The sequence below is a fragment of the Anomalospiza imberbis genome, chromosome Z (assembly GCF_031753505.1).
Source record: "Anomalospiza imberbis isolate Cuckoo-Finch-1a 21T00152 chromosome Z, ASM3175350v1, whole genome shotgun sequence".
NCBI lineage: Eukaryota > Metazoa > Chordata > Aves > Passeriformes > Viduidae > Anomalospiza > Anomalospiza imberbis.
Genome location: NC_089721.1, coordinates 8,908,444 through 9,175,928, shown reverse-complemented (window position 1 = coordinate 9,175,928; position 267,485 = coordinate 8,908,444). Strand labels below are relative to the sequence as shown.

The 267,485-nt window shown below is 55.7% G+C and overlaps 23 protein-coding genes and 1 long non-coding RNA gene across 42 annotated transcripts; 8 read left to right on the top strand and 16 right to left on the bottom strand.

The window, feature by feature from the left end:
- Positions 1 to 8,318: 8,318 nt before the first annotated feature.
- LOC137464801 (carbonic anhydrase 9-like) lies at positions 8,319 to 23,746 on the top strand. Of its 3 annotated transcripts, none has more exons than XM_068176339.1 (12): positions 8,321 to 8,522; positions 15,395 to 15,418; positions 16,584 to 16,754; positions 18,924 to 19,066; positions 19,704 to 19,796; positions 20,047 to 20,113; positions 20,289 to 20,446; positions 20,610 to 20,745; positions 22,857 to 22,880; positions 23,047 to 23,073; positions 23,219 to 23,312; positions 23,451 to 23,746. In XM_068176339.1, the coding sequence occupies exons 1-12, from the start codon at positions 8,402 to 8,404 to the stop codon at positions 23,512 to 23,514; spliced, it is 1,122 nt and encodes a 373-aa protein (XP_068032440.1). In that variant the 5' UTR covers positions 8,321 to 8,401; the 3' UTR covers positions 23,515 to 23,746. The 3 variants fall into 3 exon arrangements, 2 of the variants coding, with proteins under 2 accessions (XP_068032440.1, XP_068032441.1); XM_068176340.1 differs by lacking the exon at positions 8,321 to 8,522 and adding an exon at positions 14,683 to 14,768; XR_010994430.1 differs by lacking the exon at positions 23,047 to 23,073 and having other exon boundaries at positions 8,319 to 8,522; positions 23,192 to 23,312; positions 23,451 to 23,506.
- A 668-nt stretch (positions 23,747 to 24,414) lies between these two features.
- Positions 24,415 to 29,649, bottom strand: LOC137464802 (gamma-secretase subunit Aph-1b-like). The gene is made up of 7 exons (XM_068176341.1): positions 29,433 to 29,649; positions 27,818 to 27,988; positions 26,671 to 26,744; positions 26,377 to 26,499; positions 25,908 to 26,035; positions 25,560 to 25,683; positions 24,415 to 25,325 (listed from the first exon to the last, which is right to left on the bottom strand). Exons 1-7 carry the CDS (start codon positions 29,543 to 29,545, stop codon positions 25,288 to 25,290), a joined length of 771 nt encoding a protein of 256 aa, XP_068032442.1. The 5' UTR covers positions 29,546 to 29,649; the 3' UTR covers positions 24,415 to 25,287.
- A 4,861-nt stretch (positions 29,650 to 34,510) lies between these two features.
- TPM2 (tropomyosin 2) lies at positions 34,511 to 48,029 on the bottom strand. 12 transcript variants are annotated; one of them, XM_068176328.1, is made up of 9 exons: positions 47,819 to 48,025; positions 46,820 to 46,945; positions 40,587 to 40,720; positions 39,433 to 39,550; positions 39,242 to 39,312; positions 38,404 to 38,479; positions 38,210 to 38,272; positions 37,803 to 37,872; positions 34,511 to 34,818 (listed from the first exon to the last, which is right to left on the bottom strand). In XM_068176328.1, exons 1-9 carry the CDS (start codon positions 47,930 to 47,932, stop codon positions 34,736 to 34,738), a joined length of 855 nt encoding a protein of 284 aa, XP_068032429.1. In that variant the 5' UTR covers positions 47,933 to 48,025; the 3' UTR covers positions 34,511 to 34,735. The 12 variants fall into 12 exon arrangements, with proteins under 12 accessions (XP_068032429.1, XP_068032427.1, XP_068032434.1 ...); XM_068176326.1 differs by lacking the exon at positions 38,404 to 38,479 and adding an exon at positions 38,924 to 38,999 and having other exon boundaries at positions 47,819 to 48,022; XM_068176331.1 differs by lacking the exon at positions 34,511 to 34,818 and adding an exon at positions 35,681 to 36,047 and having other exon boundaries at positions 47,819 to 48,029.
- Positions 48,030 to 51,050: 3,021 nt separating this feature from the next.
- On the bottom strand, positions 51,051 to 86,561 carry TLN1 (talin 1). 3 transcript variants are annotated; one of them, XM_068176264.1, is made up of 58 exons: positions 86,420 to 86,561; positions 80,139 to 80,302; positions 77,822 to 77,919; positions 77,457 to 77,586; positions 77,077 to 77,229; positions 76,666 to 76,808; positions 76,134 to 76,261; positions 75,576 to 75,636; positions 75,199 to 75,303; positions 74,722 to 74,877; positions 74,381 to 74,482; positions 74,093 to 74,169; positions 73,753 to 73,933; positions 72,966 to 73,079; positions 72,529 to 72,637; positions 72,140 to 72,348; positions 71,924 to 72,022; positions 71,690 to 71,740; positions 69,808 to 69,975; positions 69,245 to 69,539; positions 68,982 to 69,148; positions 68,492 to 68,620; positions 68,075 to 68,188; positions 67,750 to 67,863; positions 67,458 to 67,592; positions 67,179 to 67,307; positions 66,977 to 67,079; positions 66,696 to 66,904; positions 66,480 to 66,599; positions 66,122 to 66,319; positions 65,652 to 65,791; positions 65,455 to 65,548; positions 65,211 to 65,300; positions 64,918 to 65,040; positions 64,268 to 64,411; positions 63,779 to 63,940; positions 63,550 to 63,690; positions 63,134 to 63,315; positions 62,661 to 62,793; positions 62,437 to 62,538; positions 62,159 to 62,329; positions 61,845 to 61,994; positions 61,614 to 61,715; positions 61,391 to 61,510; positions 60,950 to 61,096; positions 60,037 to 60,203; positions 59,612 to 59,795; positions 59,233 to 59,358; positions 58,825 to 58,941; positions 58,560 to 58,745; positions 58,353 to 58,460; positions 55,305 to 55,410; positions 55,040 to 55,164; positions 54,617 to 54,742; positions 54,421 to 54,483; positions 54,010 to 54,192; positions 53,217 to 53,342; positions 51,051 to 52,272 (listed from the first exon to the last, which is right to left on the bottom strand). In XM_068176264.1, the coding sequence occupies exons 2-58, from the start codon at positions 80,266 to 80,268 to the stop codon at positions 52,141 to 52,143; spliced, it is 7,677 nt and encodes a 2,558-aa protein (XP_068032365.1). In that variant the 5' UTR covers positions 80,269 to 80,302; positions 86,420 to 86,561; the 3' UTR covers positions 51,051 to 52,140. The 3 variants fall into 3 exon arrangements, with proteins under 3 accessions (XP_068032365.1, XP_068032366.1, XP_068032367.1); XM_068176265.1 differs by having other exon boundaries at positions 80,139 to 80,305; positions 86,420 to 86,498; XM_068176266.1 differs by lacking the exon at positions 71,690 to 71,740.
- A 373-nt stretch (positions 86,562 to 86,934) lies between these two features.
- CREB3 (cAMP responsive element binding protein 3) lies at positions 86,935 to 92,949 on the top strand. Its single transcript, XM_068177229.1, has 11 exons — positions 86,935 to 87,024; positions 87,459 to 87,907; positions 88,602 to 88,739; positions 88,822 to 89,080; positions 89,300 to 89,412; positions 89,629 to 89,721; positions 90,155 to 90,261; positions 91,574 to 91,642; positions 91,794 to 91,878; positions 92,013 to 92,094; positions 92,547 to 92,949. Exons 3-11 carry the CDS (start codon positions 88,602 to 88,604, stop codon positions 92,885 to 92,887), a joined length of 1,287 nt encoding a protein of 428 aa, XP_068033330.1. The 5' UTR covers positions 86,935 to 87,024; positions 87,459 to 87,907; the 3' UTR covers positions 92,888 to 92,949.
- A 3,979-nt stretch (positions 92,950 to 96,928) lies between these two features.
- Positions 96,929 to 99,189, bottom strand: LOC137465484 (avidin-like). The gene is made up of 4 exons (XM_068177551.1): positions 98,481 to 99,189; positions 97,748 to 97,958; positions 97,514 to 97,646; positions 96,929 to 97,106 (listed from the first exon to the last, which is right to left on the bottom strand). Exons 1-4 carry the CDS (start codon positions 98,550 to 98,552, stop codon positions 97,073 to 97,075), a joined length of 450 nt encoding a protein of 149 aa, XP_068033652.1. The 5' UTR covers positions 98,553 to 99,189; the 3' UTR covers positions 96,929 to 97,072.
- A 1,278-nt stretch (positions 99,190 to 100,467) lies between these two features.
- On the bottom strand, positions 100,468 to 102,104 carry LOC137464856 (avidin-like). Its single transcript, XM_068176411.1, has 4 exons — positions 102,039 to 102,104; positions 101,320 to 101,533; positions 100,785 to 100,905; positions 100,468 to 100,651 (listed from the first exon to the last, which is right to left on the bottom strand). The coding sequence occupies exons 1-4, from the start codon at positions 102,102 to 102,104 to the stop codon at positions 100,552 to 100,554; spliced, it is 501 nt and encodes a 166-aa protein (XP_068032512.1). The 3' UTR covers positions 100,468 to 100,551.
- A 4,878-nt stretch (positions 102,105 to 106,982) lies between these two features.
- Positions 106,983 to 108,968, bottom strand: LOC137464398 (avidin-like). Its single transcript, XM_068175711.1, has 5 exons — positions 108,873 to 108,968; positions 107,884 to 107,985; positions 107,570 to 107,780; positions 107,098 to 107,218; positions 106,983 to 107,016 (listed from the first exon to the last, which is right to left on the bottom strand). The coding sequence occupies exons 1-5, from the start codon at positions 108,945 to 108,947 to the stop codon at positions 106,983 to 106,985; spliced, it is 543 nt and encodes a 180-aa protein (XP_068031812.1). The 5' UTR covers positions 108,948 to 108,968.
- Positions 108,969 to 114,630: 5,662 nt separating this feature from the next.
- LOC137464332 (avidin-like) lies at positions 114,631 to 115,962 on the bottom strand. Its single transcript, XM_068175608.1, has 3 exons — positions 115,723 to 115,962; positions 115,168 to 115,288; positions 114,631 to 114,837 (listed from the first exon to the last, which is right to left on the bottom strand). The coding sequence occupies exons 1-3, from the start codon at positions 115,892 to 115,894 to the stop codon at positions 114,795 to 114,797; spliced, it is 336 nt and encodes a 111-aa protein (XP_068031709.1). The 5' UTR covers positions 115,895 to 115,962; the 3' UTR covers positions 114,631 to 114,794.
- Positions 115,963 to 123,726: 7,764 nt separating this feature from the next.
- On the top strand, positions 123,727 to 126,979 carry LOC137464854 (non-lysosomal glucosylceramidase-like). The gene is made up of 8 exons (XM_068176410.1): positions 123,727 to 123,884; positions 123,989 to 124,207; positions 124,794 to 125,033; positions 125,359 to 125,465; positions 125,707 to 125,778; positions 125,881 to 126,065; positions 126,401 to 126,698; positions 126,790 to 126,979. Exons 3-8 carry the CDS (start codon positions 124,869 to 124,871, stop codon positions 126,977 to 126,979), a joined length of 1,017 nt encoding a protein of 338 aa, XP_068032511.1. The 5' UTR covers positions 123,727 to 123,884; positions 123,989 to 124,207; positions 124,794 to 124,868.
- Positions 126,980 to 127,057: 78 nt separating this feature from the next.
- On the bottom strand, positions 127,058 to 129,729 carry LOC137464769 (avidin-like). The gene is made up of 4 exons (XM_068176273.1): positions 129,162 to 129,729; positions 128,856 to 129,066; positions 128,328 to 128,445; positions 127,058 to 127,195 (listed from the first exon to the last, which is right to left on the bottom strand). Exons 1-4 carry the CDS (start codon positions 129,234 to 129,236, stop codon positions 127,141 to 127,143), a joined length of 459 nt encoding a protein of 152 aa, XP_068032374.1. The 5' UTR covers positions 129,237 to 129,729; the 3' UTR covers positions 127,058 to 127,140.
- Positions 129,730 to 132,414: 2,685 nt separating this feature from the next.
- On the bottom strand, positions 132,415 to 146,331 carry GBA2 (glucosylceramidase beta 2). Its single transcript, XM_068176186.1, has 17 exons — positions 146,114 to 146,331; positions 142,222 to 142,313; positions 141,900 to 142,015; positions 141,577 to 141,795; positions 140,751 to 140,990; positions 140,323 to 140,425; positions 138,895 to 139,048; positions 138,489 to 138,614; positions 138,202 to 138,386; positions 137,762 to 137,866; positions 137,030 to 137,137; positions 136,397 to 136,548; positions 136,138 to 136,244; positions 135,828 to 135,970; positions 135,384 to 135,499; positions 133,399 to 133,590; positions 132,415 to 133,320 (listed from the first exon to the last, which is right to left on the bottom strand). Exons 1-17 carry the CDS (start codon positions 146,299 to 146,301, stop codon positions 133,099 to 133,101), a joined length of 2,568 nt encoding a protein of 855 aa, XP_068032287.1. The 5' UTR covers positions 146,302 to 146,331; the 3' UTR covers positions 132,415 to 133,098.
- A 136-nt stretch (positions 146,332 to 146,467) lies between these two features.
- Positions 146,468 to 157,877, top strand: RGP1 (RGP1 homolog, RAB6A GEF complex partner 1). Of its 2 annotated transcripts, XM_068176188.1 has the most exons (9): positions 146,471 to 146,745; positions 147,351 to 147,490; positions 150,806 to 150,942; positions 151,310 to 151,393; positions 155,609 to 155,758; positions 155,835 to 155,981; positions 156,391 to 156,518; positions 156,767 to 156,944; positions 157,167 to 157,876. In XM_068176188.1, exons 2-9 carry the CDS (start codon positions 147,375 to 147,377, stop codon positions 157,388 to 157,390), a joined length of 1,164 nt encoding a protein of 387 aa, XP_068032289.1. In that variant the 5' UTR covers positions 146,471 to 146,745; positions 147,351 to 147,374; the 3' UTR covers positions 157,391 to 157,876. The 2 variants fall into 2 exon arrangements, with proteins under 2 accessions (XP_068032290.1, XP_068032289.1); XM_068176189.1 differs by lacking the exon at positions 147,351 to 147,490 and having other exon boundaries at positions 146,468 to 146,745; positions 157,167 to 157,877.
- An 848-nt stretch (positions 157,878 to 158,725) lies between these two features.
- On the bottom strand, positions 158,726 to 160,369 carry MSMP (microseminoprotein, prostate associated). The gene is made up of 3 exons (XM_068176191.1): positions 160,232 to 160,369; positions 159,446 to 159,554; positions 158,726 to 159,070 (listed from the first exon to the last, which is right to left on the bottom strand). Exons 1-3 carry the CDS (start codon positions 160,341 to 160,343, stop codon positions 158,881 to 158,883), a joined length of 411 nt encoding a protein of 136 aa, XP_068032292.1. The 5' UTR covers positions 160,344 to 160,369; the 3' UTR covers positions 158,726 to 158,880.
- Positions 160,370 to 171,887: 11,518 nt separating this feature from the next.
- NPR2 (natriuretic peptide receptor 2) lies at positions 171,888 to 183,456 on the top strand. Of its 2 annotated transcripts, XM_068176185.1 has the most exons (22): positions 171,889 to 172,661; positions 177,485 to 177,684; positions 177,767 to 177,880; positions 178,151 to 178,286; positions 178,378 to 178,472; positions 178,553 to 178,685; positions 178,802 to 178,886; positions 178,973 to 179,093; positions 179,618 to 179,692; positions 179,855 to 179,932; positions 180,079 to 180,183; positions 180,447 to 180,518; positions 180,596 to 180,755; positions 180,829 to 180,984; positions 181,064 to 181,232; positions 181,345 to 181,491; positions 181,662 to 181,785; positions 181,911 to 181,979; positions 182,068 to 182,242; positions 182,329 to 182,427; positions 182,520 to 182,611; positions 182,780 to 183,456. In XM_068176185.1, the coding sequence occupies exons 1-22, from the start codon at positions 171,938 to 171,940 to the stop codon at positions 182,831 to 182,833; spliced, it is 3,183 nt and encodes a 1,060-aa protein (XP_068032286.1). In that variant the 5' UTR covers positions 171,889 to 171,937; the 3' UTR covers positions 182,834 to 183,456. The 2 variants fall into 2 exon arrangements, with proteins under 2 accessions (XP_068032285.1, XP_068032286.1); XM_068176184.1 differs by having other exon boundaries at positions 171,888 to 172,661; positions 179,618 to 179,932.
- Positions 181,944 to 186,528, bottom strand: LOC137464735 (uncharacterized). The gene is made up of 6 exons (XM_068176190.1): positions 186,449 to 186,528; positions 185,634 to 186,063; positions 184,845 to 185,007; positions 184,506 to 184,755; positions 184,327 to 184,389; positions 181,944 to 184,243 (listed from the first exon to the last, which is right to left on the bottom strand). Exons 1-4 carry the CDS (start codon positions 186,511 to 186,513, stop codon positions 184,688 to 184,690), a joined length of 726 nt encoding a protein of 241 aa, XP_068032291.1. The 5' UTR covers positions 186,514 to 186,528; the 3' UTR covers positions 181,944 to 184,243; positions 184,327 to 184,389; positions 184,506 to 184,687.
- A 3,249-nt stretch (positions 186,529 to 189,777) lies between these two features.
- On the bottom strand, positions 189,778 to 191,487 carry HINT2 (histidine triad nucleotide binding protein 2). The gene is made up of 5 exons (XM_068177518.1): positions 191,326 to 191,487; positions 190,364 to 190,522; positions 190,176 to 190,280; positions 190,026 to 190,098; positions 189,778 to 189,921 (listed from the first exon to the last, which is right to left on the bottom strand). The coding sequence occupies exons 1-5, from the start codon at positions 191,377 to 191,379 to the stop codon at positions 189,830 to 189,832; spliced, it is 483 nt and encodes a 160-aa protein (XP_068033619.1). The 5' UTR covers positions 191,380 to 191,487; the 3' UTR covers positions 189,778 to 189,829.
- A 134-nt stretch (positions 191,488 to 191,621) lies between these two features.
- On the bottom strand, positions 191,622 to 196,036 carry TAF1C (TATA-box binding protein associated factor, RNA polymerase I subunit C). The gene is made up of 14 exons (XM_068177519.1): positions 195,864 to 196,036; positions 195,682 to 195,775; positions 195,419 to 195,525; positions 195,232 to 195,327; positions 195,080 to 195,150; positions 194,746 to 194,993; positions 194,561 to 194,671; positions 194,325 to 194,448; positions 194,144 to 194,214; positions 193,898 to 194,034; positions 193,675 to 193,803; positions 193,353 to 193,527; positions 193,102 to 193,239; positions 191,622 to 192,819 (listed from the first exon to the last, which is right to left on the bottom strand). Exons 1-14 carry the CDS (start codon positions 195,993 to 195,995, stop codon positions 191,651 to 191,653), a joined length of 2,802 nt encoding a protein of 933 aa, XP_068033620.1. The 5' UTR covers positions 195,996 to 196,036; the 3' UTR covers positions 191,622 to 191,650.
- Positions 196,037 to 198,291: 2,255 nt separating this feature from the next.
- On the top strand, positions 198,292 to 208,272 carry TMEM8B (transmembrane protein 8B). Of its 2 annotated transcripts, XM_068177550.1 has the most exons (13): positions 198,292 to 198,450; positions 201,619 to 201,808; positions 202,869 to 203,076; positions 203,213 to 203,346; positions 203,483 to 203,742; positions 203,993 to 204,348; positions 204,638 to 204,734; positions 204,938 to 205,061; positions 206,656 to 206,798; positions 206,972 to 207,150; positions 207,237 to 207,383; positions 207,459 to 207,575; positions 207,773 to 208,272. In XM_068177550.1, exons 1-13 carry the CDS (start codon positions 198,354 to 198,356, stop codon positions 208,106 to 208,108), a joined length of 2,388 nt encoding a protein of 795 aa, XP_068033651.1. In that variant the 5' UTR covers positions 198,292 to 198,353; the 3' UTR covers positions 208,109 to 208,272. The 2 variants fall into 2 exon arrangements, with proteins under 2 accessions (XP_068033651.1, XP_068033650.1); XM_068177549.1 differs by lacking the exon at positions 198,292 to 198,450 and having other exon boundaries at positions 199,878 to 201,808.
- Positions 208,273 to 221,074: 12,802 nt separating this feature from the next.
- On the bottom strand, positions 221,075 to 224,357 carry LOC137464853 (uncharacterized). The gene is given in 8 exon segments (XM_068176409.1): positions 221,075 to 221,538; positions 221,625 to 221,768; positions 221,959 to 222,162; positions 222,206 to 222,256; positions 223,201 to 223,259; positions 223,339 to 223,456; positions 223,567 to 224,069; positions 224,071 to 224,357. Coding segments are annotated over 8 exon segments (1,698 nt in total). The 3' UTR covers positions 221,075 to 221,206.
- Positions 224,358 to 225,679: 1,322 nt separating this feature from the next.
- Positions 225,680 to 226,529, top strand: LOC137465000 (uncharacterized). The gene is made up of 2 exons (XR_010994524.1): positions 225,680 to 225,709; positions 226,185 to 226,529. It is a non-coding gene; the product is annotated as an uncharacterized lncRNA (long non-coding RNA).
- A 4,809-nt stretch (positions 226,530 to 231,338) lies between these two features.
- Positions 231,339 to 234,276, bottom strand: LOC137464526 (B-cell differentiation antigen CD72-like). Its single transcript, XM_068175910.1, has 6 exons — positions 233,987 to 234,276; positions 233,789 to 233,890; positions 232,654 to 232,968; positions 232,376 to 232,524; positions 232,063 to 232,154; positions 231,339 to 231,726 (listed from the first exon to the last, which is right to left on the bottom strand). The coding sequence occupies exons 1-6, from the start codon at positions 234,246 to 234,248 to the stop codon at positions 231,579 to 231,581; spliced, it is 1,068 nt and encodes a 355-aa protein (XP_068032011.1). The 5' UTR covers positions 234,249 to 234,276; the 3' UTR covers positions 231,339 to 231,578.
- Positions 234,277 to 235,599: 1,323 nt separating this feature from the next.
- LOC137464591 (B-cell differentiation antigen CD72-like) lies at positions 235,600 to 239,660 on the top strand. Its single transcript, XM_068176012.1, has 8 exons — positions 235,600 to 235,892; positions 235,978 to 236,067; positions 236,279 to 236,365; positions 236,863 to 237,177; positions 237,416 to 237,564; positions 237,914 to 238,065; positions 238,955 to 239,122; positions 239,461 to 239,660. Exons 1-7 carry the CDS (start codon positions 235,604 to 235,606, stop codon positions 239,091 to 239,093), a joined length of 1,221 nt encoding a protein of 406 aa, XP_068032113.1. The 5' UTR covers positions 235,600 to 235,603; the 3' UTR covers positions 239,094 to 239,122; positions 239,461 to 239,660.
- A 991-nt stretch (positions 239,661 to 240,651) lies between these two features.
- TESK1 (testis associated actin remodelling kinase 1) lies at positions 240,652 to 252,693 on the bottom strand. Its single transcript, XM_068177485.1, has 10 exons — positions 252,277 to 252,693; positions 245,340 to 245,461; positions 245,160 to 245,208; positions 244,789 to 244,935; positions 244,525 to 244,607; positions 244,091 to 244,181; positions 243,765 to 243,848; positions 243,219 to 243,308; positions 242,903 to 243,053; positions 240,652 to 242,662 (listed from the first exon to the last, which is right to left on the bottom strand). Exons 1-10 carry the CDS (start codon positions 252,493 to 252,495, stop codon positions 241,620 to 241,622), a joined length of 2,079 nt encoding a protein of 692 aa, XP_068033586.1. The 5' UTR covers positions 252,496 to 252,693; the 3' UTR covers positions 240,652 to 241,619.
- Between the last annotated feature and the right edge of the window lie 14,792 nt (positions 252,694 to 267,485).

Below are 267,485 nucleotides of genomic sequence, written 5' to 3'. Positions count from 1 at the left end.
CATGCAGCAGAGCCTGGTCCCCATGTGCAGCTGTGGAAGACAAGGACTGGAAACTGCTGAGGAGACTCAAGACATGTTAGGTTTTTGTAAGCCAAATGGCCATGAGTAAAACCCCTTTTGTTTGTTGCTGCATCTCTCTGTATCTGACCAGTGCCCTTCTGTGAAAGATCCAGCCCCTGCCCCGTGGCTGAGTGTGTGCAGCTGGCACTGAGGCACAGAGAGTTCTGGCAGGCTGCAGCATCCCCCGGGGGATGAGCTGTGCTGAGCTGGGCTGTACTGCTTTGGGGGCATCTCTCTGGCATATGCTAGAACCTTATGATTTCCATGTGCCTTTCTGGGTCTCCTCTCCTCTGTCACAACCCTGCAAGTGTCATTTGTGAATCTGACTTCCTTTTCCTCAGCCTGTTTTGCCAGCTCATCTGTGACAAGGATGATTCTTAAGAATGGAGGTGAAAGAGTGCATTTATGTCCCTTGACCCTGGGATGTCCTGCTATGTGTTAAAGAGACGTATTTTCTGTCTGTGGGATTCCACACAAGCAGTGTCAGAGATGCTCAGGGCATGGGAACTCCACAGCTGAGCTTCTGAGGATGTTTGACAGCAGAGCAGTTCTCTCCTGCTGCTAAACAACCTGCTGGGATGACTGTCGGGGGTTCTGCTGAAACTGGCTCTGTGTGGGGGTAATCTCTAGTCTGGAGGTTAGTGCCAGGACCCTCTGGCAGAATCCCAGCTGTGCTTAAGGTGAGGATTTACTGTGAAGCCTGAATGACATGGTACTCTTCAAAATCATGGCACATGAAAGCCAAGTATGAGGACAGGGAGCTGGGCAGGCTTAGGAAATACAGGGTTTTTCGCTGGAAATCCAGATGTTAGAAAACAGTATTTAGTTTGAAGCAGAGTGGTATGAATTCCTACTAGGATACTGTGCCAGAAGGAGCTAATGCTTTTCCAGACAAAGATGAATTGCAATGAATCACAGAATAGTTTTGGTTGGAAGGGACCTCAAAGATCAACTTGTTCCAATCCTCCTGCCCTAGGCAAGGACACCTTCCAACCTGCATCTTGGATTAGTATGTGGGAACAGGGAAGGGATTCCTCTTTCATGAGCAGTTTTGGTGAGGCTGTGGCTCATGTAAAGTGTCCTGTTCTGGTGTCCACATCTTTGAAATAACTTTGATGGAAAATTGAAGAACTCATAGAAAAAAATAATTATGGACTCTTAGGCTGGAAAAGGGTCCTCCAGATATTAATTAAAAGGGCTTTGTTTTATTATTTTATCAAGGTGGCTCTTGAGGGGTGCTCCAAGGGAGGTGTGGAAAAATACAGAGGGACAGTTCAGAATCCTGGACTGGCTACACAGCAGAATGAGAAGCAGCAGCATGGTGTTAATCAGACTAATGGAAAACAAATACAAAGTATGTAATTTCAACATCCATTGGAGGAGTTCTGAGAAAAATCCTAAGTCCCCTGAAGGTTTATGAGCTCCGGCTATGTGTTTCCCAGAAGTGAACACTGGATCATGTGCAAGCTGCCAGGCTGGGTGCCAGGGTGATTGGGTGAGGTGATGCCTGGCAGAATGATCTGGCGACTCTTTTTGCAGCTCTAAGTCCCTAACTTGCCCCTGGGATACTTCATCCCAGGTACCTTTAATTTTATTTTAACTGCTTTTGGTCAATAAGACACTGTACCAATAGTTGAAAGTGGTTATTTTTAAACAACTCTTCCACTCCCCTTTTCTTGTATATTTGTCTTGTAGTCTTATGGCCGCAGCAGAGGCTTTGCTACTCTATTCCCCTTTTTGAAGAAGCTCTTAAGGAAGAAAAAGTCATCATGCAGTACACCACACAGTCATACACAACAGCAGTGGTCTGTCTGAGTAGCCCTAACCAGCATCAAGTATCTCCTAAGCAGCAAAAATGTGTTTGGTTTCTAGGGTATAGAGTTTACAGTGCTGGGGAAATTTCACCAGAAAGCATTTCACAATTTTCTGTAAGTTACAGGCAAGATCCTCAACTCTGCTAATTTCTTTTTCATTGAGACACTGTTTCTCTAATGCCAGTTCTCAACGGGGGAGTAGCTTGGTAGCTTCCTGTGACTATAACACAACTCAGAGTTGGCTCTGAAGCCGCTTGCACCAGCCGGGGCTTGCTCAATATAAACATCCAGGGTACTAGCCTGAGTGGGTGGTCATTAACACTGTTTCTTATGTGCGTGAAAATTACTGTATACAGGCTGGTTACAGAAAATGACCTTATATCCACTGATAAGAGCCTAACTACAACAAGTAAATGGTTACAAATGTTTACAATTATGATACTTAATTTCAAGGACAGAACTTAATAAATTACAGGAACTAATTAATGAAGTCACCTGGGCTGAGGAGCACGAGGACTTGGCATGGACCAAGGAGTGGCATGGAATTTTTTAGTTCTCTGGGTACAAAAATCATTTGAAATTTGTGACCTGAATAATGTCTAAATATTTTAGGAGGTGACTCCAGCCCTCTGTGTTTGTATATCTATGGTGAATGATATTAAGGATGAACAAAGAATCTGAACAATAATAAAAGTGGTTAATAAAATTAACAAAGAATGTGGTGACTTGGAGGTCAAGCTGTGCATGGAAAACCTGAGAATTGTTCCCAGCTGAGAACCTGCAGAGGAAACTCCAAAGCTCCATGAAAGGGTCTTTAGTAGTCTTTGATGGAAAACAGCAGAGAGAAGGGAAACCTGTGTGAAGATTAAAAATCCAGTGTTAGGTGTGACTCCTCAGCCGTGCAAGTATCCACCTCCGTGTTGTGAGACAGGGGAACAGAAAAAGAGGACAAAATAAAAAGCAGGTGTAAAGACAGGCCACCCCATCCAGAATAAAATCTAGAGATTAAGTTGTTCAAATGGCTTGAAAATTGCCCCCTGAGACCTGAAAGAAGCAATAGCTAACCTACAGGTCTGGTGTCCAGCAAGAGGCAGTGCCACAGCAGAGACTAAAAAAGGAACCTCACTTTCAGAAAATGGAGAAAAGGGATCTGGATGTCTTTAGAAGAAGAAAATTTATGGAATAAGCAGGAAGAAGGATTGAAAAAAAGGAATGCAAATTTGCCACAACAATTTTTTGGCTTACTAATCTAGATTCTCTCTGGACAAAGGAAACGTTCTGGGTTCCTTTACCAGGATTTCAATAAGTTTTTTAAGTAATTTCAAATGTAAGTATTAATTACAGTCAAGATGACAAGGAATGAAAATATACAATTTTAAAATGGAAAAATAACGGGTTATCTTCTAAAAAAAAGAGGCCCTGCATGGTAAAGAAATGCACTGAAGTGGATTTTAGGACCCGCAGTCATAAATGCTGTCATTAGGGACAGTAGGGGGAAGGGGGAAGAACGTGCCGATGCAACAAACTGGGAAACACTGCTGTGCAGCTGAAAACCAGGTGGTTGCAGCAGAGGTGTGAAGACTGCCTGTCATGGAACCTTTTGTTATCAGCTGCTCATTAGAATTCCTGGTATAAACTACTACAGGAAAAAAAAACCAGCAACAAAAAAAAGAAAAAAGAAGAGCATGTGAACCATCTAATTGTGTGCTTACTGTGAGTCGTTTCACATGTGGCAGGACAAGGCTTTAATTTAATAATTTAAGCAGAATAAATTGAAAAAATAACTTGAAACTTGAAGAGGTGCAGCAGGTTAACAGGATCCTGAGTAGAAGGGGCACTTAGCCTCTGACAAGCTAAACTCTTTCAGACTTCATTCTAAACTTTCAAAACGTGGTTTGAGAAGGGATAGAGTTGCTGCCTATAAATATACCAGGAATAAATGCTGCTGGAAGGGCAGCCTTCATATAAGCGCAAATAAATTCACTTTAAAGGAAAATTCAAAGAAGATTCATAAACTCTGAGGTTTTATAGTATGACCAAGAAAACACAGGGCAGGGGATTGACCACTGCTTTCTACATGTGACTTCCTCAGGTTGTGAGGGAGGCCACGAAGATACTTTTTAAAAAGAGGTATCAAACTCAATGCCCAGGCAAGGATTGTCAGTGCTAATTTGGACACATCTATAGGTACTAATTTGGACACATCTTGTTCTGTTTGCAGCAATTGAAAAGATTGACATATTCACTGCTAAAGAGAGATCATGGCACACCTTGGTGTTCTTGGAAGTACTGCCAGTTCAAATCTCCACATTTTTGTCCTGCTGGAACAACACTATAGCTGGTGCTTGCCAGAAGCTGCTGGGAAGATTGCTTTCCTACCTGGAACATACTGACATAAGGATCCAGAGGCTCCTATGTAGATTCTGCCCAAAGTCAGACTTATTCAGTTTAAATAAGTTTTGGTATTTTGAGACTCAGATCTGGAAGCAAGCTTCTTAAAATAAAATTCTGCTTCCCATTATCCAAGTTATTTTTAACCAACAGGCAACAATGAGCATGTAAATACACATTTATAATTGTGCATAGAAACACTAAAATGTGTATTTTAAACACACCTCTACTACAGCTGCTAGAATTCATAGTTTTAAAGTAGCTCATATATCTCAGGTTGGCCCAAGTCTAGGAGCTCCCAGGCCGGTTTGTTCCCCTGGCTACCTGCTTCCTACAGTTTGGCCTCAGAGAAGAGCAGACCAGGATCTAAACTGGGTCTAGAACCCCACAGCACAGGGGCAGGGATTACTCTGGGAGTAGGGACTATTACCCTAAGCATCCAAGGGAAAGCAACTAGCTAATTAACACTCTTGCCTCAAAATATCCCTTGTCGTCCTACCCTCAGGCACTGGAAGCTGGCTATTTGCTGGAGACAAGCTCTGTGTTGGTGTAGGGCTTGGGCTTGGGCTACACTGATGGCATCAGCACAGCAAATGTACAGATGTGGAGATGAAAGGAAAGATACCTGTGAGGAGATGCTTCCTGCAGCTTTTGCAATTGCAAAGCAGACTAACATCACCTCAAAGGAGTGACTGTTTTTTAGGCAATTCTACCCAAATCTCAGTAATGAAATACAAACTGCAGGTGCCAGTACCTGGGATTCACTTCAGTGAGTGGCACAGATCAGCCTGATTTTGTTTGGAAAACATCCAGGGAACTTAACTCTAAATTGTTAATAGGCACAAGAGCAGCACTGATAAAATAGTGTCCACTGTTTTTGCATTAAAAGTAACAGACAAAAAGCCCTCAATAAGCTCAGGAATTCACTAGCATATCCCGTGGGAAAGGATTACTGGTACAATTTTGAATCAGGCCCAGAGTGCCAAAATTCTTCTAGACATCCAAGCCTTTCCTTAACATGAGTTAATTTTCCTGGGAATGACATCCTTTTCCTGAGAATAAACCCTTTTACAAGCATTTAGAGGTCGTCCCTCCCTACAGCACTGGAGCTAAAACAAGACCAGCCAGTGTTTCTAGAAGTACACCCACTCTATCTCAGCCTGGTGCATCTTGTGCTTCACAGGATTGGAGAAGCTCCCTGGTACGCCAGTGCTTTGTGCCTCAGGCTGAATCGGTGCTGAGCTGAGCACAACTTTGGTGCTGCATATTTCCAGATAGCTCACAGCAAAGAAGGGCACAGCGCTGGGCTATTTGCAGGGGGCTGAATCCCTCTGATCAGATCTCCCCTGACATAATTCTGACAGGGAATCCCAGGGGACAGCTTTTGGTGAGGATATAGCACTGGTGTGAACCTTGTACAGGACAACAAACCCCTTGTGCTCATCCCTGTGTGGCCTACAAGGCTCACGGAATGTGGCTGTGATTCACAAACTCCTGCATTCCCAGGAGGCACTATCCAGACCAAGTGCCCTGATGATGGAGTCACCTTTTGCTGTAAGTGTTCACAGCTGCCAAGTATCATCTCTACAAAAGAGCTAACAAAGTGTAAGAGATCATAGATGGAAAGAAGACACACCAGTTACAGCGGTCGTGATATGATATGTTCATCCTCAAAGAGCAATAGAGAGGGAGGACAATGAAACCTAAGAAAGTCAGGGCAGCAATGAGAGTGCAGGGTATCCTCCCTGGAGAAGCAAGCAGAACTGATAAACTCAGGTGTGAGGTGGGAAACTTCAGGGGGTTGTCCTGAAAAAAGGGTAGACTGAGTCTGTCATTCCTCTGCTGTATAAAACTGCCTTCTTCATCTCCCTTCAGGATAAAGACCGTTCAGATAAACCACAGGATCATGAGCAGGAGAGAGCACTGGAATTACAGTTTATAGTTTGTTTTCCCGCCATAGCCCTGTTTCCTTGAGCCTTGACAAATGAATGTCTTCTTATCCGATGGTTCAGTTTATGTGGTGTCAGAAGGAACAAGGTGGATCAGGATAATTGCATTGACCCTACCTGCAGGTCACCCCTGAAGGCAGAGTTCTCTGTCAAGGCCAGAAGAGAGGCACCATCTCTGGCACAGCCCATGGCAGAAGCCCATGGTGCCAGGTAGCCAATGGCCAGCAGCTTGTGTCCCCAGCTGCCAAGTTTTTGGCACGTGTTCCTTCTGCTCAGCACAAAATCCAGCCCCAGCCAGATCTTCTGTACCGCTTGATGGATCTTGGGCCTTCTTGCAGCAACGGCAAGCCTGTGGATATGGATGTATTCACACGGCAATGCTGAGCATATTCATAAAGGAAGGTGTTGGGTTGACCAGTGATTTGGGCTGGGAAAGAGCTGGGCAAACTGGTTTAGCAGAGGCGTGGAGCCTATGGGGCATGGCACAGAGCTGGGACTCTGGCAGTGCCGCAGAGCAAGGCACAATATCCCACTAACTTGTCCAGTACCTTTTTGTGTGTGCACAAATTACATATTGACGGAAAGGATTTTCCCGTTCCCTTCTGCACCACATGAAAAAAAACCCATTTGCTGGTTGGACTCAAATTTCCTGCTGGATGATTTTCTTTGATTGTGCTCTGAATCTGCTAACCCGAAAGAGTAAGAGCTCGTTCCCTGCTCTCTGGTGTGATACAAATCAGGATGCTATGGGCACAGAGTTCACTCCACCAGGCTGGGCAGCCATGCTCACTTTGCTCCTTCTTTACATGAAAATCACTCTTGTCCCCAAACAGCCCTGGGGCCCCATGCATGCTGTTTCTGTTCCTGACTGTTTTGTGATGGGAGAAACAAAACCGTGGGAAAAAAATGAGAGAAGGTTTCACCCAAGATTTATTCAACAGTAGGATGGGGTGGACTTTTTGGTTTGGTTTGGTTTTTGTTTCTTTCTTGATAATCTCTGATGCTTACTTCACTTTTTTCTTGGCAAGTGGTGAGCTGACATCACCACCACTCTCTGGTCTCTTCTAATGTGTTTCATTAGCTGATTAAAACCCACCCTTGTGCTGAGCATCCTTGATCATACCAAACGTGCTGCACTTTGCAACTACCAACATGGACCACAGCCTGCTGTCCACGTGCCCAGTCACTTTGGTGCAGGACCTTGTCAAAGCTTTTTGGTATCCAGATACGCTGTATACATACACTGAGCAGCACCTACATGCTTCCTGCCAGCTCTGAGGAGCAGGAGAAAGACTTCTGCCCAGCGTGGAGTTGTGCCATCCTCTAGCCTCCACAGACATGTTTTTCTTAACTATACGTCAGAAAGAAGAGGGGACATCCACAACTGAGGAGTTCCTCACCCACCACTGAGGAGAGGGGACAGCCATGGAGGGGTCTGCACCTCAATTCAGCAGGGTCCTTCACCCATTGCTGAGGAGAGTGGACACCCACCACTGAGAGACCCTTTACTGAGGGGTCCTAACACCATTACTGAGGACAGAGGACAGCCACTATCAAAGGGTTCTTCACCCAGCGCTGAGGAGAGAGGACATCCGTGATGGAGGGGTTCTTGACTGACCACTGAGGAGAGGGGACAGTCATGGCTGAGGGGTGCCAACTTCATTTCTGAGGGGGGCAGACAAGCACTGCTGAGGAGAGCAGAAACCCATGGCTGACTGATCCCAAACTCATCACTGAAGGAGAGGGGACACCGACTACTGAGAGCCCATTCACTCACCACTGAGGAGAGGGGACACCCAATGGCTGAGGTGTCTTTCACCCACTGCTGGGGAGAGGGACCCCCCACCTTTAAGGGATCCTTGAAACATCAGTGAGGAGAGGGAACACCCACTGCTTAAGGGACTGAGGAGCTGACTGGGCTCCCCAGCCCCCGGCACCACCGCATGTCCTGGGGGGGACTGGGGTGGGGTAGGGTCACCCCCGGGGGGGAGTCCCGCGTTCGAGTCCCGCGCCGGGCGGCTCACCTGCCTGGACCGTGCGGCGGCAGACTTTGGCTCCAGCCCCTATAAAAGGTAACGGAGGCGTGAGTCAGAGCCGCCTCCTCCTCCCCGCCCGCTCTCACTTACGTGCGGCCGGGCGGGCGGGCAGGCACGGAGCCGCCGTCCCGCACCCGCGCACTTGCCGGAGATGAACCGCGCCGCGCTGCGGGTCTCGCTCCTACTCCCGCTTCTGCTCCTGCCCTCCTTGGGTCGTGCCGGCTCCGACCAGGAACACGGCGGCGAAGAGACCCCGCATTCCCCGGGGAAAGGTGAGCGGGGGTCCCTCGGTGCGCGGGGCTCAACGAGGCGTGGGGCACCCCGCTGCTGCCTTTGCCTTTGCACGAGGCGCCTCGGAGCTTAAGTTTGGGATCGCCGGTGCCTGAGCACCGTGATGCGTGCAGCGCCCCAATACTGAATTTGGGGTCTCTGATACGGGGTGTGCCCTGATGTACAGAGTTCCCTCCCTTGCTGGGCTGGGGTCCTTGATGAGTGGAGCGCACCATTGCAAGGGGTGCTGGATTTGGGGTGTCTGGTGCTTTGTGGAGAGGTATCTCCAATGCCAGGGAGTTCTCCCTTTGCTTGGTTTAGGGGTGAAGGGGCTGCTGTACCTCCTGCTGCACCCGTGTTAGGGCTCCAGGTGCTCCAGGGATGAGGTGCCCCTGTGGAGATGCGTCTCCCCAGCATCGCCCAGCTACGAGCGCTGCACGCCCCAGCACGTCCCTGCCTTTGTCCCTGCTCCCGCCAACTCCCGTGCGGCTCGACTGGCCCGACCCCTGCCCAGGGGCTGGGCCCTCGCTTTGTCCGCAGCCCTCTTCCCTCGCTAAGTCCCTCTCGCATCAGACTGAGGGGCTCAGAGCTTCCTGAGATGGGGTTACAAGGCTTGTGCACCAAGCATTCCTACTTGCTCCCGGAGACAGCCCAGAGGTTCCAGCCCTGCACCCGGCGTGGTGAGCGGCGGCCGGTCCCCTTTATCCTGCAGAATGTCGCCTGGGCTGCCCTGCATCCACCTTGTCCCCCCGCGGCCCACTAAGAACGGGGTCTGGTCCTGCTGCAGAGTTGGAGGGGAGCTGCCTCACGGCTGACGATGGGGGACGGGGGACGTGACAGAACGCAGGGCTGCAGGGTTGTGTGCCCCTCCTCCTTCCCGTGAGATATCTTGCTGGTGTTGTGGGGGCTTTCAGAGTTACAGGTTCAGGGAAAAAGTCTTGGGTCTTTGGTCTTGGTCCCTTTTCTGAGTGGAGGCTACGGCACTGCCAGCGCTCTGCAGGGATTTTGGGGAGAGTGCTGTGGATGTGCTCTTCTGGGGCTGCGTTCTGCACAGGGACGTTGTTGTCCCTGTTCATGTTCCTTGTCCCTGTATTGCCCAGAGGTTTGTTTCCCCGGCTCAGCCTTATAGCATGTCCTTGGTTTTGCCTCTGGTAAGGAGTTGTCCTGACCTATGCCAGGACAGCTGCCCTGTGGCAAGGACCAGGAATTGTTTTGTGCCAGGAGCTGCTTTTGTTATTCCAATGAATCACTTTTCTTACCAGAGCCGCTCTTGCCGGGCTGAGCACTGGACAGAGATGGGGATGCAGACGGTTCTTGCCACAGAGATTAAGTAACCCAGGCCACAGGGTGGGAGGGTGTCTTGTGTTCAGCATACCGGTGTGCTGCGCTGGCCAAGGGGCTGGACACTGCATGAGGCTTGGGATGGGTGGGTGGGAGGACTGGGATGGAGAAGGGGAAAGGAGGTGGCCAGGAGGTCAGTGGGAAATAGCCAAGTTAGCCCGTGCTATACCAGTGTTAAGAGGCTGAAAGTCTGGATGGAATCCCATAAGAAGCAGGTCATAGCTGGAACCCTCTAAGGCTCCTGCCAGGTGCCAGGATCTGCGTGTCTCAGCACCTCTGTTGGGTGGTGAGCTGGTTCCCTCTTCCTCAGGGCTAGTGCATGAGGTAGGGCTGGTGGCTCCCCAGACCATGGACTCAGCATGTACTCAGAGATTTGTCATGGGGTTGTTCCCTGAGAAGACTCTGGCTTGCCCAGAGACCTGAGTCCCATGCTAAGTGTATCTTTAGGAAACAGTATCTCCCTTTCTCTGTTTCCTCTCCCTCTTACTCAGATGTCTTGCTCTCAGTGCCCTCTTCTTGCTCATTCCCCAATGTCCTTTTTCTCCAAGTGAACTGATTTTTCTTGCTTAATACTCCTTATTCATCTCTCTCCCCAGCTCCAAGCACTGATCTCTCCTCTGGGATTTCCCCATTTTTATCCCTTTTCTTGGGATGGCCCTTTCTCCGAAGCACTCTGATTGTTTCCTGTTTCCCTCAGCACTTGCTAGGGCAGCTGGGTTTGGAAGGAGCAGAAACATGTCCTGGAGTAAAGCCTGCCCTATGCCTTCCTCCACCCAAACCCTTGCCCCTCCTGGGGGGAGCTGGCACAGTCTTGGGCTCCACAGCCCAAGCAGTCGTCCGCCAGGAGAACAAAGAACAATCCCTGCAGCGACCTGTGCTGCCAGTGGCAGATTAAAGGCTGATCCCAAAGGCTTGCAGTGGGTCAGAGTTTATAAACACAAAGGGGCTTTAATGCAGCCAGGCTTGGGAGGGATCAGTGACCCCATGGGCAGCATATGGGGTGGTGTCCTGGGCTGAAAGTACATGGTGCTGCTGCACGGGGGCGAGTCTGGAAGGAGAAACCAGGGAGGAGATGGGGCTGGGATGGCACAGCCCTCCCATAGAAACACTTCCTGAGGGGCTTAACAGAAGGATGCTCAGGTTATGCACCCCCTGCCCAGACCCTATGCCTGTGTCGTGTTTCCACAGACTGGAGAGCTGGCTTTGGGCAGCGTGAGCACAGTGGCACAGTCCAGGTTCCGCAATCAGGTCATTGCTTCAAAGGGACATGGTGTTTGGATGTGTTTTGTAGGCTGGGACCTGGACGCTGTGACTGGTCCTTACTTTGGGACCTGCACTCTGTGCATCTCTTCATGTCCTGGTACCTCCCGGCCTCCTATAATAACACCCCACTTACCCTCTCTTCTGGGCCATGAGCTCCACTGATACCTCCATAGCCTGGGACAGCAAGGTGGTCCTGCTCTGGCATCTGTGAGCTGAACTCATCCGATGGGCTTTGAGCCAGGTGTGGCTGAGGATTGGGTTCCAGTGGGAAGAATAGGCTCTGGCAGGATGCCAACACTCCGTGTGGCTGAGCACAAAGCACAGTGTGCCCAGCTGATAAGAGAGCAGGATGAAAGAGCTAGAAGTGAGCCTGCTGTCCTGTGTGCCACACACGAGCCATCGAGCTTCTAGAGTTCAAGGTGAGCAGATAGCACAAGTGGCTGTGCTGCTGTCAGGCAGCATCCACGCCGTGAACAGCACGTGTTTCAGTGTTATCAGGTGCTCTGCAGCAGCCTCAGACTGCATAGACCCTAAATGATGAAAAAGTCAGGATGGGAGGTGCAGACCCATAGGGCAAACCTCCAGTCTCCTTCTTTATTGTTTGACTCTGCTGAGGACTGCCTCCTGGTCTGTGCAAATGATCCTGAGTGCTTTGGGTGCACAGTCCATCCCTGTGTGCCCTTGGTGAGGTCTCCTGGGCGCAGCTTGCTGCATCAGTGCCTTTCCTATGTGGGATTCACAGCAGCCCGTGGTTGAGCTGGCTCCTCACGCTGCCAAAAGCTGCTCTTACCCTTCCTCCCGGACTGCAGGACATGCGGAGCAGCACGCTGGTAATGGCAGCGTCTGCCTGAACTCGGCGGGAAAATGTTTTTGGATGGTGTTGGATGTCAAGGAGGGAAGGGAGCTGGCACTTGCAGCAAAGCCTGTATCCCAGAATGAGAGAGCTGAGTGGGAGCAAGGAACAGCAGGAGAAAGCACAAAGGGAGGGTGTGAAGGGGGAAACTCGTGGGAAACTTGGCTGGATCGCGGGCCGCTGGGGAAAGGCGGGTGGCAAGCAGTACTCAGGTGAACCGGCGGCTCTGCGCGGCTGAGAACGGAGGCGTTTTTGCCTGCAAGGGCAGGCAGCTCCTGTCAGCACCTTGCTGTGTTCTGCTGGAATTCCTGTAAGGAACCCTCTTGCACGTTATCTCCCGGTGTGCGCATCGCATCACCAGGGCTGTATCCCCCCAGGTTTTTGAGAGCGCTTTGCAGTCCCTGCCGGGGCAGTGGGTGCTCAGAGGAAAGGCAGGGCATGCAAAGAGCTGCAGCACTCGCTGCCGAGGTGCAGCCACGTCTTTTTGTGGTGAGCGGCAGCAGCTCAGCAGAAGGGAGACCTGGCATCACACAGCTTTTCGAAGGAGGAGACGTGCTCCGGCGGGAGGTGTGGGAGGCAGACTGAACTATGCAAATCGACACTTGGGCAGGGCAGTGGGTTAATGTTCACGGTTAAGGGATGCGAGATTGCAAATGCCCCCAGGTGGAAGGGATCGGAGTAGTTGGTGCAGGGCTCCTCCGAGCCGTGCCGAGGCAGGGGCTGATGCTGAGAGCCTGACCCAGCGCCCTGGCTGGGCTCGCCTCGGCGCTCTCCTGCAGCGCTCGGTGTGTGTGCCAAGGGGGCCCAACCCTGCACCCTGCACAGCAGCCTGCTTGAGGGGTGGCCTGGCTGTGCCACCACTGCACCTAGATCCACGGGATGGGAAAACACACTCAAGGAGGCTTCAGTGGGTGGATAAGAGCTCATGGATCCTTTTGGTTTTGTTGCCGAGACATCCCTGGGGAAGTCTGTTGTGTTGTGGTGGGTTGAACTGGCTCCTGGGTGCAGCTACAGCCTTTGGGGTGTCCAAACCTGCCGAGCTGAGCTGGCAGGAGGCTGTGAGGAGGGTCCAGAATCCCCTCAGCTGTGGGAATAGGCATATGCTGGGAGATGTGGGAACCTGAGGTAATTGGCACAGTGCTGACACAGCAGGACAGGTGTCAGCACAGGGCTATTGCTCAATCTGTGATACGATGTTTGAGCTGCTTTCTGTCCAGGCAGAGTCCCTGGAGGTGAGCAAAAAGTGGGGTGTCGGGGCATGCTGTGCCAGTAGAGGCATGTGCAGTGAACCATGTGCCAGCCCTGGGATGCTGTGCCTTACCTGTGCCAGGACTACCCCAATGCAAGTGTTTCTTTGTACAGATAGTGCCAGGAGGGGTAGGAGAGTGGGAGCAGTATGGGAGAAGATGTGTGGTATTTCCAGAGAAAGGTCCATTTTTCTCTGGATTTTTTGCAAAGTCGGTGTCTGGGTATCCTTTGTGTGAGCAAGGTGGGCAGGATAAATGAATCTCAGCTTGCTGTAGCACAGCTGGGTGCATCCTTGGTCAGTGCCATGCAAATAGACATGGAGAGAGCACTGCAGTCTGTCCTGGGGCACACATGTCCTGGTACGTGCAGCAGAGGCTTGCCCAGTTCTCTGCTTGCTAGTCCTTCTTCCTATGCCTATGGGAATACTAAAGAGATTCCTAAGCATTGCTCCTGAGCGTCAGAAATGTGACAGAAGTGAGTGACCAGTGACACAGGATGGAGCCCCAAGATCTGTTCCCATCTCTGCAACACACAGTGCCCCTAAACACCCTCCAGCCCTTCCCAGCCTGGCTTGGCTGTGGTCATCCACTCTCCTGAGCAGCAGATGCACCAAGACCCCCAGCAGTGCCCATGCCTGGATCCTTGCTGAGTGCAGGGCAGGATCCTGCTGGGCTTAGGGCCTTGTATGGGACATCTGGGCCTGGGAAAGCTTGCCTCCTCATTTCTCACCCCTGAGCTGGAATCCACTCCTATTAATAGCAATGGCGTGTCGATAGCTCTTGTCAGCAGCAGGGGTGGGGGCCGGAGCAGCTCCTCCTGAGACCCTCCTGCATCCTGGTGAGGCTGGCAGACAAATGGCCCCACCAAGGGACAGAGGTGATATTTGGGCTCAACTGTACCTCTTAAATGCTCCTCCACGTCATTACTGCAGTATGAATGCCCCCCTTTGCCCCAAACCTGTTCCATCCTGGCACTCTCCACTCCTGCATTCGCAGGCTGGGAAGTGCCAACGGCCTGTCCACAGTGACAAGTTTGCTGGTAAGGAAAAATCAGAGGAGGAGCCCATTATTTACCTGTTGTGCCAGCCAGAGCAGGCACATTATCCTTTTGGGCCATGTTTCCCTGATTGGGGCAAATTTAAGCCCCACATCCCTTTGCCTTGAGCTGGTTGTTTAGAAGGGCTAGTGATAGCTACTGTGTTTGGTCAGGGGCATCTGAGAAAAGGTCCTGGTGCATTTCTAAGGCCAGGTCTAGTGATGTGCCAATAATCCAGGCATTGCTGACAGCCCTGGAGGAGAGTGACAGTGCGAGGGCCAGACTTTTGAGTACTGGGTACTTTCAGGACCTTCCCAGGAGGGCTTTCCCCCCTCTAGATCTGCACAGTGGGCACACCACCCACTCACTTCCACTGTGGGAAGCTCAGGTCACATCTTGCCCTATTGTGGCCACAGTGTGACCCATGCGTGACACAAGAAATGCAGAGGTCCTGGCATGGGATCCCCCATCCTCCCTCCTGCTTTTCCAAAGGAAAGGGTTTTGCATGGTAGGACCTTATGAAGATCTGTGTGGGCATTTGGGTGGTCATTTGTACTAGAACTGAGGACAGGAGCTGAGCATTTGGCCTGGCACATTTTCCTGTGAAAGTCCATCCCCACTGCAGGGGCACTTGCTGATGTAGAGAGAAGGTTTTGATGCTCATTTTCTTCCTCTGCTGTCAGTCCTAGGGCAGCTTTCCCAGGTGGCAGAAGGGTGTCTGCATGGTGCACTGCATCTTGCTGGCCAAACTCCTCATGGAGTGTGAGCGCTGCACTTGTGAAGTGTCTTGTCTTGGGGCAGTGGGAAGTTTTGGCAGCTCTGGAGCAGCTGCGGGTACAGCTGTTCAGTAATGGAAGCCAGAATTTCTGATTTTTCCTTTTTGAGGATGACGACATAATGTCAGCCCTGGGGTTTTCCCTCTGACTGACAACTGCAAGGGACCTGGCCATGATCCAAGGAGGCAATACCCTCTGGGAACATGCCCTTTTCTGGGGCAGAGGGAGAAGTGGGATAGCAAAGGCGGGGAGGGGGATGGAAGGCAGTGGGAGCCGAGACCTGCTGCCTGGCAGAGGTGTGTTTGCTGACAACCTTTCCCTTCCATTCATGTGGTTCTTTCTTTTCTTTTTTTTCAAGGCCACAGCCACTGGAGCTATGAAGGTAAATACACTGCAGTTACTTCTGCTTTTTTCCTACTACCCAGCAGATCCTGGAACTGAACCAGCTGTGGTTAATTATTACAAGGTTTCCGTGCGCACTCCACGACTCACCCTTCCCTCCTGCCTGACCCTGACACAGTGCCCGTACTTAGGCATGGATGGGCTGAACAGCCAGAGGTTCATCTGATTTCACCAGGAAGCAGCAGGTCCAATGAGGGCTTTCCCAGCCCCTTGGGTGTGGGGGGATGACCCTCAGGGAAGGGCTCCTCCCTGAATGAGAGCTCCCCTGACCCCATGCCAAGCGGGGCAAAGGGCTGCTCTCCCCTGGCTGGACTTGCAGCCTATGCTGGGACTTTGACCAGCCCAGGGATTAGCTTGTCTTCATCTCTGCCCTCTGTCACCCTCCCTCCCAGTCCTGCCTGGCCCTGCCCTTCCATCAAGGCTTGAGGGGCTTCTCCATAGCACCTGTGATGGGCATAACCGCAGTGCTATGACAGATACACCCTTTACTACTTACTGCACTGTCACTCTGGGGTTTGGCTCAGCTGCTAACACCCAGCTCCATATTTACAGGGGTGTTGTGAGGGGCTGGTCTCAGGACAAGCCTGGGTTTGCACTGGCCCATGACACGCTAGAAGCAGCCCTCTGCAGTGCAAAGGGAGGTTTCTGAGGCATCAGCCATGCTTATTCCAGCTGTGGTACTGGGAAGAGGTGGCCGTTTCAGCAGCCAGCCCAGCCATGTCAGCTGGCCCTTTGCCACAGAGCCCAGGAGCACTGTGGTACCTTGCTCGAGCAGCACTGGGGGTGATACCTGCCAGAGGCCAGGCTGTGCAAGGCAGCCAGTGCGTGATGAGCTGCAGGGCAGCAGATCCTCAGCTTGCCAAGTCCACTTGTAAATGATCTTCTTGCACTCTTCCTAAACACCCCAAAAATAGACTTTCCTGGCAGCTCACCATGCTCTGAGACCTTTCCTGATACAGCTGCCTTCAGTCACATGTTGGCATAAAGCTGCTCCCAAGCTAACTTCATGGAAGCTAAACTTATGTGCGTGGCTACTTCCCTGGCCAGTGCAAGTCCCCTTCCCCAACACCCCCAAACCTTCTTTCTGGAGGTCTCCTCACCCTGCAGATCTCACTGACAGTCCCTTCCTTCCTTTCTCACACCAGACCTGAAGCACTGGAGTACAGACTACTTGGACTGCGGGGGCACCAAGCAGTCACCCATCAATGTTGACACAGCTCAGGCCATCTTCAGCCCTGACCTGCGGCCAATCCAGCTCTCTGGCTACAGCCTGCCTGCCAGCCAGCTGCTCAAGCTGAAGAACAATGGGCATACAGGTGGGGGCAGAGCCAACTGCAGGGGCTGGAGCACAATGAGAGGATGCTCAGACTCTCCCAGCAGGACTGGACTTCTCTGATGCCCTTCCCCTGGGCTCTGGGAAGCAGATTGTCTTGCACGCTGCAACCCTGTTGCTTTCTAGGCCAAAAGGGAAGCAACAGGCTGTAGAAAGTTTACATGTCCATTTGTTTTCCTGGACAAGGTGAGAAGACCCAAGGTGTCCAGAGCCTTTGGGAGCTGGCTCCAGAAATTTGTTAACTTCATCTTTCATTTAAAAAGAAAATGATGATTCTGATGTGGATTTTCAGCCACTGGTTTCTCCCCTGCATTTCACTTTCAAAGGACTCATCAGTCTCTGGATGTGGCTTAGACTTTAAGCTACTTACACCTGTCTTTTAGGGCAGAACATTGACCACCTTACTTTGTCTGTACTTAAGGATTCTATCTCAAATCTTAAGAAATTTTCATACGTTTTTGTTTTCCCTTCTCCAGTACTAGAATGGTTTATGTAAACAACTTTGTGGACATGACTTATTCACGTTATTTTAGTATCAGCCTTGGTATTCCAGATATGGAGGAAAACCACATCTTTCCACAGCTGAGGATGGTTGGACCTGGTTGTTGCCAGCTTTTTCTCGGAGGAGGCAGAATGTTTCGTGCACACTGATGTCTGCCAGTCCCTGACCTAAGAAAGGGTTATGGAGAAGGGGACTTAAGATCTTGCTGATGGTGTGATAAGGCACCTCCTTGCCCTGGTAGCCAACGAGATGGAGCTGACCTGTGTATACAGCAAACTTGACAGGTCAGGCTTGCTGTGTATGGTCAGATCAGCTGTGTGCTGCATGCACAGAGCCCTATATTGTGGCCTCCTGCCCTAATGTGCCTGCAGAGTTAAACTAGTTGAGCTCAGTAGTTGCTATTTTAGACACCCTGGCATCTGGTGTTGCTTGGTGTTTAGAAAAGCAGTAAGAGCATTTTCATTGGGGAGAGGGGAAGTACTTTCTCACAAGGCTTTTAAGATGCCTTTTATTGTGTCAACCACTGGTCTGCTTTATGAAAAGCTATAAATAAATAAAAAGTTGCGAGCTCAGTAAGATATTTGTACAGTTACTCATTTTGGTAACAAAGTGTATATGTTACATAAGCTTTTTTTGAGGGCCTGAAAATGACTCAGGTAATTAGGAGAAAGAAAACAATGGTTTACCTATACAAAAGAAGTGTAAAAGCAGATAAATTCATAGGAAGGGAACAGTTTCTCACTTCTTGTATTTGAGTTTTCTATCTCTGAACCCAGTGGCAAGGAACTTGAGATGGCCAATGACTCATTGCAGCCCTGTTACATGGTTAATCCCAAATCTGTGCCCTAGCAGTGATGTTATGAAGGGACACCCCATTTAAAAATGGAAAAAGGAAAAGACCTTACATTAAAAATTAGGAAAAGGTGCTTAAAAGGATAGGACAGCCTTTCTCAGGGTCCAGGGACGCTCCTGATATTTTTGCCACATGTCCAGTTAACTCAGTTTTCTTCCTCTGCCACATTGCTACATAAGTCCAAAACAGCTGGACAAACCACGCTGAAGTAAAGAAAAAACAAAGTATGAATTTATGATATCCAAAGAGGCAAAAATATTAGCTCTAAGTACTTTCAAAATATTTAATGCTTCTGTGCCACTAGCTCCAGTGCTGTCATACACTTGCAAGCTGCTTTATTTGAAAGGTCCCAGCTCACCAAGAGTTGCAGCTCTCTGTCCCCTTGCCCTGCTCTCATAGATATTCACCACTCTGCCAGTATCTTTCTCTATGAATTTTGTTCACGGTCTCTTTATATTATTCTCACTTACTGAATAAATTGTTGGATAACATTTGGCTTGGAGCTGGCCCCAGGAGTCTTTGTGGAGGGGCTCTTCACTTTCCAGCATTTTCATAGCAGCTATTTTTGAAGCTGACATATTTACTGCAGTATCCTACAACCTTCAGTCAGAAGTTGAACCCTGCCACATTGTCAGGCTTGCCCACAGCCTCATGACAGATGGAAAGCAAGGTTTTCTGTTATGACCAGTTTCTGGAAGCCCAGAATGACTATTTCCCTTGAGACACTTCCTTTGTGTACCTGTGGAATGGACTGGGCTTTCTGTTGTATTACTGACCTCTTCCTTCTGCCTGTGCAGTTGTCCTTGACCTGCCTGACTCCCTGGCCCTCACTGGTGGCTATGCGCAGCAATACCGAGCTGCACAGCTGCACCTGCACTGGGGCTCCCCGTCAGGACCCGGCTCGGAGCACACCATCAATGGGCGGCGCTTTGCTGCCGAGGTAAGGAGCCCTCATGGTGCTGGGCAGGGAAGGCACTGGAATGCTGTCATGCTGCTTGCCCATGGCTCTGGTTGTCACCGGATGTGGGCTGTAACTCCTGGCCAGGATCCTGGGCAGCTCTGCAGCAGTGGAGTTCAGTGTCACAGGCCACACTTTGGTGCTGAGCCAGACTCATGCAGAAGCCTGGTCCTGGGCTGATGGAGCAGGACCTGTGGCAGTCCCCAGGCTGTGAAAGCCAGGTTTTCTGGAGGCCGTGAGCCTGCTTTGGGAGCTACGGGGACTGTTTACTCTGTACACACTGTCCTCTTGCTCTGCCATCTCCATCTGGTTTTATCCCTCCTTCTCTAGCTGCTGTCCTCAAACTGAGCCTGGCTCTGCAGTATTAGCCCCTGTTATGTAGGACAGAGGGCCGATTTTCTGTTCCTGAGCCAGAAAGTTCCTGCACGCAGAGCTTCATGCTGGCTGCTTTGCAGCAGTAGATTTTCTTGAACCCACCAGCATTTTCCCTCCCCTGCAGTGGTACTCATCACACCTGCATGTCTCTCACAGGCCTTGTGTCAGCAGGCTGTAGCCCTGTGGGAGTGAGCATCTCCCAGTGGTGTCCATCGAGCACTGAGATTGTATTTTGCCCTTCCAGATCCATGTGGTCCACTACAATACCAAGTATGACAGCTTTACAGAGGCCATGGTTCACCCAGATGGCCTGGCTGTACTGGGAGCCTTTCTGGAGGTGAGTTTCATGGATCAGCAGGGGGAGGATGGGACTGGGTGGGCAGAGTTAAGACAGTTTTGGGGACTGACAGAGGTGCAAATGTACTTCAGAAGAAGGGGAGAGAAAAGGCAGATCAGCCCTGATAAGAATAAAGGGGTCACTGGGATACGGTGCCTCTCTCAAGGAGCAGTACCTCCCTGCTGCTATCACCATCTTGTCTCCTTTTGGCCCCCGGCCTTGCTGTTACCTTGGGGTCTCTGTGTTGCAGGTTGGGCATGGGGAGAACCAATACTACCATGAAATACTTAAGCATCTGTTTGAAATCCAAGAAGTAGGTAAGGCCCTGTCCCACCTCGTGCTCTGTGTCAGGGGCTGCAGCCCAGCAGAGAAACTAGCTGCTCAGCAGAGCAAAGCTGCAGCACATGCAGCGCCAGACTGCCCATGATCTTCATGCTGTTGTCCTCCAAGGCATTTGTACCAATCTCACTCCCATTATGTTTCCTCTCCCAGGACAAGAAACCTTGGTGCCCGGATTCAACATTGCAGGTCTGCTTCCTACCAACCTGAAATTCTACTTCCACTATAATGGCTCTCTGACCACTCCTCCCTGCTACCAGACAGTCAAATGGACAATCTTCAACCAGACCATGCTGCTCTCTCATCACCAGGTCTGTCAGGGCAATGAGCTCCGCATTGGGTCTTTCCCAGTCTCTCCCCGTAAGCTGGTGTAGGTGCCCTGCGCCAGCGCTCGGCAGCTCATCTGCTCCCAAAAGTGGGATGTTATTCCCACATATATTATATGCCATTCTGCTCACACTGTTCTCCTTCCAGATGTCAATGCTGGTTTCAACCCTGAGAAGCCCTGATGACGAGTTTTTGCAGAACAACTACCGGCCAGTGCAGAACCTGCATGGGCGACGGGTGCTGGCGAGTTTCCAGGCCACCCCTTCAGTGAAACACACTCCTGGTAAGAAGTGAGTGAGTGTGCTCAGGCTGCTCCCAGCAGCAGGGATGCAGTGATGGGGGCAGCAGCAGTAGTCAGTGCTTTGTGCATTGCACAGAAACAGCATCTCCATGGGTGAGACCTGCCCTGCAAGTGACATGTGGCAGCACTGGTCTTAGGGTCCTGCTCTCTCCCATTTCTGCACTTTCTTCACCCTGCCTGGGGAAGACTGGTTTATAGAAACTTAATTTATCCTTATTCTTGCAGATGTAACAGTAACAGGACTAGGGGATGCATGGTCAAGAGCAAAGAGGCAGGTCCTAGCACTCCAGCTAGCTACTTCAATCCCAAATGCAATAGATAAACTCAGTAGGGGCTGCCAGAGGTATGAGCTTGCAGTGAACACCCCTTCCCCAAATCCTTCAGGACAGGCAATGCTGGGTACCTCTCCTGGAGGCTATGCTCTGCCAGCAGGGCCTCACAGCCATCCTGGCCATGCACACAGTCCCCTGCCTGAGGGATCCCTGAATGCCCACCCTCTTTTCTCCTTGAAGGCCTTTCTTGCATTGGTGATTTCCAGGCATGAGTAGAAATCACTATTAATCATCAGGTGTGACTATTGCTCTGCATCACTGAATTTTTGCCCGTTGCTGCTCCCTGAGGCCACTGGGGGTTTTCTGTTCAACATCCTGTTCCTTTTCTGTTCTGATGGCATTTCCTACACTTTCTGTGAAAGTGACTAATAGGAACAGCACAGGGCTGGTCCCAGGCTTCTGGGCAATGCCTCAATAACCATACAATGTGGTGCAAGGCACTTCCCTCCCCGTTCCACCTGCAGCCTGCTTGCTAATGGCTCTAGGCTTTTAATCACTGTGGTCTTCAGCCTGGCTAGCAGTTTCCCATGTGGCACTGCATCAAATGCTTCACTGAAGCTGGGAGAGATAAAATCTACCGCATTTTCTTTGTCTAGAATATCACTTATCAAAGAAGGATATCGGGTTAGGCTGGCATGCTCTATCTTTGGTAAACCTCTTAGATACTTTATCATATTTTCCATTTACCTCCAAGCCTTTCTTTTACTACTTTCTTGCAGAAGCTGTTCCAAAGCCTCCCAACACTGGGGCAAGGGGGGAGTTGCCCAGCTCTACTTTTTTTTTTTTCATTATTTGCTATTGCTATACAAAAATCCCCACTGTAACAAAGCCACAAAGGTCTTGTTCCAGAGATGCCAGGAGAATGTCCCAGTACTCTTGGATGAGGTTACTGGTCCCCTGCGTTGCGTACACAGGATTGTTGGGGGTTTCTCCCCACATCAGCGTTAGCTGCCTGGCTGCTGAGCACTGAGATGGAGAGCTGTGGGGTCACATCTTATTTTGCTCGCAGCTGCACCTTCTGTACCCATGCTTGTTGATCTTTTTGCCAGTCATCCCCAGCTCAGGATAACCACTCCTGTCCCCAGCTGCAGGGTGGAGGTGGCAACTTTCCTGCAGCAGCCAGGTACCTGGATAGAGCCCATAGATAGTGCCACTCTGTGCACCATACCTGAGCCATGTACAGATGATAATGCAGCTCTTTAAAAGCCATGCTTTCATGCTGGGCAAACATTTGTCCAACACACCTCCCTCCCAGCATGTAGGGCCACCAAGCCATCCCCATGCCAGGTGCCCTACCTGCAATGCGTGGCTGCCTCCTCCCTGGGAGCTGCTGACCATCTCACTGCAGGCAATTGTCCCCATGGCTGCTGCCTGCTGGGCTCTGCCCAGGCGCCTCTCTGGGGTCTCCTGTGGGGTCCAGTGCAGTTATGGGGTGCGGCAGGGCTCAGCACCCTGCCTGCTTCCTTGGCTGTCGCAACAACAGTGGGGGGAGTTTCTGGCTGGGCTCAGCAAGGCTCAGGTGTGGGCTGTGGTTCAGGGATCCTTTTTTCTCCCCTTTTCTCATACTTCTGGCAGGGTGTCAGGGCTGGGCTTCCTGCAGCAAGATCCTGTGAGCTGCTGGGGATGTGGCAGGCAGCTCTGCCCATGGGAGTCTTGTGGGCAGCCCTACTTTGGAAGTGGAGCCCAAAGGCCTGCAGACTTGAGACTTCCTCCCCAAACACTTTGAAGGCAACCCCCTGACTGTGTTGTCTTTCTTTACAGGCAGTGATGATTCAGCAACAGCAGGTAGGTGAGGGGCTGGCACAAAGCAGGGGAAGGTGGGCAGCGGGTGTATGTGCCTCGGAACTGGGGTCTTGTGCAAGCCATGTGCAGGCAGCCACAGTGGGTTTGTAGAGCTGCTCTAGCATCCACACTGCTGGTTCTCATCCTCTGGCCTTTGTCTCCTTTTCAGAAGGACACTCCAGCTCATTTCATGCAGGTAAGCGTGCTCAGCCAAGGCTGGAAAGCTGGTCCTTTGTGTCCCCTCTGCCCCTGGGCTACCAGCCTGCTCCTCGCCTCCTCTTACTCAGCCAGTAGCTGCAGGAGACCACCCCCAGTCTAACATGCCTGTGCTTGGCTTGCAGGAGATGTGCTGGCTGTGCTCTTCGGGGTGCTCTTTGCTGTCACAGCACTGGCCTTCCTGCTGTACATCTATAAGCACCGAAGCCAGAACACACGGTGAGCAATTGGGAGACACAGGAGGAATTGCCTGGGGGCAGGATGGGTCCAGGGCATAGAAGAGGGTTTAATGGTAGTTTCAGGCAACAAGACCTCCTGCCTGGTCTAACAGTCCCCCTCTCTTTCTTTCCCCACCAGGCTGGACTCGCCGACCAAATCCAAGGTCATCTACACGGCAGCCAGCACCGAGAACACTGCGTAAACTCAACACCTCTGTGGCAGTCCCAGCCCCACTGGCTCAGCCTGTTACCCCACCTCCCCTCACTCCCACCCCAGGTCAAGGAAGACCAGTGCTCCAGCATGCCTTGGCTGCATGGGCTGCCCACATGGACTGTTTGTCTGGGGTGCAGCATTTGGCCCCAATAGATATTTTTGTTATAAAAAAGGTTAAAACTACTTAAAAAAAAAAGTAAAATCCTCCCATGGTACCAACTGTCTCTGCTGCCTTTGTGGGAAGCTGTGGGGCAGGAAAGAGCACCCTGGTTCAGCTGGAACCACAGTGGAGAAGGGTGGGCAGGGACCCCTTCCCAACCGGCAAACACAGCATCAGCCTCTGTGCACCAGGCAGAGCTCCAGAGTAAGCAGCACAAGGCTTCTACAGCCCAGCCCTGCCCTCCATCACTCTGGGACATCTTCCTCCTCTTATTTGTGCAAAGCATTGGAAAAACATAGCTGTGGCTTGGTAAGGCTGAAAAAAAAGGCAGAGCTGAAGGTGGCAGAGCCACCACTTGCTGGCCAGCCCCCACCCAGCTCACCTCTGGCTTTATCATAGCTAGGTTAGCCAGGACAACCCTAGATCCGTGGATACCTCCCACCTTTCATGATGGCTCCTGTGGAGCTGGAGCCAAGTCCCAGGGAGCTTTATGCCCATGACAAAACCGAAATAAACTGGCCCTGTCTGGGAGAGGAGAGGATCCACCCCAAAGCTGTAAAATTAGAGCTCAGCCACTGTTAGGATGGACAGAGCAGGAGCAAGAACTGCAGGCAAATGGGGTCTGCAACTGCCAGACCATCCCCCTCCAGTCACAGCAGCACAACCCATTGTTACCCCTGTTTGTACCCTCCCCACAAGGGCAGCGCTGCTGGCCACACAGGACCCCACTTGTCTGTGGTACTTAATTTTATTGGTATAAAAGCCCACTGTGGATAAAACTGCCTTTTCAGCCCAATGGCTGTTTCTCCCTCCCAGCCCTGTGGCACAGAACCAGGGCTGGTACCCGCCTGAAAATCCCCAAGAACAGGAGAGGGCAATGATCCATTGGAATGGTCCCTTGAACCCCCTCCTAAATCTGTGCCGGCAACAGCTGTGGCATTGCATCTCCTCCCAAGCCCTCCACCTCCCTCCATGCCCACTGGGTCCTTTGGATACTGTCTTTTTCCCTCTCCTCCTCCCATCCTGCATGGTGTCAGTACCCACGGGTCCCCCCGCACCATCCTGCTGCACCAAGATGCGAGCTGAGCCCTGCCAGGGCTGTGGCTCCTGGGGCAGCAGGACTGGGCAGGAAGGTGGAGAAAGGAGCACTACAGCAGTCAGCCACGACCCAGGGCACGGCAGCACTTTGCAAAGCCCCTTCCTCCACCCTGCAGCGAGGAGCAATGCGGGCCCCCTGCCCTGGCATGGGGGGCAGCACATCTGTGGCAGCGGGGGGAGAAGCGATGGGTTTCTTTGGGCTCAAGCCTCCGGCAGTCACAGGCAGGCTAACTGGGGCTGAGCTCACAGCAGGGCCAGCAAAGTTGGGTCCCCCAAAACGGAGGTGTTTTATGGGGACTCCCAAAGGGGCATTGGAGTGAGCCAGTCTCAGCCACACCGGTTGGCTGGCTGCTACAGCTGGACCCCGGTGCCTGCTCCACCAGGGCTGGCCAGGGTCCCCCAGTCCAGGAGAAAAGATATTGCAAAGAAGGTGATGCCCGATCCTGCCGCCAGGATGGGAGGGGAGGGGAGGGGTGACTGGGGACTGGAACATCCTGCAGGGCCTCAGGATCCTGGTTGGGGGCTGGCTCCACTCCGTAAACCTGCAGGAAGCAAGAAGAGAAACAGTGAGTTTTCACCAAACTCTACCCTACTTCTCCCAGGAGAGGCAGCAACCTGAGCATGGCCTCAAAAACCACCCGATCCTCTGGTCTAGGAGACAAGGGGATGATGCCCTTGCTCGAGCCATTGGGACAACCTCTCACCATCCCAGCACCAGTCCTGGTACCCCATGAGACCCAAAGTGTCCCCCACCCCTCTTCTGGAGCAGCACTTACAGAGCAGGAAGCGCCGCAGGTTCTGCGCAGATCCCCCCGAGAGTAGGTAAGCCCAGGCAGCGGCAGCAGCCATCAGCAGGTAGGAGGGCACCAGGCTGCCCACGTACAGGGGGTTGCAAAACGACTGCAGAGAGGCACAAGAGAAGGGTGAGCAGGCAGGAGACGACAGGGACAGGTGTGGCAGTGTCATCACCTCAGTGAATGGAGTGGGACAGGTGGCAGCAACCCCAGGATTTGGTTTGTGAAGGGCCAGCTCCTCTTCTAGTGCCAAAGGCTATTTCCTTCCAGCACAGGGACCCGTACTCTGAATACAGGTCCCAGCACAGAGTCCTGTTCCCAGTTACTCACCAACCCCGAAACAGTGAGATGCATGATAACGACTGCTGCGATCTCCCACCAGCGCCGGTGCTCGCAGCCATGAAAGAAGAGGATCCCCCAGAAGGTGTGAAGGAAAATCAGCACCATGGTCATAAAAGCTGCAGGGAGAAGCAGAGGTGTCACCAGGGAATCACCCACTTGACCTAGCCTGCAGACTTGGGGAAGGGATGATCAGTACAGGGGAGGTAGAGAAACAGCTTGGATGGACTGGGAGGTGCTGGGTCAGACTCCACGTGTGGAGACATGAAAAGAAGAGCAGGGAGGGTCACAGGGAACGGCAAGAAGGGTCTGCCACAGAGATATGTGACAGGGGACTATAAGGGTCTCAGGTAGGTGAGGGTGGAGCATGGACAAGACAACATAAGAGGGGAAAGCTCCAGGACCTCATCTGCTGCCTCTGAGGAGGGGCAGATGTGAGCGAAGGGTGCCAGTTACTCACCTGAGGTCAGGAAATACAGCTGTGAATCCCCATGGATGCCCACAGTGCCAGGCCCTAACGCGTCTGCCAGGAGATTGATCATGGAGAAGGCGCCGCTCATGAGACCAAAGCCCACGCCAGCCACTGCCGGGACAGGGACACTGTTAAGCTCTGAACCTCCCAAGGGTCACCCCACACACCTGTGAGCGAGCTTTGGCAGGAGCAATCTCCCTTTGCTCCCAGCACCATGCTCAGCCCTGCCCAACCTTGACCCCTGCCCCATGGTCAGGGTGCTCTACTCTGCACAGCACTCACCATATGCCATTTGCTGAATGGAAATGGGGGAGCAGCCGTCCTCACTGAGGGCCACCAGCCCCTCAATGGCCTTCCTGTGGAGTGAGAGCACACTGGAGCCCAGCACAGCCAAGCCACTTCCCGAGGCACGGTGCACTGTTCACTCTGCACCATACCACCTTCCTGGCAACACCCTGAGCAACACCCACCATGGAGACTGTCCGTGTGACTGTACCAGCAGACAAACCGGGCATGCGAAAATCATGTGAGGCCACATAGAAAGATTTTCCACAGAGGAATGTGGGTGCCAGCCAGCCCAGCAGAGCAGGGCTGGTGTGAGCAAGACATTGGGTGTAAGGCAAGCAGCACCCCCACATGGAAAGCAGCCCCACTGCAGGTGTGGGAGCCTGTACCTGATCTCCACACTTAAAGAAGATGTTGACTAACAATGGAGGAAGTGCAGGAAGAGCTCGAAGAGTTAGAAAAATTCAAAGGGGAGAGAAGCTGTGAGAGGAGAGGCTTCATAATTTGTGCCAACTAGAGGTGTGACAGGTAAGGAGGGTGCCAGGCAGGTCCTCAGCCTAGGGAGGACAGCAGTGCTTGGGACCGGAGATCCGCAAGGCAAAGGAAACGCAGTGGTTTTATGTCAGAGGCTGCTCCATGGAGCTCTGCTACCCTCTGCCTGCCTGCCTCCGGCAGTGCCCTGCCGCAGGGAGCCTGCCGACACAGCTCCCCTCCAGCATTCTCCCAGGAAGAGCAGGGAGTAGGAAGGACACCTCCCTGTGCCTGCCTGCCTGCCCAGCCCCAGCACAGTGTCCATCCACAGGACAGGGTGCAGCATGTACTCCCCTGGCAGCAAAAACCCTTGCACTCTAAGACAATGGAATCAGGAAGGCTGGAAGCTATCCAGGCTGCTCTGAGCTGGTGACCCGGCCTGGTCAGGGCACCAGATCCTCCAGACCTTAGAGCTGCTCTGCCCCATCACCTGAGACCCACTAAGGCAAACACATGGAAACAGGTGCCACCCATGTGCTCATGGTAAGCACTGAGGCAGCTTCCTGCCAACTTGACACTGCCCCCAGTCCAGCAGCTCACAGGTGAAATCTGGCACCACCACAGCTGGGAAGACCATCCAGCAGCGCTGGCACAGTGTGGGAGATGCCGTTACCTGAGGAGCTTGTAGTATAGGAAGCGGAAGGCCTCCTGCAGCAGCACAGAGAACATCACCCCAAAAATCAGGAGCCCCTTCTGCAGCCGCTCATCCTGGGGGTCGCTGGCTTTCACTGCGATAAACCAGATGAGGGATGAGAGCAGCAGTGACACCAGCCAGAAGAAAGCCCTGTAAGAGACAGAGCTTGCTGGCACCGGTGCTGTGCCAGAGCCCCTGCCGTGCTGAGACTGGCACTGGCAGCTGTGCCCCAGCCTTGCCCACTCTCCAACCAGCACCAGTGCCACTCTGGTACTGGTGCTGGGCAGGTGGCACCTGTATGGGTCTCACTGCTGTGCTGTGCATGCACATCTGCCCCACTCGTCACCAAAACTGGCACCAGTGCCCCTGTCGTGCCCACAGCAGTACCAGCACCCGTGCCAGGCTCATATCCATGGCAGTACCACTTCCAGTACCACATCCTTCTGGTCCCACAGTGGTACTGGTATCAGTTTCCCAGATGCACACACACACCAGTACCATTACCAACCATACACTGGCACTTGTTCTTGTGTCTACAATGTGCTGTGACAGTAAGAGAAACAATATTGGTGCTCCTGTCATGCAAGCAACAGCACCAGCACAGGTACTGGTGACTCCAGTGAGCCCACAACAGCACCAGCACGGGTACTGGTGACTCCAGTGAGCCCACAACAGCACCAGCACGGGTACTGGTGACTCCAGTGAGCCCACAACAGCACCAGCACGGGTACTGGTGACTCCAGTGAGCCCACAACAGCACCAGCACGGGTACTGGTGACTCCAGTGAGCCCACAACAGCACCAGCACGGGTACTGGTGACTCCAGTGAGCCCACAACAGCACCAGCACGGGTACTGGTGACTCCAGTGAGCCCACAACAGCACCAGCACGGGTACTGGTGACTCCAGTGAGCCCACAACAGCACCAGCACGGGTACTGGTGACTCCAGTGAGCCCACAACAGCACCAGCACGGGTACTGGTGACTCCAGTGAGCCCACAACAGCACCAGCACGGGTACTGGTGACTCCAGTGAGCCCACAACAGCACCAGCACGGGTACTGGTGACTCCAGTGAGCCCACAACAGCACCAGCACGGGTACTGGTGACTCCAGTGAGCCCACAACAGCACCAGCACGGGTACTGGTGACTCCAGTGAGCCCACAACAGCACCAGCACGGGTACTGGTGACTCCAGTGAGCCCACAACAGCACCAGCACGGGTACTGGTGCGCCTGCTGCAGCCACGACGGTGCCTCAGCCAGCACCAGTCACATGCCTATCACACCCCTGATGCCACCACCACCCTGTCACACCCATACCGGTACCAGCACTCCTGTCACGCCCATACCGTACCAGCACGGTCATTGGTACCAGCTCCCCTGTCCCGACCACAGTGATCGTGTTGAGCCACTGGGACCAGCAGCCCATTACATCCGAACTGGGACCAGCACCAGCAGCAGAATCAGTGCCCCCACCACGATCGCTCTGGTAACAGCACCGGAGCTGGTCCCGGCGCCCCGCCACGCCCACACCGCTCCCGGAGCCGATCCTGGTCCCACAGCACGGCAGCACCAGAGCCCCCATCGCTGACTGACCCGGCGATGAGGATGATGATGCGGAGCGGGTCGCGGGCGATGGTGAAGATGAAGAGGCCGAAGGCGGGCCCGAAGGCGATGAAGGTGCACCCGAAGAAGACGGCGAGCGTCATTTCGGCGGGAGCGGGGACACGGGACCGGGGTCGGACCCGGAGCTCGGACCGGACGGGCCCCGCGGCCCCTTCCCCCTCCGCCGCCCTTCCGGGGCCGATGACGTCACACGTGCGCGCGCCGCCGCCGCCGGAAGCGGCGTCCCGGGGCGGGCCCAGGCCCGTCAGTCACGGCAGGGGTTGGATGCCGGGAGAGGCCCGGGCGGAGGGCTCCGGCGCCGGGACGGCTCCCCAGGGAAGGGGTCGCGGCACCAGCCTGGCGGAGCTCAAGAAGCGTCTGGTGAACGCTCTCCGGCGCACGGTGTGACCCCTGGGGGGTGCTGCGCAGGAGCAGGAGCTGGACTCCCGTGTCCCCGTGGGTCCCTCCCAGCCTGGCACGTCCCGTGGTCCTGTGGGGACGCAGCCTTCGCCCAGGGGAGCTTGGCCTTGTCCCCACGGCCACCCCGTGAGTGGGGCCCTGCGCGGCCCCCCAGGAGCAGGGGCTGGGCGAGGTGTGCAGGCTGTCTCACCCTCAGTGGTTCTGTGTTCCCTCCGCTTGGGACCTCCAGTCCAACCCCATTTCCACGAGATTGACACGGAAAGGCTCTTGAGGGCACTTCCCACTTAAAACAGACACCCACACCCCAACACACACCCTTTCTGCCTGCAGGAGACTTTGGTCAGGGGCGCTGGGTGTAGAGTTCTGCTGAACCGGCGGAAACACTGCGCCCATGCCAGTCTTGGCACACATGCAGCAAGGTCAGAGGGGGCTTCTGAGGGGTCTGGAAAGGCTGTTGTTACATCATGGAAAACAGGCCCTGTTTGTAAGAGGTACAATTTACAGCAGAGCACTCCAGTGTGGAGTACAGAGGGCTCTCCTGAAGCAGGGAAATCCCAGGGGAGCAGTGAGATGTGGATCCTGGCATATCCCCACCAGCTCATGGGCTTGCCAGCAAGTTGGTAGCTGGAAGTGGGAATCACAGGATCTTTTCCACTTGTTCCAGGGACATGACTGATATTTGGCTTGATCGCCAGGGTTTACAAAGCCAAGTCGTGCCCCCAGCACAAGAGATCCCAGAGGAGGAGAGAGTGGAATAGTTTTGTCCCTGCCTAAAGATTTCATAACTCTGGAAAACAGCCCAGAGTCAGCCCACCTGGCCCAGAGGAAGTCACATCTCACTCTGTAAGCCAGGGACATCGACTTACAACCCCTGTGTTACTTACAGTTACAGCCCCAGAGGTTCTGCCTGCTTGGCCAAGGGAGCCTCTGGGAGCTTGCTCCTGGGTGAGGACGGCCAGGACCCACTGAGGGGTGGAGATGAAGGCTGGGGCTTGCCAGCTGGGAGATGCGGCTCTGGAGGCTGCAACATCAGGGAGGATGGGTCACAGCAGGAGGTGTCACCAGGGACATCACCAGGCTGCACCAGCCCACCACACCTGGATTCTGGTCACCAGTGAGTGTGCATGCAGAGGAATGCTGGGCTAGATAGGGATGGGGGCAATGCCCAGGGCATTTCTAATGAGAAGAAACACAAGTGCCTCAGGGCAGGACAGGCCACAGAACTGTGCTTGGGGCTGGAAGAGGAGCTTAGGGCTCTCAATGGTGGTAGGTGCTCAGAAAGGCTTTGGGGACATCCTGGGTGTCCCCAGCCCCTTGCTGCCTCCCACCCAGACCTGATAAGCTCCCTTTCCATCCATCAGGCCTTGGATCCAAGAGCTGGCTCTGCCAACCATCCAGCCCAGACTGCAGCACTATGACCAGGCCAACATGGACACTGCCAAATGGATAGAAGAGTGTGAGGAATATCTGCATCATGAGATGACTTGGCTGCTGCAGGTGATAGAGGGGAAGAGGGGCACCATGGAAGCCCCACTTCTTTCTGCAGTGCAGCAGCAGTGGCTGTTTTAAGGTGCTGTGTCGGCCCTCGTCCTGGTCACTGTGAGCTGCTGGCTGGACAGACAAAGGAAGCCTGCCTCTGCCAGCTGCAGGGAGCAGGAAAGCTCCAGCAGCAAGAAGGAGGACAAGGGCCAGAAGAAGTTCAAAGGTGCCCACAATGGTCTGAGATGTTTGTGATAACCCCATCCATCACCAATGGAAACATTCAAGCTGAGGCTGGATGAGGCTGTGAGTAACATGATTTAGTTGAGTGTGCTCCTCCTCACTGTGGCAACGATCTTTAGCTATCCCTTCTGACCCCAGCTATTCTGTGATTCTAAAGCAGGACCTGCCCAGCACTTGAAGCATGGACCAGTGTGATAGAATCAAGACCAGTAATTTTATCATCTTCTAAGGTAATACTATGAAGTTCACCAAAATTATGTTCCTAGCCCAATCCACAAAGACAATAAACATCAACATAGGGAAGACATCCTGCAAGAAAGGCATTCGCATAACAGAACCCTCATAACAAGTGTTTTTAAATTTATTTTCTTTTGCTCTGAAAGGCAGTAAATCAACATTGTCACCAACAACTGCTAAACCAATGCAATGAATTGTCCCCAAGAGTCCCTTTCTGCCTGTCACCCTGTTGTAGGCCTGTCTTGCAACAGAGATACTCCACTGCTGATCCCAGATCCCCTGAGCCAGTGGTGCAGAGGCCACATGTCCTCCTGTACTGCACACTCCACTCTCACAGGCAGCATAGCCCCAAGCGCTGCATATGGGGCATGCTCATACAAAATTGAGATGGCATCACGTGGTCATGGCCATCCATGCTTCCCTCCAGCTGCCTTGTCCTCTGCTGACTTTGACAAGTCAGTAATATGGATTTGGGGACTGGGAGATTTGTGTAGCACTTGGCTTTAGGGGGCCTGACCTGTTTTGAAATCCCCCAGAGCTTTGCAAAACCCTCACAATTTGGCAGCACAGTTTTTCTGGCCCTCACCCCAATGTCTTAAGCTGTAGATGAAGGGAGAGACCGAGGGGTGGCAGTAGTCTGTGCCTGGCTCTGCACAGCTTGACAAGTCTCATCAAAGTATCTCAGATGCTATTTGTGTGGTCCTCCCACTCCACCATGTAGTTCAAGGGCATTGAACAGGAAGAATTGAGAGATTAAATGAGGCACTGGAGAGATGCGAAAACTGGAGCAGAGAGCAGAGGTGAGAGGCTGGTGAAAGTTAATGTGCTGGTGTATATCAATGGGGTAGCAACCAACAGCAGGGCTGAAAGCTCTCTAGGGAGATCTTCAGTCTGCCAGGCCAAAGTAAAGAAATCCAAAGGTTGAAATTCCATGGGAGAGGTGAAGAGAGAGGAAGGGAGGAGGGCACAGGCACTTCACAGTGCCTGTGAAGTCCCCAGTGTGGGGCTGTGACACCTGTGGGGAGACATGCTCCCATGCCAGCAGTTCCACAGTGTCCCATGCTCCCAAAGCTTTCCATGGCTTACCTATTTCTCTGTGAGGCCAGAGGGGAAAGAAGATGGGTGGAAGAATGGAGGAAATGCAAAGCTTTGTGACATAGCCGATCTCTTTCTCAGGCTGAATATCATATAGGAACAGCAGTCAGGATCTCACTGCCAAATCAAAGGCAGTTCAAAGGAATAAAAAGTCCCTTGCAGCGAGGTACAAACAGTTAAGTCAAGTGGACTGGTCCAAACCAGGAGGCAGCAGCAGCTAATGGGGAAAAAATAGTGGGTGTGAAAGGGCTCTTTGTCCCAGCAGGAAGGCGAAAGGCGCCCAGAGGCTGGGCACCGGGATGCACCCTGACCAGGGCACAGGGCAGGCTTGTTTGCAGTGCGGGGTGCAGGCTTCCAGAGTAGAGGTGCTTTTACACACTGGTCCTTTTTGAAGCCAGACAATCCCCTGCCTGGAAGGTGCTTTGACTAAACAAGAGAATGGCTCAGCTGATGCACTGCAGAAGAGGAAGGCAGGCCTGAGGAGGCGCTCCAACCCTTGCACAGGGACAGCTCAGCAGTCCAAGACACCATGTACTGTCCTCCCCTCCAGCTCCTCCAGGCCCAGTGTGGGAGGCTGCAGCTCACAGCAAACTTTGTGACCTTGGGAAGATGAACTGAAGATGACTACCCCACACACAGGGAGGTTTTTTCCCTGCTCTAGAAGGCCTTAGAATAACAAAACAGAATTCCTGGGCCATGGAGAGGGCAGGAGGCCAGCAGCACCTGGGCAGGAAAGATATGCAATCTCAACACCCTCCTTTCCTGACCCAAGAGGCACAGCAAATAAAGGAAAGCAGATAACAAAAGCTATCCCTGTCGGTCTCTTGCTGGGTCTGGCTCGACAAGGGGTCAGCATGAATTGTGTTTCCTGGCAGTATGTGGATGTGCTTTTAGAGGGATATCCGCTGGGTAGCATGGGACAGCGGGGTTTGGTCCACATCATGGAGGGGCTTGAAGTGAAGGGCAGGACAAGATAATGGCTTTGGGCATCCCCAGGAAATCCAGCCCATTTTGGTAACAGCAATGAGACACATCCGGCAACTCTTCAATTTGTGTTGGAAAAAATACAGCAAGCCAGGAAGAAACTTCCTGAACACTTTGCTGCATTAATATTTGCTAGCTTCTGCAGCTGTCCCTCAGACAGGCATTCAGTCACTGGCAAAAGAAATTGCAGCTAGTACAAAGTGTGAGCAGCTAATCCCATACCTCGAGAAGACCCTGCATGCATGATCATGTGCTTGTGTGTTTTCTCATTGTCATAAACATGAACCCTCCATGGAGATGTCAAGAACCTTGTGGCTTCCCCAGCTGCCAAGCCAGTAGCATGCAGACTGGAAGGGAACACACCAGTGACATGATTTATCACTGTGTACTTGAAGAGGTTGGTGAGTTTGAGCCTGAGACCTGGAGGTTTCCTCTGTTTTCCAAGGAAGTGATGAAGATGAGGGAACACAGTCCAAACCACATGGTTATCATTCCGAGCCCACCACAGCCACAAAGGTCCTGCTGACCCTCCATGCATGAACTGGGGAGGGAGACCCACACCTCCTCTCCCACTACCTGTACCCACCCAAAGAACCAAACACAGCCATCCATCTTGTCAAACTGCTTTAATATTTGGACATAAAGACAGGACAGAGCCGGTTAGGCTGTGCACAAACAAGATCCCCTTGAGCAACAGTGCAAGGCTGCTGAGCTTCCCTTCTCAATGGAGGTGTGGATTTGGCCAAGATGCAGTTCAGCTGATGACCACATCCTGAGCATGCCAGTGGGGTGCATGTGTTGGGTAGGGAAAAGGGATAGGGGCTTGCGAGGGCAGCTCAGAGGTTGTTCAGCTCCAGTAAGGTCTGGTCCAGAACCTGGTGTATCCCCACGTTCTCCTCTTTGGCACTGGCCAGGTTCTCTGTGAATACAAGGGACATCCAGCCACGCACACAGACACATCCCAAATGTTCCCAGGTGCAGCAGGACCCACACACACCACACCAAGCACACACACACACACACAGATGGACATTTCAGTACAGCAACGGCCCCCAGTCAAATGGGCCATCCCCTGTGGAGCATAGTCCACACAGGTAGCCCCATTTCTGGCAGGGATGAGTCCAGCCACTCTGGGATCTGCCAGGGAAGCCAGGCCAGTCAGGCTGGTCACTGGGACAGGCAGTTACCACTCTTCAGCATTTCCATATTCCCAGGTTGCCCTGTTGCCCATGGCTGAGCACTCTGCAGCACAGGTGCTGCTGGCGAGTACCACTATTTGGCCAGACACTGGGCCATCACCACTGACCAGCTGCGGGCACATGCACAAACCCTTGGCCAGCAGAAGCGGAGAACCAATGCCTGCTGCATGACTCAGCAGTGCTCCGTGAAGAAAAGAAGTGAGAAAGCAGCCCACTAACAGCCCAGGAGAGTGGGCAGAGGACAACAGAGAGATAAGGAGCAGAGCTAACAAGGCTACAAGGATAAGCTCTGCCAAGGCAGCCTCCCTCTGGTGTTCACTTCCAAATGGCATCCTGCTTCCCCCAGAGATGGGGGTGGAACAAGACTGCTGTCCACTCAGCCCCGTCTCCCAGTGTGCCCTGCTAGCCTCTTCCCTGTCCCAAGTTTGGGGCAGCCGTTGCTGCTGGATCCCCAGCTCTTTTCCCAGCCTTCCCAGCACCCTCCAAGGACCTCTTCCTGAGGTGATCCGTCCTGCACAATTTGGGGTGACCAGAGTGAGGAGGAAAAGGCTGCCCAGTGACTTCCAGAGCAAGGGGAGGAAGGCAGCAATACAAACCACCACATCCCTCCCCAGCAGAGCCAGGATGATGCCAGAGGACAGCCATCAGTACATGGGCATCCCAGGACATCCCAAAACCCTTAATATCTCTCCCACAAAAACTGATCATCTCCAGAGGGGTGCCCTGCCCAATCAGGGTAGTTATCCCTATGAGGATAAGGCAAGGCTCCACACCCTGCCTCACCCCAGCGGGGAGGGGCTCCCATCCTGGAGCCAGCCTGGCCAAAATGGGGCAGGGAAGCTGGGCTGGGGCCAGGAGCTCTGGGCAGCTCAGTTGTTAAGTTCAGTAAGGATGACCCGCAGCTCTTTAGTGAGAACACGGTTTTTCTCGGCCTCCTGCTGAGAGCGCTCTAGAGAAAATGGAGACATCAACGCAGCACAGGAAAGAGAGAGAAAAAAGTGAGTTAGTGAAAAGAGACAGCATTTCTGAAAGCCTTCACTGGAAACACCACAAGCCACACAGCCAGTGGTGGGATACAGCTGGACTGGCAGGAGGCAGCCAGTCTTGGTGCTGGGACAAGGCTGTAGGTCCATCAATTTGGAAACAGGGTTCTGGAACACGGTAGGGTGAAAAGGAGGAGGTGGATCAGGACCAATTTAGGGATTACAAGAGATCACTACTGAAGAGTAGCATCAGCAGCTTCACCAAGGGAAAGTGATGCAGGAGCTATGACAGGGATGAGATTGCTGCTTGTAGGGAATGTCTGAGAGTAGAGACAGGGAATGGACAGGACTAGGTCTAACCCTGGCATTTCACACCAAAAGACTCATGGAGAAGATGGCATGAGATGGGGAAAGCTGCATACGAGAGTCAAGGGGGTAGCTGGGGTCAGCACAATTGCTCCATCCAGCTCAGCCTGGCAGCATGGGAGCCACTTGGGTCTTAGCCGTAGTCAGCCTGGGGGGCCCGTGGCTGTGAGCTGCATGCAACCACCTCCTACCACACTGCTGACAGTACCCACATGAGACAGGCAGGAGATGAGGCATAGAATGGCAGAAGAAAACAAAGGAGAAACCAATGTTAAACTTTTATTGATATCTAATTAAACCAGCGGGAACGAACACAAAAGAAAAGTCATGAGATGCAAACTGAAGAGCAACGTGCAAAGGAAAGAAGGGAGAGGGAGGAGGGAGGGTTGCCTGCCTGCCGGGGAACAAGGTGTCTGCACAGTTGGATCCAACCCTCTATCTCCCAGGCCTGAGCTTTGGCAGTGGAGGTGCCGCTTCCCCATTGCAGGTCATCCCCATGCTGGGGCCAGCAAGCAGCACCAGGGGACTTTGCTGGAAGTATATGGGGGGGGGGGGGGGGGGGGAATGGCCTCCCAGCCCCGGAGCTGCAGGGTCCCCAGTGCTTCTCCTGCTGGGGAGCCAAGGAGGGAGCTGCTGGAACAAAGGGCTTCTGGGCACAGTCCTCATCCCCAGGGCAATGCTGTGGCATGGGCCTACAACTACATTGTCCAGTCAGTATGTGGGGCTGCTCTCCTGCCCTGAACAAACAGCTCTAAGCACCTACATCTTGTCTCCCCAAAGAGGGGTACAGCGGGAACACCCCGGGTCAGCTCCTATCCCAAAGGAGCTGATGGACAGGCACAGGCTAGGTAGGACAGAGGAGGACAGAGAGGGTAGGGAGAGAGGTGGGATGGCCAGGCAGGCAAACAGCTGAGCTGGGGAGAGACAGGCAGGGAGCAGGTGCAGTGCTGGTGTCCAGCATGGGGCTCAGAGGGAGGTGATGTCATTAAGTGCATTGTCCAGCTCCTCACTGATGGCTTTGTACTTCATCTTCTGTGCATACACTTCATCTGCAGGTGAGGGCAGGCAGGAAGCAGATGGTGGAATATTGTGGAGGACACAAGGTGGAGAGAGAGAGAGTGGCTGTGAGCAGTGGGCTGATGGCAGCAGGGGTGTGATTCTATTACCTACCTGAGGGCAGGGGCAGACCCCAGGAGCTCTGTGCTCCCACACCAGATGCCACAGCATCCAGCCTCTCCACTCCCAGAACTGACCATCCCTCCCTCTGGCCAAGCACTGTCCAGCCCCACCAGGGGCATGGTGTGTCCAGTGCCACCCCAAGAAAGAAGGACACCGGGCTGGTGGGGACATTTTACCTTCTAGGTCATCAATGGTTTTCTCCAGCTTCGCCACAGACCTCTCAGCGAACTCTGCCCGGGTCTCAGCCTGTAGGAAGCACAGCAGGGAAAGGGTGAGTTGCAGAATACAATGGATGGTGCAGGCTACACTGCACTCCAAATCTGCCCCATTTGCATCTCTGGTACCCTTCTCCAGAAGCCCTCCCATGGGAAAGGCAAGGGACAAGAAGTGACAAAGGCTCCATGAAAGCCTCACACCCTAAATCAGAACAGACTAATGAAAGTCATAAAGTCATCCCAGACCCAGGTACCTGCTACGATGCTGGGCTGCAATTTAGGAAACCATGAGAGAACATAAGCATAATGGGGTCAAAACCCATTCAGGACAGCAAGCACTGATTCAGTGGCAGCCCTACAACTTTTACCTCCTTCAGCTTTTCCCCTAGAAGCTTGATTTCCTCCTCATACTTATCCTCCTTGGTGGAATACTGCAGAGACAGAGACAAGCACCTGTGAGTTCCAAAGCATGCCTCCAGCTGACCTTCACCCCAGCAGGAGATTGCAGCATTCCCAGACTCCATGCATTCTTCCCAACCCTAGCAGCCTCACTGGGTCCTACCTTGTCAGCCTGGGCCTCCAGGGACTTCAAGTTGTTGGTGACAATTTTCAGCTCCTCCTCTAGGTCACCACATTTACTACATCCCAAGCAGAGCCGGCAGGAGGGGGGGAGTGGGGCCAGAGGGCAGGAGAGAGGCAGGAGCAGAAAGAACAGGCATGGAGAAGCAGGAAAGAAAGAGAGAAAACAAATTGAGAAAGGAGAAAACTCAGTGCAGGTGGACCAGGAGCAGAGCCACTGTGAGCAGGAGCTGCCAGGACGCATCTGTTCATCCATTCCTTGTGCTTCCTTGCACGGATACCTCGTGCATCACCACCAGCCAAGCTCTCGCTGGCCCCGCCAGGGAAGCAGGGATGGAGGGATGGAGGAGCGTGCCCAGCCTGCACCTGCTGGAGAGGGAGGCAAGGGCAGGCTGGTGCTGGAGACAGTGGTGCAGAAAGGAGAGAGCTGGCTCGCATGGTTTGAGAAACAGCGACAGAGAGAGGGGGCTGCTGCACATCGCCCCGCGCCCCTGCCCCAGTACCTCTTCCTCTGAGGCAATGAGGGATTTGAGAGACTGGTCCATGGTCCGCAGCTCTTCTTCCAACTGTCTCATTCGGCTGGGATGGAAGAGGGGCACCCCGGGAGGGGAACAGCAGAGAACAGGGTCAAGGATATGATGCCAGTGGGTTGGCACACCCCTACCCCCAGCCTGCAATCCCAAAGACCACCCCAATGAGAGACCCTGCTGCTTCCAGGGATAGACATCCCCATCCCCATGTCTGCCATGATTTGGGACAAGGGCTGTGTAGGACCCCTGCATGGGACCCCGGCTCCCAGGCCCACCAGGAGCCCCCCTCACCTCTCTGCCACCTCTGCCCTCTCCTCTGAGCGCTCCAGCTCTCCCTCAAGAACGACCAGCTTGCGGGCAACCTGTTGATGGCAGCAAGTGACCCATGTTAGCCCTGTGCTTGCCACAGCCCAGGGCACAGGGCTATAAGGAGATGGCTCTGGGTGCTGCCAGGGTGTCAGGACTGGGGATAGGGTACACACCTCCTCGTATTTGCGGTCAGCCTCCTCTGCTATGTGCTTCGCCTCCTTCAGCTGCATTTCCTGGAGTTCCATCTTCTCTTCATCTTTCATGGCCCTGTTTTCGATGACCTTCATGCCTCTGAGAAAAGACCATGTCAGATTTTACTGCTTGTGGGTCAAGGTGTCATCTGCATATCTTGCCTGCCCATCTGTACATCCTGTACCCTAAAAACACCACCCTCTAGCTTCAGAGACACAGGACATTGCTTGGGGAGGATGGCACACAGTAGGATCACACCAGCAGTACCCCAAAAATGCTCCTGTGCAGAATTACAGTGGAGCTGGCCCCCGGGCTATGTTCCAGAGTGCACTATGACTATGGTGCCCCTCAAGCAGGCTGGTCCTGAATCCATATTTGAGGGGGGAAAGATGTCCAGCCCAGGATGAGCCAGCCACAACCTCCACAAAAACAGCCTGACAGGCTGGAACCCATTAGGAAATACTGGAAAATATCCTGTGGCAAAGCCTTTCTCATTTGGGGTGATGCTCACAAACAAGGGATTAGCAAACCCCCACAGAAGGAGCTCCTGCAGACTCTTCTCCTCTCGCTCAGATGCTGTTGCTCAAACTGATCTTTGCCAATAGAGAGAAGAGCTCACATAACTGACAGGAACGCTGTGACGTATCTGGACGCTCCCATACAACCTGAGTGCCCTTGCCTGCACAGGTCCAGTCTGGGAAACCTACTTGCCCCGAGGATGGGGCAACATACACCCTGTGTAGAAGTCTTTTTGAATGAGGCTCTCTTGTGCTCAAATCTGACCTTAGTTACCAGCACAGAGGTTCCCTCTTGGGCTGTTATTTTGTCCTTGAGAATCTAAAGCTGCTCCAGGGAATAAAACATGCTCATTATCTTCTTCTGGCTTTGGTTACAGTCTGGTGTTTTTATAAATATCAGATAATTTTTTCAGGATTTTATATGTGCTCTGGATAAGAGTGTCTGTATCTGGGGGACTTGTTTGTATTGTGGCTTTGCTCTCTCCCTTTGAAGTCTGCAGGAAAGGGAACAGAAACCCCAATAAGGTCACTTCAGAGGGACCCCACTGTAAAACTAAGGGGGCTGTCTGCAAACCATGGTGACCTGATACCACTCCCACTGTCCCTCTCCATCCCACCTCTCGCTCTCATCAGCTGCCTTCTCAGCTTCCTCCAGCTTCTGCAGGGCAGTGGCCAGACGCTCCTGGGCACGGTCCAGCTCCTCCTCTACCAGCTGGATACGGCGGTTGAGGGAAGCCACTTCAGCCTCAGCCTGGGGAAACAGAAACCCCTCGGTCATCCCATGTCAAATACATATATTGAAAAAAACATTTTCAATAATTACTCCTGTTTACCACCCAGAACGCCCCTTGGCACTGTGCAACAAGCCCATGTTCACTGGAATGGCATGCCTGACCATGTATTCCTCACCTCTCTATAGGGTTATCTCCATCCCTAGTAGCTGTTTAATGCTGGCTTCTCCCAGCCTTGCAGTGCCAGCTTGCCATGTGTATCCCCACCATGTCCTCACACTTCCAGCTCCCGCCCTGGAGGGGGACAGGGCACGTTCGCTGGGCCAGGGTGGCCATAGCAGCTGTGCCGTCACAGGGATGGTATTTGGGGTTTGCAGAGCAGTGAGTAAAGGGGGAGGAATGCCCTGTGCGGCTTCGCTCCCGAAAAGGAGATCGGAGCTGCTTGTGGATTTCCTGTTTACAGAGGCGGTGGAGTGGGCTGGGAGCTTCTCCTGCAGGAGCCCCCAGGGCCCTGTGCAACAGGACAGCCTGAAGCCAAGCACGGAGCCCCCCCAGCTGATGTACAGCACAGTGTCGGGGGCAGTGGAGCGAGTCGCCCTCGGCAGGCTGGCGCCTGGCCAGGATGAGGCTGGCAGGACCAAAGCCCTCCCTTTCCCAGGCTCTCCATGCACAGGGCTGGGAGCTGGGGTTGGCCAGGAGCAGTGGCCCTGGCCCTCCGCCAGCCTGTTGATGCCTGGCCTTGCACTCTTTCCATTTGGTAAAGGCCTCCTGCTCCATCGCCACAGTCAGGAAATGCTGCCTCAGCAGCTCTCAGCCCCGCTTCCCACTAGGAGGGTGCGAGGAAGACAAACTCCCAAATATCAAGGGATGGGTGGCGATAAGACCTCACCATGGGCAGCAGCTCCATGCACCAACCCAGGAGACAGAGGCTCCTGCTTATTCACAGCCTGCAGCAGGACTGGCTGGCTGCAGTGCCTGGACACATCTAGCCTCACACTCCAGCACTGGGTATGCCCCAGGGAATACAAGCCAACCACAGGGACTATGGGAGCAGCATGGGGCTGACACCCTGCCTGGCCCCACTGAGCACCCGCAATCCCCTATGGGGAGTTGGCAGGGTGGGGACAGGCAGCCAGCATCTCTTTGAGATGGCTGCCAGCCCCACAGCCGCCTCTGCCCCACGATCACCCTTTCTACAGACACTCAGAGACATCGTCCCTTGCCAGACCGCCCAATGGGGAACTGGAGTTGGCACCCACAGGGCAGTGCTCTGCCTGCAGCATCAGCCTCACTGCGTCGGTAGATTTTTTTTCCCGGGGAATCACCCCCAAAGTGGGTCAGAGCTGCTCGGATGGACACTTGGGAACATGAGCTCCCCCGGCAGCTCCCAGTGACCAGGGAACCCGATCTGAGGCTGCAGGAAGGGGCCATTTCCTCCACACACAGCCCGAGTGACAACAACCCGGGTACCGCACCCAGCTCTGCCGCTCCTGATATGGTGAGAATGTTGAATGAGTGGGCATAGGAAACAGAAAGAAGGGAAGAAAACAGAAAGCTCCAACAACTACAAAGGCAAACCAGGAAAAAACTGCAGCTTGGGCATACCATCCCGCTGCCAAAATGGAAATTTTGGCCTGAGGCAGTGTGAAGGGGTGGCTTGCCCCCACGAAGGGACAGGCTGGAGCTAAAGCTCTGCGGCCCGAACGGCAGAGTCCGCTGGAAGCCAGACAAGAGCCTGGGCGTGGGATTCTGAGCTGTGCACGTCGGCCTCTGAAGGAAGAGATCCGTTCCCAGGAGGCACCCGATCCCAAGGCAGGGCTGGCCGCTGCCCGCTCCCAGCGCCCGGCCAGCCGGGAAGCCCTGGGGAGCCCCGCTGCACGCAGCATCTTCCCTCGCCCGACCGACGGAGGAGAGAGGCGGCTGGCGGAGACCGCCCGCAGGCAGGGAGTGCCCCGAGGCTCTCGGGGGCTGGGTGGCAGCTCCCCGCGGCTCCCCGGGAACCTCCCGGCGCTCCTGCGCCGCGGCAGCAGCCAGCCCGGCTACCGGGGCTCAGAGGGGCCGGGGCCGGCCCGCCGGAAGCGATGCCGGCAGCGGGGCCGGAGCCGGCAGGGGATCCCGAGGAGCTGCCGGGGTGACCCCCGCCCTCCCTCTTCCCATTCCAGCGGCCCTTACCCGCTCCCGGGCCTGCCGCTCGGCATCGGCCTCCCGCTGCAGGTGCTCGGCGCGCTCCTCCGCCTCGTCGGCCACCTGCTGCAGGCTTTGGATCTTCTTCTTGACGGCATCGATGGAGCTGGCGCTGGCCATGGCGGGGGCTGCCGGCGGGGAGGCCACACCGCCGAGCCCTTTGTGGGATCCGCCCGGCTCGGGCAGGAAGCGCTCAGGCAGCGGCCGCTCCCGCCGCCCGCCCTGCCTCCATCCCTTCCTGCTCCTCCTCCTCCTCCTCCTCCTCCTCCTGCTGCTGCTGCTCCTGCTCCTGCTACTGCTGCCGACCTGCTCCGCCGCACCCCCAGGCTGGGCATGCGGTGCTCACCCACGGCAGGAGAGAGTTCCCACGCCGGGAGGGATGCACATTGCCCCTCATCCCAAACAGGACAGCGGGTGCCCCCGGGCAGGGTGCGTGTCCTCCCCAGGCTTTGGTCACTGTTTCCACATCCCAGCCAAGGCAAGATGCACAGTTGCCTCTGGGCAGGGTACACTGTACCCCCACCCGAGGTCAGCACACATGGTCCCAGGCAGATGCATAGTCCCCTGAAGGGGTACATGGTACCCCAGAGAGGGCACACAGTGGCCCCAAGGCAGGGCACACACTTCTCTCCGTGCCCAGGATGCATGCTGCCCTCCAGGTAGGGGAGCACAGTCACACTGAAATCCTCCAGAGCAATGGACAGGACCCCAGGGAAACAGACTCTTTTCCAGCAGTCCATGGAGTCTGTGAGTGCTGGAGCCTGTCCTGTGTGAGCCCCCATGGCCACAGGAGCAATGTACCCATGTGTGCTCCCCGAGTGCTGCCCTCCCCAGACATTGCTGCAGAGCTAAGGAGGGTTGTGGACTTTTTCGTTATGGTAAGTCAGTAAGAGGCATGAGCAGAGCCTGCTCCTGGGCATCCTCTGGGTGTACGTGGGCTGCAGCCAGGTGCCCAGCAACCATCACGTTCAGTCCCTTGGTATCTGCTCACCACTGTGTCCTGCAGCCCCACAGAGACTCATGGGGCCCATGGAGACCCTGGCACCTCCTGCCTTGGGGACTGTGACTCATGGGGGAGGTCAAACCTCCACTCCTGGCTCCCCATCCTGGCTGAGGCACATGTCTTGATCCATCAGAAGTTGTTGGAGCTGCTGGCACTCAATCCTCCCTTAAGATGTACTGACAGCTCCCTGGCTGCACTTCACACCTGCCTCCAGGAATGCCAGTTCCCAGGCTGACCTCACCAGCTGGCATCAGCTCCAGGGCCAGGGGTCCAGGGGTTGACTCAGCCCCACTGCTATCTGCACCCTGCAGATCCATGTCCCCTTGCCAAGAGGCAGCGGAAGAGGTGACACTGTGGGTCCCCTGGGAGCACACATCCTTGGGCTTGGCCGTGGGCCTAGCTAGTCCTGCCTCTTCCCGCTCTGAGGCCTGGATGTCAGTAATGCACAAGCTAGGACATGGGAGCACAGAGCAGAAAAAAGGGTTCCTGGCAGCAGTGGGGCAGGGACGAGCCAGCTGCAGGCAGAAGGGGGACAGGTTAGGGGGCAGCCACCCTGATCCCCTAGTAGCCAGGCTAGGTGTCTCCTGCGGTGGCCCCACCCCGAGATGCAGTCACTTCCCAGCAGAGTCCAGTTCCCTCCCACCAGCTCAGGGAATCGCCAAATAAGAGCAAAGTCTTGGCCGGGGAAAGCAGCTGGGGCGGGAACACGGTGAAGCTTTTGGGATCGTGGCCTGGGAACAGCAGTTTCCCTAAGGCCCCTCCGGGGTGGCTGGGGACAGGCCAGTGCTGGCCACGCAGGGCGATGGAGAGGGCTGTTCTGGTCTAAACCTGCTGTGCCAGCTGCACCGTTTCCAGCAGCCCTTGCCCATCCTGACCTGGGCAACATGCGCTGTCCCTCCTGGTGGCGAGAGGTTCTCGGACCACAGTGGGCTCGCAGAGCTGCTGGGAAGCTCTGTGGAGTTACTGATCAAGAGTCAGGCATTCCCTGTTCTGTGCACTATCTGACGCCTCTCCAAGTGCCTGGGGCAAAGTATTTGCACTCTTTAGTGCAGTCCCCATGGCTTTCGTGCCCCGGCATCCGGTGCCAGTAGCGGGGCAGGGCCATACTGAGGTGGGTGTTTATTCTTTTAAGGCGTTGACATTTTTGCCAAGAGCAGGAGGCTGCCTGGATCGCTGGTATGAGCCCGAGTCGTCTGAGGAATTGGGACACTCTGTGCTCACAGGCAACCACTGTCCTGGCAGCCAGGGAGGACATGGGGGTGCCTGGGTGAGTGTGCTCTGGGGATCCACCCAACGCTTCCTCTGCTGGAAGCAGGAGCTCTGCTGCACCTCGCACCAGGGAGGAGGTGACAGCAGCCCTGGCACTTAGAGCTGTCAGCACATTCAGGTCCCTGGCGTGGAGTGACTCCCAGAGCCCCACACATGGCGCAGCCTGTCCAGGCTTTGGCATGGACCTGGGAGGGCTGTGCTGGTGATGGAGCCCTGGTTGTGATGCAGCCAACCTCCAGCCTGACAGTGCTCCTTCACCATGGCTCCTGCTCTGGCTCTTCCCCAGTGGCTCCCATCCACTATATCTTCTGGGACTCTCCATGCTGAAGCCCACAGATTTGCCTAACTGCTGTGGACCAAGAGCAGGGAAACACTGTCCCTGCCCAGGATGTCATCACACAGCCTACTGCCAGCAGAAAACCACTCTACACCCCACAGCTGACATCTGCCCAGCACCACTTTTTGCCCCTTCCTCTGAGCCCTGCACTGGGAACGTCACATCCACTCTCAGCCACACTGAGTTTGCCCTGTCCCAGACCAGCACAGAACCAATTAAATCAACAGCCGCCACCTTGCCCAGCTTGACATGCCTGCCCCATGCTAGGTTGAATGTGCCCCTCCAGATGATTCTCAATGTTTTAAAGGAGAGTCATCTGTAGGATCAGCAAAGAGGTCTGAGGAGACCCCTGGCTGTTGCCCAGGGGCTCTGGGCTGCCACAGGACTGGTGTTGCTATTGCTTGTCCTTGTCCACTCACCCCTGTCCTTGGCGGTGGCCTCAGAGATTTGAAACATCTCCCCCATTTAGCTCTATAAACCAGCTGGGATTGAATTTTTTGTTCTCAATCCTGAAAAGCCTGGCCATGCCCTGCTGGCTGTGCTCCAGATGGCTCTCCTTTAGCTTCTCCTCCAGTTTCCAGGGTTAATTTTCATCAAAGAGGGGCTGGCTATCAAAAGGAGTATTTATTTATAGGGTGTCAAATACCCTGTGTGGCACCACAGGTCGTTATACCCCATTCCCAAGCGGCCCCGTGGCCGCACACAGCTGTTCCATCCTTCATCCTGGCCAGGCACAAGCCAATTTCAACACCTTCCTAACATCTCCGCAGAGGGATCTATTTCCCAGGAGACACATCAGTCATAGCACTAAATAAAACTCTTCCTGGCCTTGCCCTTCTCAGGGTACAAAGTAGCACACTGGACCCCAAATCCACCCAAATCCCCTTCCATACACCCCAAGCATTCTTCCTTGCAGCCAGCACTCAGCAGCTAACCACAGCAAGAGATTTTTCTGTTTCTCTGAATTGCCACAGTTAGCAAGCACCACAGTTTTTCCTACAAGCATTGAGGAGGTGTGTGCCTCGGGACTTGTGACACAGCTTGGGACACTTGTCCCCTTTAGCTTTGGGGAGCCAGGCTGTAAGCTACCCACAAAGTCCAAGACAGGACCAGCAACCAGCACTGCTCACCACAGCTGGCCTGAGCCTCGCACCCCACACAGGACCCATCAGCCTGGTTCAGTGTCAACATCGAAGGAATGGGATCCTGACAGTCTTCCCCTCGGACGCTTTCCATATAAGGGCCCCCTCTTCCTTTAACCCCCCCCCCCCGCCCGCCGAGGTCCAGAGCCTGTGCAAGGGAGGAGCTGCTGGCATGCCTACTTACATCTGTAGCTTTCTTCTCCGCCTGCTCCAGCTTCTCCTGGGCGTCCTTGACAGACTCGGAGTACTTCTCCACCTCATCCTCAGTGCCCTTCAGCTTCTTCTGTAGGCCCTGCTGTTCCTCCTCCAGCTGGGGAAAGGAAAAAGGGTGAGGGTCAGGGGAGATGGCAGTGTCTGCAAGGCTGGAAGAGGATCTGTCCTCCCATTCTCCGCCTGGGGACACCCAGCCTGTGTGGGGCACAGCAGGAAAAGATGGACATGGACATGTCCTCTGACAGCTTTGGGTCTATGGGTCCTTGGGGGGTTCTTGGTGTACAGCAGCTTCCTGGACCCCCATCATCCCTGAGCCTGGTGGAGGTAAGGGGCTGGTGGTCTCCTTCCCTGTATAGGGGACTGGAGAGCTCCTGACTGGGGGATACAGCTCTGGGGGACACCAATCTGTGTTCCCATCTCTTTGTGGTTGCGGTGGGAGCACGCAGTCCCCAGGGGTCTCCCTGGCATGGGGATAGGGAGGTGGAACTGGGGTGTCCCACTGAGATAAAACATGTTTGAGGGGAGCAGTGTAAGGGGTCAGGGGAAAGAGACTGAAGTGTTGGTTCCTGGATCCACATGGGGTGACGTCCCTGGGGACATGGTCGCAGAGAGGGAAGGTCTTAAGGGCTGTCAATCCCTAGAGCTGGCATCCACAGGCAGAACACCCAGTGGGGCAAGGTCCTTGGGCCAGGACATGCTTAGGACAGGGGACTCCAGGTTGGAGAACCAGTGTGGGGAGATCGGTATGGGGATTGTGTGATCCTAGAGAGTGCAGTGTCCCCAGGCTGGACAATCAGTGGGATGGAATCCCCAGGGCTGGGCACTCAGCAGGACAGGGTTTGCAGGACTGGACAACCCTAGGGTGGAGGGTCCCCACGCTGGACTTCCAGAAGAACAGGGTTCTGGGGCTAGACACCGCTAGAGTGGATGGGTACCCAGGTAATGCCGGGGAAGCCCGTGGGACACGCACCTGCTTGCAGCGATCCTCCGCTTGCTTCTTATCAGCCTCCGCTTGCTCGGCGCGGTCGATGGCATTCTCCTTGTCCAATTTCAGCATCTGCATCTTCTTTTTGATGGCCTCCATGGTGGCGGGGTATCGGCGGCGAGGCGCGGGGCGGCCGAGGGACGGGAGAACCGGGAGCGGCGGGAGCACCGGGAGCGGAGGGAGCACCGGGAGCACCGGGAGCGGAGGGAGCACCGGGAGCGGAGGGAGCACCGGGAGCGGAGGGAGCACCGGCACTGCGTTCCCCGCCCCGCCGAGCTGCCTAAAAGCTGGGGAGGGGCCGTGCCGGGCGGGGGCTGCCCCGGTACCTCCCCCGCCGCCCGCCAGCACCTTCTAGGGACTGGCTCGCCACCGGCCCTCGCACCGAGCGGGACGGGGGGGCGGCCCCCCGGCGGGCATCGCCGCAGCCCTGGCGCCCGGCACCCACCGGGGAACAGGGCGAGGGACACCCCGGGTCACGGCTCTAGGGACAATCCGATGGTACTGGGCAAGAGATGCCCCCGGGATACTGTGCTATGCGTAGCCTGGTGGCGCTGGGTGATTGACACCCCCGGGCAACGCTGTGGTGGTACCCCTGTGATACTGGATTAGGGACACTCCGTAGCACTGTGCTAGGGGTACCCCAATGGCACCGGGCAGGGGACATCCTGGGGCACTGAGTACGGGTACCCCGGTGGCACTGGCCCCAGTTAGAGCTGTCCTCAGGCTAGTGCCCTAGGTACACCACATGCCTTGTCACAGCACCCTGGGGCCTGAGGGACCCTGCTTGCTGGCACTGGCTTGGGGATGCCTCAAGGGCTGGCATGGCACTTGGGAACACCAACGGACTGGCACAGAAGTGTAGGGGACACAGGCTGTGACTGCAGTAAGGGACACGTTTGGCTGGCATTGCCCACATGAGGAAAATCCCCCAGGACAGAAGTGAGCAGAGCCCCTGACTTTCCCATCCAGCTGCTGGTGGGGCAGGAGGGCCAGAGCTCTGTGCAGACTTCTGGGCACCCACCTTCCTTCTGTCTTGCACCTTGGTGCCCCTGTCCCTGGCACCCACAAGGACACCTGTCACATGCATAGCCCATAGAATGGCATTTTAGAGTGACACAGGGCATACAGGCAGCTCACTGCCCCTCTTCATCTTTCTGCTCTAAATAAGCTGTATTCCACAGGCAAAAAAAATGCAAACCCTTCAAATCCCAGCTCCTCCAAAAATAACCTGTACTTTAATAACGATCATAAATGCTTCTGGCACATTCCCAGCTGCAGGGTGGGCTGGGGGGGGCGGGGGCTGGAAGGAGCTGGTGGAGGGGCCATGGGAGCCCTGTGGCACGCGTGGAAGGCTGGGATGGGATGAGGATAGGAGGGGTGCACAGTCTCCCCCAGCCCATTGCCCCTGGGCTGCAGCCAGCCCTTGCTTGACGTAACTTCTTGGCACCAGTGCTCCAAGAAGAGAGGAACAAAAAGTTTTTGACAGCTGGAGAAAGTGCCTTTTAGGAGCCCTCAGGCCCGGATGGTGGAGGGCATAGGAGGGGTGGGAGCAGTCAAGCACCAACAGGCTGCTGGCTCCATGGGGAAAGCAGAAGAGCCTCTGCTGCACTCTGGAGAGAAGCTATTAGTACTGATAAATTAGGCACATATTTGGACAAGGAGAGTCTGTAACTGCTAGCGTGCGGCTTCTGAGGGGAGGGGGAAGATTCATCTCCCATCATTCCTGGGAGAGAATAATTGTTTTTCTGCAAGATGTTTCAGCCTGGAGCAACTTCATGGGCTTGAGCAACTTCATGTGCTCAGTGCATGGGGCAAATATAATGATGGGCAAGGTGCAAGCAGCAAGCAAATTGCCCTGGAGCCAGGCCAGCCCTCAACAGATGTGCCCCCAAAGGATGCTGTTCTCCCTCTCTGCCACCTTTGCTCCAGGCATCACAGCCATGTCTGATGGACACTGCTGGAATCATCTGGGAGCCAAGTCCATGACTCTGCCCTTAAGCCCAACGTCTGTGGTAACCTGTGAGAGAAGGCAGTGCAGAGAGTTGTAGGTGCACATCCCTCCCTTTGCTGCACCATGCCCAGGCTTGTCCTGTGCTAAGGTCTCCAAGGATGGCAATCCCCTCCATATTTCATGCTAGGGTCAGACCTTACTCCCAAGGAAAGGCTTGTCCTGACAACCAATGGGGCCTTTCCAGGAGCTCCCTTGTCCCCAGGATGAGGCCAGAGCTGCTGCCACAATGTGCCCGCTCGCTGTCCTTGCTGAACACTCCAAAGGGCCCCATGTCCAAGCCAGTACCTGGGTGAGAGCCTGGGTCAGGCCAGTGCAGATTGTCAGGGGACAGCTGGGAGGACTGGAATGCCTGTGAGAGCCACAAATCCACCCTGGAGCCTGGCCAGGGTAAGTGTCTTAGGAGAAACAGCCCCTCCACACCCCCAGGGACATGACCATAAGGGGACAGGGGTTGCTGTCCAGGATACTGCAGGATGCTACCCTTGCCACTGATGTTTGTAGCTCACACCACCAGGAACAGCCCCAGAGGCAAAGGACACGTGCCAACCTGCCCGTGCCGGTGTTGCACCCTGCAATGTCCCTGTTGCACCCCACATTACCTCTGCCTGCCCTGCCACTGCTTAGGCCCCCCAAATCCCTGCTGAGTGACAGGGTGGGAACAGGTGGGAACACGCTGGGGCAGCTGCTGCCCGCACAGGTTGGCTCTGGGGGGCTATTTTGGGGCGTGAGATCAACACTGGCAGCCGGGAAGGCTCCGGCCACATTCCCAGACCCACACCACAACAGACTGTTGCTTCCCCACTGATGGCCCACCAGTGACTATGGGGTGGGAAGTCCCACACCTGCACCCCTATTGCACCCTACCCAGGAGTAATTTGGCTGGCAGCAGGAATGGGGCCAGGAGCTGAGCTCCAGGCACAAATACCTGCCCTGCCTTCCCTGAAGCCCAAATCCCCAAGAAACAAAATCCCCACGATCCCCTCCTGCAGTGGTGGCCCCCCGGCAGCACCTGCGAGGCCAGCACATGGCTGGCAGCGGGGGTCCAGCCTGCCGGGTGCCTGGGGCTGGACGTGCCTCAAATATTTTCCATGCTGTATAAGCACCCGTGGTACACTACCCCCTCCCTTCGCTGGGAGGGAAGGCGCCCAGGCCCCCCTGCCCTCCCCTTCTCCTGGAGAGGCCCATTGATACCCAGTTGGCAAGAAAGCAGGAAAACCAGATTTTATTGATGAATGCGTCTTTCTGAGGAGACACTGGCATCCCCCACCCCACCCCGGAGGCTTGGGGGGGAGCTGGTTTCCTTCAATCTTTAATATGGGATGCTTAAAGTATCAAAATGGTGAGAGAAGCCTCAGCAACTGCAAAGGGTAAGGGACGGGGGTCCTGGAGCCGAGGAGGGGTGGGATGCTGGGCTACGGGACCCCGGCGAGAGCTGGGTGTTAGTGGGCAGGGCACGAGCAGGCAGGGAAATAAATGAACTTTGGAAGCTGCAGGCTCAATACTAGAGAAATGGAAAAGTTACAAAAATACTGCAGATCTTGGAAAACAATGCAGGCACTTGGGAAGAAGGAGGAAGGCAGAGCTGGCTGGGGCCACAGTCGGGGGGAAGCCCTGCAGGAAGGCAAAAAACAGCTCTGGGGGTGAACTTATCACATCATCCCCCATCCTGAGCGGAGGCACTGTGACTTCCAGCCCTGCTGCTCCGCAGAGGGGCCTGGGCTGAAGAAGATACTCATACTCATGGGGTGGACTCAGGGCCTTCCAGGGTAGCTGCAGAGAAAGATTCAGCCAGCAATAAGGCATTGGAGGTGAAAGGCAGCTCCACGCGAGAGCTCAGCGAGGGGTGGCTGCTCCCTGCACACTATTGCACAGGAGAGGGCAAGCCACTCGCCTGTCCCCATCCCACGTGGAGGAGAGAAAAAGAGGGGCACGAGAGGGAAGGAAAAAGGCACAAGTAAATATCCCCTTGCAGTGGAGAGCTCTGTGGGCCCGCACCCCGGGGCTGGCGGGTGAGCCCTGAGCCAGTGCAGCCCCGGCTCCCACCCCAACCGAGTCCCTCCGAGCGCTCTGATTGTGCCTTGGGTGTGCATGGGAAGGTGGGCTGGGCAGCGAAGCGGAGTTGCTGGTGCGGCACCGGCTTGGAGGGGCAGCTGAGTTAGTCCGTTTGCTCTGGGTGCGGGCAGAGCTCTGGTCTAGCCCAGACAGCCCTTCGCTTGTGGCGGGTCATCTTAAATAGGAGCAGCAGGTGGGCAGGTGGGCAGGCAGCAGTCTGTGTGGTGAGCAGAGGGCATGCAGCTCAGTTCTGCTCCTCGTCCCGCAGCTCTGAGGGTAGGAACTTGTACTGTTGCTGCCGGATCATTGCCAGCTTCTTCCGAGCCTCCTCCAGCTCCCGCTCCTTGCGCAGCATCTCCTCCTGGGCGGCGATAATCTGCCAGGAGAGAGCCCCAAGGTCACAACTGCCTCCCACAGGGATGGCCAGAGCTCCTGCCACAGTGGTGTCAACCCCAGAGGTGCGTTCTCTGGCTGCTGCTTCCCTCCCATCACAGCCACTGCCTCACTGGGCATGAGGACTGTTTGTCCCTGGGGTGGGAGCATGGTACTCTGGACATAAAGCAGAACAGCACAGCTTCTGGGCTCTGCCCCATGTGCTGTGTAGAGGGTCTCAGCTGCAGGAAGTTACTGGTGCAGGTGTCACCAGGGTGACTGTGACACCCCACACTAGGTAGATCTCACCCTCTACCCAGTGCTCTGCTTTTTCCTTGTGCCGCAAAGGATACTGTGGGCTCTGCACCAAGGAGAAGCCAGGGCTTGACAATCCTAGGAGCATGCACCATCACCCCCTGCTACTTGCAGCGAGATAAGGTGAGGCCTCATTGTTTAACTGGTGGTGTGGGAGCAGCTCTCTGGCCACAGAGCAAAACACAACTCTCCCAGACATTGTTATGGGAAAAGTCTGTGAGAAGATCAGAGAGAAGAATGAGAAACAATTCTTATCTTGCTGCACCTGTTGTTGTGAACATGTGGAATTTCTTATGGAGGTTTGTTTACCAACGGGCGGTTTCTTAATTGGCAACTGGTGATGGTGTTTGGGCTAAAGGACACCTGTAGTGAACTAAGATATAAAAGTATGGGTTTCTTGATAAAGATACATTTATCAGCCTTCTGTAATACATGGGAGTCTATGCCAATTATTACCCAGCCAGGGGCCTGTAGCAATGATACAATGGGATGGGTGAACTCTCAGCATTTTTGTGAGGCTCTCTCAAGACATGACCTATGCTGGTGAGTGGTAGGACATGCTTCTGAGACTGGCACACACAGGTTGTGGTGGCACCTAGAGCTGCTCCTGCCCTGAGCAGCCTCACTCCTCACCTGTGCAATTCCTCCGACCATCTTCTCCTTCACCACCACGGTTTCATCATGGTCCTGGAAGGCAGCTGCCTTCTGTGCTGCCTTCACCAGATTGTCTGATGCCCTCTTCACAGCATTTCCAGCAGCCTGCAGCAGGGAGGAGGAGAGCATCAGTGTGAGTCACAGCCCCAGGGTATGATTGCAGTCCAGGGGTGTGAAGGAACTCCTGCCCCAGGCTGGGCAGCAGGCAGGACCGGCAGCCAGGAGTGCTGGGAGCTGCAGGCAGGGATTCCTTTACATGGCTCGCTGCCTTGTCACCAGCTCATGACCATTTCAGGCGCTTCTGCTCCCAGCCAGGCTCTGGCTCCTCTCTGAGCAGCAGGGCAGGGACTGGGAGGCAGCCCTGCTGCCTCTCCCCAGCCCTTAGCCCCAGTGCTGAGACCCCATGTTAACCCCCCAACACATGGGCATTAAGCTTTTGTGTGCCATGGCCTCTGAGGATTAATGGTGCTACAGAACATGCCCCCCACACATTAACCTCTTGAATGCCAGTGAGGAAGTGCACCCATTTCAGATATTCCTGTGCCAGGTCGTTGTTCCTGAATGCTGCCAGGCTGAGCAGCCCAGGAGAACTTACATGCCTGGCACACAGCTAGCAGTGAAATCCAAGCAACCTGGGGCCTGTGTTCCAATGAACTTCCCACTGATGGCATACAGGCAGGGAGCATAAGCCAAGGAAAGCATCCACATTCCCTCATGCCACTCCCATCCACCCTTCAAACAACAGGAGCTGAAGAGGCAGCCTGGGACTCACCTGAAGCCGCTTCATGGCCTCCGAGTCATGGTCAGCCTTCACCTTGCAGGCCACCAGGAGCTGGGCTGTGGAAGCAGCCACCTGCTTGGCAGAGGAGATGAGCTTCTCCTCACTGGCATGGCCCTGCACTGCGGCGTTGGCGGCTTCACACAGGTTGTTGGTGGCAGCAGCCACCATGCGTGCCTGTGACAAGAGAGGCTGTCAGGGGAGGTACGGGAGCCCTGATCAGTTCCAGGCAGGTTGTGGGGCATGGGATGGAAAGAGCCAGCTTCCAGAGGATGTGGGAGAGGGAGGAAGAAGCATGGCTGCTTCTTATATTGAGGACAAGCAAAAGGGCAGAACATCCTCATATTTGCAGAAGTCAAGAGGATAGTTTCCCCCTTGACCCCTTGGCATAACCTTGATACTCACGGCTGAAATGAGACCCTGGGACCACTGTCCATCATCCACTGCGTTGGCTGGGATGGCACCCACCTATGAAGAAGGAGGGGAGGAGTAAGGGTCACTACTCTGCACACCTCTTGTCACAGGCATGAGGGTTGCTAGTGACCCCAGAAGAAGGGAGAACCCTTCTCTACATTTTCTTCTTCCCCTCTTACGGCCTTACTTTTCCTTGGGCCACTAATTCCCTCTGGGCGGCTGAGGCTGCCTTCACCAGGGCACTCGTGGCTGCAGCAATGGATTTGGCTGCTTCCAGGATCTGCTCCTCAAAGTTCAGGCTCTCGTCTGCTTGCTGTGGGCAAAAGCAGAGTGTGAGTTCCAAGCAGGAGTGCTGGGACAGATGGAGCAGAACAGGAGGATGGCTGCAGGGGCCTGAGGGCAAACATATGAAGCTGGATTAAGGGCTATGGGGTGCAGCAGGGCATGGGCTACCCAAGGAAAGTCCAGCTGGGGATGTGGGAGGTAGCAGGAGTACAGGAAGAGGGATCAGCTGTCAGATGGGCCTTGAAATGTGGCTAAAGTACAGGCAGGAAAGCCCCAGCCCACCCCAAGCTGAGCACGAAGGCCAGACAAGGCTCAGCACTGCTACCTTGGGCTTAGCTCTCGGTTTCAGCTGCTCCAGCTTCTTGGCTGCAGCCTCAATGGCAGCTGCTGCCCCCAGCAGCTCATTCTCAGCGATGACAGTGGGGTCTTCTGGGTCAACCCATTCTGTCCCTAGGAACATGGGAAGCCAGGCAGGTTACACCTCCATGCAGTCTCATTTCCGAGTTTCCCTGCCTCCTCCAGCAGCTGCTGAACCCTCCACCCTAATCCCAGCCCTTGGTCATGCCCCTCTGAGCAGGATCTTTCCTTACCTTTCATGGCCTCGGCTGCCTGGATGAGCTCAGTGACAGAGCTGGCCACACGCTTGGAGTAGCCTGCCAGCTGCTGCTTCAGCTCGTGGGTCGGCTTCTGCAGGATCTGGGCGGGGGAAGGAGCAGATGTAAGCACATGGAAAAGGGGAACTTCATAGGTCTGTTTGAGGTGTGCTCCCCAGGGAAGTATGGTGGGATCCCCCAGTCCCCTCCCACATGTGTACACGTCAGGCACTGTCTGAGATGCTTTCTCAAGTGAGTCTGACTATTCTCTTTGTGCTCCAGGATAGAATGAGCTTCCCCAGGGCTCTCCTGCATCCACAGCTTCTGGGATATCTTACAGACACAAGACCCTCAGCACAAGCCTTTCTGCACTCAGCAGCTGTCCACACCAAGATTTCTCCCCTGCAAATCATTTCAAGCTCTAGAAGCACATCCCCTTCGCTATCCCCATTTTGGAGGTTTGTTTGCAAACACAAGCTGGGCAAAGGGGGATACACTGGAGTGGCATCCCAGCAAAGGAGGGCTAGGCCTATCAGGATGAGGTGGCAGGCAGTGCCCTAAGGGTCCTCCCCTGGGTTGGAGGGACACATGCACACACCACAGCACACGTGTGCACGCACACAGGGTCTGTATGCACAAACAGAGCTCACTGCTGGCCCAGCTTGCACCAGACAGGCAGCAGCTGCCCATCAGCTAGAGCAGAGGTGAGTACACAAACACAAACACAAGGACCCCAGGGTCCCTGTGGACACACTCAAGTCCCACCCCAGCACTGGGCCGGGCACACAAACACGCCATGAGCAAGGCTCATGCTGAGGTTAGAGACCAGCAGGCACCCCAGTGTTGCCTTACTCACCGGCTGACAAAGAGGAGGGAGAAGAGAGAAAAGAAAGCAGTGAACGCCCCAGCCAGGAGGAGGGGAGATAGGGGAGGGTAGGGGAAGGTGGGTGCTTTTGCTGAGGGGTGAAGGGCAGCCAAGAGGAGAAGCGGGAACAAAGGATCAGAGATCCTGGATGGGGAGCTGTGCTGCCATCATTAGCTCTTACTTCAGCCTTGCAGGGCCAGGCAAGACAGGGCACCTGGATGAGGCAAACACAGCCAGAGGAGCCACCTACACTCAGAGTAGCCATGGATCCACTCTCCTCCTCACACTCTTTACACCTTATTTCTCCCCACCCTGAATTGCTTCACTGCAGTTTTGAGCCACAGAAGCTCCCTGCTTTTGGAGGGAGAGACCTATTGTTACCAAATACCAAGTCCCCATGGAGGTTCAAATTCCTACCCCTCCCTGGTGAAATATGCAGGCTTTCCCACTCCTCTGCTGGGAGCCATGTTTTCCAGCCTGAGACAAATAACCTTTATTCTTGAACCCTAACCAGACTTGTTCATGTTCTGCAGAAGGCACTGGTTCCCTTGGGGACAAAGGATACAGCAATGACCTTGCTGCTGCCGGGGAATGAGGTAGCACCCCATCTGCCATCTCCCCTCCCATTCCCCTAGATCCTTCCTGCTTGTGGTTTCCCAGGAACCTGCTATCCTTTGATAAACAGGACCTGTGAGCTTCACTCCTGCCTTTGCAGACCAGAGTGCTGTGGAGACTGAGGTGAGTCATGGCTTCTTCCTGGCCTTGTGTTGGTTCATCCCAGCAGAGTCACCAGAGCAGCTCGAGGCTCAGAGTACTCAAGCTGATGGCACACAGTGATGGCTGGTTTGCCCTCATGAGCACATCTAGTCTAAATGCCTTATTATTAAGCCTGCTGTCTGCTCTGACAACGTGTTTAAACTGCTAAATGATCTCTGTCTGGAGCTGAAGGCACCCCGGAGGCTACGAGCTTACTAAGAGGCACCTCCAGTGAACATTTTTATGGATGTTCCAATGTATGATAGTCAAAACATTGCATGGCAGCAGGTAACACCCAAAATACAGGGGAATGGCGTGTTCCTGCAAGTAGGCTGACCTCAGGCACTGCCACACTAAGTCATTAGCCTAATGATCTGTTAACAACAGGTCAGCCAGAGAATTTCTACTCAGCACTCCAGCCTTGGCTGCCATGATTCATGTGTGCCTGAAGCATCTTCCAGGCAGACATTTGATCTAGATGCAGAAGAAGGAAAACTCACTGCTCCCCTTGGAACTGTACCCCAGTGGTTACCTCCCTTGAATAAAACCACCCTTTGACTTCTCCTCTACTCAGCTTCATTTTCTAGCCATCGATTCCTGCCCACCTCCCTCTTGCTGCTGCCAGTGCTGGTTACCCTCTGCCTAAGGGGGCTTTCCCTGCAGGAAACCACATTCTGGGCTCCACCACCTTGTAGCTAGTGATCCCAGACAGCAGACTGTCACTAACCAGCCTAGTGTAACCTTGACACAGAGCTGAATCACTGTCAGTCTTTGTCCTGTTTGAGAGATCTCACCGCACCATGAGATGAGTGTGCACATCCCCAGAGTGCCCCTGACTCCACTTCTGTGGTCTTGCCAAGAATGCAAGCTGTTGGAAGGACTTCACTGGATCTTTCCTATCATGCTAGAGGCTTAATTTACTTCTTGTAAACTAATGTTGCAGCTGAAGTCCTTGAGAGGACTCAGTCAGTGGGAGTCTGGATCAAAAGGCTGCAGTGGGCGCTTGCAGTCATTATCTTTGCTATGGCTGGCATTGTCCAACTACCACACATAGTGTTTTGGGAATGACACTTTGTTTTCCCACTGCCTGAGGTCTATTATTCTTATCACTTTTACTGGAAGCTGTATTTTTACAAGATTATGCTACCATGTTATTGATTTCCAGCCTCCATCTGTTTGTAGTCAGTTAATCTCTGTCTGATGTTAGCAAAATACCTTTCTTAGAGCCTGTTGAGCTCTCTGACATCTGCTTCCATGGCAGGGGCATAGACACATGCTGTGCCAGCACAGGCAGCAATGTGCGCTGTGCAAAGGGCTCAGTGGGAAGAAGTGAAAAGCCCAGAGGACCTTGGGAATCTGGGGAGCACCAAGGCAATCCACGGTCAGCCTCTGCCCACCCTGGGAACCAGAGTGGGGACACTCACCACCAGCACATGCTCCAGCAGCTCCAGGTAGCCATCAGCACACTCCTTGCCAAAGCGCAGCGCCCGTTGCCGCACGTCCCCGCTCACCTCCGGGTGGTAGGCTGCTTCCTGTAACCCGGACACAGGGAAACCCCTATTTACATCCATCACCATCCCCCCTCCACCCACAAATCCATGCTAGAGATCCACACCCACTGCCCACCCTACCTTGCAGGAGCGCAGCATGTCTGCAATGGCCCGGCGGCTCAGATTGGCCGTGGCGATGACATCCTCCTGCCGGCACGAGTTGCCAGCAGCCACCGCTTTGGCTGTAGCCATGGTGATGCCTTTTGTCATGCGGATGAAGTCCTCCGGGGTGGAGACCTTGGCAGGAGGCACTGGGGAGGAGAAGACCTGCAAGGCGAGAGGCAGCGGTGAGGCACAGGGTGGCAGGCGAGCAGCGTGGCAGCCGCAGCACCGCGGCTGTACTCACCGCTAGCTCCTGGCGAATGTGCTCGATCGTGGCCTCCAGGGCCCGTGTCCCCTTCGTGGCCTCATCCTCGACAGCCTTCACCGTCTTCAACAAGGAAGTGACATTTGTCACCATCACCTGTGGAAGGAGAAAAAGAGCCAGGTGAATCCCCACACAAGCTCTGGCCTGTTGCCAGCACCTGTCCTTCCCCTGTGGATTGGTCCAAAACTGCCCCATCCCCATACTCCACTCAAACTGCCTCAATTGCTCCTCTGCAAGCTGTGTTCTACCTTTTATGTGTCTCTTCCTAACCTTTTGTCCTGTCTGCACCCCAGTTGTGCTCCTGGGCCTACACAGGCAGAAAAAGACCCTTCCCTTTCTCCAGCCCCACTGCCTCCTCACCCTCCTCCCATCACAACCAGCACAGACCTTGGCAGAGTTCTTCAGCTGGTACACAGCAGGGTCATCTCCAGCTTTGCCAGCAGCTGCTTTGGTGGCACCGATCAGGTCTCCTAGTGCCTTGGCCACATCCTTCACAGCATTGATCAGGACCACCTGGGGAGAGCAAGATCAGGGGAATGGCTGAGCTAAAGTCTCACTTAGGCTGAGGGTGGTGTGGCCCAGCAGTGAGAGATTTGGGCACCACAGGGCACCCAGGGAGTCCAGCTCAGCCAGCACCAGCCAAAGCCCAGCCCCCTCTCTCCCCAACTCTTGGGATCCAGCCTGAGCACCACATGACATCTGCATCCCTCAACCCCTCCAAGCAAGCTACCAGCAGCCTCCACCCAGCCCACACACTCAATCACACCTGGGTTTCTGGGTCTTCAGATCCCAGGCTGGCAGCACCCAGCTTCACCACCTCTGCCAGGCGGGTGATGGTGGATACAGAGGACTGGGCAGCCTGGGCTAGCTTCTCCTGGCTGGCTGTGGCGTTCTGCACCAACACCTTGGTGTCCTCCACCAGTGCCTTGGCTGTCTTCAAGATGCCCTCCCTGGAGACAAAATGTGTGTCAGGGAGGACACAGCTCTCTACTGCACACATAGTCCTTGGGGTACAGAGAGACTGTGGATCCTGGTTTTCCCATGTACAAGCTGGAGTTTTGGGAAACTGAGCCAGCACGACCTGAGCTTGAAGCCCTCCTTGGGGCTGGTCCACAGCTCAGAAAGATCACGGGACAGAGCTTGACACCCCTGTCTCTGGATGAGCAGAGGCTGGACAGGGTGTCTGGGTACCTGTGGTCAGCAAAGGTCTCAGAGTTCTCCCGGTTGAGGGTTCCTGCTGTAGCAAACATGATGGTGGTGTCAAGGTCAGCAATGATGCCAGAGACAGCGCTGGCTGCTGTGATGCAGGCTTGTGTCCCACGGTTCCCAGCCTGAAGAGCTGCCAGCACATGAGACACCTGTGGGGTATGAGTAAAGTGAATGGGGGAGCAGAGCAGGTTCAGGGAACTCTCACTGCACACACCTCCAATACCCCCAAGGGTGGAGTTGCTTCATACCAAGGAGAGGAATTGGGAATATTTTGGTCTGCACAACCCTTCTTAGCTTCCAGTTACTTATTTTAACCTTGCAACTATCATATTTGGTGGCCTAAGAGATGCTGAACTCAGCTAGTTTTCAAATTAGTAAGATTTGCAGATGCCAGGCACAACTTACAAGTGTTTACTGTTTTGTGTTTTTGCTTACAAGCACTGCTGCTTGACTCGTATCAACTAGACTTTTAAAGCCACATTTTTTCATCTGTTCTTCAGAAGCATGCTCTTTAGATTGACTTGATGGACAGGATGCTAGCAAAAGGTGAAGGGGAGACTGATCACTGAGTGTGAGCTGCAAGCACTGCTGCAGGTGCTTTGACCAACTCTGCAAGAACTGATCTGGAGAGCCCTGGCCTGTCACCAGTGTGTAGGTCAGTTTTCCCAGGCAGGCTGCAGCACCTGGGCATCACACTCACCCACCAGCTGCTGTTATAGCATCTGCAGAGGGGCATCCATCTTCCACCCCATCAGCTGGGCAAGGGGGAGTGTGGCCAAGAGAGCCAAAAGATTCCAACAGGATCAGGAAACCATCCTTGGGAGTGGTGACTCCAAGGGCACATGGCTGAATCCAGTATCCCTCCCACCTCACTGTCGACCTCTCAACCACTTACCTTCTCAGAAACCTTGCGTGCACTCTCTATCAGCTCCTTCTTGGTGTAGGCATCGCTGGGGCTGCACTGCAGGGCTCCAGCCTTGGTGACCAGGGCAGCACAGCCATGACCAAGCTCCTGCACCCGGCGCTTGATGTGGGAGCCAATCTGCAGAGGAATGTGTGTGTGACAGAGTCAGCAGGGAACTAAGCCCTAAGTGAACTAAGTGATACGCACTGGGAAACACCACCCAGCTCCTCTTTCCCAATCCTCCCACTCAGGAGAAGGAAAAAGGAAACACAGCTTTGCTCCTTGTTTCTATGTCATGTTTCAGGGGAGGTGTGAAAGCTGCCTGCACCCAGCTCCAATGGGAGGTTCAAGTGTCCCTGTCCTCTGTTCTCACGGCCCAGCAGCCCCTGCTCTGCCCCACAGCACATTCCAGCACTTCCCCCAGGCTCGCACCTCCTCATTCTCAGCAGTGAGGGCAGCTGGCTTGGCCTCTTGTGCCAGCTGCCCATAGTCGTGGGTGAGTTGGTTGGCCAGTATGCCCAGCTCATCTGGGTTGGTGGTGGATTTGGTGACCTGTTGATGGAAGAAGAGCATGAGTTGGACAGGGCAAGGAGGGCAGCAGCCTGACTCAGTGGCAGGCAGTGCATTCTACAGTGACAGTCTTGCTTGCACCCACCATTTCCTGCACAGTCACTGCAATAGCCTTGGCTGTCTTCACCATCGTGGTCTGGTAATCCACAAAGGTACCTTCTGGCTCACCCATGGGCCCCTCATCCAGCTGCAAGAGACCACAAGGAGATTATGGCTCCAGCTCTGACCCACAAGGTCTTTGGCTTGTATGGTTTGACCCTGACTCTTCCCTCTCCCACATCCAGCCCTGTCCAGGTCTTCTCCTTGCTCCCCTCACCTGGTTGATGGCTTGGGTGATGGAGTCCACCATGCCCCCCACAACACCTGCAGCACTGGCTGCCTCATTCAGGGTGGTGGTCAGGTCCTCCACTGCTTCCTTCATCATTTGCACAGCCTCTTCCAGAGCCTCCTGAGTGTGGGCAGCTTGCTGCAAGAAGAAGCCAGAGTGAGGGAAGACAGGCGGTGGCTCCCCTCCCAACAGGGATGCTGCACACTGACCCTGGGTTTTCCATGTCTGGCACACGTGTGTGCACCATGCAGCACCCACATGCAAAGGAGAACACGCCACTGACACGTGCCTCTCCCACTCACCTTGGGGTTCCCACCAGCCTCCTTGGCTGTGTACAGCATCTGCAAGGCGGATTCAGCCAGTGTTTTGGTCTGGTCCAGGAGGTTCATCTGCTGCTGGTGGTTGGGTGTTTTGGAGGCAGCGCCGACAGCTGCCATAATGAGTGGCTCAAAATACTGAGCCATCTGGGACACCTAGGGAAGAGCAGTGTCAGCACCAGCAGCTTCCAGCCCCAGATGCATCGTATGTCTCCTCCCCAGGCACCAAGTGCCACACCCCCATTACCCTGTGCCCCCATTACCTTGTGCCCCAGCTGCGAGGCCTCGGCCCGTGCTGCAGCAGCCACAGGCTCGATCAAGTTGCTGATCTCTTGGACAGCTGTGATCATCTGATTGTGCAATGCCTGTGCAAAGAGAGGGTGTTGCAGGAGGCTGCAGCAGGGCTGGATGGGGCCTTAATGCTGCTGAAAGCCCAGGGAAGGATGCCCAGTCCCTTAGGCTTGCCCACAGCACATCCCTGACCCACCTCCTGGGATATATCTTGTCGGGGGGCCAGCTGCTGGCTGATGGCAGCGAGGGATGCCTGGTCCACCTCCCGCAGGCATCTGTTCAGGACCTCAATGGCCTCATCACACTCACGCTGTCCTGGAGCTTTGTCCCTGAGTGACAGATGAATCAGGCAAGCACTGGCAGCTGCTACACTACCCCTTCACCCCCAGCCTTTGGCTGGTGCCAGTGAGGGGCAAGACCCCTCTCCCAGGCTTTGGGGCAACCCAGTGTGATAGAGCCTGGGCTCATCAGCGTGTGTTCCCATCAACCCTTGTGAGAATTGGAGGAGCAGCTTCCAGAAAGGAAAAAAGGGAGAGTGTCTTCTATCCCATCCCTTGTCTGCCTGCACCAGCTGTGTCCAAGGAGATGATGAGCCAAAGGAATGCTTGCTCAAGGCAGGAGTATGTGCCAGCAGGGACAGAGCCACAGCCACAGAAGGACTCTGCTCACCTCATGTTGGTGATTAGCTTCTTGATGGAATCTGAGACTGTGCGCGAGTGGCCAGCAAGCACTGACCACTGCGGTGGGTCCTTGGGGTTGACAGCCAGAGAGCGGGCAGTCTGGATGAGGCCAGCAGAGCTCTCCAGCATGGTCTTGGCTGAAATGACAATGGGCTCCATGGCTCTACGCCCCTACACAGGGAAATAACAGGCTGGTGAGGTAAGGGAGTATGCATGGGAAGTTGCTCCCTCTCCCATGACCCTTACCCTGGAGCAACCCCTTGAAGCCCAAGGCTTGCTGTCACCTTCCCATCATACCCCACTCAATGCAGGCCCCCAGGCTCAGGGAAGGCACAGCTTCTCTCCACCCCAGAGCAGAGCCTGTCACAGCCAGGCTCCATCCTCCCTGTCCCAGCAGCATCCCACCTCTGGGCTGATCTGAGCAGGAACGGTGGCAAACTCTGGGTTGGAAGCGAAGGCTGTCAGGTTATCCACAGCCTCTATGAGAGGGGCAGTGGCAGCACGGCACCGCTCCCGGTTCTCTTCATTGAACTCGCCATCCAGGGCCTGGTGTGGAGAGACCAGAGCAGTTACCCAACCCCCACCATACCCCACATCCCATCACCGCTACACTGCCTCAGAAGGGACTCCACACCTTGATGGTCTTGACCAGGTTGGCAGTGCTGTTGGCCACCTCCTTGGCCGACTGGACGAACTGGCGCTTGGCCACAGGATTGGCAGTGCGGGAGGATGCCAGACGACATGTGTTGCACAGGGCTGAGGTGTGTTTTGCTACAATGGTGGCTGCTGACAGCACCTGCAGGGGAAAGCAGAGTAAGGTAGGATTCACCTGGTATTCCTACAGCTCTTCCTTCCCACCCACCCTATATAGGGCACCAGTGACCACAGGCATCCCTTTTGGGACCCAAGAAAGATCACCAAGATCCTACAATGCCCACAGAGCCCTCTATCTGGACTGTCACCATTGCACCAAAGCTGCCAGCTGGTTCCCAGTGCAGCTGATGGGGCCTAATGAGACACTAGCCACATCTTGGCCAACTCTGGGGATGCAGCACTTCCAACTAGCTTCATACTCCTTTTGATGCAATCAAATGCCTGTAATGGAACCCCAACCCACACTCACCTGGGACTGAGTACAGGCAGGGTCCACCAGGTTCTGGCAGGCCATCTGGATGGCTTGGTTAGCTCTAGCAAACTGAGTGGGATCCACCAAGCCCTGCTGTCCGGCCTGGCTGTTGGGGTCTGAGACTCCCACAAGATAGGCAGCCTAGGAACATGAGAGACATGGTGAGACAGAGACTGCACACTGCTGTGGTAGTAGCTCTCTGGCCACAGAAAGACAGATAGTTTCCCAGACATCGTTCTGGGAAAAGGCTGTGCAAAGATCAGAGAAAAGAATGAGAAACAATTCTTAACTTGCTGTACCTGTTGTTGTGAACATGCAGAATGTGTTATGGAGATTTGTTTACCAAAGGTAGTTTCTTAATTAGCCAATGGTGTTTTAAATAAAGGACCAATGAGGTCCACCTGTAGCGAACTAGGATGTAAAAGAGCAATGAGTTTCTTAATAAAGATATATTGATCAGCCTCCTGTAATACATGGAGTCTTTGTAACTTATTACCCAGCAGGGGCCCCTTGCAATAATACATTGCAGGGAGGCTCATAGAGAAGTCTGGCTGCATTTCCCACTGATTTGGAAGGGCAGGGATGGGGTGCATACAACAACTATGCCCCTGGGGTAAGGCTCAGGGCTGGGACTGAGTGTGTCTCACCTGGGCAGCTGCCTCTGTCAGCCCACAGAGAGCTTTGGAGGCGGCACTGATGGAGTCGCCAAACTCAGGCAGTTTGCTGTTCTTGGCATTTTGAGAGATGCCAGCCATGGACTCTCCCAGCACCTGCAGGACACACCACACACTGATTATGGAGACCACTTCTGACTCCCGCAGGGCTCCCAGGATCAGAGTTCACTGTGCTTCACTGATAGGCGAGGAACCACCTTTCCCTTTGATCCCACATCCTTCCCAAGCCCTCCCCCTTCTTCCCCAAACTTCCATTCAGGGCTTACCTTGGAGTTCTCCATGACACTGTCAAGGCAGTTGAAGTAGGACATGTCATTGACAGTCTGGGTGGGGTTCTCCAACAATTCTTTCACCGTCTGCAGGGACATAGGTGTCACACCCAGAGGAAAGTTCAGCATCCTCCACTTGTACCTCCTCTTCATTCCCTCCTGTTCCTTGCAGTGGGGTGCAGCTCCCCTCATACCCAACATCTCAACCCCTCCAGTGCCTTGTCAATATCTGGCTTCTTACCTCCAGCTCTCGCAGGGCATTGTCACATTCCTTCTGGCCTGGAGCCTGCTGGGTGCACATGGTGATCAGTTGGTTAATGCTGTCAGTCACAGCCCTGCCAGGGACATGGAAGAAAGATCCACAGATCAATGCATGCCCCACCACCCAGCCCCACTATTATTTACAGCCAGCAGCTCTCAGGGAGCAGTTCCTCTTACCGTGCTGCTGCTGCCAGCTGATTCTTGAGGTTGGGGGCAGCAGGGTCAGCAGAGAGAGCCTTTGCAGCCAGCAGCAGCTTGCTGGAGGACATGGAAATGCTCTTCAAGTTCGACACCACCTGTGCTTGGTCCTCCTTATTCTGCAAGGAGCCAAGATGCGTTTTCTACAGTACCTTTTAAAGTCCACACCCATCCTGGGTCTTCTCTGGGGATTTTCAAGTTGAGCTAGTTCCCTTCATCCATCTTGTCCGCCAACAGCAAGGAAACACGAATTCTTGCTGAACTAGCCCAAGCCGCCTTCCCCCTGTTGCTGTGGTTTTGTACAGCTCCAGTCCCCATCTCCCTGGCTGCATTGGCCACGGCCACCCTAACCACCACTGCCTGGCCACCCTGCCTTTGGTCAGCTACCTTCTCAGATATCCCAGATCTCTCCCTTCATTCAGGATACCCCAACAGGCATTTCCTCTCACCGGGGACTGGCTAGCCATCTCCACTCCTGCCTGCAGGAATTCATTGAAGTCATGTCCGAATTTGCCAGAGGACTTGGCCAGGTCTTGAGGGGTGCCACGCGACGCCTGAACCAGCTCATTGGCGGACTGATTGAGCCCTGCTGCTGCCTGGTTCAGCTGGCTCTGCGCCTCCTGGAAGCTCTTGGTGCTGGGAGGGAACTGGAAGGAAGAAGAGAGGTTAGGAGAGGCAGAGAGATGAGTGGAGATGGCAGATGAAGGTCTGGCACATGTTTGCAGATATGCAAGAGGAACCTGATGCAGTTGGACCAGCCTGCATTGCCAGATTTTCCCCTTCCCCTCCTGCACCAGCTCAGCTCACCGAATCTGACAGCAGCCTCTTGCTGGCCTCTCCCACCATGCGGATGGCAGCGTCCACATCCCGCTGCCCTGGCAGGCAGTTAACGCAGCGGTTCAGAGCCTGTGACACTGCCTTGGCTACCTGCAGGGAAGCAAATAGAGGTCACCACCTCCCAGCCAGCCCCACAACCTTCCCACAGCCATGGCACAGGGCACACTGGGGTCCCTCTGTCCCCACCTGGGCCAGGCGCTGCTGGCTCTCTGGATCACCAGGCTTGGCCACTGCTTTCCGGGCCTCTTCAATGAGGTTGTTGGCTTTGTCCATGACATCACTGGCGCACTCCAGCATGGCACTCTGTGCCTGTGGGTCGGAGGTGTTGGCTGCCACACCACGGGCAGCCTGGCTGAGTGACCGCAGGGCCTGGGCCACTTCCCGTGCAGCAATTCCTGAAGGGATGGAGAGGTCAATGCCTGTCAGCTCAGTGCCCCTTCCCACAGCCCTGTTGTGGAGGTCAGTACCTGTGTAGTTCTCATTGCCCTGGGCCACCTCTCCCAAGAGGTGAGCGATGGCAGAGCTGACAGCTTTGGTGCTGTTCCCCAGGTCCTGGGCACACTTCTCCATCTGCAGGGGGGTCAAGTTGGGACATGCTGGTGAACTGCACCTTTTGGCAACTCCACTGCCCCAGAGTCCACCCTGAGCCACCCTTCCCTGCATCCTCACCGTCTCTCCTGGAAGAGGCTTGAGCTTGCCATCACGGGCAGCTGCCTTGGCTTCCTGCAAGTCCCTCTCCAGGCTCTGCACCAGACCCAGAGCAGAGTCTATCTCCAGGGGTCCACATGCCTCCTGAGCCTGCGACAGAGCAGAAGGGAAGGTGAGCAGGTGACCACAGAGCCCATCTGGCTGTGGCAGAGACCAGAACCTGCCACCAGGCTGTCCCCACTGTTCCCCACTGCTCTGCACAGCTGGTTACTCACTGCAGGATGGGATTCAGCCTCTCACCTTCTGGGCTGCTGTACGGAGCTCAGCCAGAGCAGCAGCCAAGTTCTTGGCACACTGGCTGAGCTGCATAGCAGAGGCTTGGTCCGTTATGGTGGGGACAGTGGCCTTGGCTGCAGCTACCATCTTCCCACCAGGCTGTTGGGCCAGGAAAAAAAGCAGTGAGAAGGGGACAAACATGCAGCAACTCAGCTGCCTGTGTGCAGAAGATCTCCCAGTGTCTTAAAAGGGACAGGCACAGTAGGAAAGCTGTAATGCCAGAGCTGGCATGGGAGGCTCTGGGCAGCATGGGTACCTGCAGGAAGTTCTGGCTGGCAGCAATGAGAGCCAGCTGGGCACTGGGGCTGTCCGGCTGGGACTGGCTTCCTCGCACACCTTGCACCAGCATCGGGATCTGCTCTGCCACCACCTGCCAGAGAATATGGTCACTGAAGAGGATCAGTCAGAAGGACATGGATTCAACCCAGGACCAGTGATAAAAGGACCAGCTCTTACAGGACCTAAGTGAGGGCCTTAGGATCCAGTCTGACCACTGTGGCAGAGCAGAAAGCACCAGCATGGCTGATGGAAGGTGAGACAGGGAGAGAGAGGAGATGCCAGGATCAGGCCCAGGCCCTTACCTTGCAGCTCTGCACCAGCTGCTGCTGAGCAGCGGGGTTCTTGTTGGAGGAGGAGGCGTGCTGCGCGGCGGCGATGGTCTGCGTGGCCGAGGCAGCGGCCTGCTTGGCTGCGTGCTGGCACAGGGAAGCACAGGTTAACACTGGCAGTTTGTATTGAGCCCCATCGCCATGACCAAGGCCTAGATTCCCCAAACAACTACTCCTGTTCCTACTCCTGTGGCACCCGAGCATCTCCAGCACCCCAAAACAACACAGTGCACACAAGGGAAGGGAGCTCTCTCTGTGATGCAGCATGGACACTGTACTTGAAAAGAACTTTATCCCTCTGGAAAGAGGAGTTGTATGGGGGCTCTTGGACAGGCCTTGCTCACTGACTGTGCTTGCTTGCCCTTTGCAGATCCTTGCCCAGCACCTCACCTCCAGCTTGTGCACAAGCTTCTTCTTGATGGCGTTCTGGGCTGCAGCATTGGTTGCCATACGGAGCCCTTCTGCTGCTTCACACAGCCGCTGCTGCTGCTCCTCGCTGTCTGGGTGGGCTGCAGCTCCCTAGAGAAAACAGAAAACCCATCACATCTCTCAGGGACCATGGAGGCCCTTTTCCTCCTGAAGCAGGACCTCTGCTCTGGCTCCCACAAGATAGCCCTGTTTATGGTACTTGGGAGATGTTCACAGCCTCTCTGGAAGAGTCCAATAGCAGGAGCAATAACAGCTCCTCTGCTACCACCCACAGCTTCCTGAAGCTCCTTCCCAGGAGGAGCCCACGCCACAGGTCCCTGGCTCAATGCAAGACCTTGCTCTGGGAACTGCTGCTCAACCAGGGACTGCTCATCCCCTACCCAGCACTGAGCCAATAGCATTGGACAGGACTGGGGCCAAAGTCAGCATCCACCCTTCCCCACACACTGACCTTTGCAGCCTCCACCATCTTGGCAGTGGCATCAGCCAGGATCTTGGCTGCACTCAGAAGCTTGCGTGAATTTTCCAGGTCTGTCTCTCCCTCAGCATCAGCTTTGATGGCATTGACAAGGTCAGAGGTGGCCTGGGCCAGAATACGAGCCTGACGCACCATTTCCCCTGGAACAGAATGGAAGTGTGGCCTGTTAGCAAGTCCCAAAGGCTCTCGGATACCTCCCTATCCATTGTGCTCTGCCCTGGGTGTCTCACTCTCACCTGCATCGCCCATGGAGCTGAATATATTCTCAGTGACATTGAGGATGGTGTCAGTGGCCTGGTCGTAGCGCCCGATGGGCTGCCCACCCAAGGCATGCTGCTTGATATGCTGCAGCAGGTCGTTCAGGGCCTGGGTGACAGCTGTGGCTGCCACCCCCACCTGCTTCAGGAGCTGGTCATCACTGGTGGCTGCCTTAGAGGCCTCCACACAGCCCTCAGCCGATTTGGCCACCAACTTGCCAGCCTCGATCAGCTGCTCCTGGCAAACTGGGGAGCTGATGGTAGGAGCCACAACCTGGAAGGGAGAACAAAGGCTGGGCAGCAAGCATGGTATGCTCCATGGAGGAGCTATCCCAAACTTCTGCTCCTCCAAAGAGGATCATCATTGCTTGGGCACAGTGGCAGGACCTCCAACAAGAGGCGGCCCGCACTTCCTGTGCCAGATTCCCAATGTCCTGTCTTAGAACATGTGGTCCTGGCACACCTAGGACTGCTGCAAAGCTGCCCCCCAGCCAGGTGAATCTCACAGCCCTGCTGAGGCAAGGGTTAACCTTGCTGCTTACCTTGGTGCAGGCCACCAGCTGGGAGGTGGAGAGGGCGCACTGGGTGGCCGCTGCGATCACCTGTGTCTGCAGCGCGGCGTCCTCTGTTTTCTGAGCCACATTCTTGGCTTTGAGCACCAGTGCAGCAGCAGCGTTGGCCACTGCCTTTGCCAGCTGCATAAGCATGTCCTGGGAGGGGACAGAAAGGGTCAGAAAGGCAGCCATGGCAGTGGGAGCAGCCGCAGCCTTCTGCAGGGCTCTCGTGAAATATTCAGATGGGAAATGTGAGCCCTTGGGGCCCTTTCAACCACTCTGTCCCAGCACCAGCAGCACTGAATACCTGGAAAGGCTGGCAACACCTTGACCCCATCTCCACTGTACTCTACAGCTGGCAGTGAAGCTGTAGCCTGGCCCTGAGCTGCAGCCTGCACTGCCACCAACATCACCCACAGCAGCTGGGGCAATGCTCAGCATCACTGCAATATCCACTCCCCAGGCAACCACCTGTCCCCAACGGTACCACAGCAAGAACCTGCTGCAAGGCACTGTTGGTACTTCCTGGATTTGACTGGGTTTGCAAATATTTGAACACAGTGAAAAGATTACAAACCCTTCCGGCCAAACAGCAGGCACAAGCCAACCATGGCACACCCACACCGTGGGCAGCTGCCAGCAAGAGGCAAGTGGGAGATGCTCCCATGCTGGTCACCTGTATTGTAGGTATGCCGGCTATTTTTATTTTGAATTCTAACTTGTTGGCTGACAAGCTAGAATACATCTCTGCTGTTATGTCCGAAGCTAAAAGAGAGGTGTCACAAGGCAACCAGCTTCCTCTCTCCTTGGTGGCAGGTACACAACAGGTGCTGGGAGGCAACAGGCAGGGACCAGCACACATTGAACTGCTTTCCTGCAGGACACCAGACATAACAGCACACTGAAGCCTTCAGGATCAGCCCCTGTGACACACTGCTGATGAAAACTGGTAGCACCACCCCTAAATAGCAAAAATCCTGGTAGGCAGGGCAGTGCTCTCTGCCCACTGTAGCTGCCAGCCTCCTGCTGTGCGTGTGATCACAGCAAGAAGCCCTGCAGACCACAAGAAGTAAGCCTCCGGCCACCAAACCAGAAGAGTTACAGCACCCCCTGGCCTCCTGCAAGCCAAGATTACTCCAACTGCAATCCATCACCTTTTGCGACAGGAGGAAAGACTGGAGAGTGCATGCATCCAATTCAAGAGGCCCCAGACCACTGTATCTTGAGCCCATCAAAGGAAGTACATACACTCGGGTCTGACAACTGTGAGGCAGAACATCCTGCTGCTTGACTGCAAATTGTCTTCCAGGACCTAAATCTGACCATTGGGGATATTCTATCCTGGCACTGCTGCATGGCCAAACATGGCTTTCTGCCCTGCTCCGAGCTTTTCTGCTCCCCTTGGATACCTTTCAAGGCCTCTCTACTCAGCTGAATCTGTGCAGCTGCCATGAACAGAAACCCCTTCTTTCTGGATTATTTTGGTCTATAATATGTCTGGATTGTCCTCCCCAGCACAGTGCTACCTCTTTTGTGCTGGCAGAAGCAATCATGGGAAAGCAAGCCAGCTGGCAGTCAGCTCATCTAAAAAAAAACTGCCCCACAAGGCTCCACCCATACTGGGTCTCTGATGAGGGCAGGTAAGCAGCTCCCACAGGCAGGGAGCAGCAGGCAGGGCTGAGGTGGCTGCAAGGGGTGATCTCCAGAGCAGCACTTGCTCCAGCAGCAACCCGAGTGCATGGACTTCTGAGATCCAACCACCAGAAAAGCAGAATTTTGCAAGAGCAAGATTTCAGATTATAGTTCCCAGAGGAACACCCTTCACATTGGAGATGGCAGGGACCACCAAGCCAAGCCAGGCCTGTTTTACCGTCTTTGGTTCAGAGGAAGGCAGGATCCAAGCACACCGGTTTTCTGGGATCTACATAGAATCCACAAGATAAGAGGTGTTATATCACTCTAGAGACAGAGATGGGCAATGGCCTGTCCCCTCCCTCGCAAAGTCACCACTGGGCATCGGCGAATGTTCAGCTCGGACTCCTCCTGTGCAAAGGCCGATAGTTTTACAGAGTGGGTGTCCTTGGTTGCTACTGGCTGCACTCACCTGGAACCTGGGGTCGGTGTCACTCTCCCCTATCTGCTGCAGCAGCTCCCCGCTGGTTTGCCCCACTAGGCCAGCAGCCTGCAGGAGATTCTGGCGAGGCTGCAAGGAACAAGGCAAAATCGACACAAGGCTCATGAGCAAGCCTTAAAACTTCACTTAGTGGTTTCCCTTGGCTTCCCCCTTCTTCTCAGTCCCACAGTGCCTCCAGCTCCCCACCTCAGAGCTGGCAGGCTGTGCTGTTTTCAGCAGGTCTGAGATGGCGCTCGCCAGGTTCTTGGCTGCCTGCAGAAGCTGCCGCCCGTTCCCTCCCTCGTCCTCCATCAGCGCAGCCAGCAGCTTCACACCCTTCGACATTTCCGTCAGGTTGGAAGAGATGGTGGTGACGGCGCAGCCCACGGCGGTGTAGTCCGTGTCTGCTGGATCCCCTGCACAGGGAAGACAGGAGTCAGGATGGGATGTACTCCAAGTGATGCTCCAAGAGCATCCCCACACCTGCCACTGATGTGGTTTTCCTTTCAGGAAGCAGAAGGAGTCTTTCAGCCAGACAAGAGAGACCAAGCGTTTTACTGAACTGGGGCATCTCTCTACTCCAACTCTCCATATACCTGCAGTGAGGTTGACGACTGAGGCCGTGCCAGCAGTTATGGCATCCACTTGGGAGTGGATCTCATGCTTTGACTCATCCATCTTGTTTTTGCGCCAAGCTTTTGATGCCTGAATGGGGAGAACAGGATCAGTAGATGGTGGCAGAAGTGGTGGGTAGATGTACACATGCTCACACAGAGAAGTGCAAGGAAAAGGATATAAGGAAAAGAGTGGGAAGACCTGTAACCACCCAAATTCTCTAGTCTACCATGACCAAACAACATGACCAAGTGTCTCCTCCATGTCTGCCCACAGAGTGGGATACAAGTCCATCTCTTTTGAGGCGGTAGGTCTTCTCAGGAGCTGCTAACACTTTTTCTGGGAATGTAGCCAGCCTCACCCAGCCCGGCTTCCAGCAAGGCCCACCCCCAGCACCCCACCTTCACCCAGCACTCACAGCATCCTGCCCAAGAGGTGGCAAGGTCTCAAAGTCATCCAGTGTGGCCTGGGCTGCATGCACAGCCTGCATGCTGGAGTTGATAGTGCCGGTCAGGGCTTGCTGGGCTGAGGTCTGCAACACAGAGACAGAATGAGTGAGATATGTCAAAGGCTTGGAATCCAGGATTACATATTTGGCTCAAATGCTCCCCGGCAATGTGCTGCTGATGGTACCACTCTAGGTAGGTCTCCACAAAGTGGGGTGCAGTTAGCAAAAAGGGAGTCTCCCCTCTGCAACTCCCACTGGAAAATACCTTATGCCACCATGGTTACAACTAAGTCTCACAGCTAAACAGCCCTTGGGGAGTGGGGAGAAGATGCTGTGAGATCCCACAAGGCTTTTACAGCAACCGCCCACACCAGGCTGCATGGGGCACAAGAAATCGGCCTCCTCATGGCCTTTTCCAATTGCTTCTCCAGTTGCACAGGAGATGGGGGCATCAAAACATGGCACTGGGTTCTGCTGCAAACCACAGGCCTAATGGGGCTGTCCAATCACTACCTGAAATGAGAGGCTGTAGTCCCTAGCCAGACTAAAACACTGGGGCGTAGCTCAAGTTTGCAGAGAAGATGCAGGAGGACGCTGGCTCAGGCAGGCCAGCGAGCACACAAAGCTAGTGGCACAAAGCCCCTCCTCTTCACAGCAAGACAATGCTTGGTCATGGACCCAAAGAGATTGGTCTACACGAGCCTGACAGTCACCTCTCAGAGTTTGTGCCCTATGGTGAGCACAAAAAAAAGCTTACCAGGGGAGGCATGTGCCCTCGGTGCATCCGGCCACTGGTGATTTGCAGCTGAGGCTGTGGCATTGTGCCCACCTGGAAGTTTTCTGGCCCTCCAGCCCCGGTCCTCATGATGGCTGGCAGGGCCACTGAGCCCAGCTCTGCCTTACCTACACGGTTAAACTGCTGCTGCACAACTGTCGACCTGAAATGGGGAGAAATACCAGGTAAAGGAATGCCTACAGCACTGGCACGAGGCACTGTGGGTGTGGCAGCTCTTCCTCCTTGCTGTGCTGCAAGCTTTGCTGAGTACACTCTCCATTCAACTCCTGTTTGGCAGCTGCCTTGCTTCTGGAAGACTTACTTCTTTGGAGACACAGAGTCTTCCAGCATAGTGGACTCCTCATCACCCTCCAGTCCAAAGTGGTCTTTGCTCTTTTTCTGCAAAGAGAAAGGTAAAATGATAACCCCAAGCCCTCCCCTCCTCCTCCTGCAGCCCAGACACCACACCAGGGTCACAGGGTCCCTCTGCCCTGCCTCCAGCTTTCCCAGCAGTACCATCTGCCAATGGCTGTTTGGAGGCAGCTGGAAGGCACATTCTGTACGGCTCTCTGGAAAGGGACTATCAGTGCCCTTCTCAGCATAGCCTCACCTTTTTGAGGATGATATCGATGTAGCCAGCAATCAGCTGGGCGATCTGTTCCCCTTCCGTTGTCTGCACTGAGTAGTAACCATCCTGGTAATCTCCAAAATCCTGCAACAGCAGAGCACAGGGTAGCACCAGAGCAGGGCACTGGCAGCCATCCTGAGCCCCTCTGGTATGCACTAAGCACCCGAGCACCAGCCTTCAAAGCAAGCGCTGGGAGAGGCACCAGAGGAGGGCACGGCTGTGCCACCATGGAACAACAGCTGAGAGAGGGGCTGGAGTGAGAGCAGCCCCCCTGCAGGGGTACCAGCGGGAAGGAGGCATGGGAGACCAGTGCTGGTCCCTACCAGGGTGAAGCTCTTGGGTGAGGCTGCCCAACGCTTGATGTTGGTCAGGCTCCACTCCTGAATCACTTCCTTGGTCTTCTCATCCACGCGCATCACACACTCCTTGGTGATCCCCAGCAGCCGTGGCACCAGCTTGTTCTTCCCCTTCATCTTCTCCTGTGGGCCATAACAGAAGGTCTTTGGGCTATCCCCAGGATGGATCCACTGAGGCAGAGATATCTGAGGTCTGCCATAGCTACCAAAACACCTGCAAGGCCACACTTTGTAGTGGTGACAATTACCACATGTAGCTTGACAATGAGAAAAAGCATGAACCAAGGGGTAGGAAGGCAGTGCACAGGGAAATGCAACAGGGAAATGCAAAATAAACTGGAGCAACATAGGTTGAGGGGAAGCAGCTGGAGACACAACAGATGGATACTAAAGAAGCAGAATTTTGGTGAGTCTGAAGTGGGACCAGGGGGGCTGCTGCTCTACCTTGACCAAGAAGAAGGAAACCCCGTAGGTCTTGAGGGAACGGGCAAGTTTCACATAGCAAACTTTGGCTTCGATCTCACTCATGTTCCCACAGTTCTTGTGGGCCTGCAACAGCAAAGACAAAACATTGCACTAGCTCCACAGTCCTGGCTTGATACCATTGCACAGCCCTTCCAGGCTCTCCCCACCCCACCAGCATCCCCTGCACCAGCTCTGATCTCTGAGACCTCAGGAGCTGCCTTGTCTGCCCACCTACAGCTCTTGCTCCTGTTTCTCAGCCACCAGACTGGTGTGTGCTGCCTCCTCAGACAGGAGCGTCTCAACCTTTAGTGAGGAGGAACAAAAAGTCCAGATCTCAACCTCCCCACTGCACATACCATGAAGATCTTGCGTTCTCCCTTCTGCTTGATGTACTCCTTGGGCAGGAAATCCTTGAGCCTGCCAACATACAGCCAAGTGAGTTGCTAGCAGCAGAGCCCAAAGCCAGTGTCTATCCTTGACTATGAACAAGTCCAACCCAAAACCACAGACAAGCCCCTGCCAGGGCATAAACTGAAGTTTTTGGAAGCAGTAAGAATATGGGAGAGATTGCTGCAGCTATGAAAGCTGTCCTTGACGTTGCCCTATTAAAAGTGGGGTAAAGGTGCTAATAATGCAGCCCTTTGTGTGGCATCAAGGCAGACCAGGGGGTGGGCTAAGGCCACCTCCACAGCAGCTGACTGCATGTCCCTATAGAGCTGCCAGAGGGCGCAGGATGGGGGGCTGGCACCCCTCATAGCTGGTGTGCATTCCTACGCTTGGGTACTGTGGGGAGGAGAGGGGTTGCACCAGAGGCACCCAAACCCCCAGAGCCCCATAAGGCACTGTGGCACCAGGTGCTGCCAAGCTGCCCCAGTGGCCTCAAGACAAGCCCAGGGGCTCCTCAGGACACTCACTCCAGAAAGCCCGGCTTGTGCTTCTGCTCGTTGTACGGCCCAAACTGGATCTGGCACTGGTGGCCAGCAAACTCACAGGCTTTGTCAAAGGAGACAGGGTGGGAACCGTTCAGAATGTCATCACGAGCCTGTTTGGGAATAGAAGACACCATGGTGGGCTGGGCAGCCACGCAGCCATGTCACTGTTCTCCTCCATATCACACATGACATTATTTTACAGACTTAAAAGAAGTGGCTCTGAAAAACAGGAGTGTGTAGGACCAGGCTATTCCCTATAGGCATCAAGCCTGGGAGAGGAACAGCAGCAGGATTTCAGGATGGTTCCTACCAGACAGAACTGACATGGGATTCCCTGGGGAGCTCTGGAGTACACAGAGGACAGGGCTGGAATTGCCAGTGTTGGCTCTTACCCAGGACAGAACTGGGCATCCCAAAGTACCTCCTCATCATGGCTCCTGACAAAACCTGCAGCCACCAGCCTTGTCAGAGGCTGGCAGGAGGCAGTGGAACCAGGTGCTCTGGGAAGCTGTACCTGCACGTAGAGCAGGTTGAGCTGTACAGGATCTCTCGAGTCCACGTTCTGATCAGAGTAGAAGAACTTGCGCCGCAGCAGTAGAGTTTCATTGTCATCGATGCCTTGTTCACGCAGGGTCCGGCCGTGATCCAGCCAGTTCACTGCGGACAATGCCAGGGTTTGAGCAAGGACAGGCACCAAGGCACAGCTGGTCCCAGCCCCAGGGCTGCTTAAGCCGAGTGAGAAATGGTTGTCTGCCTGATGCATTCTCTCACCTGTCTGCCCTGGGCCCCCAGGCAGGAGATATTCTAGGAAGTGTGGACACATGTCCCTTCATCCACGTTTCTCTCCACACCCTCTTCCCTTCACAGGGGTCCCTGCTCCCCTCTCCCAAGGCTGAGCCAATTCCCAGCACATCCAGGCACTTACACTCATCATCTGTGTGCAACTTCTGCTTGAGCTTTTCCATCTTCTTCTCATCTCGCAGCAAAGTCTTGTCCTTCTTGAGAGTGCCAGTAACCTCTTCTTTCTTCTCTTCCATGATCTCCCGTACAAGTGAATACTCATCATAGTTGGTGATGCCTGCAGGACAGCAGAGAACCAAACTCAGGACTGTTCTGTCAAATACAGAGCATGGATCAATGCAGGGGTGAGGAACAGTGTCCCCTCCCTAGCGTCACACACCCCTCAGATACCCCTGCTGCCAGGCCATCTGCCACAGAGCTGCTGCTTCTCCCCCAGAAGCCTGTCAGATTCTGCCATTCTCTCCCCACCTCCCTTCTTCCCCCCTGCCGCTGTCCTCTCCTCACCAATCCGGGCACATATTGTCATGAGCATGTCCGTGACAGTTTTGGAGTCATCCACCATCACCGTTTTCACTGTCCCATCCAGCATGCGGATCTTCAGGGGCCGCTGCTTCTTCTTGTACTCCATGGTATCCTGCAGGCACAGCGGAGCACAGCTACCAGCAGTGGCACCAGTGCAGGGCACCCACATCCCAGATCAGGCCAACAGCTCCCCCCTGCCCGGTGCAATAGTGGGGATGCAATAGGGCGTGCTGCAGGGCACAATGCAAGGCAGCACAGCAGGCACCCATACCACCTCCATGCTGTGAGCAAGAGATCCAACCACAGAGTGAAGGATGCAGCTGGAAGGATGTGGGATGGATACGTACCCCATTGCGAAGCATGTAGTAGTCCAGAGCCTTCCCAGCCTCCAGCCAGATCCCTTTCTTTGGGTCTTCATCCGAGAGGAAGAGCCCAAAATCATTGGCTGAAAAACAGGTACAGTCTCTGACAGGGTAGTCCTGAGCAGCAAAGGGCCACCACAATGCCACTCTGTGCCCAGGGATATGCACTGGTGCAGTCCAGTGTGTGAAAAACAGCAGCCCTGTGAAGGCTGGAGCCCAAACTGAATGACAAACAAACAAAGCTGGCACGCAAGCTCTGAGGTTTTACCACAGTTATCTATGGAAAAAATCATCTGCAGCATGCCTACGCAACATTGAACTTGGAACTGACAGACACAACAGAAGGAAGAGCTTGCAGTTGTGGCTGACAGCTCTCTGAAATCTTCAGTGCAATGTGTAGTAGTGAAAGTGAGGTAGTAAAATGCTGGGGATCACCAGGAAGAGTGGTAGGAACTAGGCAATCCACACTTTGAGTACTCTCTGGTGGTAGGGTCTGCATCTCCTCAGGACACAGCACAGTTAGAAAAGATAAAGAGAAACAACTTGAATGATGGAACCTTGGTGTGAGGGACTAGAGGAGCTGGGACTTGTTTTTTTGCAGAAGAGGGGGCTGAACAAGAACGGGCTCAAGGCTTACAAAGTCTTAGAGGTGGTGAGTAAATAGCATTCACCAAATCCTGCTCCCTCAGGGTGGGGTACCTGGTGAAAGGGCTGCTGCAGGAGCCTGGGCAGTGGCTCCCCAGCTCAGACCCACAGGGACAGGCCCGTTTTTATGCAGCAAGAGGCCAGGACCACGCCTGGCTTTGCCCTGGAAAGGTCCTTCTCCACCTCTGCAACAATCCTGTGCCCCAGGCTGTCTTGGTTGGCTGTGTTTATAACTCGTCATCTTGTTGGCAGCTCTCTTTGGGGAGGGACAAATTCCTGAGCCGCCCTGTGCCTGCCTGGCTAATGCTGCTGTTAGGATCCTACTAAACAGGGAGCAGAAAAATCATGAAAGCTTGCCATTTTATTTTTGAAGTAAAAAAAGAACAACAAAAAACCAAACTGTTTTCAAAGCAAATTCCAAGAGGATAAATCCAAAGCACTGAAAACTGAGCAGCTTGCCCCAGATCCATGGGCTGGGCGGGGAGAGGCACTTCCTGAGATAGAGCAAGAGCAGAGCTTGGAAACTTACACCAAAGCTCCCCCAGCCCAAAGGTGACAAAAAAACAGGGCAGTTCAAAAAAGGAGCCCAAGTGCCCGTGTGTAAGGAGAGCAAAGAGAAGTAAAAGCTGCAAGGAACACACATGAAAAGAAAAGCTGTGAGCAACTGAAAAGGAACGCAGAAATAAGAAGTTCCCTTTAAGGCCTTCCCCTTGCTGCTTTTTTTATAAACAGGCTGGCTGACACCCAGGAGCAGGAAATGCAATGCTCCTTCCAACACCACTATAGCCCTGCATATCCAAAGACATCCAGTCCCTTGCTGAAGCTGAAAGCCATAGTCTGCTGGACTGTTGACCAGCCGGGCATGGTGTGAGAAGGCATTTCCTTTCAACCTCAAGGAATGTGCTGCTCCCAGATGTTGCTGCACTCCCCCTCCTCTTCCCACGACTCTTGACCTCCACTTTGCTGTCTCCCTTCCACAGCACAGCCGCTTTTGGGGGTTGCAGGGACTCAGGAGAGCCACTGAGACAGTGTCCCAGAGCTCCAACCCCCCATCCATGATGGGGACAGGCCACATCCGTGTGGGTGTGAGTCACATCATGAGCTCATGAGCCATAGGCTAAATTGTGAGCCTAGTGACCCCAAGAAAATACTGGAGCTGAGGCAGACTAGATAGGTAATGGAACACCAGCAAGGGTCTGGCAGAGAGCTGCCAGTGGGAGACAGACCCAGTAGAGATTATACATATCCAAGAAAGGAAAAATTAACTCAAATGGTTTATTAATGTTTGCTATGACCCCTGCAACTGTTTAAACCCACATAGCCCTAGCTAGTGGTGATGAATGTATGTAGGACAGAAGATCAGAGACAGAAAGGGCAGCAGACTCAAATTGCTTAAAGAGTTATTTCACTTCCAAATGTGGTTTCCTAACTTTTAAACACACAAATGTTCTTCTGGGGTGTTGAGGAGGGAGTCTGAGAAACCCAGACCCTCACATCAACTGGGCAAGAGGACTTGGATCCCGACTCCCCCCACCCAACCACTTCTCTGGGAAAGTGCCAGAGAGGCACAGACAGAGAAGAAAAGGGAGACAAGTGAAATGCCAGGAGCTAAGCCAAGGCAGCCCTGGCATGGTAGCCAGTCCCACCATGGACTTACACTGTCCTATCTGTGCCTCAGGCACCCGCTCACGGATCATCCGGCAGGCGTCGTACACCATGGTGGAGGGCTCAAACTGCATCGTCTTCACCACATTGCCGATGCTGATCTTCAGCGAGAGGGCAACCATGGTGGTGGCTGGGCTGTCCCCACTCCTGCGTCACCTGCTGGAGGAGACACACAGGTGAGCTCTGACTGCTGACCCCACCAGTGCGCAGTGTGCTTGCTCCCTCCTCCTTCGGCAGCACCTGAAAGCCAGGATTCAGCTTCCAGTGGTAAGCAAAGGGCTGCAGCCTGTGCTGGCGAGCCTGTGAGAGGTCCCCTTCCAGGTCCCCAGGTTTCCCTGAGAGGCTCCCTCAGGTCCCCTTCCAGACCCTGGGACCTGAGACCAGTACTGGGACCCCTACTTCCTTGTCCTAAGGTCCTAAAGCCAATTTTACTTGCCTGTGGGAATGACAGCAGCTGGTACCCACCAGTGATACTGCCAGGCAGAGGAAGTGAGCATGAGGGAGCACACTAGATAAGCTGTGAGAGCATGATGGAAGGGGTTATAATTAAACCTGCCATGACACAGAAGCCACAAGAGGAAAACCAAGCTTCGACCCAGAGCTGGCAGGGCCCTGCCCCAGCTATCTGGACCTCTTATGTCACCAGCAGACAGCGCCGAGCTGGCAGCCTGAGCACAGAGGGACGGAAAAGCCTGAAGCTGCACGGGGAGGCAAGATAAGGGCACCAGGCATTGAATTCACACATTAAATGCAGTTACCTGGGAAAAGCACCACTCATACCCAAGGTGTGCTCATGAGATCAGGGTCTATGGCAGCAGATACCACACCAACCCAGGGCACAGACAATGCACAGGAGGGCAAGGGACCACTTGTGACAGGTCTCACTGCATGGGCATACAAGAGCCACACCATGCCATCTGAAAAAGGACTCATGCAGGGTCCAGCTTGAAGGATCAGCTTCATAGAATAGAATCTTAGAATCATCAGGGAGATGACAGAATCAGTAATCCCTAAATCACTAGATCATACCACCCAGCACTAGATCCAGATGCCTCTTAAACACCTCCAGGCATGGTGACTCCACCACTTCCCTGGGCAACCTATTCCAATGCCTCATCACCTTAACAGTGAATTTTTTTTTTTCCGATATCTGATCTGAACCTTCCCTGTCTCAACTTAAGGCTATTTCCTCTTGTCCTCTCACTGCAGGCATGGCAGAAAAGACTGGCCCCCATCTCACTACCTCTTTCAGGTAGTTGCAGAGTTCAGGCTTAAAGGATTGCATAGTGCAGCTTCAGAGCAAGCACCCCTCAACAGAGCTCCAAAACACCAGCTTTAATAACACCGAATCAGAACTGCAATATCTATATTGCAGAGTAAAAGCTGAAAGAAGTAACACATAAAAGGAGGTCATACATAAGCGCCCCACTTGCCTGATGCAGCTGGTAAGCACCCTTCCCTTCAGATCTACCCACTGTGAAACAGCTTTCAGTGCTTTCCCAGGTTGCCAAATGCCTCAGGGTCCCTCCCAAGTCCTTTGCTCCTGCCCCACTGCTCCATGCCCTTCTCAGAATTCCCTGTCCCTGTCTGGCCCCAACCCAATGCTCTACAGCAGTGACATGCCTTTTCCCCTCCCTGAGAGCCTGCTCATACAGAGCAAGTCCCCTGTTCTGCTGACCCAGGCTGTCTTGTCCTTAAACTCCAGTGATTGGAGGATGCAAGAGCACTGGTGGGATGCACATCTGCTTATTCTCTTTTAGATTCATTTGCTCTGACCAGACTTCCTATTATGGCTGTCAGGGAAAGCTGATCTTGCATCCTCAGCCTGGCCTGGGAAGGTTCTTGGGCAAAATGTGCTGGCAGCCTTCCTCGCAGTGCAGCAGCACTTGGTGAGTCTGCATCCCTGCCTGTCGCTGCCAGCTCCAGTCCCCCTGGGAGTGGGTAAACCAGCAGCAGGCTTCTCTCACAGACCTGAGCAGCCTAGGGGCAGGATCTGTGTCCAGTTTTGGCCAGGAGCGAGTCAGAGGGCAAGGGGCCCTGCTCCTGCAGAGCCATAAAGCCACATTGGTAGTGCAGGGTGGGAGGCAGGGACCAAGGAGCGTGCCGCCTCCGCCAGCACATGGAGCGGCTCCAGCTCTGCATTCCTGAGCCGTTCTGCAATGTTTCTGCGGAGGCCCGTGGCCCCCACTGTCTCCGCCGAGGAATGAAATGCACTTCAGCTCTGGAGCGAGGGAGCCCATCGGCAGAGGGAGGGAGGTGGCAGAAGCACCCGCCCGTGCCATTGCCATCTATCCGGAAGCACTAGCAAAGCCATGGAGTTGAACAAACGAGGAACACCCTGTCATGGAAAGGGGTTTCCAAGTATTTTATATGCAGGGCGGGCTGCTGCGGTCACCAGGCCAACTTCTCTACATCTAAAAATATTCCCAAGTTGAGCACAAAGCTGCTTTCCATCCCTCTGCAGGAAAAGGAGAATATGCCTCTGAGAAGACAAGGTCAGAGACCATGGAGGAAGGAGTGGAGGATATTGGACAGTAGAGAGGAACTGAGAGGAATCAGGACATCTGCCACTAGTTCTGCATCCTCCTCTTGCCCTCACAAAGCTACCCAAAACCAGGCACTGCACCAGAGGCACCCCTTAGCACACCCTTCACAGGGGTCACTGTGCTTCCCAAGACCCCACAAGAAGATGACTACTCATGCCTTCCCACTCCCAAACACTTAAAAAAATTAGAGCTCAGCAGGGAAGATGCTGATGACATCAAGGAAAACTTCAGAGAAAAGGGAGATGGTTCACTTCAATTTCCATATTCTATGGAAAAAGTCAAGGGTCTAGCAGCTGAACTTTGTTGACAGCAGTGTCTAGAGCAGAAGCATTCTCTGCTGCAAAAGGACAACTCCTCAAACTGGGGTGAGGTATGTCAGCAAAACGTGGCAACTAATCACACAAGGTTTGCAAATCTGCTACCTGACGAGAGGGCATCAATGCAGGGCTCAGCCCCTACAGACGTCTCCCCTCCATGAACCATGTGGAGAGAGAAAAGTTGGACTAGATGTAGCAATTGAGACAGCGTGGGAGCCTGGCACTGCAAACCAGAAAAAAAAAGGACAGTGAAACTCAAGCTGTCCCCCTAGAAAGAAGAAAAACAAAAAAATCCAAACAAACCAAGTCTCGATGAACACACACCAAATTTTTGCTGGATCACCTCCAGAGAAAGCAAACCCATTCTCAGTCAAACCTATTCTCAATCACGTTGTCAGTATGCAAAGTCAGATAAGGCACCGGAGCAGCCGGATTAACACACTTCTGCATTTTATAGCAAGCTGTGTACAACCCTTTTTGAACCACAGGCACACTTCTGAGCCAATCCCAAGATGATGAGGGGGAGGGGTTAACCTTGGTGGGGTCCCACCACTTCCCCCAGGAGCTGCTGCGGCTTCCTCCATCTCACCCCACACAAGGTGAGCAAAAGCAAGACAGTGATGGAGGCCTCCAGGCTCTGCCAGAGGGCAGGACCAGTGCAGGCAGGGCTGCGGGCAGACAGGACCTGTGTGGCCCAAAGAACCACCATGTCATTGCCGGGGACCACTGACAGCGAGTTTTTGGTCACGTGATGGAATTACTATATTTCTGTCGGAGGAGTTCACTGCTGCAGTTATGGTTACATGGAAGGGTTTGCATCTTAAAAGACAAAAAAAAACAAGCAAAATTCAACTGCAGACAGCTGGAACACTTGTGATGAGTTTCCAGAACAAGCTGCAAATCTTCATTTGCAACAGTTCTGCCATTTTTATTACGTTCTCTCTTAAGGGATACTCCGAAAGAGGTTTCATAATGGGGTTTGGTTTTTCCTTTTTTATGGCAATGCCAAATTTCACCTGGGAAAGGCCCCACTGCAGACCACCTCTGGACTGGGAGCTGGCTGCAGGAAGCTTCATCAGCTGCAAACCATCCCAGTGCTGGGGCTTTCCACAGGCACAGCCCAGTCAGTACAGCCACTGGCACAGCTAGGAAGATACCAGGCCACCAAAACACAATGTCTGCAGCAGTGCCTTGGCCAGCATGTCAGCATTTGCACTCCAGCACCATCAACAGGGTCAAAAATTAAGCTGATAAGAAGCTAGACTAGGCTCTGGCTGGGTTCCCCTGCGTTCCCCGGTGCAGGACCAGTACGCACAGCCACAGCAGGCACTGAGGTAGACAGGGCTCAGCCCTGCACCAATGGGAAGGCTGAGCCAGCAGCCCCAGCTGGTTTAGTGTCACACGCTGCTGAGACTGTTCAGCCCAGTTCCTCTTTCCCAGCTGCATGTCCCCGTCAGATGGGAGGACAGTTTCTTCCAGCTGAGGCTGAGCTTGCTAATGGGGACCATAAGTGGCTGCCAAGGCCAGACACAGCACCCCCATGACCACTTCGCTGTTAGCCATGGCTAGAACAGGCGCATCCTCTCACTCCTGCAGGAGGGCAGCCCTGCTCTGCATGGGAAATAGGTAGGGGCCAAGCAGCTGGGCTGGAGTATCACAGCCGCAGCCTGCCTGCCTGCTCACATGCACTGAGCTGAAGCAGCTCCAGCTATTGTCTGCCAACATTTCGCACACATCTCACATCCTGTCTGCTCCTGCTGGGCATCCCTTGACCTCCAAAGGAATGGAGCACAAATCACGGCACCTCTGGACTGCCCATGATGAAGGCAGGCATGGGGACTGGTGGGACTCCAGCTGCAGCCTCTCCTGCATCCTTAGCACGCTGGCCCTCTAGCACAGGACCCCAAGAGCAGGGGTTGAGGTGCACTGGATGCTGTCATGACATCTGGAAAGCACTGGGTGCCCTGATCCAGACACCCATGCTTCCCACAACAAGCAACCTGCCCAGCACTGTGCTGCTGGGCAGACAGAAAGGTGAAAGAAAGAAGAGAGCATGCCTGCATATTTGGGTCATTTCACCCAGCAGCCAGCAAAGTTCAGTTCTGAAAAGAAGGGCACCCCACAGGACCCTCTTCCCCTTTCCTCAGCCTTCCCACTCCCCCTTCCCTAAATCTAATGGGATGTGTCACTTTGGGAAGCACCAGATTCCTGCCGCTGCCATTCAGCAAGGAAACAGAGTGCTTGGGTGGTACTTCCCATGCACCATCACAGATTCACTTAGCACTTGGGCGGTTTCACCCTATGATCCGGGGAGAGGCAGGTGGTTTGGACCCTTTACTGGGCAACTCACAGGTTTTGGCAAAACTAAAGATCCCAAAAATATGTGCCCTCCCCTTCTCAGCAGCGAGGCACAGAGAGAGAGAAGGGAGTAAACAATTATCGCTACCAAATATGGGTCTAACAGGCAGCGATGAAGCCACAGCAGAAGCATGTAGACATCCTGCCGGCAGATTCAAAGAGATGGGGAGCTTGCAGGGGCTCGGGCAGGATCCGGCAGGGAACAGGCAGAGGATGGGGCAGCGTTTCCCCCTGCTTGGTTAGTTGTTTCGTCTGGGATATGGTGGGGACCCAAGCCTTTCCCGACTGGGGCCAGACCCACCCTGCATGGGAACCACCCCAGCGCCCCATCCTGGGGCCCGTGGCCAGCTGTGTGTCCTGGTGGGAACCGTTGCGGTGACCTCCCAGGCTTCGGTGTGGCCATGGGAAGCCCTCGTGTCCCCACCCAAAACCACGCAGCAGGACAGAGACACCCTTGCCACTCGCTTCTCCCCACGTCCCGGCAGTGTGGGCGGGGTGCTGGGGGAAAAGCTGCGCCTGGCCTGCCCCAAAGGTCACCCGCGTTCCGCTGGCCACGGCCAGGCTTGTCCAGCTCGGTCCCCAGAGACCCCCGAGGTGGGGACGCTGGCCCGGGCCTCGCCACGGTGGACTCCAGGCCAGAGCCTGGTGAGGCAGGGCAAGGGCAGGGCCGGGGATAACGTGGTCAGGAATAACGTGGCCGCGCCAGCCCGTGCTCCCCTGGAGCCTCCGGTGGGCGTCGGTGCCCGGGTGGCGCCGGCGCCAGGGGCGATCTGGGCATGCCCCAAAGTCTGAGTGAACCCCGGAAGCCCTCGGGTCACCGCAACCCCACGGACAAGCCCCGGTTGGAGCAGGGAAAACCCGGTAACCGGAAAGCTGCTTCCTCCCTGTCTCCCCGCCATTTACCGGGCGGGGTGCAGGGCAGGGTCCCCAGGACATCCGTTTCCGGCAGCCCCCCGAGAGCTAGGGCGCTACCGGTCCGCAGGACCCCACTCTGCAGCCCCCCCTCCCCGGTTACCGGGACACCGCGTGTCCTCCGTCCCCCGTCCCCGTACCTTTGCGCGGGCAGGAGCAGCGCGGCGGCCCCGCGACGCTGAGGGGAGCTCTGCGGGCGGCACCGCCCGCTTCCCGCCCCCCCCCCCCCCCCGCCACGGCGCATGCGCCAGCACGGCGCGCCGCCGGGTGACACGGCACGGCCCCGCGCGGTGCCCCGGGGCTGCGCTCCACCCGGACATCGCGCCACGGACATTCCCGCTCCCACGGACAGCGCTGCGCTGTACCCGCGCGGCCCGGCCCGGCCCGGCCCGGCCCGACGTCCTGGGGCTGGCCACGGTTCCGCGCACCGTGGCCGTGCTCCACCCACTGCTCACATCGCACCCCCGGGCGCCCGCCCCCCCCGGGACACCCCCGGGACACCCCCGGGGCCCCGCATGACCCCGGGCCCACCGCCCTCCCCTCAACCCATCTCTCCCATCCCCTCCTCTCCCCTCTTTTCCCCGCGCTCCCGCCCCGCGCTCCGGCCGCCCACGCGCCCCCCCTTTCCCCCCCCAACCAATGGGCAACCGGGGCGTCAGCGCGGGAGGAGCAGGGGCGGTGCGCGCGGGGCCCGCCGGGACCCTGGGTGACGTCACCGCGGTGCGTTGGGAGCGGCGAGGCTGAGGTGAGGGGCGGGAGGGCGCCGGGCTCGACCGGGGGTCGGGGCTCCGCTGCTAGGAGGGTCCAGGAGGTCCGGGGATCCGGGGTCTGGCCCGCAGCCGGGGCTCAGACGGGCTGCTTGGTTCTCCTCGGGTGGGTGTCCCCGCCATTGCGCTCCGGTCGCCCTTCCTTCTGCCGCACCTGCTCCTCCTGTTCCCGTCCTGCCCGTGCTGCCTACCCGGCGCACGCTCCGTGGGGGAAAACTCCCTGATATTGCCCGGATTCGCCCAGCTCCTCTTCCTCTTGTTGCTGAACTTTCTGCTGACAGCTCTCCCCTCAGTCAGCTGGCGCAGCAGCCCTGGCTGGGGACTGCCCTGGCCCTCTGGTTTTGGGTGGGGTTTCAGGTGGTTTTGGTGGTGTTCTATTTTTTCTATGTTTTGTTTTGTTTTTTTTTTCCAGACCGTGACACTTTACAGCTAGATGTGAAAGCTTAGCAGTGCTGATGGAGAGGTGCGATGGATGCCTGTGCTCTGACAGCCTGAGCGGTGCCTTGGCTCAGGCATCGCCCACGAGCCGGCCGGGCTGATCCCGCCGAGAGCCATGCGAGGCCGCATCTCCTCAGGGACCGAGGCTCCTGGGCCATGTCTTGTCAGGACATAACAGCAGCAGCCCGAGCTGGGACCCGACAAAGCTAAAGCTGCCACAGCCACGCAGGTGCACAAGCTCCAGGGCAGGGCTTGGCTGCAAGTCCCTGACCCTGCCCTCCGAGTGCCTGTGGCCGCCTCCAGCCACTGAGCTCTGCTGCTCTCACGCTGCCGGGCCCTGACGTCCCTGGCAGTAGGGACAGCTCTCCAGGTCACTCCTCAGGGCTGAGAGACTCTTTACCTGTGTCTGATCTCTACAGTAAGGTGAGGAGCATTTTATTTTCAGCCTAAAGGTATATTGTGTGCTAGTGATGTTTGTAAATATCCATCTCTTTATTTGTTTCAATATCTACTTATTTATTAAAAGTGTGTTAAATAGTACAGTGTTTGACAGCTGTCTGAATTGTAAGTTGTCATCTAGGTCTGTCAAATCATTCATTAGTTACCCTTCAACGATCGCTTAATTACCATTTGATTGCTATTTAATTTTTGTTCAGTCATCCAACACTTAGAATTTGATCATCATTTAATCATTAACAGAATCTTTTTAGTAAAGACCTCAATAATGACTGTTCTTAATTTTCCTGGGATAGGAAGCTCTCCCTGCTACTACACACCAGGGGGTATGGCACCTTCAGACCTCTGTGGAGCAGAACCTTGCATGCTCTCCACACCCATTAAGTCTGGAATTGTTTCACTTTTCCTCTCCTTCCTGCAGCTTTTATGCTCTGGATGGAGTGTGGCTCCTATGGCTGGGTCCCAAAAACCTTGTGGGGAAAACACTGTATTGTTGTCACCAGTGGTGCTATAATAGCCTGGCTGGAGAAGTACTTGCGAACTGGTTATTCCTGCTGTTGACATTGCATGGGGATACTTTGTCTGTAGGGTCTGAGGGACACCTTAAAGCAAGGCTGGTGTCTCCCGTTGTGCCTGTGCTCACTTTGGGTGTCCTGCTCAGATGTCGTGCCCAGAGGAACTGGATTCCCTGGCAGATGTGGATCTGCTTGACTTTCTTCTGAAGGAGGATGCTCCCTGCCCTGAAATCCCAGGGGAGCAGAACGGTCTGCTGGAAGACTGGGGCCTACCAATGCCTGAGGTGAGTTCTTTGTAAGGAATTGCTGCTGAGCTGAGGTTTAGGAGGTTTGTCTCCCTGCTGAGTAAAAGCTGTTCCTCTGCAGCTCCTGGACAAGGAGATGGATGACTTCATCAGCTCGCTGCTGAGCCCTTTAGAAGATGAACCAGACAGGCTCAGTTACTTGCCTGCCAACAATGACAGCAGCATCTCTGAGGATCAGCTTCTGTCCCATTGCCTTGGTAGCAATTTTGCCAGCCGAGACATTGTGCAGGTTGATCATAACTACTCCCTTCATCAAGACTGGCCTACACTGGAAAGTGTGAGGTCTGACATGGCAGAAGGAGATGTTACCATTGAGCTAGGTGAGTGATATGTATGGAGTCTTTGTGCCCTGGCTACAGGCAGAAAAGAGAAAAGCAGTCCCATATTGGTTTGTTTTGGTGGGTGTCAGGCAAAGATGGAAAGAGCCAAGAGTAGAGGCTTTCTGCTGTTGTAAAATTGCTATTTCATGCCACTCAAAGCTGGCTGGTCAGGTGCTGCCTCAGTGAGGCCCAGCATTTGACTAATCTTTCCTTCTCCAGGGGCATGGGTGGGTTTGGAAGGCACAAGCGAGGCACTGGAACAGAGCACCAGTTCCCCCGTTGCTGTTGCTGTGGAAGATGAACCCCAGCTTGTGCCTGGAGCCATTGTACAGGTACTGACACCCATGCCTGTGGACCCCAGCCTTTGCTTCTCACATCTCTCCTTCTTTTCTGACTTGGCTCTTATGAGGGGTATCTCTGAGGGAAAACATGACGTTACTTTGGGAGAGCTGATTCCAGTTCTTTGTGTTTGCTGCATGCCCTTGCTAGCCCAGGATGGACTCCCTGTATTATGCATTCTCAGTAGGCTTATTTTTGCTGTTTTCTAGTCTGACTTCCCAGAGCTGGTCCTGACAGAGGAGGAGAAGCAGCTCCTGGAGAAAGAAGGTGTTACATTACCAACCTGTCTGCCACTGACCAAAGTGAGTCCTCACTAGAACCAAACTGACCACTCTAATGTATCAGGTAGTGTAGGGGTTGGAAACTGCAGGACAGTGCCTTGATGAGAATATATGGCATTGTCCATGTACACAGCAGCTTCTGGCTGCTGTCAGTCTCCCTACTCGTGGCTGTTTGCAGGAGGCATTTACACCACAAGTGCCTGCAGCTATTTCTTCTGCTTGCCTAGTGGCTTGTGGTCTGTGTGCTTTTCATTTTCCTTAGGTACGCCTTACTTTTGCTGAGTCATGGAAGCTGCTGGCTGCATCAGCAGGGCCTTTGCCTTGCAGTTTATTCAGTGGTGTGGGAAGGACAGAGGACCCAAGCACTAGGGTTGGGCAATGATATGTGACGGCGGTCTGAGAGGGTGGGATTGCCAACACCCTGGGATTGCTTTTAATGAGATGATCCTTGCAGGCTGAGGAGCGAGTTCTGAGGAAAGTGCGTCGTAAGATTCGGAACAAGCAGGCAGCTCAGGATAGTCGTCGCCGGAGGAAGATCTATGTGGATGGCCTAGAAAACAGGTATGGTCACACAGCAGTGTCATCCAACACTGAGGGGACCCATATGTTCTTTTAGGGGTCCTTGGCAGAATGGCACTAAATTGTCATTTCAATCAGAACTTCATTTTCCTATCATGTTACAATTAGTATAGCAGAGGATTTGTGATTAGAGTGGCACTGTATTTCTACAAGCAGAATCAACGTAGCACACTCTATAAGCAGTGTAGTACAGGATCTATCATACAACTTAACTTACAATTTTTAATCACCTACACTCTAATACATCTTCACTTAAAATTTCTAGTCACGTGGGCCCTCTGCAGATTGGATCAGATCTTAATAGATGGTTCTATGTATTAATATAATGATCATAACAGTTTCAAAAATGATACAAATAATACTAGTCTCTCCCTCAGTAATGGGAGGAAGCAGGCAATGGTGGATGTGTCCCTGAACAGAGGGGTCCTGAGCTGTCGAGCAGAAATTCTACTCCCAAGGTGCTCTTAGGACTTTCTAATTGCTTGGTTTTGTGGACAGTGTGCTCTGTACTGTTGTACCTCCCTGCTCTGTGAAAGGGCTGTCAGCAACACAGAGCTGGCTGTGTGTCTGCGACCTTCAGGACTGGTAAGGGAAGGGCCTGGTGCTCAGGGACTTTCAGGCTGGCAGAGAGAGGAAGAAGAAATCTCTTTGTTTTGGTACTAAGTGCACAGGACCTTCAGTGGCTGATAACAAGGGAAGGGAATGAATACATGACTTGGGTCACAGAATGGCTGCTCCTCTCATGCATGGCCTTAGTTGTGCTGACCACAGTGCCAGGTCTGGGATCAGGGGTGCCTGTCACAAGCTGCTGTGCTGTTCGGCTGCTGGGCTTCTCTCACCCTGAGCAAAAAGTGAGGCTGGCCCTGTGGGGCAAGAGGTCCCTGCAGAGGGTTCAGAACATCAGGGTGAAGCCTGTCTCTTGTACTTGGAGATGGCCCGGAGCTTGCTCTGTGCAAGCCAGGTAGCTGACCTGCCAGAAGGAATGTGTTTTCCAGATCAGGCTAGTTAGTAATACAGCCTGATGTCATGATGTGCAGGGCTGGTGTGCTGCTAGGGGTGGGCATCCACAGGGGTTAATCAACTGCTTCTCTGCAGGACTGGCAGGGCTTCATTCCTCCCTATATCTGGTATGAGGTGGTGCTCTTTGGGCTTTGCTGCACATGATACCAGGTGGACCCCAGGACCAATTCTGTCTGCCCCAGCCACCCAGAGGTGGTGACTGATGCTGTGTCTCCACTGTTGACCAACAAAATGTCTCTGGTTTTCCCCCATGCCTCTCATCCTTCCTGGGAAGGGTGGCAGCCTGCACAGCTGAAAACCATGAACTGGAGAAGAAGGTGCAGCAGCTGCAGAAGCAGAACATGTGAGTTTGTCTTGTTGGGTTTGGCAGGAGAAGTGGTGGGGAAGACTGTTCATGTTCTCAGGACTGCGGCCTGTCCCTGGCTGCAAAGAGTGGAGGGAAGCAGCTATAGGTCCACCTGCTGTGCTAACCTGCATTTCCTGCTCTGCTGCAGGTCACTGCTTAGGCAGTTGCAGAAACTGCAGGCCTTGGTGAGATGGTCCACCCCCAAAACTACCAGAAGTAAAACCTGCACTATGGTAAGTGGCTTCAGCTCCAGTGTCTGTGGAGGAGTCTCTGCTGTCCTCAAAAGTTTGGGAGAGAGACATTTATTGCATTTAGTGATGCCTGTCCATTTCCTTTGCTGAAATTGTGCTGATATTTCTGTTTCCAGATCGTGGTTCTGTCCTTCTGCCTCGTTCTGTCCCCCAGCATCCGCTTACCTGGGAGTGTAGAGCCACAGCATGAGCACAAGGGTGAGTGCCCAGGTTACGGCTGAGGTGCCCAGTTGGGGCTGAGGTGTGGCTCCAGGTGAAGTGCTGCCCTTCAGAGCACAGCACCTTCCCCAAAGACAGCCTGAACTCTGGGACACTTCCAACTCAGCATTCTCTTGCCTGGAGTGACCACTAGGTTTGTCTTGCTGTCTTGCCCCAGCTCTGGACTCTTCCTCAGCCCTGTTTTAGAGGCCTGCCTGGAAGCAGGGCCCTGTGCCAGGGGTGGTGCAAGGACAGGAGAGTTCCGGTCCCTCTTGGAGCACAAACTGTGCTTGTGCCTGGCAGCTGTGCAGCATCCTCTCCCCGCCTCCCCTGGGAAGAGGAAGTCCTGTTTAAACAGTTTGTCCTCTCTCCTGGGCTCTGTGGTGGCTCCATGCTCAGCACAGGAGGGTGGGAGGCTGGAAATGATAGGGTTGGCTCTACCTCTCTTACAGTGCTGTCACGGCAGATCCGCGAGTTTCCAAACCAGGGAGCACCTGATGTGCAGCACGACACAGAGCTGGAGGGCTTCAGCCCAGAGCCTGGAGACCCCTTGCTGTCGGGCAACCTCAGTCAGTCATGGGAAGAGGGGCAGAGTCCGCTTAACTCCAGTCCCAGGTCTTTCAACAGCAACTCATCCTCTGACACTCCAGCAGCAGCAGGCTCCAAGCCGGGCCCGCCCCAGAGTGACCCTTTGCCGGCGGCAGTGCTGGTGCCGTGGAAATCCAAGGGTCAGGAGTGGGTAGAACACCCTGACAGAGTTCTCATCCAGCAGCACCATGCCAATGAGATGTGACCAGTGCTGCATCCTGCTCCTTGGGATGATACTGGGCATCCCGTGGAACAGGGACAGAGCTGCACTAACGGATTATCTATTCAAGCAGTTTCTTCTGAATACTCTCCTCATTGCCAGAAATTCAGAGGGTTTACAGGGAGGAATTGATCTGACATTTTTTATCAGACTCCATCTGAGATGGGACAGGAAATTCTGAGAACTTCACTATGGCTGCTGATGTGGCTTGCAGCCCAGGGTGCACCCAGTGGCTTGTGGGGATGGGCTGTAGCAGGGACGGTGGAGGTAGTTGGACTGAGGTGCCAGTACTTGGTCTGACTGGATGCAGCTGGCAGTGGAGGCCGCTGCCCTGCTTCTTCACTGCCCAGCAGGGGATGAACAGGCACTTCTTAGTCTGTGTTTGGGCCCAAACATATGTTCCACGTCACTGCCCCTTAATCCTGTAGTGCTGCCTGGTTTCTAGGTGTGAGGGAGCAATTTGACCTTCAGTGCTCTCACAGGAGTAGTCCTGCCTGCTTCTGCGACAGACCTGGCAAGTCGCCTGTTCCTGCTAGCTTTTGAGCCATGGCCACAGCTCCCAGCCTGGCTAGAAAAGGTAATGTGGAGTCCTTCCTGAGCCACGTGTGCTGTTTGCCTACCGTAAGGGCTGAGCTTTTCATCTCCTGCAGGCTTTTGGGCTTCAGGGAGCAGGCATGCCTTGAACCAGACTGCTGAGGCCGCATGTTCAGAGAGCGGCAGAGCTGCTTGCTCTTCTGAAGGCTTTCCTGGCCACAGGACAGTTTCAAAGCTGTGTCCTTGTGTGCCCAAGCCTTGCTGTGCTGGTTGGTGATGTAGTCAATGGTTCTGGGCTGAACAGAAACACTTTGAGCTGGTGAGCAATGTCTTTGCCAGAGTGGAGTTTAGTGGTACCTGTAGAGATCTTGTCCTACTGCAGGATATTCCATAGAGTCATATAGAATGGTTTGGATTGGAAGGGGCCTCTAAAGGTCGTCTAGTCCAGTTCTCCCTGCGATGAGCGGGGATAGCTTCAAATTGGATCAGAATAATAATGAATAGCTTCCTTATTAATAGAGTAAATAAATAAATATTAATGGTGTGTGACTGTGTCCTCTCTGGTTGTTTTGGCGAGGTGCTGGGCTGCAACTGGGGCTGGGAGCCTTGTGGGAGAAACCCAGGGTGGGCTCGGGGGCAGTCCCTCTCATGTCGATGCAGGGGAAGTCCGCGTGGCTGTGGCTCTGCAGAGGGGCTTGCTGAGGCACAGTGCAGGTTTGCAGGGCTGCTGCTTTGCTCTCACTCTGCTCTCACCCTCTGCTCTCACTTTGCTCTCATCCTCTTCAAGGGTGCAAAAGCACTCTTGGAGAAAAGTGTATGTGGTGAGCACCCAGCACCCACCACGCACACGCAAGCCCCAGCGCTGCGGAAGCGAGCAGCTTCCCCCAGAGGAAGCGTGAGGAGCCGGTGTCAGCCCCCACTGTTGCTTTCGTAATGGGAGCTGCACAATCACAGGAAGTGGATGGAGCAGAGCCAGGGTCCTGCAACAGCACCGGGTGGGCCTTGCCTGCTGTGGGCTTGCTAAATTCATGATTGTCCCTGGGTCTGGTTGGGGTCACTGGGTCCACAGGAAGCACTGGCAGACCCAGGGAGCAAAAACAAAATATGAGACAACATTTTGTCCAGAGGGGAGACAGCCAAGGAGAGGCTCACCCAGGGCCTCTACCTCAGGACAGGTAGCAGCATGCTCCCAACAGGGCTGGGTCACAGCTCTACCCTGGTCAGGACCAACAGCTGTTGAACATCACCAGGGAACCACTGGAACTCTTTCCCCAGGAGGTATGCATGGCATCAGGAAGGTCTAGGACCCCATCTACACTTCAGTTTAATTTTTTACAGTTTGAGGCTAGGGTGTGTAATGCCCCTCTGCACTTTAGTTTCATTTTTTTGCAGTTCGAAGCCAAGGCACGTAATGTCCTATTCCCAGCCTACTTTCATTTTTAAAGTTCAGGGTCAGCGAGTGTAATGGCCTGTTTCCCCTTTAGTTTCATTTTTTGCAGTTTAAGGCCAGAGTGTGTAGAGTTACAGATGTTGTTATACAGTGTCCCCGACCCAGCACTAATCAATATCAAATGAGCCATCTGAAGTAATATATGGTGGTGTTGCCAGCAAAGATGGGAGCAGCCACATGAGCTGCTGTTTGCCTGGGTATGATGGGGTCAGTATTGCTCTTCGTAGCAGTCTGGCTTGCTTGGCCAGATGTCAGGAAGGGAGATAACTGTAGGAGAGCAGGCTTGGAGCCAGGAGCTGGGAGTTTTGGGGAGGTTTGCTCCATGGTTTCAGCTCATAATGACCCAGGTCTGCTATTTTTCATTGCTTTCTGTGTTCTGTGCCAGTCCCACAGCAAGCAACTCTGACCTGGGGAGAGAAATGAAGCTCTCAGCCTGGACCTCATGCCTTGTGTTAAAGGCCAGCAATGATTAAAGTGCTCATAATGAGTCTTCTGGCTGAGGACTTGATTGAAGCAGGGGAGCAGGAGCCAGCTGATATTCCTGCCACCCTCCTTGTCCTCTTTGCTGCAGATCACCATTCTTTTTTGTAGCATGCTGCGGGGTCAGAGAACGGTCTGCATGTTCACTGGTGCTGCTTGCATGCACACACAGCCCCACACTCTGCCTTAGGTCCGTGGTATGGTCCCAGCTGCGTCCCCACTTGGTTCCCTCTGTTATGCCCAAGGTCAACCCTTGTGTCCCAGCAAATGCCTTTGTCAGCATTGTGGGACTACGCTGGCAGACTGGAAGTATGAGCTTTTCAGGGCAAAATATCTTGGACAGTCCTTGGCAAGTCCCAGATGGGTGTTGCCAGATGGAAACAGAATATTTTTTGCTTGGTGACTCCTCAAGTATCAGAGTATCTTCTCTTTTCTGTGATAGTGATGTATTGAAAATTGTGAAAACATAAAATAAAATTTGCTTTCTATTGCTAAGGAAGTCCTGGACTGTGTAACCAATGCAAAACACTTCCTGTCATGGCTTTAAAGGAATCAGGCTTGCCCTTTGTAAAAAAATTAATTAGGGTTTCTCAGAGAGATGGCAAATTCAGTCAGTAGCAGAAACAAGAAGTATCCACCTCTTCAAGGGAATTCTAAATCCTGTGTCATCATCCACCCTATTTTTATCCACTAGCACCAGCTGCTGGATATTGGTGGAAACAGAAAAACCGACAGAATTCTGAAAACTGTTTTTAAAAGCAGCTGGAAACACAGTGATGGAGCCACTGCCTCCTTCCAGCTCTCACAGCTGGACATTTCAGCCCTGGGCCTGCTGAACCCCCAGGGGTCGTTTTAGGACCACTTTGGCAAAATGTCTAAGGCAGAAGGCAGAGAGGTCAGGCTGTGATGCCTAAAAAAGTCCAGACAGTGCCAGGTGTGCCCTTCCCCTATTCTCTTTCCTTGTCCATGTCTGGACATCTTGGCTGGAGACACATCCCTACGCATTACTCGGGGGACACAGCCGTGCCGAAGGGACTCTTGGAGTAGGGTATTTGGGAGCTTTCCCCAGGCCTGGGATGGGAGGGCAGCTGGCAGCCGGCCCTCGCTGCACATCCGCCGGGGCTGGGAACCGGAGGCTGACGGCTCTGCAAGAGTCGTTTGCAACACCCCGTGCGTTCCCCGAGAGCTTCCTCTGCTCGGCTCACACGGGGAAGGCTCTGCAGTATTGGCCAGGGCAGCACACTGGGGTTGTGCCTTATCCTTCTGCCTGACCACAGCCTGGTTTGTCCCCCATCTCTAGGGACATCTGGGAGTGACCCCTAGGGACATGTTACCCACAGCATAGCATCAGGTTTGCAGGCACAATACTGCTGTACACTGCCACGGAGGGGAGCTGGGACAGTCGCCATCCCCAGGCACTCTGCTGCCCTCAGCCTTGTTGTCTTTTTCAGTCTCAGAGCAGCACGAAACCTCTCTATAGGAGGGTGGCTGCTGGGTGAGACAAACCCCATAAGTTTGAGGCAGGACAGAAGACAGAGTCAAGCCCTGCATCCCCACAGAAGCCCTTTATTTTGCATCTGGTGAATTTGCCTAAGAAAGCATGAACCTCTGGGCTGAGAGCTGCTCAAGTGCAGCATTTTGGTGTGGGCGAAGTCTGCCTACTCACTCGTTGTCATCCTGAGCCTGCTGGATTTTCCCACTTGCTGTTATTTTATCCGTGTGAAAGTGCTGGTGCCAATCCTGCAGAAAACACCAAATCAGATGGGGTCATGCACGCTGTGGAGGGTAGAGGGGAAACCCAAGGGGAGCATTGTGTGGCTGACTGAGGTACTGCAGGTTCCAACAGCCTGCAGCAGAGGTTGTGCCAGGTGCTGGCATCATTTCCTCCTCTCCCTGCTGTGGAGAGTGGAAAGAAGGTCCCAGAGAGGGCTCTCTGTGGCCAGAGCCCATGCAGGGATCCCCCACCCTGAGGCACATCTGACATGCAGTGGTGGACCATGTTACATGGATGCTTCATAACCCTTACGTGTCACAGGGGACAAACACATTCCACCCTCACTGTTGTCCCATGCTTCACCCTTCTCTCCCTTCTCCAGCCTGAGTTGCAGAAGACCCTGGCAGAGCAGTGGCTGGGACCCAGCACTCACCGGGTGGCTTTCCAGTCCTCTGCCGGACTGTCAGTTGCCTCTCGCAGGAGCCACAGGGCATGCAGGGTCTCCTCCCCATTGGTGTCCACATAACACTGGCCCAGGAAGACACTTGCCCGGGCAGTCTCTGAGTCTGGAAGGGTTTAAGGTGATGTGAGTCAGGTAGTGAGGCACAAGGTCACCCTGTGTCTTGCTGGCATCCCCGCCCGCAGGATGATGGCCCCTGCTGCCTACCTTGGAGCCTCCAGTTCACAGTGAAGGAGAAGATGGGCTGTGGTACCAGCCCTATATCTTGCTGGGACCCCTCCAGTGGTGACGTGAGGTGTTCCGAGTAGCCAGCAGCAGGTCCCGGCAGGTAAAAACCAGAGAATCTGTTGTCCTTGTCCAGGGTGGACACAACCATCCGGCAGCTGGTGTCACTCCGCCACGACCCGGAGAGAAGGCACTGCAAGGCCAGTGCTGTGGGTTGGAGGGAAAGAGGAGGGGGAGCATCCTGCTCTCATCCCTTTACCCTGGCTCTGTCCAGAGATGTCTGCAGCAGTGTGCCACAGACCTGATGTGCCACTGGCATCACCATCTCAGTGTGAGAATTGTGCCTGAGCTATGATCACATTCAGCTCAGCCACTGTCCAGGATGGTTTCACCCACCCAAGGGAGAGTGAGTCCCACCATGCTGAAGCAGCAGGTATGCTGCTTTCCTTACACTCTGGTGGGGAAAACAGGAGCTGTCTGGGATATGGCTCTGTTTGCCTTCCTCTGAATGACTTCCTGCAGCAAGAAGTGTCCTTGCAGGAGTAGTCCCTTCCTCCGAACCTCACTGCAGCTTCCCTCAGCGCTGCACAGTGCTGTTCCCACCAGATCCAGCTGCCCAGCCCTAGCTCCCTGTTGAGCTATGATGCCCCAGCAGCAGGCTTTGGGATCCAGCAGGATGTCGGCACCACACCCCCACTGTCATCTGTCCCCATACCTTCCTCTCCACAGGGGCAACACATACTGCCAGGGCAAGGGTGAGGACCAGGGCAAAAGCACTTCTCCCCATGGCTGCAAGGCTGCTAAGAGCTCCTCCTGGCCCTGGAGCCTGGCGGCCTTTATAGGGCTGTAACTGGAGCCCCACCAGCACCAGGATGGCAGCTGTGAGATGAATGGCTTGATGTCAGGGTGCCCGGGACAGGCGAGGGACATGAGGAGGTCTGCATGACCTGCTCAGGGCTGAAGGAATGCAGGAATAAGCACGGCTGGGCAGAGGGGTGGGGACGCAAGTTTTTTATAAGGCCCTATAGTAGCCTGGAAATCATCAATACCTTCTTTGGGAATCTACCTCCCATGCACAAAGGCTGGAAACTACCACCTATTTCAATATTTACCCCCTCCCTGCTTTTCTGCTGCAACTGCCTGATGAGGATGCTGCAGCGCTGCACAGAAGGGATAGTTCACTCATTTTAGAAGCAGTAACACTTCTCCAGCCTCTTCTGGATGTCAGCTGCTGATTTTGATGGTTTTGCTTTTACTTTTGTGAGAGTTAGAGGAAGAAGTAACCGCAGCAGCATTACTGAGGTCCCAGTGAGTGTGTTTGCTAAACACACAGAGTGTGATAACCAGCATTGTATTCACACTTCCTTGTATTGGCTGCTCTAAAGGACCTTTGATATGAAAAATGCAGCATGCACAGTCTCTGTCTTCCTGAGCCATGGCTTTGCTGTGGTGCCTGGAGCAGGCATATGGCTGTGGCAGCTGAAAATTCAGGTGGTACTCAGCTGTTTTCAATACAGCTGTGTTTGGGGCAGGGCATGGCAACAGGGCTGCAGTGTGCAAACTGGGGCAGGGGAGTGCCCCTTTGGGGGGCACCTCTCAATGCCCACTGTTAGCCCTGGCACATCCTGGCACCCTGTGCTCAGCACATCTCTCTCTCATCTAGGTAACCTCAAAAGCTGGGCTGAGTGGAAAATACCCCTCTCCTAACACATCCCCCTCCTCCTTTTTGTCTTTTCCGTCCCAAACTCATGGCCTATCACAGGTACTCAGACAAATTCCCCCTGGGGATTATTTTGCCGTTGTCCTGGATGCCACCCTTTGTTCTTGGCCTGACAGCAGCTACTGCCTTTCTGTGATGTTTGGCAGAGACAAACCACCTTGTTAGAGATCCCAGGGTGGTGCCAGGTTTCCCTCCACTTCATGGCACCATGCTGCAGCTTCACTAGAGCTGGGCCAGGCTTGATGGACTGTGCGGCCACGGTGCTGTCATCCCTGGGTTGGGGGTGCTTTCATAACACTTCTGCAAGAGGCTTTCTCTTCACCCACGGACCTGCCTAAAGCTTTGTGTCAAAAGAGCTGACTGAGTTTGGCAGGTGTCCACAGAGGCAAATAGAGAGGCACTGCCAAAATGCAGTGGTAGAGAAGGGGAAAATCCCTAAGTGTAACCCAGGGGGATGGGATGGGATGGGATGGGATGGGATGGGATGGGATGGGATGGGATGGGATGGGATGGGATGGGATGGGATGGGATGGGATGGGATGGGATGGGATGGGATGGGATGGGATGGGATGGGGGCTTTAACTTGTGCACATTTTACTTGAGGTGCCATACAGCACAAAGTTAATCAACGTCTCAAATCTACTGCTAATGCTGCCTCCATTGCCCAATCCAACAGAGCATGGAGTGCCAGTACTAGAAAGGGTCTGGTGGGAATGGATATGAAGGCATTGCAAGGAAGTGAGCTGAATTCAGGATGCTGCTGCTAGCCCTGCCACCATCAGGCAGGTGGGGAATGATGGCACAAGGTAGAAGTTTGGGTTTAGATGAGATGGGAAATGAGCCCAGGGAGGTGGATGGGTGGGATCAGCGAGAGATGCAGATGTCCCTGCAGAACAGCAGTGGTGAGACCTCACCTCAGCAGGGGTATCTTTGGGGACAGAAGGTATAGCAAGGACAGACTTTAAGAAAAGGCAACCACAGCTGATGATTTAAAAATTTTATTCCCAGCTGGGAGGCAGGTTTTTCTTGCCTTGTTGGAGGGTTAGGCTGCAGCCAGACCATCACATCATGGGGCTGGTGAAGACACAGCCTCACAGGGAGGGGACAAGTTCTGCAGGATCTTTCCTTTTGTGGTGCGTTTGCGTGTGAAGACATTTCTGCCCACCCTGTGAGAAGTTGAGAGTTCCTGCAGGATGACCCAGTCCTTGCAGCAGTGATGGGGTGTCCCTGAATTCCCCCCAGGTTTCCTCAAGTGAGGAACCCTCTGTGGGATTAGTGTCACCCATATCCCCCCACTACCTCGTGGCTTTCCAGTCCTCCTCAAGGGACCCGACAGCTTCACGCAGCAGCCACATGGTGCTCAGCGTCTCCTTTCCACCTGCATCCACAAAGCATTGCCCCACGAAGGCGGTGCTGGCATCTGGGAGGAAGCACTTATTGGGAGATCCATGGAGAAACTGTCTGCTTCCCCTTCCCCACTGTGTTCCCAGACACAGCTGTGTTCCTGCTCCAATGGCCACACAACCACCAAACCCATGCTGGGGGGTCCTGCCCTTTCCCGTGGCTCCCTCAGGTAAGGCAGGATTTGTAGCACCACATCCCAATTGTGCTGACAGGGTTTGGACCCACTGTGGTTGCCCCAAGGATGCTGGTTGAGGAGGGGTCCCCTGTTCAAGCCCAGCATTGCCCCACAGCACCATGCTGTGCAGGTGCTGCTGCTTAGCTGCACCAAAGCACCACCCAGCTGAATTCCTGGTGAAAGAAAATTCCTGCTGGCTGCATTCATGGCTTCCATTGACACTGCTGTGCCATCCCCAGGTATCCCAGCACTTACTGGAGAACTTGTCCCAGCGCACAGTGAAGGCAAACGTGGGCCAGCCCTCCTCTCCAAGCTGCTGCTGGGCACCCCTCAGGGGAGAGATTTGGGCACAGTCCCCAGAGAGGGTTACTCGTGTGAGGTATTGTCCCTGGAAGTCGCCATTGTCCCTCAACACCGAAATCTCCATCAGTGAGTCCTGGTCATTCCTCCACAGTCCACTGAGCTGGCACTGAAGGAAGACAGGCACACACTTCTCTGTCCTCACCCCATCCCTGCTGCTGCCCCACACCAGGGGAGCCGCAAGCCCTGCTGTGAGTGCAGCTGCAGGGCATTGGCTGTCCCTAATCCCAGTTTGGGGAAATGCTGCCCCAGGGTGCTGCTGAGAGGATGGTGGAGCAAGGCCAGAACATCCCAGCCCTGCAGCATGCATGGTACACCCAGACACAGACCCAGACGTCGCAGGTCCGTGCACACCTGCATGGTGCTCCCAGGCACAAACCCCAAGGCAAGGAATGCCCAGTGCATGGTTCCCTCATGGGAACAAATCTTTCTGGAGGTGGTACCAGGTGGCTGAGGGTGATCCAGGGATACCTTACCCTCTGCCTGGACTTGGTTCTTGCAAGGCTCTCCTGCTTGTCTAAGCCTAAAATGGCATTTAAGGGAGAACTCCTGGCTGCCCACACTGCATCCCATTGCCATGTCTGCCACACTCCCATTGTCACCCATCCCCATACCTTCCTCTCTGCAGGAACAACACTCTCAGCGAGGGCGAGGACCAGGATGAAAACACCGCCCCTCATGGCTGCGGGGCTGTGAAATGCCCAGCCCAGCTCCCTCTCTGCCCTGCATCCCAAACCCCTTTATAGAGCTGTAACCAGAGCCATGACGGCTGGCAGCTGCGGCTTGAGTGTCCTGATGTCAGCGTGCCCAGGCCAGGTGAGGTGAGGAGGTCTGCCTGACCTGGGCAGCGCTGGAGGAACGTGGGGACGAGCACGGCTGTGCAGGGAGGTGGGGATGCAGGGATGATTTACACATCCACTCTCCAAGAGTCTCTGCCGACCCCTTTCCTTGCTCAGTGCCGGAGCCCTGGGGGGGGCACGGCCTGACACTGTCCACTACCACCGACCCAGCGCTGCCACCGAAACACAGGCTGGAGCAAGAGCAGTCTGGCCAGCTATGCCCTGCTGCACTGACTGGTGATGGGTCTGCCCACAGGGGCTCATCCCCTGTCACCGTCCCCTCCTGCACTGTGCCTGCTGCTCTTTCTAAACGGTTTTTCGTCCTGGCTGTGCTGGGCTTTCCTTGGGTTTGGGATTTAAGACTGTCACTGCAGCAGGAACTCTTGAATCAGCCATTCTTGCAAGTGCAGAAAGGCTTTCCTGGAAGATATGTAGAAGTTAAAATTTGCTTATTCCTGTGGGAGGGCATGTTCTGTGCATGGTGCCTCCCAAGACACCGTGAGAGGCAATGCCATATGCATGATGCTCTGAGGCTGGGTAGGGGCCTGTCTGACCCTTCCCAAGGAGTTCCTGATTGTGCAAGACTGGAATGGGGGTGCTGAGACTGCCTGGCATTTGCACAGGGACACGGCACAGACACAGATAGAAGTGGCATCTGGCTGTGTCCAGACCATGAGGTGCCTGTCTGGCCCCTGCCCAAGCACAAGGGGTGAGATCTGCTTTGACAATCCTTCTCATCTTTCCTGGGTCTGAAGACAAGGAAACCCATTCTCCTCTTCCTCGGGGAGCAGGATCCTACATTCAAATTACACTTTGCTTTTAATAAAAAAATTATAGGGCTGTGTTCAACTCCCATCCTGGGGACTTCCTGCAAAAGCTCTTTGGATCTTGACACTGCTCTCCCTGGCTTGCTGCCCAGCTGGCTCCCAGCATCCAGGACTTGGCACTCCCCTGTGGGCTCCATGCAACACCCACAGGGGCAGCACCAGCACAGAGCAAGAATGGACAAGTGTCCTGCAGCCCACCCACTAGCTTTGCAGTCATCCCTGAGCATGTCAACCTCATCTTGCAGGATCCATGTGGTTCTTCAGTATTTCCTTTCTCTCCTCATCTGTGAAGCTTTGGCACATGGAGGCAGTGATGGAGTCTGCAGACTGTGAAGGGATGGGATGGGATGGGATGGGATGGGATGGGATGGGATGGGATGGGATGGGATGGGATGGGATGGGATGGGATGGGATGGAGCTGTCCCTCTCAGGCACCCAGACTGTCAGTGGGAAAGGCTGCTTGTGGGTGGGAGATGTTTCCCTCCTCAGTTTCCTGTCCTGCTGGGACCTTGAACAGGCATGGGATATGTAGGGCATGGGGACATGAGCCCAGCTGAGCTGGACATCACAGGAAGGGCAGGGATACTCCAAGGACATCTCAGTGGACACTAGAGGCACTCTGAGAGTACAAAGAGGGAGGTTGGGAAAGGAGAAGCATCTGAAAAACTCGAGGTGACAGGTGAAGGTGGGCTGGCTCTTCTGGTTCATCGAGTGTGTCACCTGCAGCAGTGACACCCAGACCTCGTTCATGGTGTGTGGCAGCTGCCAGGGAAGTTGCCTTTTCTGTTCACAGCCAAGATGGTTACATTGGAGCCGAGGTCAGTGACCCACTGCCTCGTCAGGGTGCAGTGCAATGGAGGGGACTCAGCACTGGTGCCACAGCACAGCCTGGGTGGGGCAGGGTGGCTGGAGTGAGTAATTCTCTGAGCCATGTAGGGCAAGCTGGACAAGCTGCAGGTCCCTCACCTACATGAGGGGTTATACTGACAAATTTGATGAGCTCATCTGTAGGATGGGGAGGCAAAACCCATCTGGGAGGGTGCCTTGGTTCCAAACTAGCCCCAGGAAGGGCTGAGAACATAACTAAGGAGCTCCTCCATTCTCTCAGGATGGCAGTCTGTGGTTGGCAAGGCTACAGCTGGAACAGGGCCATGGAGAGAGGCAGAAGAGCAGAGCACAAGGTGTGGTCCTGACCAGAGGACCACACAGAAGTGGTGGAGGGGATGGAAGCTATGTGTCTTCACTCATCAGTGAAGTTATGGCTTGAAAATCAAATTTTCTCTTTTGTCATCGCTGCAGAGTGGAGGGGTACCAGGTTTTGGTACACCCAACCCCACCAACCATGCAGTCCCTTGAGTGACCTGGGAATTCCCTTCTGTTTCTTCTGCTTAGGTGGGTCAACAGCTGCACTGAGAGAGATGTTGGGCACCAAGATGTTCAGTGTTGAAACATCTGTAAACGGTTGACAGGAGCAGTCCCCGCAGAAACGGTTGCGTAGGACAGTTTTCCACATGTGGTTAAGACGTGTAAGTGCTGGAGGACCCCTTCAGTTGAAGCTCCTTCTCCATTCTAACAGTGCCTTCAGTGCTTGAAGGGATTTTATCCTTATGCAAGCATCACCCCATGCCAAGATCCTAATAAGTTCATTTTTGGGTTGTTTTCTTTAACTGATACACTGTGTGTGTGAACAGCTGTGCCACACAGACATGTCCATGTGATTTCAGATGCCTCCTGCCTCCACCAGCTCCCCCTGCCCCTGGAGGCATTCACAATTACCCTGATCAAGGCTTGTCATGCAGCAGAAACAGCGGGTTTTCCTGCAGTGGGGCTGAAGGGGAAGCCCTGCTCACATTTGCAGGGCTAGAAGGAAACAAATGGTGCTGGGTTTGCAGACCGGCACTGTGAGCAGGTTTGCAGCTGAATAAAACCCAGAGCTGAGGGTTGCCAAATGTCCACGGAGAAACATCCCCATCCTTAACCACTACCAGATGCCTGCAGGCACCCGCAGGTCCAATCACCTGTCACCCCAAAGCCGAGGTGTGCCAGGGATGCGTTGCAGCCTAGCTGGGTGCCCTCATGTAGGGACTGGCCTTGGAAATAGCTCTGCCAGCTGGTACCTGCCATGTTCCTCACCAGCACTGAGGCTGCCGGCCGGGGTTTGCAGGATGCTCCAACAGTGGTCAGCACTGCTGCCTCGCTGAAGCACTCTGGGAATGCTGCACAGCCTCGGGAGAGCCCTGCCCTGGGGAAATGTCGGCAATAATGAGGGCAGGAGAATGCATGCAGTGAGGCTGGAGGCTTAGCAGGGTGCCTCACTGCTGAGCTGGTCACGCTTCAGGTGAGAGCAGTGTCCTGTGATCCCTCTCATGCCTGTCACTTTCCTGGTTCTCAGACTTGTTGCCCTGTTCTTTTGAGAGTTTTAAAGTTCTTCTAAAAGTTTCTCATGCCTTCTGATGTTTACATTTTTCAACTGAATTTTCACATGCATGTCCATGTAAAAAATGATAGTTTTGCTTTCTTCTTTGTGGGAGGAGAGAATTGATGGACTGTTGGTTTGACCAGTGTGGTTGGAGAGGTGGTAATTTCACCCTCCAATCTACTGTCACTTTTGCTATGCTATATATAGTGGAGTCAGAAAATAAACTTTGCTTTTTGGGTTCTTTTCTTTCCCCTTTTGCATCTAGCATCCATGTGTGAGTTATTTTGTGTCATAGTGTGACACAGACACCTCTAAAAGCATGTAAAAAGCTGTGCAGATACATAAATGCATAGCAGAGGGCTGGTGTAAAGACATTCTGGTCAGAAATGCTGTAAGGGAACTGAAAAACTGGAGAAATGCCAGCAAGGCATAGAGAAGGGAACAGCAGCACTGCTCTGGAAGCGAAAGATGAGCGCCAGGAAAGAAAGACCTGAGAAGCAAACCGCATGCGAGTTTGCAACAAGGCAGGAAAAAGCACAGAACAGGAGAACTTGCTAAAGCCACAAGTGCTGTTAGCAGAGCTCTCCCACCTACAGCATCTGTGGCAGAAAAGCCAGGGTAGCAGGGGAGGGTGGCAGCCCCAGCTGCTCAGTCCTACTTTTAAATTCATCAAATCCCAGGCAGTATGCCAGCTCAGGCCATGCAGCACTGTCCCGGGTTATTTTGAGAATTAAAGACACAAGGACTAAGTTTCAGATTCAGACCCAGAGCTGATTTCCTGGAAATCATTTTCTTTGGCTTAGAGGGGTGCCTAAGGCAGAACAGGAGCTTCCTGTTTTGGTCAGTCACATAGTCCATTGGGCAGAGATTTGAGAGGCTGTATTTGCTGGTCATTAGCTTTTCAGTAAATCACATTTCCAGGAAGAGTTTTGGGCTGGGTGTACTGCAGCTACTGGCCATGTGTGGCTGGTACAGAGCAGTCCTTGGCACTTTTCAGGAGTATGGATGCAGCCAAGTCCCCTCACCTGCCTGCTTAAGGGTGGTTTTAGAGCCAGGTGCCTCCCAGACAGGTTTTTGGGATGCAGAAGAGGTCCCCAGCTTACCCTCCCATCACACTCACCAGGCTTTCAGCAGGAAAGAATGAGTGCTGGTCACAGAGTCAGAGGGTTACTTTGGAGATACACCATCCTGTTTGGGCTGGAAAACAGGCTTTCTTGGGGCCAGTCTCTTCCCAGAATAAGGGAATGAGAGTTTCATCCCACACCCACCCTCCATCTTGCTTTTGCCTAGCTTTTCCAGGACATATCCACAGACTGCACTAGGTTGTATTTATATATCTTTAATTTTATTTGGTGTTTTTTGAGATATCTTTCTTCAGAGGTGGAAACATCAGGGCAGGCTGGTACACACTGATCCTGCTGAGGGGACTCCTGTCTCCCAAGTGTGTCCAGGATAAGATGCTTCTCCCCCCTCTCAGCCCATTCGAGTGAAGGTGTTGCAGCCGGTCCTGTAGGGAAGCAGGAGCCCACTGGTGTCCAGCCAGCAGCAGGGTGGGGATCCCAGATGGACTGGGGGTACCTTGGCTCACCTCGTGGCTTTCCAGTCATCTGACTCTGAGTCGACTTTCTCCCGCAGCAGCCAGGAGGTGTGCAGGACCTCCTTCCCATCATCCCCATTGAAGCACTGGCCCACGAAAACAGCTGTGGAGTCTAAAGCAGTGGTGGCTGTTAGCATCCCAATAGGACCCTAGCTGATTTTGGAGCTTCACAGGCATCAGTGAGTTTAGTGCTCATGGGGCTTGAGCGGATCCTGATATTTGCAGGGAAATGCTGTGTGGCAGAGGTGTTGTCAAAGCAACCCTTGGTGCTGCCTCACCCAGACCTAGTTTTGGGAGATGTACTGCTGTCTGCAGACACCATCCAGAGAGGGGAGAGATCAAAGAAGGACAGGCAAGGGACAGCAGAGAGAACAGAGGAATTGGGATGAGCACTGTGACCTGCGTGAGCTCCCCTCTCCATCCCACCACTCCATCCAACAACAGCCATCATGCAACTACAGACCTGAGAACTTCCAGTTGACAGTGAAGCCAAAGGTGCACTGTCCATCCTCATCCAGGTGCTGGGAGCCAGTCAGTGGGGACAGCTGGATGGGTTTCTTGGTGCTTGACACGGTGGTGTGGTACTCACCAGAGAAGGTTCCGTCCTTGCCAACCTTGAACACTTGCATTTTGGAGCCCAGATCATTCTCCCACCAGCCGGTCAGGTTGCACGGCTGGAGATAAGCAGACATGTCCCTGGGGGCTGCCTGTACACAGCCCTTACAGGCTGAGCCCCCTGCCCACAACTCCCAATGCCCATGGGGTGCTGGCACTCACCTTGATCTGCCTTCTGCTTTTCCCCAGGCAGCTCATGGTTGTCTTTTCCTCTTTATTGATGGCCTTTTTCTCCTCAGGGTGCTCACCTCCCTGGCAGAGGAGCTTGGAAAAGAACACAAACAAAGGTCAGGCTGTGGATGGTGGCACAGCAGAGTGTTTCCAGAGTCCTGAGAGTGCTCAAGCATTCATTTTTAAAATACATGATTCATAAAGTTGCTGCTATCTCAGCTACATCAAGAGGGCTAAAAGCTGAAGTAAGCCAAGCAAAGGGGAGAGGTGAACAGGCAATTTGAAAGGCGGGAGCCCTGGACAGGCAGGAGCATGGACAGGACCCCTGCTGTAGCCTTGGTAAGTGAGCTGTGTGAATCCAGAGCAGATTTGCCCGTGTCTGTGGGTACCCGTGCTGTGCCCTGGACACGTGTAGCACGACAGGGAAGCTCACTGGGATGGGCATAGCCCTGAGGTCCACAGTGGGCTTTGCCTCAGCCAGAGCCCTGCACATCCCACCTGCAGTTCTAAGCGCTGCCTCAGCACTCCCACACTGCACCGTCCGAGACAGCAGCAAGTCACCCCCTGGGGCAGGGTCCCCATGCTTCCCCTGCCCCAATTCCCCTCCAGGTCTTTAGTAAAGAAGTGGAGGATTTCCACATGCATGGCCCCTGTAACAGGGAAGGAATCTCCATGCACATCACTCCCGGGCACACGGACAACTCTGGAGCATCACTTCCCTCATCTCCCTCGGCAGGGTTTCCCGTCTGGATACCCGCTGGAGCAGGGGATTCTCCTGTTGCCGGGTATTCCCCCCGCAGAGGGGTCTTCCACGCGTGTCCCACCCCTACCAAGCGCTGCAGCTCCCATATCATGTTCCACCCCTCCGGCGAGTCTCCCACTCGTGTCCCTCCCCGAACACCGGGATCCCCAGGCGTGTTCCGACCCAGACTTCCCCGGAGCCGAGTTTCCCAAGCGTGCCTCTCAGCAGGAGCTCCCACCTGGAAGCCTGCCGAAGCCGCGGCCACGGACACCCCTGCAGTCAGGGCGAGAACGGAGAGGATGCGGCGGCTCATCGGGAAAGAGCTCGGGATGCAGCGGCGTGCAGCTCGGGATACTGGCACGCCGCTCCAGTGACTCACAGACTTTTATTCTTCGGCTCCGCCACTGCTTTCCGGGAAAGCCCTGAGCCGTACCTGAGGGAGGGACTGGTACTGGGACAAGAAAGGGAAAGGAGACAGGGACGGGGGGAGGTGTGAGGAGAGGGGCAAGAAAGGGGATGGGGACAGGGCTGGGGATAAAGGCAGGAAGAGGTTGTGGTGGGATTGGAACGGGAACTGGGGTGGGGACGGGGGCAAGGATGAGGGATGGGGGATGTGCACATAGATAGGGACGGGAACAGGGGCAGGGATGGGGATGGAAGCAAGGGTGGGAGGGATGGGGATGGGACGGGGATGGAGGCAGGGATGAGGAATTGGAGGCAGGGTTGGAGATAGGCATAGGGACTGGAAACTGAGATGGACACCGGGATGGAGATGGGCAAAACAGGCATGCGGGAGGGGTTGCGTGGGCTGCCCACTGGCATCACCCAGCCTGGGGGTCTTTAGCCCCATGTCTACTGGTTGAGGGCTGGGTCTAAGTTTCCATCCTGCCCTGCAGGAGCTCCTGTGTCCCAAAGCACTCTCTGGTCACTGCAGGGGATGGACAGAAGGAGAGAGAGTGCAGGGACAGCAGGTGATCTGCATGTGGATCCAGGGAACTGGGAGATGAAAGAAGCAAACCTGCCCCAACAGCAGTAGGAAAACCTCTGAATAGGGCATTGCAGGCTGGAGATGAGCAGCCCAGGTTGCACATACCAGGCAAGAGAAAAAGGAAAATGTCAATAAAAGGGCATGATCACATCAAGGTCAGGGACAGGACATGGGATAGTGAGGACAGATAATGAACACAGATTGTGACACAGGGGGTGGCACCCCCAGTGCTGATTTCTTGTAAACTCTACAGTTTTACTTTCAGTTTTTTTGTTAAGCAAGCACAATGCTTGGATCATTCCCTGTCCCACTGGCTGCCTTCTTAGGAGGAACCAGGAGCCAGGGAATTTGCAGTTGTGGGGGTAATGAAATGACAGAAATTAAATTAAATCTTATGTCCTGTGCCAAGATGGTTTTCAGTGGCGTCATGCCCTGCTGTACAGAGCTCCCAGCCTCATCCTCCACTCACACTGAGGTCCCAAGGCTTTAGCCTCACAGAGAAGTCTTTGGGTTCTTATGGTGCTGGTGACAGCCACAGGGGACGTTTGGGAGGGGAAGCAGGAGAACGACCCCAGCACGGCCAGGGCAGTGCCAAGGATCAATGGGGGTGAACTGAGGACTCTGTGCAGAATGCAGGCATGAGGATGAGGGTGCAAAGGTGAGGATGAGGATGCAGGGTGACTTCTGACCAAAAGCTGGACCACCAGGCACATCAACCAGTTGTGCTCAGTCCCTGGAGAGTCTCAGGTCTGTGCACGCCATACGAAGCCCCAGAGCCCAGCAGGGAAAGAGGGAAAAGAGTAAAATGTTGCGGCGTGTTTTGCTTTAAATTTTTGTTTGCCCATCATTCTCCTCCCTAATCTCCTCCCCTCCCAAGTTGTCAATCCTCCCTATCCCTATCCCTTTCTCCAGAACCTTCTTTGTCAATCTTTTAGTACTCGATACCCAGTTGTTTCTTTGTATTATTCCCCTCCCGTGTTTTCCCCGATAAGTTTATAGAGTGTTAGTCCTGCCTTAGACTCCTCCCTTGCCATGCCCAGCACACGGCCCAGCACGCTGCGACAGCGCACCACGACAAGCAAAGGCTGGGGAAGGACAGGCACGCTCTGAGAGGAAGAGGATGGCAGACAGGCACTGACACCTTCTCGGGGCACTGTGTGCGTTCTGCCACATCCAGCAGCCCTGCAGCCCCCAGGCAAGCACTGTCCTTCACACCCTTTGCACCTCTCCCTGCCCACACAGCTTCTCCCTGTGGTGCTCAGGAGCAGGAGTTAGGAGCTGTGTGCATCGTGCATTATGTAACTAATGAGTTAGAAACTGCATGAGCTGCTAAAATGATGGATTAGTGACGTCTAGTGTCAGGCAGGTGCAAAGGGCATCGGGCCCTTGTTTGATTTGTTTCCTTTCCTAAGGAGCTGATAAAATTTAATGTTCAGATAACACCGTGTGAACGTGAAGACCAGAAAGGATCCGTATCCTGTTCCACCTCCCAGCTGATCAGGTGACAGCCAGTCAGTGGGAAGAGCATTATACATACACACATATATACAGCAGGCACACCTTCAGTATCTGGCTTTAGCCACCCTGTCTGCCCAGTAGCTCCCCCTGGAGTCCCAGGCCTCTCTCCTGATCCCCCCAGCATCCAGCCTGCATTTTGGGCCACCTCAACACACCAGATTTCCCTCTGTGAGGGCTAGCAGCCAGCTCCCCCCATATGTGCATGCAGCGCCGAGACTCCCAACCAGAGCATTATCTGGAAATGGAGTTTGAAGGGAGGATGGGACAGAAAGGGGTGCAGAGACATCAGATGAGGCCAGGTGAGAGTGCTGCCTTGCTAAACATGCAGCTTTCACCCCTACCCTCAGCTGTGGGGTGTTCTGCTCTCCCACACTGGGGGCTCTGCCTGGAGCCACCCAGCACTGTGAATGTCCCAAATGGGTACACAGGCAAGAAGGCCCCTGCTGAGGCCTGAAGCCATGATCAGGAAGCAGAATTATCCACCTACTGTCCCCCAACCCCATCTTTCCCAGCCCCTCCAAAACACTTCCCTGTTGTCCCCCCGCCAGCACCTTGCTCTCTCCATGGCTGCAGATGGGGAGACATCCGCACGTGGCTGCTTGTATCCCAGGTATGCAAGGGACACAGCTCTCTGCCGTGTGGAGAAAGGTTTATTTGGCTCCCTGTGGGAGGGCAGCAAGTGTGGGAATGGAGAGCCCCACCAACAGGTTGCTGGGAGGCACTAGGAAGAAGCAGGGCAAAGTGAGGGTGTGTTTCCTGGCCAGGAGCCCAGCTTGGGACTGGGATAGTGGGGAGACTTGGGGATGCAGAAGGACAGCAGGGTGCAGGCAGCAGTGGTCCCTGTTCCCACCACTTGATGCGGGTGAAGATGGAAGAGCCAACCCTGCAGGGAAGATGTGTCAGCAAGGTGGGAGGGAGGGCTGTGGGGTGAGATGGCATGGGCAGAGCTCATCTTGTGGCTTTCCAGGTGTCCTTGTATGACTGGACCTCTTCCCACAGGAGGCACGTGGTCTCCAGTGTCTCCTTCCTACAGTGATCCACAAAGCACTGGCCACAAAGGCAGTGGTGAAGTTTGGCAAGGTTCGAGAGAGGCAGAGCGGGGTGAGAGCCTGCACCTTAAGACGGAAGCCTGGGCCACCTGGTCCTGGCAGACAGACAGACAAACATGCCCTGGACAGAGAGATTGACTTCCCTGCCACACTGGCCAGGTGGACCACTTCTACATCACCTGGACAGAGAGTTAGGCATCAGCCCTGCTTAGACAGATGGACACCCCCATCACCTCTTCCAGACAACCCTGAAATCCACCACAGACAAGCTCTCCCACCACCACTTCCTATGGCAGGATGTGTGCATGTGGCCAATCTGTGCCTCTGGGTGCCACAGGGGATTTGGAGCACCAGACGGGGGGGTTCCCATTCCCAGCATGGGCAGAGGATCACTGTCACTGCTGGAGCTGAGAACTGCCACTGCACAGTGAAGTCAAAGGTGGGGTGTCTCTTGGCACTGGGATGCTGCTGGAGCCCTCGCAAGGGTGACACCAGGATCTGCTTGTTGGTGGCTGCCACTGCAGTTTGGTGCGAGCCTGAGAAAGTCCCAGCTGTGTTCGTGGCCAACATGGTCATATTGGAACCCAGCTCATTTCTTCACAGGCCCTGCAGGTCACGCTGGGGACCAGGGGTTATGCGGGTGGCTTGGGCAGTGCTGAGCCACAGTTCCCCCTCCCCCCACCAGCAGTGGCATATGTGTCCCATGGCATAGTCCCTCTGTGTGGCAACTGAGACCAGCACATGGGCACCAGCTGGGACAGCGCCTCTCCTTCCCTGGGCAGGGCAGGGCAGGGCAGGGCAGGGCAGGGCAGGGCAGGGCAGGGCAGAGCTGGGAGTACTGGGTACCCCCCTACAGCAGAGATAGGAGACCCACAGTACCCCTGGGGACAGCAGAGCCTCCTTGGTCATGGACACTGCACCATGGTGTGGCATGGCACAGCTGGATACAAGAGGAGCAGACAAACACTGTGTGCTGGGGTGTCACAGGACAGCACAGCACAGCATGGTAAAGACATGCAACCCTGTCAGCCCTGCACACTGTGCCCCAGGGGTAGCAGCGCATGGCACAGGACAGCATGGCACAGCAGTCTGTGGCACAGCACAGCCTGGAGTGGCACAGCACGGCAGGGCACGGCATGGCACCAGAAAGCACAGCAGGAGCAGGCAGCCCCCTGGTCATTCCCAGTGCCCCACAGGGATGGCAGGGCCAGGGCGTGCAGCCCCTCACCCTCCACCCTGCACCCGGGACAGCACAGCACGGCTCAGCACAGCCAGACTGCCCCGGGGCTGCCCTCACCTCCCTGGGTGCTGCATCCTGGGCCACGAGCAGGGCCAGGGCGAGCAGCAGCAGCCTGGGGTGCCCATGGTGATGGTGGCCGTGTGTGGTGCCCGGGCTCTGCCCGTGGCAACCCGGCCCCTTTTATAGCAGAGGGAGCTGTGGCCGGGCAGTGGCCGCTGAAACTGGGCCTCCTGCCAAAGGACACCCATAAGGTGGGAGATGGGCAAACGGGCACTGCTCCAGGCTGGATGGAGCAGTGTTCCCCTGTTCCCCTGGGCCAGGGAGAATCCCAAGGATCATGGTGGGGTGGATGGGCTGCAAAGAAGGACTCTGTGCCATGGAGAGTCACAGCAGGGGACACTCAGGAGGCCTCGGGTGTGGTGACAGAAGGGACTGTAAGACACTATGGAGGGTATTGGGAATGTGTGTGCTGAGCCATGACGGAGTTGTCCAGAAAAATTGCATTTGTTACCTGGTGCATAACAAGGCAGTAATTACACACCCAAGACAGACATTGATTTTTTATTTTAGTTCCACAAGCCTGAGTCCTCAGTGTTATTCCGAAGACCAAACACACCAGCTATCAAAACATTTTGCTATTTGCATATCTAGCAAACAAAGGCATTAATGTTCATTGGCTACGAGATATTTAGTTTTCTTATTAATTACTATTCTGTCTCTTGTTGGTTAATACTTCTCTTGCATCTGATGCTAATCAATTTGCAGGCTCAGCCTTTCTCTTGTCTTGAGTTGGTGGGTTTCTTGACTCAGTGGGCCATAAGTCATGATCTACCCCTGCCAGAATTTACTTTCTACCCAGTCAGAGCTGCTTCAGCACTGAGTTTTTCCTGATCCAGTTGTCTTTATTTTTTTTTTTTTCTTATCTTGGAGGTTTTGCCAAATGTCCTGTAAATTCTGCATTCTTTGTGTCTATTACAAACAGTATATTGTTCATCCCAAGTTTTGTAACCTGCACCCAGATCTGAGATCATTAAAGCCCATCAAGACCTAAACCTTAATGAGGCAATTCTACCAAGTAAGATCTCTTTTTCACGCCTGGACATAGCTTTGAGCTTGTTTGCTGCTCTCAGTGTCACAGACTAAATGCCCTTTCTTGTTGATTAGGCTTGAAAGCATAAAAAAACCTCGAACATCAAGGAACAAACCCTTTTAAGAAACGTTTTACTTATCCCACATTTTGCAACAACATGACAGGAGACTGTGAGTGTTTGCAGCAAAGCTTTATTGGGAGAAGCAGGTGGTGCTGCAGGAGCTGGGGCACAAACCTGGCGCTGCTGCTGGCCTGGGAAGGCCCCGCTGCCACTCTCACTCCTGTGACTGCAGACGGGTGAAGACGTTGATGCCCACCCTGTGGGGACACACAGGAGATGTAAGGGAGGGATGTGGCCGTGTCCAAACACACACCCAGCCCTGTGTTCCCGCACCACATCTGCACCTTGGCAGGACCCCAGGGAATGGTATTTTTCCTTTCTGTGTTTTACCCATGCACAAAGCAATCAAGTGAATCTTGTCATAAAGATTCATTAAACTGTGCTTTTGCAAACAGACATTAAACCTGCTTTTGCCAACACCTGTGAGAGTGACTCTGCAAGGAACCTAGATCTAAACTTACTTGTGACAGCCCAAACCCCTGGGGGGTGCACAGGGGACCTGTGCAGGGCAGGGACAGGGGGCTCACCTGGTGGCTTTCCAGTCATTTTTTATGCTCTCCACATGTGACCTCAGAAGCCACATGGTCTTCAAAACCTCCTTTCCATACTCATCCACAAAGCACTGGCCCGTGAAAACAGTGATGGAATCTGTGGGAACAGGGCAGGAGGTGGAGGGGAGTATGGCCAAGGTGGCAGGTCAGTGGCTGCCCCAGCACAGGGGACAGTAGACCCCTGCTGTCCCCAGCCTCTGGGGACAGAGGGGATGGGGAAAGCAGGCAGGAGGACTCAGAGGGCTGGGGTGTCACACAGAAATGGGCAGACAGTGCAGGCTTCAGCCCCTGCTGCCTCTCCTGCACCCTGGGACTGGGAGCTGACAGCAACCGAGGAGCTCCAGGGACAAGGATGGGGGAGCTCCAGGGACAAGGATGGGGGAGCTCCAGGGAGGGAGAGCAGTGGGGATAGTGCAGGGTAAGGCAGGGAATCAGCAAGGACACTGCAGGGAGGGCAGAAAAAACTTCAAGAGCAGAAGAAGGAGAGCAGGGTAGGTCCAGGATACCATAAGGAGGCTGGAAAAGGACTACCTGAAAAGCTCCAGTTGACAGTGAAGCCAAAGGTGGGCTGGCCCTTCTGGTTAGGGCTCTTCTGCAGGGATCCCTGAAGTGGTGACAGCTTGATCTCGTTCGAGGTGGCTGTCACAGCCGTGTGGTAGGAGCCAATAAAGACACCATTTCCATTCACGCTCGTGATGGTCATGTTGGAGCCCAGGTCATTCACCCAGCGCCCGGGCAGAGAGCACTGGAGAGCAGGGAATTCAGCACTGGTGTCTGCATCCACAGCCCCCTGCCCTCCCCACCCTGTGCATCCCACCCTCACAGTACCTTTTTTTTCACAGAGAGGCCATGAGCCCCCAGGGCCAGGAGGAGCACGAGGAGGAAGGGAGTTGCTTGCACCATCTCTGCAGCAGGCGGACAGCTGTACCTGGGGATGTGCTCCTTGCAGGTCTCTGCTGATGCTCCTGCTCCCTCTCCTTTTTATTGCTGCCAGATGGGTGGGTGGCAGCTCTGGCCAGGGCATTGTGCAATATGGGTGTTTCCAAATCTGTGGTTCCCAGCCATAAGAGGGAGTAATTGCAGCAAACATTCCCAGAACTGAGTGCTGCAAATGTCCATTCCTGCTCCCCTGGCACCTTGCGGGGAAGCCTTGGCTCCTGCTGATCAGTGTCTGGTGGGAAATGGTTGGTGGGGAAAACCCCTCTCTGGAGCTGCTGTCCATTCTGTCACCCATTTGCTACATCAGTTCTGTGTCCAGGTTTTGAGACTCCTTAAGCCTGGTGACCTCAGGATTGGCTGCAGTACACAGCTCACCCTGCTCTTCCTCACCAGGTATGCTCGTGCAAATTCACCCACCACCCAGATTATTTTGGGACTCGGCTTTCCCATCCCCCCCGCCCCATGCTGATGGGTCTACAAAGGTCTGATGTGCATGTTAAGCTGTTGTTTTTACAAACTTGTTTGTGTTGGAAGAGAATTATTTACTTAATGAAAAGCCAACATTCACTGAATATCTGGGACATTGGATCTTAATAGTGACAAAAGTTGTATTTACACAGGGATTCTTAGATAACTGTAAGAACATAATTTCATAATTCCCCTTACTTGTTGCTGGCCAAGGAGGCTGAAGTGAATGGATTCAGCCCAGAGTTTCTCACCCATTTCTAAATGATTTTCAAGACAGTCTCCTAAAATACATGTTTTTGTTCCCTGAGTCATCATAGTAAAAGCCGATGGAGCCATTCACCAGAAAACAATATTTTTGTAAACTGGAGACAAGGCAGTTCTTTTGCAATGTCTCAAAAATAAACAATATTTATTTTTCTCAGTCTTTGCTTTCTCTTAAATTTCACATTTGAGCCCTGGTTTCTCTCTGACAGTAAAACTCATTGCTATGCAGTCTGCAGAGCACTGTATTTCAGCTGCTGGCATCTCCACAGCCCCTTCTCCTCCCTTCAGGAGTCCTACAGCCCTCTTGCACTCTGCCTGGAAGAAATCCCTGTCTAGAGAGCTGGCTGGCAGCTGCACAGTCCTGCCCCAGTGTTTTCTGTCTCAGAAATCAACTGCAAAATAAGTTTTGTTTTCCCACATAGATGCCATTTGCTCTGACTGTTTTTTGGCAAGCAGGTGCTGCCCAGGGCATTGCCAATGTTTGGGATAACAAGCAAGGTCAGTCTGGGAAGGCTGTGGGGGGCAGGAGGGGCAGACATCACCCTTTCTCCATCACCCCCTCTGCGTCACCCCCTCACCATCACCACGGTGCAGGGGGCTCCTGCCAGATCCTGCAGATGGACAACACAAAGTCTCCGTGCAGCTGATGGCAGCCCACAGCTCCTTCACAGGCGTGGGTTTATTTTAGCATCACACAAAAAATATTGTTTATTTGTTCACATAATCTTTATTTTTTCTGTACTTAACAATCCCTGTGGCTCATCTCACAGGTTCAGAGGCCAGATCAGTGCTCAAGCAGGTTGATTTCTTGGCTGTTCTCAGCTGAGTGCTGAGGTGTCTCCATGGGGTTTTCACCCTCCAAACATCAGAGAGTAAAGTGGCTTGGAGCTGGCAATCATCAGCAGGACTAAATTCTGCAATGCCATGCCTGAGCCCTGGCACAGCAGGAAGTGGGGGCAACCAGCAGGCAGGGAAGAAATCCAAAGCAGGAAGCACTGAAGAAGTTAAAAATTATCAGGGCTGTGGTTTAAAACCCATGTACGTTCAGGGTGTTGTGAAAAATAAGGGCTGGTGAATAAAAGTAGGAAACAGTTAATGAACAATTTAACTTGCTGCTCAAACTGGGGTTGAATCAGCCTTGAAAAACAGTGGTGCAGGCAAAATGTCTGTGACCAGGGACTGTTCTCTCAGCCCTCAGCTACATCCATGCAGAAGCTGACAAAAGCTGAGCCTATCAGATACAAGACTTATTGAGGTGATACAGCCCAGAGTGAAGGAGAAATCAGAAATATCCCTTTATACAGACTGAGTCCCAGTCTTTGAAAGGCTCATTGCCTGGGTTAAGGAGCAGTATTGATGCATAAAAGCAATACCAGTCCAGCCAGAAGCTGTGCTGTCTTCAGTGCCTGCTCTTGTTCCTTGCCAGCTGGATTGGGACATCACTGCTATTGTTGGAAGCTGCCAACAGGATACGGATGGAGGTGGGAACCCCAGGTGTTCCTCACTGATGTGCTGGCACTCCTGTCCCACCAACCTTGCCATGGTGACCCTAAGGGACTGAATCTCCATCCCTTTCCATTGTCTGTGGGCTTTGCCATGTGAGGATAACACCGGCTGCTCTGGGGGTGCTGCATCCAGGACAGCCTGTCCTTCCTGGTTATTGTTACTTGTCTCCTTGTGTGGTTGCAGGAACACTCCCCTGGGGAGTGAAGAGAAGGCCATTTGTCACCCACTGACAGTCCTGGGCCACCGTGGTGATCCCCTGCCTGCACCAGCTCCCAAAGACAGAAAAGTGGGGAAAGAATGCTCACAGCAAGTAGGATAGGCTGCTTCCCGTCCCAGCCCTAAAGGCTGCTAAGGACTTAGGGAACACTAAGCTCTAAAGTGGACAGAAAGAGCTGATAGTCCTTCCTGTGGTGTCCTCAGAGATACCCTGCCCTGTCTGCAGTGTTCACAGAACTCCACTGCCCTCCCTGTGATGTCCTTCATGCTCTTTTTCTGTCCAGCTCTATCCGAGATCAGGTAAGCTCCCTGTCCCTGCCTCGCACAGGTCCCCTGTGCATCCCCAGAGAGAATGGGGCTGTCCTACCCCATGGGTGTCCTTTGGCAGGAGGCTCAGCCCAGTCTGCTATAAGAAAGGGGCTGAGTGGGCGTAGGGCAGCAGCTCAGGCAGAGCCCAGGCACCATGCACAGCCACCACTGCCATGGGGACCCCAGGCTGCTGCTGCTCGCCCTGGCCCTGTGATGCTGCATCCAGGGGGGTGAGGGCAGCCTTGGGGCAGAATCTGGCCATGCCGAGCTGAGCCGTGCTGTCCCAGGTGAGGGGCTGCAGGCCCTGGCTATGCTGTGCCATGCTGTCTAACAGGCTGTATGCTGTTGCTGAGCCCTGCAATGCCATCCAATGCCATCCCACATCATCCCACCCCATTCCAGTGCTATCCCATGATGCAGCGTCCCTGACCATGGCAATTGCCAGCTCTGGCTGTGCTGTCTCTGTGGATTCTGTTGATGACTTACCCCTGGTATAGGGGAGTACCCAGCACTCCCAGCTCTGTCCTGCTCTGCCTGGGGAGGGAGAGGTGCTATCCCAGCTGGTGCTCATGCCATTGCTCCCTGGTGCCACAGGAAGGACCCATGCAGGACCCATGTTCCACAGCTTAGGGAGGCTGGAGCAGCAGCTGTGACTCAGCAATTACCAAGGCATCCGTCAAAACTCACAGTTCCCAGCATTGTCTGGGAACACAGCAGGAAGGGCAGTAGACCTCCCTAATCCCCACGCCTCCCTTACCAGGATGGTGCAACCTTCAAAGGCTGCACTGGCACAGAAAGGAGGAAAAGGAAGCAAGTTGCCCAGCCCTGGGCAGAAAGACACAGGGTTTGGTTAACTGGCACAGCTGCTCCCCACAGAGGTATTTTCTGGCTCCTGACCTTACCGTGCCTTGCAGGCAGCAGAAAAGAAAGCAAGGGACTTGTCTTTCATGCTGTTATATGTGGAGAAGTGGGTAAGGAGGCATATCCTGCTCCCTTCGGCAAAACTCCACAAGAGCCAGCCACCACTGGGACTTGTCCCCTCCCTACCTCCCTAGCCCTGCAGCCTAGTCCAGGAAGATAAAGGGGAATTACAAGAGTTCCCTCTTGCAGTTTGGACCTGTGCCAAAGAAGACACCAAAGAAGAATGAGAGTAGACAGTTGGACAGATTTATTAAGAACTGAAGTGATTTATCCCCTTTGATGTGCTCCACTGCCTGCCCCCGGCACCAGCAGGGAGGGGGCCATGGTACCAGACCAGGACCTGCTTCTTGGGCTCAGATTGTCCAGGGAGCCGGGTCTCCCCTGGGGATTGTATCTGCCACAGGCCCTCCTGGGGCAGAGCCAGTCAGTATGTGCAGTGTCACCCCAGGACAGCTACAGCATCCGTGTGCCTGAGTGCACCACTCCAATATCCTCACACACACATTCACCACACCCTTTTCCTTCCCTGCAGGACAGCTGCTCACCTTAGCCAGCCCAGTGACTGCAGGAGAGAGGTCTCCTGTGCCCCTGGGCAAGGTACCAGCTGCAGTTTGGGATGGCTGGGGAACCCGTGGGCTGTCAGAGCCCCGAGGGCACAGAGATGGGGGGCTTTGAGCTTGGTGCTCATGTGGACCCCCAGGCTCAGTCTAGAGCAGGAATAAATTTTCCATGAGGCAAAGAGCAACACTGCTCGCTGGGTCAATTGTCCCTAAATAGTGCCTCAATAAAATAACAGGAGGAAGTGAAACAGCCTCTTTCCCCAAAAAGATTTTAAAAAATTCTTCTCAGTAGAATGATGTTGAACTACATTCCAACTTCCTCCTGGGGAGGCTGCCAGCTCATCCAGCAAGTGCATCTCCAAAAACAGCTTCTCTCCCACAGTCCCTGGTTAAAGCCTTCCCAACTCCAGAAATTTTGCTTTGGGGCTAACCAGACCACCCTCATCAAGTTTTTGGTTGCCAATGCTTGTTCCTCAGGGTAAGGACTGTTTGAGGACTGCACTTTCTCCTTCACTGTACTGTTCTCTCAGCCTCTGCACCAGCTACAGGAGCATCACAATGCCTTCAAAAGGTGGGACACTGTCCAAAGGTGGACAAAGGACTGTACAGGATCAGTGAGGCTGGAGGTGTTTTTCCACCAAAGGCAAAAATGATGGCCAAGGCAGTCTGGCAACATCAGAATTTATCTTGCAGCTGCAAAGTCCATGTTTTGGGTACTGTTATGTTTGTTTGTGTAACTGCTGGGAATTTTGGGGAAAGAAAGTACAAGAAAATTCAGCTTCAGGTCAAGGAAAAAACAAAAACAGCTTAGTCTGAGTGAGTTCCAAAGTACTTTAATCCTTTCGGTTTTGTAATCGGACGATGATGGAAAGGGTTGTGACCTAGAGTGGGCAACTTGGAGAGCAAGAAGAGGCAGCCTGGGGGTGGAGAGGTCAGACTGAAGTACACATGACCCCTGGTGGTTTTCTGTGTCTGGTTGCAGGTACCTGAAACTTTTGTCTCAAGGGAAATTTAAAGACTTCTGAAAGGTCAGCTTGTTCTTGCTGGTTAAACACTTGCTTCAGGACATTATCAGGAAAAAGTAAAATCCTCCCTCTGACTATAAGGAAAAAATAATCAAAAATCTAAGGTAAGAATTAAAAATACTTACCAGAATAGACTGAAGTATCACAGTGAGCAAGCTATTGTCAAAAAAGAAAAAGAGAACAAAGAAACACAAGGTAAACAAAAAGAAACCTGCAAACCTGCAAACAAAAAGAAGACAAAACCAATCATCTAGCTCCTGAGCATGGAAACAGCCTGCCAGCTCAGCAAAAAGCAGCAGAGCAGCAGCACAGTGAGGACTACAATGAGATTAAAATCCGCTGCACACAGCTGAAAATAAATATAGTATTTGTAACACTTTCATTATTATCAATAAAGACAGGAAATGTCACTGCAGAAGTCATGGAGTGTAGAAACCCAGGGCACCGGGAATATTTCTCTCTGCTCTGGGGTGTCCTGACCCCCAGGGGAGCACTGACTTTGACCTTCATTCATGGAGAAAACTTCCAAAGCCTCAAGGTAAACTAGAAACCACAAATTGTGAAATAGATTGTAGAGATTGTAGAGAGTAGTGCAGTATGTCACATGGGTGAGAAATTTAGGTTGTAGGAATTTTAGTATGTTATAGATGGGCTCAAGATGGAGGATATAGGGTGTTCTCTTGAGTTCCCTTCTTCTTTCTTCTTCTTCCTCTTTCTTCTTGGGTTTAGGTGGTGCTTAGGGCAGCTTAGTTTTTGATTAGACATAAAAGGTCTTGTAACAAGAGATTGTTAGCCATTTTTGTGCTGTTTTTCCTGCACGCAGAGGCTGGTGCAGACAGTCTGCTGAAGTTTTAATAAGATAACAATAAAAAGAAGCTGAAGACCGAAAAAGTCCAATGCATCTCTCGTTCCTGACACAGAACTGCACTAGGAGGGTCTCCCCTGCCAGGGGAGCCCCCAAGGAGTTGCCCAACTTGGGACCACAAACTCACAATGGAGTAATCACACCATCAAACTGCAAGAGAGACAAGAGCCATGAGGCTCATCAGCACAGCCTGGGGACGTGCCAGACACTTATTCTCCATCTGGTGACACCAGAGTCAGGGGAAGCAGAGGCTGGGATGACACCAGGAAGGATCTTGCCAGGGAAGGCTGGGCAGTTCAACCAGAGAGCTTGGGCACACTCAAAGCAAAAGCAGCAGATCCCCTCTCTCTATGCTCAAGCCAAGCATCCCTGCAGACATTTCCCCCGCAGTGTGGCTCTGGAGATAAGCCCAGGGGGTGCTGTGGGAATCAGTGAAGGGCTGGGGTGCCCTTCTCTGGCAGAAGCTTTTGGGCACTTTCTTCAGGACCGGATCACAGGCTGTTCTTACATGGCACTTCTGGCTTGTTCACCGCTGACTTGTGCACGCACCAAGGCCACGTCAATGAGCTTACAGACAGCGATGCCAGCCAGGCAATGGAGCAAAACACATGGAAAAATCCATGAAATGTCATAGTAACAGAGGAGAGGAATCCACCAGCCCCACCTGCAGTCAGCTCAGAGCTCACCAGAGAGCAGGGAGAAGTGCCACCTTCAGCAGCAGCAGGCTGAGGCTGGGGAAAGGCAGGCCACATCCTGGACTGCACCACATCTACTCTTTCCTCCCCAAAAGGAACTGCAGGAGGGGTTTACTGCACGAGGGCTGGGCCAGATCCTGCCTGGAGCCCCAGGCACAGCCCCAGCCCCACACTGGGTTAAACCCAGGAGGGAATGTCCAGCTCAAGTCACCTCAAGCTCCCCTCTGATTTCCCAACACACAGTGAAGTGGTTTGTTACCCTCCCACGGACAAAGCCACTGCTCCCTTCACTCAGCTGAGGCCTTTGCCTGCCCATGTCCACCAGAAAGCTTTGCTGTGACAACTGCCACGGGGTATAAATAACCCAGTGGTTCTCCACTGCCCCTCTCCCTTTAAGTTCTTGCAGCACCAGCAGCTGCTCTGACTATCCCAGCAGACATGAGGAGGCTGTAGCCAATTCTTCCCCTGCTACTGAAGAGCAACAGATTTGAAGGTAGTGAACAAGTCTTAGTCACCTTACATGTTCATATAGGGCTTTTTAAGACAGCAAATAACATGTGTAAAGTCGCAGTCACTTTTTATTCTGTTCTAAAAGAAAAAGCATTTGTGGAGTGTGTTCTGCCTCTGGCAGCTGAATGAATCCCATGGGGCCATCAGGGTGCTAGATGGAACGAGTGAGTCAAGGACCTTTGTGATTTGGGTGATACTGAGTGGCTCTCCCCAGCAAATATGCATGGGGAGAGTTCTTGAGCCAGGTAGGTGCCACCTGGGGGAGGAATGGGGGTACTAACTATTGGTTTCTTTCCCAGGGTGCCCGCTGGGCGGGATCGGGGGAGGCACCATCACCCGTGGCTGGCGGGGAGAGTTCTGCCGCTGGCAGCTGAACCCTGGCCTTTACCACTATGAAACTGTCATCGCCAATCAGGTAGGGTCTCAGAGGGGAGGGAGAGTCACTGCAGCAGCCTGGGTGATGGGGACATCTGCCACAGGGCTCATCTCATCCCCTGCGTGTGCTCCTCTCCTCCACAGTTCACAGTGTGCCTGCGGTGCAAGGGGCAGACTGTTTACCAGCAGGTCTTGTCCGTGGAGAGACCCAGCAGCCTGCAGGGCTGGAACTGGGGCTACTGCGGCCACTACGCCTTTTACCATGCGCTGTACCCCCGTGCCTGGCTGGTCTACGAGCTGCCGGGGCAGCAGGTGGTGCTCACCTGCCGGCAGGTCTCTCCGGTCATCCCCCATGACTATAAGGTAAGGCGCTGAGGGCATCCCCGAGGGCAGAGCTGCTTGTCAGCTGGCTTTCCCGGCATTCCCCCAGGCTTTGCCAGCATTTCCCCGCGGCTGCGCTCGGCAGTGTTCCGGGCGGGGGAAGCCCCGCAGCCGTGCGGGAGCTCGGGATTGCAGCAAGGGATGGCTCAGCGCTGCCCGTGCCGGCTGCCAGCCCCAGGCGAGGGTGGCAGCTGTGCTGCTGACACGTCTGACCTTGCTCTTACCCCGGCACACGCAGCACGTGAGCCTGTATCAGTCTGCCGAGCAGAGGAGCGATGAGACACCCGGCTGAGCCCTAAAGGCCGCTTTCCGTCTCTCCGCTGCCCGGCGTGCTGCTTGCCAGCCCGGGGCTGCTTCTCTTTGGAATTTTGTCTTGCCTGCCTCCCAAATCCCTCTGCTCCTGCTGCTGCTCCTCAGCTTGGCAGCAGACTCCAAGACCGAGTTATTACTGCCCGTGCTCTCGCTCCCGCTGCATCCTGCGTGCTGTCCCCAGCGGTGGGGGAAACGATGCTGGGGCAGCTGCCTGTGGAGCAGCAGCCCTGTAGACAGCATTCTGCGTCTCTGCCAGGACTCCAGCTTGCCAGTGGGAGTGTTCATCTGGGAGGTGGAGAACGGGAGGGATGAGGACGTGGAAGTGTCCATCATGTTCAGCCTGCAGAACGGCACGGGAGCGAAGGAGGACGGGAGCGGCGGGCACTGGAACGAGCCCTTCACCTTCCACAAGGATGGCGAGCGGGTTGCTGGGGTCCTGCTGCACCACTGCCCGGCCGTGAACCCCTTCACCCTGGCCATCTCTGCCCGGGAGAAGGTAAAGGGCTGGCCCTGCTGCTGGGGAGGTTGTGCAGCCCTGCTGGATGTGGGGGAGCTGCCTGCCCTTAAAGGATGGGGGTGCAAGGGCTTGGGGTTGGCACCGTTTCTCAGCGCTTGCCTGACGCCAGGAGTGGGGACATGACTTCTCTGAGGACACTCTCTTTGGGGATGGTGTCAGGAGAGCAGCTGAGGCAACAAATGGAGAGTTGCTGGGCAGCACGTGAGAAGTGAGTGTGATGTCCTGGTGGTGGTACTGGGGAGGGGAGTGCATTAATCTTCTCCTCCAAAGGAGCAGCCCCTGATGATGCTCTTCCCTTGCTCAGGCTGGCACGGGAGTCACCCACGTTACGGCATTCAATCCCACGGGATTGGGTAGAGAGGTGTGGCAGGACCTCCTGCAGGATGGCAGGCTGGATTCACCCACTGGTGAGTGCCTCCATCCTTGGTGGGATGGGTGGAGAGGGAGCAGGGGAAGTGGGTGGCCATGGTGGTTCTGGGCACCCAAGCCAGGGCAGAGCTCTTTCTTCCAGCCTCCTTGGCTGTGAAAAATCTCTCCGGGATGTTGTGGCTTGTTCCCAAATTTAGGCTGTATCCAAACTTCCCATTGCTAATCCTTGCTGTGGTTCTCCAGAAGCTGTTCATGCCACTTTCAGACTGTTCTACACAATTAGTGATGCCCTTACGCAGTACAAGGAGTGGGAGAGGAAGATCGAAGCGTGGCAGAATCCCATCCTGGAGAACAGGTAGGGCAGATGAGAGCAGCTTCCCAGTGGCCTCCTGGGCTTGGCTGCCGCAGGAGCATCAGCACCTCGGCCTCTGAGGGTGAGCTTCCCTCTTTGCCACAGCCAGCTGCCTTCCTGGTACAAGTCGGCCCTCTTCAATGAGCTCTACTTCATGACGGATGGAGGGACCATCTGGATGGAGGTGCCCCCTGATTGCTGTGCCGAGGACCTGCAGGGGCCGGCGGGGGCGGGGCTCTCCCACCTCCTCCCTGTCCTGCGGGAGTACGGGAGGTTTGCTTATGTGGAAGGTAACTCCCAAGGATGTGAGGGATTCTCCCAGCTCAAGCCCTCCCATTTCTGTAGCCATGTGTTTTTTAGCCTGCCATGGGGATGTTTTTCACACTGCAGTGTGTAGGGAGCAGTGCTATTGCCAGGAAAACCCCTTGCAGCCCTGAAGGATAGGGCATGGAGTGTTCCCCACATCCCTGGTGCTCTGTGTAGAGAATGAAACCCACTTTGAACGGGAGCCCGTGCCTGTGCTGGGAAAGATGCCCCTGTCCTGGGCCATGTGGAGGGAGGAGCTTTCCCCTTTCCCCTCCCCGTGGCAGTTTCCTTTCCCTCACCACCTGCCCTGTCCTGCCAGGCCAGGAGTACCGGATGTACAACACCTACGATGTCCATTTCTACGCCTCCTTCGCTCTCATCATGCTGTGGCCCAAGCTGCAGATCAGCCTGCAGTATGACATTGGTGAGCGTCCCCAGAGCCCTGCCTTGGTGCCTGCTCAGGGCTTCTCCTCGGGAAGAGACGGAGCCTTTGGGGCAGCTGCTGCTGCAGAGATGTGTGCCATGGAGCCAGCATCCCCCTCCAGCTGCTCTGCTGTGCCCAGGACTTGCAGCCCTGGAATGCTGCTGCCCCAGCAGCTCTGTGCCCAGCACTGGGGGTGCCTTCTTGCCATGCTGGGGGTGCACAGCTGGCTCTGCCTGCCCTGGGGGAGCCCCTGGTCTTCCCAGCTCTGTCCTTACTCCTTGCAGAGGAGACATGGAGCTGTTTGCAGACTCCCAGTGGGACATGGGCCACAGGCCACCGCTCCAGGCTGAGCGGGTCCTGCTGGCCTGCACCGGGTGGGGTCCCAAGCAGCACCATGTGGTGGGTGGGCTGACAAAGAGGAGCCCAAGCCATGGAGGCTCACAGCTGGGGTCACACAATGGCCTTCAGGGATAGTGGCAAGAGAGGCCAGTGTTGAGGGAAGGCAACAGGGGCACTGATGTGTGAAAGAGAGGAGACTCTGTGTGTTTGCAGAAAACCTTTATTGCAAGAAGCAGGTGCTGAAGCAGGAGGAAGGGGTACAACCTGGCACTGCCTCTTCTCTGGGAACTCCAGTGCTACCACCCTAAATCCATGTGCTTTTCCAGACGCTTGAATGTGTTGTAGCCAACCCTGAGGGGACACAGACAGAGGAGATGTAAGGGTGGGATATTGGAGTGGCTCAATGTCTGCCCAACTCTGTATCCTTCCAAAAGATTTGCACTTGTCAGGAAGCTGTGCACAAGCGCCCTGTCCAGGGAAGCTGTGCACAAGCACCCTGTCCCCCCTGACTTGCAGACTGGCAGCAGCTCTGCCAAGTGCTGAGCCTCCCACAGGCTGGGAGCACCATCCCTCATCTCCATCCTCAGGCCACTCAGGATTCCTTCTTAGGCCTTTGGCTTTGAAAATGTCTTTCAGGTGGTGAAACTTCCCTTGGGCTTGTCACAGACGCTTTGCACACCAAGTCCTTCTGTTGCCTTATCAAGGAAGCCAATACTCCAAAAGCCTTGGGGAATTACTTGCCTGAATCACGGCCCAAGTGGAACAATGTTATCATTACTGGAACTGTGAAAAATTCCTGTAATTGCCATCTCACACTACATACAGGATGAAGACTGACTGATGACTAAGGTCAACCATCCCATGACTTTACCACAGCATTCCTAAGTGAGGCCCCTCAAGCTCTCCTGGACCACTGCAGGGGCCGTGCCATCCTGCCAGGGGCATGGCTGAAGGGATGTGAACACCCTGTAGCAAGTGCAGTATGACTGCTGCCAGCCTGGATCTATAATTAAGTCTCTGCTGTAATTGTGGTAAACCCTCCCAAATCACCTTATAAATGTTAAATTAGTCAATGGTTAAGTGCTGCCACATCCTTTAGACAGAAACCATTGAGCAGGTCTGAGACTGAGAGCAGAATCAGCCCCAGCTCAGATCCATCAGTAGTTTAGAAAGCAGTGGGTACCTCCCTGAACTTTGTGATTAATTTAAAGAGTATCACTTCTCCTTTTCCATCTCCAGCCTCCATGTAAATAATTCTAAATTCATTCTAACCCATTGTTTCCTCCCTAGGTTTTACCCCTGCACAAAGCAATCAAGTGAACCTTGCCATGGAGCTTTGCTAAATCCCACTTTTGCAAGCAGATATTAAACCTCCTTTTGCCAACACCTGTGAGAGCGTTGACCTAAAACACTCAATTGTGACAGCCCCAATCCCCTGGGGGGTGCACAGGGGACCTGTGCAGGGCAGGGACAGGGGGCTCACCTGGTGGCTTTCCAGTCGTCTCCGCGTTTCTCCACATGTGACCTCAGCAGCCACATGGTCTTCAAAACCTCTTGGTTCTTTTCCACAAAGCACTGGCCCGTGAAAACAGAGATGGTGTCTGTGGGAACAGGGCAGGAGGTGGAGGGGAGTATGGCCAAGGTGGCAGGTCAGTGGCTGCCCCAGCACAGGGGACAGTAGACCCCTGCTGTCCCCAGCCTCTGGGGACAGAGGGGATGGGGAAAGCAGGCAGGAGGACTCAGAGGGCTGGCGTGTCACACAGAGATGGGCAGACAGTGCAGGCTTCAGCCCCTGCTGCCTCTCCTGCACCCTGGGACTGGGAGCTGACAGCAACCGAGGAGCTCCAGGGACAAGGATGGGAGAGCTCCAGGGACAAGGATGAGGGAGCTCCAGGGAGGGAGAGCAGTGGGGATAGTGCAGGGTAAGGCAGGGAATCAGCAAGGACACTGCAGAGAAGGACAGAAGGGAGGTCTGGGGACACAAAAAGGATGCTAAGAAAAGACTAAATACCTGTAAAGCTCCAGTTGACAGTGAAGCCAAAGGTGGGCTGGTTCAGCTGACTTGGGAGGTGCTGGAACCCCAGTAGTGGTGATTCCTTGATCTTTAATGGGAAGTCTGACACAGCCGTGAGGTACTTGCCAGTGAAGTCACCATTTTCCTTTACTTCATAAATGGTCATGTTGGAGCCCAGGTCATTCTTCCATTGCCCAGTCAGGTAACACTGGAGAGGAAAGAACTCGGCACTTGTGCCGCAGCACGGCCTGCATCCACAGCCCCCTGCCCACTCCACCCTGTGCATCCCACCCCTGATGGTACCTGTTGTGTACCCTGGAGGCCGTGAGCCCCCAGGGCCAGGAGGAGCACGAGGAGGAAGGGAGTTGCTTGCACCATCTCTGCAGCAGGCGGACAGCTGTACCTGGGGATGTGCTCCTTGCAGGTCTCTGCTGATGCTCCTGCTCCCTCTCCTTTTTATTGCTGCCAGGTGGGTGGGTGGCAGCTCTGGCCAGGACATTGTGCAATATGGGTGTTTCCAAATTTATCAGCTATCAGAGGGGCTGGTGACAGCTGATATTCCCAGAATGCCTTTGTTGCAAGACAAATGCATGTGGATAGCCCAGGTGAGATGCTCCAGTGTTGTGGTGCCACAGTAACCCTCCAGCCTCCCTCAGTGACCCCAAGGGAGAGCTTCTTTGCATCTCTGTCCCTCTTCGTTTGCTGTGGGCTTCGACACGGGAAGATACCAGCAGGTGCAGGGGGGGCACATATGGGAGGTGGCTCTTGCCAGATAATGTTATTCCTCTGCCCAGAAATTCTCCCCTAGGAGCAAAAAAATAGCATTTCTCACCCACGGGAAGCACTGGTGCAGCAAAATGATCTGCTGAAGAATGGTCATAGAGGAGAGGATAGGCTACTTCTTATCTGCCGGTCCTGAGAGCTATTATTAACGATGCACTTTGGCACAAAGGAAGTCCTGTCATGGCCAGAAAGAGATAATAAACCTTTTAGTGGTGTCCCCAGAACTCGTCCACCCTTTCTGTGATGTCTCAGAGGTCCAACGCATTTCCTGTGGTGTCCTCGAAGCTCCCACGCTCTGCCTGTGGTATCTTTAATGCTCTTCTCACTCGCTGCCCTGGCTGTGCTCCCTGCCACCTCCTACAGTATCCTCCCCAGACTCCATCACTGTCCAGAGAGATCAGGCTCTCCTACCTTATGGGCGTCCCTTGGCAGGAGGCTCAGCTCCCTCTGATATAAAAGGAGCAGAGCCCGGGCACCACACACGGCCACCACCACCATGGGCACCCCAGGCTGCTGCTGCTCGCCCTGGCCCTGCTCGTGGCCCAGGATGCTGCACCCAGGGAGGTGAGGGCAGCCCCGGGGCAGTCTGGCTGTGCTGAGCCGTTCTGTGCTGTCCCGGGTGCAGGGTGGAGGGTGAGGGGCTGCACGCCCTGGCCCTGCCATCCCTGTGGTGTGTGTTTTCTCTGTGCCATGCTCTGCCACCCCAGCACAGAGAGTCTGTGCCTGCGGGGCTGCGTGTTCTGGGTGCACGGTCCTATACCACCCTGTGCCATGCCACGGCACAGTGTCCATGACCAAGGAGGCTGCCAGCTCTGGCTGTGCTTCCCTGGGGCTACTGTGGGTCACCTACCCCTGCTATAGGGGGGTACCCAGTACTCCCAGCTCTGCTGCTCTGCCCAGAGACTGAGGGTTGCTTTCCTGACTGATGCCCACGCGCTGGTCCCAGCTGCCAGGGCAAGGGGCTGTGCCATGGGACACGTATCCCCCTGCTTAGCGAGGCTGAAAGTGGCACTGTGCCTCGGCACTGACTGAGCCACCCACACAAGCCCTAGGGTCACCTGCAGGGCCTGTGGAGAAACGAGCTGAGCTCTTTCATGACCGTTTTGGCCGCAGCTGGGACCTTCTTGCGCTCCTGCCACAGCACTGCGGCAGCTACCAACAAGCAGATTGTGGTGTCACCCCTGCAAGGAGCCCAGCAGCCAAGAGCTGCCCCACCTTCGGCTTCGCTGTGCAGTGGCAGTTCTCAGGTGCAGCAGTGCCACCAACCCCCTGCCCATGCTGGGAGGGGGGAGTCCCGTGGCTGGCACCCCCAGTCCCTCATGGCATGCTGAGGAGCCCTGGCTGTGGGCACAGAACAGGCCCACACATCTGCTCCTGCCTTGGGAGACGGAGGAGATGTAGGACATGGGGTTGTGGGGGTGTCTGTCTGGGACAGTGCCACAGGCAGAATGGGAGCTTCAGACAACATTCGTTAAATAAGCCCTTCCACGGAATCACAAGGTTCAGAAAGCACTTTCTTGCATTCTAGAATCCTGCCCAGAGAAGAGTTTGGGCATGGATTATGTCTAAAGGATTACAAGGGTGTAATAGATACTTTGTACAACATAGTACCACAGCATTGAGGATGGCAAATCAGATGTATTTCTAGAAAAATCAATAATTTATTATGATAATTAGACAAAAATATCTTTGAAGGAATTATTTACTACCGATTAGAAGCTATAACAATTTCTATAGTATGATGTGTTATTTTGAAGCAGTATTCATTATATTAAAGCTAGCAAAACAAAGTAGACCCTGAAGTTACCCATACCAGTAATTGTGGGCAAATCTCTCTGGTTCAGCCTCAAGAAGGGGGTAACCCCGTGCAAGGGAGGAATCTCTGGGAAGGAGGGTTTTAGAAGACCCTGCCCTTAGAAACTGGGGGCAAGCTTTTACAGTATAATGTGACTGACTATCAGCAGGACGTCAGCTGTGGCAGCTCAGCAGCTTTAGATACCTTATCAATAGTATCACTTGCTGGTTTCCTTTCTTTGGTTCTTTACCAGTTCTATCACACCTTCACATCGCTATTCAGGATACTGAACTTTAGGGACTGACGAGTCAGACTCATTTCAGCATTTTTCAACACCAAAAGCAGCATGACACCCCTTTCTCCGTTCACCACTGCAAATAGGGAATTGCAAATATTTGCAAAGAGGGAATTGTTCAAGTTATTTTGCCCCCACTGCAGGCACAGCATCCTGATACAGAAAGGGGACTGGGGTGTCCCTCTCTCTGTCCAAGGGATATAGTACCTATCTCTCCAGGAGACCTGTGTTTCTGTGGGCACAATAAGAGCTCCCTCCATTCTATCCCTCCCACACCAGGACTGCACAGCCTTCAAATGCTACAGTGGCAGAGAAAGAAGGGAAAGGAAGCAAGGTGCCCAGCCCTGGGCAGAGGGGGACTCGATGTAGTTGAGGGCCTGCAGCCCTGTGGCTCAGCTGCTGCCCACCATTCTCGGGAGGAATGCTCTCTGCTCTGCTGCCTGCAAGACAGGGCAGAGCCAGAAGCCAAGCAAGAAGCAGGTCTAACCTGCTGCTATAAGTGGGTAAGGAGGCATATCCTGCTCCCTTCGGCAAAACTCCACAAGAGCCAGCCACCACTGGGACTTGTCCCCTCCCTACCTCCCTAGCCCTGCAGCCTAGTCCAGGAAGATAAAGGGGAATTACAAGAGTTCCCTCTTGCAGTCTGGACCTGTGCCAAAGAAGACACCAAAGAAGAATGAGAGTAGACAGTTGGACAGATTTATTAAGAACTGAAGTGATTTATCCCCTTTGATGTGCTCCACTGCCTGCCCCCGGCACCAGCAGGGAGGGGGCCATGGTACCAGACCAGGACCTGCTTCTTGGGCTCAGATTGTCCAGGGAGCCGGGTCTCCCCTGGGGATTGTATCTGCCACAGGCCCTCCTGGGGCAGAGCCAGTCAGTATGTGCAGTGTCACCCCAGGACAGCTACAGCATCCGTGTGCCTGAGTGCACCACTCCAATATCCTCACACACACATTCACCACACCCTTTTCCTTCCCTGCAGGACAGCTGCTCACCTTAGCCAGCCCAGTGACTGCAGGAGAGAGGTCTCCTGTGCCCCTGGGCAAGGTACCAGCTGCAGTTTGGGATGGCTGGGGAACCCGTGGGCTGTCAGAGCCCTGAGCGATGGGGAAGGGGATGTCCAGGCTCCAGCAGCAACTCCTTAAGCCATCGCGCTCTGAGGAGACATCCCCCACACCTCTGGTTCCCCCCTGTGCTCAGCATCAGCGGCTGGAAGCCCCCTGAGGTCAAGGGCATGTAGTGGAGGTAGGGAAGGAAAACAGCAATGTGAGTACTAGCACAGAGAGGGAGAGGAGGGTCCCTGCCTGCCATCTGCAACCCCCCAGCCCGTGGTGCACCCGGTGCCCTGCCCAGTGCCACAAGGCTCAAGGGCAAGCGTGGCCCTGGGGGAGCTGTGCGGGTGCCTGGCCAGCCCGGCGCTCCAGGGCCAGCTGCATGCTCCAGATGCTGAGGGGCCGCATGTAAGCCAGCGAGCGGTACACCTTCTTCTCCCGATAGGCCTCAGGTGTCTGGAAAGCCATGCCCAGCCGTTCCCAGACCGTCCGGTAGCAGCCCTCCGCCGTACGGAAGCCTTCCTCCACCATGCCCTGCACGAGAGGGAAGAGGACCATCAGCGTGTCCAAGGAGCACAGGCTGGTGAGTGCGGCAGCAGCATCCCTGCTCACCTCCTGGATCATGGTGGCAGCCAGGGAGTAGACCACGCCGACCCAGACCTCATTGGACTGCACGCTGGAGGTGTCGGGCACGCCGTCGGGTCTCATGCCGTTCACGGCCCCCATGGTGCCGCCCGCGAAGCTCAGCACGTTCTTCTCAAAGATGGTCCTGAGCGCGCTGAGGACGTGACTCTTGGGGAAAACCTGGGCGGACAGAGACGGGCTTGGGGCTCATGTGGACCCCTCAGGCTGGGTCTGGAGCGGGATTAAATTTTCCGCGAGGAAAAGGGCAACACAGCTCGCTGAGTCAATAGCAACAAATTCCCACCTCAAAAAAATCACAGGAGGAAGTGAAATGTCTCTTTCCCCAAAAGGATAAAAAAGCCCCCAAAGTAATTTACACATATGTGCTGAACCACATTCCACATTCCTCAAGAGGACCCTGACAGCTCACCTAACTCCTCTTTCTCCAAAACCAGCTGCTCACAATCACTGGCCAAGCCCCTTCCCCATTGCTTGTGGGTTTGCTTTGGGGGTCTGGCCAACCACACCATCCTCAACTGCTTTATGGTTGTCACTTGCAAGAGAGACAAGAGCCATGAGGCTCATCAGCACAGCCTGGGGACGTGCCAGACACTTATTCTCCATCTGGTGACACCAGAGTCAGGGGAAGCAGAGGCTGGGATGACACCAGGAAGGATCTTGCCAGGGAAGGCTGGGCAGTTCAACCAGAGAGCTTGGGCACACTCAAAGCAAAAGCAGCAGATCCCCTCTCTCTATGCTCAAGCCAAGCATCCCTGCAGACATTTCCCCCGCAGTGTGGCTCTGGAGATAAGCCCAGGGGGTGCTGTGGGAATCAGTGAAGGGCTGGGGTGCCCTTCTCTGGCAGAAGCTTTTGGGCACTTTCTTCAGGACTGGATCACAGGCTGTTCTTACATGGCACTTCTGGCTTGTTCACCGCTGACTTGTGCACGCACCAAGGCCACGTCAATGAGCTTACAGACAGCGATGCCAGCCAGGCAATGGAGCAAAACACATGGAAAAATCCATGAAATGTCATAGTAACAGAGGAGAGGAATCCACCAGCCCCACCTGCAGTCAGCTCAGAGCTCACCAGAGAGCAGGGAGAAGTGCCACCTTCAGCAGCAGCAGGCTGAGGCTGGGGAAAGGCAGGCCACATCCTGGACTGCACCACATCTACTCTTTCCTCCCCAAAAGGAACTGCAGGAGGGGTTTACTGCACGAGGGCTGGGCCAGATCCTGCCTGGAGCCCCAGGCACAGCCCCAGCCCCACACTGGGTTAAACCCAGGAGGGAATGTCCAGCTCAAGTCACCTCAAGCTCCCCTCTGATTTCCCAACACACAGTGAAGTGGTTTGTTACCCTCCCACGGACAAAGCCACTGCTCCCTTCACTCAGCTGAGGCCTTTGCCTGCCCATGTCCACCAGAAAGCTTTGCTGTGACAACTGCCACGGGGTATAAATAACCCAGTGGTTCTCCACTGCCCCTCTCCCTTTAAGTTCTTGCAGCACCAGCAGCTGCTCTGACTATCCCAGCAGACATGAGGAGGCTCTAGCCAATTCTTCCCCTGCTACTGAAGAGCAACAGCCTTCAGGACTTGGAATAAACCATAGTTTCATCTGATATTAATTTTGGACTTTATAGGGTAGGAAGTAATGTGGAAAGTTTCATACACTTTTTTCTACTGTTTTTAAACAAATAGCACCTTACCCACAGCAAACCCCACTGGGACCAAAGTTAGCTGCAGGTACACATCCCTGCTTTCATGGCCTCTCTGTGAGAGGATTTTGGTTTAAGATGTATTCCACTGTACCCATCCAACAGCCTCCACTATGGTGTGCATTGTGAGAGAGCAGGCAGGTGCCCCCCACACTCGCCCTAAAGTGTAACCGCAGCATGTTCCAGCCCTGCTACTGATTTTCTCCTGCCACAGGTCCCATCTTGCCACAAACACAACAGGCAGCCCCTTCTCTTACCTCAAACTCCCCTTGGTCCAGACCACAAGCTCCGAGAAACCACTGCCCAGCACACTGGTCTGACATGATGCTGCTGGATGTGTCACTTCCACTGCTATCATAGTTGTAGTATTTTCCTGGAAAAGGCAGGAAACAGTTTTAAATCAATAGATTAAGATACTGGCTTATGTGAGCTCTCCCCACACACCTCCCTGTATGGCAGGACCACAGCTGCTTTTTCCACAAGATTCTTCTTCCTTTCCCACACCTGTTCCCTCCTAGACACCTGCTCCTTCCCCTCCATTTAGAGGGCCAGCATCTCCCTTCCTTCCCCCCACCATGCAGGGACAGTTTTGCCCCCTCCTTCCCCCATTCCCCATAAGGCTCCATGATCCAAGGAGGAGCCACTCCTGCCCAAGGGACGCATGGCCAGCTGAGTGTGGTTCCCCACTGCTGAGCACCCACCATTCCAGAGCATCCTCTCAAACGCCTCCTTGCCCTTGTTCAGGATGTCCAGGTATTTCTGCCGGATCTCAGTATCCCCAAGCACCTCTGCCATCTTACACATCATGCAGACAGCAGCCAGCCACAGTCCGCCACAGTAGGCACTGCCGGAGCCAAACGAGAGAAGCATCAGCTATGTGGGACACCTCAAGAGTTCCATGACAAATGGGATACAAGGGCCCAGCTCTGAGCTATGTCCCTTCCCCACAGCCCCCATCTCCAACCCCCACCTCATGGAGCATGGAGCCAGGTGAGGAATTCTCTTGCTTACCTGGCTCCATGCACCACCCACGCGTCGTATGTCTGGTCAGCAAAGCCACCATTTTCAATGAGCCCATCATTGTCCGTGTCAAACTTCAGCTCCGACTCCATCACAGCCTGTGGGAGAGGCAGGAGATGGTCACGCAGTCCTCACATCCTGGAAGCTCCTCACACTCTGCTCGGGGAGCATCCATCCTCTCAGGAAGCTGCTTGGCTCCTGAAGTGGGGAGTGGAAAAGGGTGATGCCCCACGGTCTGATCTTCCAGTACCTGGCACACTGGCCACATGTCCTGCAGGTACAGGGAGTCATGTGTCAGGTAGTAGTCACGGTACACCTGCAGCACAAACTTCAGGTTGAGGTCCTTCCAGTCAGCAGTGTCGTGCATCAGGTAGGCATTGACACGCTGCCATGGCTCGTCACCTAAACCAGGACAGACCAGATGCAGCAGGGCAGCAAGCAAAAAACATTCCTCCTCCTACACAGGAGCAAGGACCCAAGGGTGCTGTGATCAAACAGCACTGAAATAATATGTTGTACTCTGTGCCATCTCTAGTGACAACAGCCTTCCTGATACTGCCCTCTGTCTCCCTTGTAAAAGATCCATGCAGAACGTCTTCATCACCACCCCACACCATCCAGCTTTCCATTACCAGAAAATATAGAATCACAGAGTCATTTACGTTGGAAAAGATCTCTCAGCACTGCTAAGTCCAGCAGTGAAACACATCTCTAAGTGCCACATCTACACTTCTTTTAAATACACCAGGGATGGTGGCACCACAACTTCCCAGGCAGCCAGTTCCAATGCTTGACAACAACAAACATGTATTTCATGCACCATACCCATTTCCCACAGCTTGGCATCCCCTCTGCTCCCCCACAGACCTAACAGACCCCTCACCTGGGTCCCCAATGTCATGTGGCACCACATTCTTCATCTTCACCTGGGCTGTCTGACCACACATCAGGTACTGCCGGGGCTGGACATCCTCATTCACCACAGTGACAGCTGCAGAGGACACAAAGCAGGACATGTAAGAAGGGCAGCAGAAACTGCTGCAGAAAGGTCCAAGCATAAGCACAGGCAGGGCCACCAGCATGCCGGACTGCCCTTTGGAGCTCCAAGATCACAGCTCTCTGCAAAGGGCTGAGGGGAGAGGCTGCTCTCCATCCCCCATTCAGCAGGGGACATGCAACTATCACTACCCCCTTAAGGGAGGGCTGGGAAGGGAACCCAGTGGGCTCAGCCCTACCACAGCCCAGCAAAGGGCTGTGCTCCACACCCCTACCCAGGCCACGACCAAACTGAGCCAGAGCACTGGGAATCTGCAAACAGCTCCATGTCTCCTCTGCAAGGAGTAAGGACAGAGCTGGGAAGACCAGGGGCTCCCCCAGGGCAGGCAGAGCCAGCTGTGCACCCCCAGCATGGCAAGAAGGCACCCCCAGTGCTGGGCACAGAGCTGCTGGGGCAGCAGCATTCCAGGGCTGCAAGTCCTGGGCACAGCAGAGCAGCTGGAGGGGGATGCTGGCTCCATGGCACACATCTCTGCAGCAGCAGCTGCCCCAAAGGCTCCGTCTCTTCCCGAGGAGAAGCCCTGAGCAGGCACCAAGGCAGGGCTCTGGGGACGCTCACCAATGTCATACTGCAGGCTGATCTGCAGCTTGGGCCACAGCATGATGAGAGCGAAGGAGGCGTAGAAATGGACATCGTAGGTGTTGTACATCCGGTACTCCTGGCCTGGCAGGACAGGGCAGGTGGTGAGGGAAAGGAAACTGCCACGGGGAGGGGAAAGGGGAAAGCTCCTCCCTCCACATGGCCCAGGACAGGGGCATCTTTCCCAGCACAGGCACGGGCTCCCGTTCAAAGTGGGTTTCATTCTCTACACAGAGCACCAGGGATGTGGGGAACACTCCATGCCCTATCCTTCAGGGCTGCAAGGGGTTTTCCTGGCAATAGCACTGCTCCCTACACACTGCAGTGTGAAAAACATCCCCATGGCAGGCTAAAAAACACATGGCTACAGAAATGGGAGGGCTTGAGCTGGGAGAATCCCTCACATCCTTGGGAGTTACCTTCCAAATAAGCAAACCTCCCGTACTCCCGCAGGACAGGGAGGAGGTGGGAGAGCCCCGCCCCCGCCGGCCCCTGCAGGTCCTCGGCACAGCAATCAGGGGGCACCTCCATCCAGATGGTCCCTCCATCCGTCATGAAGTAGAGCTCATTGAAGAGGGCCGACTTGTACCAGGAAGGCAGCTGGCTGTGGCAAAGAGGGAAGCTCACCCTCAGAGGCCGAGGTGCTGATGCTCCTGCGGCAGCCAAGCCCAGGAGGCCACTGGGAAGCTGCTCTCATCTGCCCTACCTGTTCTCCAGGATGGGATTCTGCCACGCTTCGATCTTCCTCTCCCACTCCTTGTACTGCGTCAGGGCGTAATGGGACAGGGCAGGAGCAGCATCGCCTTTGCTGCCAAAAAACCGGGTGTACCGCCTGCCAAGTGAGGGTTTGGTGAGCACCCCGTGGGCTCCACCTGGGAAACCCACACGGACACCACAGAGGGACAGTGGACTACAGAGAACAGCAGAACTCAACTGCTACTGCAGGGGCATTGGGGAGCAGGGGCTGGACATAGGTCTCCTCCCTGAGCTGGCAGGGCCACGACCACAAGGAGTGTATGGCAAAAGGTTCCCTCACAGTACACAAGTCAGGGAGGAGGGAAAATGGGGCTTTGGGGTCATGAGCCAAACACCACTGGAGACAACCCACCTACCTGAGGTGCAGCTTCTCCTTGGAGCCAAAGTGAACACAGGGCATGTCCCAAGCCAGGGCCAACTCCAGCGTCTTGTGCCCATGGGCAGGCACCCTACAGCTGGCACACACTGCTGCTGCTGTCACCTCCCCCTTCTCTGTCAGCCTGCTTTTACCTGCCAGGAAAAATTAAGATATTCTTAAGAGACCAAGGAAGACCAAAGGGAGAGTAACTGAAGTTCACACACACCTCGAGGGAGATGAGAGTGAGCATAACAAAGCTCCTGTACAACCTGGAAGGTACAGCCTAGGGCTTTAAGGGATGATGTTGCTGCAGGAAAAAAAACCTTCCATGGGAGGAGTGGTTAAAAGGATTCAAAGGATTCAGTCATCCAAGAACAGGAACAGATCAGTCAGGAAAAGCCACCAGGCATGACTGGAAGCTACAGAGTATCCCATGACTCTGTATCTGCGCTGCAGTCAGAGACACTGTGACTTTCTATGGACAGTCATTGTTTCCAGCTTTTTGCAGGGTGCTTGAGCCATGCTGGTATTTAAGAAAAGCCCTGAGGTGGCTGGATAATTATATGCTGGTTCTGACATGTGTACAAGGTAAACTCATTAGAGCGACATAAGCACAGATCCTGACTATGATAATGTCTGGCATGCATGAAGAAAAACCACAACCCAATAGCCTGGAGAGCTCTAAGTCCATCTAGGCAGGAAGCTTATTTTTCTGGAAAAAAATACATAGTAAACACTTCATTGATATAATTTAAGCCTCAAGAAATCTTGCAAAGACCCAGCATCACTAGTTTGTCAGCATCATCCTTGTTTAAAAACTGACAGACATTAGGGAAATGGTCACCTTTTATGGCAATAGGAGGTGAGTACCAAAGGCTGGAGATGCCACCCTGCTTCAAGGCTCCTCCCAAAGGAGTGAGCAGGGACCTGAGGATGGATGCAGAATTATCAGAAGAATAACAGAGACATTCAGAGAACTGTTACAGAAGGAAGAGGACAGAAAGAGACAGCAGCACTAAACCCCAAGCACTGTTAAACGCTGGAAGTAACAATTCTGACAGGACACAGCTCGTTTATCTGTAAACAGGAACTAAGGGAAGGAGGCTTGGGCAGCACGCCGGATCCCTGGCAGAAATCTCAATACAGTGTGCAACCACACACAGAATAATGAGATACTGGCATGTGTAACCAATAACAGTCTGAAAGTGGCATGAACAGCTTCTGGAGAACCACAGCAAGGATTAGCAATGGGAAGTTTGGATACAGCCTAAATTTGGGAACAAGCCACAACATCCCGGAGAGATTTTTCACAGCCAAGGAGGCTGGAAGAAGGAGCTCTGCCCTGGCTTGGGTGCCCAGAACCACCATGGCCACCCACTTCCCCTGCTCCCTCTCCACCCATCCCACCAAGGATGGAGGCACTCACCAGTGGGTGAATCCAGCCTGCCATCCTGCAGGAGGTCCTGCCACACCTCTCTACCCAATCCCGTGGGATTGAATGCCGTAACGTGGGTGACTTCCGTGCCAGCCTGAGCAAGGGAAGAGCATCATCAGGGGCTGCTCCTTTGGAGGAGAAGATTAATGCACTCCCCTCCCCAGTACCACCACCAGGACATCACACTCACTTCTCACGTGCTGCCCAGCAACTCTCCATTTGTTGCCTCAGCTGCTCTCCTGACACCATCCCCAAAGAGAGTGTCCTCAGGGAAGTCATGTCCCCACTCCTGGCGTCAGGCAAGCGCTGAGAAACGGTGCCAACCCCAAGCCCTTGCACCCCCATCCTTTAAGGGCAGGCAGCTCCCCCACATCCAGCAGGGCTGCACAACCTCCCCAGCAGCAGGGCCAGCCCTTTACCTTCTCCCGGGCAGAGATGGCCAGGGTGAAGGGGTTCACGGCCGGGCAGTGGTGCAGCAGGACCCCAGCAACCCGCTCGCCATCCTTGTGGAAGGTGAAGGGCTCGTTCCAGTGCCCGCCGCTCCCGTCCTCCTTCGCTCCCGTGCCGTTCTGCAGGCTGAACATGATGGACACTTCCACGTCCTCATCCCTCCCGTTCTCCACCTCCCAGATGAACACTCCCACTGGCAAGCTGGAGTCCTGGCAGAGACGCAGAATGCTGTCTACAGGGCTGCTGCTCCACAGGCAGCTGCCCCAGCATCGTTTCCCCCACCGCTGGGGACAGCACGCAGGATGCAGCGGGAGCGAGAGCACGGGCAGTAATAACTCGGTCTTGGAGTCTGCTGCCAAGCTGAGGAGCAGCAGCAGGAGCAGAGGGATTTGGGAGGCAGGCAAGACAAAATTCCAAAGAGAAGCAGCCCCGGGCTGGCAAGCAGCACGCCGGGCAGCGGAGAGACGGAAAGCGGCCTTTAGGGCTCAGCCGGGTGTCTCATCGCTCCTCTGCTCGGCAGACTGATACAGGCTCACGTGCTGCGTGTGCCGGGGTAAGAGCAAGGTCAGACGTGTCAGCAGCACAGCTGCCACCCTCGCCTGGGGCTGGCAGCCGGCACGGGCAGCGCTGAGCCATCCCTTGCTGCAATCCCGAGCTCCCGCACGGCTGCGGGGCTTCCCCCGCCCGGAACACTGCCGAGCGCAGCCGCGGGGAAATGCTGGCAAAGCCTGGGGGAATGCCGGGAAAGCCAGCTGACAAGCAGCTCTGCCCTCGGGGATGCCCTCAGCGCCTTACCTTATAGTCATGGGGGATGACCGGAGAGACCTGCCGGCAGGTGAGCACCACCTGCTGCCCCGGCAGCTCGTAGACCAGCCAGGCACGGGGGTACAGCGCATGGTAAAAGGCGTAGTGGCCGCAGTAGCCCCAGTTCCAGCCCTGCAGGCTGCTGGGTCTCTCCACGGACAAGACCTGCTGGTAAACAGTCTGCCCCTTGCACCGCAGGCACACTGTGAACTGTGGAGGAGAGGAGCACACGCAGGGGATGAGATGAGCCCTGTGGCAGATGTCCCCATCACCCAGGCTGCTGCAGTGACTCTCCCTCCCCTCTGAGACCCTACCTGATTGGCGATGACAGTTTCATAGTGGTAAAGGCCAGGGTTCAGCTGCCAGCGGCAGAACTCTCCCCGCCAGCCACGGGTGATGGTGCCTCCCCCGATCCCGCCCAGCGGGCACCCTGGGAAAGAAACCAATAGTTAGTACCCCCATTCCTCCCCCAGGTGGCACCTACCTGGCTCAAGAACTCTCCCCATGCATATTTGCTGGGGAGAGCCACTCAGTATCACCCAAATCACAAAAGTCCTTGACTCACTCGTTCCATCTAGCACCCTGATGGCCCCATGGGAATCCCTGCCCACCCCAGTGCCCAAAGTGGAGGCTGACCATAGATCTGCTGCAGAGGAACAGCACACAAGAGGTCAATGAAGGCAGTTTTCTTCTCTATGCAGGTCTTCTTGACCCACCACCTGAAGTATCTGCAAGGGAAAGAGAAGTATTGAAGAAGTCAGGAGCAGGCAACACCATCCTTCCAGTTTCACTGGGCAGGATGAGCATAGGTTGAGCTTTCCCTCCTTGTAGAGGTGTACAGCAGGAACCCATGTCCCCATGTCCACGGCACTAGGGGTGATAAGGCTCTACCACCCATCTGGAGCATGCATCACTCAGCAAGCACAAACAGGCTGACTTAAGGCAGCTCAGGACTGACAGCAAGGGCAACTCAAGAGCAGGACTCCCAGCTCATGTAGCACAGGCTTTCCCAGACGTTCATGGAGAAGTGGGAATGCACACAAGGGCCACCACCACCTCTGTGCCTGGTACACAGTGTTCTGCTAAGAAAGGCCTGCAAGCAGAGGTGCAAGACCAGAGGAGACACACACTGCTCCAGGGACATGAGCTTCGCTCTTCTACTTCCACTTCCTCATTGCCATACACTACCACATCCCTGTGCCACATCATCAGGGCAGAGGGCACAGGGCAGCCTTGCCCTGGAAGTGGTGATAGTTGCTGTCTGTAGCTGGCAGGATCCTGGGGACTTGCCTCCACCCGCACACCAGCAGCACAGACCAGCACTGCCCATCAGATAATTTCTCACCCAAAGGTCTGGGAATCAAGACACCCAAACAGGGGCACACCTGCAGCGAGGTGTGCCACCACCACTCCAGGCAAGAGGAGCAGGGCTGGGCTCCGAGTCAATGCTTGTAAAGTACTGGCTTTGGATAATAAACTGCCCCAAGTTAAGCCTTCTATACAGAGACAATTAGCACACGGAAACTAGAAGCTGATGAACCTTGCCCAGCAAACAGTCAGGTAAGACCCAGCTGGCAGCTCCATGGCCCTGGGTGCCAGGTGGGCAGGGGGGACACAGGAGCCCCCACAGTGAGCAATGTCCCTGAGCTACCTGCAGACTCCCATGCCATATTGCTGAGCAGAAAACCAGGAGCACACAGCCTGTCCTGCCCCTGGTTGCACAGGATGCATAGCACAGGTGATGGGCAATGAGCAATAATCCCCTGGGACATGTACACCCAGGAGCAAGGGGGAGAGGCTCTTCCATGACACCTCTACTACTACGCTTCCCAAACAGAAACAACCCACAGCTAACTTTTTGGCTGCTCACTGGGCATTCACCAACATCTAAGGTCCCCAAATCCTTCAGAGGGTGAGATTTTCTGGGCTGCGATCCCACAGGACCTAACTGCAGCCTGCTCTCCAGTCCTTAGACCCAGCTTTGTGTTTGACTGTGGATGTTTTGCTCACAGAAGTTCAGGGCATGATGAGAACCAGCCTGTCCTGCTTGACTGCCCTGAACCAGGGCCTGCCACTATCTTCCAGCTATATCTGCTGCAACTGCTCTTCTCCAGACAGGACAGTCCAGCCTTACCCCGCCAAGGCGAGGTTTTGGCAGTGCTCTCTCTTTCTCTCAAGGAAATTATTATTATTATTCTTTTTCAACCCAACACCAGGGAACCAACACAGCTGCTTCCCTAGCAGGTTTCTGGCAACAAGAAACTAGGTGCTCAGGCAGAGTGGCTGCAGCACAGCCTAGCAGGGCATCCTGACTTCTTGGAAAGGAGGCAGGAGATGGATTTCAGGAAGCAGTTTTTATAGGAGAACACAGTAGGAAAATTTTGGGATTTCTTGCCACTGCCAAAGTCATTTTACCATCTCAACATGCAAACTCTTCTCCTGCCAGCTTCTACCAAAATCACGCAAGCCAGGAGAAGAAGCCCAGTGGTCAATGCCCAATTGCTGGCTATTAACAGCTCTGCCAGGGCTGAAGAATAACAAGGAGAAAGACTTTGTGTTCTGTAGTACCAAAATCCCTGCCAGGACTGGAGGGCATTTCTTCCCCTTCAAATTGGCAGTGGAGTTAAAACCTAGCTGAACATTACCCAGCTGATCTAGATTCATGGCATGACCTCTGTCAGGAGACATGAGCCACCTCTGCGAAAACCTACCTGCACTTCTTTTCCTGCCTCGCCAACCCCAGCTGAGCCCTCTGCACAGCCCTTCAGCCCTTTCTTTCCAGACGCACGTGTCCCCCACAGTTACCCCTATGAGCCCTGATTAACAAAAAATCCTGCCCCAGGGGCTGTCAACACCCCCAGCCATGTCACTTGCACCTAGGGCTGGTGCTGCAGAAGGCAGCACCCATCATCATGTTTAATTTGAGGCAACTACATCAACCCAGGATGTTGTGGCTCCTCTGCTAGTCCTGGACCTCCTGAGCCAAAGATGGGCAGTGACCCCAAGGCGCTCCCAGTGGCTACAAGCACCTGCACCAGGTGACTTTGCACTTCATGCACCAAGGCATGCCAAGTTTTGAGAACATCCCTGGCACAGGGACCACTCACCAGGGGTCACTCAGGAAAGGGCAGGCCAATCTGCAGGGCTTCACAGATCCCTGCACCATGACACAGAACTGAACTCTGGGTTCCTCTCGCAGCACCAGCAGCCAGGTTTCCATGAGCTGGCTGCCCCAGCAAGGCAGATGCTGAGATATCCACAGATGCCTGGAGCATACAGCCTCCCATATATCCTTGCATCCATGAATGGGCTGCCTTTTCAGCCAACAATGTTGGCCTTGGGTTTTAAATCAAAACCACACAGGTATTTCTTGTGACCCTAGCACTTTGTCTCCTCTGCTCTTGTGACTGGAATCTCCTCACAAGGAAGCTCTTGCCATGGCAAAAGTATTTTGAGATAACAACCAAATTACCTCCTAAACTTGAACAGGAGAAGAGGCAGTAGTTTGACTTCAAGCTTCTTGCTTTCAAAGACCTTTTCCTAGGACTGATACAAGGCACTTCCAGACTTCAATGAGAAAAAGGCCAGGATCACCTCTCCTCCCTGCTCACCCCACCAGAACTTCACGCTTTCCCACATGCTCAGCTCATTCCAACCTGCCATAGCAGCTTTTCCAGCAGCCTTTATTTATCTCCAGTGCGTGACCCATGCTCTCCCTTCCCTGATGCCCAGGCTCGCACTGGGGTGTCTCAGGTCAGACCAGCATGCCGTGCACCCTGAAGCAATCCAGAACCTGCCCTTTCATCCAGCTTTGCAGGAACCAGCTTGGCAAGCAGCAGCCTCCAAGGACACCAGCAGAAAATGGAGGCAGGAGTCATAAATCCAGCACAAGGAAATAAGCAATGCCGTCGCGGGTCCCAGCGCTCAGCCTGACGGGTGCACAAACACTGCCAGCACCCGGACTCCAGCATTAAAACGACACTCCCGCTTTCCACGCGTGCTGTCCGTCGTTACTTCCAGCTCACCACAACGCAAAGCCGAGAGAGGCGCCCCGTTCCCAAACCTGCCATAGCAGACAGCGTTCCAAACCCCTCCCAGCTGGCCCTAGTTTAACCTCCAGCTGCCAACACTGGGGACTATGCCGGGCAGGATGCGGCAGCGATGAGCCTTAGGGGTGGGAAATGAGGGCCCCCATCCCCAGGCGATGCCCCGAGTCCTCCCAGCTCCCCCTGTTTTGAGGAGCCCAAGCGCCACTGCAGCTGCCACTTCAGCACCAATTGCTCCCAGTGCCGGCGCCAGGAAGGCTGGAGAGTGCCGGCGCCTCCGGGCGGTAGGAGGGCGGCTCCCGCCAGCCCGGGGCCTTCCGTGAGCCGCCGGACTCTGCCGCTCCGTACACCGGGACATCTCCGGTGCCTCCCCGGGGCGAGGCCCCCACGGAACCGAGCGGCTCCAGCACAACGCGGTGTCCCCCGCGGGACGCCCTCCCTCGTCCCGGTGTGTTCCCGGCCCCCTCCATCCCCCGCCGTACCGCAAGGCGAGGCCGACGTGCCGCAGGACATCGCGGAGCGGCACGTCCCCGGCGCCGTAGGGCTGCCGCAGCTCCTCGAAGCTGTGTGCCAGGCAGACGCGCCAGCCGTCCGCCGCCACGCCGCGGCCCTGCGCTGCCCCCTCGTAGCGCCGCATCAGCGGCCACTCCACAGTCTCCGCCGCCGCCATCACCACCCCCCGCCCCGTGCGCGCCCTCTTCTTCACCGCCCCGCCCCGCCCCGCCCGCGCCCCCGGGGCACGGCGGAAGCACGGACCCGCCCCGCCGCCGGTCCCCGGGGCTGCCCGGCCGAGCGCGGCCGAGCAGATTCCGAGAGTAGCCGAGCGCTGAGCGAGCGCGGCTGAGGGGCGTGCGAGAATTGCCGAGCGTTGTCCGGGAGCTGGCCGTGAGCCGACCGAGGGTGCCCGAATTCTGCCCGAGTGTTGCCGAGTGTTCCCGAGCGCTGCCCGAGCCTTGCCGAACTAGGCCCGAGCTGTGCCGAACTAGGCCCGAGCTGTGCCGAACTAGGCCCGAGCGCTGCCGAACTCTGCCCGAGCGCTGCCGATCCCCGCCGAGCGGCTGAGGGGAGCCGGGCCTGCAGTGGTGCCGGACGGCGAGCGCGGCCTGTGCGGGTGGTGAGTGGGCCCGAAGCGGGAGCTGCGGAAAGTTTGCGGCCCTGTGTCCCTAATCCCTCCGGTAGAGCTATCCGTGTGCGTGTTTACGTTAGGGACCGCAGGGCTGGGGTGTCAGGGCTGTCCTTCTCACCGTCGCGGAGTGTCCTGACCCCACTTCCTTACCTGTGTGAGGAAGATGTATAAAGACGGGGCTGTGCGTTTCCCCCCACACCTCCTGTGTGTGTATGTATCGGTGTTCTCATTCCCCCTCAGTTATATGGCCCAGCCCTCTCTCCGTGTCTCCGTGACAGCGCAGGAGGGAATGGCTCTAAACTGAAAAGAGACTACGTTTAGATTAAATATTAAGAAGAAATTCCTTACTGTGAGGGTGGTGAGGCACTGGCACAGGTTTCCCCGAGAAATTGTGGTTGCTTTATCCCTGGAAATCTTCAGTGCCAGGCAGGATGGAGTCCTGAGCAATCGGTTCTAATGGGAGGTGTCCCTGCCCCATGGCAGGGGAGCTGGAACAAGATGATATTTAAGGACTCTTCCACCCCAAACCATTCTGTGATTCCTTGAATCTATGATTCTGTAATAACATGCCCAATGTTGGCTTTTCTTGGCAGGTGTGCAGCAGGATTGTCCAAGCCATGATCGAAGTGTTGGCCAAGCTGGGCCGTGGGCCCGTGTTCCTGGCTGGGGAGGTGCTGGAATGTGTGATCACCTTCACCAACCCATTATCGGCCTCGTCGACCTCTGCCAGCAGGTACAGGAGCCTGTGCTAGTCCATGCACAGAACCTCCAAATGTTGGAGCTGCCTGGGTCCCTCCACAAGGAAGTGGCCCGCCCTCTCTCCCCTCTCTGGGGTAGTAGTCATGGCTGCATTGTAGGGCAATGGTGCCAGCTCAACCCCTTGTGACTTCCCTACTCAAGGCACTCCCTTAAGGAAGCCTTGCATCATCTCTCAGTTTTGGGGGTGAAGCCGAGGTAATGATGCTGGTTTTGTGCCCCCAAGAAGTAGGCAAGGAAGGAGGTATGCAGTTAGAGATTCTCTGTCACTCAGGTGAGCCCTCAGTGACAGTGACTAGCAGAAAATGAAGCCAAACTTGCTGCCAAAGCGGGCTGTCTGGTCACACCAGGGTGACAGTCCCACAGAGCAACATCCAGGCAACATTATTATTTCCTGCATTTGTGGAAGGACCTCTCTTTTATCCAGCAGTGCTGGACAGATCAATGTGGTCCCTGCCTCCAGAGATGGCAGACAAAGGGTCGGGTCTGAAAGGGGCACCTTCTGCAGCCACATTTTCTGTGGCCCAGCCCTTGAGCCCTGCATCTCCCCTTCTCAGTGCTGAGGAAATGTGAGAGGATGGGAGCTTCCCATATTGGCTCACAGGGGGTGACTCTATGTCACGAGTAATCACCCAAAGCCTTCATGTCTGCTGAGTGTGTGGCCTTGTCTGATTCTTTAGGGAGTGGAGAGTGCTTTCTCATCTTGACTCCTTCCTGGGAAGTGTCTGTTTCCAGCCCTGTCAGGTTCAGCATGTTTTCATCACCAGTATGATGTTCACATGTGATTGTTTTGGTGGGCCCACTCACAGTGCCTGCAGTCTCAGCAGCAGAGGGCTTCTGTATTTATTGCCTTCCTTAACTTTCCATCTTTTCTTCCTGTTTCCTTTTGACTGCTGAGATCAGGTTTCAAATTCAGCTGTGGCATAAGCATCCAGCTTCCCAGAGTTTTGTCCTGTGTGATGACAAGATGTCCTGTGTTTTGCCCAGTTCTGAAACATGTGGGACTGCAAGGGTACCAGGTGGCATGGTTTGGGGGTGGGATTCAGTGCATTTATGAGAGCTTAATTTAAAACTTCAGATGTGTTGTGATCTGTAGAAGACTGCCTCTTGGAAAAGAAAAGTTTTTAAAATAATAAAAAAAGCCCCAGGTGATCAATCGGATGAGACCTGGCTAAGTCAAATGAGTGGCAACAGCAGATAGATTGGTGGTTTGGAAAATGAAGCTGTGGGTTGCGTAAAGGCAGGAGCCAGATCAAAGCACTTTGACTGCAACAGGCAGAGAGGCCTGTCAGAGCCTGGAAGGTGTTGGGGCTGATAGGTGGAGAGACAGAGAGGCCACATAATTGAGAACAGGGACAGAATTGAAAGAAAGGCAGGAAATTAATTTGATGGTGGAGTACAAGAAACAAATCTCTTCTACCCAGAGGCTGCATGGAGCATGTCCCTTGTAGGCTGCAGGAGTTGTGGGGTAAGGTGAGACTGGAAGGAAGTGACCTCAGCACCAGTGCAGGATCCTCCACTGCTGAACAAGCACTAGCTGAGCAAGCCAGCTCTGCTGGCAGGAAAGGACATGCAAATTTTATTGGGACATCTGGCTAGAAAAAATGAAAACAATCCAGTGGCACATTGTAAAGCTATACTAAAAAAGAAATTAAAAAATACTCAAAATATGGTGTTTGAAGGTACTGTAATCACTCTAAGCTTATATAAAATCAGCAAACATTGCCTTGAGCAAGAGGAGTTCTCTTGCTTCCAAACAGCAGTTCTCTGCTTCCTTACAACAAAAAAACATACATCATCCTGATGTAAAAGCCATGCTGGTACTTCGGAAAATGCAGAATTACAACTGTAGGGCTCAAAGCAACTTGGTATAGTAACTGAGGTGTGTTTGGGTAAGGGCAGCCAGTGCATGCAAAAGATCAAATAGCACATCATTAGTCAGCTGACACAAATACAGCACACCTTTTTCCCTAGTTCATCTAGACCTTTAACTACTCTGATGTGTCACATGGAGGGACATTCGTATGCCGCAAAAAATCCCTCTGCCACCTAAAGCTATGTTATTGGTGCTTACTAATCAGATCGTGATGTTAGAAAACACCAGAGGAACTATTCACTGGCTAAACTATAGAGACCACTATTGAAATAAAAATAGAGGAGTGATTTGGAAACTGAAAGGTGTCACTAGTACCATGGGAAGTGCCCTACGGAATGGCTGATGTCACAGCGGAGTCCAAAACATTAGACTGTTTTTTGTGCTGGATGTGTGGCCCTACATTAATTCCTGGGGCTGTACAGAGAGGGGTCAAAATTACACCTTTGCCTCCCATATTGCCGTCAGCAAAGTCCTTGCATAAGGAGGAGTAAGTAGGTCCTAATGAAAGACCCAGAAGCACCCTCCTTTGGTCTGGCACAAACAGCAGCTAATGCTCTTGTTGGGGATGGTGCTGTGGGGTCAGAGGGATCATGTCTGTGTCCACCTGCCCCGAGGAGTGTTGTGCTTGGGGCATCTCTGTGCTGTGGGCAGGGTCAGCTGAGCCCAGGTTGCAGGAATTTGTTGTTTTAGAATTTGCTCACTTCCCTAATGCTTGTGTTGTTACCAGAGTGCTGCTCTGTGTGTCACCTCTGGCTTGGGATTTAACTCCTCATGGCTGAGAGTCCTCTGCTAGGGCCTGCATGCAGCAGCTCAAGGTGTCCTCCCAAGAGTGCAGTGAGTGGCCAGTCCCAGTCTGTGGATGATGAGAAAGATGAACAAATGAGTAAGGCTTTGGACTGGATCTTGGAACACTTGATCTCAGCATGTTGGCTGAAAGTTCCCTGTGAAGTTTTGCACAAGCCACCTTGTCTCTTGCCCTCATGGTAGGGGACAGGGACTGCTGACTTCTGCTGCCTCTTGTTCTCTGTCATGAGTGTACAGCATGTTTCTTGGGGCAGATACGTTTTCTCATGCCGTGTCAGCGCTGTGCCAATGGTGTTGTGGCTCAGACTGCAATTACTGCTGCTTAAAAAGAGTCCTTGGGCTGCAGAGCCAGGCTTTGGGTAAAGCTGTTGTCAGCAGCTGGGGTGGAAGTGGCTTTGAGTCAGCATCCCAGCTTGAGCTTACTCCCAAGGCTTGCTTGGAAGGGGACTGTGAGAGTAGCTTCAGTGACAGTGAAGCCACTCTCACAGTCTTCTTCCTTGCAGACAAGCAGTCCTGCATGGATCTGAGCTGACAGAGTTGCTCTTCTCCCAGTTCCTGCCTGCTGTAATTCAGGTTTAAAGCAGAGATATGAGTGTTGCTCTTTGCTTTCAGTGAGATGCTGGCATGGGCCAGCGCCCAGATCCATTGCCAGTTTCATGCCAGCGAGAACCGGGTGGCACTCCCTCCCTCTGATGGCAGCAAGCATGATGTGCAGGCAGAAAATGAGACCGTCTTTGTCCCCAACAGAGGTGAGTGCCACTCCTGCCTGTCACCTGGGTAGGGACAGTGAGAGCACAGTGAGCAGGTGTCAAGCAGACCATAATGTGTGTGTCTTGATGCAGCATGCACAGAAGTGAGTGCAAAGTTTGTGTTGCTTTCCTGGTGATGGCTGTTGTGGGACCTTGTTAATACTGAAACCACAGTGACAGTATCTTGGATTGAAACATGACAGTTGTTTGTCCAGCTGCAGTGGCAATGTCTCATAATATGACCAGGGCAAGAGATGCTTCCTCCTTGGCTCTCTTCTCCCTGTTCCTCTCCATGGGGATGAAGCTTGACTGACCTGGACACAGCCTGAAGCTGTGCAGCATTCATGTGTTTCTTATTTTCTTCCAGGCGAGCGGGGTCAGTGTATCCTGTCCACCCCACCAAAGATCCTCTTCTGTGACTTGCGACTGGATCCTGGGGAGTCCAAGTCCTGTGAGTCCTGTCTTCTCTTCCTCTGCTCACAGAGCTCATATCTAGGGAGCTCTGCTTTCAAAACTGGCTTTGCAGACCTGAGTGCTGCAAGTGTAAGATTCTGATGCTCACAAAAGCTGGGGTGCTTTGGTTGGAGTATAAGTGCTGAGGAACTGCTACATCATCCAGAGTCTGTTCTCTGCTGTGCTAGGGCTGTGTACTGCAGCGGGTCCCTCAGTCCTGCCCCTGGCCTGTGGCCTTTGCAGCAGGTCCACTGTGTAGCTGCATGGCATAAAAGTTTTGAAATCCCTAGTTGCAGCAGGAGGGATGGTTACACACACCTGCATTTCCTTGCCTTTATTTCTTCAGTCACACTGGTGTATTCTTGGAATTTAAGCTGGTGTCCTCCAAAGGTTTGTGCTTCCTATTCAGGTTGTGGCTTGTCAGAGTCCAGGACATCCCTCTGGCTGCCCCAGCTGTCTCAAGACCCTGGCAGGGGTCTCAGAGACCTTGGCTAGAAGTCAAAAACAGCTGTGGCTTTGATTTTAGCCCGTGGAAAAAACTCCCAGCTTTGTATGAAGAATTACAAGCCACAAGGGTTTGAGTAGTGTGATATTTGGATTAATACAGGGTGAAAAAAGGGGTTTTTAGAATGTAGTTCAGGGGATCAAGATGGAGGAATTTGAGCGTGTCCTAGCCTTCTTTTCCTTCTTCTTGTCCTCCATGTCTTGGTGTGATGGTGACACTTTTCTGTTGGTTTAAGGTTTAGACACAATGTCCAACATAGATGTTAGATATTGGCACGTTATTGTAAACAGACTATATGTAACTTTTGATATAAAAGGTAAACACTGCCCGAGAGGGCACAGCAGAATGCCATGGCCTCCTTGCTAGCCAGAGCTAGGCAGGTCAGAGAAAGAATGTTACAGAAAAAATACAGAAAAAATACAGAAAAAATACAGAAAAAATAAGCAACCTTGAGAATGCGATCCAAAGCATTCCAGACTCCTTCTTTGGCTGTGGCGGGCTAGGAAGCAAAGACTCCTTACAATCTCGGGGTTGTTCCAAAGCAATGCAGTGGCTTTCCCGACAGTGGCTGTCCTGGAAATAACAGTCTTCTGGATGTTCTAGTTTTCCTGCTGTGAAAGTAAGCACTCCTCATCTTCTCTCTCAAAGGTCTCCATCTCTGAGTAGATAGCTGTGGAAACAGCTGAGTATGCGCTGTTCTCTCTTGGTTTGTGGCTGTGTGACCCAGCCTGTTCAGGTCATGTCAGAGCTCCTTTGCATTCCAGTGGCCTGTGATTAGTAGCAGTGATGTTAGGCCTCTCAGGCTGTGCATGGAGAGTTTTGTTATTGTCCCAGGGATCTGCTGGGAACAGTTGTTGGAGAACTCTCACACTGCAGAGCACAGGGAGTGGAGAGACAGTGTCTATGCTGGGTCAGGCTCTGCTGGATCACTGAGCTCTGCAGAGCTGGAAGTGAAGCTGCAAGTGAGACCAAGCAGCTGTGGGGTTGTGACATGCTGATTGTGAAGCTGGTGTCTCCTGCCTTTCTGGCTTTGGAGGGGCCTGACTGGAGGGAAAGGTGGACCTGGTGAAACCAGGCTGGGTTGCCTTGGTGGTTAGTGAGGTGGGGCAGTGCCATCTTGGGGCTGTGCCCCTAAACTGCAGAGCCTGCTGTCTGAAGAGGTTTAGTTATTCACTTATTATTCTACACCAGCATGTTGGGGAAAGGAGGTGGCCATGCCAGGAGGAAGGAGGAGGAGGCAGAAATCTTAGCTAGCCTGAGGCTCACCTGGATTCTCCTGTGTTCCTTGCTGCTTGCAGGTTTGGAGCTGGAGCATCCATTCCCTGTGAGCAGAGGGAAGTCCCTTTTCCTGGCACACTTTAGGCAGGTTGGGCAGTTTCTGGGATAACAGATTAGTGATGACAGCCCAAGTTCCAGGTGGCTGGGATGGATTGAGGGATTGACTGTGCACTGGCTTAACAGGCAGAAGCTGTTCAACCCCCAGCTAAGCTGGGGATTGTCTACCCTTTCCAATAACGTCATGATGTGTGTGTGTGTGTGTCCTCTTCTGCCTCTGGGTGGCACTGGCACAAGCAGCCTGCATCTGCCTGGTGCTTGGATGCAGCTCCTCTGGAAGGACACAAACTCTTCTGTTCTTTGAGTTTGTTTGGCTGTATGGTCCAGCCTTTCCCCTTCACTGTGTGATTCACCTGTCTGTTTCATGCATCACATGTGATGTGGCTGCATGTGGTGCTGCCTTTTTAGCACTGAAATCCCTGTATCACAGCCCTGGTCTCGTTCCTGCCAGGCTGTTTGCACCAATCCCATCAGCCTGTGGTGCTGCTGCTGTCACGTGAGACTGCAGCTGGCACACTTGCAAACCATTCCTGGGGTCTCCTGCCAGCTCCGTGGAAGGAGAGTTAAGGCTGTGTGGGTGTGTATCTTAATTCTTCATTTCCTGTTTTTCAGAAGTTTTGAGTTTTGCTACGCAGTTTGGGAAGGGGGAAGAAAAAACCAAACCAGAAAACCCAAGAAATCTTAATTCTGCTTCAGCAATATACCGTGTTATTAAACTGCAGCCAGAGCTGGCACATACAGCTGAGGTTGTGCCAGACTGTCTCTTGATAAAAGGACTTGTTTTCATTTGCTGACCAACTTATTCCGCAATACCTTACTCTTGTTATGGTGCCTATATGTTGAAGTTGACTCACCTCCCAGCCCTTTGACACATGGCCCAGGCTAAACTCTTTAAATTTGTCACCATAAGCTTTTTCTCGAGTCCTCAGATAATTTCTGTGTCTGTTTTGCCTCCACTCTGGTTTTGTAATACCTCTAAAAATTTGGTAGATTACAGAGAGGGGAGGAACTGGAAGCAGCCTGGACACAGGCCACAAGGCCAGCCAGAGGGCACAGCAGGTGGGTAAGGAAGGTATTCTTGTAGCGCCAGGAATGTGCTTCCTTCTGGGATATGCAGAGAAACTGGGACTTCCTGAGTCTTGACATTCCTAAGCCAGGTAGCAAACTGTCCATCCTTCTCTGACTATGGTGGTCTCTGCTCATATTACCCTCACTGGCCAGGAAGGTCTTTGTGAGCCCTCTTGTTGAGTCTGGTATGGGGGTTGCAGAAGTCTGCTTCTTTCCTTGGAAATACCTGATTTTCCTCCCTGTCAGGATAGTTTTTTTGCTTTATCTGCAGGCTCATCCAGAAAGAGAGGCTTGTGTTTTAATGTGTGACATCCTGTCGTCACTACACACTAGCACAGGCTTTTTTTTTTCTTCCTTCCAGTCCTGTTATTTAAAATCCAGAAGTTATATTTAAAATGTAACCCTAACTTTTAATCTAAGCCTCAGCATTCAGTGTGTGCCAGACATGGGGAAGGATCTGTGGTTTCAGAGCAGGATGCTGCCCTTCTTCTGGCAGGGTGTATCTGCATTACGGTGGGCAAGCCAGAGAGGTGGAGACTTTCCACAGTTCACTGTTTGTGTCTTTCTTGTTATACAGCATATGGTTTGGGATAGCTGCAGAAGTGTTCACACTGTGTCAAGAAACATTGGGGTTTGTGTGGTGGCCAAGGGGCTCTAGGAGGGCTGAATGTGGTGAAAACCAGGACCCAGTATCTCAGAGCCCTCAGAGACTTTGCAATCTAAGTTATCAGCTTGTCAAGGGGGAAAGACCACAGGTTGTTGTGAAGGTCCCAGGAATTGTTTCTTGATCATTTAGCTGCACTCCTTCAAAGAAAAACACAGGAGGAAACTTAGTTGTTGCTGAGTTTGAGAATTTGTGTAAAGCAAAAGCAGAAGAGTCATAAGTACTGATCAATATCCACATGGGGCAGGGCCTGGAGGAGGCTGTGCTGTGAGAGCACTGGGCAAAGGAGTGCACAGAGGCAAATTCGGGTTGAACTCGTGATGGGTAAGTTTAGCTCTCGTGGTTGTATTCCTGGATTTTACATCTTTCACATTCTTTGGAGACAGAGTTTGTGTGTGTGGTTGTATGTGCTGGAAGCAATATCTGGATGATGGTGCATGTGATGTGGGGAGCAGCGTGCCTGGTGCAGGGGAGCTGGGTTGTGCTTGGCCGCTGGAGGAAAGAGGAGACAGCAGAAAGCACCAGGCTCTGTCCCTACCTCAGCACTGCTGGTCATAACACTTGATGCAGGGAGCCTGCACACAACAGCTGCAGGATCTTCCTTCTGGCTTTGGAAAGCAAATTTTCTGCACTCATTGCAGATTCGTACTGTGAGACACTGCCTGTCGATGGCCCCCCCTCTTTCCGGGGACAGTCCGTGAAGTACGTGTACAAGCTGACCATTGGCTGCCAGCGTGTCAACTCCCCCATCAAGCTCCTGCGCGTGCCCTTCCGTGTCCTCGTGCTGCACGGTAAGGCCACACACTGCCTTCCCTGCGGCAGGCTGGGCTGCACCCTGCCCTGCTGATACACTCACCTTCTTCCCAGGGCTCAAGGATTACCAGTTCCCACAGGATGAGGCTGTTGCACCCTCAAACCCCTTCCTGGAGGAGGAGGAGGGCTTGAAGAAAGACTCTCGCCTGGCAGACCTAGCGACAGAACTGCTCATGGTGGCCACCTCCCGACGCAGCCTGCGTAGGTCATATTCCCTGCCCAAACCTGCTGTCCTTCCTAAGAAGCTGGGCATGGAGAACATCTCATGGCCAGCTGCAAAATATCTCTCACTGACAAAGTGAAGCTCCAGCTGTGGCTGTGGAGCAGCTCTGTCAGGGCCTGCTTGGGTCAGGGCCTCCTAGCCAGTCTCAGTCTGTTCCAACTTCAGACCAAGAGACCCTCTGCCCAGCACATGGCAGCCAGTCTAAGGTTTGCCCTTGCTCACTGCAGAAATTACCCAGAGGGAAAAATTCCTAGAGAGGGAATACCACCTCTAGGGACTGTCCTTCACACCCAAACAGGAGGCATGAGGTCACATCATTAACCCAGAGCACTGCACAGAGCAGAGCCTTGTGCTGTCACAACCCTTACCCTTTTTCTTGCTCCACAGACCTGTATAACATCAGCAACACTCGTGGCAAGGTGGGGACGTTCTGCATCTTTAAGACTGTGTATAAAATTGGAGAGGATGTCATTGGCACCTTCAACTTCTCAGAAGGAGATATCCCCTGTCTGCAGGTCATTGCTGTCTCCGGGATTACTGGGGAGAGGCAGGGGTTTAGAGTGAGGGATGTGAAGAAGGGATTGGGGTGGCACTGGGCTGTGAGGGTTTCTAGTTCTAGTGGGACCCAGCTGGGGTCTCCTTGGAGTGTGAGGCAGACAAATGAGCTCCAGTCCTGAGTTCATTTGGGAAATAGACCCCCCAAGGCTTTGCATGAGGTGTGTATGAGGCTGTGAGAGCAAGCACCCTGTCAATTGCCCTGCAGTTCTCAGTGAGCCTGCAAACAGAGGAGAGCATCCAGGAGGAGTTCCAGCGCCGGCGGGGGCAGCCTGTCTCCTTCACCGTGCACGCCCGCCATCAGGAGTCCTGCCTGCACACGGCGCAGAGCAGCTTCAGCCTGCCCATCCCACTCAGCTCAACCCCAGGATTCACCACCAACATCGGTTAGTACCCACCAGGGAAGGGACCCACCCCTGCTTGTCTCTGCAGGAGTACTGTGATGTCCCCAGCCCTGCCCTTGCTCAGCAGAAATGTGTCCCTTGGGAGGGAGCTGACCTGTGTGAGTGGGGTCATTTGCTGTCCCCTTGCCAGGACAGACCGTGCTGACACAGCTGCTGTCCATGGCTCTTGTGGGTGTTATGTGCTGACTATCCTCTTGTCCACAGTGTCCCTGAAGTGGAGGCTGCACTTTGAGTTTGTGACTTCTGGGGAGTCAGCGGGGACTTGCTTGGTTCGTGGGAGCCAATCAGAGGCTGTCACCTGGACTGGGGTGGAGCAAATGGAAGTGGATACATTCAGCTGGGACTTGCCCATCAAAGTTCTTCCCACCAACCCCATCCTGGCTTCCTACGTATCTCAGTTCTCCAGCACTAACTCCATCACCATCTGATGTAGGGAGAGGTTGTTGGCTTGCAGAGCTGCAAGCATGTGCCACTGGTGGGAATGGCAGGCAGGACTGTCACCAGTGTGCTGTGGTGCACACATCCCAGTGTCCCTTTGGATTCATCTGTGATGCTCAGGTGGGCATCAGGCATGTCTGTCCTGTCTATGGATAGAAAAACACTGCTTGATGCAGTGTCTTGGGCTGCAGGCCCCAGCTGGAGCTGGATCCTTCCTGCCTGGGTGAAGGTGCCAGTCCCAGCACTCAGCAAAAAGGAATCTGCCTTCCCAGGGAACCGCTGATGTGCCTTAATCTCATATGGGACTTCCAAGAAGGAAGGGCCCGGCCCAGGGAGGGGAGAGGGGAGCTCTTCCAGTAAAGCTTTATACCACCCTTGGGTGAAGGCTATGCCTTTACAGAGACCCTACAAGCAGAGGTCTGGCATCCAGGTGAAACACAGTGGCCACCTGGGCTCCTGGTGGGAAAGCATCCTGCTGGTCTTTGGATCCTTGGGGTGCTGTAAGGAATGCATGCTGTGCATCCAAGAGCATCTCCCTGCCCAACAGCCAGCTCCCCATTTTTACTGAACTTTCCAATGAGCTTTCCTCTTTGCATGGAAATGTAATAAACATCTGAATGTGTGAAACTCAGCTTTCCCAAGAGCCTTATTCCTACATTGTTCCCAGTGCTGGACACATCCCACCTTCTACAGCAGTCACAGGCTGGAGACCTCTTTGTTCAGTATCTTTATTGCAAGAACAGAAACATCTACACAAGGCTCTGCACAACACAGGCATGGCACCAGATGGGGCAGCTACCAGGGTGGCTGCTTCCCCTTTGTTACTTGGACTGCTTCTGCTTCCTGAACCTCTCCCCACCCTGCTTCCTTGCCAATGGGGATGAGGGTCTCCCCTGGGGACATCCTGTTCTGCCACCCACCCTGGGCTGGCTCTGTTACAGTGTTGCCCAGGGCTGGCCTATAGTACCAGGGACCCCAGGAGCTGTTGGAGCAGGGGCATTAGTGGTTCCAGAGGTGGGTTGTGCCCCTTGCACTCCGGGAGCAGAGAAGGAGCTGGGCAGGCTGTGGGGATCCTGCACAAGCTGCTGTGGTGACCCTAGTGAGCTGCCCACAGCTGCTGTGCAGAGGAGTACAGGTCTGGGAGGGAGTAGGGAGCTGGGAGCTGGATATTGGAATGCAGGACTGCTGATTTAGTCCTGTATCTTTTTTTTAGTCACTAAGGGTTTTCTGCCCACCTGGAGGAGATCCTGTAGAATCTGCGTTTCCACGGTGTGCAGAACACCTTGCAGGGAGGACGCCCTGGTTCAGGAAGCTGAAGGCAGAAGCAAGGCTTGGTACCATGATGCGTGGATAGTGGTTTCCTTCGAAGGTGCCGGCGGTGATGCCTCTACAGGGTGGGTGGGGCAGGTCTGGAGCATGCGGGCGGTGCGCTCTGGAGGGGGGAGGGCGGCGCCGAGGGGCTCGGGGCGCTGCCGAGCCTCTATCTGCTCAGCCCCGCACCCAGCAGCTTGTTCACCAGCGGCTCGGGGGTGCTGGCCGAGCCCCACTCGTGTTCCACGCTCTTCACGCACGGCAGGCTGGGGTTGGCCTTCTGCACTACCGAGATCTGGCAGGTCTGTGAGTCGTAGTGGGCCTCGCACCAGTCAGGGAAGTCGATCGGGTGCTGGGTGCTGTGGGAGAGGACACGGTGCCATCAGTACCCCTGATGAGTGCCAGGGGGCTGCTGACTGGGCTGGATGGTACAGGCACAGGCACAGGGTGTCTTCCAGACCAGCTCAGGCAGGCTGAGACACAGCTCCTGGCCCATCTGGGCATTTTGCTGTGTGGAAATGCCCTTTCCACCTGCCCCAGCTCACCCCACCACCCTCAGTGCCCTGGTGGGGTCCTGCTTACCTCTGCCTCTTGTTCCCCAGGACCTGGTGCCCCACTGCCCTCCCAAGGTTCTGATAGCAGCTGCATTTGCAGCCACCAGACACCCGCCGCTGCGGATGCAGGGGTGCTGTGGTGGAAGGTGACAGCCCACCCCAGCCCGGCCCCTCACTCACGTCTCACAGCAGCCCACGCCAATGGGGTGCAGGCAGGTGCAGAGCAGGCAGTTGGTGCTCAGCCACGATTCCCCAAGGGAGAACTGTTTCCCTTCGTACTCACAGGGAGCTGCAAAGGAAACAGTGGTAATGAGAACACATGGGTCTGTGCTGAGGGCGACTGGAAACCTCCTTGACAGCCCTGTGCCCTGAACAGGAGCAGAAGTATCATGATGACCACCTTGTGCTATGGAAGATACATGGTGGTCTCTCCACCATCCTGCAGGTATGAAATACCCTGTCATCTCTCGTGGTGATGTACCCATCTCATGGTATCATCTCATGGTGCTGTACCCATCCATCCTCTCCTGGCCCTGCCCTGTAGCTCTTACCACTACCCCGTGGGTCTCGAGCAAGAAGCAAATGGCTCTTGCTTCCCTGGACAGGATAAATCCAGTGACCCAGGATAAATCCAGGGTCTGGGCATTTCTGCAGCCCTGGGAGGAGACAACAGAGGGATGATGAGCTGCCCTCCTCCCTTTGCTGCTAGTCCTGCACACTCGGCCCCAGCCAGGCGCCTGCCAGGAGCCTTCATGGCCCAGAAAGCTGTTTCTCAGCCAGAGCCCTGGGGAGCTGTTCTGTGGTTTATAGACTGCTCCTTCCACTCACCACTGGCCCATGATCCCATTCCTGAGCTCAGCACAGTCCCTTCCATACTTCTCAGGCTTAGGGAAGAGCCCTGCCATGTTGGGAAAGCTGAGGCCCCTTCTTCCTATCAGCCTCTTCCCATCTCGCCTCCCCACTTACCTTTAGCCTGAAAGTAGCATTTGGCCTGGGAGCCTGGCAGCTGGAGGAGGAGGGAAAGAAGCAGGCAAACCCTGCCCCACGCACACCTCATCTTCTGTGCTTGCATGGCCATAGATGGTTGAGCTGGACTTGTTCGGTTTGCTTCTCTATTGCCTTTGCTCCGTTGCCTTTTCTTTCTCTTTCTCTCTCTCTGCCTTTTTAATGCTCTTCCCCTGATCCCAATGAGAGATATTTATAAAGTTCAGCTTTACGACCCTGGCCACCAGCTGTGCCCCACTGGAAAAGTTGTAAAACTCATTTCCTGATTTGAAAGCCATGAAAACAAGAGGTAGGATCAAGATTTTTAACAAGCTGTGAAAAGCTGATTCATGCCCTCCAGAAATTTCTCCAGTTGGAAGCCCCTGTGGGTGCAAGGCTCTACAGCAAGGGGAGATCCAAAGGTCCCCAGCAGCGCTGCCCTCCGCAGTGTGGTGAGCACGTAAGCAGCAAGCACAGGAGACCCTGGCTCCTGACCAGGAGAGCTCCAGGTTCCCCTCTTGTCATGCTGAGCCGACACTGCTCCATCACAGCAAGCCAAGGTTTTGGGAGCATCCCATCTCGCAGTGACCAGAGCAGCACAAGCATTCTGCTAACAGTGTGGGATGCAAATGGCACCATCCTCGTTTGGGGATGAAGGTGGTTGCACCCACTTCTGAGTACCACATCATGTCACTTTCACCCCAGTCTGGGCTGCAGCTATGCCAGGTTCATAGCCATGCATGGGCAAGGGATGGGAACAGCAGGTTTAAAATCACAGAATCACAGAATCATAGAATATGCTAAGTTGGAAGTGGCCCATCAGGATCACCATGTCCAACTCCTGGCCCTGTGCAGGACACCCCAAGAATCCCAGCATGTGCCTGAGAGTGTGTCGTGGTTTGACATGGAAGTGAATTTTTTCAGGAAGTCGGGTCAAACCAATCAGTGGTCAGGTTTGGATATTGGGAAAGTGCATTTTAATGGGGACGCTGGCATTGCGCCAGTGTCAAACCATGACAGAGTGTTGTCCAAACACTTACTGAGCTCTGACATATTTGGTGCTGTGACCAGAGCAGACAGTATAGCAGCTGCCTCTGATGCAGAACAGGAGAGAATGAACCGGGGTTCATCTGAGCAGTGCCCATGAAAGAGGACTGTGCCTATGCACCTGGAGCACCCACAAGGTACTGGGGCTGAGTGTCCTCTTCCAGAGGCTGCAGACTGGCCCCAGCAGAAGCAGGAAACAGGAGGGATAAAATCGGAAGGCAAAAGTGCTTTTGGGCAACAGGTAACCTGAGAGGTAAACGAGGGACTTGGCTGGAAGCAAGGACCTGTGGGAAGGTGCCACATCACCCAGGGTTGTGCCTGTGGACCTCACGGACCCTCTACCCAGAGGGGCTGCCTCTGTATAGAATGATAGGGCTGTTATCAGCTGGCAAAGTGAGGTGATGTGCAAAAGGGAGGAGGTCAGAGCCCTGGGAGCCACATGGCCCCGGAGAGCTACAAGCAAAGGGCTGACTTGCCAAAAGAAATTCACAGCCCTTGTCAGAGGTGCTGCCAGCAGCAGGAAACAGGGCTCTGGGGATGGTCCAGCTGGGGGCTCAGCCAGCGCAGGGCCGTGCCGGCAGTGAGGCAGCATCAGCAACAGTAGCATATGTGGGTCATCTGTCCCTGCATTAAGCTCCCTGTTTCTGAGAGTTTGGGACAAATTTACACCTTGACGCGTGAGGCTCAATATCCCTTCCAGAATTTGTATTGGCATTCACTATTATAGCTGGATATTTTTCTTATCCCTGTAAGTGCCCAATCCCTCATTGAATCCTGCTAAATTTTGGCCTGAGCATTTTCCTGTGGCAGTCTAATTAAGCACAGAGTGAGAAAGAAAAATGCTTCCTTTTATCCGCTTTATCCGCTTTGGATTCACCACCTTTGGATTTGAAGGCATAGTCCCTTCCCTTTGGTGCTCTGGGCCCCTTTGCTGTCCCATTGCATCCATCTCCTGCAGCTTGTGCTCTCACTGCTGAGGGAGAAACCCTGGCTTTGCATCCCTTCTTCCCCTTAGAGAATTACCCCAGCCCTGTTGTAGTGCCACAGATGATTCTGTGTCCCTCGGTGGGGTTGCTGGATGGCAGCGAGTGTGGGACCTCTTAGGAAAGGCTGATAACAAATCAGAGAAATGCTGGGAATGCCCTGCTGACTGCTAGGCCATGAGCTGGGATGGTGGAGTGTATCAGTGACAAATGGAGCTTGCCCTTTGGTGCTGAGTTGTTACTATATAAGGAGGATAAAAGCGCTTGTCGTCAGAGCAGTTAATTAATATTCCTATTGTGTGTTTGGAAAAAGAAGTTTGGCATGCTAGTAACTGCAATGAAATAATCCATCATTGTTTCATCAACAAGAACAGGAAATGTTAAAAAAAAAAAGTAGTGATGAGTTTCACTCAGAGGCCCACAGGATTTGCACAGGCTTCCAGAAGAGTGCTCAAAACCTGGGGCGAGAGCATCTCTTGGCTGTGGGGAAGGGCATTGCCCCTGCTCCATCAGGGACATGGAGAGGCATTCTCAGGATTTCTGTAGCCATTATGGTTCATTAAATAGAAGGGTAAAGCTACGAGTCCATTCATGGCCATTGGATTTTTCATCAAAGTGCTTTGCTGGGAAAATGCAGAGAAAAAGAGGAGTGTCAGGACACCTCTTGGCACACTGCAGAGGGACCAGGGCAGTGGAGCACTGTCCACACTGTGGCTGTGCATAAAGAAAGGGGTGGTGGTCCCCCATAGCCTGTTGACCCTGCTATTCCCCCTCCTGACCACTTTTCTTCCTCCACTTCTGCGTTCCTGAGCACCCACCTGTCCCCAGCACACACAACCCCATGGGTGATCCAGAGCATTTTGGTCCAGGTTGTACAGGAGGGAGCTCGTAATTTGGAAAGCAGTATCTGCAATTGGACTTGGTGCTCCAGAGCTTCTGCCTGGGCTCTTGAGGGTACTGTGGCAGGAGGAGCTGTGCCAGCCTGGAGGTGGCTTTGCTGCAGAGACTGAAAGAAAGCAGCTGCTTTTGGTCTCACATCTTGGGAAACAGCTGAGGCCCAGGGAAGAGCCGCAGAAAGGATAAAGGAGCTGGAAAAAGTGCCTCTCTAGAAGTTCAGTCACTTTGACTTGCCAGGCAGAGCCCAACAAAAAGGATCACTGCCTGTCTACATGTGTGCCAGTGAGGAGCAGTCACCATCTTTGAGTATCCCAGGACCCCGGAGAAGGTCACATCCATGTCTCAGCATTCTCCCACCAGGACCCAGCTCTCCTGCCTGGACTGGGTCTCAGATTGTAGCTGTGTCTGAGAAAAGGTGGGTGCTGCACCCCACCGAGGGCACAGTTTTGCTGGCCTCCTCTTCCAGCAATCCCTCTGCAGAGCAGCGGAATGCCCACTGCCAGGGATGGGACCCCATGGATGGGGGAGGAAGAGCACCCAAGCCAGTGGTGCTGGGATGAGGTGACCACAGCCCACCCCAGCACCACAGGAGGCTCAGGGGGTAATAAATCATGCTGGACAAGTTGCCATCAGCAGAATCCAGGAGGGTTATAAAACCTGAATCTCCTGAGCCTTCAGCTGGAGTTGCAGCTGCAGAGCAGGAAGCAAACAGGATCCCGGCTGGCATTGTGAAAGCAAACACCATAAATCCAAGGAAGTGCTGTGATTGCTGTTTTAGGCACTGGGGAGCTTGGCTCCTGGTCCCCCAAGGTATTTTATTTTCTCTCTGAACAAAAAAACCCAAAACAAAACAAAACAAAGCAAAACAAAATAAAAAAAACAAAAAACAAAACAAAACAACAAACAAGAAGACCAAAAAAAAAACAAACAAAAAAATTCCACAACCCCAGTTTATCACCGGATCAAACTGCATTGGTGCTGCTGTGGACCCTGAAACAGCTCTGGGATGTGGGCACCTTTTCTTACCCAGCACCCTGAGGGTGCTTCAAGCACCAGAGTACCCAGGGCACCAGGGCAGGTGCAGGTAGATGCCGGCTCTGAGTGATGACCATTCATGAATGCTCACCAGCATGGCCAGACCCTGGAGTCTGCTCACCTCTCCTCACCTGGGGAGAGGTGAGCAGAGGGTTGAGGAAGAGATAGGCAGTCAGGAGCTGGGAAGGGAAGACAAGACAGGGAATGACAGCTGGCTCATGGCATCCTTCATCCCACAGCTGGCAAGCCAGATGGGGTAGTTCACAGAGGCTGGAGTATAGCCCCACCAGCAATGAGACTGTTGCTCCAAAAAAGGGGACAAAATAGAGGGGATGTGAGAAAAAATTGATGTCACCTTACTCTTCAGACTGGCTGCCTGCTGGATGAAGCTCAATGCCAGTGGAGAAGCATGGGCTGCAAGGCATGCTGGCATGCCTTGTGTCTTCCATGGGTGTCCCTGGCCTCAGCACCCACACCCTGACCCTCCTTGCAAGGAAGAGGTGTTGTGACCCTAGAGGCTAGGCACAGCATTTCACAGGGGCTCTACAGCCCTGGTTGGAGGGGGTGTGTGGGTTCTCTGCCATGGGACAGGATCTGCTGTGGGTTGGTGTCTGCAGGTCTCCAGTCATGGGATGGGCTCTTATGTCCTGGGCAGTCCCATGCTGTGGCTCACTCGGGCTCTCATGCCCTCTTGCCCTCTCTTGCATAGTCTCATCCTCCTTTGCTCATGCCCATGTTCCATTTCTTTGAGATTTTCCCAGGTCATTTATCATAGCTGTGGCTGCTCTGCATCAGGCCAGGTTTTGGCATCAGTAGGTCAGCCATGCATTCCTGCTACCCTCAGCCCTGGCATGCTGCCGGCACCCACCCTGGCTCTGCAGCACCCTGAGTATCCCAGCATGGGTGTGCTGCAGCCCATCGCTCTGCCTGGGCTCCCCTCAAAGAAATGTGCCAGGAGGTCACGGGGTGTTTAGGAAAACAGGCCTTGGCATTTGCTGGCCATACCAGGAAAATAAAAACATCCGGGCAGGCAGCCTTACAGTGACTGCGAGAGGCCGGCACTCCATAAATCCCCTGGAGCAGGTGCTTTGTAGTCGGCACAAGGAAATGAGCATGTTATTCAGCTTGGCTTAAACCCCAAAATGTTTCCTGTCCTGTGAGTCAGAAATAACCCTAGGAGATCATTCCTAGGCCATGCAGAAACTGCACCAGCCAAAAAATGCCAGGCACTTGTTGGCATAAGGACTTGCTGGGGAGGTCAATGGTCCAGGTCCCTTGTCTTGGAGGAGACTTTGCTGTGGCAGTGTCATGCCACCAGCACTGACCTCAGCATATAAATGGACTGGAACATGATGAGGATTCACAGGGGACTCCCAGACTAGTCATGGGCACATTGCTTCAGTGGGATGCAGGGACAGAGAGAACCCCAGGAGACCCTGAGGTTTTCTATGTCCTGGGTAGATCCTACAGATCTCTGGCCTCACTGTGGTATCCAAAACAGGGATTCTCCTGCACGGTGCATTGGCTTTTTTACTGGCACCCACAGGGCCATGCTGGGTGATACCCTGCTCTAGAGACACTCTACAGGAAAAGCCATGAATGGCTTGTGGCCTCGTGGTGGAAGAGACTACCTAGGCATGGGACCGGGACCCCACATACTCCACCTGGGGATCCCAGAGAATTTGGAAGGGAAAGCACTGCAGGAGCTGTGTCTGGCTTGGCACAGGCAGCACCCACCTGAAGGGGTTCATGGGTGACACTTCCTGTCCTGGTGTCCTGCAAGGACACTCCTAGGGTCCCACCATGGGTCTGGGGCACAGAGAGGTGTGGGTTCTAGAGGCTCTCCCCACGGACATACAGTGACAACCCTTGTCCTGAATCAGGGAGGTGACACAGCTGCCACATTTATCCACAATTTTCCCTTTAAAATGTTTGCATTTGCTCTATTTTTTTTTTCCATTACTGGCACGCAAACTTCAAATCCAAACAAGGAGCCCTTTGGACTCCCTGGACAGCAGAAGCACAGGAGGCCCATGTGTGAAAAGGCCACCCCATATATCTGCACTAGTCCTGGGTTATTTGTACCCACCTGGTCAAAGCCTCTCTGACCTTCTGAAGGTGTTACTCTCCCATTTGGGATGGGGTGGCAATGTGAGCACTGGCAATAGAGACCCCAGCAGAAGCCTGACTCGCACTTGAGTAGAAATGTGAGTCCTCGGCAGTGCCTTCTCCATCCCTGCCCTCTTTCCACACCGCCTCCAGCAGGAAGGGACTGCTGCCCACCCATGCCAGACCTCCCCGTGATCCAGCACTGTTTGTGCCCTGGCACAGCAGTGTCTGCACGACTCCACCTGGCCCTGGCAGTGACGACCGTGCTGCAGGCACTCACTTGTGGTGCCTGCCATGCTCTTTACAGTCACCTCCTGAGGCTGGCAGGTTTCTGGCTCCACTTTCAGCATGGAAGTGAAGGAGCTTGGCAAGGCCCATGGCCTTGTGCTGCTGCATGCCAGGAGGTGGAAAAACAATTGTCATCTCTGGGGATCAGGGGTTTGGTTATGCTTGCCGGGGAACATGGAAAAGAAGACTGGAATCTCAGGGGCGTGAGCCCCCCAGGGCAAACAAACATAGCTGTGTCCTCGGTGCCCATCATGATCTGGTGCAGTCCTAGGAGCAGCATGTGTGTCACGAACGAATATTTGAGATCATTTTAAAAATCACTGGCAAGGGTATCAGCAAAAACCGAATTTAATATAAAGTGGCAGCGTGACAAAGTTCATTGGCAAGATTAACTTACTAGACAGTTAAGGCACATTGAGGAGAAAAAATGGAACAACAAACAAAATCCAGGCAATCAAAACAGAAATGAAGCAAGAACCACCTAGGGTTGTGTTTGTGCATATATATGTGTGTATGAGTGTGTTTAGGTGCATGTGACAAAAGGCCAGTGAGGGCAACTTAGCAACTTAGCAAAAGAGCAACACTTTAGCAGCCTTTAATTTACCTTATAACTTATGACCTAACCTTACTTGCAGGCCTAAGTTACTTAGATCTGAGGTACTTAAACACCTAAGAGAGCAGCATTTCTCCCAGATTTGCTATAGCCTACGCACAGGGGCATGCACACAGACAGAGACAGTGCAAGGAAGGTATCTGCGAAAAATTCCCCTTGGAGGTCAGTGAAATGTTCACTTCGGATGCCTTTGCATCTCCTCAACAGGCGAAGGGCCGAGCCTCATGGAGTGAGGGTATCAGCCCCGGATCCATCATCGTTCAAGTGATCCTCAAGTACAGCAGACTTGAGTTTGCTGGCTCTGAGAGGCCCCACTCGGAGGTGCTGGCCACAACCTGCTGTGGTCCAGGGCAGCTCAAAGAGTCTCATTTTGGAACGCTGTTTACAGGGAGGCAAGAGAGTGGGCTTTAGTTGTAACAATGTTTTCATCCTTGCCACAGTTTCAGCCTGCACTCTCTTTGAATATCTGAGAACAGCAATGTTCTTCCGTTCGGGGAAGAAAAACAGTTGCCAGCACTGTTCATCAAAAACCCAGGAGCTCTAACTGCTCCAGCAGTTCCTGGAAGCACGGAGTATTTCTGATAAGCTCAAGAAGAGCTGAGCCCAGGTGCTGTTTTTCAAGGCTCAGCCCTAAGGAGCATTTCTCAGAATTCAGTGCAGCCTGGAAAAGGGGGGATGCATCACCACACTGCTGATGGACTGCCATGGACCACCACAGATAGCCATGTACCACTAGAGACCACCAGGACCACGGTGCTGGGTACAGCCCAGTGCAAGGGAAGATTGCCATCCCAAGGTGTGGGATGCCAATAAAACTCAGTGTGAAACCATGGGATAGGGAATGTGCAAGGGAGTTAGAAAAACCATAAGGCATGATAAGATCTGTGTATGGTGTGTGTATGATCTGTGTATGGTGTGTGTGTATGGTGTGTGTGTGTATGGGGTGTGTGTATGGTGTGTGTATGGGGTGTGTGTATGGTGTGTGTATGGTGTGTGTATGGTGTGTGTATGGTGTGTGTGTATGGTGTGTGTATGGTGTGTGTATGGTGTGTGTATGGGGTGTGTGTATGGTGTGTGTATGGTGTGTGTATGGTGTGTGTATGGTGTGTGTGTATGGTGTGTGTATGGGGTGTGTGTATGGTGTGTGTATGGTGTGTGTATGGTGTGTGTATGGTGTGTGTGTATGGTGTGTGTATGGTGTGTGTATGGTGTGTGTATGGGGTGTGTGTATGGTGTGTGTATGGTGTGTGTATGGTGTGTGTATGGTGTGTGTGTATGGTGTGTGTATGGGGTGTGTGTATGGTGTGTGTGTATGGTGTGTGTATGGTGTGTGTGTATGGTGTGTGTATGGTGTGTGTATGGTGTGTGTATGGTGTGTGTATGGGGTGTGTGTATGGTGTGTGTGTATGGTGTGTGTGTATGGTGTGTGTATGGTGTGTGTGTATGGTGTGTGTGTATGGTGTGTGTATGGTGTGTGTATGGTGTGTGTATGGTGTGTGTAAGGTGTGTGTATGGTGTGTGTATGGTGTGTGTATGGTGTGTGTATGGTGTGTGTATGGGGTGTGTGTATGGTGTGTGTGTATGGTGTGTGTGTATGGTGTGTGTATGGTGTGTGTATGGTGTGTGTATGGTGTGTGTATGGTGTGTGTGTATGGTGTGTGTATGGGGTGTGTGTATGGTGTGTGTATGGTGTGTGTGTATGGTGTGTGTGTGTATGGTGTGTGTATGGGGTGTGTGTATGGTGTGTGTATGGTGTGTGTATGGTGTGTGTATGGTGTGTGTGTATGGTGGGTGTGTATGGTGGGTGTGTGTATGGTGTGTGTGTATGGGTTGTGTATATGGTGTGTGTATGGGGTGTGTGTATGGGGTGTGTGTATGGTGTGTGTGCGGTGTCCCCGCGGTGTCCCTGCCGTGTCCCCGCGGTGTTCCTGCGGTGTCGCCGCGGGTGTGCGGCCCTGCGGCGGTGGCCGAGCCCCCTCTGGTGGCTCACACCCGCACACACGGGATGCCGCCGCACTCACATTCCCCGTCACGGGCATCTCACTCACCCCATCCCTCCATAAGCCAATCCCCACTGGCTTCTCCCTCATTGCCTCCACTCCCTCTGCTTTTCTCCCCCATATCTGTATTTTGTTTTACCAGAGTCGTTCCTCCGCTGGCGGCATCCCGCCTGCCGCAGGTCCTGCGGGAGCAGCACCACCTCCCGGGAAGGTCGCTGCGGGGGCTTTTCCCACTCAGTCTGTTGTCAGTCCCTCTGTGTCCCCTTTGCCCCCGGCCTGTGCCACCGGAGCCTCAGGACAGGAGCCACAGGGCTGGTCTGGGGGCACCTGCAGGGTAGAAGGTGTGCCACTATCTGTGTCCCGTGAGCAGGGTTGATTTCTCTGACCCTGTGCTCTCCAGTGGGACCATCACCACCCCGCCATGCCCAGCCCCACTCTCCATGGGGAAGCTCTTCCAGATCTTTCCAGCTTCTCATTTCTGGATGTAATTGCTGTCGCTTGGATTTCACTGTCCTTCGGCTCAGGCTCCGCTGCCAGCTCCGTACTACACTGGGCCGAGGTATTTATAGCTGGCAATGCAATCTCTTCGTCTCGGGTTGTGCCGGGCTGGGGGAGCCGAGCTCCGTGACCCCACGAGCTTCACTCCTGGTGGCGACATCTGCACTGTGAGTGTAGGGGCAGCGAGAGGGACTGTGATTCCCGACAACCCCAGAAGTGGAAGGAGCCATGCCAGGGCACGCTGTGGTGCCATGCCCATGGTGCTGCTCTGCTCTGGTGGCCTGCCCCAAAATCCCGGAGGGGACTGCGACACCCTGCCCGCCGCTCAGCGCAGCACCCCTCACGCATCTGAACCACACAGGACCTTGAAGGGCCAGTGGCACCGGCAAGATCTGCGGCGCCGCCGTGCAGCCAGTGCGCTCCCCCGTGCTCCCACACACAAGCATCCCGCCCCACACAGCTCTGACCGTGGGGAAGAGGCTGGCACCACCCCCAACGCCCCCCTCCAGTCTCTATCGCCCCCCACCCCCGCCCGATGGGAGCAGGCAGCAGGCTGGGAATGCCAGGAATGCACCGCAGGCATGCTGCCTCCACCGAGCCCCCCTTGCCCCACCGAAGCGCCCTGCAAACAAACGCACGGCACCTCTGTGTCCTCTCTGGCTGGGCGGCCCCCCATGGCAGCCCATGACGTATCCTTAGGTCCTTCCCAAATTCCCGGGAGGACCGGCAGCCCCGCTCTGCCCGCGTTATCCCAGTCCCACGGTGCCATGGGGGCTTGTGCAAGGCTCATTGCACTCCGAGCGCTCCCTTGTGCATCCACCCTCCTACCCCAGCAGCCCACAGGCCTGTGTCCCCTAGCAGAGGGGTTGAAGCCCCAAAAGCTGCAGTGGTGAAATGCCTGTGGAATCCAGCCCCTTGCCATCCCCTGCCCTCAGCTCCCCCTGCCCCATCAGGGCTCGTGTTGGACAGGTCCCGGTGGCACGGGTTCCAGTGCACCCTCCACTGTTGGGGAAACACTGGGTCTCGGCGACGTCGGGTTCTCCAGGGCATCCCAGTTCTCAGGGTCCAAATCCCCAGGTGCCTCCCTGCATCCCAAATCCCCGAGGACATCTCCAACTTCCTACCCTTCCACCAGGGGAGATACCCAAGGCCAAAGCACTGGAAGCCCACACAAGGGAGGCAGCCAGATCCCGGGCAACCCCTCCTCAGAGCCTGTTTCCTCCTTTATCCGACAACTTAAGACCTCCCAAAAATCCCTTGTGAGGACACTCACACCCAGGATATTCCCTCCCCTTCCAGCTGGCTGTACCCCACAGCCATGTATCCCTTCACATCCTCACATCCCTCCCCAGGCTACACCTTTGCCTCATCATGCACATCCCCCACACCTCAGTGACTTCCCCAAACCCTGGGGACCTCCAGCATGAGACATCCCCTCCCCAGTCCCTAGTCATTGGGGTACCCCAGAACCTGGATGCTCTCTCACTGCAGCTCCCCTACCCCAGGTATCTCTTTCTCAATCCCCCACCCGATGGGGACACTCCAAACTCTAATGCTCCCTCCCCGATTCCCCTCACGGACCCTAGATCCCACGTACTCCCTGTTCAATCCCTGCCCACTGGGAGCCACCACCTCTGGGGACTTCCCTCCCTTAATCCCCCGATGGGACCCCTGAGCCCGCCCCCAACCCCTCCACCCAGAAGCTGGGCACCCCAGTCCCCTGCCCCAAACCGATGTCCTCTTCTCAGATTCCCCTTCACTGCACCTCACCAGAACCGAAGTACACCTCCCTCGGTCCCGAACGCGGATGTCCCTCCCTACCTCCCCTCCCGGACACCCTAAAACACGGGCACCCCCTCCCTCAGTCCCTGCCTACTAGGGGCCGCCGGAGCTGGGGACCGCGGTCTCTAACCCACCGCTGGGGATCGCGTAGCACTTCGCCAATCTGGAAGCGAGATACGCCGAACACCCCGACATCCCCCCACCACCCCAACCAGCGCCCCCCTCCCCGCTAGCCCCACCCCTGGCCCCCCCTCTCCGGGGACACCGCCCCCTGCCCCGTCGCGGTGCCGCCCATCCCCGTGCCCGTCCGGCCGGGCGGGGACCGGCGGCGCCGCCCCCCCGGGGGAGGGCGGTCGGTGGCGGTCGGCGGGGCGGGGGCGCGGCGGGGGCGCCGGAGCGGCGGGCGGCGGCCGGGGCGGAGGAGCCAGCGCGGCCCATGGCTCCGCCGCTGCCGCTGCCGCTGCTGGCGCTGCTGCTGCTGCCGGTACCGACGGGCGCGGGGCGGCGGGCGGCGACCCCCGACGGGGCGCCCGCCAACTTGACGGTGGCGGTGGTGCTGCCGGAACGCAACGTGAGCTACGCGTGGGCTTGGCCGCGCGTGGGTCCGGCGCTCAGCCTGGCGCTGGAAGCGCTGGAGCGGGGCGAGCCGCCGCTGCTGCCGCGGCCCTTCTCGGTGCGCGTCGAGTTCATGAGCTCGGAGCTGGAGGGCGCCTGCTCCGAGTACGTGGCACCGCTGAACGCCGTGGACCTGAAGCTCTACCACGACCCCGACGTGCTGTTCGGGCCGGGCTGCGTGTACCCCGCCGCGTCCGTGGGGCGCTTCGCCTCTCACTGGCGGTTGCCCCTCATCACCGGTGGGGCGGTGGCCGCGGGTTTCAGCCGCAAACGGGAGCACTACAGTACGACGGTGCGCACCGGGCCCTCGGCACCCAAACTGGGCGCCTTCGTCTCCCACCTCCACGCGCACTTCAACTGGAGCGCTCGCGCCGTGCTCCTCTACGTGGACCGCAAGACCGACGATCGACCCTACTACTTCACCGTCGAGGGTGTCTACCAGGAGCTGCAGGATGGCAACAACCTCACCGTCACCGTCCACATCTACTCCCCCGAGGAGGGCGGCCCCGACACCGCCGTCCACTTCATCAAAGCCAACGGGCGCGGTGCGTGGGGTGGCGCGGCGTGGGGTGCCGGGGGGACACCATGACCACGGGCGGGATCGGGCTGAGCGCCCGGGGAGCAGGGCCGGCGGAGTGGGAGTGGAAGGAGGAAGGGAGAGCGGGGGGGGGCTCCCCTCGGTAGATCTGCGTAAGGCTTCGAGAGGGGGAGGCAAAATCCTCCGCGGGGCACAGCGAGGGGCTGAGGGTGCGATGGGATATGTGTGGGGGACGGTGGGGGGCTTTGGAGCCGTCTGGGGTACAACAGGGGGAAGGATGGGGTGCAGCAAGGGGACTGGGGTACCGTGGACGACATGTACGGTACAGCAAGGGGTTAAGGGAACAGCAGGACACATCTGGGGCACAGAGAGGGGATGGCGATACAGCGGGACCACTGCAGGACACAGCAAAGGACTGGGAATACAGTGGGGTGCATGTGTGGCACAAAAAGGGACCGGGGTGGCAGTGGGACCTGTTTGGGGCACACCAAGGGATTAGGGGGCAATGGAGATCCTTGCAGGGCACAGCAAGTGTCAGAGAGGGCAGTGAGATACATGTAAGGTGCAGCAAGGAGATGGGAACAGAGTGTGATCATGTGGGATGCAGCAACAGTCCAAGGAGACAGTGGCACCTTTGTGGGGCACCATGAGGGTCTGAGGACACAGTGGGACTTGTGAGGGGTTGAGAGCAAAATGGCACCCTTGTGAGGCACAGCAAGGAAACAAGGATCTGGTGGGACTCATGTGGGGTGCAGCAGGGGGTGGGCAGCATGACACCTGTGGTAGGGCATGCCAAGGGGCCAGAGGAAGAGTGGGACCCCTGTGGAGCACAAGGAGGGGCTAGAGGCACAGTGGGACCAGTGCGGGGCATGAGGATGGGCTGAGGGCATAATGGGACCCATGTGGGGCACAGGGAGAGGTGGGCAAAATGGGCTCTGTGTGGGGCACAGTGAGGATTGAGCACATTTTGTCACAGTGGGGCTGGAGGAGCAGCCGGACCTGCACAGGAGGTGCGTTCACAGGGGACAAGACAGAACCTGAGCCCCTCCCCAGGCCAAAAACTGTGTCAGTGGAGGGGCCAGGATGCAGCAGGAGGAGGGGGAACAGTGTCTCCCTCCCAGGCCCCCAGTCCAGTCAACCTTTGCCAGCAAGAGCTGGGGCAGACCCCCAGCTTGGTGGGACACGTGCTGTGAGGGGCAGCCTCTGTATTAGCAGGATCAGGGTGACCCAGGCATGTCCTTGGAGGCTGAAGCTGATGGAGGGGATGTGGCTCTCTGGAGAGCAGCATCAGCTGTGGTTACATACCTAGAGAAACATGGTGCCAACATACCTAGGTGGCTTTGCTGTGCTCTGGCAGAGCCCCCCGGAGTGGCAGCTGGGCACCCCGGGCTGTGCCTTGTCCCTGCTGCACGCCCAGAAGGGGCTGTGATAGCCCCACCCTGCTGATGGAGGGATAAATCAATTTGGTGCCTCGTGAGTGCCCCAGGAGAGCAGCTATATTGGGAGCGGGAGGAAATGGAGGGGCTTACAGAGGCAGCTGGAGAGCAAGGGCAGCCTGATGCTCTTTCATTATTGATGAGCAGGGTGTATCAATCCTGGAGTCAGCCACTCTGCAATGCTTCTTAATGGATTCTGAGATGCTGTGTCATTAGGAAGGACATCTAGCCCGGTTAAGTGGAGCCAGATGGGCCAGCAGGACTTGTGTCCAAGGCTGGGCAGGACCAGGCTGTAGAGGGGAGGTGCTTTGGGGTGCTGGACTGGGTTCCCGTCAGGATTGAGGCCAGTGAGGCTGAGTCCATGGAGTGAGCATCCCATGGCTGCCCCACTGGAATGGGGCATGTGCCATCTTGCATGTGCCATCACCAGCCATGGGGTTTGGAGCTTCTTATGGGATGAGGGCAAAGGACTCTGCAGGAAGAAAGGCTGAAATCAGTGATTCCCGTCAATGTTTCCATCTTGGTGCTGTAAATCACCCCAATGGGAATTAATCCCTCCTGGTGCAGGCAGGGGGTCGTGGCTGCTGGGGGAGAAGGCCAGGCATGGGCAGAGACCTGAGGGCTTTCTAAGCTGGGGTCATAGTATCACAGAACCATGGAAAGGCTTGGGTTGAAAGGGACCTTAAAGATCATTTAGTTCCATTCCCCTGCCATGGGCAGGGATGTTGAGAGGGTTTGGGCCTCTCTGGCCACTGCTCAGAAATGGCGCCAGGGTGTGGGGCTGAGTGGGGCTGAGTGCTTGGCCCCAACGGAGATGGGTGCTCAGGGCCTCAGAGCTGGTTATAGGCCCTTTCCTAGCCCAAGTGTGTGGGGCAGGGAATGGAGACTTGCAAGACTGTCCTAGGGGTTGGGACCCCTGCATGGAATGGCGTGGAGACGGAAGCAAGGTCTTCAGCTGTATCCATGTCCATGACGTGCAATAACACCAGTATCATCCTTCATGGTGTCACCTTCCTTCTCCCAAGTAATGGGCAGGAGTTTGGTGAACATTTCTTAGAGAAAGATGCTTCCCTGCCCCTCTGTGCTTCCCTAGCGCTGCTGGTTCTTGACATTCACAGATCTAATGAACGGGCACGACGGGGGGTGGGATTGCCCCTCTCACTGATGCCTGGGCGACGTGCAGGGGCCCACGTCTCTCCTGCCATTTGCAAAAGCACTGATATAATTAGTGCTGTGGTTGAGGGAATTACCGGAGCATATGCCTGCAAAAAGCCCAGGTGCCCTGCCTGGGGAGATGGCCGGGTGGTGCTGCAGGAGGGGAGTGCATTTGGTCTTCACCCCCACACTCTCCTGGGCCAGGGCGATGGTCTCTGTGCTGCAGTACCCTGTGCTGGTGGGACTGCTTGAGACTGGGATTTTCTGCCTGAACCTGGGATTTGCCCTCATTTCAGGGTTATCTTCCATCATGCAAGGGTGAAGCAGTGTTCTGCCACCTCATTTGCATGCTTGTGGTCCTGCCCCTTCCCTGGGACCTGGCACTCTGCCACCTATGCCAGAGACACCCCCTAAATAAATGTCAGGGGTGTGGATGCACTCCAGCCTTGCAGAATTTCATTCCCTTTGTCCTGGGTGATGCTGAGGCTGCCTATGGCCATTTGCCGGCCCCTGGGGTGTGTGTGAGCCCCCTAAGGCGCTGCTGGCTTGTGCAGGAAGCTGCCAGCTGGAGGCAGCTGCCTGCCTCAGGGAGAGCCCCAAGCATTGACCCTTCCTTCTGCACAGCTCATGCAGCCTGTCCCCAGGGAGCCATCTAGGCGCCGTCCATCCCCTTTCTTGGTGGCCTTTGACCAGGCAGGCTTTTGCTGCCGCCGCAGGGGCTGGCTGCCTGCAGTGTCCCACCATCTGCCACCAGCTGTTGTGGCTCCCTAGCCCCTGTGGCTGCCTTTTCTTGGTGCGGTGGGATGGGGAGGGTCGCATCTGTGTCCTTGGGTGGAACCCTCAGGCTCTGCGTGTTGGGGAGGTGCTGAGCTGTCCACCCTGGATGAGAAATCCGGGGACATTTCTTGATGCAGGACTAGCAAAGTGGAGAAGCCAAGAGTGTTTATTTGAAGTATTGCAGCATTCAGAGGAAACCATTTCAAACCCCGAAGCAGGCTGTTGCTCACATACAGCCCACGGTGCTGCGATTTCTCCCTCCCCCGTGCCCAGAAGCAGCTCCCCACATTGCTGTGGATTCCCTGTGCCCACGGTGGCTGTGCTGGGTCTCTTCTCCCATCTGTGGGCTTCCTCACTGCCCCCGTGGGTGACGCTGCCAGCCCTGCTGCCCACATGGCTGGGTGCCTGCGTGGCTGGGTGCCTTCCAGCAGCAGAGACCCCTTCCCGGCACGCGGCGCTTCCTTGCTGTCCCCAGCCCCCCCACTCCCCGGGTGCAGCCGGGGCGCTGGGCCCCATGCAGAAGAGCCGTGTGTCGGGGCCAGCGCCCAAGCGTGACATTCCTCCAGCACCCGCTGCCGCCGCCTCCTCCGTTGCTCAATCCTGGGTTCCCAGCCAGACTGGCTGGAGCGGGGGCCCTGGTTTTCCGGGGGGAGGGAGGAGGCAGTGTCAGGATCCTCAGCAAGGGCACGGAGGGCCCCTGCTCGGGGGGTTCGGACACTTTCAGGCGCCCATCCCCACAGCCTGTGATGCCCTGTGCCAGCGGCGTGCCGGCCCCACACAGCCTTTGGGTGGGCATCCCATGGGGGTTGACCGAGCCCCCAGCAGAGGGTGGGGGCAGGTAGGACGTCCTGACGGGGCCCGGGCACCCCCTTGCCGTGTGGGTCACACCGGCGAGATGCTCTGTTTCCAATTAGTGGCCTCCGAAGGTGCTGGAATGTGGGAACCTGCGCATTCCTGCTGCATAGACAGCCGGCCACGAACCCAAACATGGGTTTGTCCCATTCCACAGCCCGGGTTCCCCAGGGGCCTCCGGCGCACGGCTCCAGTGCCTCTCCCAGCCCCCCTGATTCTGTGGCTAGGGCTGGCATGGAGCAGCCCGGAAGCTGATGCAGGGGGGAGACATCCTCTGGCTGGCTTTTGCTGGATGAGGGTGTGTGGGGTCTGTGCCTGGGGAATCCACCTCATGATTTCGAGCAAGTTTTTCCCTGTTCTCCTCTCTCCCTTCAGTCCGAGGTGATTGATGGGGCAGGAGTGGGTCCGTGCCAGCAGGGGCCGTGGGTCTGGCCATGGCTCGCAGGGAGGCGGTGAGACAAGCACTGCCCCATCTGCCTGCTCCATCCCGCCCCCACAGCCTCCCAGTGCTCCTGGGGCTGCTATGCCCCACCTGTCCCATTCCTGGCTGTGTGCCTGGGGTGCAATGGGGTGTCCCTGCCCTGTTGAAGCCCCTGCCTCTCTCTGGCAGTGGTGTATCTCTGTGGGCCGCCAGAGATGCTGCGGCAGATCATGCAGCTGGCGCAACAGGAGAACCTCACCAATGGCGACTATGTCTTCTTCTACCTGGATGTCTTCGGGGAGAGCCTACGGGGAGACTCTGCCCGTGACCCCTTCAAGCCCTGGCAGGAGAGCCCGGGCCAGGACTCGGGACTGCGTGAGGCTTTCCAGGTGAGCTGTGCCCACCTGCCTGGGGACAAACCTCCCCAGCCTGGCCCCAGTGTGTGAATCAAGGTGCTGTACTTGGTTGCAGATGGTGCTGGTGATCACCTACTATGAGCCCCAAAACCCTGAGTACCAGCATTTCCAAACCCAGCTCATCCTGCGAGCTAAGCAGAAATTTGGGGTACAGCTCAACTACTCCCTGGTGAGTGAGTCCCCCTGCATGCTGGGGTGGTGGGGTCCCTTCACATGGGTCTGAGGCACCTCACCAGGATGCAGAGGGTGGGACACAGCCACAGAAAATGTCAGAGGGGTCATCCCTGGTGGGAACAGCCACAGGCACTGCCATCCCTGCAGGGTGTGTGTTGGCCCCAGAGTGGTTATGGGGCGGTGGGTGGGTGCATGGTCCTGGTGTGAAGGTTCTGGGATGTTCCCGTGTGCGTGGCTGTGGGAGTGCTCAGATTCCCCCTTGCAGATGAACCTGGTGGCGGGGTGTTTCTATGATGGAATGCTGCTGTACGCCATGGTGCTGAATGAGACTCTGCGTGAGGGCGGCTCCAAGAAAAACGCCACCCACATCATCGAGAAGATGCGGGACCGCAAGTTCCAGGGTAACACTGGGATGGAGGCAGCTGGGTTGTGGGTGCTGTGAGGGTGGTGGAACTCAGTCCCCATCCCACCTGCATCTTAATTTTCTGACAGGTGTCACAGGGCTTGTGAGCATGGACAGCAACAATGACCGGGACACTGACTTCAACCTATGGGCCATGAGTGACCCCAAGACCGGGCAGTATGAGGTGGGGGGAGGTTCCCCTTGGCTTGGGTTCTGGGATGGGATGGTGGGGTCTGGGGGTGGCCTCATCTCTCTCTGCCTTAGGTGGTGGGACACTACTCGGGTGTGGAGAAGCAAATCCACTGGCTGGGACGACCCATCCCCTGGGTGAAGGGGGCTCCCCCCTTGGACAACCCTCCCTGTGTCTTTGATGTGGATGACCCCTCCTGTGATAAAAGTGGGTGTCCTGGGTCCCCACATCCCTTGGACCCCCGCAAGCTTCCATACGGGTGCATGTCAGTCTGGCTGTCATAGCCAGCTGGGCTATCCTGACACATCCTCTCCTACCTGCAGCCCCCCTCTCTATGCTGGCCATCGTGGCTTTGGGCACTGGCCTCACCTTTGTCATGTTTGGCATCTCCAGCTTCCTCATCTTCAGGTCAGTCAGGACCAGGGGAACCTCTGTCTGATGGGCAGGCAGGCAGGACAGAGGGGATGGGGGCCTGACCCTTATGTGTCCCCCAGGAAGCTGATGCTGGAGAAGGAGCTTGCCAGCATGCTCTGGAGGATCCGCTGGGATGAGCTGCAGTTTGGAAGTCCTGAGCGGTACCACAAGGCAGCAGGCAGCCGGCTCACCTTGTCCCTGGTGAGAAGAGCCATCCCTGAGGCACCACCCCTGCCCCTGTGCTGCCCTCCCTCCCTGCATCACACCGCTCCCTGTGGATCCCTTTCATGACCCTCTGTTTCCTACAGAGCCACAGCCCCACTGAATCTCTCCTCAACACAGCCCTTCATCCTTACATAGCTCTCCATTCCCTATAGAGATTTACTCTATCCATCCCTGGCATGACTTTCCATCCCCTGCAGAGCCACAGGAGATCCTTCCTCTACACAGCCCTGAATCCTCTATGTAGCACCATAGTTCATCAAGCCCCTACGTTGCCCTCCATCCCCATCAGACATAACTTATCCAAGTCCTACACTCCGTGCAGTTCACCATGCCTCATCCTGGAGTCTTCACCTTTCCTACAGAGCATGCAGAGCTTGTCCTGACCCTTAGAGCCCATCCTGCGCCATCCCTGAACACCTTGGATGTCCCTGCCCTGCTCCATTGGTGCAGGCCATCCCTCCACCCCAGGGGTCCTCTCCCTAATCCCCTCCTTCCCACAGCGTGGCTCCAGCTATGGCTCCCTGATGACTACCCATGGCAAGTACCAGATCTTTGCCAACACCGGCCACTTCAAGGTCAGTGCATCAGGCAGGGAGCTGAGTCCTCCCCCTGAAATACCCCAGCTCTGCTGTGCTCCCACTTGGCTGCACCCCCATCCCACAGGATGCTGGCACTTTCCTCCCCTTCGCAAATTCATCCAGTGGACATTGACCTTTTCCCCTTCCCAAACACCCCAGGGCAATGTTGTGGCCATTAAGCACATCAACAAGAAGCGCATCGAGTTGACACGGCAGGTGCTCTTCGAGCTAAAGCATGTAGGTTTGGGGTATGGGCTAGGGTGGGCAACCCACTTGGGAGTGCAGGGATTGGTCCTGGGCAGATGGGAGAGTAGCAGGAGCACCCTCCTAACAGCTCATGCCCTTTGACCTCAAAATTGTCTTGGGTCCACTTACACCTGCAGATGCGAGACATCCAGTTCAACCACCTGACCCGCTTCATCGGGGCGTGCATCGACCCCCCCAACATCTGCATCATCACTGAGTACTGCCCACGGGGCAGCTTGCAGGTAGCAGGGCTTGGGGACACTGCAGGTGACATTTAGACATTCCTGGTGACCCAGCTGGGCTGTGTGTTGTGGACAGGGCTGTGGATGCTGGTGGCCGCCAGAGCCCTCCCAGCAATGCTCACAGCTGAGCTGTCCAAGCAGCTGTCAGAGGCCAGTGGAGGGGTGGGGGTGGGTGCTGCAGACCCCCCAAGCTGGGCATTTGGTGAGGCTGCCATCACCATGACCTGGGTGCTTGGTGGGGTCCACTCAATGTGCTACTGCAGGATGTCCTGGAGAATGAGAGCATCAACCTGGACTGGATGTTTCGCTACTCCCTCATCAATGACATTGTCAAGGTATCCAGCTGAGGGGTGTGAGGGGATGGGGAGAGGTGCCTAAGAGATATGAGCTTCACTGTGTCCATCTGTCCCAGGGAATGGCCTTCCTGCACAACAGCATCATTGGCCATCACGGCAGCCTCAAGTCATCCAACTGCGTGGTGGACAGCCGCTTCGTGCTGAAGATCACCGACTATGGCCTGGCCAGCTTCCGCTCGCCCAGCGACAATGAGGACACGCATGCACTCTATGCCAGTGAGTGCCTACCTGGGAGGATCAGGAGGATGGGGTGGCCCTGTCTCACTGCTCCGTTTCTTTGTCCCACCAGAGAAGCTGTGGACAGCCCCAGAGCTGCTGCAAAAGGGACACCTACCCACCCCGGGCATGCAGAAAGCTGATGTCTACAGCTTCGGCATCATCGTGCAGGAGGTTGCTTTGCGCAACGGCCCCTTCTACATTGAGGGCATGGACCTGAGCCCTAAAGGTGAGGATGGAGAGCACGTGTGTGGAGGTCCTGCCCCACCATGGAAGTCTGGTGCTCACTGTTGGCCACACCCCGGCAGAGATCGTGCAGAAGGTGCGTAACAGCCAGAAGCCCTTCTTCCGCCCCTCCATCGACATCGGGGTGCACAGCGAGGAGCTGGCAGTACTGATGGAACGCTGCTGGGCGCAGGAGCCGGCCGAGCGCCCTGACTTCAGTCAGATCAAGATCTTCATCCGTAGATTCAACAAGTGGGTGGTTGGCATGCAGGAATGGTGGCCCTGGGTGGGAGTGGGGACAGCCATGGGGGTGGTGGTGGGGGGTCACCTCTTCCCACAGTGCCAACTTACTGCTCCCTGGCAGGGAGGGAAGCACCAGCATCCTGGACAACCTGCTGTCACGTATGGAACAGTATGCCAACAACCTGGAGAAGCTGGTGGAAGAGAGGACACAGGCCTACCTGGAGGAGAAGCGCAAGGCAGAGAACCTCCTCTACCAGATTCTGCCCCAGTGAGACAGGGACACGAGGGGGTGTGTGGGTCTGAGGGTTGGCATGGGTTCAGCATGCACCTGCTGCTATGCAAATATGGGGTCCCTTGCCAGCTTTCCATGGTAGTGTGGGGCAAGGGTTGCAAGGGCAACGGCAGGTTTGGGGTGGAGCTCACCACTATCCTTGCCAGTTCCGTGGCAGAGCAGCTGAAGCGTGGAGAGACAGTGCGGGCTGAGGCTTTTGACAGTGTCACCATCTACTTCAGTGACATCGTGGGTTTCACTGCCCTCTCAGCAGAGAGCACTCCCATGCAGGTGAGAGCAGGACTTGGGGGGCAGCACCTCTGTGGGGCTAGTGAAGGTCTCACACCCTGGCAGTGCCATCCCTGGGGTCGGGGGATGTCCTCTCCCAGATGTACACACACCCTTGTTCCATCCAGGTCGTGATGCTGCTGAATGATCTCTACACTTGCTTTGATGCCATTATTGACAATTTTGACGTCTACAAGGTGAGTGGTGTGGTGAGCAAGCACAGCCCCCCAGAGTGAGGCAGGCAGCAAGGAGCCCAGATGGTACCTGACCCCCCTGCCCCCACAGGTGGAGACCATTGGAGATGCCTACATGGTGGTCTCAGGGCTGCCAGTGCGCAATGGGAAGCTGCATGCCCGTGAGATTGTTCGTATGGCCCTAGCCCTGCTCGAGGCTGTCAAAACCTTCAAGATCCGTCACCGTCCCAACGACCAGCTCCACCTGCGCATCGGCATACACACCGGTGAGCCCCCATGCCAGCCAGCTGGGGGGTGCTCGCCTACCCACCCACGCGCCCTGCAGCATCCCCGAGTGCCTCTGTGCCTGCAGGTCCCGTGTGTGCTGGAGTGGTGGGTCTGAAGATGCCACGGTACTGCCTCTTCGGGGACACGGTGAACACTGCGTCCCGCATGGAATCCAACGGCCAGGGTAAGCCAGGGCAGCTGAAGTCCAGAGCCACGGGGTGTGTCCTGTTCCCGTGGCACCCAGCTATGCCTCTCTTGCTCCTCTGTGCTATTCAGCCCTGAAGATCCATGTCTCATCTGCCACCAAAGAAGTCCTGGATGAGTTTGGCTGCTTTGAGCTGGAGCTGCGTGGCGACGTAGAAATGAAGGTGAGGGCACAGCACTGCCACTGGGGTACCACCCCTTACAACCACAGGGGAATGTGATGGGGAGGTGGGTTGGAGCCAGGACCCCTTGTTGTTCTCAGTGCTGGGGATGACACCCAAGAAGCACCTCCAGGGCCAGGCAGGGTCTAACTTGCTCACCTCTGCCTCCAGGGCAAGGGAAAGATGCGGACATACTGGCTGCTGGGCGAGAGGAAAGACCCTTAAGTCATTTGAGCCCAGTGGCTGTGGCAGAGCCCCCAGCTCAATGGGGACACCAGTGCTTTCTGGTACCCCTGGATGCACCGGCACCCCCCCCATCACTGCATCCACCTGACTCTGCAGCCCCCCTGCTTCAGCAGGGCCTGGGCAAGGTGGGGCAGCGGCCACAGCACCGTCTGCTCCCCTCCATCAGCACCAGCAAAGCCCACCTTCCCCACAGCCTCTGCTGGAGTGGGGTAACCAGCCCTCATCCAGCCCAAGAGACATTGTATTCCCCCCACCCTCTGAGGTCTGCCATCCCTGCCCTCTCTCCTGTGGCTCAGCTGGCTCTGAGCTTCTCCGGGGCCTGGCTGCCCCGGAGGGCACTTTGCCATCTCTTTTCAGTACCTGGCCCCCAGCAGAAGTTGTGCCCATGTCAACCCCTCCCTGGGGTGGGGGGAAATGGGGATTCCTGCCAAGACTGACTCCTTGGCCAGGTCAGGCTTCAATGCCGCAGCTCCCCCCCTCCCCAGTCTCCCCTTCCCCTGTATATAACCCCACCGGGTCATGTAAATACCCATCCCTCCTTCAGGTGTAAATATAGGACTCGCTGCAACTATTTTGTTGAAATACAAACTTCCCCAGATCCATCTGTCCTGTGGCCTCTGCTTCACTCTGCCCCAGCATGCCAAGTGGGGAGGGAGGCCGGGGGAATGCCAGTATGGAACTCAGCCTGGGCTGGCGACAGCTGCCTGAAACATCCCAAGAGAGCGTATCCCGGGGGTCTGTCTGCGGTATAGGGCAGGAGTGTGGGCATGGGGAGCCAATGCTGGGCAGTCGCAGCAGCGGCTGTTGAGGGCTTGGGCGGTGCTGGGAAGGCAGGGCTGCCGTGGGTTTGCTTTGGCGTGCGGGCTGCAGTGCGTTCCTCTGAGCTCATGCTCTGGCCGCCCTGCTGCCGCCTCTTACTGGAACACACCTGTGCCTGGGGACTGGAACAACGGCTGCGGCTGCGTGTCACCCACTGTGTGCGCCGGGAGGGGACGTGTCCCAAGGGATGGGGCTGTGCCAGGGGCTCTGCCTCCATGCCTAAGGAGGAAATCTTGGGACCACAATATGTTTTGGGTCAACAGTGACTTCCAACAGGGCGGAAGGGTTTCCCATTTTGCTTCATGCTCTCAGGGGATTTGAGATCCCAGGGACACAGTGCTCCCCCTCCAAACATCCAGCTGGAGGACAGCCTTGGGGTGGACAAGGATGCTGGGACCACCTGTGACTCCTTGTTTTTTATTGTCTGTGGGGCTGGAACTGGCTGCTCAGGGGGTCATAGGGGTCACAGAGGTTGAAGGGCTCGGGATGCCCTAAGTACATGGTAATGGGAGTGGAAAAGTGTGCATTCCTCTTGAAGGGAATGTTTCTGCCGAAGAGGGCAGTGACACCCTGGAGAGGAGAGAATTGGAGAGGTCTCTGTCAGCAGCTGAGACTCCCAGGGTACTGGCCGGACAGGGTGGTAGGGGCCTTACCGGCAGTCCGCGGGCTTGCTCCAGCCAGAAGCTGGTTGGCTGCTCCGTTAAGTAGTTGTGAGGCTGCAGTGGAAGCAGAATGTGAGCCGGAGGGAATGGCATGCTCAGCAGGTCACACTGAGCCTTGCAGCCTCCTGGAGGCTGCTGTAACTGGCAGGGGGGATGTCTACTGCCTGTACCTGGGTGATGGGCTGGGGTGTGGACTGGAAGCCCATGGCACGGTAGTCCTGGTGCGTGGTGGAGATAGATTCCATGCACCTCGGGCGGGGACGGATCTCCTCCTCCATCTCCTTACTGCAGAGAGAGCAGACCCCACACATCTCAGGTCCCCTCCTCTGGGGCATAGCCCCAAGGGTGGGTCTCATGCGGGAGTGCAGGCTTGCCTGTATTTCTCATAGAGCATGGATGCCAGTGTGGCCTTCCGCTGCCCTGCAGAGGGGAAGGTGCCATCAGCCTCCCAGCTAACATTCCTGTGCTGCCTTTTTGGGGTGCACATGGCTTGTTGGGGTCAGCCTCACCTTGCCCCAGCAGCACAGCCCTGAGAGGTGGGCAGTCCTTCGGGGGGGAGCTGTCAGTGAGCGAGGAGAGAAACTGGTGGATTGGCAGTCCATGGTAGCCACGCTGCAAGTCCTCACTGCCCAAAACCTTCCCTGGTCGAGAGTCCAGGGAATCCACGAGTACCTAGGGATGGACAGTGGGGGCTGTGGAAGGGGGCAGAAAACCATGCTGCACTTTCCCATGCCTGCTCCTGGCTTTTAGGCTTTTGATAGCCCTAGAGGCATAAGATGTGAAGAGGTGTTACAGTCTTTCTGGCTAGAAGCCTGGGAAAGCTGGAGCAGGGACACAGCTTGGGCAGGGCTGACCTGTCCTGCCTGGTGGAAGTCAGCCAGCCTTGTATGGCAGTCACAAGCACCTGGGTGCCCAGACTGCCCCTGGGCAAGCACTCTTATGGCACTTGAACAACCCATGGAGTCTCCAGGCTGTGGCACAGTTTGGTCCATCAGGTGCCCCCCAGCTTGGCTTGCCCAAGCAAGCATCCCCACATCACTGTGATGGGCCATGACACACAGCTCCTGCTTCCCAGTAGCGAGATCCCAGCTCCCCTCCTGCCTCACTGTTGCTCCCCACGTGCCTGCCTGTGCCTTTTGTGCTATTGAGTTTCATCCCTTTTCTATCCTGCTGGGCTCAAGGTCGTCCAGGAGGCTATTTAAAGAGATGGGTCTGCCCAGGAGCAGGGAGCTTCACAAGATCAGCATGTGGGACACGATGGGGCCAACTCTGAGGGGCATTTTCCTTTATGGAGTTACCTCCTTCTGCCAGTCATGGATCATGCGGCCCCGCTGGGGCACCAACTGGCTGGGCTTCTCTGCTGGCATGGGTGGGGTGGGGGGCAGCGCCGGCACTGTGGGGGGGGACTCCTCCTTGGGGCTAGTCCCCCACTTTCCAAGCCAGGGAGGCAGCTTGATCCCAGAGCGATCCTTCCCAGTCTCTGGGGATGGCACCCTGCTGGGCACGAGTGGTAGGGCCACAGTAGGCAGCTCATCTGTGTCTGCTATCTCCTGGGGTGGCTTGGCTGTGTCTGACATCTCCTGGAGCCTCTTGGTGGTGGTTGTCAGCGGATCACCGCGGCAGGGGAGCCTCTTCACGGGCACCTCAGGCAGGGGCTCATCACCCTGGACCCTGAACGGTGGCCTCTCTCCATGGCACCTGGGACCCACACGGCTTCTCAGAGGGCCCCTGCAGGTGGGAACAGACCCTGAAGAAAGGCAGCGGGGCGCACCCGCCATTGCCAACTACGTCCCCAGCCCCCACCAGCACAGGAAGCGTCCCGACCCCGGGTCCTCTGCAGTGTCACCTCCACACTGGGGCAAGGGACAAGAGATTCATCTCCTTTTGGGGGAAAGAAGCAGTGCCGCTGCTGGGTCTGTCATCTCGAGGGGTCTCCCCCTGTGTAACTCCCTTCTGTTCCCTTGACCTCCAGCAGAAACACGCTTCCCAACCCCCTGCCTGGGCTCAGCCCCCTGCTGCGACCTCCCCACAGACCGGACCACCATTTTCTCATTCCCCGCTGGCCCCTGGCGCTCCACAGGCCCTGTCCCCCGACTCTCCCCACCGGGGTTACCCCACGGGGTCTCGCTGCCCGCGGCCTGGGCCGCAGCCCCCGGCGCAGCCGCCTCCAGGCTCCATTGCGCGTGCGCGCGGCGGGACGCGCCTCTCTCCATGGAGACGGTGCACGGCGGCCGCGCGCCCCGGGGTGGAGCCGCGCGCGCGCGCGCCTCCCATTGGCCGAGAGACCAGGAACTGGGCGGGGCAAACAGATGAGTTAAACGCTAATGGGCGTGGCCTCGATGGAGTGGGCGGGGCGCGGTCGGCGTGAGGGGGTGCGGTGAGGGGGGACGGGGCTGTGTGGGGCACGGGGTGCAGGGGACGGGAGTGCGGAGGGATGGGAATGTCGGGGGATGGGGACGCGGGGCTACAGGGACACACAGGTGCCCGCGGTGCACTACAGGATCAAGGCTGTCCGCACTTTTGGGTCCATGTACCCCGCGCCATCTTGATCTTGTCCCGGTGTCGTGGGGCCACCACTTAGGACAAAGCTAGCCGCAGGGCTTCTCGGGGGTGCACCGTACCTGGGCAGGACCAGCGCAGCCCCCCCTGGGGCAGCAGGAGGGACGTGCCCAGAGCTCCTGAGGACACACTGCTGCTCACGGCTTGACCCAAGTGACCCCCACACCACTTGGGCCTGGCACTGGAATATGCCCGCTTGCCCCAGGGACCCCCAGCTGCCCTAGGGTGATGGGGCGGAACTTGCCCGGCGCCTGGCTGGGGGCAGCCTGTGCCCGCCGGCATGGAGCAGCAGCCTCCTCTCACCACCAGCCCTCGATGGGCCCCCAGCCCCATCCCTGCAGAGGCCAAGCAGAAGAAGGGCCCTTTGATAGCAGGCGGCAGGCTTGGGAGTGAGGGTTGTTATTCCAGTGCTTTGCGGTGTGCGCCGACGGGGCACCATGCGCTCCACGCTGGGGCCTCTGTTTTTCCTGGCTGGGGATGTGCTCGGTCCTTCTGGCCTCGGCGGGCCGGGGGGGCCCCCACTGGGGACCGCTCCTCCCTGCGGGCCCTCGGCCCCGTGCCAAGCAGGGGCTCCTCCAAGCCCATCTGCTGTACAGCTGCGGGGAGGAGGGAGAGATGGGAGACGTGTCCTGAGCTCATCTCATGGCTTCCCCATGCTGGGGCCGCATCAGTCCTGCTGCCCCTGGCAAGGGGTTGGTGCCGGGGTGCCCCCAGGGCTGGCAGCTGTGAGGGTTCTGGGTTGCATGCTGTTAGTCATGCCCCCATGCTCAGCCATGGCCTCTGTGCTGGTCCCTGAGGCGCACCCCTACACCAGCTCATGCTGAAGGGGCGGCAGCTTGGGGACCCTGCGCCAGCTTGCATCCCTTGGTGGTCTTCCTAGGAGCATCCCCAGATTCCTCACAAATCACCCGTAGGCTTACCAAAAGCCTGGCTAGGCAGCATGGGTGCCTGAGGGATACTGAAGGGACACCTACAGCACCAAAGTACACTGCGGGACAGGGAGCCTGGCGATGCCACCCCGAGTGTGCGCACCCACTGTGGGGCAAACCACTCTGTGGTGGTCTGTGGGGCATCACTGTGGGGCTGTGCTGTGGTAGCCTCAGCTCGGGCAGCAGCCCTGGAGCTGCTGCAGCACATCTGGCTGCCTCTCGCGGCCGGCTGACACATCCCTCGCAGCCCCCCCGCCCGGCTCTTTTGGGAACTTGCGTCATTCGTGATCCTCTCCGGCTGAGGAACCAAAACAGCCGCTGGCCCCCGTTCCCCGCCCCCCACCTCGGCCCCATGGGGCTGTGCCCACTGTCCTGCCCTGCCGCTGCTCGGGGACTGACAAACCTGGCACAGGAATAAACACGATGGCAGGTGACCGGCCCTGACCTCGCGTGCCAGCCCGTGCCCTGTGCCCAGTAGAGCACTCCCTGTGGAACTGCTCTGGGCAAGCCCTGGGGGATGATGTCCTGGGGATCCCCGGCCCCTCTTTAGCGTCCCCACCTCGCCAGGGACACCCAACTCTCTTTGGGGTACACATCCCCAAGGCAGGGCTGTCCTGAGTTCAAGTGTGGCCTCAGCCCACACTGAGCCTCAGAGGCAGGAAGCAGCAGTATCAACAATTTTAAGGCTCATTTACACCCCGAAAACATTCCCCATACTATACTGGGTGTGTATGTGTGGGAAGTGACTGGGCTCTGCCACAGCCCCACACAGCTCCCGAGGGCCCCCCGCCGTCAGCGCCACCGAGCCGGGGGATGAACAGAGCCGCCATTCTCCCCGGCGGGCTGCGGTCCCCTGCGCGGCGGCTGGCGGGGGCCCAGGCGGTCCCGACGGCGGTGCCAGGTGGGCCGTGCACCGCGCCAGCACCGGCCCCTGCCACTAAATATAGCCACGGCACGCGGCCACGGCCCGGCGGGCGCGGGAGGCACGCGGCAGGGAGCGCGCGGCCGCATGCGCCGAGCCCCGCGTGAGCTCCCCTCACGGGGCCGGCGCGGGCACGTGCGGGCACGGGACCGCGGTCAAGGCCCGTGAACAGCGCCGCGCGTGCGCGGAGCCGGCGGCGCTTTGAGTGCAGCGGGGTCTGGGGTGTGCAGTTTCCCTCCGTGGTTCACGGCTGTGGGGTCTGGAGCGAAGGGTATGATGTGTTTTCCTTAGTGTGCGCTTTTGGGGGGGGGGGTCTGGGGTGAGCAGTACAGTGAGTTTCCCTCTGAGGTAGCTGGGGTGTCTGGGGTGAGCAGTGCAGTTGGGTTTTGCATGGCAGTGCAAACACAAGCAGTACAGTGGCTGCAGTATGGGGGAACTACATGGGTTTGTGTACATGGAGGTCGACCCACCATGCAGCCTGTCTGCCCTGTGCTCTGCTCAGGGTTATGATCTTCCTGGGAGCTCCCAGAGAGGTCCGTCTGGGGTGGACAAGAAGTACACGTGCAGTCAACAAGCCTGCTCCGAGGGCATTTAGATCAATCTAGTGCAATTAACTGGTTTTGAAAAGCAGGGAAACATCAATGTCCAGCACAGGGCTCTGGTGGCAACACAGCGGGGTTGGCAGGGGGGAAACCAGAAGCAGTAGAGGGGCATTCAGGGATGCTGGGGCTGGGTGAGCAGTTCTGGACGTGGTGCACTACTGACACCCCTAGGATGTTCCCCACCTTGGGGACAACCTTGTGGCACCCAGGCTGCTCCCCCAGCCCAGCACTAAGATGAGTCTTTTGCCTGTGAGCTGTGGGCAACCCCACAAAACCCTTCTCCTTCAGCCGTGGGGTTGGTACGTGAGGAGCCCAGACCCTCTGCAAAAAGCAGGGTACCAACTCTACTGCTGTGACAATGGAGGCCAGCCCTGCCCTGCTCAGGCCAGCCACCTCTACCCCCAAAAATGCCACCCTGATGCAGCGCCACTGAAGTCACCACCAAGGAGATGCTTTATTGGGGATCAAGTGGGTAATGGGCGTTAGCCAGGGGGCCAGCCCATCTGCCGCCCCCCCAGCACATGGAGGTGCAGGTGGTAGACGGACTGTGCACCATGCTTCCCATCGTTGATCACTGTCAAGAGAAGTACAAATGTCAGGCCACCCCCTTTGTCCCCAGCCTCCCAGGACCACCAGGGAGGGTCCTGCCCCACAGAACAGTAGGGGATATCAACTCACCAAGGCGGTAGCCATCAGCCAGCCCCTCTGCCTGTGCCGTGCGTGCCGCCACCACCATCAAGTGCCCCAGCAACTGAAGAAAGGGGGAGCAGCAGGGTTAGCACTGTGTGACCCCCGCCACCAATGTCCCAGGGACCTCTCCGGACTCACCTCAGTGTCCTGGGGACCCACGCGGCTGATCCGGGGGATGGGGCGCTTGGGGATCACCAGGAAGTGCACAGGGGCTTGGGGGGCCACATCACGGAAGACAAGGCACTACCAGGGGGAGCAGGGTAAGCCCCACACCCGGTAGTGCCCCCCTGTCCCGGTGGGGACACAGGTCCCGCTGCCCCAGCTACCTTGTCATCCTCATAGAGAATGGTGGCAGGGATGGTGCGGTCGATGATCTTGCTGAAGATGGTGGGCTGCCCTCCTGCCTCCTCACCAGCTGCTGCTGCCTGCTGCGCCTTGCCCACCTCCCCGTCCCGTCCGCCGGGCGCCGACACACACCGCTGGGGCTGAGGGGCATACCTGGCTTACAGCCTGTGTCCGCGGGGACAAGGACAAAGACACCGCCGTGGGGGTGGGTGGGGGCGGGTGGGGGCATGTGGAGGAACACGCGTGCAAGGTGATGGGGGTGATGGTGGGATGCACGTGGGGGTGGCAGGGGACGCGTGGGGGGATGCACACGGGGGTGACATGGAGTGCACGCTGGGATATGGGCGAGGGTGGGGGTGATATGCATGTGGGGGTGATGAAGGGTACACATGGGGGTGATCAGACTAATGCATAGAGTGATGGGGGATGTGATGGGGGATGCATGTGGAAAGTGGTGGGATTTATACAGAAGCCCTGGGGGTGCACACAGGGGTGATGGTGGGGTGCATGTGGGGGTGATGCTTGGCTGTGACAGGGGGTGCAACATGGGGCAGCAGGGAAGTGCACACGGGGGTTACGTTCATAGCGGTAAGAGGGGCAGATGCCCAGGGGGCTGGTAGCGAGCTGTGCTGACAGGGGTGACAGGGGACCGTCCACAGCCTGGACAGCGGGCTGTGCTCCCAGGGCACTGTCCACAGGCCTGACAGAGATCTGTGCCCTCGGGGCCGCAGGCTGGGGTGGGGGTGGATACCCACGGGTGCTCCGAGGCCCCGTGCCGTGGCCTAGGGGTGCGCGGGCCGGCGCTCATGCCCGCCGCGGACTTTGCCCGAAGGTGGAATGGCGAGCATGGTGCGGACCCGTTCCGGTGCCCCAGCTACCCTGTACACCCCGGTGTCTCCCTTATACCGGGACCCCCCCCGTCCCCGCGTGCCCCCGCGCCCACCTGCCCCGGGCGCAGCGCGCCCCGCAGCAGCCCGCGCGCCAGCACCGCCGCCATGGCCGCCGCTCCCGCCCCCGGCACCCACACCCGTCCCCGCTCCACGCCCCCTTAAAGCGCCCGCCTGCCACCACGCCTGGCAAGCGGGCGACCCTCGCGTCGGAGCATCCCGGCGGGGACCCGCCGACCGGGAACAATGGTCACTCCCTCCCCGAGGGGAGTCTCGACGCCAGGCGTCCCGCCCGACTTCCCTCGCTCCTAAGGGTGGGTGCCTTGACCAAACAATTGAGGACTCTGGGAAGAAGGCTGCCCCAAGCAGGTTTATTTGCACTCAGAAGCCCATTCGTGGGCGCTTGCGGCGGGGCTGCGAGGCAGAGGACAGCTGGCTCTGTGAAGAAGGGATGCACAGCTGGCTGGCCTGGCTGCTAGGGAGCTCTGGGGGCTCGGGGGGCCCCTCGGCCCACACGGACAAGTAGTCCCGCAGCGTTTTTCGCCGCTCCTTGGGGATGCCGCGGCAGCGCAAGCTCTGTGAAGACAGCAGGGCTTCGTCGGGTGCTGGTGAGGGCGGGGGGCTGCAAACTGGGGGGCTGCCTGCTGGTGGTGAGGCCTCCTGGGAGAGAACAGGTGGGCAGCCGTGGGAGAGCTGCGAGGGGCCCACATCACTCAGCTCGGACAGCTCAGACTGATAGGTGAGGGAGGAGGTGAAGCTGGCCGAAAGGCTGCGGCGGCCCTGGGCTCGCTTCTGCCGCCGCCGCCGCTCCCGCAGTGCCCGCTGCCTCTGTGCCACACTGAAGCTTGTCCTCTCCTCCCACCACTGCTCCCAGTCCCCAGCCCAAGATGCTGTCAGACGGGTACTTAGGGGGTCTGGACCCCCTGGCAGCTCCAGGGTCTGTGGCAGGGGAGGGGGCTGGAGAGCCAAAGGCTCCCAGCACTGGATGCGGCCCCCTTCCTGCATGGTTTGGCGCAGCCGCTGGCGCATCTGTCTCTGCAGGCTGCTGGGGCCTGTTGGCCCTTCCAGATCTCTGCGGGTGAAGAGGCGCCTCTGGCTGAGGCTAGGGGACCAGGTGTGCTGGGCCGGCTCCCTCCAGGCCTTGAAAAGGGCCCTCAGCCAGCGGCGGTACCGCAGAGCTGCAGCTGGGCTGGGCACCACTGGGGACGGCTGGGGGCTGGCACATGGCTCCTGCAGTAGTTCAGCTTCCTCCAGGGGTGCTGGTGTGCCCATGTCCTCTTCCTCATCGATAATCACCTCCAGGTTGGGCAAGTAGAATGTTTGCTCTTCCTCCTCTTCTCCCTCACTGCCCAAGTCGTGTGGGCTGCTGGCTGGAGCTTCGAAGAGGGGGGAAGAACCAGGGGCTGTTGTGGCCTCATCCCTCGATGGGGGTGCAGGGGGCTGTGCTGCCTTGTGGGTCAGCCTCTGGCAGAACACATCCCCAGCCTCAGAGAGCTGGAAAATCAACATGGACTTGTGCGGTCCGTCCTCCTGCACCATGGCAGCCAGCCCTGCAGGAACAGGAAAGGCACTGTTACCAGGGTTCCAGTCCTGGGAATACTCCAGGGGCTTGGCCAGCAGTGGGGGCTGCCTCCACCCCTCAGTGGGCACTCTCACTGGTTCCTGCCCTGCACATCTTTTTTCTGTGTCATTAATCTCTTCTGCAGGATTGTTCCGGTGCTTTTGCTTTTTAAGCCACGCTCCAGCCAGGCCATGACAAAAGCTACACTTCCACTCTGTTCCACCTTCTCCCCCACCAGGACCTGCAGCCTGGGGCAGAGTGGGACACTCACCTGCTGCTGGAGCTGAGAGGCGCTGCTGGAGCAGGTGGTGGCGGTGCGGGAGCTGGGTGGGCAGGTGCTGCAGGCACCCTGCGATATTGTGCAGCTTCTGCGGAGTCCCTGCCAGCTGACATGCTGACTGGCTGCCCCCTGAGGAAACACTGTCTGGTGAGCACAGGTGCCAGAGCAGCAGCTGATCCCAGCAGCAAAGAGGCTAGGACACAGGCACAGAGGAGCCCTGGCTCTGAAGCTTGATCTCTTACCCCGGTATTGCAACAGCAACAGCTCCTGGGTGCGGGACGCACCAAGCAGCACCTTGTGGCTCCTCTCGGGCTTCCCTGGCATCAGGTGTGCAAAGAGTGGAGGGGCCTTCATCATGTGTGCCCACTTCAGAACAGGCACCAGCGGCAACCGCTCGTCCATCACATACACGGAGAACTAGGACAGAAGTCTTGGCTCAGACAGGACACACCCCAACGCACTGTAGCAGCTCCCCTCAGTTGGAAAATCCTCATGCCCCATAAGCACTGGGAGACACAGCTGTGCAGCGTGTCTTCCCCAGCTCCCAGCTGTGGTGGGACTCACCTGGGTGGTGACAAGGTACTGTGAGGGGTGAGCCCTGCCCAGGTACATGGGCAGCACCACACGCTCGCCCTGCTGACAGCCAGCTTCCTCACCCACCTTGAACAAGTCGAAGTGGCATCTCTTGGGGGCCTGAAACAGTAGAAGAGCATGCAGTCAGCACTCTGGGCTGTGGATCCCTCTTCCCTGCCTGCCCCCAGCACCACGCCCACCCTCCCAAGCTGACCCGGGCATCCAGGCACTGCAGGCCTGTGCGGTCAGCACAGCTGAGCACCCGTGGGTGAGCTGTGAAGTCACTCCAGCGCCAGGGTGAATGGTCCCGAAAAAACATGGTCTGGGGGTCATGGCGGAGCTGCTGCAGCCTGTGGGGAGATAGCAGTATTGGCACGGGGCAGGGCTGCCCCAGTCACTTGGGCCTCCCACCCCCTGAGACTCCACTGTCTGCATGAGCCCTGAATGCCCTATCTCACCCCGGTCTCTACGCTCCAGAGGTAGACGGTCCCGCTCTGGGTGCAGACAGACAGCTCCCCGGGAAGGTGAGGGCTGCAGGACAGGGGGCACAGCATCACCATGGGGCGACAGAACCTGCCACACAGAGCAGGGCTGTGCCCGCAGAGCACCCCCCTCACACAATCCCTTCCTCCAGCACCCACCTGACAGTGAGGCAGGAGGCAGGAACATCAGTGCGGATCACCTGTAGTGGGGCAGGAGCTGCCCCTGTCTTGCCCGGCACCCTCCAAACACCACAGTGATAGTCTGAGCGAACCCCAACAAAATCTGTCAGGGGGAAGGAGGTGGCATGTGATCTGGCAACATCCCAGGAGTCCCCTGCTGCCCCTCCCCCCTCCATCCTGTCTGCCTCGAGATGTGGATGCTGGGGCTGGCTCACCTTGCCCATCCACACGGGCTGCAGCCACTTGCCGGATGCGCCCGCTGAGCTCAAACTGCACTGGGGAGCCCTGGGCATGGGGCAGCTCCTCCAGCACCACATCTTGGAAATCTGGAATGCTGGCTAAGGGCGGTGCAATACAACCCCCACTTCCCTCCCCAGGCACAACCCATGGGGAAGGATACAGAGGTGGTTCATGGCCTGCCCTCTGGGGTGCACCAGGCGGCCCATGGGTGTCCCCCCGTCTTCAGGGGGCAACCAGGCCAGTGCCCCCCCAGTGAGGCTGTCATCAAAGAGCAGGTTGGACCACTGCTGCGTCAGCTCCTCATGCAGGCAGTCTGCCAGCAGCTCCAGCGGCACCTCGAAGAGCCAGTCACGAGAGAGGTGGGAGAACCAGCGCAGGCGGGAGGCCAAGTGCTGCCGGGGGCAGCCGCTGCAGGGCATGGACAGCATCAAGTGGGGGGACAGAGCAGGAGCCCCCACAGACCTCTGCAAGGCAGGGGACAGAGGGACACTCACCGTCGGGCCTCCAGACGGTTGATGTCCTCCAACAGGGCCGTCATCCGGATGGTGCTATTCCGGGCTGGTCTCTACAGGAGTAGGGGGCAGAGATTGAGACTGGCAGGGGGAAGGGTGGGGAACAGCCCTGTTATCCCTGGACAGACAGTGACCTTCAGCTTGGCGTTTCCCAGGTAGAAGTTCTTGTGCAGCAGACGCCCCAGGGAGCCAAAAGCGTCTTCTGGGTGATCCACAAAGAAATGGCCCAGCTGTGTGGGAGGAAGGGGAAAGGGTCAGTGCATGCAAAGGTCCCACGCTGCCCCCTAGGTCCCTGCCAGGATGCAACGCCTCAAATCCCACCTGCCTGGCGAAGTCCAGAGTGGCTCCAGACTTGCCTGCCCAGAGCTTCCTGCACAGGCTGCTGCGGTACAGGATGTCCTGAGGCGCAGGCGAGGGGATCCAGCAGCCTGTGGGGAGAAGGAGAAGGCAGAGGCCGCTTGGCATCACACGAGCACAGGGACACCGCTCAGCACTGCGGGGCAGCAGCAGCGGCGATAGAGGTGGAAGGCATGTTTCCCCCGGGCCCCGTGCAGCGAGCCCCCGCCCGCTCCCGCGGCTCTCACCCGCGCTGGGCAGCAGCACCGGCACGGCCGCAGCGTCGGCGGCTTCCCACCTTTCGCCCGTCGCGCCGCGGCGGGGCACGAACGCCGGCTGCACCTGCGGGAAGCGAAGGAGGAGAGTCAGAGCGGCCCATGAGCGTCCTGCCCGTTCCCTCGGCCGGCCGGGACCCCCGCCAGGGGCTCACCTGACGGCGGCCGGGGCCGCCCGCCAGCACCTGCCCGTGCTCGCCCCAGCCGGCGACCGGCGCGGGGCCGCCCTCTTCCCGCGGCGGGCCGGAGCCGAAGTAGGAGGGGAAGAGCTCGTCCGGGAACTCCATGGCCGCGGTACCGGGCACAGGGGCAGCACGCGGCCGGGCCGGCGCTCCCGCCACGCCGTGGGGATGGCGCGGCCACCGCCAATGGCGTCACCGTCGCGCTGCTGCCGCCGCGCACCAATCAGCGCCCGGGAACAGCGCGGGACAGAGCGCCGCCGGCGGCACAGCCACGCGGGGCGCTCCCGCCCCCTGGTGGCTGGAGGGTAAAAACGTACGGCCGGCAGCGGGACCGGGACGGCCCCGGGATGGGAACGGGATGGGAAGGGGAACGGGCGGGGGAAGCGGTGGGACCGGGATGGGAACGGGACGGGAACGGGAACGGGCGAGGGAAGCGGTGGGACCCATTCGGGAACGGGAACGGGCGAAGCAAAGTGGTAGGACCGGGACGGAAACGGGCGTGGGGAAGCGGTGGGATCGGGATGGGAACGGGACGGGACGGGTAGGGGAAGCGGTGGAACTGGGACAGGACCGGGCACAGGGAATCGTGGGATAGGGCCGGAGCAGGACCGGCACTGGAGAATTATCGGGTCAGGACCCCGCGGGGGCACGGGCAGGAGTACGGGCATTGTTTCCCTCTGCTCGCCTCGAGAGCAGTGAAACCCCCCTGTGAGACCTGCCAAGGGCACACCTGGTATTCCGTGGCCCCGGTTGTGTGGCCATGGGGCACCCCACACACCAGCGGGGTGTGTGGGGCCATTGGACAGTCTCAAATATCTGAGGGCTGTGGAGTTGAAGTTTAGCTCCTGGAAGGCTGAGGATGTGCCAGTCCCCTGTCCCACCCTGCCCTTCCTCACATCTGCTTGGCCTCGGGGAACCCACTCCCACCCCCGCTCTGTGCTCCTTCCTCCCCACAGGGTGGTTGTTCACGCGCCATGAGGGAGCCACCTGGCCCCAAGCCTCCATAGGAACCCACACAGAGTTCAGGTTAGTCCCATGGGGCTCTGATGGGACCCTGGAGCTTTTGGAGAGTATCTGGAAGACAGACACGTTCCCCAGTCCATTTCCCAAGGAAAGCATGACCAGCTTTCTCCTCGAGGGACAACGGTCCTTGTACATCACTGTGCCAGAGGCCACTGGCCCCAGAGCTGTGCTGGTGAGGTCTGCACTGGGGAGGGAACCCCCAGCCATGCCTGGAGCGGGTCTGTGCTCTGGGGAGGGTTGCTGGGCAGTCAGGCTGGGACATGATGGGGTGGCTGCTCCTGCTGCAGCTCCCAGGGTGCCCTGTGGGGAGCACAGGATGGGAGAGGAGCACTCCCATGAGTAGTAACCTGCTGCCTCCATTATGGCCAAGGAGGATGGTGATGTCAGGGGAGTCTGGGGATGATGTCAGGGGAGTTTGGGAAAGTGATGAGATTGTTTCCAGTCAAGATGGCCTCATCCCTGCAGGTGGTGCCCAGACTCCCTCTGTGGGACACCTACTCTCTAAGATACATGCTACAATTTGCTTTAAGAAGGTGGTAGCCACTGGTAGAAAACCACCTGACCCCCCTACACAGCCCCCTGTGGGGTAGGTAGCCCCACCACCTCCAGCTCCATAGGTAGCCCTCACTGCCTTCTATCCATTTCCCTAACTGCAGAACGTGCCAACAGCTCCATGTCCCTCTCCATTATATATTTCTGTACCCAGGACATATTTCTGTGCCCAGTACATATTCCTGTCCCCAGACCCGTGTCCCTGTTCCCTAGACCCACATCACTGTCCCCAGTCATTGTTTCTGTCCCCAGCCCCATGTCCCTCTCCCATAACCTATGTCCCTGTCTGCAGCCCCATGTTCCTGTCCCTCAGCCCCATATCTCTGTCCTCAGCCTATATCCTTGTCCCCAGCACCATGTCCCTGTCCCAGGCCCTGTGACCCCATCACCGGCCCGTATCTCAGTTCCATCACCATGTTCCTGCCCTCAGCGCCTTGTTCCTGGTCTCAGCCCGTGTCCCTGGCCCAGACGCTGTCTCTGTGCCCTGTGCCCCGTTCCTGGCTCCTATCTCCGTTACAGCGCCATGTCCCTGTCCCCAGCGCCATGTCCCTGCCCCCAGCCCTGTGCCCCAGCTCCCGGCCCATATCTCGGGTTCCAGCCCGGTGCCCCTTTCCCGTAGCCTCCCATCTCCATTCCCGCCCGTGTCGCCGTCCCTCCGTGCTCCGGTCAGCGCCGGGTCCGTCCCGGGGGGGACGGAGGGGAGGAATTGTCTCTCGGAGCGGGCGGGGCGTGGCGCGCCCACCGGTGATTGACGTGTCCGGGGACCAATGGCGACGTGGGAGGCGGCCCCGGTGGGCGGGGCGGGTGACGTCAGGGCCGCCGGTGCGCGGCGGGGCGGCCGGAGGCGCGCGCCCCACGGCAGCCGCGGCGGCGGCGGCGGCGGCGGCGATGGCCCGGCGGGGCGGCGGGAGCGGCGGGCAGCGCCTCCCGCTGCCGCTCCCGCTGCTGCTCCTGCCGCTCCTGCTCCTGCCGCCGCCCGCCGCCGGTGAGCGCCGCCGGGAGACCGGGGCGGGGGGCGCCGGTGTGGGGCGGCGGGGCGAGCGCGGGACGGGGCGCGGGAGCGCACGTCAAGGGTGCCGGCGCGGCGGGGGCGAGGCGGTGCCGCGGAGGAGGTGTGTGCGGTGGGTGGGAGAGGTGGTGGAGCGGAGAGCGGGTGTCCGTGCGGCGGGACGCGGGGGATGACGAGCTTGGGATGGGTGTGAGGTACCGGAGCCATGGGGTGAGGGGGGGTGCGCGCAGTGGGGCGGGTGGGTTTGGAGCCCGGGGGTGTGTGCGGTGGGCAGCGGGGCTGCAGGCACGGGGTGCAGGGATCCGTGCGGTGGAGCACAGGACAGCGCGCCGTGGGGCAGCGGGATGAGCGTGTAGTGGGCGTGAGGTACACGAGCGATGGGATGTGGGGTGTGCACGCAGTGGGGCGGGGGCCAGGTGAGAAAGGAGCACGGGGGTGTGCGCGGTGGGCAGGAAGGCTGGAGGTGTGAGTCACAGGGCTCCGTGAGGAGCCGTGGGGCAGAGGGATAAGCTTGGGATGGGTGTGAAGTACACGAACAATGGGATGTGGAGTGTGCATGCAGTGGGGCAGGGAGTGGGTGAGATGCGGTGGGGAGAAGGGCTGCAGGTGTGGGGTGCGGGGGTCCATGTGGTGGGGCACAGGGGATGAGCTTGAAATGGGTACATGCGTAGCTTGGGATGAGCTACATGAGCAATGGGATGTGAGGTTGGCATGCAGTGGGGCAGGGTGCGGGTAAGAATGGAGCACAAGGGCGCAGCTATGGGGGGATGGCATGCTGGGATGTGGGGTGCACCTGTGACGGGACACGGTGAGTGTGGCACAAAGGATGGGGCCCGTATGCAGTGGGGTTTGGGGCAGATATGCTGCAGAGTACAGAGGTGTCCCCAGTTGGGTGTGGGGTGCCATGGGGCACAGGGTACACCTACACTGGGACATGAGGTGGGTGCAATGGGCGCAGAGATGCTTCTGCAGGGGGGCGTTTGCATAATGGGGTACAGGGATGCCTGTGTAGAGGGTACTGGATGTCTGTGGAATAGGATGTGTGGCTGTGCGTGCAGTGGGGCACGGTGTACCCATGCAGTGAGGCAGATGAGCAGTGGGGTGCAGAGTTGTGCGTGCGAGGAGGATGCAGGCAGTGAACAGACAGTGGAACACCCTGGGAGGGAGGCGTGTGCGTGGGCAGTGAGTGGGCCCGGGGGGTTGCAGATGCAGAGCAGAAGGTTCTGTGCGTGCAGGGGGCAGCGGAGATGGACAGCCTGCAGAAACGGGGGTGCGTGTCCAGCGGGGCGTCAGGATGTGCGGGGGATACATCAATGGCAGTAGGAGACCAGGAGCAGGATATGGGGCAGGGAGTGACCGGGATGCGGAAGGATACTTGGAGGCTTCGAGGGAGCATCCCCCGGGAAGGGGGGCAGCTGGCCGGGGGCTGCCGGTGCCAGGGTGCAGCGGGGGGGCGGCAGCGGGAGCTGTGCGCGGTGCTGACCGCCGGCCGCGGAGCTGTCCGCGGTGCTGACCACCGGCCGCGACCTGAGGCTGTAGCAGCGGGGCTGGGGTCCCGCGGCTCAGGCCGCTGGCCGGCCTGAAGCAGAGGGGCTTTGGCTTTTCTCCTTCCATCCACTCCGCTTCCGTGGATAGCAGTCTCGCTCCATCCTTCAGCACCTTTTCCGTGCTCTGGCTGCACTGCCATGCCGCCTCAGACTGACCCTCTGTGTGCAACCAGTTCCCTCACCTTGTCCTGGATGAGAGAGCATGGGGGGGGGGGGCTGCGCTGGGACTGGGTAGCCCCGGGTCCTTCCCTCAGTTCCCCTTCTGGAGTTGTGTTCAACACCCTTCCTGGGGTCCCCTGCCAGGTCACTGTCCCCACGTGGGGCTGTGGAGTGACCAGGTGGTTCCTGGTGGAGAAATTGGGATCGGATGCTCTTGCATTGAGAAGGCAGGTGTTTCATGCCTGGCTTGTGCCGGCTGGGAGTGAAGGGGAGGGGGAGCTGCCTTTGTTCCAGACAAGGGAGCAGATGCATGTCAGTGTACAGCCTGCTGGGGCTGCACACACGCAGCACAAACACACGTGCATACAAGCACATGCGCACACTCCCGGCCAAGAACATGTGGTGCAAAGCAGACCCTCTTCTCAGCTATCCCACTTCATGCTGGATGAGTCTTCTTGGGCACAGACCTGCTCCCAGCCCACCCTCTGCTGACCTCCCCCTTTCCAGCAGCTTGTGAAGAGGGGTATCTCATTCTTGCTGTGTCTCTAGAGAAAAATGGATGGGTCTCCCAGGCTGGCACTGGTGTAGTGTGGTAATCGTAGGTGAAGTTATGGCTGCTGTCTCGAGTCCTGTTCTCCCTTGTGACAAAGAAGTGGCTGTCTCACTGCTGCTGGGGCTCCTGGAAATCCCTGAAAATCGACTGTTCAGGCAGCCGATCGGGGGAGGTGGCCCCCACCTGTGCCGTGGGCTTGCAGGAAGCATCTTTCAGACTTGGGACTGTGCACAGGCACACACCCCCATGGACGTGGGTTTGCATCCCTCTGCTCTGCCGTGCATACAGACAGCACCCACGTTTGCATATGTGCACACATATGTGCACCGTTCCTCCTCCACAAACCATGGGAGAGCTGGGAGGCGGTGCAGGAAGTGCTCTGCTTGCTCCTTCTTCTTGTGGCTCGAGGATGAAACTCTGCACTTTACGATGGGCTCGGTGCTGAGCCTCCCCAGCAGGCAGATGAGGAGGAATGTGTATTCCTGTGGGAGCTGACCTGCTAGGGCATAGCTGAAGCCATGAAGAATGTCCCTTTACTATTACAGGTAAAATGCAGGGAGCAGAGCATGAGCAGCCAGGGCCATGGGCTCCTCAGGCTACTGGCCATCAGCACCCACAGCTCAGTGAAGTGGACTTGAGGTAGTGCTGAACCAGGAGTGATGCAGACTGTGCCAGGGCTGGGAGACACAGCTGGGGACAGCTGACATCAACCCTGGGGATTCACTGAAATGGCACTCTCCCAGCCTCTCCTGCCTCCAGGCTGCTGGACGCTTGTGACACGTTCTGAGCCTGGGTGGTGGGCCTGCTCTGGGGGGGGGGGGGGTGCTCCACAACCCCCTCCCCAATCCTTTGCCCTACTGAGAGCCCCTTGGGTCTCCTTTGCAGACGGGCTGTTTGTGACCGACTACTTCACCCGCACACCACGCAAGCTCAGCCCCTTCCGCTCCTTTGCCAGCATCGAGCTCTTCCACTTCCACATTCCCGAGGACACAGTCATCGCCGTCTGGAACCTTATCACCTTCAAGGAGCAAGGTGGCACCTTTGGGGATCAATGCCCAGACCGCAGCATCACCGTGTGAGTAAGCAGCCTAGCCTGCCTGTACCCTTCCTTCCTGTTTCTGCTCCTCCTGCCTGGATTTGCCCCACAGCTTGCCTGCTCTTGCCTGCTTCTTTGCTGGCACAAGCACGTGTACCTATGGAGTCAAAGAATCATAGACCACAGAATGCTTTGGGTTGGAAAGGACATTAAAGATCATCTTGTTCCAACCTGCTACCATGGGACATGTTCCACTAGAGCAGGTTGCCAACTGAGTACCACGCAGCTGCTCACTCATCCCCCCCTGCTCCCCCGGTGGGGAGGAGAATCATGGAAAAAAAGTAAAACTCGTGGGTTGAGATAAAAACAGTTAACTAATCAAAATAAATATGCCAATAACACTAATTATAAAACAGCTACAATAATAATAATAATAATAACAACAGCAACCAAAAGGAGAGAGAGAAATAAAACCTGAGAAAAACGAGTGATTCATCACACAGTTGCTCACCACATGCTGACTGATGCCCAACCTGTCCCCCAGCAGTGATTGGTGGCTCCATGCCAACTCTCCCAAGTTTATACACTGGGCAAGAGCCTCTTTATGGAACAGAATATGTTGTGTATGGTATGGAATATCACTTCAGTCAGTTTGGGTCAGCTCTCCAGGCCATGCTCTCTTCTAACATCTTGTGCACCCATTCTGTGGCAGAGCATGGGACACTGAAAAGTGCTTTAGGGTAAGCACTGATGAGCAACAACTGAAACGTCAGTATGTTATCAACATCGTTCTCATACTAAATCCAAAACACAGCACTGTACCAGCCACTAAGAAGAAAATGAGCCCTATCCAAGCCAAAACCCAGACAACATGTAAGCTCTCTCCCCATGATTCATCTTCCCAGGACCAATGCAGGCTCCACTCTTCTGTGCGTCTCATAGATGAACTGTTTTGCTTAAACACCCACTCAGGAAAGCTCAGCTGAAAGGTCCCAGCTTCCATGATGTCTTTAAGCATAGAGGAAGACACCCACATGTAGGACACTGGCCCTGCCACGATGCCCAGCCTACACCCTGCTGACTGCTTTCTCTCCTGCAGGTATTTCCGCTCAGGGGCTCCCTCTGTCATTAACCCGCTGCACACGCACTTCCCCAGGGACACGGCTGTCCCTGGCTCCTTCGCACTGACCCTCACCTGGACCTTGCCCAACCGCACCACAGGGGTGTTCAATGTCACCAGCCCACTGCCCGGGGACTGGTTCCTGGCTGCCCACCTGCCCAAAGATGAGGGCAAGATCTCCGTTAAGGTGAAGGGCCTGGAGGGAACATGGTGGGGCAGGGCTGGGGTTTGATTGCTCTGGGCTGGCAGTGCCCAGGGCAGGTGTCCCAAGTGGGGGCAGTGCCCTGTGCCCCTTGCCCTGTGATGACTCTCCTCTGCTGCAGGGACTCTACGAGGAGTGCCAGTATCTCTTCCAGCCACAGCTCATTGTGCAGCGCCTGGTGAACATCGCTGTGCTGTACCCCGGTCATGTCACCGAGCAGAGCATGGCCCCCCACAACCGCTCCTGCCTCTACAAGTGAGTGTGAGAAGGTCACCTAAGGAGGGGGGGCATTCTCAGGGTGGGGCGATGAGGGTGTCCCATCCCTCTGGCTTCCCTCCCCAGCCCTGTTAGTCCATAGTGATGGGCACAACCTGGCACTGCTGTCCCACAGGGTCTTTGTGCCCAGCTACACATCGCGGGTGCTCGTGGAGGTGCTGCGGTGCCGTGGGGCCGAGGGCTGTCCGCTCTGGCTCCGTGTGCGGGCCAAGGCTCCACCCCTGCACAACTCCACAACTCTGGACTGCCGGGAACATACTCCCTGCCAGCTGGCACAGGACCTGCCCTTCTGGCAGCACTGGTACTATGTGCTGGTGGAGAAACACCCTGGGGTGCCGGGCACCGTCTCCTTCCAGGTCACCGTGCAGCTCACAGGTGAGGGTGCATGTAGAGGTGTGGGTGGAAGCATGGTCTTGACTCTGCTTTGGTGTAGGGGCTAAAGGATGCCCACAGGATCTGTCTGCAGCTGGGCACAGGGTTATACCCAGCTCTGCTGGGATGGGAATGCCGTGAGATGTTTGGGCTGGGTTGCAAATGGAGATGCTTGGTGGGCAAGAAGGGAAGGTGGGAACCCAAAGTGGGCTGGAGCTGTGTGGTGCCCAGGCTGATGGTTCTGTCCCTCCAGACTGTTCCCGACCCAGCCTGGCCCGGCCACCCTTCCTGCCCTCCAGCGCCTCCATGAACATGCCCCACTCCTTTGGCTCTGCGGGTGGGCTGGCGCTGGGGGACAGCCCTCCACCCACCAGCCCCAATGACACGAAGCACCCAGTCCCCATCCCTGTCACCTTACACACCGGAGAGCGGTGCTGGCCTGTCCGTCCCACGCTGCGCAATGAGCTGGACACCTTCTCTGTCCACTTCTACATCTTCTTTGGGCCCAACGTGTCAGTGCCGCCGGACCGCCCCGCTGTCTTCGTCATCAACCTCCTGCCAGTGCTGGACAGTGGCGGGGTCCTCAACTTGGAGCTGCGTCTCAACGTGGTGAGGTGGCCACATACACTCTGAATGGGGCAGGGTAGCTTGGGCTGGGGGCAGGAAAGGAGATGGGTGATGTCAAGGTTGCAGCAGGGCAGGGAACAGGATCTGGGGTCACAGGCAGTGGTTGTGAAATTTTTGGGTGATGGAGAATGGATTAGGGTGCTCCAAGGCCTAGGTTTAGGATATTCTTGGGTGAAGGGCAGTGGGTCTAATTGGTGTGCTGTGGTCCAAGTGCTGTCAGACGTAGGGGACTTCCCTGGCACTGGTTTAAGGCCATCTCCTCTGCCATCAGAGCTCCCTGTGTGGTGAGAATGTGACAGTGTTTGGGTGTCTAAACCATGGAGTCCCACTGACATCCGGTGACAACACCTCGGTCACCTGTGAGACAGGTAGGCTGGGCTGTGCATGTCCATCCTGCCATGTCCATGGGGTCACAAGACCCCATGTGTCTGGCAAGAGGCTGGGTGGGGGGAGGCTGCATGGGGGCATGTGGCCCTGGAGCGTGCACAGGGTACTCTGTCCCTGTTCCAGCTCTGTCCAGGGCAAGGGGCTGCACCTTGCTCTGCTCACCCAGAACTGTTCTGGCCCACAGAGTCTCTGGCAGGCTTCCTGCTCTCTGTCAATGCCACAGCCAGCCTCAGCCGCCTGCGGATCCCCTACCCACAGACAGGTAGCTGGTACCTGAGCCTGCGCTCGCTCTGTGCCACAGAGCACGGGTAAGAGCCTCAGCATATCCCCTGCCTGTGTCCCGAGGGGGGATGTCCTCACCGTGACCTGTGCCTGTGTGTGCCGTGGGTCTGTGGGTGTGCCCGTGTCCTGCGCTGTGTGTCTCCGCTCATGTGTGTGCATGTGGCTTTGCGGGCCGTGTGTCACCGTGTGAGTGCTGCGTGGGCACGGATGGCTCCAACTCGCGTCTGCCTGACCATCTGTGGGTCCCCGCGGCTCTTCCCTCTGTCTCGCGGTTAGGAAGTGCCTGTCAGCTCGCGAACGCCGGGCATCTGTCAGTGCCTCTCCGCCTCCGCGGCAGGGCCCATCTGTACCCGTGCACGGGCGGGGACCGAGCTGTCGCTGGGAGGACAGGGCTCTGCTCTGCGAGTGAGGGGGCAGCTCTGGTCAGGCTGGGGCTCTGCTCAGCATCTCCAGGGACTGCTGCTGTGCTGTGGCTGTGCTCCTGGTCTCTGTGTCTGCCTGGAGCCTTGTGGGAGAGTGAGACTGGTGTCTGTGTGTGTGTGTGTGTGTGTGTGTGTGTGTTTGTGTTATGTGCAAGGATGTGGATATTCTCAGTTCAGTCAGAGAGAAAAAGAGAAGGTTTTCTAACCAGGCGAGAGCCTGGGAGACAGTTGGGAAAGAATGTAAATAATTCTCTAATCTATCTTGTTGTTCACATTGTTTATAGATAGGTTCTGCCACCGTGCGTCATTCACTGCACACCAATGGTGTGAGTGTTTTTACTCTAAGAGCAATGAAACTAGTCTGCACAATGTTCTCTGTAAATAGAGCGGTGCATTTGAAATAAATCAGAGTTCATTCTCTTTGCCTTTGATTTGGAGTAATTTTCGTTCCCGTCCTGCTCTACAGCAACACAAGGATGCATGAGTGCGGATGGTGCTGCATGCACATTTGGTGCAAGCGTGCATGCAGCACTGCATGCATGTTTGGGTGCAGCCAGCTCTGTGTGCATATTCTGGTTTGCACAAGCAGTCAGGGCTTTGCTGAAGCACTCAGGGCTGTATGTTCTGCACACATACATGTGCAGATTTGACTGTGTGAGGACACAGTCAGTGGACACAGGTGCAGCTGGCACTGTGTGCATATTTTTGCGAGTTGGGGTGCCTGTGTGTGCCCAGCCAGCAGGTGGTACATGCTGTCAGCCTGGGGGGGTTGCCTGTGCTCCTGGTGTGCTGGAGCTGAAGAGGTGCTGGCAGTGCCCAGGGTCTTGTGCTGGGGCAGCCCAGGGCAGTGGGTTTGGTGTGCCTGCTCTGACTCCTCTGTCAGCTCTGACTCCTCTGCTGCATTCCTAGTTCATGCTGAGTTGCCAGTCAACAGTCAGTCCTTCCCTGATGGGTTCACACATAGGCATTGCAGGGCAGGGCACAGTGTTTGCACAGCAAAGCCCAAGTGAAATAGGAACCAGCTGAGTGTGCAGCTCTCATCTACCACACGCAGCACCAAAGAATCTCATTTTCAAGCTTGCCCAGTCCCTGGGTCTCCCATCACCTGCCAAGTCTGCATGAGACAGGCGGCTCTGGTAGAGACAGGAGCTCTTCAAGGGCACAGGGTGAGGGCTGACCCCCTTCTCCCACCCCACAGGTTTGAGCCCTGCACCAACGTGACAGCTGAGGTGTACCTGCGCGCCTACCTCTCACCCTGCATCAACGACTGCGGCATCTACGGCCAGTGCAAGCTGCTGCGCACCAACAACTACCTGTACGCTGCCTGCGAGTGCAAAGCTGGTGAGAGCTGACCCAGGCACCCACAGACTCCCAGCATGCTTCCCCTTCCCCTTGGATAATACTTGTATCCCAGTAGTCCATTCATGCCAGGTCTCTGCAGGGTGCTGGAAAGGGGGTTCCCTGCCCACCCCCCCAGACCCTGCCCTGGTGACGGCAGCTCTCCCTGGTCACAGGCTGGAACGGCTGGGGCTGCACAGACAACGCTGAGGCTTTCTCCTATGGCTTCCAGCTCCTCTCCACGCTGCTGTTGTGTCTCAGCAATGTCATGTTTGTGCCTCCCGTGGCCATTGCTGTCCGCAGCCACTACCTCCTAGAAGCTGCTGTCTACATCTTCACCATGTTCTTCTCCACTGTGAGTGTGGCGTGGGGCAGGTGAGGGGCAGGTGAGGGGCTGGGGCTGTGCAGGGCAGCTCTCACACCCTTTCCCTGCTACCCCAGTTTTACCATGCCTGCGACCAGCCGGGCATTGTGGTGTTCTGCATCATGGAGTATGATGTGCTGCAGTTTTGTGACTTCTTGGGCTCTCTCATGTCTGTCTGGGTCACTGTCATCGCCATGGCCCGGCTCCAGCCCATAGTCAAGCAGGCAAGTGTGGGGAGGGAGCATGCAGGGCAGGCATGGAAGAGATTTTATCCTGATGGGTGCCCCACTGCCCCACAGGTGCTGTACCTGCTAGGGGCCATGCTGCTCTCCATGGCTCTGCAGATGGACCGTCACGGGCTCTGGAACCTTCTGGGGCCCAGCCTTTTCGCTTTGGGGATAATGGCCGTCGCCTGGGTAAGATGGTGCCCCTTATGTCCCCATCCTGGCTGCACTCAGCATCCTGCCCCTGCCAGCATCTCCCCTCTTCTGCCTTCACCCTTCCCCATGACCCCCTTTCCCTGGCTCCTGAGGGGTGTGTCGCCATGGCAGAGAGGTCGTGCCTGTCCCTGCTGTGGGCCCCCCCGTTCCAGCCTGTCCTTTCCCCACCACAGACGGCTCGCACCATCCGTCGCCGCCACTGCTACCCACCGACCTGGAAGCGCTGGGCTTTCTACCTGTGCCCGGGAGCGCTGATTGCAGCGGCGGCCGTGCTGCTCTACGCCTTCGTGGAGACAGAGGAGAACTACTTCTACATCCACAGCATCTGGCACCTGCTCATCGCTGGCAGCGTTGGCTTCCTGCTGCCGCCCCGTGCCAAGCCCAGCAGGCGCCTGGGGCCCCTGCCCCGGCGCAAGGGATGTGGGTACCAGCTCTGTGTCAATGAGCAGGAGGAGCTGGGGCTCGTCGACCCCGCTGTGGCCTCCATCAACAGTATTTGTACCAGCTGATGCTGAAGCCAGCTCAGACTCCTCTGTCATGGACAGCAGCCCTGTGGGGCTTGGCACCCACTCTCTTTGCTGGCCACCCATCTCTGGGGGTGCCAGGACTCCTGGACAGGCACACAGCCACCTGTGCCAACCTGTTCTTCCAATTACAGCCTGATTGAACTTGTCTCCAGGGGTTGCTGTGGCTCAGTCTGGGGCAGAGATATGGGGTCTCAAGGCTGAGCTGGGTCAGATTCCTCTCTTTGCTGGGCCATGGAGTTGCTGAGGGGATATGGTTCAGTGTGGAGGGGAGGAATGGCAACAGTCTCTGGCTTTCAGTCAGAGCTGCTACTCTGTGGTGGCTGCTCTGGAGCTGCTGCAGCTCCCACAGAGCTAAGTGGCCGGCAAGAAGTGAGGAGCAGAGGCTGCAGTGTTTTGGCTTTTGTCATGACAGGTTGCAAGGCTGGGATGTCTTTGTTGGGGCACTGTGCTCTCACAGGATGGCTGTAATGCCTGACCCGGGAGCATCTGTGCTGTACCAGGGCATCTGGGATCCTCTCCAAGCCTGCAGGACTGTGGTGAGCCCATAGCTATGGGTGCCATTGGCTGCTGCTGCTGCCTGCCGTGGCAATGCGCAGGTCTGAGAGGCCTCTGCCTTCAAAGGCCACATGCTCAGGAGCCCACAGCCTGTAAGTGTCACCCCAATTCCTGGGGCAGCCTGCCCCAGCACCCCACGTGTTGCTACACCCAAGGAGCAGTAGACTAGTGACCCTGTGTCCCTGCAGTTGCCACCAGCCCTGTCTCTGCAGGACACTAGGCTCCAGTGGGAGGGGCATTGCATGGACTGGACCCTGTGACCCGGTTGGGACAGCCCTTTCTCAGCCCCTGCTCCTTGTCTGGCTTATGGTCAGACCTGTGGGTTCAGCATCCACTGCCACCAGTGGTGACCATGGTGTGGTGACAGACACTTGGGCTGTGTGTGTACCTCAAGGACAGGGGGGTTTCAGTCTACTTCAGCAGCTCAGAGGGGTCCAAAGAGGACAGGGAAAGTTTCACTGACATTTTTCACCCCTCTGGGGACTTCCCCAGTCTCCTGAGAATTTCTCAGCCCTGCAGGGGTCTTCACAGTGGAATCCTGAGGCAAAGCTCTGTATCCTAGCAGCCACATCCCAGCTGAGCAGAGCCCACCTGCCAGCAGCCCCCCTCCCTGCACCCCTGGGGACAGAGCCCAGCACAGGGAGATTTACTGGATGCTTAACAGGATTAGCAACTGCAGGCAGGCAGGCAGCTATTTAATAGGACTGCAATCTAATTAAAACTGCTTCTTGGGAGCTGGGCCCCAGCTGGCCAGAGCAAGGTGGGCTTGGGGGTTTGTGGGGGCAGCTGGAGATGACTGTGGGGATGGGATTGGCAAAGCAGGAGGAGGGATGAGCTAGTGAGGACCATGGCAGTGCTGGTGAGTTCAGGGGTTTGCTGCCTCTGTCTCTGGGCCTTGGTGTGGGCTATGCCCATGGGGAGCCAGCCTGGTGTGGAAGTGTGCTGGGCAGCCTGGGCAGGAGCCCTAGTCATCGTACAAAGACTGGGGAACCTGCATCTGCCACTTTCCTTCCCCCCTGAGCTCACTCTCCAGCTCTCTCTCTACCATACAGAATGTCCTCTCTGGCCAGGTGGCAGATTAAGGATTAATTTTTTAATTAAGTCTAATTGCACCCCACTGGCAGTAGCAGCCCCCAGAGGATGAGGAGCTCAGCTTTAGCTTTCACATCAGCAAGAGGGTGGAGTGGAGCACTCACTGGACACAAGCTTGTCCTACACCAATGCACCCCAGGTTCATGGAGGTGTCACAACTGCATGCAGCATGCTTACCCATCCCTCATCCCCTGTCTCACTGCTGTAGGGCTGAAGTGCAAACCTGCTGCTTGTCAAATTTGTGAAGACTCTACAATAACAGAGCCAGTGGTGGGATGAGCTATCCCTGTGCAAGCAGCTGCACAGCCCCTGGCCTGCCCCACAGCAGACACCACAGGGGTGGCACATATGGGTTTGGACCCTTGAGGGGTCCTGGAAAAGGTGGGCAAGGGTTTTAGCCAGGAGAGCTGCCCAGGGAAGCCTGGAGGAACACACCAGCTCTGCTAGACTCTGCTTTTCTGGGCTGCTGGTGTTGCTCAGAGCTTCCTCTCCTTTTAATTAAACCTGCAACTGCATTTTTCATCTCAAGGACAGGCCACGCATCTGACCGCACTGCCCAGGAGAGAGCTTGGCCAAGCAGCACTGGAGGGGATCCAGGCATTCTCTGCCAACCCAGCTTGTCCCTGGGGCCCATGGGCTGCCTGCTGAGAGCTGGGAATCCCCATTCTCTCTTCATATCCCAGTCCCAGGGTGGGCAGAAACCCATTCCACTGCCCAGGAGGTTGGCACAGCTCGGGGCACAGCTCTGTGCATTGCAAGTGCAGAATACACAGTACTGCAGGACAGAAAGGGTTTTTGCTCACTGCTCCAGGCACCAAGCATGGAGAAGGAGGTCTCTCCTGTGGGACAACCAGCACAGGGTGTGTGTGTCTCTCCCACCAATCCTGTCTGGGAGCATGCTGGGACACACCATGGGAAACTCCAGTTCTCCTCAGTCACCTCTCCCTTGTTGCAAGGTCAGGAGCACCAGTGTGTCCATCCCTATGGGTCTAGTGAGCTTTTCTCTCACGGTTCCCCATAGCCTCCAGCCCCTGCCCCATGAGGATGCACTTGGGGTGAAGGCTGGACTCTCCCACCTTCCCCTCCTGCTCAGAGAATTGGGGTCTCTGTGACTCCCACCCTCCCAGTGTAAACAGCTTTCCCGTTGTTCCATCCCTGCCTCTACCAGGCACAGCAACCACATAACCATGGCAACAGTATCCCTATAACAGCCAGGTACATCTGACATCCCCATGGCAACCAACTCCCAGAACAGGCGATGAAGAGCTTTGCTTCCTCAATGCTGGAGAAGGATGGGGCAGATTCGAGCCATATCAGGTCAGGCGGTGGCAGGGACCTGGAGACAGAGACATCTGGGTAGAGTTTTTGACTCGTGTGTGGGGCAGCGTAAGTCTCTACAGCTTCTGTCCTGACAGGTAGGATGCAGTGGACACAGGGAATGCATAAGAAGGTGGCAGCCCCGGGAACAGTGTCATCCTGATTCCTGCATCCCAGCTCCATCCTGTCTGCTGGGCTGTCAGTGCCAGTGGGCCAGCGCTCCCTGCTCCAACACAAGTTTATTGGAAATGTGCATCCCAAACACTGGTATTGTGCTTCCTGCCACAACCTCCTCCCACACCAGTCCCCACTGAAGAGGTGCTCCGCCTGTTGCCCTCACTCTACCCTCCCCGGGGGCTGCCGGACTCTCCCACCACTGCCCGCCCAGTGACTGCTGTCCGAACTCATCACCCAGGAGCCCTGACGCAGTCTGTCGTTGCAGATGGCAATTGCATGCCATGCAACTTTAATGTGCCAGGCCTGAATTATTGAGCCCTGCAGCAGACTGCGTGCATGCAGGCAGCACCCGGCATCCCTCCTCCTCTCCCTGCCCATGTGTGTCTGACCAAGAAGCAGCGGGTGGGGGCTGGCGAGAGGTCCAAGGCTTTGGGGTCTCTCTGGGTGCACAAGGGTGCTGTGCCCCTTGCTGATCACCGTGTCTGGGAGGTGTGGGAGGAAGGGTGGCTGGTGGTGTCACCAGATTGGTCACCTGGGGGTTGATGAGTCCCCAGGCAGGTGTGTAGGGAGGGATGTGTAACCCTGCTGTTCCTGCCTCAGTATTTTCTCCCCGTATCCTCATGAAACCCCGGGTCTAGAGGCACAGATCCCCTGCAGCTGCCCTGGGAGTTCTCAGCCCTCCTGCTCACTGTGCTGCCAGACCCCAGGGAGGCAAAGCCTTTCCACCCCAGTCAATGTAAATCCCATGGTGGATACAGAGCTTGCTCCCTGGCCAAACATGGCTGTCACTGTGCTGCTCTGAGGATGATGAAGGGCTCAGAGAATGCCCTGGCTGCTCTCTTATTTTTGCAGCTTGCCTGAAGCACCCTGCAGCCACTCGATGATTTTCTCATCAGAGTAGCAAGGCTTGACTGCCCTCCTCACACAGAGCCATCCATCACCCACAGCTGGCACCACCATGCAGCTCTCAGGCACTGGACCTGCCTGCCCTGCTCGGTCCCTGGCTGTCCCTCAGCCCTGCAGGCAGTGCCTGTGTCATGGGCAGCCTGAGGGAGCAGCTCTGTGCATGCAAAGGGATCCTGTTTTCCCTGGGGGACCCATGCACAGCCTGCTTGCTCACCCCTCCTTCTACCCCATGCCCCAGCTCCGGGTCTCATCCTCCCTACTGCCATCCCCAGCCTTCAGGGGATGGGATCAGGGACCCCTCAAAGCTTCAGCCCCAGTCTGCTGTGTGCTGGGTGAGTAAGGACCAGGTGGGAGGCAGGCATTCACAAGTGGGAGATACAGCTACAGATGGAGAAAGCCCAGCTCCAGTGCCATGGGGCAACTCTCCAGGGCCCTGTTCCTGGGAAACACCCTGCCATGGGTACCTGTCCCATAGAACTGAGACAGAGCTGAGCATGACAAAGTCACCCCAGAGCAGAGACAAGGGGTTGTCAGGGGGACCCAGGGCACTGAGAACCAGCATTTCCCAGCAGCACATCATGTCACAACACCTGGAGAAGTGAGGAAACACATGGGTGGAAGGGCATGCCCAGTTTGGCATGAGGGTAGGGGGCCAGGGGCCAGGGGCCATGGAACTGAGGGACAAAAGGCTTGGCTGTACCCACAGGGACCAGAGCATTCAGGGGGAACGTGTCAAGGGATAAACAGCAGCTGCCATGGTCACATGGCTGGAAGGGAGCAGCAGACAGGAAAGGGGGACACTGAGACATGGGAAATCAGGAAAATGTGCTGGTGATGCAAAGCATCACGATTTTCAGCTGCTGTTAAATGAGTTTCTTGGGGAGGTTGGTGGAGAAACCTCCGGGGGGGGCTGGACTCAGGACTTTAACCCTGGCAATTTAGAAGAGGGTTGTTGAAGACCTGCTCTGTTGAGTGGAAAAACCACTTGAGTCGTGCTTAACTTCATCAAGGGAACTGCATAGAAATCAGGGAGCTTGCTAAGAGAAATTAATAGAGCAGCCAGGGGGGCAGACTGCCTGCAGACAGCATGAGACTGCTCAGATCCGAACACTGGAGACTTCCAGTAAATGAACACGTCCTTTAACAAGATTTGCAAGGCCAGCATGGCCAAGGAGTGGAGTGAATAAATGGGTGGGAAAGGTCATTCCTCAAGGAAGGGAGATGTGCCAGAATGAAGAGCACATGAAAGGGGGGGAAGGTTACATGAAAAACCAGAGCAAAACCACCCGCAAAGAGCCTTTGAGGAAGACCTTGGCAACAGTTTAAAATTGCAAATAATTTTGCACTGCTAAATTTGCTAAATTGTTGCCATAGCAATGAGAGTTTGGGGATGTCCAGGGGTGCATCAGAGTGCTGCAGCTTAGATTTACCCCTTTGGATGAATCTTGGGGTAGGATCTGTGAGTCCTGCAAGCTCTTCCTGTTAGGACAAAGAAGCCAAGTGCTTCTATCCCCGAAGCAGACATCTACAGCCCACAGAGGGGTGATGCTGAAGGAGCAGCCTTGGCACATCCTGGCTGGTGAGCAGAGGAAGGGCTGGGATTGCAAGGATAAAGTCTACGAGTACAAAATGCATCTGCACTTGCTGTCAACTGGTAGGAAATTAAGGCATTTGCTCTTGTGAGAAATCAGCCTTGCACCAACAGAAACCAAGCTGTTACACTAAATGCAATCCTGGATAAATTTATCTTAAGAAGCAAGCCTACCGAGGAAGATAAAATCATGTTAGCAGAGGCTGAGAACACTGTCCATAGGACAAAAAGGCACTGTTCCTTTTATGGCTTGCAGATTAAAGCTTTTGCCTTAAAAATAATTTTCCCCCACTCAAACACTACCACTAAAATTTCCCTTGAGTCCCAAGTGCTAAGCAATATGTTGTTATGTATGAACAGAGCTCTCAATGGAGCCCGCATTAAAGAAATCATATTGAAGCTTCCTGTTGGACTGAGAGAGGTGTGCCTACAATGAGAGGAATATTACAAATGATTGTTACTTTACATAAATATGCTTCATCACCTCCAAAGCTAAAACACAAGGCTCTGCATTTTGAAGAGGAATGTTTTTGGCTAAAATTAAATGGGTTTGGAACAAGTGCAATCCAGAGACTCCTGGCTCAGCAGGAAGGGAGGTAAATCCCTGAAGGCTCCATGTGCCAAGTTCTCCTGAGAAGCTTTGCCCCAGGGCTTGCCTGCAGTCAGCAAATCTCCTGCCAGCACAACTACAAATCCCAGATGAGACTATGAGGATTGTTGTTCTAATTAACTAATGAAGTCGTCTCCTGTTGGGAAGATGGATAATCTGAGCTGGAGGCTTCCTCCCTGTTGTGGGGGAGGACCTGGAGCAACACCCACCTCATCTCAAGGGACCTTATAAATGTTTGTACACCCCGAGGTTGTACTTGCTGCAGGGAGGTGCCAAGTGCTCCGAGGCACGGCATCTCCCTGAAGGCACCCTGCCTTCAACCTGCCTTCAAAAATCCATCTGACCCCCCATCCTCTGTCTGGCAGGTCCAAAGGCAGATTGGCTGCTCTCATCCCTGAGTTTTCACTTTGGTCTCATAAATTTCAGGCAAATCACAAGAGAAAAATTAACATTTGGGGAGGGTGAAGTCTGTGCAGGATCTCCCTGAGCTGCAGCCATGCACAGCACAGGAGGATCCACTTCAAAGCAAGGAGCCACTTCATTAAAAAAGAGAACTAGGGCTTTTGATACCAAGATAAACATCCTGATACACATCAAAGCAGCTTCCTCTCCTTGTCCTTAGACACCCTCTCCTGCTTCACTTAAGTTCTGGATTTTGAAATTATACCTCTGCCTAATCCATGCTGTGCTGCATCCCATCTGTATGGTTGTTCAGTGGGGGAGATTCTGAGCACTGTTTTGTGGCGTGTAAGACCATCAGGTCATGTCCATGAGCCTAAATACTCGGTCATTGCCTCCTGTTCCACATATGAAGAACTAAGAGCTGCTGGTGAAAGTGATTCTATTTCCATTGAAAAATGTCATGTTTTTAAAAGAAAGTGCAATAGAGAAGGGGCCAAAGGCCAGCTGGGTTGCCTGAGAGCCCAGTGGCATCCATCCCTCTGGACACCCTCCCTGAGTGGCTGCAGGCCCATCCTAGTGTCGTGGTTTGACATAGAAGTGAATTTTTTCAGGGAGTTGGGTCAAACCAATTAGTGGTCAGGTTTAGATATTGGCACCTAGAGTGACCACTGAAGGTATAGACACGCCCTGCCCAGTCATGCGCTGGGTGGGCAGGGGAAGCCATGCAGCCTGGTCAAGGTGAGCCAAGGGGGCTGAAGGACTGGAACTGAGCCAGCTCCTGCGGACGGAAGGGTGGAGAGAAATGGTGATGCCTTTGTCGTCCCCCACCCAGAGGGAAGAGACAGAGAGTCCGGATGGCACCTGTAACTTTGCCGGCGCGGAGGAGAAGGAGGCGGGGGAAGGTGCCCAGCCTTGGAGGAGAAGTTGGGGGTGGGGGGGGAGGTGCCCAGCCTTGGCCTTGGGAATTGGCTTCTGGGCAGAGATTTCAGCCATCCCTCTGGGGAGTCTGAACTTTTAACCCTTTCCTGGGAAATGAAGGCTTTGTAAAATATTACTCCTCTTCAATTTAAAGTAGAAGAGAGACAGTCTAAGATCTGAAATGCTGGAAGAGAAATTTTTGAGTGGGAGGAGATGATGGAGTGGCTTGTGGCTGGACTTTTCTTGTTAGCCATAGACTGAACCAAATTCTCCTGCAACAGAGACTGCATTTAGGGGGATGCGTTGGTGGGCCAAGAGACCTGTTTCAGTGATTACCAACAGAGAAGTAGAGAGAACAGAAGAAAGCTGAAAAAAGTGTGGAGAGTCCCTCTGTCTTCAGAGAAGAAGAAGAGAAGAAGAAGAGAAGAAGAAGAGAAGAAGAAGAGAAGAAGAAGAAGAAGAGAAGAAGAAGAGAAGAAGAAGAGAAGAAGAAGAGAAGAAGAAGAGAAGAAGATCTCTGTTCTTAGACCCTCAGCCCCAGAGGGAAATGGGGGGGGACTGTAGTCCCAAAATGAGAAACTGAACTGTTGTTTTTCTTTAGTCCTTGGCAAAGCATCCTTAAAAAAAAACCCTATGAGCAGTCTGTCAATGCATAGTGGTAAGAGCAGTGTGACATGGAAAAGAGAGTGTCACACTAGCAGATTTTCTCCGGCCAGTTGCCATGTGTGACATTTAGTGTCTGTGTTTTATAATAGTAGTACTTAATAAAGTTTTTTCTCTTCGTTATTAAGCTTAAGCCTACTCTATTCTGTTCCTGATCACATCTCATAGCAATTATTTAGGAAGGTGCATTTTCATAAAGGTGCTGGCATTGCACCAGTGTCAAACCATAACACCTTGGCAGCAGGTTGGACATCCAGTAGCCTGGGAGAGAGGACTGAGCTGTGAACATGGACCACTGGCACAGGGAGAGGCGTGAGGATGCAGGGGCAGTGTGTGCACAGGGTGCCGGTGGGAGTCACACCCACCATGCTAAACCTCTCCTCCAGTATTTGGAGATTATGAGAAGGATTTCACAAGGCTCAAGAGCCATGTCCTGTTCCTAATGCCAATACCTCATGCTTTTGCTGTGGCCAGGGGCTTTTGTCAGGATGGCCATTGGAGCTGGGCTGAAGGGTGAGCTGTGGCCAGGAGTTTTGTGTACCCCTCATCAGGTCACCCCAGGTCTTGGGGCACTCTTTGGGAAAGGAAAGAGAAGAGAAGTGGCTGATGCAGGGCTGACGCAGTGGGGAAGACACAGGACTGAACATTCAACTGTTAGCAGCCAACTACAGACACAGCCCAAATCTGCTCTCAGGGCAGTCATTTGGGTCACACTAGCTGTACTCCAGCTTTGTGAGAAGGGACTGGGCTCAAGTGGGCACAGAGCATCACCTCCAGCTTACAGTGTGCTGGCTGGGAGTGAGGTACCAGGGCAAAGAGCTTGCTGCCACTGGCAGGTAACTTTATTATTTCAATTCTTCTAGACATTAAACATAGGCTCTGGGCATGGGGCAGGCCATGCAGGAGGGAGAGGGTCAGGAGAGTGGTACAGCTTTGACTTGTTCCAGAATAGGTTAAAAACAAGGAAAAATCCTCCAGCCAAGCCTCCACTACCCCAGGAATCCATTCCAGCTGCCCTGGCAGTTAGCTGCTTTGTTTCAGCTGCTCTGTTGCAAACTGCTGTGTGTGATGGCGGCAGAAGGAGTTGTATGCCCAGGCTGGCCAGAGCAGCATCCTCAGGGGCCCATAGCCACTAAACAGCAACACTGAAATCCTGCTGAGACATGCTGGTGCTTTCACTTGTATTTCTAGCCTGGAGAAGATCTTGCATGCCCCAGAAGGCCACCCTTTTTTTTTTTTTTCCTGTGTTCTCCTGGCTGTCACTCCAGCCCTGCAAGTGCAGACCCATCGCATGTGCCTGGAGGGGGAGGGTCTCACCAGGCAGGGCTTTTGATGGAGACCCGCCGGAAAGGCGACGGCTGTGTCTACCTCAGACCCTTCCACATCTGCACGCCCTTGTGCCAGCCCGTTACGCTCGCTGGAACGGCCACCTGCACTGCATCCCAGGAGTCGGGGCTCGCTGGGAAGAGACTGGGGTCCAGCCCTGTCCCACCGCCCCTCTGGCACCGCCCTGAGCCCCAGACGGAGGGGAGCAGGGGGCACGGGAAGCCTGGCGCACGGGAAGCTTTGCGGGCAGAGGCTGGAGCACAGGGTGCCGTGCGAGCGCCACAGCCCTGCCCTGGCAGGACCCCCCACGCTGCCCAGCAGCCCCCTGCCCGCAGGAGGCGGGCAGTGAGGCACAGCCCGCAGGGGCGTGGCGGTGAGCCAGCCCCTTGCCACGGGGGCCACCGTGCGGGGGCGGTGACGGCCCAGCCCCTGCGGACCGGGCCGCGCTCCGGACCCTCCCTCAGGAGCCCGGGGTCTGCCCCGGCCCGGCCCGGCCCGGCCCCCTTCCGCACCGCCCCCTGCGATTGGGTGGTGTGCACAGGAAAACCCGCCCATCCTCTCCTTTCTGCGTTCCTATTGGCCGCTGAGCTGTCACTCCGGACAGACCACGCCCCGCAGGGGCAGGCCGGGAGCAGCGGCTCGGAGTCCGCGGTCCCTGCGCTCCCCCCGCGCCGCCGTGCATTCCCTTTGCGCCGCCGTGCATTCCCTTTGCGCCGCCGTGCATTCCCTTTGAGCCGCCGTGCATTCCCTTTGCGCCGCCGTGCATTCCCTTTGAGCCGCCGTGCATTCCCTTTGCGCCGCCGTGCATTCCCTTTGAGCCGCCGTGCATTCCCTTTGCGCCGCTGTGCAGCCCCGGCAGCCCTCACTGCACCCCCGGCACCTTCCAGTGCCACTCACTGCACCTCACTGCAACCCACTGCACCCCCTGCGCCGTTCACTGCCACCCCCTGCACCGCACTGTACCCCTCACTGCACCCCTCACTGCACCCCTCACTGTAACCCCCTGCACCCCTCACTGCACCCGTTGCACACCACTCCGTTGAAACCCCCGGTAACCACATTGTTATGTCCCACTGGTACCTCCGGCGCTATCCCATGCACCCCTGACCTGCAGCCCCCAGGACACCCCCCTCATCCCCCATGCCCCGTCCTTGCTGCAGCACCACTCTCCTCAGCAGCCAGCCCCCTCCTGCACCCCCATCTCAGAGCAGCTCTCACTGCCCTTCACCTCCTGAATGGAGAGGGGACAGCCCACCCTGCTGCCCCAGCACCCCAGAGCTGAAGGATTGGTGCTGTGGTGGCCCAGGGCTGGAAGGAGTAGGTGTAGACTCAAGCAAGGAGCATGGCAGAATGGCCAGGAGCAAGCCGGAGTGTTGGGAAGTGTGGTGGGATGACGGGGATCACAGCAGGCTGACTGGGAGCACGACAGGGCAATCAGTGGAATGATGGGGAACACAGCAAGGTCAGTGTGGAGCATGGACAACCACAGCCCAGCCATTGCAACTTCACCAGCGCAAGACCAAGGCTCAGGGAGATCCCACCTTTCTCTTCTCTGTGCCTGCCCTCATAGGTCCCAGGAAGAAAAATCTGGGGCAGAAATGTTTGCAGGCAGTGGCCCCATCGCTGTGAGGCTTGGGGCCAGAACTGCTGGCCAGCTACTCCTGCTTGGGAGCACAGAGGATGTTTTGTATGCAGTGGTGGGAGCATCATGACCACCAGGGCTGGCCCTGCTCCCAGCAGCCCCCACAGACCCCAGCTCCCTGCCCACTGCATCACGAGGCCTGTGTGCCTCTGTGGCATGCCTTTCTCTCCCACCCAGGGTGCACAGCTGGTATGGGATGAGGGACAGTGCCAGGGGGGTCAGGGGCCTTTCCAGCACTACCTGCCCATGTTTCTCCCCTGCTAGATGATGTCTGGGCTGTGACGTTGTTGTTCACTGCTGCTGTGACACCTGCTGTCCCCCTGCCACTTTGCTGTTGGGCCCTGTGACTGTGCCCCTGGTCCCTCTTCACAGCTTGGCCACATGTGGGGTGCTCCAGCCAGCTGGTGTGTGCACCTGGAAGATGTGGGGTGCCCTGGCAAACTCTGGGAAGATGGTGGGGCAGGCAACAGACCAGGGTGTGCAGTGGAAAGGGCAGGAGTTCAGGGACATCTAGTTGGGGATCTACAGGGACATGTACTGCAACCTCACCCTGAAGGTCATGCATGGCATCCAGGCAGTGGATTCATCATCCACACGTCCTCAAGACGGGATGACAACTGCTTCAACATGGACTGCTTGCCCATCTTCCTGGCTGGGCTTGATCTGGCATGGACTGGCCTCTACATGGTCTTCCTGCGCTTCTGGGAGTAGTGGCAGGCCACCTGGCAGCCCTCCAGCAGGTGGCATCTGGCTTGGCAGGACTATTTTCCTGATGTCTACACGATGTATACTTCCACTCCCTGGATGAGGCAAAGAGATTCTGGAGGCAGACAGCACATTGCCCCATCCCCATGGAGGATGTGCACAAACTGGTGAAGGTGGTGGGGTCCAGGTGAGAGTCACAGGTCCATTCTCTAGGCACATGCCATGGTGTGTCTGCAGCTAATGTTACCTGATGATAATCTATGTACTGAAAGCAGGAGGATCCCTCCTGGAGCAAGAGGGCCTCACCAGTGCACGTGGCAAGCCCACAGTACTGGGTGTGGAAGTCCCAGTTTGTCCCCTGGAAGAAGCCTGCCAAGGACCGGGACGCTAAGGGACTGTGGCTGCTGCACACGCTGCTTCCCCAGCACACCATCATCCACCCTAGTCTCTTCCCTTGGAGAAAGATGCAGCCTGGGCTTCCTGGCCTCCACTCCTGGCAGTGGCCCTGCTCTGCTCCTCAGCCCAGCAGCACATCTCCCAAGAGGGTGTGATGACCACCCCAGGCGCTGCTGTAAAGGGTAGGAAAAGTACATCTGCCCCTTGCTGTTGGGAGTTTCTCTAAGTCTGTAAATAGCTGAGTTCCTGTGGATATTCTCAGTTCAGTCAGAGAGAAAAAGATAAGGTTTTTTAACCAGGCGAGAGCCTGGGAGACAGTTGGGAAAGAATGTAAATAATTCTCTAATCTATCTTGTTGTTCACATTGTTTATAGATATGTTCTGCCACCGTGCATGATTCACTGCACACCAATGGTGTGAGTGTTTTTACTCTAAGAGCAATGAAACTAGTCTGCACGATGTTCTCTGTAAATAGAGCGGTGCATTTGAAATAAATCAGAGTTCATTCTCTTTGCCTTTGATTTAGAGTCGTTCTCGTTACTATCCTGCTCTACAGTGACAAGTTCCCCTCATGCTCATCTCGAAAGTGAGAAGGGGATCATTCCCCAGAGAGGAGGAAAGAATTGGTCAGTCGACATCACTTCTATTGAAAAACTATTTTTAATTTTATTGAAATGTCTCTCTAGTATAAACTTTCAAAATATCTGGAACCTCTGATACAAAGATTTGTGCCAAACTCTGTAGCAAAGCTCTTGCCCCTGGGGCCAGTGATGGTGGCACTCAGCGTGTAATGAACGTGGCATCAGGGAACAGCTGAGGATCCTCTTTGTGGTCCAGGGAAGTGTAGGGAGCACCAGGGGAGCAGACCACTCTGGAGCCACCCTCAGAAAGGGGCACATGGGGGACACAGGGGCCAGTGGGGTCAGGATGAGGCTGGAGCAGGAGTTGGTTCAGGGTCTTGCCCACCTGCGCGATGCTACGGGAGAGGAGGTGGAGGTGGGAGATAGTGTTGCTGGCCAGGCTCTCCAGTAGTGCCTGCTGCTGCCGTGATGTCTGAAGGATCTGCACCAGCAGTTGCTGCACGTTCTGGAGCAAGCCTGCCACGCCAGACCCTGCAGTGAGAGAGGGGTCAGTGGCACCTCACCATGGCTCCGAGAGCTCCCTGTGAGGCTGCTGGGAAGCTGCAGGGAGCACCCACCATGCAGGCTTGTGTCTGATGCGTCTTCACTTGCTGCTGGCTGCTCACTCATGGCTGCTTTCCTGTGGGAGCCTGTGGCTGCAGCAGCCTGTGGCAGCCCTCCGTTTCCTCTTCCCATCCCCAAGGACGTCTCACCAGGAAAATCTGTCACAAAAGCTTGGCATGGAGTAAACAGCAAGAGTGATGGAGACACCCAAGCCCCAAATTTAGTCTGACTACGACAAAGAGCCCTGGGAGGGCAATGCCTCTGGGAGCCTGTGCCTTTCTCACTGGCAGGACAGGATGGAGCTGTGCCCTGGAGCACAAGGACTCACACAAAGCTGCAGACACTTACTGGCCTTTTTCTCAGCTTTTTCCTGCTTCGTGGGAGTGTGACAGCCTGGAAGGAGAGCAGACACAGCCTGTGAGCTGCAGCCAACTCTTGCCTCAGGGCACACAAGCATGGTAGCCAGGATATGGTACTCACCCAGGAAGGAGAAGGCAGAGAAGCAGCATCTGGCATCTGCAAAGAGAACCATATCAGACCCTGCTTGTGGGGCTGAGGGGGTTTACTGGGCTGAGCAGGGCAAGGAAAGTCTTACATGGCTTGTCAGGGGTTATGGATGACACTCCAGCAATGTGCTCCTCACCAGCTGCTGGGAGAAAACAGAGAGGAGAGATATGCCTTCTGAAGGGACCTGCTGGTGGATCACCATCAGCCTGGGGTCTGCCCGGCTTACCCCGGCCAGCCCCTCAGACTGACATGCCCTAGCCACAGCTCCAGAGTGCCCTGCAGGGCCCCAAAGCACTTCAGAGCTAGGTACAAAACCAGGAGTCACTGACCCACCACTGCAATGCAGCCACCTCTAGGCTGGAAGGCAGCAGTGGCGGAGCAGTGCACAGCAATGCTACACAACAGACTAGGACTGGAAGAGAAGGAGAATCCCACATCCACTTGAAACAGCGGGGGGAATTTGGGGAGACAGAAGGTGGTTACCCAGTGTGGGAAGATGGCTGGGGCATCCACGCAAACCAGACTCTGGGATGTATCCTGCATCACCTCAGTGCCAAATCCCCAGGAGTGTGAGCAGTGAGGGGTGTGCAGGTTACTCATGTGGGTGGGCTAAAGGGCAGGGGAACTGCAGGCAGCTCTGGCCCTCACACACAGCCCAAACTCATCTGAAGCTTTATGGTATTACTGGGCAAGTGAGGAGCCAGGAACTGCTGAAGGGAAGGGAGTCACATGCCCTGCAATGCCACCAGCCACAAGAACCCTGCGCTGTATCAGGGCCACTGCCCCTTCCAGATATCTCGCCTCATGATCTGCCATAGGGCAGCCAGCAGCCTTGCCATTTCCTCAGGCTGGGACTCCCTACTGGGCTATCCCAGCCATCCCTATCCCCATATGCTCTGGGGCTGGTCTGAAGCCAAAGCCAGCAGCGACAAGTCCCAACACACCAATCATTGACCATCCCCGCTGAGGGACATGTGATGGATCCCCTGATCCTCTTAGCCTCCCGCTCCTATCACGCTGGCATGGGCTTGGGCTGGAGCCCTGGCCATGCAGCTCAGTGCAGCAGGGCAGCTCAGTACTTACAACTCTCCTGCTTGTCCTCCACGGGTGACAGCAGTGTGCTGGGGGTGTCCTCACCAGTGCTGTGCTCTGCAGAAGGAGGTGAAGGGGTGCAGAAAAGAGCTTCAGTAACTGGGGGAAGAGGGGTGTCCGCCACCTCACAGCCAGGACAAACCCCACTCCAGCTGCCTGAGCTCATGGCTACCTGGTGGCTCTAGTGAGGATGGAGAGTATGTGGCAAGGGCTGACCTGCGCCTTCTGGAAGGCAGCTTCACCATGTCTAGGGGAAGAGAAATACCATCAACTGACTGTCCACGCAGCACCGGTGCTCCACCAGCACCCCACGTCCAGCCACCCTGCTCAGCCCACAAGCCCGTCGCCGACACCCACGTGTCATCCTCCGTTCGCCAAAGACGGGCCGCCCAGCCGCCTTCCAGATGCTCTTCATGGTTCGGTAGTACGGCGGCAGCCGGCTCGAGTGGTATCCTGTGCTCCGGAGCTTCTCCCGCTCCGAGTGGAAAGTCTGCTTGAGCGCCTTCCACTTGGAGCGGCACTGGGCCACGCTGCGCTTGTAGCCGGCCGCCGACAGACACTCGGAAATCTCCTGCCAAACCGCCTCGTTGGGTCGCGACGTGGAGGCCATGAGCAGCGCGGTCTCGCCCGAGTCCTGCACCAGCGACAGGAGGCTGATGACCTCCTCGTCCGTCCAGACTCGCCCGCGGGGCATGCTGCCGGTCCGAGGCGGGGCTGCCCGGGATCGCTCGGGTCCGGGCCGGCGGCGGGGCTCGGCCGTGCGCTCCCGAGGGCGCACCGGGAGGCGCCCCGGGAACCGCGCCGGGCAGCGCCGCGCCGCCGGTCGCACCGGGAGCCGCACCTGCGGAGCCGACCGCCCTTGCGCCGCGCCGGGAGCTGCCGGGAGGGGCCGGGGGCAGCATCGAGCATGTGCAGCCCCGGGAGGAGCCGCTGGGAAACGTAGTCCTGGACGAGATAGCCTCCTGCAGCGAAAGCCGCCTGCTCGCAGCGGGGTCGTTGTCTGCCCGCAGGCTCCCGGGGGTTCGGGGGACTCTGCCGCTCCCCCATACGAGGGCACGGCAGGGGTGGCCATCACGGCAGCCCTGGAGGCTGGGAAGGAGCACCCCAGCTCCCCACTTTCCAGGGCTGAGGTGCAGCTGTAGCCCCATGCAAAAAAAAGAGGCTTGTAAGCAAACACCCCGTGGCCATGCTCCTTGGAGAGAGGGGCAAGGGAATGTGTCCTGTTCCCCAGGAATACCCAGTCTTCCCTTGCAGTCCCTAGGGCAGATCAGACTGAGAGAGCCACGCTTGTTCACCCTGGAGAAGAGAAGGTTCTGGGGAGACGTTAAGCAGCTTTCCAGTACCAGAAGGACTAAAGAGAGATGGAGGGGGACTTTTTGCAAGGGTGTGTAGTGATAGAAGGAGGAATGGCTTCAGACTGTCAGAGGTCAGGTTTAGCTGTGATATTCATCACAGAATCACAGAATTTCCTCGGTTGGAAGGGACCCACTGGGATCATCAAAGTCCAGCTCCTTGCACAGGACACCCCCAACAATCCCCCCGTGTGCCTGAGAACATTGTCCAAATACTTCCTGAACTCTGTCAGGCTTGGTGCTGTGATCACTTCTCTGGGAAGCCTATTCCAGTGCCCAACCACCCTCTGGGTGAGAAACCTTTCCCTAATATTTAACCTAAATCTTTCCTGACACCATCCCTCAGGTCCTGTCACTTGTCAAAAGAGAGAAGAGATCCTTGAGAAGAGTGTCTGCCCCTCTGCATCCTCTTGTAGACTGTGAGGAGGTCTCCCAACAGTCTCGTTTTCTCCAGGCTTGAGCAAGCAAAGTGACTTCAGCTGCTTCCCATATGACATTTCCTGTTTTAGGAAGAAATGATTGTGAAGGTGGTGAGGCACTGGCACAGGTTGTCCAGGGAATCTGTTGATGCCTCATCCCTGGAAGTGTTCAAAGCAGGTTGGATGGGGCTCTGAGCAGCGTGGTCTAGTGGAGGGTGTCCCTGTTCTTGGCAGGGGGCTTGGAACGAGATGACCTTTAAGGTCCTTTGCAACTCCATGACGTGGCTGCCTAGCCCAGCCCTGGCTGCATGTTTGAGCCAGCAGCCATTCCCACTGCTTGCCGACCCAAAGCCAGGAGTGTGCGGTTCCCTCCTGCTGGGATGCTGGGATGCTGCCCTCAACAGGACTACCCCTTGCCCCAAGTGTCTGGCAGTCCCAAAAGCCCCCGGGTTTTGTGCCAGGTGGTGCCTCTGGGGACCCCACCAGGAAGTGATACTTTCCATTTTGCATCACAGCTGTCTGAGAAGCAGGGCTGGGAAAGGGTTGTCGCTGCCCCTGAGGGCTGCAGAGCAGGAGACCAAGGAAGGGATGGAAGAGGGTGTCATGTATGCTGACCTGCGCTTTCCTCCCACATCAGGTAATGGCTCCCCAACTCTCTCAGTGGGTTCCCTACCCTCCTGCAGCCCCTTGCCTTCCCCAGAAGTGGCTGGATGGCACCACACTGGAAGGGTGAGGCTATCAGCTTGTTCTCAGCTAGGTGTGCTGAAGGTCCATCATCAGGGCTCGGGGTGGTGACAGGCATGCAGGGATGTGATCCATATTTTGGCTGCCTTTTTTCTTCCCAGGACTGCATTGGGGCATTTTAGGGAAGGGGCATTTTTAGCAGGGTGCACCTGACCCTGGTGCCCACACTCTGCCTGGGTGAGGGACTGCAGGAGATCCCGCAAAAGCGGGGTCCCAGTTTGGTCAGTGCTGAGCCCTGCTAGGATTGACCTGGGGGTACGTCATGAGTGATGGGGCTGGGGCATTAGGGCATGTGGCCTAATTGGGAGGAGGCGGGAAGGAGACTGTTATCCATGGGGAGGGTGAACTTTGCCCCCACAGCATGTCTGTGCAGTGTCTGGTCCCCAGCTGCTGGAGCTGCTGATGGGACAGCCTCAGTTCTTCCTGCCCATCCCATCTCAGCCCAGTCTCTCCCTTGCAGGATCTTCCTAGTCCAGTGCTACACCAAGTCTTTCCAGGCTTGTGGCAGGGTGTCAGGCTTGGGACTTTTAGGTGGTGCATGCACAGAAGCCCTCACATGGGTCTGCAAGCAGAGTGCAGCCACCATGCAGTGGCTCCAGTCCTTGCCTCCTGCCTTCCTCTGGGGAAACACCACCTACAGCTGTGTGAGGCCCTGATGGCCATGGTGACTCCCAGCCTGTGCCACCACCCTGTTCCCTGCCTGACTCCAGTGCATGGGCATTCCCAGGCTCCGCTGCCTCCTGGCCCAGACCGCTTTACCCTCCAGAACTCTGCACTTTGCCAATAAATTCTGCCAATAACTGCAGCTGGCTTTGGGGTGTGGGGGTGATAGGATGGAGGTGCATCCTCCAGCTCTCAGACTCGGTTGCATCACTCACAAGTGGGAAATTGCATCCTGTGGCCAGGAGCCAGCATTGAGCCAGCAGAAATCCAAGCATGCCCATGGTGCCATGGCAGCATTCAGCAGCAGCTCCAGTGCAGGCTGACACAGATCCCATGAAAGCTCTGGGCTTTCTGATCGTCGTGGTTGCCTGGGGCTTTTGTGTGGTAAGCACATTTCTCTCTCAGGATTTTTATAAAGGTGCACAGAGAGAAGTCAAAGAGAAAACAATTTCTATTTCTGCTCCTTGTTTTTCTCTTGTGGAATGTGTTTGGAGAATTGTTTACCTAGAGCGAATGCGTGGTTGGAACACGGTGGATTGTTTGGGCCTGATGGCCAGTCAGATCCACCTGTGTTTGGACTCTGGAGAACAGGGTCACGAGTTGTGAGGGAGTTAGATATGATAGTTAGAAAGAGTAGCTCTCCAGTAGTTTTTAGTATCCTCTTTAATATAGTATATTAATGTATCATAGCATAATTTATAATAAAGAAATCATTCAACCTTCTGAAATAAGTCAGACATCATCATTCTTCCCATTGGGTTTGCCGACATCTACAACACTTTTGCTTCTTGGGGCATGCTGCTGAGAGGTGACCCTTTACCTCTGCAGTCCCATGGAAGACTTGCTGGGCAGCAGCTTGTTTGCTGGTGCCTGCCCAGTCTGAGGAGGTTCCAGCAAACACCCTTACTTTGTTTTGAGGCTGGGTGATGTATGAGAGCCTAAAAGTCCTGCTAGGGCTTGATTTGGAGTTGTTTAGTTCCAGAGGCTGTTCTGGTTTCGGTATAGACCACTGGGTTGTTCCAGCAACCTGCTGCTCTGGCACAGACCTCTCTGGGACTCCTTCCCAGCACATGCAAAAGACCAAGCCCATACAGCCAGTGCACCCTGTCAGCCTGAGCAGGACTGGGAGGTGGAAGGTGATGCATGGGGAAAGGTTGCCCTGCTGTGGCCTGTACTCATGGGTTTGGGCTCCTCACAACCTGGGGACCTGAACGCAGAGGATACTGAGCAGGAGGGAGCTCATTCACCCCCCACCCCTTAAAAATGAGAGCATATGCAGGAAAAAAACCTACTTTTTGCAAATAAAGCAACTACTTCTGCTTTTCTGCATAGGAAGATGTGTCTCCATGCAGTATGGTCTTAGCCACACTCTGACACCTGACCACAATGGAGAAAGACAGGACTGGGTTCCTGCACTGCTGCTGCTGTGCTGCCTGCATGGCCCAGAGTGGGGTCTACATTGACCTTCAGTTTGCTGAGGCCTCTGCTCGCTGCCCTCACGTGCCCTGCAGACCCCAGTGATGATGACATTCACTACAAGAACCTGCTGCTGGGGCTGGTGCTGACAGCGGCCAGCCTGGGTGAGAACCCAGCTGCATTCACTGCCACAGAGATGCCCCAGCACAGGGTGAGCACTGGGTGATGGCAGTGGGACCATGGGGGTTGACCACGGGCACTCATCTTGTCGCAGGTTTCCCATGGAAGAGTCTCAGATGTCTTGTTCCACAAAACCATTTATTCACAGCACAGTAACACAGAAACATCTTGAGATGGTTCCTCTGAGGAGGGATGCCCAACAAAGGAACACGTGGGCTTTTATTCCCTCAGTGTCTGCTTGTGCTCAAGTCTTGCTCCTCCTCCTCTCTTGTCCATCCACCTTGCTTTCATCACCTCTCTCCTTCATTATCCAAAAGGTCAGCAATTCCTATCTCCTGCTGTGTCTACCAGTGCCCATGTATCTGTCTGGCACCACTCATCTTCCTGCCCTTTGCTATCCCAAAGGTTGGCAGTTCACAGCCTCTTGCCTCAGGCTCCCACCCTGAGCTCAATTTGCTTTTCCATCTGCATCTCTAGCTGCACTGTGCAAGCCCAGCTGCCTGGAGCAGAGGTATTCCTCAACAAGGGGACATCTGCACCAGCCTTCCAGCTCACCTCTGCTGCCTTCCACTGGGGGTGGTTTTGTGAAGGTAGGTAAGATGGTTTTCCTGGCTGCCCTTGCCTCTGCCACTATTTGCTGCTGGCTCCTGTCTTGCCCTTTCTTATCCCTCCATCACCTGTCTGGAGCTGAGCTTTGTTGTCCTGCCTTGATACCAGGAAGAAGATGTAGCACACCTCCTTGGTTTGCAGCCATCCAGTACGGATGGGGAAAGCCAGGCAGGATTTACCAAGGGCAGGCGATGCCTGTCTGACCTGCCTGCTGCTGTGGGAACAACGGCCTGTGGATAAGGGGAGAGCAATGGGAGAACCTTTGAGGTCTGGGTCATGGTTTTCCATGGTCTCCTCACTGGCAAAGTGGGGATATATGAGGTCAGGAGAAGAGGAAAAGGGTGTGGTTGGAAAACCTGAATGGTGTGAGGCCTGCAGTGGGTGTCAGTAACACCCTTGTTCCCCCGGCTGAAGGGTTGATCCTGGGGTTTGCGCTCCTTGGAGCCTTCATCAGTGCACTGGATGAGGGGTAGGGGGTGGCCTCAGGCAGCTGGGGGCAATACCAAGCCAGTTTACACATAACAGGACCGGGGTACCGAGAGGGCAGGACTGGAGTACAGAGAGGCCTGGAGAAATGGCTTGATGGGAGCCTGCTGATACTGCTGATACTGGAGTGGGTAAAAGTGCAAATCCTGCAGCTGGGAAGCAAGGAGAAGCCACACATCAAGATGGGCAAGTAAGCAGCCATGCTGAACCAGCCTAGGGAAAACATGGACCAGAGGCTGGATGGGGTCTGCACTGTGTCCTTGTGGTGGCAACTGCGACACTGTGGGCAGTGGGGGCTGGAGCTCAGGGCTTTAGGAGCAGAGAGGATGTTTAGACTCTCCAGGACAAGCCAGACACAGCAAGTCTTTTTTTTGCATGATAGCTGAGACTGTAAGGGACCTGCAATCCTGTCCCAGCCTTGCCATGCCACTGGGCTGGCTCCACCAGCCTCCTTCTATGGAAGCTCTCCTAGGAGCTGCCCTCTCAGTGTGAAGTCATTTCCCCAGGTGCTTTTTCTACAAGCCCTTGTGTAAAGTCTCTCTCCAGACTTCCTGTAGCCCCTTTTGGTACTGGAAGGCCACAGTAAGTTTTCCCTGAAGCCTTCTCTTCTCCAGGCTGAACAATCTCAATTCTCCTCACAGCAGAGGTGCTCCATCCCTCTGATCATCTTGGTGGCCTCCTCTGTACTGGCTCCAGCAGGTCCCTGTCCCTCCCGGGCTGGGAGCCCAGGGCTGGATGCAGTGCTCCAGGTGGGTCTCAGCAGAGCAGAGGGGCAGAATCCCCTCCCTGCCCTGCTGCCCACGGGGCTCTGGATGCAGCCAGGACACATTTGGCTCTCTGGGCTGTGAGTGCCATGGCCGGGCCATGTGCAGCCTCTCACCCACAGCACCCCCAAGCCCTTCTGGGCAGGGCTGCTCTGGGTCTGGTCATGCCCAGCCTGTGCTGGTACTGGGGGCTGTCCCAGTCCAGGTGCAGCACCAGCACTTGGCCTTGTTAAACCTCATGATGCTCCCAAGGGCCACTCCTCAAGCTTGTCCAGGTCCCACTGGATGGCATCCTGTTCTTCAGGTGTGTCAAACCACCTCAGCTTGGTGTCACCTGCAAACTTGGCGAGGATGCAATTGATCCCACTGTTCATGTTGTTGACAGAAGTACTAAATAATACTGGTCCCAAGGTGGATCCCTGAGGGCCAACATTATCAGCAGTGTCCACATGAGGACACTGAGCCATTGACCACTATCTTCTGGACGCAGCTGTCCAACATTACCCACTGAACAGTTCACCCATTGACTCAATTTATCTCAAATTCAGAGGAGGACTGTGTTGAAGGCTTTACAGAAGTCCAGATAGAAGACACGTGTAGCCCTTCCCTTGTTCACTCGTGTAGCCCTTCCCTTGTTCGCTCATGCAATCACTCCATTGTAGAAGGCCACTGGTTTGGTTGGGCAGGACTTGTGCTGAAGCCGTGCTGGCTGTCTCAGGTCCAGCTTAGCAAAATTGTTGCCAACACATTCCTCCCTCTGAAGAAACACTGACTGACTGACTGAGACAGGGACAGTCAGTGCTGCTTCTAGACTCCCCCCACACACCAACTGGGTCCTGGAGTGGGGTGTCTCATTATCCTTCTTTGGCATATGAAGTCCCACCACATTCTTAGGGATCTTTCCTCCTTGGTGGGAGGTGTCTCCCCTTTTCCCCATATTCCCAAGTCTCCCTAGTGCTCCTTCCTCTCTCCCACTGTCTTATCAGTGCACCTCCACTTTTTCAGCACCACCCTCATTTGCAGTTCCACTGCACTCCCTTTTTTTCTATGGTCTCAGGATTCCCACATTCACCTCCCATGGTCTTAGGGCTCTTCATTGCCCTCCTTTTCCTCCCATGGTTTCAGAGTTTCCTCATTCATCCACAATGTTCTGAAAGATACCCAGCACTCCCCCACTTCCTATATAGACTCTGGGCTTCCCAGCATTTTCTCATGCTGATGGCCTCACTGTCAGCACTCTTTCCAGGCAGGACCCAGCACAAAGCCCTGGGCAGGTGATGAAGGCAGAAGAAAGGGCAGGACGAGAGTTGTGAATACTGAGAGAAGGGACAGGCTGTAAATCCACAGGTCTCCCCAAAAGGGACAGTTTGAGGACATCAGTGTGTCATTCCCCAGCTCCAAAAATATGCAAATGGCAGATCCTGCACCCCTGGCAGCCTTGGGGTAACAAAGAAGGTGAGAGCTGGGCTCGGCACTGGAGACCTGGGTCCGAGCTGCATTGGCCAGGGCACACAGGGACATGCAGTGGCACAGTATAAAGCAGTGTAATATGTGTTTGCATGAGTGTGGGAGAGGGGAATAAGGTCTATTTTCCATAATCCTTGCTTTAAAAAGGAGACACGTTTCCCCAGCAGTTTTGCAACGCAATTGAGGCAAAGCGTGCAGCGGGGACAGGATCTCAGGGTGCACACCCAGGTCCTGTTCCTGAGTCCAGTGATGAAGGGGGCTGGCAGCAGTCAGTCCTTGGTGAGAAAGAGAGGTCGAGTCTCAGATGCACGGCTCAGCTCTGGGGATTTCTCGCAGATCCAATGGTAGAGATTGTCACACCGCATACCCCACATTTCCCCATTAATTACTGACCAGCAGTTTGAAGTAGGGCGTTTCCTAGGAAAGAGGGCACATCTCAGGGCAGCAGTGACAACCTCCTCACCATGGATACCACTTCCCATAGATCCCGGTGCTGCTGGGGCAGGCAAGGCACCTGGCACAGAGATCAGCCTTAGGAAGTGTCACATTCCTCCTCCTCCTGCTCTTCTTCTCTGCCACTTGGATATTTGGCACTGCACCCCACAGCTTGGCTCTACCCTCACCCCCCCTCCCTTGGGGCACTGGTCATGGGAGTGCATCAACCCTTTTATTGAAGGGTGTCACAGGGGCAAAACAGCACCTCTCTAGTATGGCAAAAGGGCAGGTGCTTATGCCAAGGACTTTTGCACTTACGAGGGTCTGTTGTCCATCTGCATAGATCTCCTTGCCCTATAAAAGGGTTTTCCTCCAATCCAGTAGTATGCCTTAGACGCATGCACAAAATACTAGGGGGGAGAGAAGCTGTCAACCTCCTGCTTCATGACCAGCACTCGCCAGGTGCCCAGGAACCCCAGGGCTGGCTGTGCTTCTCCCATCAGACTGCCAGGATGGGAATCCAGGGCTCATGGTGCCACCCTGGCACCTCCACAGATACTGCTGCAGCTGGCCCCATGGGGCTCTGCCCAGCGCCACCCTCCTGGGGTACCATAACCCCCCTGCTCTGTACCGGCACTGTCTGTGGTGTCCAGTCATGTTGGACCATCAGCTGAGCAAATCTCCCTGCACAGTCTTCCTGGCTCTGCTCCCAGGTCTTGTTTGTCACCGAGATGAAGAGACACTTGCTCCTGAAGAGTACCCAGCCCCTGGGGCAGCAATCTGGGGGTAGGGGCACAGCTCAGGTGCTCATCCTTCTATGGATGCTTGGGGAGCTCAGCCTGGCTGAGTTCAGCCCCTGCATCTTCGCAGCAGCAACATCTTCTGTGCCCCAACCCCGTCATGCTTCACCTGTGTTCACGCAGGCAAGCAGGCTCCTCACACTCCTCTCGCTGGTGCTGAGCTTCCCCTGCACCACCTGCATCTCCTCCTGCAACACAGCCAGCTCCCGCTGGGTATGCCCCAGCTCAGCATTCCTGCTTTGCAGCTCCAGCTGGCTGATGTTGCCCTTGAGCCACACTCGCTGCAGCTCTTCTCTGGCCCATGCCAGCTCCAGTTGTGTCTGCTCCAGGCTCTGCTCCCGCGCCCTCAGCTCCTGCGACAGGCGGCCCTGCTCGGACGCGTGCTCGCGGGAGGACTCCTGCAGGCTGCGGGTGACTTGCCAGTCTGGGGACAGGGTGGGTGAGCTGGACATGGGCATGGGGCCCTGCCTGGGGCATGCCTCTTGCAAGTGAGAGTAGGGATAAGAGTATCTGGCTGTGGATGGATATTGTCTGGGGGGTGCCAGTGGGAAGGGAATGGAAACCCCAATGGTGGCAGGTGGAGAGGAGACATTGGAAGGTAGTGAGAGATGGTGGGAAAAAAAGGAGAATCAATGAGAAGGCTGTGGAAGGCAGTGGGAAGCAATGGGAAGGCAGCAGGAGGCAGTGGGAATAAAATAGGAAGGCAATGTGAGGCAGTAGGAGGAAGTGGAAAGGAAGTGGGAGGCAATGCAAGACAGTGGGAAGTCAGTGGGAGGGAATGGGAGGGAGTGATGGGAAGGCAGTCAGAGGGATTAGGAGGCAATAATTAGGGAAGGAGTAGAAGGCAATGGGAGGAAATGGGAGGCAATGGTTGGCAATGGGAGGGAGTGGGAAGACAGTGGGAGGAAATGGGAGGCATTCATAGAGAGTGGGAGGCAGTGGGAAGGATTGGCAGGTAGGGGGAAGAAGGGGCAAGACCACGGGAATGGGTGGGAGGCAGTGGGAAATCAATGGCAGGCAGTGTAAAAGACTAGGGGAGACAAGGGGAGATAGTGGTAGGCAGTGGTAGGTAGTGGGAAAGGCAGTGGGAGGCAGCTTGTGGTGGCCATGCAAGAGCCCCGGACCCCAGCCCCAGGCACGCCTCCGCCCTGACAGCCCCCCGCAGCCAGTCCCTCCCCAGCCCGACGCCCGCTCCTGCTACCGCCCTCCCGGCTGCCCCCAGCCCGCGGCAGGCACCGACTCACGGCAAGCCCCCAGGGCCACGACGGCCACGAGCAGCAGCAGCAACAGGAGCAGGCTGGCTGCCAGCAGCGCTGTGGGGACGCGCCATCGCCGGGTCCAGCGCCCTGCAAGAGAGGAGCACCGCAGGCATCACCGCGTGGTCCCCTGCCACCGCCCTGCGCCGGGGCCTCCCCGCGGCAGCGGCTGCTGCCCCTTCCCACCTGGGCTGGGCGCTGCTGTCACCGGCCCCAGCGGCACGTTCTCGTACGGACTGTCATCGTCGTCGGGGACGGTGGATGAGGGCCCCGCAGCAAACTTCAAGTCGGCATAGACCACACTCTGGGCCATGCCCCGGGCGGCCCCGATGGCCCTGCGGGCTCTGCTCCGCTTCAGTGGAAAACTGCAGCTGGTTTCTGCAGAAGCAGAAGTGTGCTGAGTTGCGACGGAGGGGAAAGTACGGCCACGGCACCGGCGCCCTGCCATTGGCCAGGCACCACCATATCGTTTCCTTCCACCCCCCAAAACTGCTCAGTGTCCCCTGGGATGGCGTTGGGGCAGTGCAGCTCGGGGCTGGAGCATGGGGCAGAGCTGTAGGGCTCAGCCTAGAGAGAATTCATCAAATTTCCTAGGGCAGGGGAAAGCAGGTCTGGCTTCCAGCTGGGAACAGGTAGCTCTCCTGCTGACTCCATCCAGGATGGAGGTTCCCTCTTCTTGGTGCTCTGCTCCAGGATCTGAGCATTGCTGCCCTAATGCCTAAAAGAGACTTCCACATTGCAGTATGAGCTTTCACTTCTTCTCTCATCATGGCCACATCTCTCCATTTTGCCACCAAGTACACTGTGGAAAACCACATCCCAGACACTGAAGGGTCATGATAAATGGCCCTGCTGCTTTCCCCTTGACCCCAGGCTAGTGCTTCCAAGCAGTAGGAGGTACATTGGGCAGTCACCCAATAAATGCCACTGGCCTTTCATCTGCATGTCCTCTCTGGGTCTGGGCCCCTGCATGCCCAGGCAGATATGCTCCATTTTCTTCCAGGAGGTTGGGTAGAGGCTGCCCAGCTTTTAGCTTTCTAAACCTCATTCCTGTCCCCTTTGAAGCTGGCTTTGATTTTTGCATTTCTCCACGGAGGAAGACCTTCCCTTGCTCTTGCAGAAATGATGGACAGTGGCTATGTAACACTGTGCTCCACCAGCACCACTGTTCACCTTTAGTGCTGTCCCTGCGACTGGCTGTGTTCAGATGTGCCCATCTGGCCATCTGGAAGACAGTGGGGGGCAATGGCAAGGCAGTGGAACAGAGTGGGAGGCAGTAGCAGGCAATGGGAAGTAGTGGGAGGGTTTGGGGGCATCCCTTCTGAAACCTGCCCTTCTCTGGATGCAGTTTAGTAGAGACCTCTGAGACACTGAGGGCCTGGAGGACCAAGAAAGTGTTGTGAATGCTGGGAGTGTGGTCTTGGGAAGGGAAGGCAAAGGGGACATCACTGATTTTTGTAACTCTGGGGCCATTTTGGAGCAATGCCAAAGCTGGGGTCTTCATTGGAGGGGATGAGAGGTAGTGGAACAAAATACATAATGGGGAAAGTCCCATTCTCAGAGGCTGGGAGAGGAAATCTCTATCTGTGTATACCTCCAGCCCTCCATGGAGCTGTCCACACAGCAATTTGCTCCTGTATTCAGGATTGCCCTGCTCTGCCCTGTAGTCCACAGATTTGGGTCTATCCTTTGCTCTGTCCCTGCAGTGACACCTGGCTGTGCTGCCCTCACCCTGCCCTGTGCCTGGGGGACCATGAGCACTTTCAGGGTGTGGGAGGGGACAGGCTGGTGTTTCTGGGACCAATGAGAGGGTGCTGGTCCCTGCAGCTGTGCCTCACTAGTCCCATCTGCTACAGTGCAGAGCAAACTTCTGCTTCTGCAGATGCTGTCTGCACTTCTCCTTTGCACCTCCGAGAGACGGTGCAATCACCAGGAACAGGGACATCTCAGAAAGGCATCCCAAGGGCGGAACGGGAGCCAGCGAGGCTCAGGGCTTGCCCAGCGTTTGCCCACATGGCCCAGCTTTATGCTGACCTGAGGTTTGCCAAAGTGTTGGGAGGCCAGAGCATGGCCAGCCAGGCACTGGAGGCAGGTGAGAGCCCACTGGCCCCACCACGCTGTCCCTGCCATGCCCAACCCCATGGCCTCAGCTGCTCTCCCCTGCCTTCCTCCAACAGCCTTTGGCATGAATGAGGCAGAGAGCCCCTTCGAGAACACGCAGCCGGCACTGGCAGGGCAGGATGGGAATAGAGCAGAGCCCAACCCAGGTGAGTATCCAGCTGGATTCCAGCAGACCCCGGATGGTTCTGGTGTGGGTTGTGGGTGGTGTTTTGGGGTCCTCCCACTCCCATCACCCACACCATGCCATCTGTGCTGTCATGCCACCACTCTCCTGCCTGTATCCAGGAAGGAGGTCTGGGGACTTTCACGGGTTTTCCAGCTCTTGAGGTGACATCTGTTGTCTGTTGTGTCTTGCAGGGTGCTGGTCCCGTCGGTGGTGCATCCCTGTGGGTCTGCTGGCAACTTGCCTGTTGCTGGTGGCCACTGTGTCCCTGGGGGCTTGCTGTGAGCTGGGGGACTGTGAACATCTGGGTCAGGGAGGCATCTGGCTGGGGTGGGCACTGTGGGTGAATAGAGGCATGCTCATGCACACTCACTGCTGAGTCGGTGTGCCCTGTCTGCCACAAACTAGCCTATATCCCTCGCACATCCCTCGCACCTCCTTTGCCTCCCATTATCCCTCTTTCTCACCTTACTTTCTGTTTCTGCTCCTTTTCTTTCCCATCCTGGCATTGTCCAGCCTCATATTGCTTCACCCTCCCTGCCCTTAACCTGCTGTGTCTGCTCCTATGCCCCATCCTGCCTTGTCCTGCTCTCCCCTGCCAGATCCTGCCCAACCCTTAACCGTACACTTCCCTGCTGTGTCCTTCCCTCCCATCCTTTCCCATTCATCATGGATAATTCCCTGCCTTGGCCTGCCCATCCCACCTCCCTTAAGTGGGGTCAGTCCCACATCCGAACTGTCCCATGCTTATATCTCAGCTCACCCACCCTGTCCCCAGACTGGCAGGTCACCCGCAGCCTGCAGGAGTCCTCCCGCGAGCACGCGTCCGAGCAGGGCCGCCTGTCACAGGAGCTGAGGGAGCAGGAGCAGAGCCTGGAGCAGACACAACTGGAGCTGGCATGGGCCAGAGAAGAGCTGCAGCAAGCATGGCACGAGGGCAACATCAGCCAGCTGGAGCTGGACAGACTGAACACGGAGCTGCGTCGCGTCACGGCAGTCCTAGGCAGGACAGAGAGGGAGATGCAGGAGGTGCAGGGGAGGCTCAACAACAGCGAGAGCACCGTGGCCCTCCTGCGCTCCTGCACAGCTATAGGTAGGGTGGTGATGGAGCAGGGAGGGGGTGCTCCAGGTGACTGGCACCGCTCAGCAGGTGCCAAGGGGTGAGTACTGGCTTTTTTGACCACATGGTGGGGACAGGGTGGTCCAAGAGCTGAAGCAATGCCTGGAGCACTGAGCCTGTGATGTCTGCTGGGAAGGTGTGGGGCTGTTCCGTGTTGCCCCACAGGGTACCTGTGGCTGAGCAAGCCCCTCAGCTGTGCCCCTACCCACAGATTGCTGCCCTTCGGGCTGGCTGCTGTACAGGGGCAAGTGCCTCTATATCTCCTCGGAGAAGAAGACATGGGAAGACAGCAGAGATGAGTGTGAGAAGACATATTCTCAGCTCTTGGTCACCAAATCCTGGAGTCGTTGGACTGTGCCGGTAGGGTGCTGGGGGAGCTGAGGGCAGGAGATGGTATATCCAGCCATGAGGTCCACAGATGGTCTAGCACGGTTCTGGGGGCCCCCTGTCCTGCCAAAACATTGGAGGGTGCAAGGCTGTTCTCTGGAGCACATGGCTGGTGGTTGACATGGGATAGAAAGGCTCTGGCATCCCTGGATGTTTCCCAAGCTGGAGCAGGGCACAAGGGCTGCTCAGCTGTCCTGCCTGAAGAAGCTCCAGCCCCAGGGGCTCTTTGCGGAGATGATTACCCTGCTGTGAAGTATATAGTACTGCAGTACATGGGTGCCATGGAATAAAACATGGAAAAGCACTTTTTCTCCTTCTTCAGACCTTCCTGAAAAATGCAGATGTCCCATACTGGATTGGATTGCAGAAGGGCAGTTTTCCTTGGTACGACTATGGCTGGCTGGAGGAAGAGGACCCAGATGCTGAGGGGGTCTCAGAGGCCTGGTTCTGGGTGGATGGCTCCCTTTATGAGAGGTACGTGGCAGTACTACCTCTTTCCAAAACTCCCCTCCTCTGGCATGGCTCTAGGAAGTGTTTTAAATCCCACCAGTACCCAGTTCCAGGCACAGGCCCTGGGAAACAAAGAGCATCAGAGCAGCAGGGACTGTGGGAAGGTGGGTGCAGTGGTGTGCTGAGGTGCTTAGAGGACACACAAATGGAAAGCCAAGACTAGGGGGTGGGTAAAATGCAGGGCATGTGAAGCAGGAGGCAGCAAGAGCAGACAGAAGAAACCCCAAATTTTATACGAGCCCTAGGCAAGGTGTTTGAGCACCACCTCTATACCCCACATGCCTTCTTGATTCCTTTCCAAAGGGAGATCAAGTCTTCCTGTCTGTGGAGAATCCTGGGCTCCTCCCTGCCACGTGCACCACCTCCTCAGCTCGCTGCCGCTTCCTCTTGCAGTGTCTGAGAGCACTGGGGAGGAACAAACCTGTCTGGCCAGGCTGTGGGTACCTGGCCCTCCATCCTCAGCCCTGCCATGGGAGCTGTGCCCAGAACACACCCAAGGGCCCGGGCAGCTCCTCTGGTCATCCATGTGCCTTCAGGGAGGAGCTGGCGCTCCCCACTGCAGGCATGGAACAACCCCCAGCAGCAAACCTGAGAGGGGGAGGCTAAAGGGGTGTTGCAAGCACTGCAAACCTTTCACAGTGTTTCTCAGCCTGCCCGAGGAAGTGCAGGGATGCATCAGCTGAGGCTTCAGCCTGTGAAATCAGTAGGGGAGGACTGGGGGATCCCCCTTTGTTTGCAGCTTCCAACCCCTCCTCTGCCAGTGTACAAAAGACAGTTGTCAGCAGCCGCAGCTGCCTCAGCAGGTTTTGTAGAAAGAACATGTCAGTGCCTGATGCGTTGTTTCCCCATTCAGGCCGTGGCAGTCAAAATCGAATGGAACCTGTGCCATAATAAGCCATGGGAGCATCAAACCCGCCCAGTGCACTGGTCCCAGTGACCTGCACCTCTGGATCTGTGAGAAGGCAGCAGGGCCAAGCTTCCCTTTCAAGTGATGGTGGCTGCTGGCCCCAGTACTGCTGTGGTGAGTCCTGCTGAGTCAGGGACCACAGGCCCTGTGGGGTATGCCTGGAGGAAAGCAGGGGGCCTGCAGCTCTGCCTGGGGAATGGTGAGCCCCTCTCCCTTGGAAAGGGGGAGGAATGCAGTCACCTCCCTATGCTGGATGGAGCCTGCCTCCATCCCTTCGCTGCCATGGGTGTTCTGGGTCTGAGGCAGCTCAAGAGCTGAAGCCGTGGCTCAGCAAAGGGGCAAGATGGGGAAAAACCCTTGGTGAGGTGCTTTCCCAGCCCTATTGCATGTGGTGGAGGCTGGGCAGCATCTCCCCCTTACCTTACCTCACCCTCCTCTGCTTTCCCTCGCAGCACCCGCACCCTGCACCGCCTCTGCTCCACCCTTGCTGTGCCCAGGATGTCCCATCCATTCCAGCCAGCCACTTCCCTCCACAGCCCACTGCCCCTGGGCCACCCAAGTCCTTCCCACTGATGCCCCGCGGCCCTTTGCCTCCAGCTGATGTGCTTTAGCTGAGTGGTAGAGGCTCCGCAGCTGACCCCACACCTGCACGGGACACCACGGTTGGTGGGCAGTGGGGAGCTCGGAACCGGCTGCAGAGTGGATCAACCACTGATACTCAGTGCTGGAGCCATGCCACATCCCCAGCATGGAGAGAGCTGCGGTGCTGGCATGTCAGGAGCGGGAGTTGGTGATAGCACAGCCCCACCCCCACACTGTCCCCTTCCCACAGCAGGAATTTTCGGCCTGACCCCATCGCAGGAGCAGCTTGGCCACGGCTTTTCAACCCAGCACTCAACGGCCTCGGCAAAGCCTCAGCACCTAAGGAGGGAAGCTGAGCCCGAACTGGCCGGTGCCTGTGCTGACGTTTGGGGATTTTTTTTGGCGCTAATTAGAAAGTAGAGCAATGACCTTTAGGGCCCCACGGTGTGATTGTGTCTTTCAAAAGCAAAAGTTAACTCAGGCACTTGTAGCAGGCTGATGCTTTGCAAGACAACTCATCAGGACTTTAAATAGCTGCTACACACGTGCACACGTGAAGATTAAGCAAAGCAGCCCTGATGTAACACTGCGGCCAGGTGAGAGCACAGGAAGTTATGTTCAACCAGGCGAAAATGCTCTCGGTTTATGATAAGGTTGCGCGTGCCATATATAGTTGATGAGCTGCAGTGTGAGTAAGCTTGCATGAAGAGCAAAAGGGTGTTAAAGGCAGGCTTTTTGGAGGGGGCATGTGTCACTCGTCTGTCTTGTCTGCTGGCTAAACTCAGTTGATAGCAATAAAGAGACCCAGTTTGTCTGCTCTTTGTTTTCTTGTACACTACAGCAAACATGGACTCTAAGGCATGAACCCAAAGAACCTAAATAATGAAAGGGAATTTGTCTGAAGCCATCTCAGTCAAGATGGGTGCTTTAGGGGAGTTGAGATAATGAGCTGAACCAGGCTGGTTTGCAATCCTGGAGGAGTTCCCCAGAATGCCCAGGCAAGGCCATGCAACCTTCTGGGCCCACATCTGATGTGCATCCAAGAGACAGAACCAGCAGTCTGAGTTGCTGGGACATTCAGTTTTTAATGAACACTTTAAATAAGCTGGGTATATATTACTAGCAATTATTATTAATAATAATAAAAAACACAAAGAGTTCTGCATTCACCAGTGCATTGTGCAGGAGGGAGGAAACCCGGCTCCCACCCTTGCCGGGGGCCAGGCAGCCTAACTGTGCTGCCCACTGGCCCCATCCCCGTGATGCCAGGATGGCATCCTGGCCCCTCTGCCAGCATCCTTCTCCCAAACCTGCGTGCCCAGGAGATATGAGACGCTGTGCTGACTCAGCACCCAACCCTCAGCATCGGTCAGGCAGGGACAACCCCAGTGCTGGCAATCCTCCCCGTGCACTGCCCATGGGCATTGCCCCTCTACGGTCCCCTGCCCTCTTCTCCCATGTCAGGGACTGGCTGTGCTCCCCACACTTGTGGACACACATGGGTTCACCCACCAGCCCCCCAGGATCCCCAAAAACACATATACACTTGCTGACCTCTCTACCCCAACCCAGTCCCTCTCACCCCCTTGGGTTCAGGTAACTCCCAGCTCTCCCAAGGTAGCAGGCTCATTGTATACTCTGCAAGATCCTGCAGAAGGGTGAGCCCTTGGGGAAAGGGGGTCCTGGATCCAGGGCTTGAGCCCCGTGGCCCCGGCGGGGGACCAGCCCTGCCGCTTGGGGCAGTGCTCAGGGCAGCAGTGTTATTGCACTTTGGTCCCCAGCAGAGACCCAGCCCACCTCCAGGGTTCCCTGCAGATCCCCAAGGCTGATCCTGGTGGGGTGGGTGCCTGAGTGCCTGGGTGGCGCTATGGCAGCCACAGCACTTGGCACCACGGCCACTGGTGGCCACCACGTGCTGAGTGATGACAGACCATGGGGATGTGCCAGGCTCCTGCACTGCCCAGTGCTGTGGCTGCAGAGGGGTGCAAGGGGCAGCTGGATTCAGCCCCACTCCCCAGGGTCCCCATCACTAGGACTGTGCCTCCGGCAGCTTCAGGCTGGGCTCGGCCAGCACGGGCCCCGGGGCTTTCTGGTGTTGGCCCCGATCGTGGCAGATGAGGCTTTTGGCCTCACAGTTGAGGTTCTGGTAGCGGGGCGGGCTGGGTGCTGGCCGGTGGCAGATGGAGGCAAAGCTGAAGCTGAAGGGACTCAGGCAGCAGCCAGGACAGGGCAGCACTTCATCCTGCTCCAGCATGGCACCAGAGCTGTGCCCAGGCAGCATGGCTGAGCGCTCCGTCCGCTCCAGCGCTGCTGCACAGGAGATGCTGAGCTCAGAGAAGCCGTGCTCCAGCCCACTGCCCCAGGCCAGAGGTTTGCTGACCATCACATGGTTGTTGTTGATGAGGAGCCCGTTGGGGGCCCGCACGTCTGGCTGCCAGGCCCGTGAGCCCAAGGATGCGGTGCGGATGAAGTTGCTGTTGAGGGGCAGTGGGGTGGGCTGTGCTGGCTCAGACCTGTCTGGGCCACAGTCCATCTGCTCCTCTGCCTTAGAGCTGGGGGTGGAGGCTCCTCCCCACGCTGGGGGAGGAAGGAGTGTGGGGGGCTGGGGGTCATCAGTGGGATGAGAGGACCCCATACCCAGCTCCAGGCCCCCCCGGTGGGGCAGCTCAGGAGAGGAGGGCAGAGAGTGGCACTTGCGGGGGCTGGTGGTGGGTGCTGAGAAGTCACACTGCACCTCCACGGCGGGCTCAGGCGTCACAGGGCTGCTGAGCTGCAACGGGGCGGGGGGCGGCAGGTCTAAGGTGAGCGAGATGACTGACTTGCTTGGCGTATCAAAGAGCTTGATCTTCCCCCCCTTGAGGTCCTCACGCTGGGAGAAGGGGTTGACACGGGGGGACGTCTCCTTGGACCTGGCCCCGCTGCAAGGCTCCAGCGGCCACAGCAGGGTGGGCGATTTTGAAGGGAACATGTCAGACTGGCTGCGGGACAGGCGCTGGTCTGGCTGCAGATGCTGCGTTCCCAGCTCACGCAGGGGTGACTGCTCGGTGTGGCTGGCTGACCTCCTGGCCACTCCTGGGCATGGGCACAGGAGAGTCTCATCAGCAGCCAGCAGCTGCCCATGTGGGGTGCTACCGGGTGTTGGGCACCCAACAACGTAGGGGCACACCCCAAGGGAGGAACGGGGACCAGCTCTATCCTGCAGACTTCACATACCCCTGTCTCCTTCCCCTACAGCAGATGGGGTGGGATGGGAAACCCACACTCCCCCATCTTTACACCCTGCTATGGCCTGTCCCCGAGGCGCCCACGTACCACTGAGTGTGGCTGCTGTTCCAGATGCAGGCAGACTCTCCCCGATGCCGAACAGGGTGGACCTGGCACCCTCGGCGCCCAGCTGGTGCTGCAGGATGCTCTCCAGGCACTGCGTGATTTCCAGGAATGAGGGGCGGGAGGTGGGCTCCATCTGTGGGTAGGAGGGATTCCCCATCAGGTCTGTGCCTCCTCAAGCACCCCAGGGAGCCTTGCACAGCAGAGGCAGCTCCCTGCTCGCCCTGTGAGCAGGCAAGGCAGCCTGTCCTGCCTGCCTGCCCTGGCTGGGAAGGGCAGTCAGTGGAGGTGGGAGTCTCACACTGCAGCAGTGAAAAGCCAGCTGGAGGAAGGCCGCTGGGCAGTCAATTCCCACCATGGTGCGGAAAGTGGTGACATCCAGACCAAAATCCTGCACCAGGGAAAGGAAGAAAAATAAGGTTGGGTCTCCTGCGGCACCACAAGGCCCAGGGGACCCAGCATGGCTGGCCCCCTCTCCCATGCACTGTCACACAGGACTGTGGACCTGGAAGCACCCCAGTGGGGACACAGCAGGGGAGCACGCTGATGTCACCTCAAATTGGGCTAAGGTTGGGAGATACTAGGACACAGATATCGCTTCTGGTCTCTGCCTGAATCCAACTGCCCTGTTCTCCTTTTCAGTCTCACTATGGGTTCTGTGGTTACTGGCAGAGACCATCCCTCCCTGGGCAGCAAGTGGAACACAGCACCCCGTCCCTGAGATGTGGGACCAGTCTGGCACACGGGTCTCCGCCCAACACAGAATGACCCCCCCTTGTTTGATGAAGGGGTCCCAGCCTCAGTGCTGCTACCCACAACTCCCCCTGTTCCCATCCCAGACAGTCACCTCAGTGCGGGGCAGGTAGTCGGGGTCAGCTGGCACACGAGCAATGGTCTCACACAGGATGATGCCGTATGCAAACACATCAGCCTGCAGAGAGTGGGGAGTCATGGGGGTGCCCTGCAGCCCCAAGGTGATGTGCCCACCACTCTGCAAGGCCACAGCCCTTCTCCTCCCTCTAGAGCCACATGGGGGGTCTGGCACCTTCTCACCAGAGGGACGCCCAATTCCTTCCCTCTAGGTGCACCCCAGGACTGCAAACTCTGCAAACCACTGGCAGCACAAGCTTGAGTAAAGCCCCACACAGTACCTCAGGTGAAGAAGAGCCTCACCTTCTCATTGTAGATCTCCCCACGCAACACCTCAGGTGCCATCCAGTACGGAGAGCCCACCACGGCCAGCGGCTCCTTCTCGCTGCCCTCGCTGGGAGACATGGTGGAATATCAGAGGCTGCCCAGTTCCCCAAATGTACAACTTCCCATTCTCATGCTGCAGCAGCCCAGATCACCATCTCCATCTCCATCACCATCCTGAGCTAAGCCTCTTCCATGTACTCTACAAACTCATCTTTCCCCAGTCACACCACCCCCTTCTCCATCCCCTCCTAGCCATTCCCAAACTGCTCCTGGAGTCCCCCCTGCCTGGGACTATCTCACCACCCCCATTCCTACCCTTTTAGCTGCATTCCCAATGTTCATCCCTCTCCAGCTTCTGCTCTGAGTGGGCTCCAGGGATGAGGATCGACAGGTGGATGCTGCCCACATACCTGTAGGTGGGGATCTTTTCTGCCAAGCCGAAGTCACCCACTACAGCTGTGTAGCCACTGGCCTCGCAGCGCACCAGGCAGTTCTGTGGGCACAGGAGGACCTGTCACACCAAGTGCACCAGCCCTACCTCCCTGGCCACCAGTTTCAGGATGCCCCAGCACATCACAGTCTCCTGCTCCCCAGCCCTCCATGCCTGGGGCAGCAAGGCTGCAACATGGGTATGGGACAACAAGAGCAATGCGGTGCCTTGGAACATCCTGTACCTTGGAGGTGAGGTCACGGTGGAAAATGCCCTTGGAGTGCAGGTAGCGTAGGCCATGGGCAATGTCGAGGGCCAGCTTGACACGCATGGACCAGGAAAGGGGCACAGGGCTGTCCAGCAGCTGCTCCAGGTTCCCACCGTTGATGTACTGATGGGAAGAGCCAGGCCATTGCATCACAGCATCCCTTCGCCCCCAGAACACTGGATGCCCATCTTTCATCCTAATGCATATTCCAACCACCCCACACCACAGCCTCCCAGTAGGCCTTGCCTGCACATGTCACAGGCCAAGAATGTGTCCCCATAGGTATCACTGTCCCTTCCCCAGTCTTGCAGGAACCCTGAGACTCACGGCTGTTGCCACGCTCTTACCTCTGTCAGGGCATGCAGCTGTCCCTGGTGCACACACACCCCCATGAACCTGCGAGATAGAGGGGATCTGAGGGTGGCTGTGGCAGGGACTAGCCCCAAGAGCTTATCCAGTGTCAGCAGTAGCTCCAAACCCCCAGGCTAGGGGAAAGGGGGGGCCAGTAGTGAGGAAGCAGGTCCTACCTGAGGATGTTGGGGTGCGAGAGGCGGTTCATCAGCTGCACCTCCCGCAGCATGTTGCCCCGGTTGCTGGTCAGCTTGTTCATCTTCAGCACCATGATCTGCCCCGACTGGCGGTGCCGCACCTGGAGGGGGATGCAAGAAAGACTGAGCCCCACGTACCTCTGCAGCCTGCATGGACACCAGGCTTCGCCCGGCTCCCACCCCAGCCCAGAGAGAGGAGCTAAGCATCCCATGGCACCCCAGGGACCACTAGGGCTAGGGGGGGACTTTCCCCACATCTCCAAGCACTCCCAGTACTGATGACACACAGCCCCATCCTTCCTGGGGCACCCCGGTGAAGGATGGCGGGGAGCATGCTTGTCACGCTCCCTCCACCACACTACACTGCCCCGAACTCCCGAGAAGCAACAACAGCTCCCATAAGCTGTGAGCCCAGCTCTACTGTAAGAACAGGCAGGTACAGTATTGGGGAGCATCAGGGAGGATTTGTTTTGGGTCAGCAACACCAAGCCAGACCCTACCAGCATAGGGTGGAGAAAAGAGGGGGTACACTTCCCCTCTGAACCAGCTCTAGGTGTGGCCAGCTGTACTGCTTGACCCTAGTCTGGCAGGGCATGGAGCCTGGATGAGCTGTATATTTAGCCAGCCCCAGCCTGACACTGTCATGCGATCTGGGTGCCTAGTCCCCCGCCAAGAACAGCAGCTGGAGCATGGCCAAGCACGGACACCCTGTCCATCTGCAGCTCCCTGGCATGTGCAGGGCAAGGGAAGAGCATGGGATGCCCTGACCTAGCACTGTTATGGGGGGGCCAAAACAGTACTGAAGGTCCCCTCCTGAGCAGGTGTGGGAGTGGGATGCCAACCCTGCCTTGGAGCAGCAGCTGCCCGGGGGGACAACCCAGTGGATCCCAGCTGCCCCCCAGCACACACAGAGCTGTGCACGGAGGCGCAGGCATTCCTCAGCGCTGCCGTCAGTTCCCTGCTCTTCTCCTTTTTAGTCAATGCTGGTTGAGGCTGCTGAGCTGGTGCCAGCCCCTGGCCAGCCCCAAAACACCCCCACAATACCCCTCACGTCAGGGATTGCCGTCCCCAGCAAAACACAGGGTGTTGGCTGGAGGCAGGATCCCCAGCACCCCTATCCTGCTCATAGCTTGACCCTTGTCCCCACCACAACAGAGGGAGGCTGGCATGCTGGCCCCTCCAGGGCTCTCCTCTCACACCATGGCCAGCACTGCTCCTGGGGTGCATGCCATGGGGATCTATCCAGCAGAAAATACCCAGGGGATCAGGCAGCAGCACATCCTTTCAAAAGGCTCTGGGGAAAATGAGTGCTCTATGAAGGTCCTTCTACATGTCTGTGTGCACTGATGCCAAACCAGTCCCAGTCAGAGTGGAAGTGAGAGGCAATAACTGTGCTGTGCCACCATCAGCTCATTGAGCTCATGGAGAGGCTTTGAATAATTCAGCAGACACCTGCCTGTGGGCACCCCGCTCCAGTTACACCTGTGTCACCTCCAGCCAGCCCCAGACAGCCAGCTGGCACTCCTGACCCACCAACAGGGGCCATGTGACAGCAGAGCTCAGAATGGACCCTGGACAAGTGGGAAGGGGACACCCCAGGCAGCTGCCACCACAGGCCCCTATCCTGGCACCCCACCATGCTGCAGGAAGAAGGGAGGGTGGCTTTCCCCATGCCTCTTCCTTGCTGAGCACTGGACATACTGAGCTCCTGGGCTCAGGGAGAGCCTGTTCCAGGGTTAAACTGCAGTGCCTGCTGTGGAGAACACCCAGCAGGTGCTAATGGTGCTCCAAATCCTCCCTGTGCTCACTACCCTGCTCACCACTGCCCAGTAGGTCCTGGAACTGCTGCCAGCGGCATCCTGACGCCCTAGGACTCCTTGGTCACACCTGGACCAAGGGCAAGGGGCAATCCCACCCCATCTCACCCATCTTTCCTCCACTCTATCCCTGTAGGTGGGGCAGCTGAGGGCAGCACCAGAAACAGAAACTGGGCTCTCAGCCAGGCTTCAGTGCAGGGCTTAAGGAGGTGGCCTGTGTGACCAAAGTAGGGTGGGCACAGTCTCCCTTGGTCCCTCCAGCTCCCCATGGAGCCGGGGGTTGAGGAAGGCAGAGCCTGGACAAGGCCAGCAGGATCCACAGCCTTGCCAAGCCTCTGGCACTGGGTGCTGCCCAGCAAAACCCATCATTCCTGCCCTAACTCTCCTGGTGGCAGTGCTTCCTTCCCTTCCCACGCCATGAGGGGCTGGCAGGACTGGCTCGGTCAGTTTGGCTGGCACCAGCAGCTGCCAGACAGCAGGACCCGGCTCAGTGGCGCAGGCAGGCTCATCCCCGGTGGGATGGCTGGAGGCAGCAAGGCTCCGGCGCGACGCGCCCACGTCAGGAATGCTGTGCGGCACACACAATGCTGGCACTTGGTGGCCATGTGCCGTAGGGCTGGCCAGCTCTCTGCCAGCAGCGACAGCCCTGCCTCAGGGAGCAGCATCTGGTGGGCACCAGCTCAGCCCCACACGGCTGGGAGGTGCCCGTGGCTTAATTCCTCATTAAAAAGCCACCTGCCATTGGAATAGGCTGAGTGCAGTCACATGGGGCTGGACACCTTAAGATTGGAGGAGAGGCAGCCTGGGGGAGGGAAGGTCTGGTGAAAGCTGCTTCTTCGGGAATTATCCCGGGGATCCCGGGAGCTCCTGTCCAGTGCAGCCCTGCTCCAATGTCTTTTTCCGTGACTCCATCCCCATGGGGCATGATGTCCTTGAGGCTGCCCAATGAGCTCACCTGCGAGGCCCCATTCTGCCATCTCCCCTGCAAGGGGAGCCCAAACCTGGGACAGCTTAAGGCCAGCCCACACCTGGGACAGCAGGGAAGGAGTTAAGCTCCCTTTCCATGACTCCCACAGACAATGGCCAGTTTACCCAGTCTGTCCAGGTGCTAGCACCAGCCCAGCACTCTGGCCACCCTCTGACACAGACACAGCAGCAAAGGGCATCAGCCATGACTGCAGGGGGCTTGAAGCCCCCCACTAAGGAGGTTTCCTCCCTCACTGACATCCAGAGAAGGCAGCAGGCAGCACAACCTCCTCGGGCAGGAAGGTGTCCCCTCTCGCCTCTCTCATGCACTCTGGCATGGTGCCCAGGAATCCCAGCACATTCCCCGGAGCTGAGCTCAGCTAGGCAGCCGTGTGGGGCTGCAGGGGGAAGGCAGGGCACTATCCCCCACCCAGAAAACAGGCAAGTCCTCACCCCGCACCGATGCTCCCTGGCATCCCACATGGCTGGTCCATTGGGCACTTCACGGGGGTACCGCGGCTGAGCCGTGGCATGTTGGTCCCCATCCCATCTGCCGCCAGCACACAGGGCTGGGGGATGGGCCGGGCTGGCGGCAGCCCCAGCCCAGGCACAAGGGATCTGAGCTCTTTTAACAGCGGAAATTAGAGTCTTATTTAAAGAGCATGCTAATCAGAGCAAGCAGACGGCCTGCTCCCTCCCCACAGCCTGCACTCCCGTCTAGACATGGGGCAAAGCTCCTTGACATCCCCCCATGATGTCTGAGCAGCCATCCCCCCTGCAGCCCGCACTGGGGATGGCCTGGCACACAGCCCCACTCTCTGCATAGTCCCTTGACCCCTGCCCCACACAGGCAAGGCACAGTCACACAGGGACACCATCCCGCACCCGTCACCCCAGAGAGTTCTGTGGGAAAGACAGGAGGGGGGCAAGGGAACTAGCAGTGCTACTGGTAACCCCACAGCCACCCACAACAACTGCATCTGAGCTCACAGGAATCCCAATAACACAACTGGGTAGGAGTGGAAAACGTGCTCATCAAATGGAAAAGGCAGAATCAGTCAAGACAGACTTTCTCTGAGGAAGAGACAAAGCACCTGCTCCTGGAGGGTGTTTGAGCATCAGCAACCCCCACCTCCTATTCTCCCAGGAGCGGCACTGTGGGCACAGCAGGAGCCAAGGCAGAGCCAGTGTTACACAGTGGTGGCCGATCACTGCCTGGCCTGACTGGCAAGCCTGGAGCATGTCCTGTGACAGAGCAGGAGAGGGGCTGGCAGCTCTCCAGCTGGTCAGCACACCACGTTTCTTGTGCCCAGGACTCCCAAGCGGCAACTGCAGGGCCAGGGCTGCTCCCAGCCTTGCCATGGCTGGCTGACCTTGGCTAATTCACTTCCTCCCTGCTTGCCTTAGTTTCCCCATCAGTGTCACACTGCTTCATTCTGCTCTGTAAAACAAGGCAAGGTCCCTGATGAAGGGCAGCAGATAAGAGGAAGGGACTTGCTCCATTAGTTGCACTGGAAAACTGGAAGTAAATAGAAAACCCCAAAGGTTGGCGGGGAAGTGAGCAGAGATGGGCAAGTGACAGTGATGCCAAAACCCTCTCTTGAGCTCTGCTCATGCTGGGAGCTGCTAAACCACGCAAACACACACACAAACACACACACACACACACACACACACACACACACAAAATGCCATGGAAATGGGGCGATGGACAGAGCACATCACAGAGCTGCACCCTGGGAGATGGCATTTCCAAGAGGATGCACAACATCAGGGCATGAGGCTGAGATTCAGATGAGTGAAGGCCTCTGAATACAGCCCCAAGGATGCTGCCCACAGCCCCTGTGTCTGCTGCAGACAACACATGGGAAGGTAAGAGAGGGATTTGGGGAAGAGATGCAACAGTGGTTTAAGGGCTGGAGAAAATGCCTGGCACAAACAGACCTGGCTCAATCTGCTCAGTCAATTGGAAATAGAGAGGTGGCTTCCTGCAATGTCTGTGTATCTGAGAAAATGGGGGGGCTAGTGCTTCTGGGATTGCACAGGGAAAGGCAATGAGAACCAGCTGCTCCAGAGGGAAAACAGCCCTGCTCTGCAGCACAGTGGGGGATCAGCTATGAACACGCACCATGAAAAAGAGCAGCTTCTTGTCACTGGTGTCTCCTGTTTGCTCTGGACAGCCTTTCTGAGAGAGGTGCTTGACTGGAGGGGCTAGCGTGGGACACCAGGGCTTGGATACACTGAGCCCTTTGGCTTTCATGCTGAGAAGACAGTCAGATGCTTGTCAGCACCCTGCCTGACCCTGGCTCAGCTCCACACCAGGACTGAGCTACCTGTACAGGGGCAGAGATGTCAAGGTCCCCTCCTTGTCCCCCTCACCCACCAAGGCTGGAATGACGTACGGCTCAGCAGCCACACAGAGCAGATTCAATTGCCCACAGCCTTGGAAAGCTATGGAAGGAACAAGGGAGGTGGGAGGAAAATGGGTCCTGGGCTGCCCTGCCAAGCTCTGTTCTCCTCGCAAGCTCTGGTGGCCAAACCCCAGCTCAGATCCCAGGCTTACCCCAACCATCCTGCTGAGCTCTTGGACTCAACCCACTGCACGAGCACAAAGCCCCATCTGGCCCCCTCCCATTCCTGCTTCCTTGCCACCATGCACACATGTCGACTACTGATCCTGATCCCCTTCCCACCCCTCAACCTTCGCCAATCCCCCAAATCCTACGTGCCAGCAGCCCCACAAGAACCTAAACAACGTATGGGAGAATGGGCATTTTGTGGCTCCCGTAGAGACTGGAAAGACAAACAGAGAGGCAAGAAGAGACTGTGGCCTTGCTGAGACACGGGAACATCCATTATTAAAGAGCCATATCCACGCCTGACATTATTAAATGCCTCCCTCTGCTCCAAGGTGCTGCTGTGCACTCCATGCCAGAGATCAATAGCAGGAACCCAGCCAGCAGGGAGGTCATGGCTCCACTGGGAGCTCCAGGAGGGAGCATGGAGGAGAGGGACCTTTCTGCACATTCTCCATAGCCCCTCACAGGACACCTCTTTTGTGGCTGAAGAGGAAACAGGTCCTGGGGTCTCCCTGCTGAGTGGGGAATGGTGTCAGGGCTGCAGAGAGACCCCAGGGTACTGCCAGGATGTGAATGCCCTAATGTTTGTGCTGCCTGTGACCTCAGTGACTGTGGTGGCAGGTAGCAGGGGTTGTGCCCAGCCCTAAGCTGCTCTTTGAGGGATATGAAGCCACTAGATCACCACTTAAGGGCAGTCCTAGCCCAGTGGCTTATGGTACCTTAACTGATGTAGAGGCTCAAAACAACACATGCACACACCTCCCCTCTGCCAGGAGAGGTAGTGGTGACACCAAGGCACAGCCTTTCGTCCCCAGCAGCAGTGCACTGGCCTGGCAGGATATTGCCACCATGCACTTCTGCCTCACTGTTGGAGACACTGAGCTCCCCACCAGCACTCATAGACCCCTATCCTGGGCACGGGCCACACAAGGCATCCCCACCCTGACAGTCCCAGAGAGAACGGAGGACAAAGGCAGCTCTGGGGGCTCAGCCAGGTGTCAGCCCCGTGCTGTGCTACGGCATCACACCTGTCCCACATCCAAACACCTTCGTGGGGGTCCCATGGGGAATCCTGCACATCACCTGCTCAGCAGGCCCGGCAACGCCGGACATCACCTTGGAGTGGCTAGGAACACCACCTGGATTCCCTGCCACAGGCACACCCCGAGCGGGCTCGGTTGTCCAGCCTTTTGACAGGGGTCCCCGGGGCTCGGCTGCACGCCACCCGACCCCCCGCGCAACCCACGGGGCAGAGCTCGGAGCGCTCAGCCTCCCCGCCTGTAAACAGAGCCGGCGCTCCCCTCCCCCTGCTCGGGGGGATGGAGGCACAACGCCCCGGCCGGGACGGGGCGAACGGCGGAGTCCCCACGTCCCCTCCGCGCGGCACCGCCTCGAAGAGCCCCTAGCCTCGCACGGCTGCCGGGGCAGGAGGTGGGGGATCACGGTCCCCAGCCGAGGGCGCGGCCGGGGCTGCGCTTTTGCCGCGGTCCCGGGGGACGCCCGATCCCGGCGGGATGCCCCGCGGCCCGCCATCCCCGCTCCCGCCCCGCACACCTTGAAGACCTCGGAGAAGAAGCCGGCCCCGATCTTCTCGCAGTAGAAGTCGTCGATGCGCGCCAGGGTGGAGACGGCGCTGCGCAGCGCCCGGTACGAGGAGGGCCGCAGCCGCCCGCAGCCCGGCCACGGCCCCGCCGCCTCCCCCTCGCCCTCGCCGGGCCGCCGCGGCAGCTTCTCCCACTCCATGTCGGTCCCGCCGAGCACCCCCAGCGCCATTCACATCCCCGCCGGGGCAGCCGCGCGGCCGGGGCGCCGCCGCTCTCCCGGCCCCCGGGGCGATGCTAGCAGCGGCGGCGGCGGCGGCGCGGGGCGGGCGGCGCTCCGGGGCGCTCCGCGCTCATGGCCCGGCGCCGGCGCCCCCCCCGACCCCTGCCGCGGCCCGGCGCTGCGCCTCCGCCGCCCCGAGCGCTGGCACCGGCGGGGCGGGGCTGGGGCGGGGACAGCCCTTAACTCCTTGGGACCCGCCGGCGTCGCCGCCGAGCCTGGCAGGAGACCCCCCCACCGCCCTGCCCCGCCCCGCCCCGGCGGGCAGCGCGGGGTCCCGCACGCCCCGATGTCCGCATCCACCGGCACCGGCCTCCGGTGGGTGCCGAGAGGGCGTCTCCCTACGCGCCAGGGTGTGCTGTGAGGCCCTGAGATTCGGGGGCAGAGCTTGGACACACCCTACGGACACAGGGCTTTGACTGTCCCCAATCCCTGGATGCGCCTTACAGGCGTGGGAGTCTTCCTCCCCTGCGTCCCACCTGGATGCACACTGTGGGTGCAAGAACTTCCTTTCTTCCCTGGGCCCTGCCGGGATTCTCCGTTTAGCTACGGGACTCTCTTTGTCTTCGTAGCACCCAGTCCCTGATGGATGGACAAAAGGCATGGAGATCTGATCTCTCCATATATCCAGCCCCACCCTATACAGTGTAGTGGGACCAGTTCCCCCATACAAGTAGCTGTTGGCAGTTTGAGCCCCGTTGGTATAGGCTTGGATCTCTGCCCCTTGGATCAGGGGTTCTGATTCTCTCCGTGCACCCAGCCTGGGTGGTGTCCCAGGGGCTGTCCTCCGGAGGAGCAGGGAAGTGCAGCCTCTCCGTGACAGCATGCCCGGTGCCTGTTGCACCCTTTTGCATTCGTTGTTTTCCTGAGCTCTTCCACTTCTCCCTGGTTTTCTTCTGCTTGCTTCTCCCCCACCTCAGGCCTTTTGCGTGCTCTGAGGCTGATCCGTCCTGTCCTTCCTGCCCAGGGACTTTCTGCAGCTGGATCTGCCCTTGCTCAGTCCCACACATTTTACTGACACTCTCCTTGGCATCCACCTGCCTGTGCTGGCCCAGCCCTGCCCCAGCCACCTCTCTGGGCGCTGCCACAACCCTGACTCTGCAGCTCCCCTCAAACACCTTTGCTCCAGCTGTTTCCCTGTGTGGTAGGACTGGCTGCACATGCCCTGCACCACTCTGGCTGATTTTCCTGCTGGGAAAAGCAGCCACATAGGGTATCTCTTGGTGTGGCATTTTTTTTTTTGCCAGTGCTTGGCTCCAGGTGCCACCAAGTACAACATAAACGCCTTGGACCATGAGCTGGGTTTTCTTCCTTGTCTCAGGAGGGAGAATAACCCTGTGGGCTAGAGCAGGGAACTGAGCCTCCCATTTATTTATAATGGGAACAGTGCCCTGCCCTCCCCCTAGGAATTCATGGTATTCCTGCTGTTCCAGGCCTGCAGAGGGAGTGGGTTTGTGCAGGGCAAGTTTCCTACATGTAGGGAGGCAAAGCCTGGGGACAGGGCTCTGCCAGTCCCTGTCTCGTGAGCCATCCTTTTCCTCACCAGTTCCACTCCAGCCTGCCAGGGTGTTGGACAGCATGTGCCAGGGAGGCTTTTGCAGTCATGAGGTAGAGTGCTGTGCAACAGGTCACATTCTTAGGTTTCCTCAGCTTCACCTATCAGTCCTGCTGACAACAGCCTGACAAAATGACAGGAGCAGCTCCATGGATGAGAGGAGAGAACAGCATCTGTGCATGGGGACGGGAGGCTGCAGTCTGTGCCCTCCTACCCTGGTGTCCAGCAGAAGCTGCTCAGATGGGTGGCAGTGGGTGCCTACCTGGGCTCAGCCCTGGCGCCTGAAATGTGAGCATGCTGATGCACCCGCAGCCCAATGACCAGCTCCTCAGTGGTGTGGGACACTGCTCAGAGGAGCACAGCCAGCTCACATGGGGCAACAAGGAGAGCCTCTCCCTTCCACTTGAGTGCAGCAGATTCCTGATGGTCAAGGCACTGCAACAGGGATGGGGAGGCCTGGGGAGGCATCTTGAAGAGAGAAACTCAGGACCACTGCCTGATCAGAGCTTCTGCTGCTCACAAGTGACTGGGTTTACATCCAATTAAGTTGTAATGGATAAATTAAAGCCCTGGAGATGGCTCTGGCTGTGGAAATTGCTGCTGCAGGATTTGCAGTCCCTTCTCTCATCAGCACTGGTAACTCTACTGTGCTATTTCCATCACGCTCTGCTCCTGCCTGGCACAGCAGGGCTGAGCTGAGACATGACTAAAAGTCTCCAGTGCCCCAAATCCCTCCCATGGTGCAGGCAAGTACACTAAGCAGCTGGGTGCAAAGTCAGGATGGGCTGAGCCTGTAGCAAACCCTGAATTAAGCTCCTCAATCCCTGGTGAGGAAAAGCAGGAAGGAGGTTTCCCTGGCTGTACTCTGCTCACGTGGATCTGCAGGGGAGAGAGAAGGGGGGCTTTGTCCTCCTTGCCCTTCTCTTTCTGGGCTCTACACCCTTTCTCTCCTGCAAGCAAAAGGCTCAGGGATTAGTAAACATCTTCACCCTGACTGCTGGGAATGGTGCATCACCCAGGCAAAGCAGGGGTGGAAGCTTTCAACCAGCCTATGGAGGCTGGAGCTGCAGAAGTGCGGAGTTATCTTGTAAGGATCAGGGCACACTACAGGTGTGGGGTGGCCAGGCTCTGTGCAGGGCAGTGAGGGATGCAGGGGCTTTCCACACAGGAAACCTAGTCCTTGCTGCATTCCCACGTCTATTCCACAACAGCACTGTGGCACGGGGGTCCTTGCAGGACAGGTCTGATTGGGATGAGCCAACAGTAATCCACCCTGACCAAAGCCTTGCCCTGCTCAGAGCCCCAGAGCCAGAACTTGAGCAGTCCCCTCCTCTGCACCCATGTGCAAGAGCCCATCCATACCTGAGACTCCTTCTCTGAAAATGCTCTGGAAAATCAATGGCTGCTGCTGCCAGGGGTGTGCTGCCAGAGCAGGCACAAGGCTAAAGTGTGTGAGGGTTTTCCAGCTTGTAGGGGCTATGCAGACACAGGGGTGAGCAGGACAAAGAGCATTGGCTGACTCAAATTTCTCCCTCTGGTGCTTATATGCAGAATGTGGGTGCAGCCTCTTGGTCCCAAGTATCCTCTTTCCTTCTGTGCCAGGAGACCTCTGCTCTTTTCTCACACTACCACACATCACACTGCAGATCTCCACCCCCAAGTCCTGTATGTTCCCCAGCTGCCTGTTTATGAGACAATTGTTCCCTGAAAAACATCTCATGCTTCTGCTCTGTAGGAAATAAGAGATGACGGCCCAGCAAGGATGATTACACGGTGATAGAAGGCCTGGTCAGTTTGAGGAGCCCAGGGTACATGGTAGAAGGTCTTGGCCCCTGCCTGGTGATTTCCAGTGGCACCCAGTCTGGGTGATGCAGCCGGACCACATTTCCCAGTGCGCTGTGTGCTGCTGAGCCCGGCAGAGCTGTGCATGTTCCACATCCAGCACCATGGCTGCAGGCTGCAGCAGCCTTTGTCCAGATGCCAGCAGGGACTGGCAAGGTCCCTGCTGTGCAGGCACATTGCTGTGCCCCCTTTGCCTCCCTGTCACTCCAGCTGCAAAGCCATTGAAGGGTTGTGTGCAACATGAAGGCTGCAAATATTTGTTGTGTCATTAATATTCTTCCAGCATAGTCAGCACAGCACCTGGCAGCATTTGCTTGCTGCCTCCTGTTATCTTGTCGATGCTTCTCATGCCTGGGTGCCAGTGCTGTGACATCCATGGAGACAGAATCCACATCCATCCCTGTCTCTTAGTGCTGGACAATGATTTCAGCTCCCTGTTCTGCTTCTCCTCAAGCAAACACCAGTGCTTGTGCCTGGGGGGCACTGATGTCTGAACCCAGCTGAGTGCATGCCTGCTGGAAGCCCCGTGGGGGCAGTGAAATTGAAAACATTGAGAACACTGGTAAAAGAAAGCCAGCCATCACCTCTGAAAAGGAGGGACAGGCAGCTCTGGTTGTGCCTGCACCACGTGTAACCCGGGGTGACGTGACATGCAGCCATGTGAGCACAACTGCACAGAATCATAAAATGGTTTGTGTTGGAAAAGACCTTAAAGATCATCTTGTTCCAATCCCTCTGCCACAGGCAGGAACACCTTGCACTAAACTGGGCTGCTCAAAGCCATATCCAACCTGGCCTTGAATACTGCCAGGGCTGGAACATCCACAACTCTGGGCAACCTGTTCCATTTTGCCTCACCACCCTCACAAAGAAAAATATTTTCCTAATAGCTAATCTAAACTTACTCTTTTGGAGTTTGAAGCCACTCCCCTTTGTCCTATACTTCACAGTTCCTGATGAAGTCCCTCTCTAGTTTCCCTTAAGCCTCCTTTAAGATACTGGAAGGTTGCTGTGAGGTGTCCACACAGCCTTCTCTTGAACCTTGAACATCCCCAGCTTTCTCAGCCTGTCTTCATAGGGAAGATGCTCTTGTCCCCTTATTATCTCCAAACCCCTTTTCTTGACTTGCTCCAACAGTTCCAAGTCCACATTCTTGCAGTGATTAAGCACTACAGAGACCTTCACAGATCACCAGGAGCTGGTCACTTCACACCAGGTAGGGACATTTCCAGCATTACCCACCCTGCTCCTGAACCAGCCTGAACACCTTATCTCACAATACCTGGCCATGCTCCCATCCTTCAACACTGCCCAGCAGATAACAGGGCTTTTCCTTGTCCTCTTGACATGGACCTGGGAAATCTGGCTCTCAACAGCTCCAGGCTCATCCCATGAGGCTGTGTCAGTCTTTCTTCACCTTCTGCCTCTTTGCCAAACAATTAGTAACACTCTCCAGGGACTTTGCAGCACACCTGAAGGGCTTATGGTTCTGCCAGATTTGAGGCAGGAGCACAGATACCAAGAACCTGGTCTGGCTGCAGTGCTGGAACAAGTGAGGCCACACGAGAGTGGACTAGGTGGTGACCCACAGCACCAGTTGCAGGAGAGCAAGTATCCTAGTTTCATCTGGGACAGAGTTCATTTTCTCCCTAGTAGCTGGTTCAGTGCTGTGATTTGGATTCAGTTGAGAATGATGTTGATAACACACTGATGTTTCTTTTCAGCTGTTGCTCAGCAGTGCTTGCCCTAACTCAAGCACTGGTCAGTTTCCCATGCTCTGCCAGGGAGCAGGTGCACAAAAAAACAGGAGGGAGCATGGCCAGGAGAGCTGACCCAAATCGGCCAAAGGGATATTCCATGCCACAGAATACCATGCACAGGAGTTGCTGATAACTGCTGGGTACCAATAAGTGGGTGGTGAGCAAATGTGTTGTGCCTCGTTTAATTCACTCTGGTTTTATCTTTCTCCTTTTAATTACAATTATATTTTATTTTTTTATTATTAATAACAACAACAGCAGCAACAACAATATATTTAAAATTATTAAACTGCTCTTATCTCTACCCACAATTTTTTTCCTCCCCCTGGATTTCCTCCCCACCGTGGCAGAGGGAGAGTGAGTGAGCATCTGTGTGGAACTGAGTTGCCAGCTGTGGTTAAACTGCGACATCAGGGCAGCCAGAGCCTTCACCCGTGGTTCATCACTGCTCTTTGATCTGTATGGCTTGATGTTGCTGCAGGGAGTGACTCAGAAGCAGCACAGCAATGTGTAGGGAAAGTCTGGTGAGGGCATGCATAGCTCAGCACAGTGCCTGCCAGAGACCCTACAGAACACACTCATATGCACAATTCACCCCAGAGATCCTGACACTAACAAACCAGCATCCTCTTGCTTCCCCTGGCTTCCTTACCGAAAACCTTCTGAGGGAACGCAACGCTGGAGAACCATTCCCCTCTGAGCACTGAGCTTCTGCTTGAGAAGGATCCCGCATCCTTCCCCAGCCCCCTCAGTGTGAGTGAGAGAGATGCTCCCAGTCCCTAGTGCTCTCTTGAACCTAGGCAGACCTGGTGAAGCCCTGCCTATTCTCACAGATGCCTGGGCAAGACGTGGATGCTGCAAGGAGCTCCCTACCCTTGAGCCAGTGGTCACTCAGCCTACACCTCTCTGAGTAACTCCTTGGCCTGCTCATGGTCCTATAATCATCCACACCATGGAGTTTTGTTTCCTGACACAACTACAGCTTGGGCTAAATAGGGAAGGTTAAAGGGAGGTCATTGCTCACATTATTCACAAGAGTGAATGGACACAGCCACCTCCAGGCAGAGAATTTTTCTGTGTGCCTGTTCTCCTGTGTCTGTTGCCTTCCCCTTTGGCTTCCTTTCTCCGTGCCAGGGCACAGAGGAGCAGTGTGACTGTACTGTACTCTAGATGACCATGGGAGTCCTTCAACTGAAGGTCACCATTGCCACAGCCACGTGTGGGCAGTGATGCTGTCTCCAGGTGTTGGAGGACTGGAAAGCAAAGGATCAGTTCCATGTGCACTAGAAAACTGAGAGCTCCCTGTGACTGCAGGCACTTCCTAGCCCTCTCCCGTGTCCTTGTGCCCTTTCCAGGCAGGGCAGGCTGAGACAGCACGGCCTCCCAGTGTGGGGAAGGAAGGCAGCTGTGCTGTGTTTGTCGTGGAAGCTACACTTGGAGCCAATTCAATCACAGCTCTTTATTGTTTCTCCTAGCTGTTGAAAATCTCATTATGTTTAGCGAGCTCTGTGAGCAGCCCTGCCAACCTTCCTTGTGTCCTGTTTTCCATGAGTCCAGGCACGGTGACTGCTGAGAAAGTGCATCAGTGCATTCCATGGGGCCTAGGATGAAAAACCTGCACCCCAGTATATATAGATAGGTCTGGCATGGACAAGGTGTACTGGGATTTTCCATGAAGACAAAGGCAAGGGAAGGGGGTGTGTGTTCTAAGTGGGGACATCTCAAAAGCATGACAGCAAGAGCACAGGGCTATCCACAGACAGCAGCCTTGTACTCCACAGTGGGTCAAAAATGGGGAAAGAGGGTGGGTCCTGCTTGGCTCTCTTAGTGTCAAATGTGAGGCTGATGGTCTCAGGTCAGTAGCACAACAAACAGAGGATACTTGAGCCAGGACAAATGGCAGCAGGTGGGATATGTGCTGGCTCCAGCACAAGGCAGAACTGAGACAAATGGCGCAGGGCTGTGTCCTGCATGCTGGAGCCTGGTTCCATTAATACCTCTGATTACCCTGACCTCATTTCTGTCCACCTGTGTCATGGGTGGCTGGTCACCCCACCCTGCAGAGCCCTTGTTCTACAGTGGCTGATTGCACCAGCCCTGGACTGACTGGTCTCTGGGGGTAATTACAAGAGACACCCAGTGCTGCAGGCTGTGGGTGAGCCAAGTGTGTCACCACAAGCCCAGTGCCTGACATGTAAGTCACAGCACGATGCATGGCAGGCCCTTCCTTATGGGTCATTCAGGAGCATCTCTGTGGATGCCCTGTAGCCTGGATTCTCACAAAAAAGGGATCATAAAAGGCATTATGCATGTTTCTGCTGGCTGAAGGGGCATAGGGCTCCCCACAGGAGGTTGTGGCATGAGACAGAACCTTCCCTTTTCCCCCAGGTCTTCTGTGATGCTGCTGTAGGTCTGCTCAGTATCTTGACCTTGGACTAATCCTGGGCTGGAGCACATATGTCTTTATGCACATATTTATACAACAAGGGCAGCTGGTCTCTAAGCTCTGGGCGCTGTGCCACTCACACCACTCACACTGACTTACCAGGACACAGTGCCCTCTTCTCTCCTCTTGTCCCCACCTGCCCAGTCTCTGTGGAGGATCATTCCATGCCAAGCTTTGGTCAGGGGCTGAGTGCTGGGGAAGACAGCAGGCTCCCAGGGCTTCTGCAGGGCCACGCACTGAGGAAAGGAGTGAGCAGGGGCCCAGGCAAGACATTTCCAGTATCCCATGTGTGAAGGAAGCTGCTTTGGGGAGGTATAGCATTCTACTGATGGTACCTGTGAAGCCAGGACATGGACAGGCATCCAGGATAGGTCAGGTAGGAGCTGTGCCAGCTTGGGGTCCCACTAGCAGCAGTGATGCCTCCTCCAATGCACCATTGGTGCAGCACCAGACAGGATGATGGGACTGTGAAGACCATAGAATACCAAATAACACCACCAGATGGGACACCTTATCCCCTCTACCACGCCAGTGGTTTAGTTTCACTGGAGAAACCACAGTTTGACTTTTTCTTCCCTTTTTGTATAGTTCCTTTTGAAGTCACTTCTCCCAGATACCTGATTGGCATATGTGGTTTCTCAGGATTTGTTTTTCTTGGAAGCTGTACAGGCTGAGAACTGTAAAAAGGGAAGTCCAAGCCCTTTGTTTAATGGGATAGAAGGAGAGAGTCCAGGTTCCACCAAACACTCCATCAGTTCTCTAGGAAAGAGAACTGTGATGACTGGGGTCAGCACATGGTGTGGGGTGTAACATTTGAATGGGAGCAATAGAAAAAGACTTGAGTAGTGAAGGAGATTCAGGGTGAAAGGTTTGTCAAAGAGATAGAGAGCTGCTCAGGCAGCTGGAGACAATGACCACGGGCACAGTATGCTGCCCATGATGGAGAGCAGATGGTGGGAAGGGGGTATAAAGCACGAGGGCAGAAAGAGCAGATCAGGAGCTCTGATCTTGGTGCAGTGAGTCTTTAGGCAGTAGGGTTTGGGGGGAAGCTAGTCTGAGCTGAGATACTGCCCCAAATCTTAAAATTCTCACCTCCTGGGCTTAGCCATGTTCCCTGTCCAAGAACCAGGGCGGGATGTGCTGAAGATGGTTCTGGGGATGGAAACAGGAATGGCTGGGCCAGATATGCAGCTGCTTGGATGCCAGAGCTGGAAACCCCATTTCTGAGCACATCTCCCTCAAACCAAAATGCAGCATCCACTCCCCCCATTCCCCCCCCGCCCCTCCCAGCCTTACTCCACCCTGCTCCCAGCTGTGAACTGCTTATGTTCAATTTTATGTGCTAAAAATACCTTTCTGGGCAGTCAGCAAATGCGCAGTCAAATAGGAGACACTGGCAGTCTGAGCATGAAGGGGATTTGGGGTGTATTTGGGGTGGTATGGGCAGCAGCACCAGGCCAGGAGGACCTGGATGGCCTGGGCAGGGGGCAGTGGCTTGCAGATTTCCAGAGGGATTTTAATCATGGTGGCAGTTCCAGGGCAGAGTCTTGCCTAGATTGACTGTTTGCTTTTGGGGAGAAGGCATGTGCAAATGGACTCAGAAAGGTGGGGAGATGTTCCCTGTGGAAAGCAGTCAGCAGGTCCTGCTCCCTCCACTGGGAAGAGGCGATGTAGCAGTGATAGCAAAGGGATTATCCAGCCCTCAGGGCCTACCCTGCTCTGCTGTTATGGTTTGACACTGGTGCAATGCTAGCGCTCTTATGAAAATGCATTTTCTTAACTAATTGCTGTGAGATGTGATCAGGAACAGAGCAGAGCAGGCCTAAGCTTGATAACAAAGGAAAAAAAAACTTTATTAAACTACTACTACTATAAAAATTACAGACACTAAATCTAGGATGAAGACCTTCTAAAATACTCCTCCTCTTCTCACCTAATTTCTAAACAAACCTACAGTGAGACACCACCCAGGATCTTGATCAAGTTGCTACTTTTCAGATAATCAATACTCAGTCTATTAAGGGAGACAGGAGTCTCTCTTGCGCCACAGACCCTCAGGAAACACAATTGCCACTTTTGTGTTTCTATGTCACACATGGCAACTGCTCGGAGAAAATCTGCCATGGTGACTCTCTCCTTTCCATGTCACAGTGCTCTCACCACCGTGCATGGACAGACTGCTCATAGGGCTCCTCTAAGGACGCCCTGCTAAGGAGTAAGAAACAACAGTTCAGTTTTTCATCTCGGGACTACAGTTCCCCCTATTTCCCCCTGGGGCTGAGGGTCTAAGAACAGAGATCTTCTTCTCCTCTTCTTCTTCTCTGAAGACAGAGGGCCACTCTACACTTTCTTCAACTTTCTTCTGTTGGTAGCTCCTGAAACAGGTCTCTTGGCTTACCACCGCATCCCCCTAAGTGTAGTCTCTGTCAGGAGAATTTGGTTTAGTTTATGGCTAATAAGAAAAGTCTAGCCACAAGCCACTCAATCATCTTTTTCTACTCAAAAATTCCTTTTTCTAATATCTTGGATTCTAGACTGTCTCTCTTTTACTTTAAAATCGGCCCAGCAGCCGATTCCTAAGGCTAAGGCTGGGTGCCTTCCCCCACCCCTCCCCCGCCTCCTTCTCCTCCACACCGGCAAAGTTACAGGTGCCATCCGGACTCTCTGTCTCTTCCCTCTGGAGTGGGGGGAATGACAAAGGCATCTCCATTTCTCTCCACCCTTCCGTCCGCAGGAGCTGGCTCGGTTCCAGTCCTTCAGCCCCCTCGGCTCACCTCGACCAGGCTGCATGGCTTCCCCTGCCCACCCAGCCCCATGGCTGGACAGGGGAGGTCTGCACAGCACCCTGACCAGAACCAAAGAGACAGTTCTACTGGGAGTTCTTCCTTTTAACCCCCTGTGTTCTCAGAGTCTCAGAGGCATGTCCATACCTTCATTGGTCACTCCAGGTGCCAATATCCAAACCTGACCACTGATTGGTTTGACCCAACTTCCTGAAAAAATTTACTTCTATGTCAAACCATGACATCTGCCCAGCACCCAGGAATGCCCTCCTGGGAGCCCTGCAACATGCTGGGCTCTCCCCTATCACAGCTCTGCTCTCAGCACACCTATCTTGGATCAGACCTAGCAGCTCCTCAAGCCACCACAGGAGCAGAGATGGTAGCCTTGTGCTGGCCTTTGTAGCCTTGAGTGACCAGTTGCACAAGAGGGAGTCCCTGCCCCTGCCACTGTCACCAACTGGGTAACAACAAAAGTGCCTCAGTGCCACCCCTCTCTCAGGCCAACAAAGCTCCCTGCAGACCTCCCAGATATTTCACTGGGTTCAAGGCAGACCTTAGTAACTGATCATGACCAGGCTGTCACCTGCCAGGATCAGGGCTGATCCCTCTGCACCCCTGCACTACTGGGACTCCCCTTACCCTCCCTCTGCCCCACTAGGTCTGGGGTTCTACCCCCCGCTCTGTAGATGAGCTGTAGGGGTTTAAGATGTCTGTGTTCTATCCTCATTGTGGGGAAGGGGCTGGATGGTTCCTAATTTCGGGATAGCATGGAGTGTGGGCCATTGGCATGTTGATGGCACTGCAAGATCCCTGTGTGGAAGGAAGTTTGGGTCTGGTGGGGTTGGGAAAGTTGCTGGAGCAGTGAGGAAGAGCCCACAGCAGGGTTCAAGACTGGGTTCTGGCTAGATCCTGTAGGCATTTTCCAGTTCTCCCTGCCAGAATATCCTCTAGGTTCTGGCAGCACAGGCTGCAGCCCTGACTGTGGTAGATTCTGCATCCTGGAGAGGGACCAGCACGATGTGGGGACCCACACCACCAGGTCACACAGGGTCATGTGCTTGTGCTGAGCAAGGAACAGACCCCTTCCTGGCTTTCCCAGGGATGGATCTGACTAGGCTACCCTCCTCAGGCCTGAGCCTGACCCAGCAGCTTTGGGTTGACATCCCAGCCTGGCTGCAGCCCACCCCCATCACTTGACAGCACCATCTATACGTACAACCCACAAGGGGCTCCCTTGGGACAGGTGTGAGCTAGGGAGGAGAATAAGACCCTAATATATGGGTGTTGTTTGTGAGTTCTGACACTGTAATAGACTTTACTATAGGGGAACATGGTGGCTATGTTAGCAGTGCTTTCCACGAAGCCTGATTCTCAAAAGCCACAGCTACTTCTCCTTTTCCTGTAGTTTTGTGGATGGGTTTGAGCCCCCAGTGCTCTTCTCTATCAGAAGTAAATCTGATTGTAAATTTCAGGTGATTTGGGTTTTTCTCTCTTCAGTCTGAAAGTTTGAGTCCTGGTAGTTCTTCAACGACCAAATGGACCTCCAGGAAACAGCCCATCAATCACATTTGCAAGGATATTGAATTCAATGCATATAGCTGAGTGTGCTGGCTTTCAGCATTTCTTCAGCATTTTTCTAATGGATGCTATACACCAAGAAAAGAACAAATCTCATAACAATGATAAATTTCTAAGGAGGGAGAGGCCAAATGCAGATTTCCAGGCCTTAGGACCAGGGAAAAGAAATAACCTCATCGGGGCAACAGGAAGCCTTTTGTACCACTTGTGAATTTTTGAAGCTTGACTGTATAATTCCATTGGTTTTGCTTCTTTCACATACCAGAGAGAGTCGGTGAGAGTGTCGGTGTCTAACTCTGGGATTTTAGCAGGACATGACCCAGTGAGTGCTGGGTGTGGCCATCCTACTGCACAGGAACAAGAAAAACCTGGTTCCCGAAGGACAGAGATCCACCAAGGAAACAAGAAGGACATGACTTAGTGCTGCTGTTCCTCTTGCTGAAAGCTTTCTAGAAGACTTCACTCATTAACCTCACAACAGCTGCATATGACACAGCTGGACTTGATGTAATGATGTTCCCAAATGGATCTTCGGAGACATCTAGTTTACAGAAAGCCCTCAGTGTTGCTGGTTTACTGGGATAATACAGATAGATATACCAAGCAGTGTCCTGAGGATGGTAGTTCCTGTTCCAGCTGAGTGGTGAAAAACACCCTGGGTGACAGCACCCATTCCCAGAACACTGGGAGTCTTGCACCACAAGGCAATTGTGCTTGTCTATCTAGGAAAACAGAGAGAGAGACTCTGTAAAGCACAGAGTTGAAAGAAGAATGGCCCAGGAGAGCTGCAACAGCACAGGGAGTCAGGACCCAAGGAAGCTTGAAGTTGTGCAAGAGTTTGTGAGCTGAAAAGAGGCTCAGAGAAAAGCTTAGTGGTGACATCTGCAGGGACAGGAGACTGGGGGAGTGTGAGTGTGCCCCAAATGAAGAGCACTTGGGGAAATTCTCTCCCATACTCATAGACCCTACCTGAGCTCAACAGTAACAGGAACAAGACACCTCCATCCATCTCCAAGGAGACCCTTTTATGCCCATACTGTCCACGCTGTCCTTGCTGAGTGTTTCCCGTCCTAAAAGACACTGACAAAGAGCAGCTCAGAGCAGGAAAGGTTTGGAAAAGGAAGGAAAAGAGAACACTTCCAGGTTCAGGAGCTTGTCGGATGTGGAAACTCTACTGATAGGATTCAACAGCAAGAATGTTGCAGCTGGATCAGTTCAAGGTAATAAGAAGTGAGATTTTTGGAAGTATTTAAAAGATATGTAGATATGGTATTTAGGAACATGTTTTAGTAGTGGGCTTATTGTGCTGGCTTAGTGGTTAGACTTGATCATCATAGAAGTGTTTTCCAACATAAATCATTCAATGATTTGAAAGAGAAAGTGATGCATGCAGCCTAGGGTGGCCTTGGACACATAAATCAGGGGTGTGTTCCTCAACATCCTCCACTGGATCTGGAAGGAGAGAGGAGAGAGACAGACCTGAGAAGGTTTTGGACGTGCTTGTTTTAGACCAGGGCTATGGGAGCCTGAGGTAGCCAGGGAAAAGTCTGGACTAAGACACCTGGGAGACTGCATGGAGCCTGTACCCACTGTCTGTGGGAAGACATGTGAGAATCAACACTGAGGCTGATGGGATGCTCTCTTTCCAAAGAGGAAGCTTCTTGCACCACATGTGAGTCCCCTGTGGGGCTGTCTCACTTCTGTGTGAGTGACTCTCCTGTGCAGGACTGCACAGACACCTTTCCTGAGCGGCTCACGCTGAGTCCTGCCCGTGGACTTCATGCCAGCATGGCCTTGCCAGCACTGGCTCTGACATTCTTCCTGGCCCTTGCTCCTCTGCTGCTGGCACGGGGACAGAAGCACCACGGTCCTGTGAATCCATCGGTACATCAGGAAGCAGGTAAGAGCGGATTGTGCCTCTCTCTTACAAAAATGGTTTTGCTGCTCCTCTAACTGCACATTTGCTACATGGCTTTACCCTGCTTGGCCCATAGCTGAGGCTACAAGAGGGCTGGAGCTGGTATCTGCATATGCCTGTGACACTCAGGCATCCTTCCTGTTGTGGTGGGACAGAGCTCCATTTGGGATGGAGGGCAGCAAGCCTCAGCGTGCTGGGAAACTTCCATGGGACTTGCAGTGTCCCTCTAGGAGGTGGGTAGTGTTGCTGGGAGCAGGAGGCGGCTGGGTCTTGTTATGCAGCAGACAGATGAATCCAGAGCAATCAGAGCAGTGATGGCCTTTCTGGGCAGTTCAAGCAGCACCCCTGTCACAGGTGATGATGGTGTTCCTCAAAGACGTGATCTGTGAGCTCTGTTAGCTGCGATGCCTGCTCTCTCCCATAGTCCCTGGGGCTGAGGGAACTGTAGTTTGGTGGGATTGTTCACATCAAGAGGCTTGTTCTGTTCTTTCTCCATGCCAGCAGAGTTAGAGGCAGCTCCTGGGTCTCTGCTAGGCTCTTCCTACAAAGAATGTGGGTTTTCCTGTGGTGATTATGTGCTGTGCCCTGGGCTTGCTGGTACCTGTTGAGGTCCGCATGGGGCATGGCATGGCTAGGGGATGAGCTGTGAGTATTCTTTCTGTAGGGAAATGGGAGCAGAAGTGGCTAGCCAAGTCATGAGATGGGTTGTGAGTCATGCTGCCTATCACTGGAGGCTCAAGGGATGCTGCACTTCCATCAGTGGGCAGCTCTCAGCTATCCAGGGCAGGATGGAACCTCTACTCTCCTAGTCTGTACTCACGTCTACTGACCCTAAAGGATCCTGGATGTCACCCTTAGACAGGGTGTGTGTTACTTCAGGGTGTTTAATGGCAGGAGGGGGGAAGGTGTGTGAGGGGTGTGCCTGATGAGGCTGGGACCAAGTTGAGGGTTTCATGTCTGTCAGGTAGTTTTCTGTCAGTGAGGTGTGTGATCTGAGGGCACTGGGAGAGACACTGTTGAAGGGGAAGAAGTTTCATGTCTGCACCACGTGGTCTAAAAG

Bases quoted from the DNA above. Each gene is read 5' to 3' on its own strand.
- LOC137464801 (XM_068176339.1), top strand. From the start codon at position 8,402: ATGAACCGCGCCGCGCTGCGGGTCTCGCTCCTACTCCCGCTTCTGCTC. The intron at 19,797-20,046 runs GTGAGTTTCATG...TCTGTGTTGCAG, and splicing joins TACTGGGAGCCTTTCTGGAG to GTTGGGCATGGGGAGAACCA. The intron at 20,746-22,856 runs GTAAGAAGTGAG...CTTTCTTTACAG, and splicing joins TTCAGTGAAACACACTCCTG to GCAGTGATGATTCAGCAACA.
- LOC137464802 (XM_068176341.1), bottom strand. From the start codon at position 29,545: ATGACGCTCGCCGTCTTCTTCGGGTGCACCTTCATCGCCTTCGGGCCC. The intron at 25,684-25,907 runs GTGAGTAACTGG...GCCTCTCTGCAG, and splicing joins ATCTCACTGTTTCGGGGTTG to TCGTTTTGCAACCCCCTGTA. The intron at 25,326-25,559 runs GTAAGTGCTGCT...TGCTTCCTGCAG, and splicing joins CCTGCGGCGCTTCCTGCTCT to GTTTACGGAGTGGAGCCAGC.
- TPM2 (XM_068176329.1), bottom strand. From the start codon at position 47,932: ATGGAGGCCATCAAAAAGAAGATGCAGATGCTGAAATTGGACAAGGAG. The intron at 38,480-39,241 runs GTGAGGGGGGCT...CTTGGGATGTAG, and splicing joins AGGGCAGAGGTGGCAGAGAG to TAAATGTGGTGACCTAGAGG. The intron at 37,497-37,802 runs GTAAAATGTCCC...CCTCACCTGCAG, and splicing joins AACCATTGATGACCTAGAAG to ATGAAGTGTATGCACAGAAG.
- TLN1 (XM_068176264.1), bottom strand. From the start codon at position 80,268: ATGGTTGCCCTCTCGCTGAAGATCAGCATCGGCAATGTGGTGAAGACG. The intron at 66,905-66,976 runs GTACTGACCTCC...CCATCCCTTCAG, and splicing joins GGGCAATGAGAACTACACAG to GAATTGCTGCACGGGAAGTG. The intron at 61,097-61,390 runs GTGCGAGCCTGG...ATTCCTCTGCAG, and splicing joins TCACTGCTGAGAATGAGGAG to ATTGGCTCCCACATCAAGCG.
- CREB3 (XM_068177229.1), top strand. From the start codon at position 88,602: ATGTCGTGCCCAGAGGAACTGGATTCCCTGGCAGATGTGGATCTGCTT. The intron at 89,722-90,154 runs GTGAGTCCTCAC...TGATCCTTGCAG, and splicing joins CCTGTCTGCCACTGACCAAA to GCTGAGGAGCGAGTTCTGAG. The intron at 90,262-91,573 runs GTATGGTCACAC...CTTCCTGGGAAG, and splicing joins GTGGATGGCCTAGAAAACAG to GGTGGCAGCCTGCACAGCTG.
- LOC137465484 (XM_068177551.1), bottom strand. From the start codon at position 98,552: ATGGGGAGAAGTGCTTTTGCCCTGGTCCTCACCCTTGCCCTGGCAGTA. The intron at 97,959-98,480 runs GTATGGGGACAG...CTGGCCTTGCAG, and splicing joins TTGCCCCTGTGGAGAGGAAG to TGCCTTCTCTCCGGGTCGTG. The intron at 97,647-97,747 runs GTAGGCAGCAGG...AAACCCTTCCAG, and splicing joins TGTGAACTGGAGGCTCCAAG to ACTCAGAGACTGCCCGGGCA.
- LOC137464856 (XM_068176411.1), bottom strand. From the start codon at position 102,104: ATGAGGGGCGGTGTTTTCATCCTGGTCCTCGCCCTCGCTGAGAGTGTT. The intron at 100,906-101,319 runs GTAAGTGCTGGG...GCTTCCTCCCAG, and splicing joins GCGCTGGGACAAGTTCTCCA to ATGCCAGCACCGCCTTCGTG. The intron at 100,652-100,784 runs GTAGTGGGGGGA...AACTTCTCACAG, and splicing joins GAGGACTGGAAAGCCACGAG to GGTGGGCAGAAATGTCTTCA.
- LOC137464398 (XM_068175711.1), bottom strand. From the start codon at position 108,947: ATGAGCCGCCGCATCCTCTCCGTTCTCGCCCTGACTGCAGGGGTGTCC. The intron at 107,986-108,872 runs GTGGGAGCTCCT...TTCTTTTCCAAG, and splicing joins CGGCTTCGGCAGGCTTCCAG to CTCCTCTGCCAGGGAGGTGA. The intron at 107,219-107,569 runs GTCTGTAGTTGC...CCACTGCTTTAG, and splicing joins TGTCAACTGGAAGTTCTCAG to ACTCCACAGCTGTTTTCGTG.
- LOC137464332 (XM_068175608.1), bottom strand. From the start codon at position 115,894: ATGACCATCACGAGCGTGAATGGAAATGGTGTCTTTATTGGCTCCTAC. The intron at 115,289-115,722 runs GTAGTCCTTTTC...CTGTTCCCACAG, and splicing joins TGTCAACTGGAGCTTTTCAG to ATTCCATCACTGTTTTCACG. The intron at 114,838-115,167 runs GTGAGCCCCCTG...GTGTCCCCACAG, and splicing joins AATGACTGGAAAGCCACCAG to GGTGGGCATCAACGTCTTCA.
- LOC137464854 (XM_068176410.1), top strand. From the start codon at position 124,869: ATGTTCAGCCTGCAGAACGGCACGGGAGCGAAGGAGGACGGGAGCGGC. The intron at 125,466-125,706 runs GTGCCTCCATCC...CTACACAATTAG, and splicing joins CTGGATTCACCCACTGGTGA to TGATGCCCTTACGCAGTACA. The intron at 125,779-125,880 runs GTAGGGCAGATG...TCTTTGCCACAG, and splicing joins AATCCCATCCTGGAGAACAG to CCAGCTGCCTTCCTGGTACA.
- LOC137464769 (XM_068176273.1), bottom strand. From the start codon at position 129,236: ATGGTGCAAGCAACTCCCTTCCTCCTCGTGCTCCTCCTGGCCCTGGGG. The intron at 129,067-129,161 runs GTACCATCAGGG...TTTCCTCTCCAG, and splicing joins GCCTCCAGGGTACACAACAG to TGTTACCTGACTGGGCAATG. The intron at 128,446-128,855 runs GTATTTAGTCTT...CTGTTCCCACAG, and splicing joins TGTCAACTGGAGCTTTACAG to ACACCATCTCTGTTTTCACG.
- GBA2 (XM_068176186.1), bottom strand. From the start codon at position 146,301: ATGGCGGCGGCGGAGACTGTGGAGTGGCCGCTGATGCGGCGCTACGAG. The intron at 140,426-140,750 runs GTAAAGGGCTGG...TCCCTTGCTCAG, and splicing joins CCATCTCTGCCCGGGAGAAG to GCTGGCACGGAAGTCACCCA. The intron at 133,321-133,398 runs GTGAGCAGGGAT...CCTCTCGTGCAG, and splicing joins CTGCCACCATGATCCAGGAG to GGCATGGTGGAGGAAGGCTT.
- RGP1 (XM_068176188.1), top strand. From the start codon at position 147,375: ATGATCGAAGTGTTGGCCAAGCTGGGCCGTGGGCCCGTGTTCCTGGCT. The intron at 147,491-150,805 runs GTACAGGAGCCT...CTTTGCTTTCAG, and splicing joins TCGTCGACCTCTGCCAGCAG to TGAGATGCTGGCATGGGCCA. The intron at 151,394-155,608 runs GTGAGTCCTGTC...CACTCATTGCAG, and splicing joins TCCTGGGGAGTCCAAGTCCT to ATTCGTACTGTGAGACACTG.
- MSMP (XM_068176191.1), bottom strand. From the start codon at position 160,343: ATGGCCATGCAAGCACAGAAGATGAGGTGTGCGTGGGGCAGGGTTTGC. The intron at 159,555-160,231 runs GTAAGTGGGGAG...TTTCCTTTGCAG, and splicing joins ATGCTACTTTCAGGCTAAAG to CTCCCTGTGAGTACGAAGGG. The intron at 159,071-159,445 runs GTGAGTGAGGGG...CCTCTCCCACAG, and splicing joins GGCGTGGGCTGCTGTGAGAC to CACCCAGCACCCGATCGACT.
- NPR2 (XM_068176184.1), top strand. From the start codon at position 171,938: ATGGCTCCGCCGCTGCCGCTGCCGCTGCTGGCGCTGCTGCTGCTGCCG. The intron at 182,243-182,328 runs GTGAGCCCCCAT...CTGTGCCTGCAG, and splicing joins GCGCATCGGCATACACACCG to GTCCCGTGTGTGCTGGAGTG. The intron at 182,428-182,519 runs GTAAGCCAGGGC...TGTGCTATTCAG, and splicing joins CATGGAATCCAACGGCCAGG to CCCTGAAGATCCATGTCTCA.
- LOC137464735 (XM_068176190.1), bottom strand. From the start codon at position 186,513: ATGGAGCCTGGAGGCGGCTGCGCCGGGGGCTGCGGCCCAGGCCGCGGG. The intron at 185,008-185,633 runs GTAACTCCATAA...GTCCATCCCTAG, and splicing joins TCCATGACTGGCAGAAGGAG to GTACTCGTGGATTCCCTGGA. The intron at 184,756-184,844 runs GTGAGGCTGACC...TCCCCTCTGCAG, and splicing joins GGCTGTGCTGCTGGGGCAAG to GGCAGCGGAAGGCCACACTG.
- HINT2 (XM_068177518.1), bottom strand. From the start codon at position 191,379: ATGGCGGCGGTGCTGGCGCGCGGGCTGCTGCGGGGCGCGCTGCGCCCG. The intron at 190,523-191,325 runs GTGGGCGCGGGG...TATGCCCCTCAG, and splicing joins GCGCGCTGCGCCCGGGGCAG to CCCCAGCGGTGTGTGTCGGC. The intron at 190,099-190,175 runs GTGAGTCCGGAG...CCCTTTCTTCAG, and splicing joins TGGGTCCCCAGGACACTGAG to TTGCTGGGGCACTTGATGGT.
- TAF1C (XM_068177519.1), bottom strand. From the start codon at position 195,995: ATGGAGTTCCCGGACGAGCTCTTCCCCTCCTACTTCGGCTCCGGCCCG. The intron at 195,328-195,418 runs GTGGGATTTGAG...CCTCCCACACAG, and splicing joins CTCTGGACTTCGCCAGGCAG to CTGGGCCATTTCTTTGTGGA. The intron at 193,240-193,352 runs GTAAGAGATCAA...GTGTTTCCTCAG, and splicing joins GTTGCTGTTGCAATACCGGG to GGGGCAGCCAGTCAGCATGT.
- TMEM8B (XM_068177549.1), top strand. From the start codon at position 201,462: ATGGCACTCTCCCAGCCTCTCCTGCCTCCAGGCTGCTGGACGCTTGTG. The intron at 201,809-202,868 runs GTGAGTAAGCAG...TCTCTCCTGCAG, and splicing joins CCAGACCGCAGCATCACCGT to GTATTTCCGCTCAGGGGCTC. The intron at 203,743-203,992 runs GTGAGGGTGCAT...CTGTCCCTCCAG, and splicing joins GGTCACCGTGCAGCTCACAG to ACTGTTCCCGACCCAGCCTG.
- LOC137464526 (XM_068175910.1), bottom strand. From the start codon at position 234,248: ATGGCAGGGCGCCGGTGCCGTGGCCGTACTTTCCCCTCCGTCGCAACT. The intron at 232,969-233,788 runs GTGAGTCGGTGC...CCCTGTCCCCAG, and splicing joins CGTGGCCCTGGGGGCTTGCC to ACTGGCAAGTCACCCGCAGC. The intron at 231,727-232,062 runs GTAAGTGCAAAA...CCTCTTTCCTAG, and splicing joins CAGATGGACAACAGACCCTC to GAAACGCCCTACTTCAAACT.
- LOC137464591 (XM_068176012.1), top strand. From the start codon at position 235,604: ATGAGAGGGTGCTGGTCCCTGCAGCTGTGCCTCACTAGTCCCATCTGC. The intron at 237,565-237,913 runs GTAGGGTGCTGG...CTCCTTCTTCAG, and splicing joins GGAGTCGTTGGACTGTGCCG to ACCTTCCTGAAAAATGCAGA. The intron at 238,066-238,954 runs GTACGTGGCAGT...TTCCCCATTCAG, and splicing joins GATGGCTCCCTTTATGAGAG to GCCGTGGCAGTCAAAATCGA.
- TESK1 (XM_068177485.1), bottom strand. From the start codon at position 252,495: ATGGCGCTGGGGGTGCTCGGCGGGACCGACATGGAGTGGGAGAAGCTG. The intron at 245,462-252,276 runs GTGTGCGGGGCG...ATCCCCCTCCAG, and splicing joins TCTTCTCCGAGGTCTTCAAG to GTGCGGCACCGCCAGTCGGG. The intron at 244,182-244,524 runs GTATGTGGGCAG...CATGTCTCCCAG, and splicing joins GAAAAGATCCCCACCTACAG to CGAGGGCAGCGAGAAGGAGC.